Source organism: Pelecanus crispus, chromosome 1 (assembly GCF_030463565.1).
Source record: "Pelecanus crispus isolate bPelCri1 chromosome 1, bPelCri1.pri, whole genome shotgun sequence".
NCBI lineage: Eukaryota > Metazoa > Chordata > Aves > Pelecaniformes > Pelecanidae > Pelecanus > Pelecanus crispus.
The window spans coordinates 85927034-86210919 of NC_134643.1; the positions used below are offsets into that span (position 1 = coordinate 85927034).

The 283886-nt window shown below is 46.8% G+C and overlaps 9 protein-coding genes and 1 pseudogene across 21 annotated transcripts in view; 4 read left to right on the top strand and 6 right to left on the bottom strand.

The window, feature by feature from the left end:
• Positions 1-26047, top strand: part of LOC104029090 (ovostatin) — a 26915-nt gene extending 868 nt beyond the window's left edge. Inside the window, exons 3-35 of the mRNA XM_009480295.2 lie at positions 313-469; positions 1960-2012; positions 2781-2801; positions 3851-4019; positions 4557-4641; positions 5451-5562; positions 5935-6049; positions 6264-6373; positions 8053-8211; positions 8583-8810; positions 9345-9402; positions 9903-10048; positions 10778-10927; positions 11491-11661; positions 11965-12097; positions 12711-12807; positions 13299-13527; positions 14835-14958; positions 15304-15422; positions 15875-15926; positions 16700-16783; positions 17703-17879; positions 18392-18473; positions 18948-19104; positions 20085-20159; positions 21488-21653; positions 21925-22145; positions 22749-22964; positions 23380-23504; positions 23860-23950; positions 24528-24596; positions 25527-25632; positions 25986-26047. Coding sequence (XP_009478570.1) covers positions 313-469; positions 1960-2012; positions 2781-2801; positions 3851-4019; positions 4557-4641; positions 5451-5562; positions 5935-6049; positions 6264-6373; positions 8053-8211; positions 8583-8810; positions 9345-9402; positions 9903-10048; positions 10778-10927; positions 11491-11661; positions 11965-12097; positions 12711-12807; positions 13299-13527; positions 14835-14958; positions 15304-15422; positions 15875-15926; positions 16700-16783; positions 17703-17879; positions 18392-18473; positions 18948-19104; positions 20085-20159; positions 21488-21653; positions 21925-22145; positions 22749-22964; positions 23380-23504; positions 23860-23950; positions 24528-24596; positions 25527-25632; positions 25986-26047 — 4119 coding nt within the window. The remainder of the gene's footprint in view (positions 1-312; positions 470-1959; positions 2013-2780; positions 2802-3850; positions 4020-4556; positions 4642-5450; positions 5563-5934; positions 6050-6263; positions 6374-8052; positions 8212-8582; positions 8811-9344; positions 9403-9902; positions 10049-10777; positions 10928-11490; positions 11662-11964; positions 12098-12710; positions 12808-13298; positions 13528-14834; positions 14959-15303; positions 15423-15874; positions 15927-16699; positions 16784-17702; positions 17880-18391; positions 18474-18947; positions 19105-20084; positions 20160-21487; positions 21654-21924; positions 22146-22748; positions 22965-23379; positions 23505-23859; positions 23951-24527; positions 24597-25526; positions 25633-25985) is intronic.
• Positions 26048-38230: 12183 nt separating this feature from the next.
• Positions 38231-84365, top strand: LOC104024026 (alpha-2-macroglobulin). Its single transcript, XM_075708825.1, has 36 exons — positions 38231-38319; positions 43476-43659; positions 44537-44693; positions 45254-45306; positions 46016-46036; positions 48953-49121; positions 50987-51071; positions 52141-52264; positions 53001-53115; positions 60317-60426; positions 61307-61468; positions 61744-61971; positions 63639-63702; positions 64948-65090; positions 65453-65602; positions 65824-65994; positions 66717-66825; positions 67135-67261; positions 67542-67770; positions 68860-68986; positions 69592-69713; positions 72255-72306; positions 72945-73028; positions 73157-73333; positions 74224-74308; positions 74854-75010; positions 75309-75383; positions 77195-77360; positions 78360-78583; positions 78847-79065; positions 79364-79491; positions 79859-79949; positions 80690-80758; positions 81175-81277; positions 82021-82062; positions 84340-84365. The coding sequence occupies exons 1-36, from the start codon at positions 38231-38233 to the stop codon at positions 84363-84365; spliced, it is 4437 nt and encodes a 1478-aa protein (XP_075564940.1).
• A 2512-nt stretch (positions 84366-86877) lies between these two features.
• On the bottom strand, positions 86878-119128 carry LOC104024602 (alpha-2-macroglobulin). Its single transcript, XM_075708945.1, is given in 37 exon segments — positions 86878-87008; positions 88400-88441; positions 89188-89290; positions 89707-89775; positions 90516-90606; positions 90974-91101; positions 91400-91618; positions 91882-92105; positions 93105-93270; positions 93544-93618; positions 93959-94115; positions 95278-95362; positions 95872-96048; positions 96440-96523; positions 97046-97097; positions 98427-98548; positions 99209-99335; positions 99592-99820; positions 100188-100296; positions 102614-102755; positions 103379-103549; positions 104220-104369; positions 106239-106381; positions 106882-106945; positions 107284-107511; positions 108904-109062; positions 109588-109697; positions 109937-110051; positions 111329-111452; positions 112293-112377; positions 113808-113976; positions 114340-114360; positions 114881-114933; positions 115800-115959; positions 117010-117193; positions 118885-119015; positions 119018-119128. Coding segments are annotated over 37 exon segments (4710 nt in total).
• Positions 119129-124528: 5400 nt separating this feature from the next.
• Positions 124529-134986, bottom strand: KLRG1 (killer cell lectin like receptor G1). Its single transcript, XM_075707318.1, has 5 exons — positions 134869-134986; positions 129210-129302; positions 128316-128467; positions 126434-126537; positions 124529-124876 (listed from the first exon to the last, which is right to left on the bottom strand). The coding sequence occupies exons 1-5, from the start codon at positions 134984-134986 to the stop codon at positions 124765-124767; spliced, it is 579 nt and encodes a 192-aa protein (XP_075563433.1). The 3' UTR covers positions 124529-124764.
• Positions 134987-139679: 4693 nt separating this feature from the next.
• On the top strand, positions 139680-145393 carry M6PR (mannose-6-phosphate receptor, cation dependent). Of its 2 annotated transcripts, XM_075707301.1 has the most exons (7): positions 139680-139804; positions 141257-141430; positions 141635-141807; positions 141898-142007; positions 142212-142342; positions 142882-143008; positions 143605-145393. In XM_075707301.1, exons 1-7 carry the CDS (start codon positions 139680-139682, stop codon positions 143725-143727), a joined length of 963 nt encoding a protein of 320 aa, XP_075563416.1. In that variant the 3' UTR covers positions 143728-145393. The 2 variants fall into 2 exon arrangements, with proteins under 2 accessions (XP_075563416.1, XP_009483160.2); XM_009484885.2 differs by lacking the exon at positions 139680-139804 and having other exon boundaries at positions 140899-141430.
• A 1885-nt stretch (positions 145394-147278) lies between these two features.
• PHC1 (polyhomeotic homolog 1) lies at positions 147279-161586 on the bottom strand. 12 transcript variants are annotated; one of them, XM_075707255.1, is made up of 16 exons: positions 161449-161572; positions 160715-160825; positions 158722-158799; positions 157787-157936; positions 156653-156808; positions 155044-155542; positions 154486-154717; positions 154369-154397; positions 153957-154051; positions 151760-151907; positions 151437-151645; positions 150719-150833; positions 150022-150130; positions 149193-149343; positions 148256-148487; positions 147279-147960 (listed from the first exon to the last, which is right to left on the bottom strand). In XM_075707255.1, exons 1-16 carry the CDS (start codon positions 161560-161562, stop codon positions 147806-147808), a joined length of 2583 nt encoding a protein of 860 aa, XP_075563370.1. In that variant the 5' UTR covers positions 161563-161572; the 3' UTR covers positions 147279-147805. The 12 variants fall into 12 exon arrangements, with proteins under 12 accessions (XP_075563370.1, XP_075563362.1, XP_075563358.1 ...); XM_075707247.1 differs by having other exon boundaries at positions 153957-154069; XM_075707243.1 differs by having other exon boundaries at positions 153957-154108.
• A 14583-nt stretch (positions 161587-176169) lies between these two features.
• On the bottom strand, positions 176170-206206 carry LOC104027224 (alpha-2-macroglobulin-like protein 1; annotated as a pseudogene).
• Positions 206207-208148: 1942 nt separating this feature from the next.
• Positions 208149-234704, top strand: LOC104032930 (alpha-2-macroglobulin-like protein 1). Its single transcript, XM_075714187.1, has 35 exons — positions 208149-208219; positions 210394-210580; positions 210921-211083; positions 211833-211885; positions 212198-212218; positions 213617-213770; positions 214201-214285; positions 214828-214948; positions 215764-215881; positions 216962-217071; positions 217403-217573; positions 218872-219096; positions 219224-219287; positions 219823-219968; positions 220124-220273; positions 221146-221343; positions 222027-222114; positions 222761-222914; positions 224762-224990; positions 225353-225476; positions 225655-225776; positions 226184-226235; positions 226647-226730; positions 227146-227322; positions 227649-227730; positions 228348-228504; positions 229342-229416; positions 229624-229795; positions 230252-230466; positions 230777-230992; positions 231397-231512; positions 232189-232279; positions 232568-232636; positions 233866-233968; positions 234664-234704. Exons 1-35 carry the CDS (start codon positions 208149-208151, stop codon positions 234702-234704), a joined length of 4404 nt encoding a protein of 1467 aa, XP_075570302.1.
• A 2689-nt stretch (positions 234705-237393) lies between these two features.
• On the bottom strand, positions 237394-261721 carry LOC104032929 (alpha-2-macroglobulin-like protein 1). The gene is made up of 35 exons (XM_009485412.2): positions 261663-261721; positions 260707-260890; positions 259587-259749; positions 258977-259029; positions 256847-256867; positions 256174-256333; positions 255666-255750; positions 254200-254311; positions 253054-253168; positions 252524-252633; positions 251879-252046; positions 251412-251642; positions 250677-250740; positions 249670-249815; positions 249227-249376; positions 248839-248991; positions 247748-247832; positions 246824-246938; positions 245916-246141; positions 245660-245786; positions 244947-245068; positions 244387-244441; positions 243682-243765; positions 242438-242614; positions 242238-242319; positions 241285-241441; positions 240971-241045; positions 240421-240583; positions 239792-240006; positions 239436-239651; positions 239205-239329; positions 238795-238885; positions 237975-238043; positions 237565-237667; positions 237394-237434 (listed from the first exon to the last, which is right to left on the bottom strand). The coding sequence occupies exons 1-35, from the start codon at positions 261719-261721 to the stop codon at positions 237394-237396; spliced, it is 4302 nt and encodes a 1433-aa protein (XP_009483687.2).
• Positions 261722-266768: 5047 nt separating this feature from the next.
• The window catches only part of LOC104032928 (alpha-2-macroglobulin-like protein 1), a 23976-nt gene continuing 6858 nt past the window's right edge, over positions 266769-283886 (bottom strand). Inside the window, exons 11-35 of the mRNA XM_075727846.1 lie at positions 283681-283848; positions 283124-283354; positions 282654-282717; positions 281732-281877; positions 280589-280738; positions 280048-280164; positions 279342-279489; positions 278765-278882; positions 277237-277462; positions 276990-277116; positions 276580-276701; positions 276038-276092; positions 275257-275340; positions 274676-274852; positions 274413-274494; positions 273898-274054; positions 273626-273700; positions 270028-270190; positions 269177-269394; positions 268790-269005; positions 268176-268300; positions 267697-267787; positions 267223-267291; positions 266901-267003; positions 266769-266830 (exon numbers count right to left, since the gene is read on the bottom strand). Of these exons, the coding sequence (XP_075583961.1) occupies positions 266769-266830; positions 266901-267003; positions 267223-267291; positions 267697-267787; positions 268176-268300; positions 268790-269005; positions 269177-269394; positions 270028-270190; positions 273626-273700; positions 273898-274054; positions 274413-274494; positions 274676-274852; positions 275257-275340; positions 276038-276092; positions 276580-276701; positions 276990-277116; positions 277237-277462; positions 278765-278882; positions 279342-279489; positions 280048-280164; positions 280589-280738; positions 281732-281877; positions 282654-282717; positions 283124-283354; positions 283681-283848 (3294 nt within the window). The remainder of the gene's footprint in view (positions 266831-266900; positions 267004-267222; positions 267292-267696; positions 267788-268175; positions 268301-268789; positions 269006-269176; positions 269395-270027; positions 270191-273625; positions 273701-273897; positions 274055-274412; positions 274495-274675; positions 274853-275256; positions 275341-276037; positions 276093-276579; positions 276702-276989; positions 277117-277236; positions 277463-278764; positions 278883-279341; positions 279490-280047; positions 280165-280588; positions 280739-281731; positions 281878-282653; positions 282718-283123; positions 283355-283680; positions 283849-283886) is intronic.

The following is a 283886-nucleotide window of genomic DNA, read 5'->3' on the forward strand; positions in this document are numbered from 1 at the left end:
AGGGACAAGAAAATTAGAGCAAAGATCACAGGAGAGGAACAAGCAGTGGAAGAAATAACACTTCCTGAAGGAAAAAGGAAGCAGAGGAAAGATATACAGGCAAAAAGGCATTTTTAATAGACATAAGAAATAAGAAAGGTCCAAGAAAGGTGATGGAAGGTGGTAAAGGTGATGGAAGGTGGTGAAGGTGATGGAAGTGAGATGGGTATCTCTTTGTTAGGAGCCTAAGCTGAAGGTATAGCTGTTCAACAGGTTCTGGAGCAAATGACTTCCGGACTAGCAACCTCCTGTTGTTTTTCTGTTTCCTCACAGATTCCTCCTGCCACTTCTGCCCCACTGGCTTTCATTTCCTTCTCTGTCAAGGGCACCACAATCAGCCTAGAAGAGCGACGGTCGGTAATGATCTGGAACATGGAAAGCATTGTCTTTGTGCAGACAGACAAACCCATCTACAAACCAGGACAGAGTGGTGAATATCTATTTAGTTTATAACATGTCCTTTAGGAAGCAATTTTTTCAGATAGAATTTCTTTGCCGGGTGTTTTTCAGACTGAGCTACAGTCTAGGCAGTTTCTTCAGAGTTTCTGTTAAAACCATTAGAAGTATTTGCTGTGGAGCTCAGAGAGTCATCTTCAAGATGGCAGGAGGCTGTCATCCCATGTTCTCTCTTATTTTCTTTGTCCCTTCCTTCCAATTGAAAGAAGAGGGGAGCTTTTACTGCTGCTGTTTCATTACTGGTGACACGCCAAGATAGTGGAAAGAGGTGATTAGATCACTACTTATGTGACTGGCATGAAACAATGCTCCCACAGTCTTCTGTCTGTGATGCTGGTCACCATCAAAGACAGTCTAAAGACCAAGAGTCAAATCCATTATTTTAAAATTAATCATAAGCTTTTAAAGACAAAATCATGCTGTTTACCTTCTGGATTCTGATGGTTTTGGACTTTATATTTTCATGTTGTTGTTTTTCCTACACTTATGCTATTCCCCTATCCATACTTCTCATCTGGCTATTGAACAAAGCTCCATGTATGCAAAGAAGAGTTTATCCAGATCTATTCCTTAATTCACTTCTAGGTGCTAAGGCTTCTAGCACACAGGCAGAACACTGTAGGAAACACTATGAGAATACTTCTTTCCAGAGGTCAGTCAAATAACATAGCCATTAGACTGGATCAGCTATACTTTAATCAGGCATGAGTTCTATCTACATATATACATAGCATGAAGGAAAGCTTACCAACCAGAATTTGGCACCACCAAGGTGTCCCAAAAACATGGCTTGATTATTTGTCAGATTGCTTGGGTTTGAGGTGGGGAAGGAGTAGACTAAATTAAATGATGTAAAGGTAATGCTTTGTAAGGACATTTTTTAAACATGTTTTTATGTTTTTCCTTGTACAGTAATTCATCATTCTTCTTTCAGTTTTTCTCTTGTAAAGAAAAGAAAAAAAGAAAGTAACGCAAAAACATGTACAAGATGAGAACAAACTGAACTAACAAGAATTACACTGCATTAGGAAAAACTGGCACTTCACTTAGTTGCATTAGTATTTGTAACTTTCACATGTTCAATGCAACAAACCCTGCTTTAGAGATGGGGAAATGAAGAGGAACAAATTTGCCTACCTCATGCAGACAGCCACTGAAAGAATTATGGTTGTCATTTGAGACTGCCTGACCTGCACAGCAGTTCTTATTCATCCGGTCATCCCCTTTCTCTGAGGTTAAGCAAACTTTCATGAAAGAGTGTGAGAACTTGATGCTGGGGAAAAGTCCCCTTGGCAAAGTCTGTGTAGGATTCTTTCACCTTCAAATGCATTTTATTACCTGCATCCCATGCAAGTGCGACTGTTAGAAGATCCAGTGAAACTGGGAGTACTAACGAATACAAAACATGATGCTCAGTCAAATAAACTGCAGTTAATGCTAACACCCTCTTCCTTGTCTTTCCAGTGATGTTTCGTGTTGTTGCCCTGGATTTCAATTTTAAACCTGTTCAGGAGATGGTGAGTGACCAGTAATATTCCCCTGTACTTAAAATTGCTGGGAGACAACCTCTTCTCAAATTTGAAATAAACAGTTCCTGTGGATAAAATGAGACATTGCAGAGACTAAATGCCAAAGAATCAACATGATTTCCTAACCACATGCTATAATCCACCCTTATGTTAGTGTCACAAGGAAGAGTGCAAGTGTGTAGCCAGTTAGATTCCTGACACAACACCTCCTGCTATTGCTGGGAAAGAGGCTCAAAACCCCCTCCACTTTGTTTGGGGAAATGAAAATTAAAATTCTTACCACAATTGTTTATCGCATCAGAGGCACTCTTTTCATTACCAGCAAGTTGTCTTCATGCTTATAGTACATAAGCCAAGAGATAGAAGGGTCTTTACTGGCATCTTCTCATGTGGTTGTAATGCAGAAGACAGCACAGTGTTACCGAAAGAGCTGGTGCTAATAAGCAGAGTGAGGACATAAGAAGCCCAAATCATGGTTTACATGCACCTCTATAACTTACTCAGCTGCTCTGGGATTGCACTAAACCCAGTATGATCAGAAATAGCACAAACATTCTTATTTCACCTCTTCCCTTTATGCAATCTTCTTCTTGAAGTAAAACTGCTATTAAACTGATTAAAATAAGAGATGAGGATCTCTGATTACTGGTATTATACTGATTATTGGTTAAATATTTCTCAAAGTCCTGGAGAAAATTAATTTGTGTTTGTTCAGCCACCTAATCTCTTTTCCCACTTTGTTTTTCCCTCTTTCAGTACCCCTTGATTGCAATTCAGGTAAGAGATTTTTTCTCTTTTATGCATATAAATATAAAATCTAGGGCACATGTGCTTACATCAGTTTGTATGTGTCCACACACAGTCAAGTGCTGCTATTGAGTACACTGGCAGAAATTAACAGAAACTTCATAAAATCACAAGATAGTGTTCAAGCTTTGCTAACATGGAAAGCATACCTATATTCATCTCAGTAGTCAAAAGCTGTACTGTTCTTATGCCTGCCTTTGACTCTCCTCCAGCTCTTCCAGTTTGCTCAACTTATTTTGGGGTGTATCTTTTCATAACTCAAGTACTGCTGAAAACTATGAACAAATATAGGCTGTGGATACAATTACTAGCAATGCTAGCACTTCCATGGCATTTTGTGGTGGTTTTTAAAATAGTAATCGCAGTTCATGTCTAGACAGCATTCTTGCAAGTTTTCATGTTATACCGTGAAGTCAGGTGACTTTATTTTGCTTGCAGTGAAACGTACATATTTGGAGCTCTACATGTGTTTTTCTGCAGTCAGTGCTTTAAACAGTTCAAGGAAATGGCGTGAATGAGTTTTCTTTAGTATAACTAGCATAAAATATACTCAGAGGCAAACGACATCTCAGTGAATGCAGAAGAAATGCTTGCTTCCTTCTTCTAGCAGCTGAGAAAAGCTGGGGTTGCTAAAGACCAAGATTTGTGTGGGATAAGCTCAGGTGAAGGGGAAGCACAAAGAAGAAGGGGTTTTCTTTCCCTCCCCACTTGACACAAATCTAGAACAACATATACTGAAGAGCAAGGAAGAGCAGTACTGTGCAACTTCCCCTGATGATTGAGACTAACACCTATGCTGGCAGAGGATGCCTAAATCTGAGATCAACAGATGAGAATCTAGCAACATTAATAATCAGAGTACTAAGGCATAATTTATCTCAATGCACATGCATTAAACAACTTCCCCAATGAGTTAAAGTAACTTGCCCTATTTTCTTCTTTGTTTCTGGTTTTGTGCGCTAGTAGCAAAAGATTTCCAAGGCAAACAAACTGTGAGTCCATATTCTTTTTTTCTTCAGGATCCACAGGGCAACAGGATCTTTCAGTGGCAAAATGTGACATCAGAGATGAACATTATCCAGATTGAATTCCCACTAACTGAAGAGCCTATCCTGGGGAATTACAAAATTATTGTAGCAAAGAAGTCAGGAGATAAAACAAATCACTCATTCCTTGTGGAGGAATATGGTAAATGCCACCCGTTATTTTTATTCAGAGTAGAAAACTTTATTAGAGATGAGCCCCTTTCAGTCAACCCTTTCAAGTGCTAAAACTTCAAACAGCTTCCTGGCAAATGCAACTTCAATTAGTTGTCATTAAGAACTGGAGAGAGGAAAAAAAAAAGAACAGTAAAAAGCCAAAGAAGAGAAATGAACCATTTTGCACAGATTCAGCCAGGAAAATAATCTGCATAACAAATCAATAATTTGATTGCAAATTTCACTGTGACAAACTAACCTCCCAGCCACGTCCACAAAATTTCTTGGCCAAAGCACTGCAAGGCATCTAGACATCACAGGATTCACCTCAGAAGTCCTGACTTCTCTTCAAAGCTTTGTAGAAATACTTCAGTGAGCCTTCACAGGTCAGGCCACCTCTTGACCATTTTGGCACCCCAGTTCTGAGATCCCATTCCTTCTGTGACATTTTCTCTTTCATCTCAGGAGGGCCTGCCATTTGATAATGTGTCAGTATTGGATTTTTTCTTTTTATTCTTTGTCCTAGTGTTACCAAAATTTGATGTCACAGTCACTGCACCAGAAAGCCTTACAGTCCTGGATACAGAGTTCACAGTGGAAGTCTGTGGAGTGTAAGTACCAGGTGCAGAGTGGTTAGGAAATATGCTGAAGAGTAAGAACTTCCCAAGGACTGGGGAAAGAGGCAGGACTTAGAGAAGAGACTAAAATAAATAGGGCCTCAGAAGAGGTTGGTCAGGGTAACTTGGTGGTTGGAGCTTTCATTTACTTGTGTGCTCATCTCATTTTATTGTAAGAGTATTTTCTTCCAACTGGTGTTTGGTGGGTTGGATAAATCTTTTGAGAGATCCCCTGCTAAAGTAGGATGTGTCTACTCCCAATAACCCACTTCAGAGAGAGATCTTCATACAGCAGATCACTGTTAAATTCTAGCAGGAGTCTTAGGGTTCCAGCTGTCTTTAACTTCCCCTTCAAGCTTAGTTCTTCAGAAGGACCTTGCTTACTCTACTACCAAGATCTCATAATTTAGAATCCAGGTGAAATCCTGATCCCCTTGCAGATATGAGGAGTTTTGCTTTGATTTCAGTGAGTCTAGAACTCCAGTCTAAGCGGAAGAGTGGAGACACCAGTCATAATTTGGTTGGTAGCCATGTCTGTCCATCATGCTTATAGAAGTATTTATTTTTATGTTAAAGGTGTGGTTTTGGTTCATGGGTTTAGGGGTGAAATAGAACTCATTAATATTTCAGCTTCTGAGTTGTACTATCTTTTTGTAACAGCAAGAGAGTTGGGAAAAAGCCTGTGAAACTATTCCATTGTCTGGCTTTCCAGCTCACTGTTCATCTATGGTCTATTCCGGCATATGTTAGCTTCAGTCAATTTTTCAAGCATCAGCTCATGGACGCATTTCCTCTTCCCCTAGGTACACCTATGGCCAGCCTGTTGAAGGGAAAGTCCAGCTCAGTGTGTGCAGGGATTTTGATTCTTATGGGAGGTGCAAGAAAAGCCCAGTTTGTCAATCATTTACCAAAGATGTATGATACATAATTTATTATTCCTCTTTGTGCTTGTCCTCTCTCCTGTGTTCTTGCTTCTCTCCTGTTGCTCATCACACTTTTTTTTCTCTCCCTGACGCTTCACTTCACTCTACTCATCTGTTTGCTTAGATCACTAGCTAGGAACTCAGGGCACCTCACTTCTTTTCTTGGTTTCCTACAGGCCTGAAGGAGGACTGACATGTTCCTTCTTCATGACTGTTTCCCATCTGAAAAGTGTAGACATCAGTCCTGTATAAATCATGTTAAAAATATTGGGAAAAAACTCACTAAAGAAGGGTCCTGTGTATTGCCAGCATCCTTTGAAAGCTGTGATCCTTGGTAACAGGATTTGTTTGCTTCCCTTTCCAGCTGGAGACAGAGGGCTGTCTCTCCCAGGTTTTCAGCTCCAACATCTTTGAGCTGAATCGCATTGGTTACATGAGGAATCTTGACGTGAAAGCCACTGTCACAGAGAAAGGAACAGGTAATCCCTTCTAGACAGTCAGAAACAGCAACAGTGGTGTGGTCAAAAAAGAGAGTAGGAGATATTCAGCCTCTGCCTGCTGAGTACAAGGATGTTTTCCTGAAGAAGATCCATTTTTGTAAGAACAGTGACCATCTCCAGGCAAATGCTAACTCTGATGAAGCTATATATAAGACAAAGTATATCTTCTCTTGACTCTGGACATGTCTTACAGGCCTGCAACTTACATCTACTCAGTCTATTTCCATAACTCGGGTGATGAGCACTATACAGTTTGAGAACGTGGATCGCCACTACAGAAGAGGAATTCCTTACTTTGGACAGGTAAGCAAGAGCATAGAGAGCTTGTACTGAAGAGGACTGACAGGCAATCACATGACAACAGTGATGGAAACATTTAGGGGACTGTTTGGGGCAGGGGCTGTTATCCCCAAGCTTCTTTCTTTACATACAGGGCCCTACTGGCAATTCTGAATACAGAAGAGTATTAGTTTATTCGGAGTTTGGTTCTGCCAGAAATACTTTGAAACAAAATAATCCATTAACTAGCATTTTTCTAACTTGCATTTTAAGCTTGATATAAATCACTGCCTCTCCCTTCAGAACTGACCATCATATGCTAGCCAGAGATGAATAACAACACTGGGGGATGAGGGAAGAAAGAGTGAAAGGAATTTAAGAAAAAAAATCAAGGAAATAACAACAGTTTCTGTCTCAGAAAGCTTTTCCATGATTTTATGTTTCATGACAAATCCCACATAACTCTGTCAGTGGTTTAAAGGCTAGGGATAAATCTCTCTGTCCTTCAGTTCAGCTTTTTTCAATGAGGAAAGGACAAGGGGACATCTTACCTGTAGCACTGAAAGAGAAGAGATTGTCTTTCAAGGATTTTTCTCCCCTCTGGAAGACGTCTATATAACTTTCTCACTTGGTCTCCGCTCCCACTCTGTTCTTCAGATTGCTGTGCACCTTACCACCCCTTACTGGAGGATGGGGGTCAACAGGCTCCCTGGGGTGATGTGCCACAGTGAACTCCTCAAACACACACATTCTCACACACACTAAAGGTTAAACATGCTGAAAGACACGTGGTAGGAGGCTGGGATGTCACATGTCAGAGACAAAGCTGATGATGATGGCTTCAGGCAGCTTCTTCGCTTTTGTGCAAAAAAAAACCCCTTGAGGGTCATATCAAGGGAACTATCATCCTGAAGCCACTGATCCCAGTCCCTCTCTTGGTGCTATCACATGCCATTCATGGTCCTTCCCTGCACTATGAGACATCTGTTTCTGGCCACATGTTGTATGCCTTCACTTTTATTGCATCCAGTCCCACTGAAGTCAACATCCACCTAAATACCTTTAGTTCTCTATTGTTACTTTTGTTTCAGAAGTCATTTGTCTCCATGCTGTTTCTGGGCAGTGAGGATAGTCAGTCTCTTAAGCTTGTATTTAATATGTTATTACTTCTGCCATCTTTTTCTAAAAAAAAAATCAAAATGAATGCTCAGTTCTAGCAACCTAGAATGTACCTAATGGTGTCTGTTATTTTTTATTTGTTTAATCCACAAACAGTAGAGACAGTGGGGACAGAATCAGAAAAGTGTTCAAAACAAAGACCTGGAGAAAAGGACTTCAGACACTGAAAGTATCAGCAGCAGACTCTCAAGACTAAGAAAGGAAAAAATGGAGGAAAGGAAGTATATCTTTAAACTGGAAATGTGTAGTTAGAAGACACTGGCCAGGAGAGAGATGAGACATAAGAAGTCCTTGCTCCACAAAAGGACATCATCAGTGATGTAGCAGATGCTGAGGAAGCTTCTGCTCCAAACCTCGTAAGATAGCTGCCAGAAAGTGAAGAGAGACATTTCAGTTTCTTAAGTACTGTTTTGAAGGGAGAAGAAAAAGCAATTCTGGTGTGTGGAGAGCAAAGGAGTGCAAAATATTAGTACCTACATACAGAAAGATAACATGTTGAACATGTCTTGCATTCTCTTCTACAGATCAAGCTGGTAGACAAAGACAACTCTCCTGTTTCCAATGAGGTTATTCAGCTATTTGTCAATAACAAGAACACAGACAACTTCACCACTGATGATAACGGCATTGCAGAGTTTAGCATTGACACGTCCAAAATGTTTGATCCTGAGATCAGTCTGAAAGTGAGTACAAAACAAGGCTGAATAGAGACACAGAGAGAGATGGCCGCTCCCAAACTGAACCCCAAAAAAGATGGGATGAGGTTTGAATTCCGGTAATAAAAACATGCTTTCTCTGCCTTATTTCATGTACCAGAGCTCTCAAAAATTACTATAAAAGAAGTAAGGAAAACACCCGAGTTGTTGCAATGCAATGGCTTGCTGCAAGGCTGTAAGACCATTGTGCTGCTTTTTCCTTACCAGTTTGGCTTTAGATGAAAGTCTTAAATATATGCATTGTGTGAACTAATCATTCTGCTGTCAGTATGCGATAATGATCTCCCTAGTGACATATGTTTGTCTTCTTTTTCTTCCTTGCTCCCTCTCCTGATCAGGCAACTTATAAAACTAGTGACCAGTGCCACTCTGAAGGTTGGATAGAGCCTTCCTACCCCGACGCATCTCTCTCCATCCAGCGCTTCTACTCCTGGACTAGCAGTTTTGTGAGGATTGAGCCTTTGTGGAAAGATCTGAGTTGTGGACAGAAAAGAATGATCACTGTGCACTATGTCTTGAACACAGAAGGATACAAGAGCATCAACACCATGAACTTCTACTATGTGGTGAGTGTGGGGTTGTTTCACAGTTTGCTGAAAGGCCTTGACCGGGCAGTTATCTGTCAGTTCATCCACAGCAATTATGGCAGTGAGTGCTCTTCAAGCTTTTGGATTACCAGCCAGCGCAATGGCCAACAACCCAAGGACAGAAACAGCACTGAGGTTGTTTGTTTGGCAAAACTACTCTCTCAGGGAAAACAACCCCCATTTCTAGCCATGTCACTCTATTTCATAGTAAGGAACCACCTTCATAATGTCTCAAAGCCAGGGTTCTTGTCCTTTCCCTCCAAGAAACTCTTTATGGCATTCTCTGCTTCTCCCTTCCCTTCATTTTCCTTCTGCTTCTTGACCAGTGACAAGAGCCCCAGCAGTAGCAGCAGCAGTGGCAGAATCCAACATGCCCTAAGGCTGATGTTTAAGCATTTGAAGCCATCTCAATGTACATGCCTTGATTGTCCTGTTGATGTACATTGAACTTGAATGCCTCTTTCTCCCTCCAACCTCTACTAACCCATAAACGTATTGCTCTTCTCTGCACAGGGCATGGCAAAAGGCAAGATTGTCCTTACAGGGGAAATTAAAGTTAATATCCAAGCTGGTAAGTTAAGTTGCCAATCCATGTTTCTGCATTAAAAAAAAAAAAAAGAGGGATGGTTGAACTGAGGATCAAGGCAAGACTTTCTGGATGTATACAGCAGCTGTTGGGAGGGCTGTGTGTCTCTCCATCCATGCATGTGTGCATGATAGTAGCACTACCACTGAGATCACTATAAAGTCAGATTTAGTCCAGTGACTAGTTAATTTGATATGAGTTAAGAAGTAGTGTCCTGTAAAGATCTTCCCAGAGGATAATGTAGGGAGTGCTGGCTTAGGGGACTATCTGAATCTGGCCACATGTTCAAACCCACAATAAATCTGAGAGCATCTGGATCTAAACCCAGGCATGTCACCTCCTGGAAAAGCCAGGAGTTTTCAATATGTCATCTAAATACAGATTGCTCCATTGACTGGTACAGCTATACGACAGTTGGGGAAGGCTACTACTATAGCAGATCTTTATGCTTCTCTCCTTATTGGTCCCTTTGTCTCTTCTAACAGCCCAAAATGGCACTTTCACCATCCCACTTGTGGTCAATGAGAAAATGGCTCCGGCCCTTCGGTTGCTGGTATATACCTTACACCCTGCCAAGGAGCTGGTGGCTGACAGCGTCCAATTTCCAGTTGAGAAGTGTTTCAAAAACAAGGTGAGAGGCACTAAGATACAGCAAGTTTTACCTGCTGTCAGATAAATACAAATTCTTTGCACACATATTCACAACAGATTTCCAGTTTTATTTCTTGTTTCTTCCATGTTTTTTCCACTGAAACATTTTGATTTGTGATTTTGAAATCAGATTTCACCTTTAAGATTTTTCTAATCTTCAGTTCTTCTGGTTTTTCTAATTTTCAGCTAAAAAACATGAAACATTAGAAGACAAAACAGATGAGGTTAAGTAAAATGTTTCCATTTACCTGATGTGGTCTTCCTTTCCTACTTTTTCCCCTCTTATCTAACACAAGTATGAAAAAGTCTGAATAGATAAAAAACAAACTCTGTTCTGTATTTCCTAAGGTGAGCCGTGGACCTAGTAAAAATATGTTTTGCTCACTGCAGTGCTTATTATATGTAGTCTGTGTCATAATAAGATTTGATTTGATAATAGCAGCAACAAAATCACACTTTATTTTAAATCACTTGAGGTAGGCTTCGTTTAAGCTATCACAGGAGTCTAAATGTGCTTATTGCCTAAGCCCCCATTATAGCAAAGGCCTGGTCAACAGAGGCAGTGGAGAACAAACATCCTTCTCCAGGCAGACTATCTGTGCTTTAACAGAAGAGCCTTCTACTCTCCTTGCCCTCCATTCACACACACATCCAGAGCACCCCAAGCAGTAGGGATTAGCCATTCCAACATCTGTTTGATAAATTTCAGGTCCAGTTGCAATTCTCTGAGAAGCAGATGCGCTCAGCTTCCAATGTCAGTTTAGTCATTGAAGCTGCTGCCAACTCCTTCTGTGCTGTGAGGGCAGTGGATCAGAGTGTGCTGCTCCTGAAGTCGGAGACAGAGCTGTCTGCAGAAACGGTAAGCTGCCCGAACAAATGCATTGCCTCCTTCCACTGCGGCACTGCTTCTTCCTCCTCCTCCATTACGTTGTCTCTCCACTTGAGACTGTTAGACTGTGTTAGACTTCTACCGCTTTTTGCACGTGCTGGTCGTAAACTATCTATGATAGGCAATACACAGCTTTTGTTTCTTGGCTGTTTGAAGTCCTCTTTCATGTGGGATTTGGTTTAACCAGTCACTGGTCTCTGGCAGCATGACCCTCTGGTGTACCAGCCACTCCTCCCAGTTTTGTGTCATCAGCAAACTTGCTGAGGATACACTCTGCTCCATCACCCAGATCATTAATGAAGATGTTGAACAGGATTGGACCCAGTACTGACCCCTGGGGTACACCACTAATTACTGGCCTCCAACTAGACTTTGTGCCACTGATCACCATGTTCAGCCAGTTTTCAACCAGGAAACAGAGCATTGTTTCAAACAGACCAACATCTCAGCTCTGGCAATTTGCGGCACATGACAGTGTAATCAGAATTGATCTTTACACACACACAGGTTTTGTGTTTCCTTCCCCCTCACAGATATACAGCCTGCATCCCCTGCAAGACTTTCAAGGCTACATGTTCAATGGGCTCAATCTAGAAGATGACCCCCAAGACCCCTGTGTCTCATCTGACAACATCTTTCACAAAGGCTTGTATTACACACCTGTAATGTCTGGATTGGGCCCAGATGTGTATCAGTTCCTAAGGGTAATTGTCCTATATGTTACTTAAATGCACTGAAGTGAGTTTCGACTTATGTAGCTTTAGATATTTCTGCAAATGATGCTGTTAGTAAACTCATAAATGACAAACTCCCCTCAAAGACATCTATTCTCAATTGGTTCTGGAGACTACTGTGATTTTCGAGCATGCACAGAGCTCCCACAAGTCTCAGCACAGATGTCTCTGGGCATCTCTGTGGTGAAACAGCAGTAATGGGAAAGAGGGAGGAATGGAATAAACCTCAGCTACAGTATGGTTATGGCTAACACCAAAGTGCGTTTTTTACAGGATATGGGCATTAAATTTTTTACCAACTCAAAGGTTCGGCAACCAGTTGTGTGTACTAGCGAGACCATAAGACCTCCACCATATTTCCTGAATGCAGGATTCATGGCTTCTACACATCATGTTAAATCATCAGGTAATATAGGGGACGGGAAAGAGATTTTATTTTTCTCCTTAGATGAAGTGGTATTCATGTGAAATGGACATGGACAGCACTCATGAATCACATTGGTATTGATATTGAATATTGGTATGGCACAGAATGAGATAGCTTAGGATAATGGCCATGCCCAAAAAAGCCTTTTAGGTCTACACTTCTGATTGATGTACAGTTTCATGCTAGGAATGGCAATCAGTTGGGTGTCACACAAAACTAACACTGTTGACACTGATTCCCTTCTGACCAGAGCTTATTTGAAAAGACAGTGCGACAGTGTAGACAGCAAATGGATCTAAGAGTCAAGTGACCTCAATTCTAGCCCTAGGTCTCATGCTCATATCTGGAGACCAAAGCACTTCAAGTAATGTTTTCTTTCTCTGTCATACCAGGTTATACCTAACTCAGAGATACATTAGTGACATTAATTAATATTTGTGTGGCATTACCGGCAGTCTCAGTTAGAAAGAAATGGGTAAACACTAATCATCCTTCATACGGGCCCATGCGTATTAAAACCTGTCCCCTGTCCTTTCTGGGAGTCTTTGTTATATGAACCAGGTTTGACTCAATACCCATTATCTCTTACCAGCTGAAGTTGCTAGAGAGGAACGTGGGAAGAGACTCATCCTTGAGACTATTCGGGAATTCTTCCCTGAAACCTGGATTTGGGATATAGTCCTAATTAAGTGAGTACTGCTTCCTCCCTCTTTTTTCCTTGCTTTTAAGTTACTAAATATGTCTCCTGATGTACTGCAAGGTGGCAATTCCTTGCCACTTCTTCTTACCTTTTGGATGGGAAGATCTAGCTTTTTCAATCACCCGACCTCCTCTTTTCCATGATGAAATTACCCTGTCCCCAAAGACATCTATTCCCACCATGTGGGTACCATAAGTCATATTCCCTTCCTAAGAAGAGGGACACCTCTATTTAAAATATGGGTCTGCAAAACAAGAATTCTGAGTATTCTCTCCAAACTCAAGGAAATGACGGGCAGAAGAACTTTCAAATGGGCTTTTCTCAGAAGGTTTGGGTGATAAGTTCTGGGGAGACTTGTATGTGGGATTTCTGCAGACAGAATATGGGTAGTGCTAATTTTCAAAACCCGTTGCCTCTATTGAGAAGCAAGGTATATGAAACTTGCCCTTTCTAAACTCATCCTTTATTCATTCCCATCAGCTCTACTGGAAAAGCCAGCATCTCATACACCATCCCTGACACCATCACCAAATGGAAGGCCAGTGCCTTCTGTGTGGAAGAGTTGGTTGGATTTGGTATGTCTGTGCCTGCCACCCTGACAGCCTTCCAGCCTTTCTTTGTGGACTTGACTTTGCCATACTCTATCATCCGAGGAGAAGATTTCCTGCTTAGAGCCAATGTCTTCAACTACCTTGACCACTGCATTAAGGTGCGTACTTCTGCCCACACTTACCCCATCTCCAAAGAAGCTGCAGCCTTTGTAGTCTGGAAAAAAAAGTAACAAAATGATTGGTGTAGATGACTGGATCTGTCCCTGCTCTGGATTGATTTACGGCTCATTCTATCTGATGACAGATTATCCTGACTGGATTTGTCCGTCTAAGTCACTACAAAGCAGAGGGAGATCTGTGTAAACTGTGACTAGGGTACACATATAAGCAACTGTCTCTAGAGATCCACAGAGGAAGGAAACAAGTGCTTTGCAGAGAATCATTCACCATCCACAGTCATGCAAGCCATTTATGGTTTTAGCGGGGTCTTTTCTTTAGGGATATATGTGAAAGTGTGAAGAAGTGAAGGGCTTGTGCTTGCCAAACAGAAGAATGTGGGAAGAGCAAGAAGTGGAGAGCAGAAAAACCCTTCTCTGGGGCAAAAGTTCCCAAAAGTACCAAAACAGGGAGCTCAAAAGTCCAGTACTTGCCCTACAGAGTATCTGTCTAGCTAGAGGTTCTATTGCTCCCAGACACCGGGGGACTGTACTCTCAATAGTCAGTACTTTCCAGGCAAAATGCCTCCAGACCACAGGTGCACTGCACCTCTGCATGGAGGGAGCTTACACACAGTTTAAAGGATACTTGAAGAAAAAAGAAACAGGGATCTTCTGTTTGGCTTCTTGTTTGTTATGTTGTATCTAGGAATCCTGAAAAAAGAGGCAGGTTGTAGAGTCTAGATTTCTTCTGCTTGACTTGAATGCTGAAAAACAGCTCTCCAGTCTCACAAGGAGATCACCACCAAAGGAGGAAAAATCAAGACACAATTTAGGAATGTTTTTTCCAAACTCTGTTAACAGTTTGACCTAACAAAACAGAAGGACCTAGGGTTTTAAACATCCTAGAAAAAAAGATCTCTGTTATTGAGGCTTTCATCTCTTAACCTTGTTTTTCAAGTATTCCTACAACAACAGAAGAACAAACACTAATTAGTTGTTTTCTTTGCAAGTTAGTTCAAAGCCATTAGCACTGGGTCAACTGAACATAACTCAATATCCTGATCACAAATCAGATATATGCATAGGATATTTACCATCTCAATGGAGAGTGTCATGAGAAGCAAAAGGGAACCTGTTAAGGTTACACCTAATGGATGATTCATCTAACACTATCATCCCAAGCCTTAAATCTGCTCTACACTGTTAACACTGGACATTGAGACTATCTTACCTCCCTGTAACAATAAAGCACCATTTACCTATAGTACAAAATCTTCATCCCATCACACTCCTCTTTCTGTTCTCAGATTAATGTTTTACTGTCAGATTCCCTTGATTATCAAGCCAAACTCATCTCCCCAGAGGATGATGGATGTGTATGTGCCAAACAAAGAAAGAGTTATGTCTGGAATATTTTCCCCAAAGAAATTGGTAAGTGCCTTTGAATCTACATGGTCTTCTGTCCTGAGATTGATACTAATCAATTTATACCTCACCTGAAAAACCTCATCTTCTTCCAACCTGGAGAACTTGGTCTACCACTCGTCCTTCCAGCTACCTGGGCTAAAGAGCTCCTCCACAATTGCAGTGTGTTTATCATTCCCATTTTCAGAGATCAGTTCTCTTCCCATATGTCTCAGCTAGAATGACTGACCATTCATTATGTTGCACTACTTAATATCTGTAGATATTCATTATCAGATGAAATTTCTTACTTTAGCCATCATTCTGCATGACAGAGGTCCATTTTTTTCTACTTTTCTGCTATTATTTAAGGTAATGTAGTATTCAGCATTACTGCAGAGACCAAGGATGATGGAGCTTGTGGAGACAAAGCACCTAGAAACATCAGTATTGACTACAGGGACACCCAGATCAGAACACTGTTGGTTGAGGTACTGCTGACAGCTCTTACTGTTTGCCCTGTACTCCCTCCCATAAGGAAAGAACAACTCAGCAAAAGTACCAAAAGCAAGCAGAAGTTTTTTAGTTTCCCTAAAGAACTCCTGGTTTGGCTCCACTTTCATCTGGCTGGGACAGGGTCTGGCTGTTCAATCTAAGACCAAGTCCACTCCCATCTGATGTCCTCTTCCATGAGGATAAGTGGGCATTGGTAAATGCACATCTCCCTCATGCAGAGGAGAAACTGGAAATGAAGGACTGCATCTGATGGGAACTCCCTCTTAGTAGCAGCCACATCAAGTATGAACCTGTAAACTGTTGCTTCAATCCATCTGTCCTATGATGCAGAAGGATGGGGCAGGGGGTGGCTCTTCTGTGACTGCATTTCTTCTGCACACTTTGTTCTCATCCACTGCATGTATCTCTTCTTCCCACTGCCACGTAGCCTGAAGGCATCAGAAGGGAAAAGACCCAAAACTCCCTAATCTGTACCAAAGGTAAGCGTCCTGAGAGGAACTGAAAGGAGGGTTGGAGTTTGCACTCCTTCCTGCAGTGCTCGTTAATGCTGTCCCTCCCCTTTTCCCCAGAGGTGCCCAAATGGCAGCTAGTGTGAGTGCTTACAGTTCAATTCCCTGCTACGAACTTCCTGTGTGATCTGGTGCACATCATTTAGGCAGCGTCTGTCCTGCAGTCAAAAGTGCTCAGATGTTGAAGGAAGGCTGCTATGGAGCTATCAAAAGGAGATAACCTTTTTGTGCAAAATCTATTCTGCATTTCATGCCTTCATGTTTGACTGCTGTCCTCCATTCCAAAGATAACTGTAGCTTGCAGCTTTCCACTTCTAGTGGGACTGGGAGAGGGAATGTCACATTCCCTTCCACACCATCTTGGTGCTGACTGCAAACAGTTTCCAAAGTTTCCTGGACGCTCTACCTAAAAGAGGCACAAAAGCAGCCCTGACCCTCACAAACCAGCACTTCCCACTGTCTCACTGAAGGAATCCCCAGCATTCACAGACACTACATATAGCCTGGGAGCACCAGCCTTACCCTGTTCAACAGATTTCTGTTACTGCACCACTTGGTGTGTTTTTTCACAATTTTGCTTTTGCTGTGCCCCTCTTGATGTTCTTGGTGACAGCTGTGAGTTTCTGTCTATTGTTGTCTCTTGTGTGCAATTTTGCACTGTGCAATTTCTACCAGGAGCATTTCACTACTATAAACAGTGTTCCTATACAAATGACCACACCACACAATATTTTTCTCCACAGATGATGTGGTTATTCAAGATGTTGCTCTAAATCTACCTACAAATGTGGTGGAAGGATCAGTCAGAGCTTCCTTTTCTGTTGTTGGTAAATATAAAATTAATAAAACATAAAAAGAAAGAAAATGTAAAAATATAAAATGAAAGCTTTGTCAGGATTCAGGATGTGAGTTTCCAGTCTTTGTGTGGGAAACTTTTAAGCAAAGAGACTGATTCTTATCTTGTCCAGCAATGTTCTTTGCTGCATCAGAGAAATGAAGTTTCTAAATACTGGTTACGTCCTTCTTCACTTTTCTGTTTAAATGTATTGCATTAAATGTTTTGCTCTGAAGTAGCACAGTTCTGAGTTACGACCTCAGCCAGACGCATGCCAGTAAGACTTCTTTCCACTCACCCACCTGCAAATCAGAGATGCTAGTGGAATCTTTTCAGTCTTTTCCTGGAAAGGACCTGGACTTAGTTACATGACCACTAGTCATAAAATCTTTGCTTTGTAATGTTGGTGATTTCAGCTCATTCCAGAAATCCCTTGCTGGGTCTGTGCTATCTTTCCCAAAACAGTAATTTAGAAGTGGTCTATAATACATCTGCATAACCAGTGTCCCTTTTCAGTGCTAGTTGTTAATTCTGCAGTACATGGTTCACCACAGCATGTCTGGGCTGTTCCCCTTCCCTCTTCTGGAAACAGAAGTTTCCTAGAAGTTCTTCTTTTCATTTCTAATAAGGAGTATCTGCTTCAAGTGGCACTAAAATAGGTAGTGTTTCTGGTGTGGGCAATTTAAACTAAGTAAGGAGAGGCAGGGAAGGGATTTCTTTGTTGACTGCGAAGCAGAACAGAACAGATCAGTCAGCACTAAGAGCTTCGTGCTTGTTGGAAATCTCTGTGGTACCAGACAGGCTTGCAGCCCCAGCTAGGCTTTCCCTGACTCTGCCTACTGAATAGAAATTACTGTTTATTTCAGTGGCCATGAGTTGTACTAATCCCACCGTCACCTCCTTTTCCCCAGGTGACATCATGGGCACTGCCATGCAGAATGTGCACCAGCTCCTCCAGATGCCATTCGGCTGTGGGGAGCAGAACATGGTCCTGTTTGCGCCCAACATCTACGTCCTGGACTATCTGAACAAGACAGGGCAGCTGAGTGAGGAGGTCAAAGCCAAGGCCATCGGATACTTAATGAGCGGTGAGAGATTTGTGCTTCCCTTACGATGTGTGCTGAAATTCCCATTGAGGCCCAGTAACCAGAAGCAGCAGCATGGGTATCCTAGCAGTACGGCACTGCTGCTGTAGCACAGCTCAGTGACCCAAGGGACTGCCCTGATCAACATCTGCTATCTTTGCTTTATCTTTTTCTTTCCTTATTGTATTTTGCTGAAACTCAACTGTCATTTTTCCTCTGAGGTTCGGTCTTTCAGTCCCTTTCACCTCTTCCACCCAGGCACAGCACATATCCTAATCCTATTAGCTTAGTTGGAGCACAGAGCTGTACAGCTCTGCCTATTCTGTGACTCAGTGTTTCTGCAGGACAAGATGTTCCATGCTTCCATCTAAGCTCCCTCAGGGTTCCCCCACTGCTTTGTAGATATATATTGCCTTTCCATGCTTTCCCATTGTAGTTTCAGATAAATCTGACAGCAAACAGAATAGGGTTTGTTTTTTAAATTAGGGAACACTTCCTCCTCTATGTTTTTGCAGGCTACCAGAAGCAGCTGTCATACAAACATCCTGATGGGTCCTACAGCATCTTTGGCACCAGAGATAAAGAAGGCAACACCTGGTGAGTGACTGGGAGCAGAAATGGCTCAGAGATTAATTTGCTTTGAATTCACATGAGGCAGATAAAAGGCATCTTTACTAGCCAAATCAGATGTACAGAGCTGGCTAGGACTGGGAATCTGTAAGTACTAAGAGAAATGGTTCTCCACCCCCTGCCAGGTGGAGTGCGCAGAGAGAAGGTGATGCGTGAAGACCCAGCTGACTTTAATTCACACTCCTGCTGTCTCCCATGAAACCCAATGCACTTCAGTGCTCTGTAGCCAGGATCAGCCTCAGTGTGCTGGACACCCTTCCTGTGTCCCAACTAGCTACTATTCCTTTAACTACCCTCTCCTGGAGGAGCACAAGAAGACAAAGCAAGCCATCAACATGTTGGCTGTAACTCTTCATACTTATGCCTAGCATGAACGGAAGGGATGACTTTTTCTGTTCTTATTTCCAGTGTTCATCTCAAAACTTCATCTTTCCCTTGCAGGCTCACTGCCTTTGTGTACAAATCATTTGCACAAGCTAGTCACTTCATCTATATTGATGACAATGTCCAGGCTCAAACCCTGATGTGGCTGGCAAGCAAACAGAAGCCAGATGGCTGCTTCCGAAGTGCTGGGACACTCTTCAACAATGCCTTGAAGGTGGTAGAGAATTACTTCTTGGTCAAATTTACGCTCTTGTCATTAAGAACATGCTATCGGCTTACTGTCAAAAACTATACTTTACTCCAAATGTCTGTCCTCTGCCAAGGACTAACTCTCCACACCTTACGATGATTATTTTCAGCTCAGTCAGCTTCCCCACACTGTATTTTACATCTTTTGAGCACCTGAGATAGGGTTACAGGACTGTAAGCTTGTCCTGGTTTTGGCCGGGATAGAGTTAATTTTCTTCCTAGTAGCAGGCATAGTGCTATGCTTTGGATTTAGCAGGAGAAGAATGTTGATAACACACTGATGGTTTAGTTGTTGCTAAGTACTGCTTATGCTAGTCAAGGACTTTTCAGCTTCCCATGCTCTGCCAGGTACACCAGAAACTGGGAGGGGGCACAGCCAGAATAGTTGATCCAAACTGACCAAAGGGCTATTCCATACCATATGACATCATGCTCAGTATATAAACTGGGGGCAGTTGGCCGGGGAGCAGCGATGACTGCTTGGGAACTGTCTGGGTATGGGTTGGTGGGTGGTGAGCAATTGCATTGTGCATCACTTGCTTTGTATATAATTATTATTATTATTATTATGTTGTTATTATAATCATTACTCTTTTACTTTATTTCAATTATTAAACTGTTCTTATCTCAACCTGGGAGTGTTTCTCACTCTCTCCCGATTCTCTCCCCCATCCCATTGGGGTAGGGGGAGTGACCGAGCGGCTGCGTGGTGCTTAGTTGCTGGCTGGGGCTAAACCATGACAAAGCTTGAGGGAATGATGTTTTTTGAGGTGATAGCAGTGCGCTTCTCTTGATGTAAGAGCCATCCCTGCTATGTGTATGCTCTCCTTTGTGGACTGCCTTCAGAGCTGGCCACACTCCCCCAGCTGGGATATGGCAATTCATATTTAAAGGCTTCTTACTCATGCCATTCACTGAAAATTCCTCTCTCCATGTCCTTTTCAGGGAGGAGTAGATGACGAGCTGTCGCTTTCTGCCTACATCACCATTGCCATGCTAGAAGCTGGGCACTCTGGGTCGGTAAGGAGACCTTCCACTGCTCATATTCATCTGGAATTGGTCCCCAGTTGTTGACTTGGCTCCAGCATCTCCTACAAGTTGTCTAGGTAGTAAGGAGAGAGAAAGAGAGGGAGAGACAGCTCCCAGGGAACATGACCCTGCTCTGTATCTGCACTAGTTGCTGTGACAGAGAAGTTCCCCATAGAATCATAGAGTAGTTTGGGTTGGAAGGTACCTTTAAAGGTCACCTAGTCCAACCCCTCTGCAGTGAGCAGGGAGGTCTTCAACTGGATCAGGTTGCTCAGAGCCCCGTCCAACCTGACCTTGAATGTTGCCAGGGATGGGGTATCTGACATCTCTCTGGGCAACCTGTTCCAGTGTTTCACCACCCCCATTGTAAAAAATGTCTTCCTTATATCTAGTCTAAATCTACCATCTTTGAGTTTAAAACCATTACCCCTTGTCCTGTCGCAACAGGCCCTGCTAAAAAGTTTGTCCCCATCTTATAAGCCCCCTTTAAGTACTGAACGGCTGCATTAAGGTCTCCCTGGAGCCTTCCTTCTCTATACCTCTTAAACCACCAGTGTTCAAGTAGAAATTGTACAGACCTCAGTGGGATTAGATCTTCTATTTGAGATACCCAAAATATTTAGCTTAGCCCCAAACATGGCTCAGTCAAGAAAGTAAGTTATTGTGGGTAAATCCATAAAGTCTACAAATGGAACTAAAAGCTATGTTGGAAAAATGAAGGTCCATCAGAGCGAAAAGATGATCTGTCCTTTTTAAAAAGTGGCTAGTACAAAGGAGACTACAGCAGAGATGTTCAATATATGAGTTTCTCTGCCTCCAGTTTGTCATATCCTTTCTGAGGACCTTCCTGATTAGTGCATTAGGAAGGACACGGAGTCAAACTGTGAATATTTTTCACTTGGTGTAAACCTAGTACAACTCCACAGAATTAAAGTAAAATTACGACAGAGTCACTGAGTATAGAGACTACTAGGCTGGATTTGTTCAAGACAACAGACTCTTCACTACAGAAGTACAGAGTGAATTATTATCATGGAGGTAAGCAGAAGGAATTAGCTGTGAAAGAAACAGAACAGTCTTCTGTTTATACACCGACATCTTCAAGAACACATTGAAAAGCTACTTGATTTGTCTGATGTTTCCTCTGAAACTCCTCTTTAAAGAATTCTGTATTGTCTCCCCTGAAGTCACTATACAAACTGAAGTGCCATTCTCATTGCTGAGATAGTGACAGGATGAAGAATAGGTTTAAAGAAAATGTTTGGCCAGGTGAAGACTACTGTCCTGAATTAGACCCATATGTTTGTTTTTTTTTAAAGTACCCTGTAGTCCGAAATGCCTTTTTCTGTCTGGAGACTGCATCTGAGAAGAATATCAGTGATGTTTACATACAGGCACTCATGGCCTATGCTTTCTGCTTAGCTGGCAAAGCAGAAAAATGTGAATCATTCCTTAGAGAGTTACAGAAATCAGCAAAGGAAGTTGGTGAGTTTCAGCCATTTTGGGAATTTGGGAAGTGGGAAGAGGGAACAGATCTTACTGATGGTACATTGTCTAACCTTGACAATATTGAGAGCATAGACACATGAACCAACCTCCACAGATAATCTATGGGGTTAATTTACAGCACATCTGCTGCTCTGTAGAGCATACTTGTGAGAAAGAGGCCAGGGCACAGTATGTGTCTGAGGCAGCATAAAGCAGTGACACCCGTAATCCATTTTGGTTGCTCCTCACCCTCTCTTTGTTTATTCAGATGGCTCACAGCACTGGGAGCAGGAGGAGACGTCTCCATCAGAAAAATCTCCCTCCTTCCTTGACCATGCCCCATCAGCTGAAGTTGAGATCACCAGTTACGTGCTGTTGGCATTGCTCTATAAACCCAACCGGAATCAAGAGGACCTCACAAAGGCCTCAGGGATAGTGCAGTGGATCATCAGGCAGCAGAATCCCTATGGAGGTTTCTCTTCCACCCAGGTGCCAATACTCCCTTCTGCTCCCCAGCCACTCCTAGAAATTGGGGCACTGGTTCAGGGTGCCAGTGGGGCTTTGACCACCTAGTCTTATTTCTCTCTTCTATTTGCTGTCTCAAACACACAGAGACCAAGCCTTTCTCTTAGAGAGACCAAAACGCTTTTTTTTCCCCCTCTTCTTCTTAACTATAGAAAGGTTAAAGCCATACAAGAGTAATTTGACTAGCAACAAATACAGATATTTGTGTCAGAGATAAGCCTAGAAGACACCAAGTCCGTCCCAGCTGTTATATGACCAAGAAGCTCTCTGTATTTCCCTAGAAAACACATGCTTCACAACTATGAAAAACTCTAGAAGTGTGCTCTAGTGCTCAGATTTTATGTTCGGAGACCTTCATATGAGTAGAGAGATTTCTTCCACCCTAAAAGATACATGCCAGAATGAAATGTCTCCTTATATAAGGGAACCCTGGAATTATACACAAATTCAGGGTTTCTTTAGCCAGGATGAAGCAACTGTGCTTCATATTGGAACTGTGACTTTGACCTCCTCTGCACCAGTCATGCTCTGTGACTAATTGTCTTTTATTATTTTCTTTTCCTTCAGGACACAGTCATTGCTCTTCAAGCCCTTGCCGCTTATGGTGAGGCCACCTACAATTCTGTTACACAAAATATAGTCAAGATCACTTCCAAAAAGCCTTTTGAGAAGGTATTTATTGTCAACAATGAGAACAGGCTCCTGCTGCAACAGACTCCCCTTCCTGAGGCCCCTGGGAAATATAACCTAACAGTGAATGGCAGTGGATGTGTACTTATGCAAGTAAGTGTCTGCTCTCCTCTTCATTGTGTCTCACATTCTGCATACAATAGAGTCATGGTTTTGATGATTCGCCATCTGACTTCTCTTTATTTTTCCTAATTATTTGATTTCCCTAAATTATTTAAACACTCTTTTCCCCGTCCCACATTCTGACTCCTGTGGAGTCACAGCACGGCAAAAAAAGAGTCCTTTCTGATCAGCAACTGGTTTCCTCTGGGAGGTGACTTTGGGTACAAACACCTTCATTGTTAAAGAGCAGAAGTCTGATGTGTCTGTCATTGATGTAAGCAAGGATCTTCTACATAAAACCAAGAGGAACATTGCCAGGAAACTTTACTAAGTCTGACACTTGTTTTTCGGAATGCACAGAAAAACCCTTGGCATGCTTGAACAAAAGGGTTTTTTCCTCTTCCAGACAGCACTGAGATACAACATTCACCTTTCAGAGGGGACCTTTGGATTTTTGCTCTCAGTACAGACATCAAATGCTTCCTGCCCACTGGATGGACCAGCAAAATTTGATATTGTCCTCATAAGCAGGTAATGTGCCATCAACAAAACAGCTGCACAGATGACAAGACACACAGAGAAGAGTGCTGTGTGTATTCAGTTCTGCTTATAAAGACAAGAACCATGAGCTAATCAGTGTGTTGATGATATTGGCCCATAAGACACAGTATCCCAGAAGACCTTGTGATACACCCAGTAACTGATGGTGTTAGCACATACTTGGCCCCTTCATACTAGGACCCTCCCCAGTGTCTCCCATATGAGCCAGTGAGCAAACACATGCGATTCGCTCCAGCCTCCCCGCGCTGTATGAGGCCAGGAGCAGACAGCTGAGGTTTCCTACCCCAGGCACGGTCCAGACTGACTGGGGCCTCTGTTGTTTCAGTTACACAGGGAAACGCAGCAGCTCCAACATGGTCATTATTGATGTGAAGATGCTTTCTGGCTTTGTTCCTGTTAAGTCTTCCCTGGACAAGGTAAACTATAGGAGCAAGATTAAATGAGTCACCCCAGGGGCAGAGGAGAAGACTGGTCATGATGAAAACAGAGGCCTGGTTAAGAACCATTCACCCACAAACCCTGCGAAGTGTTGGCATGGCTGCACCATCTTCATTCCTGGGTGGAGGGAATGAGCTATGAGCACACAGACCTTCCCCCTTTAAAAACTAGGAAGGGTTCCAGCTACAGCCTGACCAGCTGGCAGCTGCAACTGGGAGCTGGCACTGTTCAGGTAGGGAAAGGGTGGGAAATCTGTCAGGCTAGTTCTGAAACCTATACAACACCAGAGGCAAGCAGTATTCCCCAAATGAACTGCAGTGCCTCTCATACACCTGGGAAGTGCTCATACCCCCCACTAAGTCAAGTGGCAGTTTTTGCTCACTCCGCTCCATCTATTCAGCAATATTTGGGCTCTAAAAATCAGCTGCTGGCCCTTGATACCTGGGTAGGAACAGAATGAATCTCACAGCCACACGGTGGTAGGGTCTGAGGTAGCGCTTGCTTTTTAATGGTTTTATAAATGTATCAGTTTACCTCCATTTCCTTGTTTTAAAGCTCATTGACGGCCTTACAGTGATGCAAGTAGAAAACAAGAAAAACCATGTTCTCCTTTATCTGGAAAATGTAAGTTCTGATCACTGTCTATTTGATTTGCAAAAAGGGTGAAAACAGAATGTAATAGATGCACCTACAGAGAGGATACACTCTATGTAGTGCATTTATTATGTTCCCTTCCCCATCAGTTTTCCCCTGTAATCACTAAGCTGCTCACTCTTCAAACTGCATGTAACATCCCAACCTCCCAAACAACTTCAAACTGACACCTGCCCTACTAGCAACTAGAAATAAGTGAATCAAAAAAAGCACATAGAAACTAATAAAAATTCTATCTCCTTTCAGTCAATAGCAGATGAACACCAGAAAAGAGGTTCCCTTCTGTGTATGTCCCCTTGGTAGGCTTCTCATAAACCTCAGTCCTTCCAACAGGACATGAAACAGTGCTCTGATCTCCTCTGGAAAGATATCCATTCCTTCTCTTACACTAGTTCATTCCCAAGTCTCACCTGTAATCTAATCCCTGGATCAGAATTCACATAGTAAAAGTACATTTGCTTCAAGCCTTGAAGAACTAACAACAGAAGCCAATATCCCAGTGATGTATATTGATTCCCAGTTTCTTGGTGGCACATAATGTTCATGTATGAAATGGGAGGGGCTGGAACGTCAAATTTATCGTCCTGACCGTTGGAAAATCCTGGAGAATTAAGCTCAGTCCTTTGGGACATTTTTTCCCTCTCTGGCAATAGGATGCGTAATAACTACAGAATTGGTTAATACAAGCAGGATAAGAAACCTACAGCTCTTCAGTTTCACTTTGGACTCTCCAAACTTATTTCTGATCGCAGTTTGGCAGGCAGATAATGGATGTCCCACATCTGTATGTGTGGCATCAGTGGGATTTGGAACATACAATCGATCAGCTTCTCCCAGTCTGCTCCAGATGGTGTTATACAAATAAAAAGACTTAAGTGATCCCTGTCCCTCCATTCCCAGATCTCACAGAAGAAAAGGAAAGAAATCACTTTCTCAGTTGAGCAGGACTTTGTAGTGACGCATCCCAAGCCAGCTCCTGTGCAGATCTATGATTACTATGAAACAGGTAGGTGTTTGTTTTTAACCAGTATGAAGTTTGGGGGAGGGACAGGCACAGCAGAAACACTGCATGCATTAAGGGAGACACAGAACCAGCCCTCCTGGAACCAACACTCCCCTGAACTCTATCAGGATCTGGATTTAGTGCCAGGGAAGAGACTCATTTTACTTTAGTGAACTTGGTCTCATGCCCAAGGTGACAAGTGGGCATGATTGGAAGGTTATGAAAATACATGTGCCAGAACAAAGGAGATTTCAAGGATCTCCAGCTTAAGCATGCGTAGGGTATATCCACCCCCAAGGAAAGGCACAGGAAATCATCTCCAGGCTGACAGGAACATTTCTTTCCTTCTTTTCCAGAGGACTATGCTGTTGCTCAGTATACATCACCTTGCAAAGAGGCTGTTGCAGAAATGGACTAAGGATTAGAAAAGGTAAGTGAAAGCCAGGGAAAAAACAAGCAGGTGAGAAGGTGAAGTATAAAGCAGCATGAACAGAGGGATTGGCAGGGTGAGTAGAGCAATAACTGTTCTTGCAGAAATGGAGTCTTCAGTCTCCACCAGGCTTCTCAGGGAGCAGCCAGAGACAGTGGCCAGATCCTGACCCATGACACATGCTCAGTGGACTCTTAAGTGGAGATCACTTTGCTGTTCATGGGAAGAGCTCAGCCTCTAGGATGAAAGCCAAAGTGCAGAATAATGCAGAGACTGGGAAATACCTTTAGAGTTTCTTCAAAAACATCCACACTTAGACAGGAATAATCTACCTACAGCTGTCCTCAAAAGCCTCCCCTCTGAAGCTCATGTTTCATGGGCAGAGGCAGGGTGCTTCACATGGACTTACAGAAACCCCTTCCTGGCCAGCTGACACACTACCTGAAGAGAACATTTGAGGTGACACAAATCATGGCGGTGTGTTGCCTAGTCAGACGTATGATGCTGTCTTGCTGTAGGGAGGTCCACGTCTATGTCCCACTCAGCATCGCAGTTATACTGGCTGTTACCTGCTGAGCAGTTCCTGAGGGGCATGGGCACAGCTTGCTGCCAGCCCTTGGTGCAGCTCTTGTCTGTTTTGCACAGAAGGGGCTGACTGCCCAGTATCCTGAAACTGTATTTTATATCTTGCAGCTGTTGGTTTGTTCCCATTGAGGCTATTTTCTTTTGGATTTTCCCCTGCAGGACCATCATAAATGTTGAACAAGTGGTCAATCACCCTGTTTTCTTCTGTCATTAAGTCCTGGAAAAGGCCATTTCACCTTACTAATCACAGTGGGAGTCTGTGATGCCATTTGAGCTAGTGTCTGATCCTCCATTTCCTTTCATGGCACACCTCTGCAGCTCTGTATCATAATCATGTATACCCTTCCATCAATAAACTTCCCTTTTACATGGGGCATTGGTTTTTTTCAGTGTCATGGAACAGACATTTTAATGACAGTCTGCATGTTATTTGGCTGGTTGCTGGCTGGGGGAGGATGAAGAAAGAAATGTATCTGTCCTGCCTGCATCACTCAGCCTCCTCTCCCAGCTACAGCTGATGACCACTGGCAGCTACTGTAATACACAGCATGTTCAGTCACTCCCAGCCTCCCAGCTCCGGAGTGTAGGACCCATTGCCCATGCTTGCTGAACAGCCCCTCACCTTTCCCCAGCCCTGCCAGCACGCTGCCTCTGCACCTGTGGCATAGAGGTAGGGGTTTATGCATGGACATCATGCAGTGACCCCGCACCACGCTTAGTAGAGGAGAGGGTGAAGAAAGGGGGAGGTTTCAGTCCAGGTCTGGTGGTTGCCCGGTCCCACATCCTGGATCTCCCTCTGTCAGGCCCTCCAGTCCACCAGACTGACCAGAGTTTGTTCAAAAGAGATGGCGAGCCTGGATCATGTTTATAGAATCATAGAATGCTTTGGGTTGGAAGGGACCTTTAGAGGTCACCTAGCCCAAACCCCCTGCAGTGAGCAGAGACAGCTTTAACCAGATCAGGTTGCTCAGAGCCCCGTCCAATCTGACCTTGAATGTTTCCAGGGATGGGGCCTCCACTACCTCTCTGGGCAACCTGTTCCAGTGCTTCACCACCCTCATTGTAAAAAATTTCTTCCTTATAACCAGCCTAAATCTATTCTTCTTTAGTTTAAATCCATTACTCCTTGTCCTGTCACAACAGGCCTTGCTAAAAAGATTGTCTCCATCCTTCCTATAGGCCCCCTTTAAGTACTGAAAGGCTGCAATAAGGTCTCCTCGCGGCCTTCTCTTCTCCAGGCTGAACAACCCCAACTCTCTCAGCCTGTCCTCGTAGGAGAGGTGCTGCAGCCCTCAGATCATTTTTGTGGCCCTCCTCTGGACCCGCTCCAACAGGTCCATGTCCTTCTTGTGTTGACCTGTCCCAGCCACCAGCAACAAGCTTCCCCGGTTTCCTGGACCTCTCGTCATCCCCCACCTTGTTATGCTTGGAGTCACAGTGGTTTCTGCAAACGCTCTTGGGCTGCAGCGTGCCAGAGCCGGTGGATGGGTGGGAAGAGCGTGATCCAGGCGGAAGGGACAAAGGGACAGGGAGGCATGGCTGGAGATAAGGGAGTAGAGCAGCACTGGGAGGGCTCGGGGAAGAAACACAGATGCGGCTCCTCTTACCGGGGAGCAACAACCGCGCCGGCAGCCCTCGCCCACCCCGCCAGGCTCCCCTGGCTGCGGCTGGGTGGGGTGGCAGGAGCAGGGCCGGGGCCGGTGCCGCTGCAGCCGGTGGGATTCAGGCCCCGGCCAGCCCATTTCCAGGGTGTCTCAGGGCAAGGGTTGCTGGGCTGTGCTGGGGGCTGACCGTCCGCCACACAGGAGCGGGGAGAGAAGGGTGGATCGGGGGAAAAAAAGGACCTGCCACGCAAGGGCGTGAACAAGAATTTAAGGCAAGATGCGAACTGTTCCAAGTGCCAAGGACTAGTATGTGCTTTGAAACGATCTATTCCACCAGGCAATTTGCTAAAGTTATGTGTGGACTTGCATTTCTTTTCAGTGAAAATTAATCATCATGTCAACACAGAAATCCCACTTCCCAAATCACTTTTTCTTTTTTTTTTTTTTTTGCAAAAGATACTAAATAATTTGAGTCAGTGGAACTTGTGCTTCTGAGTTACTCAGGCCTGGATCCTCAACAAACCAGATGTCTGAGTCCCCACAGGGAGCAGGGTACCAAATTCTCACGGGATCCATCAGCCATGTGTAAGTTTTAGAATTGCACAGGGCTGGCCATCCAGGATATGCATGATATTGATGTTATAAAAAGCCATTTCATTAAGTTTCACAGACAAGGAATTTGTGGGGCATGAAATTGCTTTGGGTAGAGTACAGATTTCCATGCTAAGTTCCAAAATTAAAACTTCACTGGGAGTAGGAGGGAAGGAAGAAAGGCTGTGAATTTTGCTTTCCTGACAGACCCAGAACTGTAGCAACTGACTCGATTTACATGAGCATCACACTGGACTAAAGCAAGAGAAATCAATAGTTACAGCAACAAGGTTGAAAAAGAGAGCAGGCTGAGTGGATGTGGATACAGAATGTGCATCTTTCTGGGGGATTTGAGGCCGATTAAGCCAAGGCTTCAGCATCCCACATGGAACTCATAAAAATCCCTCTCAGGTCTGGCCAAATGTTATTCTGTTCGGCCAAACATTGTTTTCTGAGAAGAAACAAGGTCCTGGAAAAAAAAAGCTGCATTTTTATCATTCTTTTGGAGCCAGCTTTTCCTCTAAGGCTAAACCTGAACTATTAAAACATCAAGAGCACACTTTCCACTGCAGACTCTTCCTCTGCATGCTGAAAATGGAACGTTTATTACCTGATTTTATCCTGTGACTCAAACAGGTAATTGCCAGTTGCAGTCAGATCTAATAAATATCCCATGCTCATACTCTTCCTCCAGATTTTTACATGTAGGCCATGTTCTCCCTGGCTCCTGCTCCCACAGAGAACAGCAATACTCTTTAAAATGTGTTCCAACACCTCCCAGATTTCTGGAACCTGGATGTCTTGTTTCAGCTATATGCTTTGTGGCACGCACCTGAAACTGAAGCAAGTGTATTAATTGTTGACTAAGCAAGACAGGGACACCCACTAGACTGAATGTCATTTCTTCCTCTGTAATCCAATAAACCTGAGACATCATATCATTCAATCCGAGAGACTCAGGAAGTGTTCTAGGTCTCAGAAGGTCAGAACTACTTTAATTTTGGCAAGATGAACAGACTAAGCAAACTCTGTTTCCCCAAGTGTGAGAAAATCAGGCTCACTAGCCCAGGAGGTGCTCTGAGCTACCATAGTGCTGCCTCCTCAAAGGCACAGATGCTGTTGCACTGTGCTCGGTATTCCACATCTCAGTTTAAAAAAGCTACCAGAGAACGGAGACAAATGTAAGTATCCACTGAAACTGTTGTGCAGGTCCTTGGAGTGAGTCAGAAATGCTATGAGAAATGGGAAATTCAGAACTTCACTATGGTGGTCTGCCAGTGCCCTCATGCCTGCTCTGCAGCTTCTGGATCTCCTACGGTTCTGCGCATGGCTCTGTTAGAAGTACATTAAAAGCTATTCTGGAATGCAGATTCTTATGAGTAAAAAAGGGATAACAAAGAGTGTAATCATATGAGAATGTCTTTGACTAAAATGCTCTGTCAAGCATACTTCCCTTTGTGTTAAAGCCTTCTTTGTAGAGTTTATTTATTTGTGTCATGGGAATTGCTTTGCTGCTCATGTGGAGTTTGCACCGAAGGATCTACTAAAGGCTGTTGTCATGGTCTAGTTAAGAAGAAGAGGACTTGTAATGACAATACTTGTTCTGGAAACTGAACATAAGCTTTTTTAATATAGATGATGAGTCTCATCCACAATGTGGGCAGCAGGCTGCAAAATCTAGAGGAAAAAGAAAAAGAGTGGATCTCCCCAGAAAGATGAGCTCCAGTGTAACAGCATTCTCTTGCTTAGGCCCCTCAGTTGCTTACCCAGCACTCTTGTTAGACAAAGGAGTCCTTGGTCCGGGGAATTTGGTTGCTCCATCTTTTGGCTCAAATCCTCTGTGGTCCCTGCAGTGTCATAGGTAATAGTGCCAAGCTGTTAAACAATGGCACAGCAAGACCTCTGCTGTATGACTTCTTTTATTTTCCAGATCTTGTTACCTACTTGTTGATGTTCAGGTCCTCTCCTCACAACCCTCCCTCTGTCAAATATGAAGTGTGAGTGATGACCAACCAATTCACTGATCAGAGAAGACCAGAAATGTGCCAGAGGAACCTTCAATCAAGACATGATGATGTGTGAAAATGCTCTGAGGAAACAACTCGGCCTTGCTCTCTGATGATTTCTTTGTTGAGTTCATTTGCCACCTACCTGGTGGGCAATTAGAGAGGTAGGGCCATGTCTGCAGTCAAATGACCTCACCACCTGATTCATCAGACAGGTGACATAGAAACATGGTCACATCTCTGGCACCACTGGCTGTGAAATGCGTAGTATCAGGGAAGGGCTTCCTGAGGGACATCAGTCATGTACATTTTAATTTTTTATTCAGAGTTACAGTGAAAAGTTTTCTAAAAAATTTTTCAAATGGAGAAGCAACATTGTGTCAGCTAGTCCTGTAGCTCAACAGCAAGAGACAGGTTCTTTCTGCTCTACCTCCTAAAGCGTCACTTTCTGAGGGTCAAGAAAATCCTAAAAGCAAGGCATTACATTGAATACAGGACCTACAAGCCTCCTTCAAGGAAACTCTCACTCTTCCCCTTTCTGATCCTCTTGCAAGCTCAACACACTGATCTCCTGATGCCTTTTGATCTTGCCCTGGAGTCCTCTGCTCCCCCTTCCTGCCACACCAGTGTTCCTGCTGGGCAAACCAGGACCTCCCTTAAAGAACATGATTTCAGCTGGGCTCCTGGACCGCATGTTCTCACACTCTGTATATAACCTGACAGCTGGGAGACTTAAAAAATCTTATCTGAGAATGAAGGGAGGGTAAATAAGAACAAGGCAGGCAGAGGTGGATGGAATAAAAATCACCGTACTATGTATGGACAGGGCTCTGCGTGCATGCTACTAAAGTGCTAACCTCGCACATTTTTTCAGCCTTTGGCTCAGTACCCACAGGGAGGTGAAGGCTGGGTTATTACCAGAGGCAATTGCATAACCATGCCACATGTTTTTTACTTCACTTTACTGGAAGTGACTAGCTCTAGGCCCCACTGGTTCCCCTTGCTGTCCCTCCTGTCAAGGCAAGGTGTGTCCACACTTACTCAGTGACCAGAGGTCTGTGCCGTGGTAAAGCTCATCTGGCGAGTCCTGTGCGCTGAGTGTAGGATGCACAGCTGGCTCTCTCCTCACAACCCCTGGCTGTTCAGGTGAGGTCTTGTCCTGTTCCCTTCCAACCACTTGTGTCCAGTGCAAGGTATCCCAAAACAGGAGGGAAGTGCAGTGGTGTAATACAGCCAGGGCAGGCTCTGTAGCAGGACACTGTGTTCAAAACAGTGTGTCCTGATAAATCGCATGTTCTCCAGCTGCATTACAGCATCATGGCTCATAGCCCTTTCCCTGACCTGAAGGGACAAACATGACCAGCTCTGCCCTGCCTAACAAGGTGCAGCAGAACAAAGCAGAGGTGCAGGGGAAAGGGTTAAACATGAGACTACCTGATTTTCTTGCCTTGTACTCCATCAGGACTTCTTCTCTTGCTTTCCTGTAGCATCCTCCATCTCAAAAATCTGGACACTTATCAGCCGAGTCCCAGCTTCTCTCTGCGCTGGGGAAAGACCTGTGTCTTGAGCACCAAATGACCTCTGGCTTAGCTGTGGCACAGAGAGAGGCCGGGACTTGCCCAGCGTTACCCAGCAAGTCAGTAGCTGAGCTAAGCATAAAGCCCTTCCCTCCTGCTTCAGCTCAGCCAGCTGGAGGAGCGAGCCCCCTTGCACAGCCACCCCAGCAAGCGGGTGTTGCACTGGGCAAGTACGGCGTGGCCCATCCGGCGGGTGGCACTGGCACAGCCCTCTGTTGCCGCCTTCTAGCAAAGCCATTCAGAGAAGGCCAGTGATTTGGGGGTTCACTTTTTTGCAGCTAAATGAACATCAAATCTAAATGGGAAAAATCTTTGAAATGCCTATGTCATGTACGTACGGTTTTTTTCTCTACTAGCACTCTTGCTTATGGCCTTGTGCCATGAAATTTGGATGGTCTCTGGGGATGGCTGGCTATCCCATGGCACCTCTGGGCACCTGTTCTGTTGTTGCATCACCCTTGGGGGAAGCATTTTTTCCTTCTATCAGTGTTTCTCTGTACACAGCTTGGCCCACTGCCTCTGCTCCTGCCACTGTGCACCTCTGAGAAGAGCCTGGCTCCAACTTCATCCCACCTGCCTTGAACATCAACCTCAGGGCCAGCAGGACCTTCATGAGATGCCTGTACCTAATCTGAGGAGAGAGGGAGCCCAGGTAATAACATCACAGCTAAAGCTAAAGCCAGACACAAACTCTATATGCTTTTGGTACATCTTTTTATATGGTAAAGTCTTATCTGAAAAGAGTCATATGACTCAAAAAGAGTATAGTTAATTGTAGCAAGTGCTGTTTTCAGACACATTTGTAAATGCTTTGGCTTTCTCTCTCCCCTTCCTTGGCAATAGTCTGAGTAATACAAATGTATAAATGAAAATAGCTTTTCATGCTTTACGACATCAGGGATTATCTTCATTTCTCTGCAGTACCAAAAAAATATTTTGTGAACATGTAAACAGCTAGTTTCTTATTTATATACTTTAAAATTATTAGATATCGTTCACTAATTACTTTTAATGGATTTAATAGTGGGATTTCAGCAACTGATCCTACTTTGTGTGTACTGTGCGCTATAAGTATCAGACAGACACACTGCAAATTTCTTATGCCAGGGGGTTAACAACCTTGGTTGCAGCCTTTTTTGGAACATACGGTATAGGTGTCTTTTAAGGCAAGACAAAGTTTATACACAGAGGTGATGTTTGTTATAATATAGCTGGAAAAGGTGGATAAACTGTACTTTGTATAGGGCTTACCCTACAAAAGAGCTAGCCTTACATCACACAAAATATAGTCATGGGACTATTTATAAAACCCAGCTGCCAGTCTGGTTTGCAATTTAACCTACAAAGTGCATTAAAATGAAAATAATTAATTGATGCCTTTGCCATGCCTGAATTTACTCATTTGTTCATGTGGTACCACAGAAATATGAGTTATAATTGGCAGCCCAGCTGTCCATGGCTGGGAAAGGAAGTTAATCTGCCACCAGGCTCTTCTCTCAGGTTAAGATATTCAACAGGCCACTAAAGTGGATAATCTTTATTCGCTCTGATATTTTCATCTTAAGTTTAGCTGATGAAGCCTTTTTATGGTGTTTCATTTCATTGCATATCTTCCTTTATCTGCATGTTGCAACTTGTATAATGTTCATATTGTCTGAGGTTTTCTGATAGAGGACCTTCTCGTCACTATGGCCTGTGAAATATTTTGTCTCCCACACGATAATAAACCCTTTTTTATCTCTCTGGGTATTGCTGTTACTCCTATTAATTTATACAAGTACTTTTTCTTGTAATGCTTTTTTCTCATTTGAAATAAATTGCTTTGGGTTTCTTTGCTTTAGATACATAGGCCAGGGAAACTAATATCATTATCTGGATTTCCTTTAAACTAAAAATACTGAATTATTTTTTCTTTTTTCTCCTGAAGGATTTTTTTCAGTCTTTAGTTGAACAGCTAACATGATTTTGTGAACTGGAGCTGTTAATATAAGTCTCAGGTTTTACAGTGACTGTTTTGTCACTTGTCCCCATGCAAAGCTGCTGTAGGTACTGAAGAAAGACACTTCTCCATGCTTGAGTTGCTGATTTCTACCAGGTCTTATGTGAAAGTGCATGGACCACCTTAGGCACGATACCAGTGTTACCAAGAACTGTTTCCTCACCTTTTTCTTTTAACACATGCCTCTTCTTGAAAGCCAAAGGTTGAAGTTCAGTTTATTGCTTTGGTTTGGCTTTGAGGGCTGAGCATTGTCCTACAGTCCTTGAGGAGGCAGAAGAGGAACATGGTAAAGATGCAGGTGTCTGTCTTGGGATTATTTACCTTTGGTGACAGTTGTTCCAAAATTGCTTAAGAATGCTGGGGCAGACAAGGATTCCTGCACATAATAGTGTTGTGATAGTACTAAGGGTATTTACACCCACCTACAGACACCTTTCCTTCCTGCAATTGCAGTGCCCAGCAAGCCACTCTGTTACTGGGCAACTGGTAGTCATTTACAAAGCTGAACAATAGAAACTGAAAAGAAGTCAAAGAAAAATATACCAGAATTGGGTTAAGGTGATTAAAATTGCACAGCTCAATATCTTGCTTTATTTTCATGGGGAAATATGTCATCTTTGCTAGGCAATGCAGTGAAGACTGTATTGCTTATAGGAAACTTTGCAGAATAAGGTTTGCTGTGACTGGAATTTATCAATATTTATGATGGCCTGTATTAACTTATTAATTGCATCTTTTGTGTCAGTCAGTCCAACTCAGAATAATATATTTTAAAGTGCTGGTGGAAAGGAACCTGCAAAGGAAATATTGTGGAGAATGAAACGCTCCAGAAAATAAAAAAAAGTCATAACAATCTATTCAGGCAAAGTAGAAGTGCTCCCATGGCATCCATTTCTTACTCACCTGGTGTCTTGCTCCATTTCAATATGATAATACCTGGAAAGGAAATGAAATGCGTCAGCACATGTAACTTACCAGTGTATCACTGTAACCTCTGAGAATTATATAGAATTAAGCTAATTTTCCCAAGTGTAATTTGGAACAAAATAAAATTTTAGAATGATGTTATAATTTAGCATTGGAAATAAATGTTTCAAAAACCTTCTATGGAACAGCCACAAGATGTGCTACCTTTAAAAGTGAGAGTAAACATAGGTAATCATTCATTTTCAAGCAGGATGAACCAAAATTAATTGCTATCATTTAGTATAGAAATCCACTCTGCTTGGAAGATTATTAAGAAATCGGATTTAGGCATTTTCACTCTATCAACTATTTACTGTGATGTGGCCTAATTTAAATTCTTTGTGATCAACAGTTAGGTACAATGATTCGCTTAGGGTTTGTACCAGCTTAATATAGGGGCTAGTCACAGAAGATATTAGATAGTACAGATTGTATCTTGATCTGCCAGGTGTGCAGTGACCTCAGACACATATGAAGTATTATCATAAGAGGAAATATCTTTCCTGTTGTTAAAATCATGACTGCCAGTTCACTGAAGCCATCACCGTGTACGGCAAAGATATTCATGCTTTTTTCAGCAGTGATATCTTTTACTAGACCAGCTAGCCTTGTTGGAAGAAGTAGCCAGTCTTTCAGACACACAATCTCTCCTTCAGGTCTGAAAAAGCACCCAAAAGCTTTCAAGCTAAGTACAAGTTCAGACCACTTGTTCTAAGCTTTGTGGGAGAGGAACCAGCTGAAGCACCAACTGCCTGAGCTAAAGGGTGGTTAGTGCCTATGGAGCAAAGTGGGCATTAGGGCATCAGAGAGCTGGTAAGTGGTTCCTGGGGGACTGAGAAGCAGGTGTTTAATACCTTGTGGATGGTAAATTGGTTAGTAGAAGGAAGAAGACAATCATGAATAGGATCTCGAATCACTGGTTTTGATGGCCCTTTAAGATCTACAAATTTTAGTTTTACATGCTCATCCTTAAAGCGTACTTTGCATATGTCTATTCGGATTTCTTTTTGGTTTCAGTTTACAGCAGCCTGAATGACAACAGGCAACTTAGGATGAGTCATGTTTTCCAGCAAATGCCCAGGACACTATTGCTTTGAAAACTGCTATTTTGCATGAGTTATTTACTGAAGAAGTCAAAAGATGGGAGTGAGAGGACAGATGATAGGGGGCATTTCTGGAGAAGGATCTGGATGGTTTTTATTACTTGGTAGTTACACAACCACTTTTATCAGTATTTCCACCTCTAACTGATAATCTGCTAAATCTTTTGGTTTGTGTGAGTATGTGTTCATTCCTTCTCCATATGACATTTATATAACACTTCCCCCACCAGACACTGGCTGCCTCCCAACTGTTTTCCTAACTTTTGTGGTTTATAAAAGGTGTTCAGTTTTATTCCACAAGAGACTGTGCCTAATTTTTTAACACCATTCTTAAACTTCCTTTCATCCCCAGACATTTCTCCTGGTCCTTTGCACTGCTCTTCCCTGCAGTTCTCTGGCTACTACATCAGAGTCAAGACACACTGTATAGCTAACATTCAGTCTTAACATTCACTCTTTTTCTAAGCTTAATCTTCAGGCAAAGAGCAAATAGGGCTGCCTGTGCTGTTGTGATCTAATGAGCTCCCTCGCACAGAACAGAGAACCTCTGCCATTAATGTGGCTTCACATAGACACATTCAAGGTGGTTTGTGCTGAAGCATTTTCTCTGCTGGGTTATTCGTACACAACAGAAATCTTCACAGGGATCATGAATGCCTATAAAGAGTGTTACTGAATCTTCTCACTGCACAGGCACTGGAGGGCATGCTGACAGCCCTACAGCTGCAATTTTGCAGTTTTCTGTGGACTGGTACAAACACCCCACCTAGGTGGGCTTCTCAGGGAGTGCCCATATTTTGGACTGAATATTTCTGTTCAATGACCTGCTGGAATTTAGCAAACTTTTTTTCTTACTAGGTTCAACTTCTGGATACGCTGCTACAACCAGAGGTTTGCAGAAGACCAAATCAAATGAGCAGCACTATTTCTGAGTGACTTTTGTTACAAATGTGACTCACAGCAGCACAGATCTTAATCTTCCCAAAAAGGGAAGGAGGAGCCACCTGGAACATCTGTGCTCCAGGTGACACTGAATGACCTAAGATGATCACCATGCTGGGGAGGCAAGGATGTCTCCCAACAGCATTGTGTAATATTTGTGTATATTCATAGCGGAAAAAGAACTTATTTCCATATCTAGACCAGTACCCCACCTCATTTTGGTTATTTTCCTGACAGATTGTCTAACCCATAGTAGCTTTGTTAGCAACTGTGTTAGCAAGCTACTGCAGTTTTCTGTTAACATAATATGGGCAATGTTTCTGCCTGTGGGTTTCCTTTTGTTCTTAAAATACCTGTAAACCTAGCTTTTGGCTTCAAAAGATCACAGCACCTACATCAGAGTGCTGTGATTGGGTGCTGCCCACAGGGAATACTACCCTGTGTTGAACATAGTTTATTTCCCAACACTGTGGATTTCTGATGGGTTAAAGAAAGCAGGGTATGAATCATTCAAAGATTTCCAATATAAGCACTATCCAATAAATACCCTTCCCCCACTTGGAAAGTCTCTGGCCAAATACTGTCCCTCTGCTCCAGCTCCTCCTTACTGCCTCTCCCCATTTCCGGATGGGTCCTGGCCCCCAGCCCTTATCTCCTCCAGCCCCTGGGCTGTTTACAGAGCGCAGTTATAAAGAGGCTGACCCAGCAGAGAGTGGAGGGGAATTACAAGGTGCAGGAAAACAGCAGCACCGGGCCAGACTGGGCGTCTGCTTGACTCACCACGACCTGCTCTGCACCATGGGGAAGGACAGGCTGCCCAGCAAACCAAACATCTTTCTCCTTCTTCTCTTCTTCCTTCCTGGAAATACCTCTCCCACCCCAGAACCGTAAGCTACACATGTGGAGGGGGAGGGAGGTCTTAGTGCTCCTTTTTTTCCTTCATTTTTCTTCCTGTCAAACAGCTGTGACTGTTTCTTCCACTGCTGCCCTGCATCCCACTACTAGCCAAGCCCTGAGCTTCCTGCACAGCTTTGCCAGTGCTCCCCAATCCCACCCTGCAACCCCCTGGTTGTCCAGCCCTGGGACCCCCCCCAGCTCTGCCAGTGCCCACACTCCTGCCCTGCAGCTGCCTGCTAGTCCAGCCCTGGATCCTCACAACATCTTTGCCTAAGTATATTCCTGCCTAGAAACCTTCAGGTGCCTGGGGTTTTGTGGGCATGATGCCCGAATCCATGTACTTACCTGTTCTGTTGTATCCTTGCTTCAATCACTGCGTTATTTCTCCCTGTTCTCCTGTTGCTTTCAAGCCAGTTTGCTCCCCTTTCTCTTGTTTCTTTCAAGCCAGTTTGTTTCCCTTGGCAGCATCAGATGTACTTGTTCCCAAAGAGGATCTGTGACCTAGATTCTCTTCCTCTGGTGTGGAGCATGGCACTGGCACCCTCCCCTGGGGCATCCACCCCAGGGCTCTGCAGACCAGCAGCATGGCTGCAGTGCCCACTCTGCTGAGGGCCCCGAGGAGAGGGGCAGCCCGGCATGGCACGGGCAGACTGGAGACTGGCATCCCCACCCCAGCCTCGCCTACCAGAGAGGATTGCTCCGGAGCCTCTAGTCTGGATGGGAGCAGCCTCCCTCTTCAGACCCTGGCTGCTGTCACACGCTGTGCCGCTTGCTGTGCTGACAGAAGCACAGTTCTCACTGCCGCGGGTCTCATAATGCTTGCTACAGAGATTTCACAAGCACCGCAGTAGTGCTAGCAGCGGTAGCAAAAGGTGCAGTGCTACTTCGGCCGCTTACTCTGTGGTCAGAGGTGAACTGGTGACTGGCTCAGCCTGAAGGACCTTTGACTTGCACTGTACCATCAACCTCCTGTTCATCTGCCCCGTGTGGGTGCTTCAGGGGCAGATCAGCCAGCCAAGCCCGCTTTAGGGTCCGGCTGAGCTCTCTGGTCTCCCTACAGTAATCTGATGTAATTAAGGTTAAGTAATCTTAATTCATTGCTGCTTAAAATCAGGGGGAAAGGGGATGAATCTGTACTGCTTAGTCCTCTCCTCCTGTAAGCAACATGCTGCTCTTTATCCCTGACCTGAGCACAATTTGAGGGGGAGAGGAGGAAGGGCTCAGAGAGGTCGGGGAGAGAGGGGTGTAGTTGGGATCCACAGAATGAAGATAGGATCCCAGTAAACAGCTGGGGAGCAGGGAGGCCGTGGAGTCTGGGCAGTGAATTGCTAGGTAGGTGTGAGGGTAGTGGTTCTGTTTTAAGTGCTGCAGGGTAGATCAGATGCTGTGTATAATGCAGAAGGGAAGCCGCCCTTGAACTGAAGACAAAATGAAGCTTCCAACCAAGGCTTGCTTCCTGTGCCCATCACAGGTAGGGAGATAGCTTCTTTGAGCAGCAGCTGTTGCTGCTGTTTCTGTTTCAGATGTGGCCAGCTGCACAGGAAACACAATTAAGGTTCAGAATATATATCAGAAAAAAATGTATTCACCAAGTTAGTGCAGCACTGGAACAGGTGACCCAGAGAGATGGTGGAAACTCCATCTATGGGGTCCTTTGCAACAGTCCTGTTCCAGGAGAGAAGCTGGGCTTGAGACATCCAGAGATCCCTTGCAACCAAAAATTTTATGCAACTGTAAGATACTGACAGCAACATTTTTTTTTTTTTTTCTTGTTCTGGATCTGTTCTGGAGTAATTCAATAGGAGGTATCATTCTCCTATTCTGATACGTGGTTGTGCATGCCAGCTACTTTACAATGCAGTGTACATGCTTGGGAATATACTGCATATAGTCAGAAATGCAAGGTCATGAATAGGCAGGTGTGGATATGGACTGATGGAGCTGATGAAATTCACTGGCTTCTTTGGTTGGGTGTTTGTTCCAGGAAGTAGCTGAGAGTCAATACACATACATTAGTCTGCCTTAAGCTAGAGTATTACCTTCTATATATAGACAAACTCACCATTTTTGGCTCAGCCACTTTCTCTAGGGTCTCCTATCCCTCCTTGTTGCCTACTTCTGCCAGAGTCACTGCCTCTGTTTTCAGAACAGTTTGTTGCATGCAGGGAGGCTGCCGAGGTCTCTTGTGGCAGCCCAGGTGCTTTTTGTCCTGGAATGTCTGTACATGGACTTTGTGACCCGAGTTATTTAAAGCCCTAAGAGTACTTTAATTCACCTAGCTCTTTTCACCAACACATCCCAAAACAGCTAAAAGGAGGTCTAGAAACAGCATATTTTATAACCTTGTAGCAGAGGCAGGGAAGGTGGTGTAGGGGGAAGTTCTGCGCGTTGGCCAAAATTTCAGCAGAACAGTGAACAGGAAGAGGAATGAGGCCAATTTCCCCACGAACTAGGTCACGCTGTCCCTTCAGTAGACTGGACGTTACAGTCAGATCACCAGTGCCACTGACGGGGGGCAGGGGAATGAGATTAGGGGAAGCAGGCACGGTGTGAAGCTGTGGTGAGAAGGCTGTGGAGGAAGAGGAGCGCTGGAGCAAGCAGATAGTCACAAGCTGGAAGTCGCTCCTTGGGTGGCTGGAGCTCCCTCCTTTCACTGCTTCTGAAGCAGCACGCGCTGACTGGAGTTGCTAGCTGGCTCCTCGCCACACTTTATCCCATTGCCTGGTTGTGAGGGAAATGGAGGTACTGCCTGGGTCCCACTGCGTCTACAGTAGCTTTGGGACTTCCCAAAAGCTCAGAGCCCAGGCAATAATGTAGCTCTGGACAGGCCAAGCTATCTCTTTCCCCAGAACTGGCACCATCTGGCAAGGTGCACATTAGCCTTCCCCAGTGGAGGGCCCATGGAAAAATGGTATGAGCAGTCCTGACCACAGGTTGCCTCTTATGCATACAGTGGTTAATATACCCTGCAGACTGAATTGCCACCAGAACCTCCTGCTGCTGCATATGGATAGCCTGAATGTGCACAGGGAAAAAGGAATACCGGGTCTATAAAAATGGTCCAGCATCAGACCAGGGGACTACAATAGCTCTGTATTCTGCCTGTGTTGGTGGCCAGTCATAGGTGCTGAGCGACAGAGTAGAGGAGCAAGGCAAGTACTGTGGAAATGAGTTTCCCATCTGCTATAGGCTTATGGAGCCTCTATCAGAGGTTCAAGGTCTTACTGTGGCAGGAATTAAACCTGTGCCACTATGTTTTCTAGCCATTTCTGGGCAATTAATTTACCCAGGACATTTTTTAAAATCTTCATATCAGGAGTAGCTGATCTTCTTGCCCCTGTGAGCCTCATACTAAATTTTATGTAGCTGGTGGCATAGTGCAGATACCATATGCTTTGGAGAGTTACTGGCAGGTAGGGAGCCACAGCTTCTTTTAAGGGCCTGCACTTGGCTGGACACACAGGTAAGGCCCTAGTTATCCAAATCGGTGGCACCTGCTGGCTCCTTTTGTTCCTCACCCAGGAAAGGACAGTCAGCTGCTGTCTATCACCTGATGCAGCCTGGGTGGATGTGCCCTTCCTGGACTGCTTGCGAGCACCAGAAGGCTCAAGAGCCACAAGCTGGCCATACCAGTATTGAACATTTAGACTTTACAGCATCTGGTAGCATTAAATTCCTCCATTTAATTTTGTAACAAAGTTTCTGCTTCCTTCTATTTTTTTCTAAGCCAGCTGCTTAATATTTTCACCTGGTGTTGTTTAGTATACATGTCATCACAGGTGATGAACCAACTGTACTTTCTTTCGTGCACATCGTGACTTTATAGCTTTGTCATGCCTTTTTTCAGGCTGAAGAGTCCTAATCTATGTAGTGTCTCCTCCTATGGAAATCATTCCAGATTTCAGATCACCTCTGCCATCTTTCACTGAATCTTTTCTGCTAAATCAATTTTTTAAATGGGGAGCAAACCAGCACGCCATATGTGAGATGTGGGAGTACCTTACAATTATACAATGGCAAAACAATGTGCTCTCATTTGTCTTCTGTTTCTTTCTGAACACTTCCCACAGTCCATTTGTTACTTATCATTGAATGAGAATTTTCCAAGAGTGATCAACAGTGCTCATGTCTGAGTGGTAATAGCCCATTTAGTGATACAGCACATACACAATAGCATATATACTGTTGGGCTAATTTTTTCTTGTTTTACTGGTTATTTTCCCTTTATGAAGAGTTCATTTGCCATTTTTGCTACACAGTCCCACCATATGACAAAAGTTTTCCACAAATATGTAAGTCAGTTTTAGGTGTTTTCTTACCCTGGACAATTATCAGAAAATTGTACTTCCCAGATCATTTGGAAGTGTACTGAACAACAGGGGTCCCAACACAACAGGCTCTGGAGAATTTCACTAGTTCCTACCCTTTGTGTTTTATCTTTTAACCAGTTAATCCAGGTCAGAATTAATAATCTGATTTATTAGTAAAAAATTAGTAAAATGATCCCTTTTATTGGATGGCAGCTTAGTTTAAGGGTCTTTTGTGAGAGACCTTCATCAAAAGCTCTTTGAAGATGCAAGTGCACTTGTGTTGCAATAAACCAGTACTCTCTGAAATCCTTGTGTGCTCATCTTAATAAGGTCCCAAACTGCAAGCACTCACATTTCTGCTCAGCATGAGAAGGATTTGGAAACCTGGATAGGCAAAGACAGGAGCAGCCAGACAAGTAGGTGTTTTTTTCAACCCTAAAACTGCTGAATTTTCAACCTTTTTTAGCTAATGCCTTTGAGTCTCAATAGGAGATTGTGGGATATACAAAAATCAATTAACAGCCTGGAACCTTTCACACCGTCCTTACTCCCTGCTGTGAAGCCGAACAAAACATCCTTTGTAAAGGACTCTCTATTAGCATAGAAATTGTTCCTTCCACTGCAAGCATTTTCCTGCTTTTAGGCTAATTAGTTAGGCAGTTTAATATGTATAAACCCAAAATAAACTGAATGCTCATGTGTATATGCACTGCAATTCACAGGGGTAGTAATGGATTAGGCATGCTGATTTGTTAATTTCCTTTCACTTAATACTGTTTCCTTAAAACCGTTTCACATTTCTGATCCTTCTGATTCTTTCTTCCCTCTCTTCTTAGGCAGTATATGGTGCTACTGCCCTTCCTGATACACAGTGATTCTTCTGAGAAAGTCTGTGTTCAGCTGACCCACCTGAATGAGTCTGTGACGCTGAGTGCCACACTCGAGTATCAAGGGGTAAACAGGAGCTTGATTGATGATGTGGTGTCAGAGAAGGACATGTTCACCTGCATCCCTTTCTCTGTGAGTATCTCATCCTTGTGGGATGATCCCTTGTGTTTATTGATGTGGCACAGTACATGTAAACAGTCCAGAAATGAGAAATAAGACACGTTGCAATCAGAGACTTCTAAGCTAAGCCAAACAAAAAATTAATTTGATGTGGAAAATTGACTGCCGTAGCCTTATGAGGAATAATTTTCCACCATTATCAAATTCTTCCACCATTATCAAATTCTGTGGCCCACATGATATTTCTGTGCATGCAGGGCTTAGAGAACTCTTTTGGGATCTTTCACCCTAGAATTTTGACTGACAGAACATACCCCACGTTTGTTTGGTCTTTGTAAGCCTCAGAGGAAAAACAGCAAAGTAGAATGAGAACCGTAGCAGCTGGGGAACAGTTAAAGACAGTGAGGTCCATGACGTCATTTGTCTCCTGGAGCTTATTCATGATTGTTTCCTGCAGAGGGCTGGTTGGTGTGTAATGTAAGCAACTGGTCCCACCCCCTAAATAATGAATCTGGGTTGATTTCCATTTTGATAAATCATAGGATGGAACAAGATCAGATTCAGTATTTCTCTAAGGAAAGTGTATAAATGAAGGAAGGGAAAAGGCTTCCAGTATTGAAAGGAAAGGAAGAGGAAGCATGGAGAAAACTCAAGGAAATGGAGAAGATCTATCAATGCAACAATTCCCAAAGGAACAAGGAGATTTTCTTGAGACAGAGGAGACAAGCCCTCCAAGTTCATATCAGAAAATCATGTTTTTCTCTTGCTTCCAGCACTAAGTCTTTGGTGTCCATTTAGGGAACTTTCAGACCTAGCTAATTCTCCATCTTTCAAAGGCTCAGTGCAATGGGGTGAATGAGTAAAGCGTTATCCTCTTCATTTTCCTTAGCTTCCAAAAGCCAATAGCGCATCAGTGGCATTTCTCACTGTGATGGTGAAGGGGGCGACACTGCAGTTCAGGAGCCGCAAGTCGGTGCTGGTCCAGAATTCTGAAAGCCTGGTCTTCGTCCAGACGGACAAACCCATCTACAAGCCCGGACAGACAGGTACAGGGAATTGGGCTGGTGTTGACTCTGACAGCAGAAAATCTTACGGGCTTCATTCCCCAGAGGCCCCATACTTTTGTTAAAGTTTTCAGACTTCTTCATGGGGGGAGTTAAAGCACTCAGTAAATCTTATTTCTGTCAGCTGAGATCTAGGACATGTGGTACCTTCATCATTCCTATTCTCCATCATCCAGGCACAGCATCTCAGCCAGATATAGGCACAGGCTCAGATTCATTGTATTCAACTAGAGGCACAAATCTGGGATGACTTCAAAGCATAGTCTCCCTTGGCCGCACCTGAATCAACAAAGCAGGACAGGCACTCCCAAGGGACAATATAGTTCAGCCAAGACCTGATTATCCTTCTAAATTTATCTGCCTTTCACCATCTGCAAGAGCAAGAGCCTGAAGTAATTGCTTCCATAACTTAGAGATCTCAATTCAGAGCCTGTTGATCCGTGGAATGAATCTGAGTTATAAATTGTTGAAATACTGACATTTCCTGGTAATGGCTACAAATTTAACAGTGGAATTTCCTTATTTTCCATTACACCCTTCAGTTCTGTTTCGGATCGTCTCTCTGGACAAAGACTTCAACCCGCTGAATGAGAAGGTAGAGCCATAATTCTTTGTTGTTAACCAGGAGGCTTAATTCCCAATTAACACCTGTACTGTCATCATCCAGAACCACTGAAGACAGCCTTTAAAGCATATGATCCTTTCTTACTCACAACACCCTTGACCCATTCCATATACTGTCCTGGGACACACTCCACCTGTCTCTGTTGACTGAGAAACATATCCCCTTTTTCAAAAGGATACAGATGTTTAAAACCAGATTTGCAAAGGAATGTATGCAGCTAAGCATGTAGGCAGGGATCTCACTATTGAAAAAAATGGGTGGGACAATTTGCCATTGAAAGTGGCAGATGTGCAGATGCTTCTGGCAGTGGGTGCAACCACATGCTTAGAGGCAGAGAGAGCAGCATGACAAAGACTTGGTTTTAAGGAACAGGACAGGTGTGTGAGTCCACCTGTTAGCTTATTTGGCAATCAGTTCCTCATGCAGACAAGTTCTTTGAAAACTCTTACTTCACATTTTCATACTGTGGTAAGACAAAAAGTTGGGACTCTGAAATATTATAGAAGAGATTCCCGTAACCATCAAGAGCTAAGGAAACAGAGCAAGTACAGAAACGGAAGAACCCAAAGGACTTCTTAGAAAGTTGTTCTTCTGCCCTTCTGTCCAAATCTGGAAATTACTTCCATCCATATGTGACTAATATTTCTAACGCTGATCTTCCTTTGTTCTTTCCCCACAGTTTCCATTTGTCTATGTTCAGGTGAGTGGATAACTACATGTCTATTATTTCAGCAGAATGTGCAGGCACAGAGGTAGTAGCCACCAGCAGTGGTGTTTTCAGGCTGAGGTGCAAGGAAAAAAACATGGGCACATGACCTCTTCCCTTTGTGTAAAGCAAGGCTGAGTTGTTGGGCATCAAAATAAGTTCCAACAATGGTTCTTTGACTGGGGAATATGCTGTAGGAACAAAATAGTTAATCAGTGCAAGCCATGCCGTGAACAGAATTACACTTGCCTAGAGATCATATCAGAATGGCTTATTCCATTTCCCAAGCAGAACTAAGATTTTCTGTCTGCCAAGTGTGGTTGAAACCACAGAACTGCATTAAACAAACTAGCAAAACTAAAGAAACAAAATTACGTAAGTAGACGTCCCCTATCTTCCCAAGCATGCCCTTTTTGTCTTTTTTTGTTTTTTAAACAGTTGAACTTCCATGACAGACAAAAGTTAATAGGAAGGATGTTTCTGTCAATGATTCAAGTACTCACTTTTTCAGCTGAGAAACCAGAATTTACAATTATTATCTGGGACATCTTCTAGTGGAAAACTGATGGGAAGGACCCAGCGATGGGCCCTGAAGCCATGATAGCAGCACAAACAGTGCCAAAATCAGTGTGCACAAATCTTAAGTTGGTTTGCGCGATTATGGGTCCTGTGCAGTTGGTCCTGGCATTGCTCCTTGCTGCTTGGGGTTGCTGTCTCCATTCTGCACCATCTCTCTCCAGAGCTGGGGGTGTTGTCTCAACAGAGGAGGCAGAAGGTGGGCCAGAAACAGGCCATGCTCCTCCTTTCTACCCTCCTGTCAGAGTTGTGTCACTCTCTCTTCCCCTCAGCAAACTTCTAGAACGGAGCTGCAGAGGTGATGGGCCACTGACAGTCTGTGAATATTTGGAGAAAGAAGAGCAAGAGAGCATGTGGTGTGGGACAGCAGGTGGAGGAGAGCATCTTAGAACTACCTTCTGCTGAGGCTCTCCCATGGTGTTGTAGAACAGGTCTACAATGAGATGATACTTGACTGAGTACAGGAATTTCGTGAAAGGAGCAAGAAGAAATAAATCCTACCCACTGTCTCCAGAAATCTCATATGCTTTTGCTTAACAAGCTGAATAATTTCATAACCTTTTTTTGTGTCAGTACCATGAAGGGCTTCAATTTTAAATCACTAGGAAGGCCATCCTGTGTTTTCAGCTCCAGCCGGTGAGGCATGGTGTTTGTCCATGCTGTTTAAGCCAGCTTATGTAGGCCTTGTCCTCCATCCCTACCATCACTTCTCACTTCCTTAATGCTCCTTCTCAGTCCAGCACTGCCCTTTGTTTGGCTTTCACAGATGTCTATGAGGCAGTTTTGTAGAGTGGGAAACTCATGTGGCAGCAAATTCACCATTTTTCTCTAGGGTATTTTTTTCAGCCAGATCAGATCTGCTAGTGCACTTTACCACATGCTTGCAAGAAATTTGGACTGGCTCAAAGGAAGGGGTGGCAGCAGTGAAGAAAGATGGCAACTTAAGGTCAGCAGTGCTAAGGAAATAAAAGTTCATCAGTCCATACCCTTAATGTCACTAATTGATCATAGTCAGCCACAAAGGCAGAAGTTAGTATGAGCCTATTATTTCTGAACTATTATCCTGATCTGTTGCTTCTGTCATTGAAAAAAAAAAAACCCCAAACCTTTCTGAGGAAAAACAAACTGACTTTCAGGCCCTCCCTATAAATACATCACAGAAATGGCAACAAGTTCACAAGCCCAGCTGTAAACATTTTCTTGAACTCCTCTTCCGAGGAAGCCCGGTGGTGTCCCTCAGAATAAGTGGTGAGCTTTTCAGCAGGGTTGAAACATGATGATGAAGAGGATTTGGTCAGAGCCGTGGGATGCATTTTACTGACTGTGTCTTCCTCCCTGGGTGCTTCTTGGGAAGAAGGCCCCCTCTTCTGCCCCCTGACCAGTGACCTCCAACTGGGGGATATCATCCACATCTCCTTTTCCCTAAGCCCTGAGATAAAATCTCAGTGAAGTAAATGCACACAGTCACATACCTTAAGTCTCATACCTATCTAGAGTAAATAGACTTTTGGTGACAACCAAGGTACAACACAAAGAGCAGGCAGAATATAAAAGACTGTAAACATTAACCATCCTGCTGAGGAGCCCGGAAAGGGTGCATCAAACTACACAGCAAACTACTGCATTGGTTCAGTGACTTCTACAAGAAATTTGGGGCTGAGCTGATGAATTTGGAGCACAGCCTATTGATAGTTTATAATGAGCAATACTCAGCTGTACTAGTGATGAGGTTTCAGCTTCAGCATTAGGAGTGGGAAGATACAAGAAGGGAGAGCTCTCATATGCACATATGTGGGGTATACTTTCTTCTGTTCCTGTCCTGTCTCCCCCACCCCATCACAAGCTTTGGACTCTTACACATGTACATTTCTCAGTCCCATACATAGATCAGGTGTCTCATTTCTCAGCAGATTATGCACTGGTACTCAGACAGTCTCTATTCCAGGCATGGAAATAAACCTTTTAGGAGGCTGTATAGCAAGTGAAGAAGACTGAAACTTCCCTCCTTTCTACCTGTGCTCCACTTACTCCTGCTGTTCATCTCTTTGTCTTGTTACCTTGCCAGTCTCTCTTTCCCAGCTTCCTGGCCCCATCCTTCTTAAATATGCAGGTAGAGCTGAAGGGGAGACAACACAGACCTCCAGGGTTGAAAAGCTTTCTGGCATGCTAGTTATGCAGAACTGACAGGTAAATGCTCACAGATCTTCACAGATTATTGAATAATTACAGCTAGGCATTTCCCAGCCGGGATGGGCTGGTAACCAGGCACTTCACTGCTCTGTCCCTGGGAGCCTCCTGTACTGTGTTGTGACCTTGAGTTATCCTCACCTGCAGGATCCCCAGAGGAACCGTGTGTACCAATGGCAAGGGGTGGAACTGGAGACCGGCCTTACGCAGCTCTCCTTCCCCCTCACCTCGGACCCCATCCAAGGCTCCTACAAAATAGTCGTGCAGAAGAGCTTCTCGTCCCATGTGGAGCACTCCTTCAGCGTGGAGGAATATGGTAAGGAGAGGAGGTATGGGCTGCAAGTGGGGCTGACAGCATTGCCTTTTACTGTGACCTCTTGATTTGGGGTTTCCTGGGAATGGCATGGAGAAGGGAGGGACTGAATATGTACACAATGGGGTTTGGAGGTGCTGACCCAGAGGTGCTGGGTATCAGAGGTAGTTGCTCACTTTATGGCATCTTTGCAACCTGCCTGAGCTTGTATTTGCTCACAGGGCTCTTGGGAATGCAGGGTCTGACAGGCTTCCTGTGCATGGCTTGTGGCACCGATTTCAGCTGACTTTTAGTCATTTTTCAGTCCAGCAGCTTGCTGCAAGTAGCACTAGATGCAGAGTAAGAGATGACAATATTTTGATGACTTTGGCGACCCTGTTTTGCCTCTCTCATCATCTGCATCAGTCCCTTTCTCCACTTGCAGTCTGAAGAAGAACACTCCACAAATGCTACAAGCAGATGCAAACAGTCTGGTAGTAGAGACTGAGTAAGGAGAAATGTGCTGCCCCAGGGAGCACTCTAACCCCCAGTTCTGTAATAAAACTTCTCAGGTGTTTGTAGATGTGCACTCTGGCTAGGCTGTGTGCATTTGAGGAGGCTGCTTGGCCTGTGCTCCTCACTCCCAGGCTCCCCCCGGCTGTACATGGAGCCCAAATGACCCACTGCATTGCTCAGAACCTGCTGTTTCTGGAATATGCAGGGTACAGACCCAAAGAAGATCATCACTGGAGTCTACGGGAGCTGGCTTATTTGTTTCAAAGTCAGGCATGGTGGCTAGTATGAACATGGTGAATAATTTGAACAGAAACCAGGTTATAGGCTTCAGCCTGTCATGGTGACAGATGGGCTGTGCCTCCTCCCACAAAGATCATTCTGAACACCCCCCAAAATCAAAGATTTATGTCCTTTTCTTAGCCTCACACGAAACTCGTTTTTCTTTTATTTGTTCTTTGGTCTTATTCCCATGCATCTCCCCTGTTGCTAATTCTCTTACAGCCTTTTGAGGAAATGTGCCTTGGGGTTGAAGCACTGAGCTTTGCCCCCCATCCTAGAGGCAAATTTATGTCTAAACTGTATAACCCAGGGTTGCTTTCTAGTTCCTGGATCTGGGTTTGCACACTCCCTGCTCTTATTTCCTTGCACCGTGAAAAAAACCTCACATGCAGGCCATTACATGCTTCTGTCCAGTCCTGGGCTTGAGTAGTTGGGGGCTTAGGGTTGCAGGATGCAATATGGGAAGAAGGACGTAACTTAATACTCAGGAGAAAAATATGCCTTTTGCTTTCCACCCTTTATATGAGGCCTTGTTGCTTGTCCACTTGAAAATATAGACCTGAGAGTCTGTGGCTAGATTCCCTAGAAATGTCTGGACATGCAGGACAGTTTCACATGCTACATATTAGTGAGTCTAACAGCAGCTTGGGATCTCCAGAACAGTAAGAAACAGACAGAATCAATGATTCGATCCTTTTCAATGTGGTAAATGACACGGGTGGTGAATGTGCTACTCCAAGTCTTAGTTGCAAATTTGGTATTATGAAACATGGAACGCAACACACAGGGCCAGTGTGTCTTTCTGAATGGGCATATGTAAGGGATCTACACAGCTGTCTGCTGCCAATGGGATCACATAAGCAAACACTGCAAATGAGGGAAGGTAAGGGCTACAATCCTCCTTAAATTCCCTTTAAATCCAAAGCTGTAGTGAAGGCTGAGAAGACTTAGGGAAGGAGTAGCAGAGTTGTACTGCAGACCACATAGAGGTGATGGTTCGTATTAAGATGATTCTGGCTCTGTGTTTGGGTTGCTATGTAGTACACAGCTCTCCTTCACTCTTCTCATATCAGACTTTTCTCTCTCCCATCTAGTGCTGCCCAAATATGAGGTCCTGGTGAAGCTGCCCAAGATGATCACTATTAAGGACGTGGAGCTTCCAGTGTCCGTCTGCGGTCTGTGAGTCACAGAGCTGGAGTAAATCTCTCTCACTCATCCTTCACTCCTCCTTCACTCCTCCTTTCAGCTGAGGACCAAAAGAAGAGCTGGGGAAGACTTTTCATACTTTTCCCAGACATCTGGTGCAGGCTTGTTCCACCCTATCAAACCTCAGCCTGCTACTTGGCCTGAGCAGTCAAAGTGAAGGGGCTTCTCTATGTTCCTTAAAAGATGATGCCAAACCAATCCTCCCAGTTTACTGTGCATTTTCTCTTTCTGTCTGTACATTTCTTCAGTTCAAGCTTCTCTGCCAATCCTGAACCCTTAAATACTCAAAGATGTCAGGTCAGACACCACTTTACAGGTGGTGCAAACCCAGTGTTCTCATTTTTAACTCATAAATTGCTCCTCCTGAGCCCCTGGTTCCCTTTCTACTTCTTCATTGAACCCTCAGGAGTTCGTGATGCAACGATACACCCAGCTGAAAGAATTTTCTACAGACAATCTTTTACTGCATTCCTGCAGAGACCTCCAACCTAGAACAGATTCTAATGGATGATGGAAGAATCTCACCATGGAAATGATGGAAACATAATCAGTAGAATCATTAAAATATCAGATCAGTCAGCCTTTAAGAAGAAATATTAGGAAGTCTTCAAGCACTGGGACAGGCTGCCCAGAGAGGTGGTGGAGTCACCATCCCTGGAAGTGTTCAAAAAACGGGTAGATGTGGCACTTTGGAACATGGTTTATTGGGCATGGTGGTGTTGGGTTGATTGGTTGTACTGATGATCTTAGAGATCCTTTCCAACCTTAATGATTCCTAGTTTTTACTTTCATTAAAAAATAATCCAGTCACAAAGCCAGGAAACATGAAATTACTACTCTACCCTTAGTTTATTGGTGGACTTGGTAGTGTTAGGTTAATGGTTGGACTGGACGATCTTAAAGGTCTTTTCCAACCTAAATGATTCTATGATTCTATGATTCTAAGTCATCCACAGAGGTCTTTAAGGAGATGTATCTAAGTGTGACGCTCAGACTGATTGTCTCATCATCTAATACATTGTTTAACACTCTGTGATTATAGGTACACCTATGGCAAACCTGTTCCTGGTTTGGTGACTGTCCAAGTGTGCCGGAAATTTTCCCATTCTGCTTCAAATTGTTACGGAAAAGAAGCAGAAGCTGTGTGTGAAGAATTCACTAGGCAGGTGAGTCCCAAGATTAAAACGTAGGGGTCTTTCTTATGGGTAATAGGCAGTATTGTCTAAAGGAGGCCAAATCTGTGACTGTTGGGAGATAGAAGGACATGAGAGATAGCACTCTGTCCAGGGTAAAGAAGATGTTCTCAGACGTAGGCATTCTTTAAGAGGTGGGTCATTAAACTGGAAACAGAACTGACGAAGAAAACCCCTCAGCTGAAATCCTGACCCCGTTGAAACTAGTGACGCATTTCCAGTTAGCAGCTGTGAGGTCCCTGCTATTGATCCCCAAACTGAGAAAAGAATCTGTGAAGGAGTTTTGTAACTGGAGTGGGGTGTGGGGGGACTGGTAGGGAGCAAAGAGCAAAGAAGATGAGGAGAAAACAAGAAAGTGGTATTGTATATGGGTCAAACCCAGGAGAGAGGAGAAAGGGCAACAAGGAGAAGAGTGAAGACAGCAGAAGAAACAGGAAAAAAACCCAGAACTAAAGTAGGAGGGATTTAACAAGGAAATCAGTGTGTGCCTTGGAGAACTGAGTGTCAAGTACCTCACAGAACACAGAAAATGTGTGGATGAAACACTAGGAAACAGGCTGTTAACAAGCTCTGTTCTTGGAGACAACCCTAGAACATAAGGCTTGGATTTCATTACAGAAGCATGTTGGGTTTGAGGTATCTATCACTGTCCCACAAGGCACCAATTTTTTTCACAGAATTCCAATTTTCTCTCCAATTCCCTGCTTAGGCAGACGCTCGTGGGTGTGTTTCTGATATAGTAAAGACCAAGATATTTCAGCTCCAGCGCAGGGGATATGAGATGAGCATTGAGGTACAAGGCAAGATCACAGAAGATGGCACAGGTATGTATCATATGGAGATGGCAAAGTGATGGCAGGCCATAACAGGAGGTTTAGCCCCAGCCAGCAACTAAGCACCACGCAGCCGCTCGCTCACTCCCCCTACCCCGATGGGATGGGGGAGAGAATCGGAGGAGTAAGAGTGAGAAACACTCCTGGGTTGAGATAAGAACAGTTTAATAATTGAAATAAAGTAAAATAGTAATGCTAATAGTAACAGTATAATAATGATAATAACAATAATGATACACGAAGCAAGTGATGCACAATGCAATTGCTCACCACCCGCCGACCGATACCCAGACAGTTCCCGAGCAGTCATCGCTGCTCCCCGGCCAACCCCCCCCAGTTTCTATACTGAGCATGACGTCATATGGTATGGAATAGCCCTTTGGTCAGTTTGGATCAACTATTCTGGCTGTGCCCCCTCCCAGTTTCTTGTGCGCCTGGCAGAGCATGGGAAGCTGAAAAAGTCCTTGACTAGCATAAGCAGTACTCAGCAACAACTAAAAACATCAGCATGTTATCAACATTCTTCTCCCACTAAATCCAAAACACAGCACTATGCCTGCTGCTGGGAAGAAAATTAACTCTATCCCAGCCGAAACCAGGACAGTATCCACCCCTTATTCTATACCATCTATGTCATGCACAGGCCCTCCCCTTTCCAATGTGTTCCAATTAATCACCACCGCTTTCCCTATCTTGATATACACACAGATATCATTCCCTTCGTCTGTGGCCCATCCCTCTAAAATGTCCATTGAGTTCATTTAGCCCATGACTTTGGGTTCCATCTGTCATCACGGTCTTTCAGAGCAGGAGAGGTGGTGTGCAGTGTTGGACTGTTGCATGCTGAAGTCAGTTCTCATTCCAACATGGTTTCATCAAAGTTCATTTTCATTAAGCTGGGCAATTCTTACTGCAATACCATTGACGTGGCATAGAGCAATCATAATATACAGTATTATATACTTAATATTAACCTACTATATTATTATATTAACATGCAGTTAAGAGATAACATACAGTTAAGAGATAACATACAGTATTATAAAACAATTAATATCATACAATTCAGTTCATTAGCTATTTTCACCCAAAATCAAATTCCCTTGAGGTACACATTGGGCTTCCCCATCCTTTCGCATCACCCACCAAGTGCACCCAGGTCCTTGAGCAAAAGCAATCCCACGAATGGGTTTGCCTTTGCCAGAGGGGGAAGTAACCCAGACTGTCTTCCCCAGCATATTTTTCATGTGCACTACAGGAACTTTATCTCCTTCTACAGTACGTAGAAGTTTTGATTGGGCAGGGCCAGCTCGATTGGCAGATCCCCTGGTGTTGACTAACCAGGTGGCTTTTGCTAAATGCGTATCCCAATGTTTAAATGTCCCAGCACCCATTGCTCTCACGGTAGTCTTTAACAATCCATTGTATCGCTCAATTTTCCCGGAGGCTGGTGCATGGTAAGGGATGTGATACACCCACTCAATGCCGTGCTCTTTGGCCCAGGTGTCTATGAGGTTGTTTCGGAAATGAGTCCCGTTGTCTGACTCAATTCTTTCTGGGGTGCCATGTCGCCACAGGACTTGCTTTTCAAGGCCCAGGATGGTGTTCCGGGCGGTGGCATGGGGCGCGGGATATGTTTCCAACCATCCAGTGGTTGCTTCCACCATGGTGAGCACATAGCGCTTGCCTTGGCGGGTCTGTGGGAGCGTGATGTAATCAATCTGCCAGGCCTCCCCATATTTATATTTCAGCCATCGTTCACTATACCCAAGGGGCTTGAACTGCTTGGCTTGCTTGATTGCAGCGCATGTTTCACACTCATGAATAACCTGTGCAATACTGTCCATAGTTAAGTCCACCCCTCGATCACGAGCCCATTTATACGTTGCATCCCTTCCTTGATGGCCTGAGGCGTCATGGGCCCACCGAGCTATAAATAATTCACCCTTATGTTGCCAGTCCAAATCCACCTGAGCCACTTCAATCTTAGCAGCCTGATCTACTTGCTGGTTGTTTTGATGTTCTTCAGTGGCCCGACTCTTAGGTACATGAGCATCTACATGACAAACTTTTACAACCAGGTTCTCTACCCAGGCAGCAATATCTTGCCACAATGCGGCAGCCCAGATTGGTTTGCCTCTGCGCTGCCAGTTGCTCTGCTTCCATTGCTGCAGCCACCCCCACAGGGCATTTGCCACCATCCATGAGTCAGTATAGAGATAAAGGACTGGCCACTTTTCTCTTTCAGCAATATCTAAAGCCAGCTGGATGGCTTTTACCTCTGCAAACTGACTCGACTCCCCTTCTCCTTCAGCAGTTTCTGCGACTTGTCGTATAGGGCTCCATACAGCAGCTTTCCACCTCCGATGCTTTCCCACAAGACGACAGGACCCATCAGTGAACAGGGCATATTGCTTCTCATTTTCTGGCAATTTATTATACAGTGGGGCCTCTTCAGCACGTGTCACCTCCTCCTCTGGTGATATTCTAAGGTTTTTTCCTTCTGGCCAGTCCGTGATCACTTCCAAGATTCCTGGGCGACTGGGGTTTCCTATTCGAGCCCGTTGTGTGATCAATGCAACCCACTTACTCCATGTAGCATCAGTTGCATGATGTGTAGAGGGGACCCTCCCTTTGAACATCCAGCCCAACACCGGCAGTCGGGGTGACAGCAGGAGCTGTGCTTCAGTACCAACCACTTCTGAAGCAGCTCGAACCCCTTCATATGCTGCCAGTATCTCCTTCTCAGTTGGAGTGTAGCGGGCTTCGGATCCTCTGTATCCCCGACTCCAAAACCCTAAGGGTCGACCTCGAGTCTCCCCTGGTGCTTTCTGCCAGAGGCTCCAGGTAGGGCCATTCTCCCCGGCTGCAGTGTAGAGCACATTTTTAATATCCTGCCCTGCCCGGACTGGCCCAAGGGCTACTGCATGAACTATCTCACGTTTAATTTGTTCAAAGGCTTGTTGTTGCTCAGGGCCCCATTTGAATTCATTCTTCTTCCGGGTCACTTGATAGAGAGGGCTTACGATCTGGCTGTAATTTGGAATATGCATTCTCCAAAAACCCACAACGCCTAAGAAAGCTTGTGTTTCCTTTTTGCTAGTTGGTGGGGACATAGCTGTTATTTTGTTGATCACATCCATTGGGATCTGACGACGTCCATCTTGCCATTTTATTCCTAAAAACTGGATCTCCTGTGCAGGCCCCTTGACCTTACTCTGTTTTATGGCAAAACCAGCCTTCAGAAGGATTTGGACTATTTTCTTTCCCTTCTCAAAAACTTCTTCTGCTGTGTTGCCCCACACAATGATGTCATCAATGTACTGCAGATGTTCTGGAGCTTCACCCTGTTCCAGTGCCGTCTGGATCAGTCCATGGCAAATGGTGGGGCTGTGCTTCCACCCCTGGGGCAGTCGGTTCCAGGTGTACTGAACACCCCTCCAGGTAAAAGCAAACTGGGGTCTGCACTCTGCTGCCAAAGGGATGGAGAAAAATGCATTAGCAATATCAATTGTGGCATACCACTTAGCTGCCTTTGACTCCAGTTCATATTGAAGTTCTAGCATGTCTGGCACGGCAGCACTCAGCGGCGGTGTAACTTCGTTCAGGCCACGATAATCCACTGTTAGTCTCCACTCCCCATTAGACTTTCGCACTGGCCATATGGGACTGTTAAAGGGTGAGCGAGTCTTGCTGATCACTCCCTGGCTCTCCAGTCGACGAATCAGGTTATGGATGGGAATCAGGGAGTCTCGGTTGGTGCGATATTGCCGCCTGTGCACAGTTGTGGTAGCAATCGGCACCTGTTGTTCCTCAACCTTCAGCAACCCTACAATCAAAGGGTCCTCTGAGAGACCCGGCAAGGTGGACAACTGTTTAATTTCCTCTGTCTCCAAAGCAGCTATACCAAAAGCCCACCGGTACCCTTTTGGGTCCTTGAAATACCTTCTCCTGAGGTAGTCTATGCCAAGGATGCACGGAGCATCTGGGCCAGTCACAATGGGGTGCTTTTGCCACTCATTCCCAGTTAGGCTCACTTCAGCTTCCAGTACAGTTAGCTGTTGGGATCCCCCTGTCACTCCAGAAATACAAATGGGTTCTGCCCCTCTATAGTTTGATGGCATTAGCGTGCACTGTGCACCAGTGTCCACTAGAGCCTTATACTCCTGTGGGTCTGACGTTCCAGGCCATCGAATCCACACAGTCCAGTAAACCCGGTTGTCCCTTTCCTCCACCTGGCTGGAGGCAGGGCCCCTCTAACACTGGTCACAGTATTTGCTGTTCACTTCCTGTAAATGTGAATCAAAAGTCCCCTGATCAAGGTCGGAAGTAAAATTAGCCCTCTTACTCTGTCTGGGGAACTGCTCACTGGAAACTGGAGCTGCAATTTTCCTGGGAGAACCGCCTTTTCTAATAGTTTTTCCTTGCAACTCACGCACCCGTGCCTCTAAGGTTGAGGTGGGTTTTCCATCCCACTTTCTCATGTCCTGTCCATAATCACGCAGGTAAAACCACAGGGTGCCCCGTGGTGTGTATCCTCTATATCCTCTCTCTTGAGCATAGGGACGTTGACTCCTAATGGCTGAGACACTGGTCCGTGCAGGTGGGGAGTAGGACAGATCCTCTCTGAGTTGTTGGAACTCTTGGCACAGTTTTTCCACAGCCGAGACACAGGCCTGTAGGGAGGAAGAGAGCTTTTCTTCGTAGTCCCGGAGTTGTCTAGCCACTTCATCCACCGTTGGTGCCTCGTCGTCTTTCCAGGCTAGTATTGCCAACGAGTTGGAATACGATGCTGGTGCGCTCCGTACCACCTTCCGCCACATGGATTGTGTGCACCTGACTTCATCTGGGTCTTTGGTTAACCGCTCATCATTCAGGTCACTGTAAATCACCTCCAGCATGCCTAATTCCCTCAGGTACTGGATACCTTTCTCTACGGTGGTCCATTTGCTTGGGCGGTATAAAACATCCTCCTTGAAGGGATACCTTTCCTTCACGCTTGACAGAAGTCGCCTCCAGAGGCTGAGCGGTTTTGCCCCTTTTCCAATTGCTTTGTCAATGCCCCCTTCCCTGGAAAGGGATCCCAGCTGCTTGGCTTCCCTACCCTCTAAATCCAGGCTACTGGCCCCGTTATCCCAGCATCGGAGCGGCCAGGTGATGATGTGCTCGCCTGGATGACGACCGAAATCTTTTCGCATATCTCGCAGCTCACTCAGGGATAGGGATCGGGTGGTCACCATCTCATTTATGGGTTCTTCCTCCTCTGGTTCTCGTGATGGCCCTGGTTCATCTTCATCCCTTACTAAACGAACTGATTTCCTCGTGTATTTTTTCTTCTGTATAGGGGCAACTGATACCGGCGCAGGTTGGTTCTCTGGTTTAGCCGCAGTGTCTGTCACTGGGGTTTGAGTAGCCGCAGTGCCCATGGCTGTGGTTTGAGTAGCCGCAGTGCTCATGGCTGTGGCTGGAGTAGCCACAGTGCCTGGGGCAGGGGTTTGAGTAGCTGCAAGGCCTGTAGTGGGGGTTGGAGTAGCCGCAGGGCCTGTAGTGGGGGTTTGAGTAGCCACAGTGCTTGTTGTTTTGTCATCAGATCCAGAGACCTTCTCTTTCTTTTGAGGGTACTGATTAGTGTTGACCACGGCTTGACAGGCATGGGCCAGTCCCCAGCATGTTGCAATGATTTGTGTCTCTCTGGAGCTACCAGGGTGACAACATACTTCTTCCAAATACTTTACTAATTCTTCAGGATTCTGCACTTGTTCAGGGGTGAAGTTCCAAAACACTGGAGGTCCCCACTGCCCTAGGTACTTGTGCATACGATCCCACACACCCTGCCACTCATAACTATCCAGCCTTGGGGTAGATCTCTGGATGGTATTTTTAAACTGCTTACTGACCTTTATCAAAACGGAAACAACATTCCCAAGAAGTATCAATAGAAGTATCTTAACTGCCCAGGGATGTTCAAGATACAGGAAAGTTGTTGTAATGAAGGAGGAAACATCATAGAAGAAAGCAGCAAAGGTGCCATTCTGTATTTCCTCCACAACAAGCCTCTCAGAGTAAGAAGTATAATTGCTAACTCTCTCTATGAGGTAGTACCCGAAGTACAGTAGTGACTTCTGTATGAAACCCAAATACCAAAGAATGCTCAAGGTCAGGGTTTTGATAAGGAGGCTCCCAAGCAAAAGATCATGAATCACTGCAGAGCATAGCACACTACACAAACTGACAGCAAGCTTTAACGCGTGCTGCAAAAAAAAGAACATGGTGCAGATCAGAAGAACTAATATCGTGACCGGCAACTGTTAACAGACTCCTTAACACACTCTGGTTAATCTGTTCTTATCTCAAACCCTTCGTGCCCCACGTTGGGCGCCAAAAAGGACTGTCATGGTTTAGCCCCAGCCAGCAACTAAGCACCACACAGCCGCTCGCTCACTCCCCCTACCCCGATGGGATGGGGGAGAGAATCGGAGGAGTAAGAGTGAGAAACACTCCTGGGTTGAGATAAGAACAGTTTAATAATTGAAATAAAGTAAAATAGTAATGCTAATAGTAACAGTATAATAATGATAATAACAATAATGATACACGAAGCAAGTGATGCACAATGCAATTGCTCACCACCCGCCGACCGATACCCAGACAGTTCCCGAGCAGTCATCGCTGCTCCCCGGCCAACCCCCCCCAGTTTCTATACTGAGCATGACGTCATATGGTATGGAATAGCCCTTTGGTCAGTTTGGATCAACTATTCTGGCTGTGCCCCCTCCCAGTTTCTTGTGCGCCTGGCAGAGCATGGGAAGCTGAAAAAGTCCTTGACTAGCATAAGCAGTACTCAGCAACAACTAAAAACATCAGCATGTTATCAACATTCTTCTCCTACTAAATCCAAAACACAGCACTATGCCTGCTGCTAGGAAGAAAATTAACTCTATCCCAGCCGAAACCAGGACAGTTTCTGATATAGTAAAGACCAAGATATTTCAGCTCCAGCGCAGGGGATATGAGATGAGCATTGAGGTACAAGGCAAGATCACAGAAGATGGCACAGGTATGTATCATATGGAGATGGCAAAGTGATGGCAGGCCATAACAGGAGGGCCTGGCAAAGATAAGGAAAGTGGAGTGACACGTCTAGAAATGCTGCCATTCATTACTAATCCCTCTTTACTGTGCTCTCTCTCAGGAATAGAGATGATTGGAACAGGCTCCTGTGGAATCACGCCTATTATGAGCAAAATCAGCTTTGACCTGCTGGACTCTCAGTACAGACCAGGGATCCCACTCTTTGGGAGGGTAGGGAACTTCTGAGACCCTGGACGATGCATGGCATAGCAAACTCACAAGTGCACAATCCCATCAGATGAAATAGCAGCATGCAGGTGACATGGTCCACCCTCCTCTGCCTTTGCACAGGCAGATGAATTACTGTCAGTTGGGGCACTCTAACAGACATATGGCCCTGAACCTCCTGGCAGTCAGCCCAGTAAAGAATAGAAGGCCTGTTGCTCTGACACGTAAGAATAACATCAGGGAGCAGCAAGTGTGGGCTATTCCACAAGGGAATGTTATCCAGGTGCAAAGGGTGACCACAACACAGGTAGGCATAGGGATTTCATCAACAAAGGCACAGTCCCACAGTACCCAACCAGAATGAATAGAGCTGGGGTGGTGACAGTAACAGGTTCCACCTACAGTCCAGCAATCACCAGACAATGTGAGGTGATGAGTCAGGGCTGAGCTTAACCACAAAAGTCCAGTTAACCAGGTGGGAACAGCAGGAGAAAGAGCTGGGTGTAGGTCTACCTCCAATGTAGCTTTAGTCAAGGACAGGGGCAAGGCCAAGCCTGAACTTAGAGTTCCTGAACAAAGAGGCATATGATACATGGTGGAGGTCCCATATGAAGCTGGCCAGGGGAATTAAAACCTATTGAGGAACTTAGGGCTCTGACAGATAATTTCCCTTGCCCAATCAGATTGTTTTGCTGAGAATTTTCTCAGTTGCTGCCTCAGACAACTCAGGACTCACCCCACACATTTCCACATTCACGTCTTTTGTTCTTCTCTGTAAGAAACATCCTCCCTGGCAAGAAGGAAAAGGGGGAAGAGGCTTTAAGACTTGGGAATTGTTTTCTGTTTCTAGACTAAAACCTTAAGTTTGTTTTTGCTCTGTTAGGTGAAGCTGGTAGATGGCACTGATGCTCCAATCACCAATGAAACCATCATGATTTCTGTGGATGGAGACAGATACAAAGGCAATTACACTACAGATGAGCAGGGACAATCCTGGTTTTCCATAGACACTACCACCTTCACACAAGCCTCCCTGGAAATCCAAGTGAGTGGTAGACAGGGCAGAGGGACTGGGGTAAGCCTTTTTCTTTCTGAGCAGCAAGGGAAATATCTATCCATGGATTATCAGTCTTTCTGCCAATTGAAAGGTAAAGCAAGTTTCTTGGCAGGTCACCTCTCTTCTCTTTGTCTGCTGTGCATGTTCTCTACCTTCTTCTAAGAGTGGGAAATATGGAACATACCCAGAGTTTTTCTGTGGACTTTCATGTGACTTGTTAACTGGTTTTGGTCAGCTGTGAACTTTTTATTCTTCTTTATCAGGCTGATCATAAACCTGAACCGAACTGTTATGACAGCGACTGGATCACACCTTCATATGAGCATGCCACGCGTAGAATAAGTCGATTTTACTCCCCGAGTAAGAGTTTCCTCAAAATTGAGCCAAAGCCTGAGACATTAAGTTGTGGCTCCCCCACGGAGATCCAGGTGCACTATATCTTCACACCAGAGGCCATAGGAGAGCAGAAGAAAATTGTCATTTACTACTTGGTAAGAATTATTTGTGGTTGCTTTGATCTATGGCCATAGAGAGCACTGTGGCACCTATAGCTACCCTCCATGATGAGCAACCACAGCACTGCTATATGGTGAGTCCTCAGCCAGTAATGATAGAGAGAGTTTGAAACTGAAAGTGTGGCCTGTGGCAGTGGGAATTAAGTACATTTCTGTAATGTTTCTCACGTTGTCTTCTGTATGCAGACACGGGTATGGTGTTCTTTTATTAAGAACAGAGACAAAATGTTGATGGAGATACCATTGTCTTGGGTGCAGCCATCCAAGACTCTCATTTCATAATACTCCACTCCCAGTTTCCCCCATTCCAAATTCTGGTTCATATATGGTCACAGCTCAGAAACCAGCATCCTACAACAAGAAGATGAAAGATGAGGAGAAAAGCAGTCTCCTGCTCAGTTTTGTCCTTTGCTAGTCATCTGACCACTGAAACTAAAGCAACACCTGTAACTACAGCACCAGAAAAGCCCAATAAGCTTAGAGTTTCTTGGCAGGCAATGATGGAAAGTTTGGGATACCACAGTAACTGGAACAGACTATAACATGCTGGCATTGAGAACCATGAATTGGTTCATTTTGGGGGGCAGAGAGAAGAGACTAATTCAGCTGTGACTGAACAGTGATCTCTCAGTTTTGCTTGGGAGAACAGGAGGAGTCAGATGAATATTCAAATAGAACTTCTTTCCCCCTAAATTTGTTTTTCTGGTTTTCCCATTTCATGACACTAGCAGAAGAGATGAGAGTAGCCTTGGAGAGCTAGAAGAAATCAGTGGAACAGACACTCCTGTTCTGGTGGATTGTACAAAACATCATGGGGACTTTGAGATTATAAAAAAGAGAATAGAAACCTGTGGTAGAGATGTCCATGTGCTTATTTTCAAGAATGCTAACAACAAATTGAAGCACAAGATTCCTATTTATCCCGGTAGCCTAGGAAAGCTGGTCTTAAGTATATACATACAGCAGGTAACCCAAACAGTGAGGGAACTTACATTTTTATAGGTGTGGAAAACACATCTTGAAATTAAAATATGGTGCTATGGAATAGATATCCTATATGGAAAGTAATTGTATAAAAGGCGGGTTTTGGTTGTGAAAAAGGCAACTTTTTCTAGAAATGAGGAGATTACATCTAGCATTCAGACTGTTACTTAGTGCCTGACTTCAGGTACCTTATTCAAGCTCTTCTTATTTACAGCCTGTGCCCTTCTATTCCAACTCTGTGTGAGTTATGATACTAATCTTGATTAAATTTTTCTCCAGACTGTTTCACAATACAGCTGAGAGTGGAGTGAGAACTTTGATCATCATTCTGTTCCAAATTGTTAGAAAGGTGTATATGACCCCCGAACTTATGTGTGCTCAGAGGCAAGTGCATTTGAACCTGATCTATGTATCTAATGTGTACAAAAGGGAAGCCAGATCTAACCAATGAGGAAACATTGGTCCTCCTAGGAGTGAATATTTCTGTCTCCAAAGACACAGTAAATTCCAGTCTGGCACTTGCTTAGTATATTCTTGGTTTTGCTTACAGTTGGCAGTGCTATTCATACTTACACTCTACAGTTAACCCAGTGAACATTCATTCTCCTTCCCTTCAACACCAGTAGCAACAATTACAGGAAGGTTTCTCTGTCACACAGGTGATGGCCAAGGGAGGCATTATATTAGCAAACACCCATGATCTGACTGTGAATCCTGGAGATGGTGAGAACAACTATGCATTTTTAGCATCTCTAATGATAATTTGGGGGCAGGGGGCTATAGAGAAATCATTTCAATTCGAACATTTAATGTCTGAATTGAAACGTGTTTTCAAAATTAAATCTTTTAAAATGAAGTGGCTTGGGTTAGTTTTGTTTTCTCTGAGTTCTGTCAGGTGCTATTTTTTTGACCAGAAAATTTTAGAAAATTCAACAAAAAAAAAATGCATAATGTTTTGGTCATTCTTTCCTCAAACCAACACTTTCTGAGGACCACCCTACCCTATTCAGATTGTGGATGCTTACCAATGTTGTGAGACTCACATGTACAGTGAGCAGGAAGAATGTGTCTCCTTTTCTTTCTCTCTCTCTCACTTCCCTTCATTTTTTGGTACTGTTTCTCCCTTATAAGCATGCAAACACACACATACCTATATTCTAACCAATATGTTTAATTTTATTCATATAAATGTCCAAGGGTTACACATTTCAGTAACTCAGGCTGGCTATGATACATCTTTAAAAGTCTTTCAACAATGAGACCAGGGAAATATTTTGGAAGTCTATGAGAAGGAGTTGCACTGCAGTGTATATAAACAGTAAAGATCTTGCGTGCTGCATGTTCATAGAAAGTTCTGCATCCTCACTAGTAGTAGTGGCTAAACTAACACCCTGGCTCATAACAAGAGATGTTCTATCACCTTCGTCCAGATTGTGACATGAAGCTCAGGCCCAGCTAGGAAGAGTCTTTCAACATAGAAGGGCATATTTCCACTGTGGTCAGAGCAATAGCTTGGTGTTTCAGCTTAGCAGTAACTTTACAGTTACTTAGCAGTAACTTTACAAAGTTATTCTTTCAACCAATCTGCAACCTTGACTGCTGCCACCCATTACAACAGTCCCTTATTTCTACATTTTTCCCTCATCTGTTTTCGTAGACTGCAGAAGATCTTGGAGCTTGAGGAAGAAGGGGGTTGGGAACATCAAGAAATTATGCTAGATGTTATCTGGGGAGAACCTAGAAGGCATATTGAGGCCCACCAAACTCATCTCATTTGGCTATTACATGATCACTGTTTGAATTCAGGTGTCTTTAGCAACAGCCATAGACTTCAGTCATGTATCAGTATTACTGCCCCTGCTAAGAAAAAATGTTCAGCGTGAATGAACTTGACTTTTTTATCTGGGGAGGGCAAATGCATATACTGGAACTTCTTGTATGTTGCTTAGCCTTTTTTCTCTCTGTTAGCTTATGGGACATTTCAGTTGACCTTCCCTGTTGAGGCGGCGATTGCTCCCCTGGCACGGATGCTTGTGTATACCACTTCACCCAGTGGGGAAGTCATCGCCAGTTCAGCAGATTTCCAGGTTGAAAGTTGCCTCCCCAATAAAGTGAGTATAAGTCAGGGTTTATGCAGCCCATGTTTGTCTCATGGCCAGTAGCTCAGTTATCAGTTCAGAATGGAGGCAGAATTCACAATGGGTTCATGAAATGGTCTGACCAGGTGTTGTCTAAGGATTAGTGACTGAAACTCCAGAATAAGTTACAAAGCCATAACTATAAAAAGTGGATCAAGCCAGAAGAAGAAAGAGGATCACTGGTCTTTATGTATTACACTGGTCAAAGCTGAATATATATTAGAAGAGCTGCAAGGCACTAGCAGAGCTCTGTTCACAAGGCTAGATGCTTCAATATAATAGCACCTAGCAGGATCTGGAAAAATGGCTGCTTTAACTTCCTTTTGGGGTTGCAGGTCAGACTGAGTTTTGTACCCAAGGAAGGTCTTCCTGCCTCCAACACACACCTGCAACTCCATACCTCACCAGGGTCCCTGTGTGCCCTCCGTGCTGTGGACAAGAGCGTTCTCCTCATGAAGCCTGAAGATGAGCTCTCTCCCAGCTCTGTAAGTCTTGGTTACTTCTGGTAATGAGAAAGTACAAGAATGAACCAGTCCTTCAACTACAATTGACACCACTATTGACATGGGGCCACGTATTTTTATAGCTGCAGTCACTACACTTGTTTTTCAGAAGCTGGCTTTTATCAAAGGAGTGTTAAGTAGTGTCTGTGTCCTTGTAAGTGCCGACCTGCCACACTTTTCCCTGATTGTTTGCATTTCCTCAGGTGTATGATCTTCTCCCACTGAAGGATCTCCGGGGTTATAGCTTCAAGGACTACTACCTAGAAGACGACAACATAAACCCTTGTGTGTCACTTGACAACATACTATTAAATGGATTTGTCTACATACCCATTTCTCCTGACGGCGAAGGTGATGCCTATGACATTCTCAAAGTAAGCTCCAGCCTTTTGTTTTAATTCATTATTCCTTTTTTGGAATACAGTCTCCTCTCCTCTTCTCCCCTGTCCTGAAGGGTTTTTTAGTAAACCTTGCATTGAGCTTGCTAACTTTTGTATGCAAGAAAATAACCAGGCCCAGGCCCTGCATCTATGTAGCCCATCGTTGGTACCTGAGTGCTTCTCTGAACCATTAAAACTTTGAAGGGTCTCCTCGCTGCTAGTAGAGAACCTGTGAATGGGCTCAAGTAAGGAAACAGTCCTGAGAAGTAACTGCTGGTACCATAATATTAGAAACCCTTCCTCAGTCATGCATGTTCTCTCTCTGTCTGGTGTAGATAGTTCTTTAATAAAGTGCCAGTTACTTTGATAACCCGCAAACACACCTTATACCCATCTAGAGAGTCCTGCACAAGACTTTTTGGGTACCCTCAATCTAACGCTTTTCACACATGTCATTTTCACCCAGGCAGGTGTCCCCAAGATAGACCTGTGGCCTTAGCTTTCCATCTGATTATGTCAAGATTTAGCCTTAGGATGAGTATAACATGATAAAGCCTCAAAATCTGGGTTGAACCAGTCTATCTGGCACTTACAGGCAAGCCTTTGTTATTCTGATCAATACCAGACATAAGTACATCTATTCTTGACATACTAAAAATAGTTTCTTTTCAAAATGGTTTGTGTATTTTTTGTTCTTCCTTCTCTTTGTTTACTAGGAATTGGGCTTAAAAGTCTTCACTAGCAGCAAGATCCATAAGCCTGAAATCTGCCAGCATTACCCAGGACACATGATGGAAAGGAGTTACGGTTCTAGTAAGAATATGTGCTTCATTTTACCTCCCCCACAACTACCTAAAATTTGCCACCTTGCTTCTTTCCTTCCCTCTACTTCTTTGAATACAAATTACCCCATCCAATCTCTGCAAGAAGAGCAGCAACATTAGGAAAAATGTAATATTGAGATGACAGCAGAGAAATACATTCGTTTCCAGTGGCCAAGTTTTCAAAGTTGTTCTTTCAATTTTAAAATTTTAGCTAAGAATAACTACTACCTGGAAGGAAAGTATCCACCTGATTTAGAATGGAGTTTGACACATCTTTTCCTTTCTTCCCGTCCTTGAACAAATTTGCTAGTCACTGCATTGAATCTGCTTGGAGATTTGGACTATAAATTAAAGGAACATATGGATGCTGACAATCCTGTGGAGACCGTCCGGAAGTACTTCCCTGAGACATGGATCTGGGAGTTAATTTCAGTGAAGTAAGTGCTTATGGGAATGTAGGGTGTGGTCACTGGGACAAAACCTTCCATTTAAGCCTCAATGGAAGTATCAGTATTTCAGTGAGAGGGGTATTCCTAGTAGACAGAGGGATTTTTCAAGGTCACTAAGTATAGGATGCTTTGGGAGGACATGCAAAAGCCAGTGGCCACCTCCCAGCTGGTCAGGAGTTTGCTGTCAGCGGGTGTTGTCCAGTAGGCTGAGAAAAACATAGACGATCGCTGGGATATAACTGAAATCTTCTTCTCTGTCCCTTGTCAGCTCTGAGGGAAATGCTGATCTAGATGTGACCATCCCTGACACCATCACCGAGTGGAAAGCCAATGCATTCTGCACTTCGGCAGACACAGGCTTTGGCCTGTCCCCAACAGTGTCCCTCAGAGCCTTCCAGCCCTTCTTTGTAGAGCTCACCCTGCCCTACTCTGTGGTGCGTGGTGAGTCCTTCACGCTGAAAGCCACCGTTTTCAACTACCTGACTGCCTGCATCAGGGTAAGAGACATTCACAACTTTGCCTGGTCTGACAGCTTGGGGAAGGCTAGAATGGCCAATTACAACATGGTTTCCCAAGCCAGATGACTGATGTGTGACTATAATTTCATATAGGTGTACATATGTAGGAATTCTTGGTGTATTTAATGAAGGGGCAATATGTTTTTCTGACAAAGTTTTGAAGCTGCATTTGATTCAGAACATAAAGCTCTGCTGCTGAGGCCCCCAGCCTTGTCATCACAAATTTATGTCATTGTCCTATAGAAATATGAAACTTGGGTTATCCACAGACCACAACGTCATTGCATACCCACATGGAAACTCAAGGTTCACCAGGGTGGATACCTGTGTTCAGCCTTTAGTCTCATCTCATATAAACATCTCACAAAGCTTCACGCCAGATTTTCTGGAATACGCAGACTTCCTGTGATTTATTGCATTTGCCCCTAAGACACTGAGCAGAGCTTTATAGCTTCACTATTCTTATCTGCATTCTTTCACCAACAAAAAAGACGAGAGAATTTGGGAGGTGATTTGAACAAAATCTCAATCACCTTTGCTCAGTTTTTTATAAATACAGATTTTTATTCTAAAAGGAATGAAGCTGAAACAAGGAGGGGCACTGATCCAGCCATTCCAATGCACTCTCATTTATTTCCCTGTCTTTTCGGTTTGGTTTGCTATTTTCAGGTTCCTTACTCTACTCTCTTACTACCTTTCCCACTGCTAGTGTTTTACTTCTTCACCTAACTAATCATGAGGGTGGTCTTTCATTCATGGCTACGTTTGTAGTCATTGCTTTGCCTTTACTCACACAACTGGTCCATTGCTCTCCATTTTCCCAGAATCAATTTCCTTTCCAAAGATACATGTCCTGTTCTCTACACTTACCTCCCCAATCTCTTACAATTGTACACATCTCAGTCTTTTCCCACTTTATCACCCAGTTCTTGCTCTGCAATATCTATAAAGTTCTCAGTCCCACAATATAACCAGCTCCACCACCCATTTCCATGTACTGCGCTGTCTCCAGTAACGGCAGCTTCTCTGCAGTTCCAACCTTCATGACACCTCTCTGCACAATGGCAGGTCAGCGTGTCTCTGGCCGAATCTACTCATTTCCTGGCTACACCAGTGGAGAAGCAGGAAGAATCCTACTGCATCTGCATGAATGAAAGGAAAACTGTGGCTTGGGCAGTAACACCAAGATCTCTAGGTAAGAGGCTGGACAACAAGAAAATACTGGGATCAGGTATCTGTGGATGGCATCAGATCTTTGGTGTGAGGAGCTAGGTGACTCCAAACCTGTCTGGAAGGATCTTGTCTATGTCAGAAGTGAGAAGCCCAACCCTGAGGCTGAGACACTACACTGGGATGCAGTTTCCAGGTCCTAAACAAACTAAGTGTTATGGGCCGTTGTTTTCTGAACATTTGAATAGAAATCACAGATTCCCTTAATGCATGCATAGCACTCAGACATTCCTGTTGTGGAGCTGAGAATGTCTTAGCTTAATGTGGCTGGGTCTGAAATATTTTAACCAAAGCTTGCTTTCTCTGAAGCCTCCCAGAAAAAGACTGTTTGATTTAAAAGACCTGCCCCTCCGCTACTCTTCCTGCCGATGGACTAACACCTGCTCGGGTGGCTGTCATGAAGGAGGTGGCCTGGCAGGCTGCAGCCGGATCAAGATAAACACTGTCTCAAGTTTAGTTCTCCTCTTGGAAGAGCTTCTCTTTAACACACCAGAGAGTGCCCAGCACAAGCACGAACCCCTGTTTCCCTGGCACTGCCCATCAGGGCCGGCTGACCCCTGTTTCCTCCAGGGCAGGTGGAGTTCTCGGTGAGCACTGAGGCCCTGCAGAGCCAGCAGCCCTGCGGGAATGCCATCGTGGAGACCCCTGAGAAAGGGCGGAAGGACACGGTCATCAGACAGCTGCTGGTGGAGGTATGTGGCTGCTGAGTTCGGTGGCACAGAAAAGGAATAATGATTTCATGCTCCACAGCAACAGTTGCTGTATGATAAAGGTTTTCTGTTTTAGCCACGATAGCAGCAATAATGGCTTGTGTGACTCTTACTCTGCACACTTTTATAAAAGAAGCATTGATAAATCTCACACAGGCCAATACAGCCCATAACTCATAATGTAGAGCCCATAACTCATAATGTTGCCATCTCATAGTAAAAGCAGGGTATTACATTACATAGTGGGACAGAAATAATAAGGCAGGCAATAATGACAGGTTTGTCCCAGACACATCACCTTATAGATAAATGAGATAAATGAGAACTCCTTGGGTTTACCTGTAATAAATCACAGGGATAGGTTGTAAATGGAAGACTTGCCAGAAACCTTATGCATCTTCTCCAGCACATGGCCAGTCACTACAATCTACAAATATTTTCAAACAAACTACCATCATTGTTTTGAATTGGTTTTATTACATTTTTAAGAATATTCAAAACAGTATGAACTAACTTTTTATTTTTGCATTCTTTTGTACATTTTTTTTCTTAAGTGGTGTTTTGCAATGATAAAGCCACAGCTTCTCCCATGATAAATAGCTAGTCATAAAATTAATTCACAGTATAAGACTCCCTGTGATATTAATAGCAAACAAAGAGTACTAGCTTGTTGTATAGCAAAATCTATAGAATATGTCATAATATTGTCAATCCTATGCATTAAAGGAAGGAATAATCTTATTTAACAAAATTAAGTCAGGAGTAATATATAACATTGCAACTCCTCCTTACATTGCAGACATTCGAATTTTCAGTAAGGCAGAGCTAGGATTCTTGTAATATGTAACTTCAGAAAATGTTTTGCTAACCTGAATGTAATGACGGAACAAAGCTTCTTTTTTTTTTTCTTTTTTTTAATTTCACTTATTTACAAATTAATTTGATTGTATAGTGCATTTCATGTATCAGGGCATGAGTAACTTTTTAATATTTCAGGCAAACAAACAAAAAAAAAATTCACATATACCTTCAGGAAAAAGTGTTTATTTTGTTCTTTGAAGATACTGGAAGATCAGGACTGTACAGTTTTTTCTCCCAGATGCTGGGGGAGTAAAAATAAAGCATTAAAATTACTTCTGTCGGGGTGTCTGAGACATTACTGGTCTTATCCTGTTATTGTATTGAGGTAATTAATCTACAGCAAGCCCTGACTGGATAGAATCAGAGATTAGCATCCAAGGCTGAACAATTAATCAGCAGGGGTGGAGCTGCATCGTCCCAAACACGCGGATGTCAATATCCCCTGCAGAAGGCAGTGCATCCCGGGAAGAGAGAGAAGGGAGTGTGCCAGACCCCTGGGGCGTCCTCTTGCCCCTCAGGAAACTAAGCCTTGTTGAGGACTAGTTGGGAAACAGGATGTTTTTTTCACCCAGGAATTTCTCAGCTGGAAAGGAAAATCTTTCAAATAGTTACAGTTTGTATGTTTTCATTTCCTGTTGAAATGTTCAAAATCAAACAAAACAATGGATTTCTCATTTAGTTGCATTTCAGAATGATATACTGAAACAAAAAGAAGGTGCCTTTTCAAACAGAAGCATTTAGCTCTGTCATAGTTTATCCTAAAAGCTTTTTATTCTTTCTTTTTTTTCCCCTACTCTTTTAATCTTTCTCTGTCTTTTCATACTGAAGAATGAGAGACAATTTATCTTAACTGTGTGAGAAAGTGAAGGTAATACCATTGTTTACATGCTGGAAAAATTTTTCAGCTGGCAAAAGTTGGGAACCAGTAACGAAGCAATGAGAACTCTCCTGTTTGGAGGTTAAAAAAATTGATGCGAGGATCTCACTGAAATAAACCTGACAAAATATGTTTTCTAGTAAATATTTGATTCCTGGGTTTTATGCAGAATGTTTTCAACCAGCTCAACAGAAAACAGGGCTGCTTTGCTGACTTCAAAAATTAGGCTAGAACTTTTCGAAACGGGGGGGTACAATCATCAGTTGGGTGTGACATGTATTTAAATTTTGGGTCTTGTAACGTGTCACTTGTGGGTGCATTGGAGTGCTCTAGTTGCCACCTGTCAAAGCTCTTGCATACATATCCTACTGGTGTCCCAGGCACTCAGCCATCATCGCAGTCTGAAGAGTTCTGCTGAACTGGTCCAAGGCTCTATTAGCACTGTCGGTAACATCATCTTGCATGTTATCTGCATCATAACCTGTGAAGCTGCAGGGCCTCTCTCAGTAATAAGAAAGGAAAGAACATGTATTAAATTTCATGTTTGTAAATGGCCAGTATGTTATAGTCCTAAGTTATCCTCAGTTTAGCACACGGAGGAAAAAACTTTGTAAGCAATTTCTAAAGACTTTTCAGTATAATAAAGTTATAACCACAGGAGAATTCATAAGTATTTAATTTTCTTAGAGTCCCTTTTAGTTACCCTCTTGATATTTCTTCCTTTTCTTTTTTGTTGTTATTATTGGTTCTCATTTTTTGCTTTTTTCTTTGCTTTTTTCCTCAAGCCGGAAGGGACTGAGGTGGAAACTACTTACAACTCTGTGCTCTGTGCATCTGGTAAGAGCCTTTTGCTTTCTAAGACTTTCTTGCCGAGGTAGAGACTAAAGACAAAGGGAGAAGACAAGGTTTATGAATACTCTGCTCTGAGAAGAAAGGTGTAGGGATCTGATAAAATTGAACTAACTAGATGTATGTCCAACTGGTAGTGAAACTAATTCTTCCTAAAGGAGAAGAGCTGAGGCTGTAATAGTCCCTGCAATCACAGAGGCAGAAGCACATCTCTTAGGAACTGAGGCTGACCAGGTCCTTGTAGGGAGAGAATATCTGGGATTTAATAGGGTTATCTCTAACATCGTTCATGCAATAGGTGTAAAATCACAAACTGGACTCTGCAGTAAGCCAGGTCTGCCCACCAAAGCAGAAGAGGCCAGAAAAATAGGATGGAAAGCGTATTTGTCAGTCAAGGCCAGCTGACAGTGCCATGTAGAAGTCCGTGACAGTCTGTGTGTGATGGTATTGCAGGCCCAACAGAAAATTTGCAGGATTGGAAGCTTCCACAACAAAATTACAGATGAATGGATTTGTTGAAGGCAGGAAAGCCCTGTGCAGGGGACGGTGTCTCAGCCTCTTAGCTGCTAGCCGTGTGTGTAGATATATCCGGAATTGTAACCAAATTGATCTGGTTTTTATCCCAGAAAAGTCAATGTCAGAGCCAGTCTCCCTGGTTCTCCCAGACACTGTAGTGGATGGCTCAGCCAGAGCATATTTCTCAGTGCTAGGTAAGTGAAGCATCCTTAAAGTGTCACATGCTATTTTGAAACACTGCCGTGTTTCTTCAGGCTGTGCTCAGTCAACTGGCAAGCCCTGAACTGTGCTAATTTACACTGGAAATTGTCCCATTCCCCAGGTGACATCATGGGCACTGCCATGCAGAACCTGCACCAGCTCCTCCAGATGCCATTCGGCTGTGGGGAGCAGAACATGGTCCTGTTTGCACCCAACATCTACGTCCTGGACTATCTGAACAAGACAGGGCAGCTGAGTGAGGAGGTCAAATCCAAGGCCATTGGATACTTAGTGAGCGGTGAGCTGGGACACGGCTTTTGTTTGTCTGTTCATTCCTTCCCTCAGCAACTGGATAAGGACACTGTTGGCCACTGGCATGTATGACGTGGGGGAGGTTGTCCTGGTGCATTAAGGGAACATGTGGTAGGTCAGGTGTATATAATACAATACCTATAAAAGAGAGAATCCTGCACTCAGGTGGAGGTGCAGGATGAGAGAGGACAGCATCCAAACAGGAACATAGAAAATGTCCAGGACTGCCAATAACTCACAGTTCTCTCCATAAAAAAAGGGATATATGAAATACATAAATCAGGCTGTAACCATTAATCGTGGCAGCTACTTGTGCAGATCTCGGACCCTCCTTAGGATTAAGATTTAGAAAGTGTCACTCACCTTCGACTAGGCCAGAATTTTAACACACTAGCTAGGACATGTTGGCAGACATAACACCGGTACCTATGGACGTGGTGGGTATCTGCTGACTAACAAGGGACTGGTTTACTCGGTTATTTCACAGAAAAACTGCACTTACTCCAATAAAAATTATGCTGCTTTCTGCATCCCTATTCTGTGTGGGGCTCACCTTTGTATTCAGTTCTCCTCTGGGAACTATTTTCCCGGATCTCTCAAGTCTGGGATACATTTACCTCTCCTCATCAAGTCTAGGGTAGAGAGCAGCAATGACCACACATACCCAGTTTCCAGGTGTTTTAGGAGAGAGGAAGAGCACAAGGAGGTACTTAGAGCTGTGGGTTTGCCTGAACTTCCATTGTAACACTAAGCAGCGTAGCTCACACTTGTGCCATAAGAAGGGGGACACTGTGTCCCATGTCTCCTACGTTTCCCTTGCATGTCTCCTTGAAAAGTACTGTGACAACTAAAATATTCTTCCACTCTCTATTTCAGGGTATCAAAGGCAATTGAACTACAAACACTGGGATGGTTCTTATAGCACTTTTGGGCCCCGTTATGGGCAGGTTGGGAATACCTGGTAAGACATCATTACCACTGGCTTTTCATTTCTGCTTTTCATGCCCTCTCTTTCCTCAGTGTTCTCTTGTGCTTGGTCATTGTGGAGGTTGAAATGGAGGTGGAGATGAAATAATAATCATGGCATCATAGGATAATCACGTAGAATAATGGAGCAGGGAAGGGTGCTAAGGGAGATGCCTTTTAGGTTTGCGATGCTGCACTGATAGCTACCTACCTCCCCTGACACCCTTCTTCAGCTCAAGTGAGGGTGTCCTGCAGGATGCCCTAGCTAGTTCTTATTAGCAGAAGATGCCGATGAATCCCCAGAGTGCCATTGCCCACCTACCCGCACCCCTCAGGGCTATGAATGGCAGGCTCCATTTACAATTGGTCCCTATCTCACCAAGTCCCTAAGCTAGCTCACAGTTTCCAACCAGCCTCCTGTGATTGAGTCCTGTAGCCTCTATTGCTTTCCTCCAGAACAGTGATGCCCACATGGGCCCTATGACCTATGATGGATACAGGGCCTGCTCAGGATGTCTCAGTTCCCTCTGTCACTTTCAGGCTCACAGCCTTTGTCCTCAAGTCCTTTGCCCAGGCCCGGCCTCACATCTTCATAGATGAGAAGCACATCCAGGATGCTTTGGTCTGGCTCACTCAGAAGCAGAAGGAGAGCGGCTGTTTCCGCAGTTCTGGGACACTCCTGAACAATGCCATGAAGGTAATGCAATGCCATGCAGATGCCTGGTTGGCTCCACATGGGCTTTGTCAGGCTGGAACTTGACCATAAGTCACTCTGGGACCAATTGAGCCATTTCAGCCCTTGGGGGTTGGGGAGGAGGGGTAGTTAAATATGTGAGCTATCACGGAAGCAGGAAGAAGCCAACAGCAGCTTCTGAAGGACTTGCCATGAGAAGGAGGCTAGGAAGAATTTGTCCCTGCAGGCTGTAGATAAGTAGCACAGGGAGAAGCCAGTGGTGCTGTGTGGGATCAACATCTACTCTTGTGGTTCCCTGCAGGGTGGAGTGGACAACGAGATCTCGCTGACGGCCTACATCACTATTGCATTGCTGGAGATTCCTCTGCCTGTAACTGTACGTGTCTGCACCCCAACCCGAGCCACAGATGGTACTAACCTGCCCTACCAGTCGCCCCCAGATTGTCAGGTCCCTTTACCTTTTGAAAGAAGAAATCCTGTCTGAATATTCTTTCCATTCAAGCCTAGACTGGAATAACATTTTTCCTCCATTTTCCTCCCCTGTCCAATCCTGTCTCCCATATACACATTTCACTTAATCTTTTTCTGAGTTCTTTTGTGGAGAATCAAGCTTTTGCTCCTTTAAAAGAGTACAGCTTGGATTAACAGTGAGTTAAATAATATTTAAATCTCTAAAATGAGCCAAATAGGTTTTCTACACCCACAAAAATCTCCTTCTGTTTCTTGGAATAGTACATTCCTGTTGAAGCACTTGTTTGGGCCTATTATGTTGACACAACAGCACAGGTCTGTAAAAAAAAGGTGGCACACTTGGGGATTCATTCTCATTTTCTCTGCCTCTTCTAGATTGTTTTATGGGAAATCCCCATCCTTAATGCTTGGGGAATAAGGTATACCTATAGGGAATAAGGTATACCTATAGGGAATACCATAAATGACAGTCTGTGAAAAGCTTGAGGCCTATTTAAAAGCAGTGTGGGTTTGGTCACTCTGATCCCTGAGTCTGTGATCCTCTCAGTGTCAGACAAGCCTCTGGTGCAGTTAAATTGGGGTGTGAATTGCAGCAGGACTGCTGAGCCAGGATGGTCGCCGTGGTGCTGTAATCCCTCTGCTCCAAATGTAGTAAGGACTATTTTATGTTGAAAGTTTTTTCCTGCATAGTGAGAACCATCAGGAGGAATTATTTTGTCAGTAGGGTGACAAGGATGACACTAACTTCACCAGAATAGTATTCTTTCTTTGGTATGTGTCGCATTTAGAAGCCAAGTTCTCAGACAGAACTGTGTTGGATAACAAGGATGTTTTTCATCTCCCTGTCTGAGCCTAAATGTGCCACTGAATGTGAAAGGGGTTTGTCAGGATCTGATTGGGATATGGGTCCATTTCAAGTTAAGCTGCATGAACTCCTGAGCATAGTACAGCCCTTAGGTAGTTAATGCTATTGGCAAGACAGAGAGTATTTCAGTAAGTACAATAAGCCATATTAGATCCCTCATAAAAAACTTATTAGTATTGTCCTCAGCATGTGTGATTGTGCTCTTAAACCATACTTGCAATTCTGGCTTCAAGAAGACATGCATTGTTGATGTTAACATGTCACAAAAAATATTCCAGAAAATAGAAAAAAATACATTCTTTCTTGTGCAAGGTAGAGTTTACCTCCAAACTAGAAGCTATGTTATCAAGTTCCAGCAAAAACGAATTTTTTTCAGAAGGCCCTGGGAAAGGGGAACTAAACAATATAAGGGAAAGGATAGAGCAAAGGGTAAAAGCACAGAACAGTCTCGGGGTTATAGCTAGAGGGGAAAAGCAAGTATCCAGTACATCTACAGAGAGGAAGTGTATCAGAGAACTCCCCTTGCCCTGAGACACAATCAGGCCAGTAATTCTTCTCAAGGCAGAAGGGTTGGAGCCCTGCTTCACAGTCTTTAAATCAAACTTGGAAAAAACATTACAGCATGATGTATTAAAGAAAAGCAGATACCAGATAATGAACAGCCTTTGGCTGTCCCACTCATTCCAGGGAGTATTGGACCTGGAAGGGAAGGGATACACAATGGTAAAATCTTTATCAGACAGGGGGGTGGGGATGTCAAGGGTCCATAGGTACCATCCAATTCCTGTTGTTTTACTGCGTACCGCAGTGTGAACTCTGGCTGCTCCAGCTCAGTTTCTCTCTCCTCCCAGCACTCGGTGGTGCGTAATGCTCTGTTCTGCCTGGAAACAGCAGCAGATGAGAAAGAAAACCATGTTTACACCAAGGCACTGATGGCATACACCTTCGCCCTGGCAGGGAGGGAGGACAAGCGGAAGGCTTTGCTTGGCTCACTTGAAAAGGAAGCCGTGGAAAAGGGTGAGTGCTCGTGGTGGGACATCTCTTTCTTCCAACCCGCTGGCCTTACTTCTTCCCTTGATAAAATGGCTTTTATTGGTGGGGCAATGGCTGCAGGAAATGGCTTCTGTGGGTGGGGAAAGGTGGAGGGAGAGCAAAAATGCGTGCAAAGGGGTTGTGTTTTTGAGAACTCCCTCTCAGTGCCCAGTCCTACTTCTCTGCTCCGAGGGAGGTCATCAGGAAGCACCAGGCACCATCCCCATGGGTGCTGAACTAAAGGGCAGCTCTGCTAGCGTCTCTCCTCAGTCTGCTCCTCTTGCCACACCAGGCACTGCTTAGCAAAGACTTAGCAATGTTTATGGCCACTGCTTCCTTCCAGTGCACGTGCTCAACACAGAACAAAGCTGACCTTGTGCAGCACAAGGGATGATAAATCAGAGAAGGGCTGCATGTGCTGAGAGAGAAAACGAACGTACAGGTCATTCTGGAGGCCATAGCATAAGCTCTGAGTCTTCCAGAAAATCATGTCATGACTCGGAAGCATTCTGGTAAAGTCAGGCCAGACAGTGGGTTTGCCCAAGCGTTGGGTAGCACAGTTGTGAAGGAAATATCCCCAGCACCCTTTGCCTTTTCCACCTGCCGGTGACTATCAAGCTCTGCTCACAGTCGTCGGGTCGTTTTGCCTCACAGAGCTTGTCACTGCCCAACCCCGGCACCTCTACTCAACAAGGGGAGCAGTGCCAGCCTGGTGCTCTGCTGGTGCTCCAGCCCATGAATGCCTCCCTGAATCTGGAGTCTAGGACAAAGTGGTATCCAGGCCTGAGGACTGAGCCTCAGCAGTCTCAGAGTAGTTGCAGCAAGCAAAGAGCTGTCTAGCCCTTCCCATGTCATCCTACACGACAGATGCATCCTGCAGGCTCTGTCCTCCCAACTGGACCGGCAGCAGATCAAGACCTGCCTTTCAATAACTGCTCATAACTGCTTGTTCTCTTGTCTCCACACTCCCTGCCTCCTGTGAAGATGGGACTGTTCATTGGCAGCGGCCTGGCAAAGAGCCAGAGGTCGATCTCCCGTACTATCGCCACCGAGCTCCCTCTGCTGAAGTGGAGATGACGGCCTACGTGCTCCTTGCTTACCTCACCACACAGCCGGCACCTTCCCAGGAGGAGCTGTCATTCGCATCTCTTATTGCCAAGTGGATCAGCGGTCAGCAGAATCCCAGTGGAGGCTTCTCCTCCACCCAGGTGAGCTGCTTCCCTCCTGCGACCTCACACATCACTGTCAGAAGACGGGAAGTGCCAGGGACCCAGGGGGGAGCACAGGGACACAGGAAGGGAGCGGAAACATGCAAAAGCTGCTCTTTCCCCTCTCTCCTTTGTACTTGGAACTGGAGAAAGTGAGGAACGGAGGGGAGGATGCCTGCCAACAGCAAAGGGCAGGCCGTGGGAGGACACGCTGTGGAAAGGCTGACTGTATTGCCCTGGGTGCCGGGACCCATCTCTTTCAGGACACAGTGGTGGCTCTCCAAGCCCTGTCCCTGTACGGAGCTGTCACCTATGCCAAGAGCGGAGCAGCTTCCAAAGTGACCCTGCGATCCGGAGCGGACTTCCAGCAAGACTTCCAAGTGGATCCCACAAACCGGCTGCTGCTCCAGCGCGTGCCCCTGCCCCAGGTGCCAGGGGAGTACAGCACGGAGGTGTCTGGCGAAGGATGCGTCTACCTGCAGGTGAGGGTGAAGGGGGCAGCTGGCACCCTGGGAGGAGAGCCCCTTGCCAGGCAGGAGCCAGGGAGAGGGCAGAAGGGACAGGGGAGAGGGGAAGAGCGCGAGGGAAGGCTCTGGGAGAGGGAAGAGAAGAGCAGAGGTGTGTGGAGGAGAAAGAGTGTGAGGGAAGGATCTGCAATGTCAGGAGGATCTGCTGTCAGAAAGGGAGAAGTGGCGAGGCAGGACGGGGAGAGGATGGTCTCTCTCACGTGTTGAGCACGCACACACACACGCTCACACAGAACCGCTGCCTCTCCCCTAGACAAGCCTGAGGTACAACGTGCAGCCCACGCAGGAGGACGCACCCTTCATGCTCCATGTGTACACGATCCCAGAGACGTGCGAGGACTCCAAGGCTCACAAGGTCTTTGACATAGGCGTAAATGTCAGGTGAGCCTGCCTTTGGGTCTCAGCCTTCCCGAGAAGCCATGGGTGCTTGGAGGGGGTCTGGCGGTCCAGGGTGAGCCAGTCTGGAAGCCCTGGAGGGGCAGCGCGTCCCTGGAAAAGGGGCAGGAAGCAGCTGGGCTGGGAGGAGAGGCTGTGGCGGAAGGACACGTCCCGCAGTGGGGGAGCCGTGTGGGAAGCCCAGGGCTGGGCTAGTGAGACGCTGCATAGGTCACTAGGAGACCCCGGCATAGCTGGAGAAGGTGGTGCTGGGCTGCCAGGACGTGGTAGGGTGCCAAGTGTTACGGAGAAGGTGGAAGTGCCCCCAGCTTCGACTTGAGGTGCGCTGAACCTTTGTTGCTTGGTTCCTTAGTTACACTGGGGAGCGCAATGGCTCCAACATGGTGATTGTTGATGTGAAGATGCTGTCGGGATTCATCCCTGTGAAGTCCTCCGTGAGGAAGGTAGGAGCCTGTCTGTCAAACAAGCAACATCCAGCTTTTTATCCTCACGACACCTTCCAAGTGTCTGTAGCAAACTAGAGGCCTTCAGGGTTGTAATCATCTTGATCTTGCCGTTGTCATCCGCACATTTGCCGCGTACGGTGTTCTCTTTTCACACCTGGCTTAAGGCCAGCACAAGGGGAGACAATGGGACGAATCTAGGAGGATTAGACTGTGTAATTTTTTCTTTAGACTGGTGACGGGCACCTTTATAATAATCACTGTGTCCCAACAGCTCCCTGAAAGCTTTGTCTGCGCATAGGACATTCAAAAGCAGTCTTGTTTCCTTTTACCCTCTGCTGATCTGACACCACCTTACAGCACTGTTAGCACTGTTTAGGTCTGGGGTCACTCTTTGAGATGCTGAGCAGGTGCACGGTCTGGAAAATAAAGGCGATCATAAGCTACTGCAGAACTAGCAAGCCAGAAGGAATGTATTTTCCTTGAATCGTTCCGCCACCGTGCTTGAACCAGTGCTCAGTCTCTGCTGGAGCCAGGCTGTGCTTCGTCAGCCAGGCTGGCCAAGGGAAGACCCGGGGACCAGGATACCTGTGGCACAGCAAGGAGGCAGTTCCACGCTGCAGACTTAGCTCCCTGACTACCCCAGCGTTTCATCCACAGTACATGCCATCCAAGGGGCTGCGTAAGGGGCACAGGGAGACCACCCTCAACGCAGTAACACCTTGGTGTTCTTCCTTCAGCTGGAAGGCCGCCCCGTTATTGAGCGCACGGAGCTGAGTACCAACCATGTCCTGGTGTACCTGGAAAAGGTGAGTATCCGTTTAGGGCGAGGATGGGCCAGAAACACGGGCGTTGGGACATGCGGCCACACAGGGCAGAAGATCTGGGACTCAAAACTACCACGGCTCGGACAAGGACAGGACGGAATCCCTGACTGACTTCTGCCGACCTTCCAGCTTTAGCGGCACTGTCCCCCCAGCCCTCAGCAGCCTTTCCCCCCGGCCCACGCACAGCTCGGGCCCTGGCCTCCCCACCAGCCCCCCGGCCTGGGGAAAGGCCCCGGGCTTTCCCCTCGCCCCTCGGCCAGGCCTGCGGCCCCCGCACCCGCCAGGGCCCGGGCCCGGGCGGCCGGGCAGAGCGAGGGAGCCCGGGGCCGCTGCGGGGGCTCGGGCAGCCCGCGGCAGCGCGGAGCCGCCCCTGAGCCGCCACCGCCTCCCTTCCCCAGCTGGGCAGCGAGACCCTCAGCTTCTCCTTCACGGTGGAGCGGGACGTCCCCGTGCAGGGCCTGAAGCCGGCCCAGGTGAAGGTCTACGACTACTACGAGACAGGTGAGTGCGGGGCCGGGGTGCCCGCGGGACCGAGGGCGGGCAGCGCGGAGGGGGGCGCGGGAGCCGTGGGGACCCGCAGCTGCGCCCGCCCCGGGGCCTCTCCGCCACCGCCCCGCGCTCCTGCCGCCCGCTCCTGCCGGCCGGGGCCCGGAGAACCACGGCGGCGGCTCTGGGCGGCGGCGGCGGTGCGGCGCTCCCGGCGCGGCGGCCCCTCCCGCCGGCAGCCGCCCGGCAGCCGCCCTGCAGCCGCGCTCCCCTGAGGGAGCGGGCGGGGGAGGCCATGGCCACCGCCCTCGCCCCCCGGCCCTGGCGCCGGCGGGGCCGCTCCCGCCTCCCCGGGCGGAGGGGCCGGCCCCGGGGCGCAGCCGTGCCCCCGCTGCCCGGCAGCCCCGGCGCTCCTCCTGCCTCTGCTCGCCGGCGGCTGCGCCAGGCCACCGGCAGCGGCAGGGACCGTCCCCCCGCCCCGGCCTGCTGGCAGGCGGTGCCCGAGCAGCCCTTGGGCCCCGGGGTGCAGACCTGCCGGGGCTGCCTGCGCGGGCGGCTCTGCCTCGCTTGCTGCGGCCTCTGGGCGGGCCGAGACCGGGGCTCCCTCCCACCCAGCTGGGCTCTCGGGGGGCGAGGCGGGGGTGGTGGCAGTGGCCTGCTGGGGGGCCTGGGAGAAGCGTCTCTCTGGCACCCGCGCCCCTGCCAGGAGCGCTGAGGGGCTCTGACAGCCCCCCCCCCCTTTCCCTTCTCTTTTCCAGATGAGTTTGCCACACAGGAGTACAGCGCTCCCTGCACCGCAGGTAGGGTACTGAGAGCCCTTTCCTTCTTCGCTGTTCTCTACATGTTCTTCGTTGTATTTGTAGTCTTCCAGCCAGCCCTTGTCTCTTTCTCCTCGATGGGTAATTTGGATGAGATTGGCCCAACTCACAGGCACAGATCTTGTATGCAAAATGAGAGAACAGAAATATGAGAGAACAGAAAGCACAATGTTATTGACTCATTCAAAATCCACCATCCCTGAATTCTCAGTGTGTTTCCATAGTCAGGTTCTCAGGCTTGAATGAAGGTTGTGTCCCTGTTGTTCTCTTACTGCCCCTTGGACTTTTTCTTTGAGGTCAATTCCTTACATCATTCTTCTTGTCTCAGCTTTGAGGTATCTTCAGTCCTTCCTGAGAAATCCAGCTAGCATAGCTGTAGGATCATGCTGAGGGGACTTGGCTTTCAAACCACCCAGAACACTCCTCCCCAAAAGCACTCTGTCTAGAGCAATAGAGCAAATCAAGGCCACCAAGAGATATCCCATAAAGTAGCATGCCATGGTCTGACCTACCATGATTTCATGCTGTGCTCCAGAACCTACTGCCCAAGCCTGGCATACCTTTTCACTAAAGCTGTAATGTGGTGCTGCTCTTAGCCCCTCGCTTCCTACTCTGAGCATGGAGCCATACCTGCAGTAGGAAGTCGTCGTTACAGAGGAATCCCTCCCAACCCTTGTTCTTGAAGAGGTAAGTGTTTGGCTCTTTTAGGAACTTGGGCTTGCCTCTCTTGTATGGTGACAGAAAACTGACCCGGTGGTAGACCCCCACCTCTACACCCAGCCACATCACTCGTCTGTGGCGGGGGTTTGTTCTCCAATATGGCACCCTAGACTGCTTGGCAACTCTGTGTGGCAAAGGCCACAGTGGTGCTGGCACGTTGTAGCATGCCTTTAATCAATGCCATTCTCCTTGGATCCTGAGAGATGGCAAGTTTGCTTTTGGTAGCTACTCTCAGGAGCAACAGCTGCTTCCTGCTCAGCTACCCTGCTGCCCAAGCAGGAGGGGGCTCTCTCAGGACGCAAATATTCCTTATGACCCTAGGCAGCCAGCCCTCAGTCTTGGTTTGGAGCCTAAGCTAGCAGGACAGAGAGGCTATGATCTTTGGGGGGTTCTCCGCAGTGCAAGGCCACATGTGTTTGGCTTAGGAGCACAGGTAATGTAGGAGCTTCTGTGGAAGGCCCTGACCAGCAATGCTTCTCCTGTCCTATATGGAATCTTCCAGTATGAAGACTTCCAGTATGAAGACTGGCAGGTCTGGCTTCCCATCAGTTGCCTAGTTTCAGGTGTTTGGAATGTGGAGGCTTCTGGAAAGCACTGAGACCCTGGGAAGTGGTTTTTCACAGGGCCTGACTGTGGCATCTGAGAGCAGAGAAAAAGTGATTTGGACTTGGGAAAGGCAAAAGCTGTCTCTTGCTGGTGGTAAATAGTGAAATTTATCTCCTTTTGTGTTCTTATCTGGTATCTTGGAAAAGAGTCCAAGCTCCCACGCTTTTACCCCATACTGCTTGCTAACTTGGGCTGTGTTCTTAGGTGCAGCTGTGTTCTGCTGATTCTGGGCCTACAGCCTCCCTTCATGGAAAAAAGGTGCAGAAGTCCTAAGATAGACACTGAGTGGACAGTAAAACGTTTCCAAAGGTTATGTTGGTGTGGTCTCGCTGTCCAGTGTGAGACTAGGGGGGAGGCTTTAGATTTTAGGGTACTCTTCCCCATGTGCACTAAAAGACAGAGATTTTATCCTCCTCAGAAAAGATGATGGGAAATTGCTAGTTAAGAGGTGCATCCACTGGTCTAGGTGTTCAAGGTGCTCTGCACTGACTAAAAGGCAGATCTCAGCTGCAAAGCAGAAAGCTGCCTTCCCTGCCTTGAACAGTGCTGTCTACTGGTGCAGCACATTCCTTCCACTCTCTGCAGAGAAATAAATACACTTTAAGAGCATGTCTCATTGCTGCAGGGAACATTCTTGCTGCCTGTTTGCACTGTGCTCCTGTGTCCATCCCAGTTGTGACAGATTCCATTCTGCTTATCCTGGCTCAGAAAGAGTCTCAGCCTTCTCTCAACCTCATATGGCTTTGAAGGTGGCATGAGTGTTGAGTGCTGTGGATGACCCTCAACCCCCATCAAACAGCAACTCAATCTCCTGTACTGTGCTTCACATACAACCTGGCTTCCCAAACATCTTGCTCGCTCTGTCTGTCAGCCTGAGAGAGGCAACTGGCATCTCTAACTCCTGTACGCTCCCATCTTTTTTCATCCTTGCAGACGAAGTAGACCAGGGAAATGCATGAAGAATATTCCCAGTTGCTGGAACCCACCTGCCTTACTACCACCACCACCACCATCTATGGAGAGGATGGAGTGACAGATGAATAGTGCCTGCAAGGAGTGGGAAAGGAACTTTACAAATAAATTAACTGTACTCACCAATGATTTTTGAACAGTTTATTCCCAATTCTGTTGCTTCTTGCTCAGCCCCCAGTCACAGCTTTAATCTCCCTGGCTTCTTAGGTTGAAGAGCATCCCATCCAGCCATGCCTGTGTGCACGGCAAATAAGGCTCTCAAGTGAGGACAGAATGATGTAAGTTGGGGTCAGCCTTTCTAGTGTAGTCCTCTCAGTGTTATGTAGTCTGAACTTGTCATCTGAGATCAACAGAGAAGGACAGGTACTTCTTGAGAACAATTTCTCTCCCCTGGCTTAGAAACATAACCTTGATTGAACTGGTCTCTGCAGGTGCCTATCCATGTCTCCCACCAGTAGGCAGTCTCAATGATCAGCTAACATTACATGAAATTCAACCTCTGTGATGTGCCCTGTAGACAGTCCTTCCAGGACTGTTGTTTGTAGAAGAGTCGGAGGAGATACACAGTCTGCCCTTTTGTAAGATTAGTGTGCACGGGGGGCCAGGAGGGATGGGCGCATTATGCCTTTGGCTGCTGACTTATAATGGCCTGTTCTCCAGTTGAAGCTTGGGCCTTCTTGTGGAAACTTCCATATCTTGTGCCTGCTGCTTCTGGGAGATTCCCAAGGAGAAGCTAATGGCATTTGCCAGTAAGTTACCTACCTAAGTCTAGTTTAAATGCATGTTTCTTTAAATCATTAGAGTTGCTTTGGTGAAACTGCCCATAATCCTCCTAGATACCTCCAGGAATGCTCCCCTTTTCTTGGTTTTGTCCCATTAATTTCTGGTTTTAAGTTTTGAATGGCAGAAAGATCTTATGTGACTGTTTATTCTCATGAAATCTTACTGTTAGGTATCATGGCTTATTGTGTATCCAAAGTATGCACAGCTAGTTGTTCCATCCAAAATTTTTTAGTGTGCCTATCCAAACAGCGTTATTGAGAACAAATAAAGTTCTTCATCTATTTTGCTAGATATTAATATTATGTCACTTTGTCTCCTGTGGTGTTTGGCATTTACTCACTCAAGATCGTTTTGGCACCTCATATTCAGGCAAGTCTATGGAGTGAACTGGCTTCAGTGAAAGCTGAGCAAAATTTCTAATCAAGCATGAATACTAATTGCATTTTGTTTTTATTTAGAAATAGTAAAACCATCTAATTTCCTAGCATGAGGCAATTACTTTTCCAAAGCAACATAGTTTTTGGTTGCTGTTTTGATTTTAGACCATTGTGATTTGCCTTTTAAGCATGCAATCCTTGCTCCATGGGGATAGAAATTCAATGTTCAGACATTCCTGTCCTTCCTTAAGGTAGCCTTGCTAAAGTTTCCCACACAGTATGCCATGGAGGACCTGCAAGTATGTGACTGATGATTCAGAGCCTAGTCAAGCAGAGAGATGTTAAACTGCTTTACAGATACGGGCTGGCCAGGGAGCCCCAAATGACAAGTGATGTGGCTGCCCATGGGCAACAGTTAGGTGTTGTCTAATTTAAAACAGGGCAGCAGCAAAACATAAGTGTTAACTCTTTCCATGACAGAAAGCCATTATGCACATTTTGTGAATGTAACGTACTCCAGTGATTTTTATAGACTTTTATAAATGATCATGATGATCACTTTGTTTCATTTGAGGCATCATTCAACACCATAACCGTGGTAGAGTACTCACCAAAAAGTAAATGAAAATGAAGGAGCTGTTGCCATCCATCTACAGCCAGCTGTATTTGCAGACCTGTGTCTATATGCACAAGTTCGCAGACCTGGCACTTCTGAACCTGCTTGCCCTTAACTAATGGCCTTAGCTGGGACTGTCTCTCTCCAGTACAGTCACTCTCTCATGACCCCATGGCAGGGGGACAGCTATAAAAGGGGCCAGAGCAAACTGCTTTCCTCACACAGTGAGGAATTCTAGTTCATGAAGGGGAAAGAAGGTCTTGAGATGCCCATGTGGATGGTGACAACACTTCAGTGTCACTGAAACAAGTACAAGTTCTTTGCTGCATCGGTGACTTACATTTTTGACGACCTGGGCCTGCGCACATGAAAGAAACTGTGTGAGGGGCTCCTACAGGTGTGTTTGCTTAAGCTTATGTTGGCAGGGTCAAAGGCACCTCTGCAGACAGAACCATGTAAATAAAATACATGGAGTGCCATATGACCTACTGAATGAGGGCTGATTGCCTCTGCATCCCTGGGAGAGATCTCAACTAGAGAAAATGTGATCATTTGAAAAAACAACATGCACACTACCAGATGGGAATCCAGGGCCTCCCCTCTGAATTCTGCTGAAGCACTGTAAGCCTAGTTGTGAGGGAAGGAAAAAACCTGTATTTAAATTACTGAAAAAAACCCAAAATAGATCTACAGGCCTCCACTGAGGGGAAGAGGATAAAGTTCTCATGAAAAACGGAGGGGTTTTGGCTCATAAGGTGGTTCTTGATTTAAATTCTGACTAATGACACTGTTGAGTTCCCAGTCCCTCTCTGATTTCACTTCAGCTATGTAGAAACAAGCAGACAATGTCTTCACTGCCAGAATAGGAAAGTCCACAGGTTTTCCCTTCACTTCTGCCTGGCCTGCTGTGAAAGATCCGACTGGACAGGTTCAACACTGTCCTTCCACCTAATAGTACTGATTTCACAGTGGGATCAAAGGCAATATGTGATCACAGGTTTATGTCCAAGGATTATCTTGCAGAAAACGCCCACCTTTAGAGGCAGGGAGCCAAGCTTCCAGTGCATAATGGATCATGCAGGATTTCCTCTCCTCCTGGAGAACTGGTAAGTGTGGAGGCAAACCTCCCCACTGCCAAAAGCTGTCTGCCTTGTGGTATTCCTGAGGAATTGCCAAACACCACCTTGCCGTGGATGGCTCTGAATTTAAATCTCGGGCCATTACACAGTCTGAGCTATGGATGGGAGGAGAGACAAGATGCAGTAACAAAAAATAACGCCAGAGGCATCTGATGAGACTCAAGACTTAATTTAATTATTTATAGTGTTACTTCCTTTTCAGTGTTGAGGTGTCCTCTAGCATTTTAATAGGCCCCCTCAACAAGATCTTCTAGGGGCAGAGACACACAAGTTGATCCAGCGAGGCTCAGACAAGATGTACTCTTCAGGCCTTTCTCTGTTCAGTCAAGGCTGGAGGTGGGAAAAGGACAGAGTGAGGTAAGTATCCTGGTGAAGTGGTGTCCAGAGTCCTGGACATCTTCTCTGTGTTCTGGTGGCTACATGAGTGCAAGCCTTGTTAAAATCTGGGAAACTGCTTCACCTAAAAACGCCTAGTTGCAGACAGATAACAGCATGGTAATGGCTGGACATGAGTTCAAGATATCTATGCCACAGAGAGGTGAAGGGAGGCAGAGATATCCTGGAGATACATGAGCTATCTCAGTACACATTCTCTCTCAGCACCTGGATTTCCCAAAGGAAGAGAAAAAATAACCCAGGGCACAGTCTGAAATGTCCCCACCAAAGACATGTGAATAACATCAAAATTTCACTAAGACATTTGGGAGGCAGTTCCTCAGTACCCTTCTGTGTCTGCAGCATGGCAAATGTGGCCCTGAAAAGCACAGGGACGCAAAGGCCAAGTGTGGTGTTCAGTCCCAAAGGAGATTTCAACACATACGCAGGAAAAGACAAATGCGTCCGTGCAAATGAAGGCAGTAGCACTGGGACTGCCATTCTCAGTTAACCAACATGAAAGCTGTATCTGATCTTACACAGGACACGGGGTGGCAGCATTGCTTTTCCTCTCTGTACTGAGACATGCCTATAGACTGCAATAGATGCGGTGAAGATAAATGCCGAGAGTACCCCAGGCTGAGGAAACCCAGGTCTGCAAAGATTCTGGCGTTCAAGACAACCTGCAATAGCCCATGCCGGAACATCTCAGTTGTTCTTGAGCACCCTACCTGCGGTGCAGGGAGCGCTGTACTCCTGTGTGGCAAACTCATCTGGAAAAGAGAAGGGAAGGGGGGGGGGGGGGGCTGTCAGAGCCCCTCAGCGCTCCTGGCAGGGGCGCGGGTGCCAGAGAGACGCTTCTCCCAGGCCCCCCAGCAGGCCACTGCCACCACCCCCGCCTCGCCCCCCGAGAGCCCAGCTGGGTGGGAGGGAGCCCCGGTCTCGGCCCGCCCAGAGGCCGCAGCAAGCGAGGCAGAGCCGCCCGCGCAGGCAGCCCCGGCAGGTCTGCACCCCGGGGCCCAAGGGCTGCTCGGGCACCGCCTGCCAGCAGGCCGGGGCGGGGGGACGGTCCCTGCCGCTGCCGGTGGCCTGGCGCAGCCGCCGGCGAGCAGAGGCAGGAGGAGCGCCGGGGCTGCCGGGCAGCGGGGGCACGGCTGCGCCCCGGGGCCGGCCCCTCCGCCCGGGGAGGCGGGAGCGGCCCCGCCGGCGCCAGGGCCGGGGGGCGAGGGCGGTGGCCATGGCCTCCCCCGCCCGCTCCCTCAGGGGAGCGCGGCTGCAGGGCGGCTGCCGGGCGGCTGCCGGCGGGAGGGGCCGCCGCGCCGGGAGCGCCGCACCGCCGCCGCCGCCCAGAGCCGCCGCCGTGGTTCTCCGGGCCCCGGCCGGCAGGAGCGGGCGGCAGGAGCGCGGGGCGGTGGCGGAGAGGCCCCGGGGCGGGCGCAGCTGCGGGTCCCCACGGCTCCCGCGCCCCCCTCCGCGCTGCCCGCCCTCGGTCCCGCGGGCACCCCGGCCCCGCACTCACCTGTCTCGTAGTAGTCGTAGACCTTCACCTGGGCCGGCTTCAGGCCCTGCACGGGGACGTCCCGCTCCACCGTGAAGGAGAAGCTGAGGGTCTCGCTGCCCAGCTGGGGAAGGGAGGCGGTGGCGGCTCAGGGGCGGCTCCGCGCTGCCGCGGGCTGCCCGAGCCCCCGCAGCGGCCCCGGGCTCCCTCGCTCTGCCCGGCCGCCCGGGCCCGGGCCCTGGCGGGTGCGGGGGCCGCAGGCCTGGCCGAGGGGCGAGGGGAAAGCCCGGGGCCTTTCCCCAGGCCGGGGGGCTGGTGGGGAGGCCAGGGCCCGAGCTGTGCGTGGGCCGGGGGGAAAGGCTGCTGAGGGCTGGGGGGACAGTGCCGCTAAAGCTGGAAGGTCGGCAGAAGTCAGTCAGGGATTCCGTCCTGTCCTTGTCCGAGCCGTGGTAGTTTTGAGTCCCAGATCTTCTGCCCTGTGTGGCCGCATGTCCCAACGCCCGTGTTTCTGGCCCATCCTCGCCCTAAACGGATACTCACCTTTTCCAGGTACACCAGGACATGGTTGGTACTCAGCTCCGTGCGCTCAATAACGGGGCGGCCTTCCAGCTGAAGGAAGAACACCAAGGTGTTACTGCGTTGAGGGTGGTCTCCCTGTGCCCCTTACGCAGCCCCTTGGATGGCATGTACTGTGGATGAAACGCTGGGGTAGTCAGGGAGCTAAGTCTGCAGCGTGGAACTGCCTCCTTGCTGTGCCACAGGTATCCTGGTCCCCGGGTCTTCCCTTGGCCAGCCTGGCTGACGAAGCACAGCCTGGCTCCAGCAGAGACTGAGCACTGGTTCAAGCACGGTGGCGGAACGATTCAAGGAAAATACATTCCTTCTGGCTTGCTAGTTCTGCAGTAGCTTATGATCGCCTTTATTTTCCAGACCGTGCACCTGCTCAGCATCTCAAAGAGTGACCCCAGACCTAAACAGTGCTAACAGTGCTGTAAGGTGGTGTCAGATCAGCAGAGGGTAAAAGGAAACAAGACTGCTTTTGAATGTCCTATGCGCAGACAAAGCTTTCAGGGAGCTGTTGGGACACAGTGATTATTATAAAGGTGCCCGTCACCAGTCTAAAGAAAAAATTACACAGTCTAATCCTCCTAGATTCGTCCCATTGTCTCCCCTTGTGCTGGCCTTAAGCCAGGTGTGAAAAGAGAACACCGTACGCGGCAAATGTGCGGATGACAACGGCAAGATCAAGATGATTACAACCCTGAAGGCCTCTAGTTTGCTACAGACACTTGGAAGGTGTCGTGAGGATAAAAAGCTGGATGTTGCTTGTTTGACAGACAGGCTCCTACCTTCCTCACGGAGGACTTCACAGGGATGAATCCCGACAGCATCTTCACATCAACAATCACCATGTTGGAGCCATTGCGCTCCCCAGTGTAACTAAGGAACCAAGCAACAAAGGTTCAGCGCACCTCAAGTCGAAGCTGGGGGCACTTCCACCTTCTCCGTAACACTTGGCACCCTACCACGTCCTGGCAGCCCAGCACCACCTTCTCCAGCTATGCCGGGGTCTCCTAGTGACCTATGCAGCGTCTCACTAGCCCAGCCCTGGGCTTCCCACACGGCTCCCCCACTGCGGGACGTGTCCTTCCGCCACAGCCTCTCCTCCCAGCCCAGCTGCTTCCTGCCCCTTTTCCAGGGACGCGCTGCCCCTCCAGGGCTTCCAGACTGGCTCACCCTGGACCGCCAGACCCCCTCCAAGCACCCATGGCTTCTCGGGAAGGCTGAGACCCAAAGGCAGGCTCACCTGACATTTACGCCTATGTCAAAGACCTTGTGAGCCTTGGAGTCCTCGCACGTCTCTGGGATCGTGTACACATGGAGCATGAAGGGTGCGTCCTCCTGCGTGGGCTGCACGTTGTACCTCAGGCTTGTCTAGGGGAGAGGCAGCGGTTCTGTGTGAGCGTGTGTGTGTGCGTGCTCAACACGTGAGAGAGACCATCCTCTCCCCGTCCTGCCTCGCCACTTCTCCCTTTCTGACAGCAGATCCTCCTGACATTGCAGATCCTTCCCTCACACTCTTTCTCCTCCACACACCTCTGCTCTTCTCTTCCCTCTCCCAGAGCCTTCCCTCGCGCTCTTCCCCTCTCCCCTGTCCCTTCTGCCCTCTCCCTGGCTCCTGCCTGGCAAGGGGCTCTCCTCCCAGGGTGCCAGCTGCCCCCTTCACCCTCACCTGCAGGTAGACGCATCCTTCGCCAGACACCTCCGTGCTGTACTCCCCTGGCACCTGGGGCAGGGGCACGCGCTGGAGCAGCAGCCGGTTTGTGGGATCCACTTGGAAGTCTTGCTGGAAGTCCGCTCCGGATCGCAGGGTCACTTTGGAAGCTGCTCCGCTCTTGGCATAGGTGACAGCTCCGTACAGGGACAGGGCTTGGAGAGCCACCACTGTGTCCTGAAAGAGATGGGTCCCGGCACCCAGGGCAATACAGTCAGCCTTTCCACAGCGTGTCCTCCCACGGCCTGCCCTTTGCTGTTGGCAGGCATCCTCCCCTCCGTTCCTCACTTTCTCCAGTTCCAAGTACAAAGGAGAGAGGGGAAAGAGCAGCTTTTGCATGTTTCCGCTCCCTTCCTGTGTCCCTGTGCTCCCCCCTGGGTCCCTGGCACTTCCCGTCTTCTGACAGTGATGTGTGAGGTCGCAGGAGGGAAGCAGCTCACCTGGGTGGAGGAGAAGCCTCCACTGGGATTCTGCTGACCGCTGATCCACTTGGCAATAAGAGATGCGAATGACAGCTCCTCCTGGGAAGGTGCCGGCTGTGTGGTGAGGTAAGCAAGGAGCACGTAGGCCGTCATCTCCACTTCAGCAGAGGGAGCTCGGTGGCGATAGTACGGGAGATCGACCTCTGGCTCTTTGCCAGGCCGCTGCCAATGAACAGTCCCATCTTCACAGGAGGCAGGGAGTGTGGAGACAAGAGAACAAGCAGTTATGAGCAGTTATTGAAAGGCAGGTCTTGATCTGCTGCCGGTCCAGTTGGGAGGACAGAGCCTGCAGGATGCATCTGTCGTGTAGGATGACATGGGAAGGGCTAGACAGCTCTTTGCTTGCTGCAACTACTCTGAGACTGCTGAGGCTCAGTCCTCAGGCCTGGATACCACTTTGTCCTAGACTCCAGATTCAGGGAGGCATTCATGGGCTGGAGCACCAGCAGAGCACCAGGCTGGCACTGCTCCCCTTGTTGAGTAGAGGTGCCGGGGTTGGGCAGTGACAAGCTCTGTGAGGCAAAACGACCCGACGACTGTGAGCAGAGCTTGATAGTCACCGGCAGGTGGAAAAGGCAAAGGGTGCTGGGGATATTTCCTTCACAACTGTGCTACCCAACGCTTGGGCAAACCCACTGTCTGGCCTGACTTTACCAGAATGCTTCCGAGTCATGACATGATTTTCTGGAAGACTCAGAGCTTATGCTATGGCCTCCAGAATGACCTGTACGTTCGTTTTCTCTCTCAGCACATGCAGCCCTTCTCTGATTTATCATCCCTTGTGCTGCACAAGGTCAGCTTTGTTCTGTGTTGAGCACGTGCACTGGAAGGAAGCAGTGGCCATAAACATTGCTAAGTCTTTGCTAAGCAGTGCCTGGTGTGGCAAGAGGAGCAGACTGAGGAGAGACGCTAGCAGAGCTGCCCTTTAGTTCAGCACCCATGGGGATGGTGCCTGGTGCTTCCTGATGACCTCCCTCGGAGCAGAGAAGTAGGACTGGGCACTGAGAGGGAGTTCTCAAAAACACAACCCCTTTGCACGCATTTTTCCTCTCCCTCCACCTTTCCCCACCCACAGAAGCCATTTCCTGCAGCCATTGCCCCACCAATAAAAGCCATTTTATCAAGGGAAGAAGTAAGGCCAGCGGGTTGGAAGAAAGAGATGTCCCACCACGAGCACTCACCCTTTTCCACGGCTTCCTTTTCAAGTGAGCCAAGCAAAGCCTTCCGCTTGTCCTCCCTCCCTGCCAGGGCGAAGGTGTATGCCATCAGTGCCTTGGTGTAAACATGGTTTTCTTTCTCATCTGCTGCTGTTTCCAGGCAGAACAGAGCATTACGCACCACCGAGTGCTGGGGAGAGAGAACCAGTGCTTAGAAGGCTGGGGAGAAATGATGTTTTGCCTTACTAATGACACATCATTCCACTGCACTTTGAGGAGGGGTCTGCCAGAATGAGGTCTAGGAACAAGTAGAGTACAATGTGTTCTGGAAATGCCAAAATTGGCAGCACATAATTCTTATATCACAGGGCTCAACAACCAATCTGGAGCAAATTCTGGGCAGTACTGTGTCATCGTAGACTGACACAACATAACTGACTCAAGTTTGGTTGCAGACACATACGGTTACAGGCAGAGGAATCTCCAGCAATGCGATAGTGATGTAGGCTGTCAGTGAGATCTCGTTGTCCACTCCACCCTGCAGGGAAACACAAAGGTAGATGCTGACCCCTCCTAGCTTCTTATCTTCAGTCCTTTCTCCCATGCCAGTGGGAATACTTTATTCTGCATTGCAGACCCTTAGCTTGCCTCTTCCCCCTTGCAGCTGATGTGGCTGTATCAATACCACTTATGAAGTGCAGATTAGCCTTCATTCTCCTTCCTCTTGTGGTGATCATACAGAATGGCCTCTGGCTCCCTAGTTCTTGCCACTGATGTGGGAATTTCCCATCTGCCTGTATGCTCAAGAACCTCAACTGGACCCATCTGACATGGTCAAGTTCTAGCCTCACAAAAAAACAACCCGGCAGACATGTTACCTTCATAGCGTTGTTCAGGAGCTTCCCAGAACTGCGGAAACAGCCGTTCTCCTTCTGTTTGTAGGACAGCCAGACCAAAGCATCCTGGATGTGCTTCTCATCTATGAAGATGTGAGGCCGGGCCTGGGCAAAGGACTTGAGGACAAAGGCTGTGAGCCTGAAAGGGAGAAAGAGCAGTGAAAGGGCCTGAGAAGGCCTCTTGTCCATCTCAGGTGACAGGGCCCATGTGCACATCATCTGTCTGGAGAAAGGCAAGAGACCTGGGGAACTGTGGGCCAATTAGTCAGACCACATGTATATTATATCTTCACCTCGAAAAATCTGTCAAAAAACTGCTTCCCACCTTGATTTCTTGTCCCTCTCTTGGCTCATAAAAACCTGTTATCCTCTTGTGTTGAGGCTACAGTTTGAAGGACAATGATTGTTGATCTGTATCTAAAAAAGTTATCTCTGGAAAAAGTAGGGAATTGCATGCCAATTAGCTCAATGTCTGGATAACAGTAGTACTCAAAATGAGAGGGAATAATAATTAAATCCCTGCTAGCTCATGGTCTGCTGGCAGGACTCTTGCACTAGAAATCCATGCCATCCCAGAACTCCCCAGAGTTTTAAAGTAAAGAAGAACATCTTAAAAGAGTTTTTGCTAGAGTTGTTACAAGCAGTTATGGAGAAGAATCGGCATGTGGTGAGAAGCCAATATGCTGTCAAGAGCCAAGTATTGTTTCAGAAACTAAAAGCAAACCGAAGGTGAAATCATCCATTCTTACCCTTACCAAAAGTTGAAAATGCATGGCAATGATATGCTGGAGCAACTCAAAACTTTGCAGTAAGTCACTCTGGCAACACACATGCTCCTCCAGGCTGTTTTTGCTTAGTAACACACAAACAGTCTTGGGAAAAAAAACATACAGCACTGCTCTTGGATTATCATCCTTTCCACTTGTATGGAAGCACCTTTCCCAGCAGCCTTCTCAGCAGATGCTAGTCTAGAAGGGTTGGCACTGCGACTCTTCAGCCTTCCTCAGGATGCTGAAGGAATGCAGTCAGGATGCTGCTCCCTTCTTCCTCAATTTATCTCCATTTCCTTCCTGTCTATCATGGTCCTCAGAGCTGCTGGTGGGAGGATGTGCTTCAGCTACATAACTGGCTGATGCAGCCTATTTCATTAAGTAGGAGGCAGCACAGGGACCACACCATCTCTGGAAAGCCTGCTGGTCTACAGCAGCATTTCCTATTTACTGTCATGCAGCATTTATTATAAATGTTTAGGTGAGAAAGAGGAGCATATAGGGGAGGCATAGGTGACATTGAAATCTCACCAGGTGTTCCCCGGTTGGCCATAACGTGGTCCAAAGGTACTGTAAGAGCCATCTGGGTGCTTGTAGATCAGCTGCCTCTGATAACCTGCAATGGAGAGTTGAAGCAAGATTCAGATGCCAGAGAAAGTCTGCCAAAGGATGGGGGAGCAGAAAAACAGCTGTATCAGCAAAGGCAAAGGAGAGAGGAGCAGGTCAGTCCTATCCTAGCCAATAAGAAGTACTGGTACATCCCCACCTCCATGCACTGCTTGTACTGTGTGAGGAGAAGCGACACCTGCCTTTCTTCAGAAGGAAGGCAGGACATGTTAATGACAATGGACAAGTCACTCTAGCAGGTCGCCTGGCAACTCTGCACTGCACTGCAACTGAATTAGGGAGCAGAGAAAAGTGGGTGCAATGATCAGGTACCCTAATGCTTAAGCAACAGAAAATAATAAAGGAAAAAGCAGTGAAGGGCCTTCTCAGGCATACAGCTGAGACCATCTGTGCATGAGAGAAGCTCTCTTTCCACATCTAGCCAATATTTGATAGAACCACCCCAGGCAGGATCTGGAAAAAAGCCAAAACAGAAGCAAAAACCATGTCCCAGCTCACCGCTCACTAAGTATCCAATGGCCTTGGATTTGACCTCCTCACTCAGCTGCTCTGTCTTGTTCAGATAGTCCAGGACGTAGATGTTGGGTGCAAACAGGACCATGTTCTGCTCCCCACAGCCGAATGGCATCTGGAGGAGCTGGTGCAGGTTCTGCATGGCAGTGCCCATGATGTCACCTGGGGAGCAGGAGATACCAGAGGGATATTAACAACACTCAGGTCTGGCTATCAGAATCAGAAGGAGCTACTGAACGAGAGAAGCAGGAGATGACAGAGAAGAACAAAAGAAAATCTGCATTGATAAAGATCCTGGAATGAAACACAGAACAGCAGAGAAAAGGAAAAGAGGGAAATGAGAGAAAGGTTAGGGCACCGGTGGAGAACCCTGAACAAAAGAACATACAGAAAGGGGAAAAGGAAGAACACAACTGGAAGGGAAAGTGCTTGAGACAGAAGAGATGAAAGACAGGAGTGAGGCGTGCTGGAAACCAGAAAAAGCTGTGAGGTAGGGGGCCAACACAGAGGGGCAGAAACAGCACACAGTTCTTCTCCCAGGCTGCTCACTCACCCAGCACTGAGAAATATGCTCTGCCTGAGTCTTGTACCACATTTGAGGGTAGCAACAGGGAAAACTTCTCTTTCACAGGCACTCCTGAGAGAGAAACAAGACCCAAACAGCTTCAGTGCAGTCCCAAGAAATGGCTAATGGGAGTGGAAGGGGCCTCGGTGAAACAACAGGAACACTTCCTATTAGAAATGCCCTGACTTCAGTCACTTCATTTTTCCCTGGCTATAAGGCAATCTCTGCATGAAACCACGCTCAGCCACTATTAGGCACTGTAGATCGCATCTCTACAGCTTTTTCCTGGGCACGCTAGAAAACAGGAGACAGTGCTTGTAACTCCAGTATCAGCACACAAGAGAACAGGGATGCAAACAGTCATGCTAAATCTGTCCTAGCTCATACCCTGATGCTTAGGCAGGATGGTCCATTCTCTAGGGCTTTCTTCTGTCTTAATCTCAGGCTCCCAACTGATGAGGCATGTTTTGATTACCTAAAAATATCAGCTTATCTGGAATGTGATAGAGGCAGCACTATCTTCCTCTTCCAGGCACATCCCACCCATCAAACCACACAGAAACAAATGGAGAGGGTGGGGAGAGAGGGCTTTACCTTTTACACAGAGCACAGAGTTCTGGACTGTTTCCTTCTCAACTCCTTCAGGCTTGGGTGGGATGAAGGAAAACAAGAGAGGTGAGAAGTTAGTGAGACGGGAATTACAGACAGACAGACGAATCCTCAACAAGGACAGAGGGATACATGAAAAGAAAAGTGAATGAACTGGAGAAGGAGAGGCAGTCACAGACACTCCCTGAAATACAGAGCTCTGAAATACTAATTTAAGCAAGTAAAAGAAATGTGATCCTAAGTGATTGGTGTTGTATTTGGAGGAAGGACAGGAAAAGGAAAGGGACACACAGCAGGACTATCACATGGATGACCTGCAACTATTGGACTCAGAGAGAGACACTTAACATCCGTGGAGCAAGAGGACTGCAGCATTACAGCAAGTGCTTTTGTTAGCAAAAGCACACAGTTGCTCTAGAGGGCTGTCCTGAAGAGATGTCTGCAGTGCTATTTATCATAATGCTGCAAATGCTTTAGGGGAAAAGAAAAAATGTGTCTGTTGATAATAGAAAGGGAAGATGTTGTACACTGTACTAGCTGGTGACACTACTGATACCATATAAGTAGGCAAACATTAGGGGGTTTTATGATACAGAGAAAAGCTAAGAACATAGAATATACCTGCCAGATTACCACACCCAGTATAATAAACCAGCATTTTCCTATAAAGGATATGCAATACTGCCACATGATATTTCCTTCTGTACCACATTGCATCAGCAACTTTTCTTGCCACAGGAAGTGGCTAAGCTGTAAAATTTTAATATGTTTTCATGGACTTCTATAATATCTGGAGTTTTGAAGGGACTGCTCTTCAGGTATCTAATTCCTGTAGGTGCTTGTGAATCCCCCACTTTCTTCCTGGTGCCAGACAGTGGTAGCAAACCAGAACTGCATAACACTCAGCTTAAGAGGCAGTTTGCTTGGCCACTCAACTAGCAGGGAGGCAGCATGTGCTGACTGGCAAACTTACTGGGGGTGTCTCAAAAGGAGGAGAGAGGCTGTAAAGAGAGTGTATTGAAATAGGAGGTGACAGATAGAAGATAAAGGGAAGGATGGATTGGAATAGGAGTCCTGCTACAATAGGGGATAGGGAAAGTTAAGAGTACTGGGAGACACATTGCACAGTCTTTATGCAGCCCTGCCAAAGTATAAAGATGATGTAAGACCATCATATTGCCACACTGCACAGGGATCTCATAGAATCATAGACCAGCCCAGGTTAGAAGGGACCTCGAAAGATCATCTGGTCCAACCTTTCATGGGAAAGGGAGCCTAGATTATCTAGCATCCTGTCCAACTGCATCACAGCATATGCTCTAGCCTGTGGGAAAGCTCAGTCCTCCCCTTCCCACAGCCCACATACCTCCACCAGCAGCTGTCTGATGACCGTGTCCTTCCGCCCTTTCTCAGGGGTCTCCACAATGGCATTCCCGCAGGGCTGCTGGTTCTGCAGGGCCTCAGTGCTCACCGAGAACTCCACCTGCCCTGGAGGAAACAGGGGTCAGCCAGCCCTGATGGGCACTGCCAGGTAATAGGAGTCACTGCCACTTCCAGGAGTTTCAACCTGCAAGCCTACAGGTGGGGATTTTCCATCACACCTGGGCTCTGCTTCTTTCCCACAAGAACATAGCTATCTATATCAGAATCCATCCTGGAGCAGATGAGCTGCACTGCCATTCAAATGTGACTCTATTTTGGTGACTTTTTTCCAGAACCTAGGATGCCACAGTGGTGGGACTCACCAGTCCCACTGCTGTTCAGCATACTGCTACCCCGAGATGTGCATCATCACAGCTGCTACCACAGCACATAACAACAGTGAAAACAAAGTATGAAGATCCCATGGGGCAGTCGTCTAATCTCTGGGAGGGATGGAGCTGACAGAGCATCCCTGCTGGGCAGCAATGTCTCTGGCTTCCGAAGATTTTGTCCAGGGGCTGTAAGACTTGATGGTACTGCATGTGGTACCAGACAGACCCTTGGACAGTATGTGTCCACCAGCCTTTGCCTCCTAAATAACCCCAGATGAGACAGACACGCAGCTGCAGTGCTTCTCAAGAAACTGTGTTGCTCTAACACTCGATACTGAATGGGGAGAACAGGAGAGAGAAACCCTCCCTGCAGTTTGCACCCTGAGACCTTTACCTAGATATCTGGGAGTCACCAGCCAAGCCACAGTTTTCCTCCCATTCTCGCAGAGACAATAAGATTCTTCCTCCTTTTCCACTGGAGTAGCCAGGAAATGAGCAGTCTGAGCCAGAGTCACACTAACCTGCCAGTTGTAGAGAGAGGTGCAATCAAGGAAGGGTTGATCATGCGAGACAAGGAGCTAGGAAGCCATAGAAATAGCTATTTCTTCAGTAGCAGGAAGCTGGAGTTGTGGGTTCTGCATTTGGAGTATAGAGGAGGAATAACAAGAACTTCAGGGGTGAAGGGTCCAGGGCTACTCAGAGATAAGGCGGCTAGGTGAAGGTAAGAGGTGTACAAGAAGGTACACAAGTACAGAGAAGGACTTAAACATTCCTTACCCTGATGCAGGCAGTCAGGTAGTTGAAAACGGTGGCTTTCAGCGTGAAGGACTCACCACGCACCACAGAGTAGGGCAGGGTGAGCTCTACAAAGAAGGGCTGGAAGGCTCTGAGGGACACTGTTGGGGACAGGCCAAAGCCTGTGTCTGCCGAAGTGCAGAATGCATTGGCTTTCCACTCGGTGATGGTGTCAGGGATGGTCACATCTAGATCAGCATTTCCCTCAGAGCTGGTGAAGCACAGAGAGCAAGGATAGAGGGGTGATTTTTTATGGCATTTTGGTAACTATCTGTACCCCTTTTGCATACTGAACAGTACTGCTTGTGTGAATGATGGGGCACAGTATGTTTGTTACTGTAGGGCCACCCCACATCTTCTTCCAGACCACTTCTTCTTCTTCTTCTTCCATGACCACTCCTTGGGCAAACCTAACCATGGCTGAAGGTAATTCCATCTCAGAGGATTACCAAGTGATCTCTGCAAACACTGAAGGACTTTTTGGCATTGAAAAGGCTTGGCAAACATGTGGAGATTCATGTTTTCAACTTATAAAAACAATTTTATTACAAAGGAAGGAACTAGCCCAATGTGCTCACCTTATAGGCACTAAACGCCAAATCCAAGTTTCTGGGAAATACTTTCGGACTGTCTCCGTCAGCTCTTCAGGAGTGCTTAATGTGGCATCAAGTCTATTTTCATGAAGGCCTGAATGTGATGAGGTGGAAAAGATATCAACTACTGATAATTCCAAACAAGCAAGATCTACATCAGCATCATGCTTTCGTCTGAGAAAGCAGCAATGTACGTGACAATCAGAAGCCTTGCTGGCAGCAGATGTTTGCTGTGGCTATAGTGAGCACTGGTACCAACAGCAGTGAAGTTTCAGGGTCAGGGCTTATTAGCAAAAGCTAGCTTTCCAGTATTTCCTGCTTGTCTCCAGTGAACCTCTAAGTAAGTGGGGCAACACTCTACAAGGTTAAAACGAGGATGTTAGAGCAAAGATCTATGATCTTGTGTGCAAGCAGCCTTTTCCCTTTCAGGCACGGTCTTAACATGACATCCTTCTCTATTCTGTCAGGCCAGCTAGCAATGGAACATCCCTCTGTTGCACTGTTTTTTGTAGGGTCATTATGACTCAGAAAACCATCTCCCTGCCAAATCTATGGCCTCCTGAAGAACTAGGCTGGAGATGCTCAAACTAAAAACATGCAGTTGGAATTTGGGAAGGGTAAAAATAGACTTTTTGACTAAACCAAAATTTTCACATGTAAAAATTATTCCCAAGAAAATATTCTGAGTTTGGGATGAAATTTGGTAAAAAATAAGCCTTTGTTTGATTTTGGTTTTGAACAGCTGGGAAACAAAGGGGGGGTGGGGAGGTGGGGCAGGATGGGACAATTGGTTTGCTTGGCTTTGACAAAACAAAACAGAAATCCAGCCAAACAGATAAAGAATAAAAGTTATTAACTAAATTCTAGTTTTGGTCATCTTTACTTTGGCTAAATTAATTTCTTAATTTATGTCCTGGTTTCAGCTGGGATAGAGTTAATTTTCTTCCTAGTAGCTGGAATAGTGCTGTGTTTTGGATTTAGTATGAGAAGAATGTTGATAACACACTGATGTTTTAGCTGTTGCTAAGTAGTGTTTCTACTAGTCAAGGACTTTTCAGCTTCCCATGCTCTGCCAGGTGCACAAGAAACTGGGAGGGGGCACAGCCAGAATAGTTGACCCAAACTGACCAAAGGGCTATTCCATACCATATGATGTCGTGCTCAGTATAGAAACTGGGAGGAGTTGGCCAGGAAGCAGCGATCGCTGCTTGGGAACTGTCTGGGTATCGGTCGGCGGGTGGTGAGCAATTGCATTGTGCATCACTTGCTTTGTATATCATTATTATTATTATCATTATTATATCGTTATTATTATCATTACTATTTTACCTTATTTCAATTATTAAACTGTTCTTATCTCAACCCAGGAGTGTTTCTCACTCTTACGCCTCCGATTCTCTCCCCCATGCCATCGGGGTAGGGGGAGTGAGTGAGCGGCTGCGTGGTGCTTAGTTGCTGGCTGGGGCAATTTAGATAAAAATAATGTAGCTAGCAAGTATGCATACTATCTGTGCAACAGACACCTCCAAAGTCTAAGAAGGTCTCAGGGCAGGAATGAAAGATGCTGTCAGAGCTGTATCACATATCTCCTAGTAAGAGTGCCAGTGGCTTGCTTGTATTCTCTGTCACGGTATTTCAGTCTTCTTACTGCTGCCTATTTCAGTTTAAAATAATTAAAAAGCATCTATCCTGCATCTTAGCAACCTGTGTCAGAAGTTGAAATTGTCTTAAAACTGGATATGCACAGGTTCTTGTACCAAGAAAAAACTCTCTGAATCAGTTATCCAGCAAGAATAACCTAGATTTTCCAGGTATTTCCCTTAATAGGAGACTCTGGATGATGATGTGGCCAATTCTGTCTCCCAAATAGCTAGTGTAAGAGTTGAGATAGCCCTTAGAAATAGGGTGGGTCCATTTCAGACTGGACTTCTGCCACTCCCATCTTACCATTCTAAGCCTCTAAAGTCTACCAACTTGTCACTGAAAATTTTCTCATCCACTTCATCTGGTTTTGACCATACATAAAACTGGATGAGTCAATGAGGGCAGACTGAAGATGGTACTGGAAACCCCTTAAGTGATATCTAGGAAAAGAAGTCTAGTGTAAAATCCTAGTGAAGAGAGAATTCAGCAGTAGAATAATATCCTCTGCTCTGCCAGAGTCTTTGAAAACTATCTGGTTCTGTTGACTTCTAATGTGGAGTTATCAAAGCTTGTCTGTAGACCTTCACAACCGAGCAAAAGAGATATGCCCCACATCCATGCAGAAGCTGACATCTGTGAACCCACTACTTCAGTACTACTTCCAAGGGTTCAATCCACAATCCCAGCTCTTGTTTGACTATTCACCCCAAAATACAGGCAGGATCTCTGTTCAGAACAGAGGTGATAACAAGACCCAGTTACTTTACCGCTTGTCCTCATTGCATGCATAGGTGCTCCAGATAGGACCGCAGATGATAAAAGGTGGGCTGGTGCAGGTACGTAAGTCTCAGTGGTGCAATACCAAGGTTTCCTTACCTTGGTATTTGTGAAAACCTTTAAACCCATTTCCTATGGAGAGAAATCCAACATGTTTTTGTGTTATTGAGTCCTGTTGAGGTTTACACAGCAGGCCTGACACTGGTGTTTTACTGCCTCAAAATGAGAAGCTGTTACTGTCTGTGGATTGGACCTTGAGATGAACCCCCCAGCCCTGTGTCTGGGTGCCTGTGTGGCTCAGAGACACCAAAGTATAGATCCCCTGTGTCTCTAGGGCACTGGTTCCAGTCCAATTCCAGCCTAGGGGTCAGGATGACCCAGGGAGTAGATACAGAGTTTTCGCTCTGGAAGGAAATGTCTGTGGCTACGATGCAGCTCAAGGACTTTATTTGGGGTAACTGTAATGGCACAGGATTATTTACCTCCTGTTAGCACCTCATTTCAAGTCAACCTCAAAGCTTTTTCCTCTAAGAAGAAAACTTTGAGACTGATCCCTTTTCCACCAAGTCAGGAGCAAAACTGGCAAGACAGGTGAAGCTTATGAGTCTCACTGAACTTGCCTCTGGATAAAAATTAGTGTCAGACCATTCAGATTCATAAACCCTTCCCTTATTATGTTGCATCATGCCACAGAAGGTTTAACCATTCTCAGTTCTTCTCCCACTCCACCCCCGAACCATGCAAGAGGGCTATACCCTTAGGATCCTGTAAGTGTCATCTTCGTTCGTCTCCACTACTGGAGAATAGGTGATCCCATTCAGAACTATCTTCTTCAAGGGGATGCAATTCTCCAGGGGCTCCTCCAAGACCATGTCTGGACCATGGTGATAGTCATGCAGTTCCTTCACTGGCAGCAAGCTATACACCTAGGCAGAAAGAGCCAGGGTATTTGGCATTTTCAATGTCCACTGTCACAAAACACAACTGAGGGAGTTGGATGCAAGCACCATAACAGTCACATCACCTGCACATACATTCATATTGCCATGGTCCTCCCTGGGGTGGGAGTAATGGGAGTTTGGGAGTCAAAACAGAGATCCAGATTTGGAGATACTGCCTCTTTTGTTATGGACAGCATGTTACTCTGGATATTATGGCTCAAATATACAAAAAATGACACTGGCCAGCCCATCTGCTGTCCTTTGTTCCAACTCAGGGATTGTTGTTTGCTGCTTGTCATGAGGGGAATAAACTCTCTGACACTTCCAGATGCTACTCCAAGAAAATTAATCCATGGGTGGAGAGAGTAACTGAAAAATCATCATCTAACTCACAACAGTGTTTGGCTCCAGCTAAGAGAAGCAGTCACCTTAAAAGAGCTTCCTAATTGTCATCCCTACAGTCACACAAAACCGCTAAGAAACAGCTGCTGCCCAGTTCTCATCTTTTTTGCCTGCTGAAGGAAGTCGAGAAACAGCATGGGGCAGCTTTCCTGTGTCAGCATTGACAAGAGGGACTGTTCACTGTTTCCACCCCAGCACTGGGCTGCACTTGCTCTGACCAGACTCAGAGTTCCTCCACAGACTAAGCACTTACAGAGCTGGATGATAGCTCAGCTTCTGGCTTCATGAGGAGAACACTCTTGTCCACAGCACGGACAGCACAGAGGGAGTTCGGGGAGGCTCTGAACAGCAAGTGAGCATCAGAAGAAGGCAGGCCTTCAGAAGCAGGGAAGCTCAAGTCCACCTGTAGTCACAGGAAAAGCTAGGTCACAGATGCCCTACCCTTGCAGGACTTTTCCCTTCAGTTGAGTGCATCAGTTCCAACCTTACAAGGCCCACATATGCATGCACACACACAACCCCCACATACTCCCTCTGTGCCACTGCAGAGCTGGTTTGCTTCCTGCAGTGCCAGAAGAATCAGCACTAACAGTTCTTGGCAACTTCCAGCATCACAACTGCTCATAAAACTTTTAAGGCAGTTTTGGATTTTATGGCAACTGTGAATGTGATGAGATAATCCCACATAATGGCTAGATCTGTTCTGGCAGCTGGGCATGGTCTTGAACCAGGTCCAGTCTCTGTACTGCACGCAGATATTGTTTGTGGAGAGAAAACAGGCTTGCAAAGACCTTGTTTAGCAGATTCTTTTGTAACATGAGAAGCAGTGATGCCCTTGAGCAATATTGCAATATCTACTGGCTGGTAATGATTCTGAAGAACTAGCCTGTTAGCTGAGGCCTGCCAGACTTGTGCACCTTCCCCAAAACCTAACTCACAACTCTAATGACCCCCTACCAACATCTGCCCTGGAAGTTCTTGCTAGCAGAAGTTGTTGTCATCACCATCTCACATGATTTTGTAATAAGATAGCTGACTTGCATAAATCTTCCCTCTCCTCAGCAGTACAAACTCTCCCCTAAATGCAATGATCAAAGCATCCTCAGAGTAAACATGTTGCCTGACAAAGCAGCATCAGCTGCCCCTCTCCCTCATGTCCCAGCCAGACCACAGCATGCCTTATGCTGACACCCCCCACCTCTCCTAGGGTGGACTCATAATCTTGAGACTGCAAAAACAATATTCTTCAGGAAATGGCAGAACAAGGGCTGTAGCAAGCTTGCTACTAGAAAAACTGTCTAGCATAGAGATAGCTCAAAGTCTGTCCTATCTAGTCTGACAACAGCTTTGAATTCAGGATGCTTTCAGAGAGGAAAGCAATATCTAAGCACGTAAATCACTTGCCACTTGGCTTGCACCCAGACCTTAATGCAGTGCATAGTATGACCTTTAATATATGAATATAATTCAGGTGACCAAACTCCTACTGTGACACCAGTCTCAAGAATTCATTTAGCTTGGGTTTTAGCAGGACAAGAGACTGCCTTCAGCAGTGTCCTGTCTACTATTCTGAAGTCCCGATGGGAATTTTTGAGGTTGTTCTTTTCTTAGGGCTGCTCATACATCAATCTGCTCTTCTGCATAAGGAATGTGTGGGGCTATAAGAGATCAATGGTCCACATGCTCACAGAAAGAAGGCTTTATTTTTCTGCATTCTTTCAGTCTCACGTTTGCTATTGAAGCACCACTGTGCATTGCTCAGCAGGTTCAGGCAAGGTTGATATCCATTTACATACAACAGAAATTAAAATGATGGGATAAGATGTACAGGAGTTGAAAGATCTGACAAGTATTAGCTTCACCCACTGGACTAGGGCTGCATGTGTTTTATTTTTGCTCTGTGATCACACAAGCAGTCACCTCATTGCTGGAATGAGTTTGTGGGAAATGGAGTGATTCATGGATTGTAGTATCATATAAGACATGCGGCCTGCCTTTTTCTTACACAGGACCATCTGTGAGATCAGTGGCTGCAACTAGTTGCTAAGAGGGGTTTTATCAGTGTAGCCCCTGCTAGCACCTTTTTTCCAACAGCTGATCTCCTTCAAGCTAGCACAAACCAGTAAGCAGTGAAGCTACCCAGAACAACTGATAGGTGGCTTGTCCAGTGTGAGTAAATCTAAATAAATGAGCTTAGCCAGGCTAAATCTAAATAAATGAGCTTGGCCACGCTGCAGTCTGATGGCTGCTCTCTCAAGAAGTGGACACTTACCTTATTGCTGAAACACTTTTCTACATTGAAATTGGTTGAATCAGCAATCACCTCCCTGTTGGGTGCAGTGGTGTAGACAAGCACTTGGGCCACTGGAGCAATATCAGCTTGTACAGGCAGCTGTATCAGGAAGACCCCATTGGCTAGCAAACAAAACAAGAGCAAAAAGTTAAGGTACAGGAAACCTGCTCTTGGAGCAGCCAAAATTCTAAGTTTGACTTTATGCTGAACTTCATCCTAGCCATGATGAAACTCCAGTCCTCCAAGTGGGATGAATTGGTGCTCACAGAGATGCGTAAGACTCACTGTATGACTGAAAAGGCCTGTTTCAAGTCCTGTTTTCCAGTGCATAAGCATGCTGAATTTTGGTTCAGCTTCTAAAAACAGAGCATCAGTCTGTGTCTCCTAGGAGCACTGGAGCCCCAGAAATGCACTGTCAGAAAAAAGATAGCTGGCACAGGGGATTAGAGAAAATCTGTGCAAAGCTTTAATAAAGGCAGAGAAAAGAAAGCTCAAACGCTTCCCGTATCTTAGAGGACTTGGAGATGTGGATCCCTGCTTTTATATGGAAGCAGCCTGTATGTCTGCCACAGTTGCCTAGCCTCCCAGGATGGCAACAATTTGGTAGAGGAGAGGAACTCACCACTTTCCTGGTCCAAATCCAGAGTGTGGGTGCCTGCTTGCTTAATGATTCCCTTGGCCATCACCTGAATGGAAAGAGAAACCCTGCTGTGACTGGGGTTTTGTATGAGTCGAACTTTAAAGAGGGGGAACCTGAGAGGAGAGAAACTGAGCTGTATGTCTGCTGCTCGCACCCTGCTCAGCTGCTCTATGCCTCCCTGTAGCAGAATCCCAGCACTCACCCTGGGGACACTGGGACTTCCTTACTCTTCTGTTCCTAAGCGCGACCCTCCTTTTTGTGGGAAAAGAACATATGAAGGATGATGGGAAAGTGTTTAAAGCCTGCTGCCACAAACCAGTTTCCATCTCCAGCCCCATTACAATTACCAGTGCCAGACTCACTGTCTGGCAGGTGCAAGCTTACCAGGTAGTAAAAGACGATTTTCTTCTGCTCGCCTATGGCCTCTGGAGTGAGGATATAGTGCACATGGACCTCTGTGGAGGAGCCACAGCTGAGTGTCTCAGACTTGGGCTCAATTTTGAGGAAGCTATTACTAGGAGAGTAAAAGCGCTTTAGCTGAAGAAAGCCGTCTTCATAACGTGGAATAACCCAGGAATGGTCATAGCAGTAGGGGTGTACTTTATGAATTGCCTGGAAAAGGAGAAAATACACATATAGATCCTCAAACACAGGTGGCTAGTATTAAAAGTTTGGTATTTTTTGTGTTTAAGCAACAAGGTAGTCTATAAAAAAACCCCATGAGTTTGGAAGATGCAAGAGAGGGCGCTGGTATCCTTAGCAAATCATTGGGAATGATCTCACTCCCAGAGAAGCTGGAGTTTGTCTCAAACTAGCTGAATCATATCAGTTGTTTGTTTACTATCAGTATCACCTCAAGGGCTCTTTACCCTAATACCTTGCCCTCTCTAATATCCTGTTAGTTTAAAGAGAAGAGAAGCTGATTTTCATTTTTCTTCTCATTATTGGTGCTGGAGAAGGGACAGTGCTGTTCAGTTCAGAGGTTACTAGTGCCAAGATCAAGCTAAGGATGCTTGAAAAGGAGGAAAAGTCTCCACCTGAGAATTCAAAACCTAAATTGAATAGAAGTTTAGGAGCTAAGAGAGTCCAGGTCTTCTTAAAAATGAGAGCAAGGGGAAGATAATTTCACATTTAGAAGGGTGCTACTTTAGCATTTCATGTGCCTCACATGCCCTTATTTCCTTATCTTTCTTACTAAACTTGGAAATTCTTGCCTTTTCTTTACCCTGCAAAATTCTGAAAACTTCAAGCACCTAGTGATAGCTTCTGGATAATTTTTAATGGTTTTAATCTGTGACAAGAGAATTGTAGGGAGAAGAGCAAATATAATTCTAGGCAATCTGCCTTATTCCAGGGTGAGATATTACAAAATGTACATATTACACACATACTGCATTTTCCACTAACAAAAGGATGCTCAGCAGCACTTATTTTTCCCAGATAAACAAATTCCACACCAGGGAGAGAATTTCTGTGAATGGTTCATACTTTTTTCCTCTTTATGGCAGGAAAAAGGAAAAAAAAAAGAAAAAATAAGGACAGCTTAGAAACTCGGAATGCTAAATTAAACCCTGAGAGCTGCAGATTGCCTTAACTGACCACAAAGGATATTTAGCTGAGATACTTGGAAAATCATTTAATTGAAAAGACAGTGAAGCACTAGCAGCACTCCACCATGGGAGTTAGACACACCCTTGAAACAGATTTGTCTAGTTAGGGCTGGTGATCCTTTGGAGCAGAATGGACTATTATGATCTCTTGATGTTCCTTCTAACCCTATATTGCTACTGCCAAGCAGAAATCAAATACTTACAAGCTAAGTGCAATTGTGTCATGGCAACCTGGCTTGTTGTACAGCTATTTCCACCACACTGATGTCAAGGTTGGCAGAACCAACCAGGAGCAAGAAGCTAAGTCCTTTTGGATATATAGTAGAAGCTTCAGAGGTACTCCCCTTCCAGCCCTGTGGGTCTCTTCATCACCTCCTCTGCCCGCAGGACTCACCCTAATTCCAAGAGTATCGAAGGACAATGTGGAAGTGTTCAAGGCAAACTGTGCCCTGCCCTCTTCATTTGTTGTGTAGTTGGTTTCCTGGCCTCCTTGTAAAGAAATCCTCACAATTTCATTGGCAATTGGAGCACCAGATCCATCCACTAATTTCACCTGGAGGAGCAAAAACAGTATAGTATAGAAGTATAGAAGGAGAGGAATGCCTGTCACCTGAACAGACTGATAGACCACCAAGCTAAGGATGTTGGGCTCATGTCAGACAAGGAAGCCTCCACTGCATTTTATATGTGCATCATCTATCTCTTTCAGAGAGATCTGCAAACTTTCTGAATCTTATTTCTTTGGCCATTTCTTCTCTCCACCTCTGGGTCAGAGGAATGGATGTGGAGATTGACATGCACTCACACCCTTTAGGCCTCCTATTAAACAGGAGACTGGAAAAACAGAATTCTACTTGACTGGAGAAGCAGAAGTACAAGGACAGAGGGGTAAGAAGAATGAGGGCTGTGCTTTCAGCTGCTGTTCCCTGGTTTGAGAGCCTGCAGAGGAGAGGAGGCCCACAGGGATTAGCAACACTGAGGTCCAGCATCTTTGCAGAGAATGGCATTTATCTGTCCAGGAGGTTCAGTAGCATGATCGTTTGGCACTCATGGCATTCCATTCTCATGGTTTCCCTACCTGCCCAAAGAAAGGGATTCCAGGTTTGTAGTAGGAGTCTGAATGCTCAAAGGTGATTTTGCTAATGGTGGTTGTGATCTCAGAGAAGCTTGTTCCAGTCAACTCCACTCCTGCAGTAAGAAGCACAAAAAATTAATTTGCCTCTGCCTGAACAGAATTACTTTTACTCCAGGCCAACTCTCCTTTGCTGGACAAGAAATTTTGTTGATGCTCCTGGCCTCCAGGTAGAAAAACTTTAGGATTCCAGAAAAGCAAGACTCTGCTTTTCTCCCTCATTCCTACTTGGCAGGCCCCTCTGCTGGTCTCTCCTGGGCTTATTACACATCTCTTCAATCCAGATGATTCATACCTGTCTCCTCCTCTTTAATTTTAGCCTCCACATGGAGTTTATTCTCATATCCACTTCTTTTGAGCTGGAATAATTTGGTCTTTACCATTTCAGAAATGCAGCCATAGCTGTCTGTCTGTTGGAGGAAAACAAACAAGGCCATTGCCATTATAGTCGCATTTACATAATGTTTATCCAACTTAACAAATCCATCACTGTGCCTTGCTCTGAACTGGAAGAAAAGCCCATAACCTCAGAGATCATTCCCTCTGCTGTAACTGGAAAAGCACATAAATAACTTGGCAAGGAGCACCTTGAGGTACTTGCAGCAATATCAGAGCAAAGAGTTTGCAACCTAGAAGATTTTTGTATATTTATGTGTGGAGTTTGAAATTCCAAACACTTGATACAGAAGCATAGGGAATTATTCAAGTGTATGCCACACAGGAATTGTTTGCCAGCCATCAGGCACATTAGAATGTACCTGCTGACTTAAAATGCACAAGCTATATGAGTGATACATAAACCAAAGCCTGTGTATGTGTAGAAAGAAGATGACAGCTGGAAAAGTATTTCCAAAGCTTGCCACCTCTCTTCAGCATCTTCACGTACAAGGCAGGTCTCCACAGAAAAGGGAAGAGATGCCTGGAACAGTGATTAGCATGGCAGTGTTTGTATTTTCTTTTAGCATGGATAACAACAGCAGTATCAGAGGCAATTATGGGGATCATACTGTAGCAGACCCCAAGAACCATAAGCATGTCTTCTGCTTGCTTTCTTGTCTGGATGTAATTCCACAATTGCTATTACCCCAGCTTCTGTCAATTAAGCTAGCACTGTTGCACCGGTCCATGCTCCAAACACCTTTCAGTGTTGCTCTTGTAGACTTGCCAGTCTGAAGGCTGAAAAAAGTGATTTTTTTTCTGTCTGTCTTAACCACTGCTGCTAAATCCATATTCCGTTCCTTCTTGCTCAAACTGCATCACCCCTCCCCTGGTTTCTGCTCCTTTCCTGCTTCTAACACCAACTTCTGATCCCACACACTGTCTCTAGTGTAAGCCAACTACAACTCTGCTTGTATCGCTCATGCCTTTTCTATCTCAGTTCTCTCTTATATTCTCAACACTTGGACGTTTTTTTTTGTTTCTTTCATCTCTTCCTCCTCCATCAGCTTCTTGCCTTTACACACACCTTTCTTACTGCACAGACCTTCCCCTTATTTTTACCTTTCACATTTCATCTTGCACCCAATCTTCACTCCTTCTTCAGGCTTCCTTAAAATACATGGAGTCTCTCACCTCTTCACACTCATGCTTGTGCATACTCTGTCAGAGCAAGCCTGTGCCTGCAAGGTATGCTCAGTAAACTACAATTTCTCTTACCAGTCTACCCACAAGAGTAATCATGACTCACCTGTCCAGAGAACTCATTGCACACTGCCTTAGACTCTTCACCATAGCAGGTGGTGGCTGCGTGTTCAAAATTTCGGCAGACACGGAAGCTCACGAGGCCAGGAACAGGCTTCCCAAATGTGTATCTACCAGCAGGAAGGATTGAAACAACAACAGAGCCATTAGGAATGTAAGAGGGATGTCAAAGAATGACTAGCTCACCCCCAGTGGAGCCAGGACTCTTCCCTAGAGCTGCCTCCAGGATACAGCAGGGTCATCATGGGAAATAAAAAGCAGAAAGAAACCTGGTAACATTTTAGGATGAAGCTTGGCAACAGGGGCAAGAGCACTGAATCTTATAGTCCTGCTTGCATTACTGGGAATAACACAGAAGTCTGCAGAAATCACTGATTTAGTTGAGAGTACCCCTCACCTTGGAGAACATGTTGCAAGTATCTACCCCACCACCCAATTCTGATGAAACTGGTTTGTCTATGCATGTGCTCTGGGTCTTTTGGCTTGTTCTTCAGCCCAAGTCATGCCTCTCCCTGCAGAATGCATGGAACATGCCATGCAGAATCGAATGAGGTGGCCCAAAGGAAAGAGGGCAGCTGCATCACTTACATTTTCCTCTCAGCAATGACAAGCAGAAGCCACAGTTAAAACATCATTCCCAGGTAAACTAAACTGAAGACCTCTTCCTTAGCACTGCAGCTGGTCTTAAATCCTCTATGACTCAAAAAATATGCAAAAAAAAACCCTCCCAAAAACCAGAAGAACAATATGTTTCTACATGTTACATACAAAGTGCCCCAAACAATAATTTTTGCCTTTTGTCTAATGGTAGATGTATTCTGTTTGGCCCTGGGACCCCAAAAGGACTGAGAAATATAATGAAGTATCATATCTCGGTCTCCCAACTGGACTTTCAGCAGCAGCTGAAGAAAAACCTGAAACCAAGAAGGACTTGAAAGAATGACACTTACAGGCCACAAACTGTCACCTTCAGCTTCTCATCAAGAATGGTGATCACCTTGGGCATTTTCACTGTTACTTCAAATTTTGGCAGCACTGCAGCAGAACCAAAGGAAAACAGTCTATGTGGTGGGAATAACATAAGAATGAGACATGAAGGCTGCTCAAAGGCTGTTCTTACAAATGTCCTGAAAGCCTTTAGTGGCTAAATGGTCAGATTTTAGAGGCTTCTGTCATCTGCACATCCCATTGAAGTCAGTGAAAACTGCAGGCACTTAGCCAAACAATGTGCCAGGTAAGAAGACAGGATTATTACACCAACTATTAAAATACAGCAGCTTCTTAGATAACACATGGGTTATCAGTCCCACAGCAGTAGGATACAGTAAAATAGAGAGCTAAGTCAATAGAGGTCTCCCTCAAACATACAGAGCTGGGACTGCAGCCTGGTCTCTGCCTTTCCAAAGCATGTAGGTCTTTCCAATTTGCAAAATAGGAAGACCCCATAGCTTCCCTGGTGACTTAGCACAGGGTGACATCACATCCAAACCCAGCTGCAGGAGGGGAAGTGGATAGTGACTGTCTTGGGAGAACTAGGAGGGATTCAGGGCACAGGAACAGTCTTGCAAATGAAAGAGGTCAAAGGACTTCCTGACTCGTCTTCCAGAATTCATTTCTGCTGCATAAGCCAGATCATGTCAGACCATGTAACAAGGGCTGCAGCTGGCTTGCTGGGGTGGGAAGTATGTTGGTTGCGACCATGCATGGATATGTATTGGGATACCATTTTCTAGCCAAGTAGATGGAACTGGCATAGGGGTGGGAGTACTAGAGAGAGGTTAAGGCACTAAGACGTTGTCCTGGTTTCAGCTGGGATAGAGTTAATTTTCTTCCTAGTAGCTGACATAGTGCTGTGTTTTTGATTTAATATGAGAATAATGCTGATAACACACTGATGTTTTAGTTGTTGCTAAGTAATGCTTACACTAGTCAAGGCCTTTTGCAGATTCAGGTTAAACCCCAACAGGCATAATGCAAGCTACGGGCTTAGCCTGTGGGGGAGGACAGGCAAGATCTGAATTTACAGACAGCCCCAGCCTACACCAAGAGGTCAGGACTTTGGACCTCAGGCCTGGGAGACCCAGACTCATAGCATGACACTGACAGGTGTGTAGCCAGATGGAGATGAGGCTGTGGCCTTAAATCACCTCTGAAGGGAGGTGAGACTTGTAGTTGCCAGCACAGACTGATCCAAACACACTTGTTCCTCCTGATGGGAGCCTTACTGAGGTGGGCAGTCAGAAGAGCTGCACGGCATGGCCAGGGGCTTAGGGAGGAGTAGAGACAAGGTAGCTCAAGTCCTTCAGTCTTCACTCCTCAGAAGGGGATGTTGCTTGAGGGGGAGAAGACACAGACATTTTTCCAGCCATGCTGGACATCCTGGTCAGATCTACCACCCTGTTCAATTAAGCTTTCATGCTCCACAGGACTAGCTGTTAGGAACTTGAAACTGCAGCGACAGTTACCGTACTCCTCCACAGAGAAAGGATGCCGAATTTTCTTCCCAGAGGTCTTCTGTGCCACCACTGTGTAGGTCCCTTGCATAGGTTCAGAGGTGAGGTTGAAGAACAGCTGGATTAACCCCCCCTTTAACTCTGCCTTTGCCCACTGGTACAGGCGGTTTTTCTTTGGGTCCTACAGATAATGAGACCACAAGGAGATTATGAGAACAGTGGGAGCCTGCAACAAGAACTAAAATACACTAGCAAAAGCAGTGCAGTTGGCCCAGTCCCAGTGTTTCAGGATGCTGCAGGGTAGGAGTGGGGGTTGCTAGCAGAGTTGTGTGGGGAGCACAGGGCTGCACAATAGAAGGATCTGTAACCTGGGCCCAGAGTACAGGGTTGACACCATATGAGTTAAAGCTCTGTATATTCAAATTAATGTTATGGACCTACTTAATAAATAAAATAGACAAGAATCATCTTGAGGCAACTGATAGTTATGCTGCCCAGGTTGAGGTGTGATAGATGTGAACATGAATTGAATGTTTGTACATACCTCAATGTAGACCAGAGGAAACTAGAAAGAGAAGAAAGGAAACAGCATATTTAGAATGCACATTTAGACAGAGTGCAAGCAACACAATCAAATGATCAGGGCTATGACCACATTTCAGGGAACAAGCTGATCACCCAATGGGATAAGGAAGAAAGTCCCCAGTATGGAGCATTTTGAGGTACATGAAGACAGGGGCAATCCTTTGTCTCAGACAGAGAAGTCAGCTGAAATTACTAACTCTGTATGATCTGCAATACTAATAAGAGCAAGCGTACACTGTGATAATGAAGATTTGCTCACTGCTGAGGTGTTTACACCAGCACTGTCCATTTGCAGTTTGTCAAACCTTTCCAAGAATGCAGGAGGCAGTCTTATGCAGAAATTTGAAGAACAGATCCTGTTAATTATATCTGAGGTAACCCAGGAATTGCACAACTATCTTAGTGTACTGAGAGCTCTCCCCAAGACAATTCCTTCCTCCCTTTTCCCATATAGATGACTTAAGGCCAAATAACTAGTGAAAAGGAAGTATCATACTTACCACCTCATTCAAGGGACGGAAGTCTTTATCCAGAGAAACAATTCTGAACAGGACTGATGGAGGAAGGCAGAGAGTGAGGTTCCATAGTGCAGTCACCAACCAGAAAACATCAGTTACAAAAATAAATGGTAGAACAGAGAACAGAGCTGTTCTCTTCTAAAGAAATTCCATTCACTAGAAAGCTAAGTCATGCTAGAAGGTTACCGATGTAACAAATTACATGAATAAGAGGATCTTAAGTGTGAACATCTTACTGATCATGGGCATCAGAATCTCATTAATCAGGACCAAAGTTAAATTTAAGTTGCCTTTGTCTACTTTGCAAGGATACATTTTTACATTGGAATTCACACGGGTCTTCTAATTTTAACTAGACTGACTTTGTAGGAAGGATGAATGCAAGCAAATTACTTCAGCACTTGGCTGCAAGTTTGTGTTGGCTCTGGATGGATAGAGAATTCAGTGTCTCTTTTAGGACATTAGTTCCTGTCCAGGCCAAATTTAGGAGATCAATGGCCCGGAAGAAATAAATGGCTTATATAGTTCTCTCTGTCTTCATTGAGCAAAATCAGCTGCCGCTTTGAAAGCTATTTCATGACTTAGTCTGAATTTTGGCCCTGTTCTCTATAGGACAACTATCCAGTCTTTCTCTGATTTTAATGCGGACCCTCACTGCATGGACCACAACAACAGAGCAGAGCCCTCAGTGATGAGGGAGTGTGTGCAGGTGCCCCAGATATGTGTATGCATCTTAAGGTTCCCCAAATTGTTCCCGTATGGAGCATCAAAAACATAAACCTCAGCCATGAGATTGCTGTTCTGACCCCCACTGAAAGCAGTCGACAACTGGCCAGCACAGTCCAACAGTTTTAGTACATATTCTTGTTTCAAATGCAAATCTCCACTCCTTCCCCGGTACCTGTCTGTCCGGGCTTGTAGATGGGTTTGTCTGTCTGGACGAAGACCAAGCTCTCAGAATTCTGGACCAGCACCGACTTGCGGCTCCTGAACTGCAGTGTCGCCCCCTTCACCGTCACAGTGATAAACGTTACTGTTGACTGGCTATTTGATTTTGGAAGCTGGAGAGTAAGAAGGCAACTGTGTTATGGACCACCTTTAAAGGCTTCCTGAACTGAACTGGCCTTCATGAAATAAGAGATCTAATATCCTGATGGACCCAACACAGAGGTGAGGGAAACTATAATCAGGAACAAGAGACTGATCTTTACTTGTCCCATATTCCTACTCATTCCAACTGCTGCACAGTGATTGTACGAGTATTGTGCAGCAAATGAACTCCCAGCTCTGCAACATAATTTTAAGATATTCTCACTGCCCTGACCAAAACCTTTCTGTCCTTTTCCTTTTGACATTCACAGGGGCAATGGAATAATCTCCCATCTCTTTCAGGTAACGTCCCTAGTCCTTGCAGAACATTTCCTTTCCCAAACCAGACATACCAAATCTCTATATATCTCTCTCCAAATGACAAAATTCTATCTTCGGCCTATATCTGACAACCTGTTCAGTGTCCTGAAGGCCAGTTCTTCAGCCTTCAAGGCCAAAGATGTAATCTGTGCTCTGAGCCAGATGACCAACATTCCTAGTTGCCTATGACTTGTTATAGTCCCTGGGACTATCAATTACATTAAGCTATTAATTTTCTGCTTCATTCTCTTTTTCAGACAGAGGCAACCACAGCTCTTCTCACATTAATTCAGTGTACTATATCCACAAGGCAAAAAGTATCTGAGGTCTAAAAGCTCTACCCCAATTTGAAGGCACTCAGATGACAATCTGCGGCTGTTGCAGGATGATGTGGGGAGCCATTTGAAGAAGCTGTTCACCAAACAGCCATCAGGAGTGTCAATACTAAACCATCTTCTTTCTCCTGGCCTCTCCTCCTCCTGTCCTAGAGAGGGGCTGGCTTTCCAGGATTCAGCATTTCTCATTCAGGTAGCATGCTAAGGAGATCTCAGTAGTGAGAAGGTGTTGAGGATGGACATGAACATACCTTTGGCCAAGAGGGAAGTGAATACCTACACAGTGTTACTCTCTTCATTACTACTCAGTGGTCTTAAAGTTTATCCCTGGCACCAGGGATCATCCCACAAGGATGAGATACTCACAGAGAAAGGGATGCAGGTGAACACGTCCTTCTCCGACACAACGTCATCAATCAAGCTCCTGTTTTCCCCTTGATACTCGAGTGTGGCACTCAGTGTCACAGACTCATTCAGGTGGGTCAGCTGAACACAGACTTTTTCAGAAGAATCAGTGTGTATCAGAAAGGGCAGTAGCACCATATACTGCCTAGGAACAGGGGAGAAGGACAGGTCAGAGGAGCAGGAACTGGTAACAGGAACTGTACAGAAAGAGCAAATAAACCAATCTGATGACTACAGTCTTCACTGTACAGGGAGACAGATGCATTTTCTAGGACTATAACAAGATTTTCAGCATGTGTATAACAGCAGGGGAAAGCAGAGAGGCCAGTCTTGGGAGTAAAATACCACAGGAAATCCTCAATGCAAATGTCTGCAAGGGATATGTTTCTCCAGGTTCTGGCACAACAGCAGCACTTCCTCCTGGGACCCTGAATAACACCAGTGGGGAAAAATCGATTGTCAGCTTTGCTAGACACTTGCTAGTAGGATTCAGGAGCCACACAATTGCTGGTACCTAGTGAATAAATGCCATTGACTACACACTGCAAACCATCTGTAGCACTACTGTCATTCCTCGCAGAGACCCAAAACTGCCACAGCATGGTGCTAGACCTTAAGCAAAAAACACTGGAGCAAATTTCAGTTTTTTCAGGGAAGCAAACCCCTCTGGCTCAGCCCAAGCAGGGTGTCCCTGCCTGGCCCTACGCAGACTCCCTCCCAGTGGAGCAACGTGCTGGTGGCATCCCGGTGCCCAGCACTGCATCTGGGAACCAAACCTGATCTGCCTAATGGCAACAGTGCTCCCTTTTGGGTGGGCACAGACTGGCCTCTGATAGGCATCCCCAGAACAGCCAGCAGGTGGGAGAAGAGCCCTTGAAACCTCAGCAGTAAGGTAGGGCATTGCCATTAGTGGCAGGGGAGGCTCTGACAACTTTATGTCCATCAGTTGGTCTGCAGGGGGAAAGCTCTGGCCCCTCAGATCTCAACCTGCTGTCTGCTTACCCTGCATTTGATGAAAGCGCTGCAGCACAGCCTTGCTTTGCTGAGGAGGAAAGGACATGCCAAAAAGCCAAAGAAGAAAGTCTCTGGGATGTCAGGACCCCTCACGCACTGCTCCTGCCATACACATGCACACAACACACGCTCCCTTCACATACAAACAGGGCAAAATGGGGTGAAGAAGGGATGCAGCATAATATACCCTCATAGACCTTAACAGTCACAGCCTTACAGTGCCACATAACCCTGGGTGAGAAGGGAATTTTCATTCCATTGGCTGAGCTGAAAAATGTGAATTAAAAAATAAAGCCACTTCTGGTCATGCCAGATCTGTTATTTGCTCCTTTTTTCCTCGTTATCAATCAAAAACCCATTCCCATTTCCTGGGCATTTCAATCTGGGCGTAGGATAGTCAACCCAAAATGAAACCTTTCGTTGTCTTTTCAAAAAAGTCTGTCTCTTAAGAAAAACCGAATGTGTAAACAGTTATAAAAAGTTGCCTTAAAAGGCAAATTGGTAAAGAACCAAATTTGTGCAAAAAATTTTGTTGAAATACTGTCAATTCTCTGAAGCAGCAAAAGGTATTCTCATAGACCTTTCCCTCTTCCTTTTTTTTTTCTTTTTTTTCTTTTTTTGCTGAAGTTTTACTGATATCTCAGTTTCACAGACTGTTTTGGGTCCCCCTGAAACACTAGAGTTGTTTGTAGAAGACACTTTACCCAGCCCTAGTGTCGTTATTCCTGTGTAAGAGAAAGTAGGCAGAAGATAAGAGACAAACAGACACAGGAATAGAGCCCAGGTCTCCTGCCTGCCCTAAGACCCCCCTGCATAGCTTACGGCTCTGCGTCGGGCAAGGTGTCTCCAGGAAGGAAGAAGAGGAGAAGGAGGAAGATGCTTGGTTTGATGAGCAGCCTGTCCTTCCCCATGGTGCAGAGCAGGACGTGATGAGTCAAGCAGACACCCAGCCTGGTCCGGTGCTTGCTTGTACTCCCCCTCCGCTCCCCGAGTCGACCCCTTTATACTCTGCCTCTGCAAACAGCCCAGGGGCTGGAGGAGATAAGGGCTGGGGGCCAGGGCCCATCCGGAAACGGTAAGGAGGAGCTGGAACCAGCAGCTCTGAGTCCGGGCAGAAGGCCAGGCGCTGAGGGGGAAGAGGGAGGGGAGGGTACCCAGCAGGCTGGAGCTGTCTCTCTTTTGGGGCAGGGCAGCAGGCAATGGAGGAAAGGTGGTAGCTGAAGAAAAGAAGGGCTAACAGCAGAGGATAAGGGGAAGGCCTTCGTTTCTGGCAGGGTTCCCTGTATGGAGCTGGCCATGGCACTGGTCATGGAAGCTGCTGGAGGAGCAGGAGCAGTTTGATTTCCTTCAAACTGGGAGCAGGAGACTAAGCTAGGTTTTGGGAAAGAAGCGTGGGTATGCATAACCCCCATTTACAGGCAGGATCTGAAAACGGGGAATGCAAACACTGAAAACCTTCCCCAGCCACCCACCTGGCTCTCTTGTGCTCTCTATTCCTGGTCCCACCAGGGCTGATGCCAGGAAAAGGGGCCAGAGAATGCCTGGACAATCAAGTCGTCTAAGATAATCTGACCTTCACCCTGACAGAAACAGGGACAGTGACATGATAGGAAGCTGCCAAAAGTTCAACCCATTAACAGCATGTAACACATTAACCAGTTCCCCAGAGCAGCAGCTGCCGTCACACGGCAGAACAGACGTGGCCTGGGTCTTGCTTTGCCTGTGCTGGTTCTTGTTCCAGGTCAAGTTATTGGCACATCTAGATCAAATTATTGCTGTTTGATGGAGTCCTTCCTGGTTTCATTATGGGAAAATCCACGATGGGCAATGTTGCATCATAGAGAGGAATTTCTTTTTGACCATTTTCTGTACTGTAGTTACCTTGGTCTGAAGCAGGAGGATCAATAGCTCTGGTAATTATTACCCTTGCAAGTGGCAGTACAATATCTGTCTGTCTTACAGTCCTAACCCAAACTCCAAAGAATGGGGTTAGAGGATGTAAAGCATAATTTTCAGATTAAAAAGGGTGTAGGGTAAAATGATTATCAGTCTGTCCTTCCCCTCTCTTATTATCATCATCAGAAGTTTGGTGAGCTCTGGAACTTTGGAGTTAAGGAATCCAAGTGCAATGACATAACGAACTTTCATGACAGACCTCATTCTGCCCTGCAGTGGTCTGCATGGGAAAGGAGAGGATAGTAGTGCACGTCCAACTTCCTTGGGGACTGCAAAAAAGAAACACAGCCCAGGCTTGTGCCCTGTCTTCTCCATCTGATGCCTAATGGTTGCTCTACCTGCCCAAAAGACATATGACCCAGGAAGATCTGCCTCACCTGCAGAGAAGAGGATTTGCACATGGGGTGGTCAAAACCTTTTTGAAGTTGACACTTTATATTGGTTTGAACAGGTCAGCAGCCGGACTGATTGAACACAAACATTACAGGAAAGAGGTGCAGAACTGCACACAGCAGAGGAAGGTAGAGCTACTCTTTTGGCAAATAGCCAAACAGCTCACACCACTCACAAGCCAGCTCCCAATCATTAGGACCTTGGTCAAAAATGTGCTGTGTAGCCAAAAACTGAAGAGAAATTTTTTTCATTCAGTTGAAGGGGGTAAGATTTTAAAGGTTTCAGAACCCCAGTAGGTACCAATGAACATGCACAGATACCGAACTGACTTTTAAAATCTGCCCTCCAGCTGTTTGGCCTCCATCCCATTCCCAATAGCAACTTGAAGGCCAACAGGCTTTGTAGAGTTTTTTGACTAGATTTTAAGTGGTTACCTCTAAGCTCCTCAGGAAAACTCCTGCAAGGTGTTGGCCTGTCCCTGAGGAGAGTGTGTTTTAGGGATACCTTTCCTGGATTTCTCTCAGTGAATCTGAAGTTCTGTCATTTGGCGTAGCTCAAAGGGACAGGTGCCCCAATTGTGCAAAAGAGCATTAAGTGTCCTGTATCTGCATGAAGAATCCTGCTGCATTCATTGATAGCATCACAGAAGTGCTGGTTGGAAGGGAGCTCTGGAAGTTATCCAGTCCATCCTTTCACTTAAAGCAGGACTGCTGCCAGTGCTCAATCAGGTCAGCTGTGACTTTGTCAAGTCAAATCTTGAAAACTTCCAAGGATGGAGAACCTACCATTTCTCCAATGATCTGCTCCAGTGTTGCACTAATCTCTGGTGAAGACATCTTTCCTCATGTCTAATCTGAAGTCCCCAAGCTGCAGTTGCAGCCATTGCTCCATGTTACATCTTCTGCCCCTACCAAGAAAGGTCATGTTCCAACATCCCTGTAACTGCCTTTCAAGCACTTGTAGACATCTGTTTAATCACTCCAACCTTCTCTTGGTCAGACTAAACAAGCCCAGCTCCCCCTGTCACTCCCTGTGGGTCATATGCTCCATACTCCGAAGTTTGGTAGTCCTCCATTGGACCCTCTCCAGTTTCCCCATGTTCCTCTTGAACTGGGGGTCAACAGACCAGACACAGTCCAAGCGCAGCCTCAGAAATGCCATGGAGAATGAGGCCTGTAACTTACCTCAATCTGCTAGCCATGCTCCTCCAGTATTCATTCATCACTACTTACAGAGTTCATCCAAGAACTTACTTCCAAGAAAATTAGTATATCTCAATCAACTATATCAACATGCTCTAGGCAGAAGATTAAAAGCTCTGCCAAAAATACTTGTTCAACTGCTTTTCATGGAATTGAATATACTTGCTTCAGGTCCCTTCAGTATTGTGAAAACCTGAACTCACAGAGGAGCCACATGCATCACTAAAAGTAAAATCCATGGCTGAAAATCCTTTCCCTTCAAAGAACAGTCAGCTTTTGAGGTAACCTAATGTATTTATTTATTTCACATTTCCTGAGCATCTCTTTGGGATGGGATTGAGAGGCCATGTTTGAAGAGCTCACCAGTAAAATCATCTAGTACACACTGCAGTCTAAAATCCTAGGGGAGGCAAAGCCATTGCACTATTCACAAGGTAAACTAGGCAAGCTAAGAGACACCTCACCTCACCTACATGCATCATGATAACACCAGAAGCTGTTTTCTCACTAGGATTCTCTGGTACAGTAAATGCTGTAGATGCTACCACCATTTTGACAAAGCAGGCAAAATCTCCAGCATTATTTCATAGGGCCTGGCAACTTTCTGGGAGTCAGGGACAGCATCTTCTTTTGATATTGAATAGACTCTGGCACAGACTAAATGACTCACCCAAAGTAACCCAGACAACCTGAAAACTCCAGGTTTTTAGCTCCTAGTACACTGTTTAAAATACTGTGGTCTTCCTGCAGTTTCCCCAGATCTGACTGTTACAGGCATAGTGTGGTGCTTAGCTGCCTGCTGGGGTTAAACCATGACACGTAGTTAGTGAAAAGCAGACCTACCCTTGCTGGCAACATTCCCGCCTTAAGCCCCTCAGCTCAGTGAACTCTGTATGATGCTCAGCAGACATCTGCTTAGCTGGGTAGCTGCATTTTTGTCTTCATCTGCCCTGATTCCTTCATGTGCTACATCCTCTATGAATGTCAAGCCCTACACACCAGGGATATTGCAGTTGAAGGCATTCTGTAAATGGCAGTGTGAGGAACTTGCTGTTTCGTTGCAACTGGATTGGTCGAAACTGCATTAAGCTGCTTCTTTCAACCAGGTGATGCAAGGACAATTTCAATTATTTGAAAAGAAAATTGCTGGGGGGAAACAGCAATTTTCTTTTTGGAAACAAGATCTTGTTTCTGTTTTCTCTGTGATTTCAGATTTTTGTAGCGCTTATTTACATGTGGCACAGAAGCATCAATCCAAATAAGAATCACTTCCAACTTATTTGTAATCCTCCTCATGAACCCCTGATCTAGCATTTTCACATGAAAACTCCAGTGTTGGGATCAATTAGTTTCTCCCTAGCCCTTCCCTGCCACGCACCATGCTGCCTAGCTCTTTACTTTCATATATACATTATATATACATTAATAAGATCTGTGCTCAGCCTTCTCTTCTCTAGGATAAACCATTCCAGCTGTCTCAGCCTTTCCTCATATGTGAGGTGCTCCAGTCCTTTCATCATCTTTGTGGCCCTTCATCAGACTCGCCAGTATGTCTGTGTCTCTTTTTTACTGGGAAGCCCAGAACTGGACACAGTACTCCAGGTGTGGCCTCACCAGTGCTGAGCAGCAGGGAAGGATCACCTCCCTTGACCTGCTGGCAATCCTCTGTCCAATGCAGCCCAGGATACCATTCACCTCCTTTGCAGCGAGGGCACATTGCCGGCTCATGTTCAACTTGGCGTTCACCAGGACCCTTAGATGTTTTCTGCAAAGCTGCTTTCCTGCTGGGTGACCCCCAGCATGTGCTGGTGCATGGGGTTGTTCCTCGCCAGGTGCAGGACTTTGACCTTCTCCTTGTTGAACTGCACAAGGGTCCTGTCAGCCCATTTCTCCAGCCCGTCTCTCCCAGAACAAACACACACCTCAGAACATCTACCACTAACCTGCTGATAATAATAAATTGGAATATGATATAAATACACTAGGATAAATAGGATAAATTGGAAATTAATTAAATTTCTTTTCCTTTGTTGGAAGAAAATCACAGGGTGGAAAAAAGAGTTTTCCAGGTGTGTGGAAATGCAACCTACTGTCCCACCCTTAATACTCACTTTGGCTTTATGCTGTTCACACTCTTAGCCTGTCTCTGCTGTATTTGAACTGAAAGCTTCTTGTATTATCATAGAATGCTTTGGGTTGGAAGGGACCTTGAAGAGATCATCTAGCCCAACCCCCCCCTGCAGTGAGCAGGAATTGAACCCGTGACCTTGGCATTATTAGCACCATGCTCTAACCAGCTGAGCTAACTGGCCATCCACTGAGCTAGCTGGCCATCCACTAGGCTAACCAGTCATCCAATTTAAAGGTTTGTCCACTGCTTCATCTCTCTGCAGTATAAAACTGCAGAGGTGGAGAGGGAAATAGTTCCTGGTTGATTCAATAATAACAACACACAATTAACTGTATTCCTTTGACTCCAGAAGTCCAGCCTCTTAACTAGTTTGGTTGACATTGGCCTGTAAAACATGGCATGCAGCTGGTTCCTTCCAACAGAAAGAAGTAATGACATAGGTACACACTTTTGGTCCAGTGCAGTACTGGAGGTTTATTTTCAATGCTGGATTTACAGAAGTTGTAGTCTCATTTCACAACCTTCTCTCCCACTCATAGCACTGGGAGGCAAAAGGAGAGGCTGCCACTGGGAGCAGTCTGTTTAAATGTTTCTGGCAGTAAACAACAGGCTTCGTTTTCCTGGTCCTGCTGGCATGGAAACGAAAGGAAATGAAATCTGATGCTTGGGAATGGAGGAAAATGGCCAGCTCACTCTCAGAGATCTGAAGACCCAGCATCTGTTGTGAAAAAACTTTTGTTTGCCCTTACAGGACAAATAAGGAAAGATGAGGGCAGGGAATATGTTCCAGGTCTCATCTGGACATAAACAGCAGTAATCTAACAGATGTAGACTGAGAATGGATCTACTACTGAGGATAACTCACCCTTATGGGCAACAAACCTGTCCCTGCAAAACACCTTTGTGAGGGTGTGGAAAGGACAAGTCCTTGGTCTTGTATAAAGCTTTGGTTTGCAGGACAGTGATCCACTTGTACTGCTGATGAGATAGATGGTTATGAGATGAAAATGCACATGGGATTTATCTAAGAGATTTCTCACAGATCCATGGAACAAGATGTTCACAGCTGGAGGCCTGGAAGTGATCTTTCATCAGGACAGCACAGTGTTGCACAGGGCTGTTAGAGAGGAACCTGCAAGATACACAGAACAAAAGTGAGACTGAGAGAAAATGCTGAGATGGTCTCCTGGAAGCAAGAAAGAAAAAACATCTGATTTTGAAGGGCAGAGCCCAGAGGAAGTGAAAGAGCCCAACCTCTAAAGGGCAGCTGTTAGAAAACAAAATGTACACAAAAATACCTATCTACCTGGAGATTACATATGTAAGTAATTTTGCCATTGTGGAACCCAGATCAGAACCAAACATAGACATGATGCCCTGCAGTGACAGTGATATCCACCAGCATGAGAACGGCAGTGCTGAGAGTTTCATGGAAAGATGATCACCTTCAAGGAGTTTGTAAGAACAGAAAGCTGGATTTAAGAAGGGAACTAAGCCAAGTGCTTCGAGTACTGACCTACCGACAGCGAGATCCTGAGCGAGTTTCCTTGCTGCAGAAGTGTTAGAGACTAACTCATGGTGTTAACTGCCATAAAAGGGCAAGGGCCAGGCAAAGTCACTGGACCTAATCATAATGTTTTCCGTCATGCAGAATACTGAGTTTTGTCCAAGTAAATACTCAGCCAAAATTAAGGTTCTGACTCAGGTTGGTATCAGCAAAGCAGCAAAGGGCTGGGTCCTCACACCCAGTGACACCAGCACTTAGCAGAATGGGTGCAAGGTGGCTAAACCCAGTAAAGCCAAGATGGACCATATGCTTTTCTGACTGAGCAACTGTGTGGGCAGTGCAGGTAAATAATCCTTGGTCTGAGCAGCTGGAGGGAAGTAGAGAGTGAGATACTAACATTAGCCTTGCTTTTCACAGGTACATGCCTTTACAAGGTGCAGGGCAGTAAAAAGTAGACCCTTTTGAGTTCAGTGCTGTACAGGTGACAGTAAGAAGAAAATCTGCCCAGGAAGAAAGCTCCTGAGATCTGGTGCAGCAACTCTGATTGTTGCAGAACACCAGGCAATCTCAGTGTCGTGGTTTAGCCCCAGCCAGCAACTAAGCACCACGCAGCCACTCGCTCACTCCCCCTACCCCGATGGCATGGGGGAGAGAATCGGAGGTGTAAGAGTGAGAAACACTCCTGGGTTGAGATAAGAACAGTTTAATAATTGAAATAAGGTAAAATAGTAATGATAATAATAACAATATAATAATGATAATAATAATAATGATATACAAAGCAAGTGATGCACAATGCAATTGCTCACCACCCGCCGACCGATACCCAGACAGTTCCCAAGCAGCGATCGCTGCTCCCCGGCCAACCCCCCCCAGTTTCTATACTGAGCATGACGTCATATGGTATGGAATAGCCCTTTGGTCAGTTTGGATCAACTATTCTGGCTGTGCCCCCTCCCAGTTTCTGGTGTACCTGGCAGAGCATGGGAAGCTGAAAAGTCCTTGGCTAGCATAAGCAGTACTTAGCAACAACTAAAAACATCAGTGTGTTATCAACATTTTTCTCCTACTAAATCCAAAACACAGCACTATGCCTGCTACTAGGAAGAAAATTAACTCTATCCCAGCTGAAACCAGGACACTCAATTAGCACTGTTGTTTTTAAAACAGAATGAAACTCACTTGGTGCCAGTGAATACAGAGCCATCTTCCCAAATCCAGCCAGAGTCTGTGCTGTTCCTCAGTCCAATCCAGAAACATTCTGTTTGAATACTCTTGAACAGGTCCTAGAAATGGTGACAAATTACAAAGTGACTAATGGCAGCCAGCCTGAAAATGGAGGTAAGGATAAGTAAAGAGAACAGACAGCAAGATACATCCCCTCGCCGGACTGTTCCTTAAGTGGATGACAATACTGCTTCTCCACACCTTCCAATCAGGAAGATCAGCCTTGAAGATCATGCCTGGAATAACAGCTGTGTGTACACTCACAAGGAAGTAAGTGTGCTTTCAAGGGTCCTGGGCAGATCCTTCGAAGGACATTTCTCAGGGCAATGTATGTGAACCAACTGCACCCCAGTTTCCTGGAGTTTGCTACACAGAGCTTTATGTAGGAACGTATGCTATTAGTATTAATATTAATGCTCTACCATACAGCTAGCTAGCAAGCTAACACAAAGTATTAACAATTAAAGGTAAAATCAGATCAGGGCAGGAAGCGCAAGCACCGACAGGTCTGTGTAAAGAGCCCATGACCAAAGCTCATTAAATTTTATACAAACTTTCCTCCTACATGTTTTCAGTGTTCATTTCCTTTTGCCTAACCTTTAACTCCTGTTTACCATTAAAAGGTGAAGCCGGCAACAGAAACTCAGCCCTGAAGTAAATTCTTCCCCCATCCCCCCCAAAAAAAAGACAGACAAAGACAAGAGAGAGAAGTTTGTCTTGTCCACATTTGCAATGAAACCCAACAACAGCAACCTTTCAGTGGTATGGCTGGGTCCCATCCTTATCTCCTGCTGCCATACACAAAGCTTCAGAGCAGATATCTTCACACAGAAGCATTAACAAAGTTGGCTTGGTAAAGCGGTGGGAATAGGAGTAGCTTGAGGAACACTTGAGCGTTGCTGGTGGTTTGGAGGTGACTGTGCTTCCCTGGCAAAGGGAGGTTGAACAGTCACAGCCTTTGCACCATAGGGCATGGATAGCTAGGAAAGTCTTGCTTACATGGGGAAGTCTGAGCAGGGATAATGCGTAACACTCATAGCAGAGACAGTAGTAAGAAAGCAGCCAGACCAGGGAGGCTTTCTTCACTCAGAGAAATGGATAGTCTGGGGAAGATTAATATTTCTCAAGGAATCAAGATTTGCCAAAAAAGTATGAGAGCCTGGTACATACTCTCAGTCGAGCAGAGACCTGGCTTTGTAAACCCCCACAGAACATCATACAATGCAACTTCTGTGCAGGGACTGGAAGCTGTCCACGTTCACTGGACCTGACCTAATAAGCCCTGGCTTGTGCAAAACCAGATCAAGTAAGTACTTCTGCTCTACTTATGCAGACGTGCCTGACCTCCCTAGTGATCAGGTCTAACCATTTCTTTAGTGGTCATACATTCCCCCGTCCCCAGCATGCACCTGCTGGAAAATGAGCAGTGGGACAGATGGTTTCTGATTTCACCAGCACAACTGACGTTTTTTGGCAGACAGAGGAAGTAGGCATTGAAAACAGACTGAGAAAGAAATATCCATGCATGAACACAGGGAGTGGCAAGGGCCACTGAGCAGGAAGAGCTGGAGTGGTTGCAGGGAGGACAGGCATTGCTTTTGCAAAGGAAGCTTTTCTGAAGAGTGGCGACGTATTGGTTTGCAGGCAATGAGTACAGAGACTGCACAGTGCCACAGTCTTTTCCTGGAATCATTCATATCAGTCTTGTTGGGGCTAGGAAGGGAGGTGGAGAGGGGCAGTGGAGAAGACTTGCTAGAGTGACAGCACTGCTTGGATGTCAATCACTGAGGTATCTGCAAGGAAACAGAAGATGTTCAAAGAATAAGAAAACCATTACCATTTCGCCGGTATCGCTGATCACCAGGAGATGAGCTCCCTGTGCCCTGCAGGATTCCCGGCTGGAATTCCAGTCCTTCTTCTCCTTGGAGAAGGAGTAGCAGCTCCCTCTGTAGGCTATCCACTGCTCAGGGCAGCGTGGGTGGGAGTCACCTGCAGAGGAATCAAAATACCAGCTTTTCTCTACCATTAACCAACAGAAAGACATTTGTCAGCAAGGACCTGCTGAAAAGCAACTCTTCTGGATTTTAATGCAGAAAACACAGGTCAGGATAAGCATCTGAAAATAACAATGCATGAACACTGAACTTCAGATTCTCTGTGCAATTTCCTTATCTTTGTACAAGAGTTGCATGCACAGTGATGCTGGTGCAACCCCCCACCCTCCCGGGTTTCCTCTGACCTACTCAGATACGTGAGAACCACAATTGGCTATCTGAAAACAGTGACACTCTGGGTGTGCAAAAAGTAAGGGAAAAAATTACATCATTCTGCGGGTATGGTGTGATCATGTCACACATCAGGTGAACGGATTTTAAGCAGCAAACAGTAGGCTCTCCCACGTGGTCTAGCACCTTCTGCAGGCATGCAAAAGTTTTATAGACCTCGCATATTTGTTTACCACTATAATTACAGCAAACAAGTCTACAAAAACCTTTCAGTATGTTTCACTGCTCTTTGCCACAGGATCTGAAATGGGTTGCCTGGGGTCTGCACCAGGAATATATTCTTGAAAATGTTCTGGATAGGCAGTGGGTAGTTAAGGGTGGTAGAAACTGAGAACAGCTTCTGGTTTAACCCCATATAACGGAGTTCAGGATCTGAGCTGTGCTTAGATGAGTCTCCAGTCCTTTGCTGTTGGTTGCTCGTCTTCAGCACCCCTTTGTGCACTTACTCATCTTCCAAATCAAAGCAGTTGCTAGGGAGATGCTCAGTATCCCAAAGCTTATAGCCAAGCCCAGCACAACTGCTGGCCACAGACAGGGAGCTGTAAAAGAGAAAAGAAACCATAGTGAACAAGAACTACATGAAAACTGACAGTGGTTTTACATAGTTTGCTTTTGTCCTGGGCACTTCCATAAGGAACCGAACTATTTAGAGCATCTCTGTCTGTCTACACTCTGCACATCTGTCTACACGCTGCCATCACTGTACCTGCCCAGCCTCCCCGGGGCCTCTCCATCCTCCTACCCACTGGCCCAGGGCCCCATTTCAGCTCAGCCTGGATCCATCAGTCCCTGCCTGAGTTTCCCAGGAGGTGTCCCTGTCTCCAGGTCAGCCACAGCCCTGCCTCTGCAGGGCCACAGAGCCAGGTGGTCCAGCCCCTGCAGTGGCTGACCCCAGGAGAAGCACCACCTGCCCCGGGTCAGCTGGAGCCCCCCAGGCACCTTCTGACACCTTGGGCTGGCAGGAGCCTCCCAGCAAACCCGCTCAAGCCTCAGCTTTGAAGTTTGGGGTGGAAACACAGAGCTGCACTTGCTACAGCCACCATGTTTCAGCTTAAATGCAAAAAGAAACCCAAGCTCTTTTCCCCCAGCTCTCTCAGCAACAGCAACAGGTTTAACCTCAGCATCCTGTTCACAGGTTTAGACACATTGTTGTGTTACATCTTCCTGGGACACTCCCAAGTCAGTCCTACACTCTCATCCACCTCTCCGATGGCAGGGTGGCAGGATGGGAGGGCCAGCCTTGAAGACCTTGGGATGTCCCTTCACACTTTCACCACCACCATCCACTGTTCACTTGCTGCCAGTGGCAGAGGGTGACTCTTTGGGGTGCCTCCACTATAGCCCAGCACAGCTTCCTTTCAAAGGGTGGGGCAGGACTGCCATGTACAGATCTGCTCATGTACAGCACGAACCATTAGCCTCCAGGCTACACCTTGCTTTCCTGTTGTCATCTCCTGAAGCTGAGAGGCATTCACTTCCCATAAGCTGTTTGAAATCTCAGCACTAAAATCTCCTCTCTCCCAGGTTGAGGAGAGGATGACACTGCCACGAATGAGCTCCAGCGGAGTTTGGCTTGCTTGTTTTATTAATCTCAGTATGACAGCTGCATAGACAATAGGACTTTCTAAGAAGCACTAAATGTGCAGCTAATGGTCACTGATTTTGAGGAACCCAGGATTTCCCTGTGCTTCTCCCTTAAGCTTATGTACCACACCCTGCTCTTGTGGTGCTCCAGAGTCTTCTACACAAATCCAGTGGCAAAGTCCCTGGTGGAGCTCATGAAATCTGAGGTGATTCTCTCTTGGTTGTGTCACAAGAGCCAAAGAAACATATCTGTACTCCCTGAAAAGCCTAGGAGTCTAAGGAGTAAGATGGAGGGAGGGGAAAGCTTGCTTTAACTAAAGACACTACCACAGCAAGTATATCAAAAACCTGGTAGAAGAAGGGCTGTTAGCAGGATGTCATAGCAATAGGATACAAAACACACAAGGAAGACAGAGAGGGCTGTTCTCTGCTCAGGTAAAATTACAGTCAAATTAGGTTAAATAACTAGCTGCATCAAGAGGTAACAGTAACAGCAACCCCACAGACCAGGCAAATACTACTAAATGCATCGGGTTGTAATTATATGCCAGACAAGGATGGTGACAGCACTCATGAACCAGCAAAAAGAACCAGAGGAACCATGAGAGAAGCGCGCTGACAATGACAGGCATCAATTAATCGCATTAAATTAAGCAAACACCATGTCAGGACATGATGCTGAGGCCACATGCATAGACACCGTTAATAGGCACCTCGCAGAGCAGCGAACAGGGAAACACAGAAAGCGAAGCAGCTCATGACTGGCCTGAGCCGTGCTCAGGCTACGCGGCTCACCACAGCTCCATCCAGCAGCTTCTCTGCTGCAGTGAACACAAATGCACTGAGATTCAACAGAGCCAAAAACCAACAACGATGACAAAAGGCATTGTGGTGTAATAAGTTCAAAATGGGAAAGTACAGGAAAAGGAGGAAGTTTTTCAGAGAGAAATTAAAAGGGGTGGCTAAAAGAATAAAGTACTTGTAAGCAGCAGGGGAGACTTTTTTTAGGATCTCTCAGTGGAGGCTGAAAACAAATGCACATCACATATCAAGAATATTGTGGGAAGGACAAAGAAAGCCAGCGCTAAAACAGAAGGGGAAGGGACTTCACTTAAAAATAAGGATGCATCCTTTAAGCATTGGAAGCTTTGTCCAAATACAGAAAGTAGACCAGATCAATAAATTAGAAAAATGAATTTATTTTGATCTTAGAGAGTTTTGCAGGCTCACCCATTTTAAGATCAGTTTCTGGTTTACAACAGTATATTTAGACCTGCATTTTTGGCTAAAAGAAGTTTCTAAGGTAACGAGGAAGAGCATGAGGGAGCTTTGTGGTAAGCATCATTCTTCTGGTAGAAAGATCTTTCCTAAGGTAAAGGTTTTGTCATGTTTCCTGAAGCTTGCAGGATCTTCTTCTTGCCCCACTTGTAGTTAAAAGATACCAACATTTATTTGCCCTTTAATCATTATTAAAGAACAAAACCCCATCTCTTCTCAATTACAAAATACAGAAAGACTTTTCACTTACAACCTACTGCTCCACGCAAGAGGACAATGGGAGAACTGAAGGACTTGAACTGGGTAGCTGTTCTCTCTGCCTGCTCTTTATTCCTCTTGTAAGGTCACCTTTGTATCTCTGGTGTCTTGGGTTTTGCTATCAGATTAAGCCTCAAGAGAATGGAGTTAGCCCGAGGTTGAGGGGTAGGGTGGAGCTTCCCTGCAGATTACAACTAAAAACTAAGTAAAAGGGGATAAATATCTGTTGGAACATAATTCTTTGTTCTGAGATTACATTTCTGAGGATTTGCACTTCTGTTTTCCTTCCTTTCTTGCCTCTCAAAGAAGCTACCTTCTGCATCCTCCAGATCAGTGTTCTGGATTTTAGGGAAAACTACTTCCAGGACAAGGCCACTGGGATGACAGTCAGTGAAACAGTTAATCATTAAACGTCAGCACCGGGCATCCAAGCTGGTGCCTCCTGGCAATGAATAGAGCAGTTCACCCTCTATTGTTTCACACCAACTGCAGAAAAAAGGAACTGACTCGACTCAACATCAAAACAAAATCCCAGGGCACCTTCACAACCAGAGCAGTGAGAGAGTTCACTTCAGTTCTTAAAAATGAAGTATGCCATTAGATAATTCGCGGAGGTAAAAAGAGAGTGAAGAGGGCAAGGCATATTGAAGCGTTCAAGGTGAATTTGAGCCACACTTGAACTGCAGTGATCAAGACAGTGAAGTGGAATAAAAAATTTCATAAATTGGGATTTTTACCCCTAGCAAAAGGGAGGCCCTGCACTTCCCCTTTTTTAAAAGAGGTTCAGGGATTTGTGCTTGATCCTGAGCCCCTGGAGCACACATGAAGCTCTTGTAGAAGAGGAAGGGAGAAGTACCTGGGATGAGTTTGAAACCAAGGAGGGAAATCCGAATGGAGCATCCAGAAATATTTCTGTGTAGTTGTCTGAGGAACTGTGGAAGAGTCTCCCCAAAGGAAGGGAGAAGCGGACCAGTGGACATTTAACATAAATATCCAGTGTTATAACTTTCTAGTACACAAAACACCCAGTTAGGTCTGTCAGTGCTCTGGAGAAATGACTGTGATACACTGCATTCATCTGCAAGCAACCGGTATTTTTAGGTTTGGGAGTCCAGATTCAGTTAAAAAACTGAAAGCTGTTAGCATTTTATCATTCAAGTCTTCTAGGACAATCTGAAGAATGTCATTGTGCTGTCCCAAATAGCCCCCCTCAGCTCCTGCCTACGTCAGTATGGGAGCAGCAGGACTACCTAGGGCCGGGGAGGAGGACTTGAGAAACGAGGATCCTGTCCTTGGCTATGGCACAGACCTGGTTATCGCTGTTACCATAAGCATGCCACACAGGCTAACGCTCTCTTAAGTAACTGCTGGACTGACATTTTGGTAGTGTGGCATATCTAAGGCTCTCTGGAAGCCAAACAGAAAGAAAGCAGCCAGGGTAACTCTTCATTTTTGAGGAGTCCATGAGAGCTAAAACCAGTTGGTTTGATCAGAGACCTGATCTATACACCTGTGATATACCTGTGATACTGCGTCACAGGGATGACTTGGTAGCAAGGATGTGCATTCAAAAACAGAGATGAAATACCTGAGAGCACATCTCTCAAAAGTGATGGAGGCGGGGACAGAGTTGAAAATAAAGATCTTCTTAAGAAAGGTACTTAAACTGTGCTCATTAGGGACTCCTCGCACGCAGAAGAGAGCTGGGAAATAATCAAATAATATGCAGAGAAAGTGTGTTCAAAGATTCGCTTCCTTATTTTAGGCCCTCTGACTTCAGCTCAAAATGATGAAGGTACATAAAGGAATTTGGAGAGGAGGAATATTAAAAAGAAGACTGCAAACATCTTAAGAGGGCATCAGGTAATCTCCACCCCCAACAGCACAGGAGCGAACACAAATGGCAGGGAATGAAGGGATGTCCCTGTGTTTTCTGATGCAACAGAAAACATAATTTCTGATGAAAACACATGCGAAAGCAAGACTGCCTTCCAAGCAGATGGGGTGTGATTACCAGATAGGAACTTGGGGGTTTCTGTACTGTCTTTGTTTCCATAGCACAGCAAGTGACCAGGCAGCAGTAACAACCACAGATGTATGCAGTTATTCTGATCAGGGCACAGAAATATCGTATCCCAGAGCGAGAGCCCCCTTTGCTGTAACAGCTCTGGAAAAAGCTTAGGGTCAGCCATTAGTGTTGCAGCCAATGCAACCGAACTCATGTACACATGGGCATTTAGAGGAAAACCAATCAGCTCATGGGAAGGAGATGCTTATAAAGAGTGATCATCCATGCAAAATCTCAGTATTCCAAGGTGGCATTTCTCAACTAAGCAGCCAGAGAAATTGCTCAGTGTGACATCTGCAAGGCCTGAACAGGGGGAATGGAGCAGAAATAAGGGAAGAGAAAATTTAAGGAAAACACTAATCTTCCTGGTAGTAACAATTCCCTGCAGAACTGTCTCAAGGCAAAAGCTGAAAATTTGCTCACTGGGAGGTATGTAAAACTAGAACAGAGAAAACACAGGAAAAAATGTATCACAAAAGAATCCTGCAGAGCCCCACGGGAGAGAGACTGGATGATCTCATATGCCTCCTCTGTCTCTGATCTCTGATTAGCATACGCCTTTAATTTATCTGTACTCACATCTCACCTGCCCTTCAAAGAACTATTGCTGACAATCTCATTGCTGACAAGCAGACAACTTTAAAACTGCAAACCTCTTTCTTAGAAAAGTATGCCTGGGTTGAATGCCCAGGAGTAAACACCGAAAGGGGTCTGACGGAGAGAGGGAGGGAAACAATGCTGGGTCTCTGACCCATCGGCTTTTATCACAATAAAATACTCACAGTAATTTTAGAACAAAAGCAACAGCACTGTGAGCTGGTGCGCAAAGGCAGCGGCCAGCTCAGAGTGGTTTTGTTAGAACTTGCTTCTGCTTGAAATAGAATCTTTTGTTGACCTACCTCATCCAACTTCCTTACCTCTCCCTTCCAGTCCAGCCTTTGCTCTCCGCCGAGGAGTCTGAGAGAATTTGACAGAAGTATAAACTATCTCCTCACTCCCTTCAGCTGCCGAAGTTTCTGATCTGCTTCCCTCCATGCCAAAGCGAACAGTGCGTATGACAAGGTGATTCTATCAGGCTGTTGAGCGATAGGGCTCAATGCCTGTGAAACAGGAAACCTGAGGCTACATTCAGAAGACAAGAAATGTGAAGTTGCAACCTCTATCTCCAGCTGCTCAAAATAACCAAATTTACAACAGAATGGAGACCAGTGGAAGTGCAAGAACTTCCATTTCCTAACCTGATGGGGACGTCTTAAGAACAGCCATTAGTGGAAGAGGTGATTAATCACAAAGTGCATGGGTATTCTAACTGTTGCCCATGCAAGAGGCTGTGATTACACTGACTAGTAATTGTGAAAATGTGTGTCACTCTGAAGAGCTTCCTCTAAGGACAGCAGCAGGTGGATAGCAAGAGCACAAGGTGAAAAGTGGATTAAGCAATGGGTACAGCAAACTGGTAGCCCAAATGCTGTCAAAAGGGAAGTTAGAGGTGGACAGCATGGGTTTGAGAAGGAAGCCTTGTGAGCTCTGGACACTTCTACTGGGAACTCCTTCTACACCCAACAGCCAGCGTGAATATGCCTGAGACACAGGCAGGCACTGAGAGCTGGCATCCCTCAAGACCTTCTGAGTCAACATCTCAACAGCATCAGTACAAGAGAGACATGGAAATATTGGAGTGAGTCTAGCAAAGGGACAGGAAGATGATGACAGGACTGGAGCATCTCTCCTGTGAGGAAAGGAGGAGAGAGCTGGGAATGCTTAGTCTGGAGAAGTGACATCTTAGGAAGGATCTTATTAATGTACATAAACACCTGAAGGGAGGGTACAAGAAGAGCCAGGCTTTTTTCAGTGGTGCCTAGTGACAGGACCAGAGGCAATGGGCACAAACTGAAACACAGGAAGTTCCCTCTGAATATCAAGAAACAGTTTTTTACTGTGAGGGTGTATTGGGTTTATGTGGCAAGGTTTTGGTAGTGGGAGCGCTACAGGGGTGGCTTCTGTGAGAAGCTGCTAGAAGCTTCCCCCCATGTCCAATAGAGCCAATGCCAGCCGGCTCCAAGATGGACCCAATGCTGGCCAAGGCCGAGCCAATCAGCAACAGTGGTAGCGCCTCTGTGATAACATATTTAGGAAGGGAAAAAAAAAACCAACCCAAAACCAAAAATGCTGGGACACAAACTGCAGCTGGAGTGAGGAGTGAGAATATGCGAGAGAAACAACCCTGCAGACACCAAGGTCAGTGAAGAAGGAGGGGCAGGAGGTGCTCCAGGTGCTGCAGGCACCAGAGCAGAGATTCCCCTGCAGCCCGTGGTGCAGCCCATGGTGAGGCAGCTGTGCCCCTGCAGCCCATGGAGGTCCATGGTGGAGCAGATACCCACCTGCAGCCTGTGCAGGACCCCATGCCGGAGCAGGGGGATGTGCCCAAAGGAGGCTGTGACCCCGTGGGAAGGCCGGGCTGGAGCAAGCTCCTGGCAGGACCTGTGGACCTGTGGAAAGAGAGGAGCCCACGCTGGAGCAGGTTTGCTGCCAGGACTTGTGACCCGTGGGGGTCCCACACTGGAGCAGTCCGTTCCTGAAGGACTGCACCCCATGGAAAGGATCCACGCTGGAGCAGTTCATGAACTGTAGCCTGTGGGAAGGACCCACATTGGAGAAGTTCATGGAGGACTGTCTGCTGTGGGTGGTACCCCACGCTGGAGCAGGAGAAGAGTGTGAAGAGTCCTCCCCTGAGGAGGAAGGAGCGGCAGAGACAGCGTATGACGAACTGACTGCAACCCCGATTCTCCATCCCCCTGTGCTGCTTGGGGGAGGAGGTAGAGAAAATTGGGAGTGAAGTTGAGCCTAGGAAGAAGGGAGGGGTGTCGGGAAGGTGTTTTAAGATTTGGTTTTGTTTCTCACTACCCTACACATGTTCTCACTCCTCTCTCCTACTCAGTTTTGATTGGTAGTAAATTAAACTGATTTTCCCCAAGTTGAGTCTGTTTGGCCCATGACAGTAATTGCTGAGTGATCTCCCTGTCCTTATCTTGACCCCCGAGCTTTTCATTATATTTTCTCTCCTCTGTCCAGCTGAGAAGGGGAATGATAGAGCAGCTTTGGTGGGCACTTGGCATCCAGCCAGGGTCAAACCACCACAGAGGGTGATTGAACACTGGCACAGGTTGGCCAGAGAGGTTGTGGTGTCTCCCTCCATGGACAGTCATCTGAACATGGTCCTGGGCAACCATGTGGTTGCAAGGTGGCCCGCCTTGAGCAGGTGGTTGGACCAGATGACCTTGAGAGGTCCCTTCCAACATCAATCATTTTGTGACTCTGTGGTGAGCAATAACAGGAAAGGATAGCTTTCTTCTGAAGTAGTGAAGATTGACTGTTGGTGAGAATGGAAGGGAGTACCGATGCTTCTAGCATCCTGAGAAACCTCTTAGCTGCATGGTTGGCTGATTTTTGTTTTGATCCAGATTCTGATCCCTTCCAGTTCATGCTGAGATTGGGGATGTTTGCCAGGCTCGGGGAGTGCATCTTCCTCACTGGTACAGTTCATTTACAAGAATTGCCTGGGCATTCTCAACAAAGGAGTTTGCCATGCTTTTCAGTTCTAGGACAGGGATGATTGCTCCCTGTCCTGGTGACATGCTGTAAATTTGAGAAGTGATTGGCCAGGAGGATGCTTAGCTTGATATAGAGTATGGTGGCCAGTTTGTTACAATGTGCATGTTTGGAAAGGCATAGACTGGATATTTCTGCAAATCCTTCCATCACCGACTTGCCTCTAAAGGTGACATATTGCACACACAAGATTCCTTCCAAACCTGGGTAGGGCCTGTAGGCAGCAAGACAGGGAGCCTGTTCTTGAAAGGAAGGGGAAGGCAGAAGAGAGCAGAGCAACACAAGAGGAGGAAAGCCTCTCTTGAATGCTTTGAATGGATATTAAAGGAGTCTAAAGAGCTGTTAATCCCAGAGGAGGAGAATTTGTCATAGTCACGATGAGAGCTTAACTGGGAATGTAATCTGTGCAGCCCGAAAGAAACCAACAAGATTCAGACACTGCTTAAGTGCCCAGACCGAGGGGAAAAGGCCACAGCCAAAGGCACTGCAGGCTGCCTGCAGGGCCAGGGTGATCACAAAGACAGAGTTATTTGTGAACAAGTGGAGAAGTGAAAGCTGGCAGGGAAGAATTAAGAGCTTTGTTTTGATGTGTTTTACCATTTTGTCTCAAATATCAGCAGTAAGTTGAGTTCTTAGTTTGGACAGGAAATACAAAGGAAGCGATTGCACCATAGGACGGTATGCATGCAACACGCTGTTAATAGCAAAGTGTGAATATAAATAAATCTGACCTCTGCAGCTGAGATGTCTGTGCTGTACTCCCAGTGGAATCAGCAGTAGGACACAAATCACAGCAGGACTAAATCGATCAGTTTTCCAGGGGCCAACAATGCTCCTTCCCAGTTCTTCACTACGAAAGCAGCATACCATAGGGAAGCCTTCCCAAACCCCTCTCAAACAAGTGGGTTGTCTAGCATGTTGACCAGTTCACTAAATCCATCATTTGTTTCTTAACTAAAAGATGCAAAAAGCCTGAGAGCTCTGGTTAAAGAACACCTGTCCCTTCCAATAACAGAGCCCCGGAAAGTGGACCCTCTTGCCACCACAGTGGGGGTGTGACTTAAGGAATGTCCTTGAAACCACTTACAGCTTTATTAATTGTACTCAAGACGTTCCAAGTCCGCCAACCTTGTGCATGATCAGCTGGACCTGGAATTCCTCCACAGTGGCAAAACTTGCAGGAGCTGGAGGAGACACCTTTATTCCAAAGTGTAACACAACAGCACGTCAGGTGGGGACAGAATCAGAAGGATATAGGCCAGAAAGCAGTTTTACGAAGAACGGTCTCCCTTGCTCGTTTAACACGAAGTCACTCCGGAGGTACGGGGGGGGAGGGGAGAACGGGGGACGGCCAAGTCGAAGGACGGTGAGGGCCTACTACTGCCGTCGACAGGGCGAGCGAGGGGAAAGGCCTGCAGCGGCGGGACGGCACTGGGGAGCCTTTCGCCTTCCCCGACGCGCTCCCCTGCCTGCAGGTGACCCGAACCCGGGCCGGGCCGGGCCGGAGGCGAGAGCCGGGCTGCCGGGCGGGGCCGCCACCCGGCCCGGGGACGCGGCCGCTTCCGGGCGGGCACGCGGCGGCACCCCCTCTCCGGCGCCTCGCGACTGCCGCCACCGGAAGGGCGGGGCGAAGGGGAATGCTTCTCCGCCATTGGACGAGCGGCTCCCGCCTTGAGCCGTGCTTCGCAGTGGCTCTCGGGTGGGCGGGGTTAGCCGGCGGGCGCTACGGGGCTCCTTTCTGCTGACCCTCACCGTTCATTGGAAGGGAAGAGAGGGGAGGCGGGATCTTCACTCCTTTTTTCATCGCCCATTGGACGGCAAGGAGGAAGGAGGCGGGCTCCGGAACGGCCTCTATTATAGACTGGGGCGGGCTTTAGAAGCCGCCCCTTTCCACCGCCGCTCCTCATTCGCTGAGGAACGGCTAGCGGGCGCGGCGATCCTGGCAGCTCCCGGGCTCCCATTGGTGTAGAGCTCCAGTTCCGCCACGCCCTTCCTGCTTCCGGTTCACGGGGTGGGCGAGGGGAGCCGGCGGGGGCGGCGGAGAAGACCGGTGCAGGCCGGTGCCGTCGGCGCCTGCGGTCCCCGGGCCGCCCCGTCACTGCCAAGCGCGCAGCATGGGATGCCCGTGAGCGGCGGATCGCTCTTCCGTAGGGGCGGCCGTGCCTCTGCCTCTGCCTGTGGCGGTGCCGGTGCGCGGCGGGGGGAGGCCGGGCGGCGCGGCGGGCGGGGCCGGCGCGGCAGCAGGTGGGTGCGGCGGGGCGGGGGCCGCGGCGGCGGAGGGTTGGGCTCCGGCCGGCGGGGCGGGGGCCGCGGCGGAGGTGGCGCTCCGGCGGCGGGCGGGAGGTGGAGAGCGACGGCGGTGGGGGAGGGGGAGCGGGAGCGGGCTGGCGCCGAGGCCGCTGCGGCCGCCGCGGCGGTGAAACCGCGCCCCGGGCGGGCGGCTCGGTCCCAGCGCTGGGCAGCGGCTCAGGCAGCGGCAGTCTGCCTCCGAGGCTGTCAGCCGGGGCGGTAACCGGCCCAGGGGAAACTAACAGGGTCGCCGCATTGCTTGTTACTGTGCGTGAGTGAAGGGTTTGCCCACAGGTTGCCCGGAGTAGCTGTGGCTAGTGCGGAGGGCAGGGTTCTGCTTTTGGTCTTGTGCGAGACGCATCACGAGTTCTTGTGTCACGGGCTTCCTCATTTCAGCGTCTCTAACCTCGTCATGCTAGCGTCTGACCTCCGTGGCGATCCAAGAGCTGGCTTCGTAGTTGTAAGCTGTCACGGTGGACTCCACAGGGGTTGGGGGTAATCATTAGGCTCAGCAAAACAGGCTGTCCCTCTAGCAGGCTCTCTGTCTAGCTGCAGCCAGGTGCTTATTTAATCATGGGTCTGTCAGTTGCCTTCCGCCAGCATCTGGAGCTTTCCTGAAATCTGTGACGGGAGAAGCAGAGGGGAATCTGTTGCATCACTGTGGTTGGCTGGCACAATCATTAAGTGTTTCATATGTGATTTTAGCATGAACCTGAAAGCCCAGTCCTCTAGATTTCATTATTATCTTCATTACTGCCTCTTCAGTTGGATCTTACATAGGACGTCTCAGTTTCCTCCTTCCCTGCTTCCCCTGTGTAAATAGAAGAAAACTGTTCTGTGAAGTTGCAGCTTAGTACTATTAAACACTTTCAGACTCTCAGCTAAAGTAGTACTAGAAAGATAACAGAATTATAATTACTAAGATTTAAGGCACTTGAACAAACAGAGCCTGACTAATCACAGTCAGGCTCTTCCCTGCAAGCTCTTCACATGAGAGTTGCAAAGAGGATTGATTAGAGGCCTGGTAAATAATTTTCTGCTGACTGGCTTCTCAGTGCGATGCAATAACAAACAATGGCTTATGCCTGAAACTTACTCCAGCGTTCAGCCTGCTGGGCTTTGCTCTGGCTGAATCAATGCTAATTAATGTGCTCAGCAGCAAAACTTTCTACAGTCCCGAGGCAAAATTCAGAAAAGAATCCCAAATCAGCCCAGTGAATAGTCTTTCACTGTGTATGAGACTTAGATTTCGTGTCTTTTGGGAACTGTGAGATGTTTCTAGATTTTGACTTCTCCTTTTTTGCAGTCAGGACTGAGGAAGTGACCAATCATTGACTCCGTGACCCTGAAGTTAGTTTGCAGGGGGCTGAAACAGTTAATCCTCTGTGTTCTCTGTGGTGTGTGCAGGATGTCATCACCTTGCCGTACCTCTGCTGTGCTGGTAGTCTTTATGGCCCTTGCTGTGGGTGTGGGGGCTGAACGGTCAAAAGAGAGGAGCTGCGATGTAGTTGGTGAAAAGAACAGTGAGTCGCAAATGGAAAGAGCCCTGCTGAAGAAACTAGAACCCCTGAGCCAAATGAGGTACAGTACAACACACTGCAGGCCTTGGGCTGTGCAGTATGTACCCTTAGCCTGAGGGGAGGGGAAGATTTGGGGCCAGACTGCAGAATGGGCTCCCCTGTTAGTATGGGCTGTGATTGGCTTCCAGGTCTCAAGTGTCTGCTGCTCTGAGCCATGTTCTTTGTAATCCTATGGGCTGTCTGTTCTGTCCTCTCCCTGCTGCAGGTTTAACGTGACTGCGGAGAACGGCGAAACAGAAAACTACGTCTACCATTTCAGGGTGTGCAGGGAGGTCAACAGCACCTTGCATGATTTTGGTGGCCTGGTGCAAACAGATAGACAGAATGGAAAGACCACAGTGATAGGAAGAATCAATGAAACCCAGGTCTTCAATGGAAGTAAGATTCCACTCAATACTTTTCTTACGTAGTATCTGCCTTTTGCCTCCTGATCGGGATTTGCAGCCTGTGTTGTTTCTCTCTTGGCAGGTGACTGGATCATGCTGATTTATAAAGGAGGTGATTCATATGGCAGTCACTGTGGTGGTGAGAAGAGAAGAGCTGTGATAATGATTTCTTGCAAGCGGGGAGTTACAGCGGTGAGTGACACATGAGGGGGGAGAAGAGCAGGAGGCTGCCAGACAAGTGGTTGTTTATAAGCAGAAGGGCTTTGAGGAGGCAGCAAGGTGTTCTGTCCTCCAGTGTCTGTTGCCTAGCTGCACCAACAGTGATAAAACTGTCTTCTGGTAAAGTTCAGCATGCCTGGGCATATTTCACATGACTTAACCTTTCCCAAACTGCAGAGTTCATTCAGCATTATTTCGGAAGAGCGGGAAAAGGAGCAGGACTGTTTCTACCTCTTTGAGATGGACAGCAGCGTGGCTTGTCCAGCTGAGGATTCCCACCTCAGCGTTGGCTCCATTCTACTGATCACGTGAGTCATTGAAGAGCTGTTCGTGTCTGGGCTGCAATCTGCAGTGCCATTTAGAAATATAGCAAATGCTATGCTAGACTAGATAATTGTAGTATACCTATACACTGCCACTGTTAGGTGTTAGTATGCCTCTGAACTTCTTGGACAAAAGCCCTTGCTCAAGGCATGATGCTGCACAGCTGCTCTGTTCCCTGTAGACATCCTCCTTCCTAGTTTGCAGACAAGTGCACTGAAACATGGAAAGCGTGACTTCCTAAAATTGTACAACAGCTTTTTGCTAGAGCTGGGAATTCAGACCAGGAGCCTTGACTCATTTTCTGTGTTTGTGCTTAGAGGTGCTACTTCATGTAATGCTGCTGAAAGATTTATACTAGCAGATCAATATTCTGGGGACTGTTTCTGGTCTGGTCTCTGTTTATAGCTCTGTTCTTCAGTGGTGCTCAGCTGCTTGCTCCAATACCAGTCTGAGGCAGGTAGCTGGCTCAGATGAGGTTGACTATAGGATTTCCTCAGCTCTGATTTCTAATTCTGCACTCCAGGTTTGCTTCACTGATCTCAGTCTACATCATTGGTGGGTTCCTCTACCAGCGGCTTGTAGTGGGAGCAAAGGGCATGGAGCAGTTTCCTCACTTTGCCTTCTGGCAAGATCTGGGCAATTTGATGGCGGTGAGTGAAAATCCCTGTGTATTTCCAGCCTGGCCCATATGTTAGGACAGGAGAAAAAAGCATCTGCCTTGTCTCTGTGGACTATGTCTCCTGGGTAGATCTACCACCAGGATAGTGCACCCTGAGGGAGAAGACGACGATATTTGGGGGTTGGGATTTTTTTTTTTTTGAGTATTCTATTTTTGAATCCTTGCTGAGTCTGATTGCCTGCTGATATCCTGTGATTGATACATAACAAACTAGAACACACGCTCACTAGCGGTTAACAAATTTCAGGTAGGAATGTTAAGCTGGGGACTGTCAAAGGTTCATGCCTGACTCGCTGAAACCCTTCCTTGGTCACTGTAGGCAGTGCCATTTATCCTCCATGCTCGTCTCAGCATGATGTTGCTGCATACTGTTAATCAGTATGCCCAGAGCTTTCAAGACCAAGTAGGATGTTTGTATGTGTGCTTCTCTTGTCCAGACAAGTTTTGGGGACTTGTCCTCGGTAGCACAGGGATAGGTATAATCCTGTAGCAAAAGAGAAATCACAGAAGCTGCTTTGCTTTGCATTGCATAGAGTCTGATTCTGGTGCAATATCCTGTGCTTGTAGGATGGCTGTGACTTTGTCTGCCGATCTAAGCCTCGAAATGCGCCAGCTGCGTACCGTGGAGTGGGTGATGACCAGCTGGGTGAGGAGTCAGAAGAACGGGATGACCATTTGCTACCAATGTGATAGGCTTTCAATACTGAGTTCCTTTCTCCCCAGCACTTGTTTAGCCGGGTGCCTCCCAGCCACTTCTCTGTCTCTCGCTTCTGATTTTCTTTACACTGTTCACTTTCGCTGTCTCTGGTGTGTCAATTCCCATGGATGCCTCTGGGTGCGAACAGCACTGGTCCCTGAAGGCATGTCTCATGAATATAATGCTGGTTTAGGTTTTCAGAAATGCAGCAGAGCTGGGGGGGAAGAGCCGAGTAGAAGACAGCAAGAAAGCAATATGAGCATTCCGCACTGAGCAGGAATGAGAGATGAATCACTGAGAGGAAAAAAGGGGTGTGGATGGGTGCAGAAAGGGGAAGGAAAATGAGGCAGTGGGTTAAAACAGCTGAGATTGTAGGAGGGATCTTTTATGTCTTTTTTTTTTTTCTTCTTTTTTTTCTCTTTTTTTCCCTAGGGTTTACAGGATCTGTAAGACACTGGAATTATTTTTCTTTGAATGCATTTTCAGCTTTTCTAGCTTCTGCACTGTTACGCACTGTTTCTGCCAGCATATCCTGCACAGAGTGCTCTATGCCAGACTCTGTGGGGGTGGAAGAGGCATTGACACCTCTGCAGTCTTTTCTTTTCCTAATGGCAATATGTTGAAGAGTACACACTGGTTTCCTTCAACAGATATAAAGGGATGCATGCCATCCTCTCAGACTGGACAGGGGCAATGCTAAAAAAACTATAGGAGTTAAATACAGTCTTGTGACTTCCAGTTCAGTCAAAATATTGTTTCAGTCTTCTCAATCATTGAGAAGCAAAAGGAAATATGTGCTGCTAAGTAAGGGGAACATTTGCTGAAACTGACATCAAGGCAAAATGAGACCGGTAGCCGTCACCTGAGTTCTGATATGAGCTTCCTGAGGTGACTACCCACACAGCTCAGTCACTGTCAGCATTGTGATTTCATGCTCTCTGAAAGTTCCTTGTTTGGCAGAGGATTTTCCCGTGAAGCTACCAGAATTTATTTTTATAAAAAAGGAACCATAGAAGCCAAGGACAAGAATGCAAATACATTAAAAACTGAATAAGCAACTCCCATGCATACAAGGTCAGCTTTCGTAAATCACTGTCCCCTTAAGCATGGTGCAGACCAGTCTCAAGATACTTGCCCTGTGCAGACGGTACCTGCCTACTGCTACTGGCTGGGAGTGAGAGACCTGGTGAAAAGCAGGTACAGCTGAGTTGTAAGACTTAATTGGAACCTTCAGGAACTTGGCACCTTGACTCCTAATTGCTTTTTATGTGAGGGGCTAGACTCTAAGCAATCCCATTCTGCCCTATTGTAGGCTGGCAGAGAACTGTCCTCAGTCTTGAGGGCAGAGACTGTGAATAAGCAAGCCACTACTGCTAATGGCAGAGTACAGACAAAGTTCCTGTACTCTTAATACTACCAAAGCAGTCTGAACAGTGACATTGTGGGAAAAGGGGTGGCCCTGCTTTCTTGCTGGGTTTAGAGTGGGCAAACAATTCCTGCTTTCTTTGAATTTTGTTACAGTCTCAATCTTTCTCATAACATGGGAAAAAGAGGAAGTCACTAAGTCTGTTGTTACTGTTTTTCATGGTGGTGTTTAAGGTAATTTTTTTTGTACAAAACACAACTTTCAAAAATAAAATGACCAAAAAACCTGGTGAAGTGTTGTGCTGATGTACAGATTTGTTTGGTGCCAGAGCATCTTACTTATCCAAAGGTGAAGGGTCCTTAGTGTGTGGTGCCTTGTGCCTGAACTTCTTTTGCCAGGAATGGATCTCTTCTTGTTAGTACATGTTTTTTGCTGTCACCTTCTATCTCTCCAGTTCCCTTAGGGCTTAAGAGGGAGGGGTATACACATCTTTAAAAACTGAAACTTTAAAAGCTCAGGTAGTTACAGATAGGAAAAGTTTCCTATGCCCTAGATTGCTCTGCAACTTTTTGATGAAGGTTGTACTTCTCAAATACTAGGTTAATGTTCAGGTTGGGGGCTTAAAAAGCAGCCAGACCTGCAAAGCCTGAACAAGCATTTTTTTATTAAGAACATTGAACATGAAATGAAGAAGTGAAGCTTTCCCATTTGACTGAAATAAAAAATCCAGTCCTCAGAAGTAGCTAGTAACATAAGCAGGCTAGCTGCCTGCCTACCCTGCCAAGGGTCAAACTAAACAGGAGTTTTATCGCACCCAGCCTGCTAAGGATAAAATGGTTTAAGGGCAGTCCTCCTCTGCTGATTGCAGTTCGAGTTCTAACCTCCCCTTTCCCTGCTCCCAGATTACATCAGACCAAATAGTGCTATCAGGGTGCAAGCATGGGCAGCTTCCTTTGGGCCTATTTTGATTCAAGAAGTCTCAGAAGTCGTCCCTCACAGGAACGAGGATGTCAAAGTGAGATTCAACAGTACCGTTAAGACTATGAAGCTGCTGCCACGTTTTATCCATCTTCTAAGCGCTTTTCCTCCTCTCTTTTTCTAACATGGGTCAGTGAAGAGCCCATTCCCAAGATCTCTATAATGTTTTCCTACCTATGCTATTAGGCCTCCTCCCATGCCACTACAGCTTTCCTGCGACAGTAGATGCTTTCCATACAGAACAGTCTTATGTTTCACTCAAATATTCACGTGAAACTTCTGAAAACAGAAGAGCTGAGACACATGGTTTATAAAATCATCTTGCTTTCAGGTATTTGGCTCTAGAGGGCACTTACCTCTTCACGCATTGTGTAATTTCTTCAGGTTTTTTGCCTGTTTGTTTGAAGCAGAGGTGCTTCTGGAAGAGAACTCTGTTCAGGTTTTCACCTTTGGCAGTCTGGTTACAAAACTTCAAAATACCACATTTGGTCCTTAAAAAAAAAAACCCCAAAGCTGGAGGGGCTGAAAGGGAGGGACTTAGCCTATAGCATATTTCTACCCCTTAGAGGAGAAGTAGCATTAAAGGATTAGTATTCAGTTGTTGTTGGAGGGTGTGATTTGAGGGGTTTTTAACTGCGGAAGAAAAATACTTGTTTTACACCAATAACCAAAAAAAAACCCAAACCCAACCAAAAAAGGAGCCTGAGACAGGCAATACAATTCTGCCAGCTTAAACTTTGTCCCGTAAGCTCTCCTGAGGATAATGAAGACAGACACAAAAAATAATACAATCTGATAAGAGAAACACAAAAAAACCCAAAACTCCAGCCCAATTTATGAAGAGCCTTGGTGATTCTGGAGACTGCTTTGGATCTGTAAATTATGCCCTAGCACAATGGGGAGATAAACCTCGTGCTGCAGGGTTCCCTAATGTAAGACAATCCCCCTCCCCTTTGATTTCCCCATCACCTTGTCATAAGTACTCAGGATAAATCCTCCTCTGGTTCAGAGAGGAGCATCTGGAGCAAATAGCTGCCGCAACACTTTGTCTTCACTCTGCATCTCTACAGGAGACAGTAAAGCTAAGGCAGCACCTATTGCCATGGGCCTTCAAGTTTGGTATGCATGCTGGAATGGCTATCAAACCCAGTTCATGAACAGCCTAGGTTTTGTGTTTGGTTTTTTTTTTTTTTTTTTTTTTGTAAAGAGTGGAACAGCAGCAGCCCCTTTTGCTCAAATTGTTGTTTGTCCACCTCTGTCTGTTAGTTCCCCTTTCTAAATGCCCCAAGCACAGCTGGTCCCAATGTCTGTGTAGGGCTGGCTCTTCCTATGCCTCAAGTTCTGGTACAGCAAGATTCAAAACTAAGATCTAGCAGACCTGCTGTAGCAAAAAGGGGCAAGGGCAGTTCCCTTTCAGAAGTCTGCTAAGACAGAAACAGGTCCCCTCCCTGTCTTTATGTAGTATATGGGAGAGGCATATTCAAAACCAGGAAGAAGGAAAGATGTTTCAAGGCCCCAGTGGGAGTTTTCCTCCCCCTTATAGCACCATTAAGAGACCGAGACATGGGCTCGTGCATGGCAGTTTCAATCAGTTAAATTCCTTCTCATTCTTCTTGAATGCAACACCTCAGGGGACTGTCCCATTCTTCCCTGCCCCAGCAGGATACTCCAAAGCTGGCAGCTGCCCTGGGGTCAGAGCAAAAGTGAGACCTCTGGCTTCAGAGCTGTTAGGTCTCCTTGAGGACATTGATCTTGGCACAGATCTTGAGAGCTGGTCCCAGCTTGATGTTCATGGCACTCATGAGGTGTTCCTCCTTCAGAAGCAACAGGGCCTGGCCATCAATTTCCTGTGACCGAAACTCCTCAGCAATCTCCTGGCACCCTGTGAAACCAAAAACCAACACTGAGAAACAGATGTGCTCTGGGCACTACCCTTGTTCCCACTCTTTGGACCTCTGGCAGGTACAGAAAGCAAGCTAGGAATCTAACCAACCCCCCTCTCCACTCTACTCCACAGGCTGCCTGAGGAGTAAGACTCATCCATCTGTATGACCTGCTCCAAAACAGAAACATGTACAGAAGTACACCACTGACCCCACTTTCTTTTCAGAAAGAGAGCCAACAATTTTCCCCATGCTACTGGATCACAGGACTGCAGGAGAGGTTCTTAACTTCACCTTGCAGCGATGCAATGAACTCGTACACTTCCTCCACACTCCAACGACTGGGATTAGTGGACAGGAAGACTGGGTTGATGCCATGTAGATCTGGGGTAGGTGGGGCCATACTGGAATTTGCCAGGTCCCTCTCTCCGTGACTGGCCCTTACTGACAGGGGTCCAGGAGATGTAGGGGACAAAGCTTCATCATAGCTGGAGTTATCAGAGCCTCGACTTGAGTCTTCCTGGCCCTACAAGCCCATAGGGAAGAAAGAAAGAAAGAAAGAAAGAAAGAAAGAAAGAAAAAAAAAAAAAAGGTGTTTTGTAAGAAATCCACAATTACTAGGTCCAAAACAAGCCCATAGGAAAGAAAGAAAAGGTGTTTTGTAAGAAATCCACAATTACTAGGTGCAAAACAAGACACTGAGAACAGCAGAAGTTGTCCCAACAGTGTGGGACAGCTGTCTCAGGCTGTTGGTCCAGGGGCAGCTGACACAAGAGCTCCGTGATGCCAGAAAAGGGAAACTTTACTCTTGCCTCCCTTCCTCTTCCTTCTCCCCATCCTCCCTGAATCCATTCCTCTTCCTCACGTCAGCTCTGAAGCTCATTTAATTCTTCTACAATCTGATTCAAATCATTCATGTGGAAGAATGCTAATCAAACAGGAAAAGTGTATTGTTTTCTACTAAGGCTGTCAGCTGATCTCACTCACTGAGACCTCTGAGACACACACAGGAGCGAACACAGAGTGAACAGAACAAGTACAAATGTGAATGCACTTTTTGCAGTCGATAAGCAATTAGAACAGCTTGCTGTGCCTTGTGTAACAACTGTGTCAGTGTGCACTTGGCACATCCTTTATGAATATATCCACTGTGAGAAAGTGGTACATCCAGCAGTGGCAACTTTTACACTGAGATCTGCCTTGACGGAGGCAGACAGGACTACGTCCTTACCCTGTGGCGCTTGCCCTGGATCTTTGTTCGAGCAATTTCAGAGCTGCTGCGCCGTGGTCCCCGTCGGCGCACACGAGCATAGTTAGCTTCCTGGAATTCCTTCATCTTCTTCCTCTGCAGCCGAAACTGATGGCTGCAGCTGACATTGTACCTCAAATAAGTAAAAGCAGAGCAGCAGTTACGAAACAGCAACTACCTAAACCTACTGCTTCTCCTTGCTCTGGATGGGGATAAAACTCCTCTTTACCATCAAGTTCGGTTCCTCCTCCTTCTAAGACTTCCCCTTGGAAGGAACCAGTCCAGACTTCTGACACAAGCAATATTTGGACACCAGAGTCTTGATCTAACATCTGAAGGGTCAATTAAGTCATTCCCCTAAGGGAAAAAAGACCCATAACAAGCACTCTGCTATCAATAGGAGTTAGCAATGACTAGTCTAACTTCTCCCCAGGTTCCTTCCCCAATGCTCCCTCGAGTCTTTGTCTAGTACCAATGCAGCAAACAGCTACCGGTATGCATTCGTTTTGGCAGTCAAATGTACATTTGACTGAAAGAGGTTCTTTGGAGCCCAGGAACTTCCCCCTTCCCATTTCATTTTCTGAGCAAGTCAGAAATCCTGTTTACACTCAACACCACATCCACATCCACCTCTCCAGACCTAGAAGCATTCACAAATCATTTAGAGGCCTAAAGGATCTCTGTGGCCAGGACATCCCATGGAGGGAGGATCAGATGTACTGAAGTGTTGTACACTACCTGGAGAAGGGGCACACGCCCAGTTCCAGAGAATGTATAGTCAGAGAAAAGCAAGATTATGTCTTGCTATTACCTTTTAGCACAGGTCATGGAACAAAACCTCTTGGAGCCACGGAACTGGGTTGCTGGGGCATACTTCCCACAGTATTCACACTTCAGCAAGTTTGCCTTCTTATCAAGCTCTAGTGAGACAGAATTACACATCAGTTGATGATCTGAACTGAAGCAGATCACACACAGTGATTCCCCATTCCACTACTCTTCTTCTGAGCGGACAGATTGCAAGCACTGTTCTCTACTGAATCTACTAAGCAGTTAGCTTGGGGAAGAAGCCGGGGAAAGAGAGGCAGAAGCTCCACCAATTAGGACCCTGGGATATTGAACAGAGCAGTTTATTTCCCCTTGTCAGTACCATTTTGCTGAATAAGCAAAAAAATACCATATCCCTCATATCCTACAAGGCCGTGGGGGAAATCTCCATCACTGCACTCTCTCCTGTGTGCACACATCCTTCACAGCCCTCAGAGTCATTAGAGACAGTCCTGCTTACTACTGACACAGGGTGTGTTAGATCATATTAACAAGAACAAATAAGTATTGTATTCTGGCACTCAAGAAAAGGACATCCTAGGTCCATAGCTCAAGTATCTGAGGAGTTAGTAGGAAGGCAGGAAGGGACACAGGTCTGTAATGTATAAAGTTACTAATACAGTATCAGAGAGCAGAAACTTTCAGTAACACTAGCTAGGCCTCCTGGTGCTGAAACTCACCCACAGAAGCACTGTCCCCTCCTGGAGAATTGCTGGACAGGTTTTCACTCTGGCCAGAAGGAGCATCTCCCTGCAGTGGTTTCTCAGATTCTTTCAGCAGCTGAGAACAACCCACCTGGACAGGAAGAGAAAGTTGGGCCCATCAGTAAAGGATTCTTTGTGGCCACCACCCTCTGCAAGGTATATGCCACTCATAACTTACTACAGCTCAGAAGAATCCCTCTGCCTACTAGGGAAGGAGAGATGCTGAACAAAGTTATTACTCCTTCCTGACTCACAGGCTTAGTGGTTCATTCAAAGATCACCAAGTACTATCTGCCTTAAATACCCTGCAATCCCACGTAACTGCATTTCCCCTTATTTGCTTTAACTTCACTTGCTCCTTGTTCAAAATGCAGCACATCTTTCCCTCACTAAAAATCAGAGAGAAGAACCTTCTTACAATTCCTGCATAAATTATTGCTTTGGGGACTACTGGAGAAAACAGTTCCCACTACACTCGTTCTATTCCTTCCAACCCATTCTCTTTAATGCCACCACTTAATGCCTTGCTTCATGCATGACACTTCCCTCTTTTTCCTTCCTCTTCACTGTCTGTGTTTCAGGCTAAAATGCTGAACTTGGAACATGGGGAAAGAAACTCCTGTCCAAAGATGGAAGCCCACCACCCTACCAAGAGACTGCTACACCTCCTTCCCCCACAGCACAGAATCCTTACTGGAAAGGGCTCTGCTCCTTCCTGGATGACAAAGCCCTCAATGATGTGTGTGAGAATCTGGGGCTTGACGATGGCTTGTGGGGGTTTGGAGTCTCCCATCTGACGTGACACCATTGCCAGGTTTGGGGTGGGAGCAGAGGTGGGGGTGACTGATGCTCCTTCACTTGAAGTGGTATTTGGGGTTGCAATGGCAGCAGGATCAGATTTATCTGGGAAGTTAACAGCACAAGAGTCAGTTTTGCTGACTTCACTCCATCTACTTCAAATGTAATACAAGATCAGATCATTAGCACGCACAAGCAGAGCTGTCCTTTGTACCTCACCTCCAAGGCCACTCTTCTCCTCCATGTTTTTGGGGCTGTCTGTCACAGGAGAGGACCTGGCAGGCAGGAGTGCAGTGACACTGGGTGATTCCTCCTTCTCCTCCTCTGACTCTGCCTTGCGCTTAACCGCTAAGGTCTGAGACTTGCCCTGCATGAATAAAGAGGAACACATAAGCAGAGAGAGGAGCCCAAGAACAAGACAGATTTAAGGCAAAAGGAAGATGCATCCTGTTCCACCATACCTCATCTTCAGCCTGGTTCCTTCTCCTGGAAATTCCTCTAGCTCCCTCACAGTACATACCTCTGCTTAGGAGCATTTGCCTAGCAGGGAGCAAAACTTCATGTATCAACATGAATTTGGCCATTGATACACCAAGACACTGTGTGAACCCCAAGGGATTATTCCAAGAAGAAAGAAATGGAATGGCAGTCACCCATCAGTTTGCAAACAGGCTGTTGGCTAGAACAGTTTCAATGAAGGAGAGTCAAAACAGTAGGGGAAACATGTTGGATGAGAGCAGAATTGTCCCCCCACTCCAACAATCGGACAAATCCTGTTACACCTTCCTGAAGAAGCAGCCAGTCTCAGCAACTGGCTAAGGATATCTGAGCTGGCAAAGTGCTGTTGTCCCAGGGAGTTGGGCAGGCCCTAGCTGGACAATTCAGAGCAGCATGGACGAGGCCTGTGGAAAATGAGCCATCTTCATTTTCCTCTGCATAGCCTGTTGCTAGGGGATCCTCTGAGGCCTAGAGTCAGTGGCTGGTACCACACACCAAGGGGTCCACGACCTGGACATATCCACACCTAGTGAGGAGAGGGGAGTTCAGTCTTCATGGCCCACTCAGCTCCCATCTCTCTCCTAAGAGAGACAACAAAGAGGCCAGCTATTGTTTGTATTTGGTTTATGTGGCAAGGTTTCGGTAGTGGCGGGGGCTACAGGGGTGACTTCTGTAAGAAGGCACCAGAAGCTGCCCCCATGTCCGACAGAGCCAGTTCCAGCCAGCTCCAAGATGGACCCACCGCTGGCCAAAGCTGAGCCCATCAGCGACAGTGGTAGTGCCTCTGTGATAACATATTTAAGAAAGGGTAAAAAATACTGCGCAACAGCAACCAGTAGAGAGGAGTGAGAACATGCGAGAGAAACAACCCTGCAGACACCAAGGTCAGTGAAGAAGGAGGGGCAGGAGGTGCTCCAGGTGCTGAAGCACAGATTCCCCTGCAGCCCGTGGTGCAGCCCATGGTGAGGCAGCTGTGCCCCTGCAGCCCATGGAGGTCCACGGTGGAGCAGATACCCACCTGCAGCCCGTGCAGGACCCCATGCCGGAGCAGGCAGATGTACCCTGAAGGAGGCTGTGACCCCGTGGAGAGCCAGCCCACACTGGAGCAGGCTCCTGGCAGGACCTGTGGCCCCATGGGGGACCCATGCCGGAGCAGCCTGTTCCTGAACGACCGCACCCCATGGAAAGGACCCATGCTGGAGAAGTTCATGGAGGACTGTATCCCATGGGAGCAATTCCACACTGAAGCAGGGGGAAAAGCGTGAGGAGTAGGATCAGCAGAGACAAAACGTTATGAATGGACCACTACCCTGTCCCCCATCCTCCCGCATCACTCAGTGGGAGGAGATAGAAGCTGAGCCCTTGAAGAAGGGGAGGAGGTGTTTTTTTAGATTTGTCCTTATTTCTCATTATCCTACTCTGATTAATTGGTAATAAATTAATTTCCCTAAATTGAGTTTGGTTTGCCCATGACAGTAATTGGTAAGTGATCTCCCTGTCCTTATCTTGACCCACGAGCTTTTCGTTGTATTTTTCTCCCCCTGTCCTGTTGTGAAGGAGGAGTGATAAAGCAGTTTGGTGGTCACCCAGCAGCCAGCCAAGGTCAACCCACCACATTGTTAAATGTGATGTTTAGTATGTGATATGGACACCTACCCAGTCGGGGGCAGGGTCTGAGTCTTACCTATTTACTTCACGCCAGCCTTTGAATGATAATGTGGAAGAGAGACGCTTGTAGTCAGTGAACCCAAGGCTTGGATTGGAATTGGTGTTTTCGAGAGGAAAAAGTCTCCACATCTCTTTACCCAAACCCCTTACCCATCCCATCCCACTGACCTGGGCCTGGACTGCGATTGGTGTCCTAGGAATGAACAAAGAGAATCCATATGCTATTCTCCTTCTCAATGGTATCACTTACTGGCAACTGGACAGACTGCATGTAGAATGCTGCTGGCATCTGAGCCACAACTGGAGAGGAGGCTGGGCTCTTCACCATGTGGGCCGTGCCTTGAACTTGTGCCAAATTCACCCCTGTGGTGAGAGGAGGAGCTTCCTGTGAGGATGCTGGAGCTGAAGACGATGACGGGGAAGCAGCGTGGGCTTGGGAAACAGGCTGGACCACGGCTGGCATTCCCCGGGATGTCGGCACTGCTGCAGCAATCTGAGCCAAACCCAGTGCTTGAGCTTGGCCTGAGCCCTGCTGCCGAGTACCCACCACCTGCACTGGGATGTGTGGTGGAGGCTGCTGTGTTGCTGACATTTTGGCAGGCCCAAGCTGAGGTGGTTTGATGGGGGTGACCAGAGATTTTGACTGAATTGGAACAGGTGACTTGGTGGCTGGCTGGCAAGGACTGTCCTGCTGGAGCTGTGCAGGCTGTGGCTGGGACTGCAACATAGGTTGCACCACAAGGGTCTGAGCCTGCTGCTGGTTTTGAGGTGGAGCCTGCTGCTGCGGAGGTTGAGCTTGCTGCTGCTGTTGGGTCAGAGATGGTGCTTGCTGCTGTTGCTGCTGTTGGGCCAGCTGAAGATGGGTGGCTGTGTGGAGGAGCTGGGACTGGCGGTGCTGGAACTGCTGCTGGTGATGAATGGCGATCTGCTGCTGGATCACCACCTGCTTCTGCAGGTGGATCTGCTGCTGCTGCTGGATCAGCGAGTGTGGCTGGATCTGTGTATATGTGGCTATACAAACACAGAGTGGGAAAAGAGGAGAGCACAAAAGTTAGCGACAGTGCAGCTGGGAACAACAACAACAACAAAAAAAGGCAGGGAGCCACCACGCTGGTTTGAGTCATTAAGCTCCAAAATGACTGACAGCTTACTGGCAGAGGATATGAGGGACTAAATCAACTTCTCTGACTAATAGAGAGGGATAGCCCCTAGAGACAAGCCCTCCCAGAGCCCAGAGGCTGGGAGGCGTGTTGGAAAACCTCTCACCACTGGGATTTCAAATGGCACTCTTGTGAAAGCCCAGTGGGCTCAAAGAGAAGGAACAGGTCTGCACTTACCTGAGCTGATCAAGGTCTGGCTGGGTGCCGGTGTAGCAGTCCTGGTCAGGTTCATGCCCACCGTCTGCTGTCCACCGCTGTCCATTTCACCCTTCTTTGTGGCTGCATTCTCTGTCTCTGTCTGGCTTCCCTGGCTGACAGTCACGGCCTGGGCAGCTGCTACCGGTAATGGCTGAACCACCCCCGTGCCTTTCCTTTGGCAACTGCCCGTGGCACCTGCCGAGGAGGTCTGGCTCAATCCCGTGGAGGTCTGGCTCCCACCACTTGCCACCACAGCCCCAGAGACACCATTGCTGCCTGCTGCGCCCTGGCTCAAGTTGAGGGACTGGCCTGCGCTGCCGGAGGAGGCCTGAGCCACAGCCAAGGTCTGGCCTGTGCTGGTGGCCTGCGGTAAGCCCGAAGCCTGGGAGCTTCCTGGCAGAGCTGCCTTCTGAGCAGAGCCTTGGAGCTGGGCATTAGTGGCCGAGGTCTGCTGGCTCCTCACAGCCAAGTTCTGCACCTAGAAACACATATACAAAACAGAATCCATTTGCTTTACGTACGTTACTTGCTGGAAGTTTGGCAGAGAACGCGTGAGCAACATGCTCTACTGGGATGCAGGCTAACTTGATGCTTCAAGTCTCAGGTGGGGAGCTGGCTAACACTGCAGGGCAAAGCTCGGGCGTGGTCCTCCCCAGGAAACACATTATCCTGAACTCCCTCCTGCCCCATCTCTGATGGAAGTTAAAGATCTCATGGCACTTTCTGAACAGCACTTGAGGACGCCGCCATTCTCTGAGGCACTGGACAGCCTTCAGACCTGCCTGCTGTACCTTTGCATTGGTAGGACCCAGTTTAGCACAGCTCTAAAAGCGCCAAGATACCCCTTTAAAGACCAGTCATTCAGTTTCAATTTTTCTGCCAATTTTTGTGCCACCTGCCTCCTCTCCCTGTGCAGGGCTTTCCATTCAGCAGGCCCACAGACCTATGTTCCAGTTCCTCTGCATTTTGGTGCTGCCATCCTCTGTATTTACTCCTCCTCCAAATGCAGTGTTATCTTCAAGTTTGATCATGGCTGACCTTCCTTCAAAGAAAGCGCTCCAGACAAGAAATATATGAAGTAACTGGAAATCCCAAGAATGAGTGGGATAGGACAAGGAAAATGGGAAGCAATGGCAGCTCCCTGACCTGGAGAATTACTTAAAGACGAATGCAGGAGCTACGACCTTGTGGCCTCTTTGGTCTTTGGCATCTTTACAACAACAAACCAAGGGGTGAAGGAATACTACTGCTGGCAAAAACTCTTCATTGCAGAATGACTGAAAACCGGACACAGAACTCAACAATCCTTTTCACATAAGGACAATTAAGAAACTGTGAAGACAGGATTGATCCAGCTTGTGGCTCACCGCAGAAATTTTAAGCAGAAATGAAACCCATTTCTGCAGGCAAAAAGCAAACATGAAAAAATGGTGGCAAGAGAGGACAGAATCTCCTGCCTGCACAGGGACACAGGTTGGGGATAAAACAGAGCTAATCTGCTATACAGGGATGGCTGGAGACAAAGACCAGAGTGTGGGATGACGGAGAGCAGGGGAAGGAGAGGACTCTGGGAGGGGGTGTCACTGACCTGGTCTGTGTCTGCATGGACCCCAGGAGACTGAGTGGGTGGTACCTCCTGCTGGACAGCGGCCACAGCCCCGTTGGGCATCAGGATGAGTTGGGAGGCAAGAGGCACATTGCGGCCCAAGGTCCGGTTTACCTGCAACAGGTTCCCCAGCTGTGGCTGTTGAGGGAGGGTCAGGTGATGTGGAATGAAAAGAACGGAGGGGAAGAGAGAAAGAAAGACAGCGAACCACAAGCAAACAGATTACACAGCAACACTGGGCTGCAATGTCATACATTGCAAAACCCCCAACCCTCCCTGCACTGTAACATTGAACATAACCCTCAGGAGCAGGAAATTGGGAACAGTTTCCTTATGGAAACAAGCACTCTCCTAACAAACATGGGCCTGGGCCAACTCCCACAGACTGCCCAAGGCTGGCTAAAAGACTGGGTTATCATTGAATTTTCAGATGTATATCCGGGACTGGTTGAGAAACAGTGATAAAAGACATACATCCAAGACCAGGGTTGCTTGAAAAGAAGGGGATTACAATCTGTATCTAAAGTCAACTGAGACACAGAAAATACTTTTCAAGTAGGTAGCCAAACCCCAGACTGACTGTATAGTCAAGCCTTATGTTTTCTATTTAGCAGCCCTTCAAAGCGATTAAAAGGATCACGTATTTGATCATGTAGATTTATGTTTCTAGATTTACTTGAATTCTGACTTACATCCCTGAGCTCAGCAGTGGTAGAAGAGAGTAATTTACCATATATCTGTTCCAGCACTGAACCAGAAGAGTAGCTTTATTTCTGTGAGCTATATTCAAGTCTAGGACATGTATTTCACATTTACACTCTAGTGAGAAGTGCCATGGGATCTTTAACGTCTATGCAGAGCAGAGACAAGCATGGTTCTTAACGATCTCACCTGAGCCACAAAATACAAAGCCAATCTACCCTCAAAAGCTGAGCCCAGAGTCAAACTTGTGGTTTCAGGGGCAAGAACTTCCCCATCTGAATTTAAAATATAGTGCATCATCCTTAAACCTAGCATTAGTCCAAAGGTGTTGGTAATCCCAAGCAGAGAAACACTGAAGTGGCTAGCAAGTGGGGTTCATGGTCAGGACACGTTCTGCATATATATCTCTCTTACCCGGAGATACATCTGGGCCTGTGACTGGTTGAGAGGCGGTGAGGTGGTATTGCCAAGGAGCACAGACTGCGTCAGGGTTGTGGCGCTGGGGGAACTCACACTTTGTGACCGACTGATCAGCTGAGCAGCGGATGTGGTGGCTAGGTTGATCTTAAAACAGAGAAAAGCCCCAAATTACATATGAAGAGACAGAGGCAAAAAAAACCAATTACAAATTCACTTATGGGGGTACAGCCAGAAGAGACATTTTACAGTTTTTTTCCTGTATCCCACAGGGGACCAAGAAGAAAAAAGTTCTTGTCTCAGAGGGCTTGTCTTAGAGGCTATGCAATCTAAACTAGCCAAAGCCGTGGATGCTAACCTCATTTGTATGCTGAGCCTGAGTATCACTGTTAGCATGCAACTGCAATAAGAGATCCAAAAGAAATACATCATTTTCTCCAGCCTCTCAAGTAAAGGAAAAAACCCACAAAATAATCTCTACCCTACCAACTCATCTACTCCCTGAAAAAATCCCAGTTCCTCAATAGTCACTACAAAACCAGACTTCCTCTCATTCAATAAACTGCTACTCTGCCCAAGAAAAAAAGAGCATTCCCTTTCAAGCTGCTCATGACTCCCTCTCCTTCTGAGAAGTCCTGATCCTTTTCTAATCCATGACAACATATCCCCAAAGCCTCAGCAAAGACAGATCAGTGTCTACGTTTCCAGCTAAGAGGCTTCTCCCACTCAGAAACCTTCTCTGGTCTCCTCAACCCCCACCAATAATGATAGCACCCCAAATCCTCAAAGTTGACTGCATCTTGTGGGTTCCCAGCATTCTTAGAAGCTGTGTTTCCCTGGCTGACTGCCTTCCTAAAAGACAAAGAGGAGAAAGAACAAGGCAGAGGGTGGCAGGAAGGCTTTGATATATGTGTGAGGGAGCAGTTACTTACAGAGGCCTGGGTGGTGGTGGTCTGTTGCGGGGTGCTGGTGTTGGGGGAGCTGGCCTGTCTACTGGCTGCAATTGTGGCCTGCAAGAGAGATTGACAGGGAAATGAGTACCTGGAAGAAATTTTTCAATCCAGCCCAAGTATTTGGCTTTGTCAGAACATCTAGTCCCGTCACCATCTTCTCCCATTCCTGAGAACAGGAGCACAATCTAACAACTACAAATCTCTGCCATGCCCTACTAATCAGGTGTAGCAACTCAGCAAGGCACTTCCTCTTCCCCAACCAGTTCAGCCCTATACACTAGCCAAGGCAGCAGACAACAGACCCTTGCACTGCATGACCACCAGTCCTTCCACCCATGGGTACATACCCTACTGTTGCCCCAGCTTGTCATTCTACACACTGCAACCCTCATCTGATGCTGCAATCCACTGTTAATGCCCAGACATTCCCCACAATATTAGCAATTTTCTGGGTGTCCTGGTTTCAGCTGGGATAGAGTTAATTTTCTTCCTAGTAGCTGGAATAGTGCTGTGTTTTGGATTTAGTATGAGAAGAATGTTGATAACACACTGATGTTTTAGCTGTTGCTAAGTAATGTTTCTACTAGTCAAGGACTTTTCAGCTTCCCATGCTCTGCCAGGTGCACAAGAAACTGGGAGGGAGCATAGCCAAGAGAGCTGACCCAAACTGGCCAAAGGGCTATTCCATACCATATGATGTCATGCTCAGTACATAAACTGGGGGGAGCCGGCCGTCGGGCAGCGATCGCTGCTCAGGGACTGGCTGGGCATTGGTCAGCGGATGGTGAGCAATTGCATTGTGCATCACTTGCTTTGTATATTCTTTTATCATTATTATAATTATTATTATTTTCTCTTCCTCTGCTGTCCTATTAAACTGCCTTTATCTCAACCCACAGGTTTTACTTTTTTTTTTCCCCCCAATTCTCTCCCCCATCCCACTGCGGGGGGAGGGTGAGCGAGCGGCTGTGTGGTGCTTAGTTGCTGACTGGGGTTAAACCACAACACTGGGCTAGTTAGGCAGTTTAGTAACAATGCAATGATAGCACTCCAAGTAACAAATTTCAGATTACAGCACATATGGTTCATGGAGCAATGTAAATATTGTTAGATCCCACCCCCCCCGCCATGATCCTATGGAAATTCCACTGTATGAGTTAAGGTAGTTTTATAACTAAGATTTGTGCAAAACTGGTGAGAGGATTCTATTCCCTCTATGCTGTAAAACTGCAGGTAGGATTTTGAGAACAACTAAATCCCAGACTAGCAGCCAAGGAGCACAGCTACTGATGGAGATATTATTACAGAGACAGAACTGTATTCACATCACACATAATCCATCTTCAACTGATGATAAAGCCTGGTAGGTGAGCAAAGTTGCTAAAGAAAAATTCACTCAACAATTATGCATCATAAAATATCTCGATTTGTATAAACATATCTCAATTAAAGAAATACCCTCCTGGCTGGACAAGATCCACCCCAGACCCCTCTTGCTAGTAACTGGTAAAGAAAACATGGGCTACTAAGTTTCAAGACATACAGTTCAGATGATACCGCCTGAAATTTCACACACACAATAAACACACATGTTTATTCTCAGAGAAGTAACAATCCATGCTTCACTTAGTACAGTTTTTAAATACTACTGCATCCACTGCTGATCTAACTACCCATCTTTTATTTAAAGAAGGTGCAGGGGCTAGTCATAGGCCTCCGAAGTGCAAGTTTCCTAATGGGGATGCCAAATTTTATCCTCCCCTGCTCTGTACCTGAAAACCAAATCAATCTTTGCATCAGGCTTCCAGTTTACTAGCTGTTTGTATTAGCTTTAAACAATGTGTTTACAGACTCATTGTCTCATCATGGATCTGGATGACCTCAGTGCACGAGTCACCATATAAAGAGAGAATCTCTGGATCTTCCCCAGAGAACAATCCAATTCTTCTCCTTCTGCCCCTTGGCAACTCACCTGCTGGACAGCGGCCAGGCTGTGAAGCTGGGCACTGTTAAGCTGCTGCTGGAGCATAAACTGATGAAAGTACTGGGCTGCATTGGGCTGTCTCTGGAGTGCCTGCAGAGCCTAGAGAAAGAGGAAAACCCAATTGTCAAAAATAGCATGCCCTTGAAATGTGATTAGAGAGAGCAATGAAGACATAAGTAACAGCCATGAGACCATCCCTAGACCCCATGAAAAAAGCAAAGTCACTAGATTAGCACATCAAAATACATAGTACAGCTACAAATTTGGTAACAGACTGAATCACAGGTGTATTCCAGGACAGCAGGAAGCACACTTGCAAGACTTTAATAAACTCCAGGAATTTGGGGATATGCGTGCTCAAGCAGGCAGATGAGTGTTCCAGTACAGTATGTATATGGAGGATATACACTATATAGAGGAACTAGGATGATAAACTGAATGACTTGCTCTAGAACAGCAGGCTAAAATCAATCTATTGGATCACAGTACGGATTAAATCTAAGAGACTGGACACTGGAGGAGTAACATATAAAACATGCAGCACAATATCAGGCTACAGGAACTAAATATCAGGCCTAGCACATGAATTTCTAAATCTGAAAACATGACCATCCCTCGAGCATGCTCCCACCTTGACACATGACAGCTCAGAGGAACACGAAAGGGCTCACCACCACCTTCCACTGATGCACATGCCAACCCAGAACACAACCGCATCTCACCTGTACTGCCTGTCGCTCATAGAGAGACATCTGCGATATCTGAGGACGGGTGCTCCCTCCAGAACTGGAGCTCCCGCTGGTGGAGCTGGAGTTCTGCTCACTTTCGGTCTCCATGGTGACAGGATCCCAGGAGCTCAGGCTGAGACAGACTCTGGATCTACATCAAGAGAATTGGAAACTAAGTCCGGCTAGAGAAAGAACCAAATGGTATTTCACTGCATTACACAGCTTTTCTACTGGAACATCCCAGTACCAGGCTCCTTGCACAGCTTTGCTACACCACAGGAGACCGGGGATGCCAGGGTTCTGAAATCACCCAGAAATTATACTCATGGTTTAAATCCTTTATTACCACAGTCAGAAATGTAATGCACACGTTCTCATATTTTTATTGCCATGCTACAGTTGGAAGCTACAGCATCCTGAACTCTTAAAAGCAGAGTGAAAGAGCAGCTGCAGTTCATTCAGACAATCATTTGGTTACAGACCTGATCACCTCTACTTCAAGAGAGGTTAGTGAACTGAGGCAAACTGCACTGTGCTTCCAGTCTCCCACTGCACTTTGGCAACTTCTGATCCTCTCCACCTCCAGTCACACAAGAGGTGTAATTATCCCACAACTCTGCTGCCCTACTGCAGATATACCAACTCGGTCCCTCCTTCTCCTAGTTTAGCTTCCAGACCTCAACTGTTTCTTTCTCTGATCACATGGAACTTGTTGTTCCTGACAGATTCTAACTTGAATATCAGACTGGAAGCTGGTATCTGTGGTGGCGAGTTGCTTTCAGGAGGAACAGAGTCAGAAGCAGAGTGGATGAAGGGTTCACTGGCAACACTTGTGAGGGGAAAGCTGCCGAAGAGGTCACAGCAGAGCCAGAGAGATCTTCCAGCGGCAGAAAGATGAGTTGCAGTGAACCACAGGACCGAGAAAGGACTGGAGAAGGCTTTCATCAGCCAAGAGGAAGAGAAGCAAGACTGAAGAGAGTGCTTAGCAGAAGAGTAACGCATTGGGGTGATCAGGGAGTTTCCTGCAGCAAGAAACATGCACTACACAGGGAGTAACAGTAGGCGGGGTTAGAGTCAGAATTCCACTGAAAAAAAATTTGCTTTTTAGAAGGATACCATTCCATGTAAGATTAAAAAAAAAAAGGCTTCTGATAGTCTCAGTATCACTGACACCCTGTTTGTTTCCAACACACCAGCTGGCTCCCCTGCAACATATCTGAGAGACCTCTAAATGAGACCCCCTAGGCTTGCAGGATCCCACAGCACCAGCATAGTCCCTGTTATCTAGACCTTTTCAAATCCAGAGATTTTGAGCTTCACAGCCTTCACCAAACACAACTTTTTCCAGGTGTGTAAACAAACAGACCAGCGCAGCAGAAAAAGAGGTGCAACAAAAGTCTCAACCAGACAACTTTTTAAATTCTGGAATGGTGTTAAGGGCAGCAGATGACTGTAAAGTAGGGCAACAGCATTAACGCTGCAGAGGATGGCTAGCTAAATCAGGGAACTGCTGCTACAAACCAGCTCCTCAAAATCTGGAAAATTCTATAATTGACAAGCAGGTAGCTGCTGCTCCAGCCCTGTCTTCCCCACGCATCTTTTCCTCAAGTCCTGCCCAGGCATCTCCCTGCTAATCCAACACTGGCATCCTCCACTGCTTCAGCAGTGGCTGCAGGTAATTCTTCCCTGCAGTCATCTTCTCCTGAACTGAGACACACCCCCTCCTAACTGGCCACTACTCTCTTCAGGTACAACTCTATTACAGCTAGAAACAGTTGGTCAATAAGCCTATCTAGAATATAAGAGCCCTGGAGAAGACAGTTGCCTTAAAGATCTTCCCCTGGGGGCAGCACCACAAAAGTAAATGAAGCCTGAAAATAAATAAATAGAGAAGGAGAAGAATACAGACTTTCTGAAAGAAAGAAACTGTGGTAGATAAATGAAGTACTTTGAATGGGGTTAGAACAAAGCTACACACATTACACCAAGTTATCTAACTAGCTCAGCTACCATTAGGAGACAATTTGTGTTCCCCTGCCCACCCCAAACCTCCCCGTCCCGTTTTCCCCCAGCATTTACCTTGCTTCTGGTGCTCACTTGATCAACTTGTTAACTTTGAAGAAAAGCTACCCTGAACACCATTTTCTGCCAGACCAGTGAGTTGAATTAGCTCACTCGTGATGCCACAAGTGCCAGTGAGCGAGAAAAGAATGTAACTAAGGTTCAGCTTAGCTGTAGCACATACCCTTACCCTCAACAGCTGCACCAGAAGGAGAAACCTGGCTTCTCACTTGGTGCTCTGATCCCCAATATGCGTTTCCTCAGTAAACAGCACCACTGATTTTTAAGGTTTCCAGCATTTTTGAGAGTTCCACATCGATCTACATCTTCTTAAAATCAGGTCCTAGCAGAAACAGAATCCTACCGAAACACTTCTGGGATGAGAGGCATCAAAAAATTTTGGTCTCTGTGTAGGCAGAAAGCCTTTCTTGGGGCATGGATAGAGAAACATACTCTCCCTCTGCAGAAGGACGGTAAGAATTTTAAGTCACTCACAGCAAGCAGGGTTATCCAGCAATACCCTTTCCAAATGCAAAAGTGAAAAGGCACAGTATTTCCCCAGGCAAGTTCATCTAAGGATGTAGCTTCATGTTAGTGTAATCTGATCCAAACACAGGCTATTTCCACACAAAATATCACGGATTACACCCTCTCCCCTCCTCCAAGTGCACCTTCCAGCATCCTCCTCTTAAAAAACCCTAGTGATCACTGGGCTATCAGGTTACTTGACTCAGCTAGCGGCTCCATGAGATGGACAACCTACTAAAAATGGGTTTTCCAAAAGATTGAGTTAACCAACTCACCTTGCAAACGTAATCAGTAGTTCCCAAGGAAAAAAAAAAAAAACAACACAAAACAAAAAAACCAAGCCAGAGTAACAATGCATCCATTACTGGAAATTAATCTTTGAAGAACAGCTAGAACTGCACCCCTAAAAGACAGACACAGAAGGACACAAAGGCCTATTAAAATCATGGCAGGAATGACAGCACAGCAGAAAGCAAGGGAAAAAGAAGGGAGAAAACTAGCTCACCAAGCAGCACAAGCAGGGGACCATGGGCCAGTCCAGAGCCTAACCCACACCGCTGACCTCGGCACACACCAAGAGCACCACGGGTGGCCCATCTACAAGTTCCCGACCTTTCTTGAGCACAAGAGCAGAAGAGTCAGGCCGAACATCTACTCTAGTCACTGAACACTAGGTAGGAGGTAGAAAAGTTTTACTTGCTCACCCCATCCATCCCCCCCGGCACGTGTCTGCTGCTTGCAAGAACATTTTCTAACCCTAGCACTGGTTTTGTCGCTTCATCCTTGAGAGACTAAGTTAGCGAACGAGTAAGATTTGCACTGGTTCACCCACAGGTTTTGGGGAGAAAAACTAGCAACCGGGACTACAGCATACTCCTCGCTCCGTTACTGTCGTTTTCCACAGCGCAGCCCGCAAGCTACGCAAGCAGAGGCGTGAAACTGCCGGGACACGTTGACTCTGCTGCGGGACGCCAGGGCAGCAGCAGTAGGTGCGACTCCGGAGCCCCGCAGGACCCCCGCACCACCTGCTCCCCGCCCCGCCGCCCGCCTCTCCCCCGCCAAGCGCCTGGCCCGGCCGGCGGGGCCGCAGGCGCCCGGGAGCGGGGCGGGGGGTGGCGGGGGCTGCCCGCCCCCCCCCCCCCGCCCCGGCCGCCGGCAACTCCGGCAGCGAAGTTGAGCCGGCAGAGAGCGGTGCAGGCGCCCTGCTCGCTCGCCCGCCCGCCGCCGGCCGCACGTCCGTAGCATGCAGGCAGCCCCGCCGCGGCGGGAGGCGGGGATCCGCCGCAGGATGCCCGCCGCGGGGAGCTCCAGAAAGGCGCGTGTTTGACGCCCGGCCCCCGGCGGGGGGAGCGGCGGCTGCCCAGGAGGCGGGAGCGGGGCTGCGAGGGGGGGAGTTGCTCCCAGCCGCTGCGCCCGGGGCCGGGCCGGGCCGGGCAGACAATGGCTGCTCCGCCGCCGCTGTCAACTTCCAGCCCGCCCCGGCCGTGGGGAACTCTCCCCGCCACGGCCGCCCGCGCCCCGGGCCCGGCCTCACCTGCAGCCGCCGCGGCACGGCACGGCACGGCACGGCACTGCCCCGCTCCGCTCCCGCAGCAGCGGCGGCGGCGGCACCGCCCCCCGCCCCGCCGGGAGCCCCCGCACCCGCCCGAGGGAGCCGCGCTGCCGGCGTTACCGGAGCCCCGGGGCCGCCGCCGCCTGGCACGCCCCCCGCGCGCGGGCAGCCAGGCCGGGCCCCGGCCGGGCGGGGCGGGGCGGGGCGGGGCGGCGCCGGGGGGCCCCGTTGTTGGGGAGGGCGGGGCCGGGGGCGTTACCTCGCGGCGGCGGCGGCCGGCGGGCCCGGCCCGGCCTGGCAGGGCAGCCCTGGGGGGGGCCTGGCGCGGCCGCGCGGGGCGGCGGGGGCGGAGCCCACAGGCGCGCGCCACGCCCCGGCCGGTTCCTCCCCCTCCCCCTCCTTTTTTTTGTCTTTTTTTCTTTTTTTTTTTTTTTTTTTTTAAATCTTGGCCTTTGGGGCTCCCCGCCGCTCCGTCACTTCCTCCCTGGAGGCGCTTCCGGTCACGTGATCCCGCCTTCCCCGGGCGCCGCTTGCCGTTGCCCTAGTGACGGCAGCCGGGGCCTGGCGGGGCGCGGGCTGGGGAACGGCGGGAACGCCGGGGCCGGAGCCGGAGCCGGAGCCGGAGCCGGGGCCGCGGCTGCCGGGGCCCGCCCCGCTCACCCGTCCGGGCCTGGCGGGGAGGAGGGGCTCGGTACCTCGGTGGCGGCCTCCTGCCGGGCCTGCAGGGGAGGGGGTGCAAGGCATGGAGGTCTCGATTGAGCCTCAGAAGCTGGCGGTACAGCAGGCGCTGAGTGCTCTTCGCCTTTCAGAGCGGGCGTCCTCCGTGCTGGGACTGGCTCTGCCGTCGGTCCTTCTGGAGACTGGTTAACCTTGTTAAACATTAGCAGTTTTCTGTAGGTGGTAAAATGTTTGTCTTGGTACCTGGAACAAGCTTTGAGGAACAAACAGGATACAGCGGTAATAACGGTGCTGGGGAGTTCTTCTGTCCAGGTCATGTAGAGGTGCACAGTGCAAACCTGCATAAAAATGGTAAAGAAACCATAATGCCAGAGCTTGCCGGCAACTTTTAGAAGAGAAGCTGCACTGTGCAGGCACTTGGGCCTTGCTTCCCTTGATTACTCTCAAAGAGCATCAGTTCTTCTGTCAGTTGCCCGGCCTTAGGGTAAGAGTGGTCGATGAGGATAAACTTCTTCATTTTTAACAGTAGTGTTGTAGTCAGCATGACTGTTTCTAAGAAAACGAGAAATGCCCTGTCAGGTCAGACCAGTGGCTCATCTTGATGTGCGTTTCCTTTAAGGATGATGGCTCATGCACCAAGGGTGGGTGGGAAGAAGCAAAAGACACGCAGAAACGAATCATGTTACATCTACACGTACAAGGTGCAGAAGCTCAAGCACCACTGAGGCTATGAGCATCGTAAATGCTCCTGCAAATGACATGTTTGAATTTCATGTTGCAAGAACATTGCATCTGGGTCAGTAATGGGTCTGCTGGAGTATCAATTCACAGGAGATTCAGTCCCGTTGACTTAGAACCACAAAGCAGCATTTGCTGCTCTCTGAAAAGCAGCAAAACACACTGTACGGGAGGGCGTTTGGGCTGTTACCAAACACCTGCTTTAAACGCTGGGGGTTCTTTTTTAATTCAGATGGAAAACTGGCTGATTCTCTTCAAAAAAAGCTATAGGAGATATTTAAGGCTATTTGAAATAAAAGGTCAGATAGTGATCAAAGGAACAATGACAAGGCAGGGAACCCAGCCAACGTAATCCCTGTGAATCAACCACTCCTAAAACCCTCAAGGACTGGATGAACAGCTAAGCCATTTGTCCCTGTTGCAAAACCCGCTGAAGCTATTCAAGGGAGGAAACTCTCTGGAATCTATGCAAACGAAGGGGAGCTACTGCAATACTACCAGGGGGAACTACTCCAACAAAGAGGCTTTAGGACTTACTGTGGGGCGCTTGCGGGGGGGCAGAGGGAGGGATGTTGGAATCGATAAAGAGAATTTGAGGATTTACAGGACTACACTGGTGTGTTTGGGGTAAAAAACACAGGCAGGGAAATGGAGGGGTCAAGGTGGATCAGAGACAACCATGCGTGGGAAAATGGAGAGAAGAGAGGGATAAACGAAGCTGGACAAATGCAACCAGTATGTTTGTCTGGAGAAGTTTTGCACCTGATCACCACAGTCTGTACTGTGTTCATAATAAATTATTTGAATTATTTCCTGTGTGATGGTGCTCTCTGTTGCGTGCATGTGTGTATGATCCAGCAACAAGCTTAGGTCTGTCTAGCCAGCAAGTAGGATGAAAGTTTTGGGGGGCCAGAAACCTGAGAGACCTATGAAGGCGTGTTTCTCTGAGCACTGGTCCTTAGGACCAGGATCAGGCTACTCACACTGTCTGTGTTTATGTGGGTGTCTTTGAAGTACTGTCTCTCGCCAGCGTTAAGCCGTGTGTGCATGTCTATTGCGAACCTCCACACCACCCTGCCACTGGTGGGATGAGAAGCAGAAGTAAGATGCTCCGGCTCGTCTCCATTGGCCCAGGAAGGACGGAAGCCTCTGGATCCTTCAGTCCACCATGTTCAGCTGCCCTTAATGCTTTCCAGGGAGAGCAGGTGCACCTGGCCGATATCTACAGTCCATTCCCCTTGTTCTACTCCCACATCTAAGCATGGTAGTAGGGACGGTAGACGATACATCACAACCTATTCCCTCTGGTATAGACTGGTTTTCCATTAGTTTGTCTATCAGCTTTTTGAACCTGCTGATATTATTGGCTCCCATAACTCTGGTAGCAGTAGGTTCTTATAGTGTAAAGTACCTTTTTTGTTTGTTTTAAATTGATTACCAACTAGTTTTATCACATGCGCCCAGTCTGCCATGGAAAGATTTGCTGAAGAATAGTTTTCCATTCACTTAATCCACCACCTTCATTATTTTTGTAAATCTCAATCCCTCATCTGCTCACCAAATTCTGCTCATTCTGCTCACCAAATGCTGGAATTCCGGCCTTTTTAGTGTCTCCTGATGAAGCACTTTTTTCCATCCCATAACTGTTACCACTGAGGCTCATGCTACAATTTGTGAGACTGGCTTATAGGGTCTGGCTGGAAACCTGTCAAGAGCTATGCCTAAATATAAGCCAGGATTCGTTTCATAGGTAGCATTGCTTGCTCATGTTTTAGGTGCAGATCTTCCCAGCTCTGGGCTTCTCAGCAAAAAGAAGCCTTTTTTCGTTTCAATGACTTTTTTGGGTTTTGTTTTTTTTTTTATTTCCATTCCAACCCATTTTAGCACAGGAGTTTTGCTGGAGAAACAGCATCTTGCAGGGCAAACCATGGAGCGATGGTGACACTCAGTGGCCCTGCAGGAAATGTGCACCTTCTGAGTTCACATTTCTTCCAATTTATCAGGTAGACAGTGGTAGCAAAAGAACCTCATATACAGGTGAGTAAACAGCGATGCTTAGTATAAGGATGAGTCTGCAGACTGTGCCCTACAGATTCATACAGTACAAACATATAAATGGACATCTAGCCTACATATCTGCATTTGCATTCTTTCCCTTTCCCACACTCATTTACTCATTTCAATCTAGAAGCAAGGCCATCACCTTCAGGTACCTCAGAAGGGAAACTATTTCTCTTGTAGTGGGGAAGACTGGAGTTTTCATACACACTGTCAGGGAACATGGCAGCTTGTAATGTATTCAGCCTCCGCCACCAACAGCTAATACTTAGATCTATACCATGGAGGTGAAGGGGAGCCAGAAATCTGATTCAGACCGACCTCCAAGCCTGGGATGTCTTCTTGCTCAGAGAAGAGGTTGACATTATTCCCAGTCTACTGGGACACATAAGCGGGATAAGTCTACACTGCAGTTACTGCAATGTACTTCTTACAGGCTGCCCAGATCTCTGCTTTTGGTATCCACACCTTCCCACACATAGACACCAGCCCAGCCACAGCCTCACCACATCACTGGATCTCTTCAAAAACCTCCTGCTAGCCCTGCCCAGTCTGGCCGATCACCACCTCCAGAACGAAGAACCTGGACAGGAGACGATCATAGCAACCTCAGGATCTAATTGCCATTCTCTCCTGTCTCTGAGCAAAAGCTTATCTGACTGTGCTAGTTTCTAAGTCTTCCTCTGACCTCTCCAGCCCCACATTTCAGTCAAGTCTGTATATACCACCCCATCTCCCATATCACTGCTCTACAAGTTATTTCCTGCATGACTGATCCTAGCGTGATTCTGCGCTTCCTACCATTGCAAGGCTTCTCCAAGTTTGCAAGCTGAGAAAGTAGAGAGGCTGCAACCACGGGTCTCCTCGTCTTTGTTTCCCATCCCTCAAAAACTGGTCAATGCATGCCAAACCACCTTTCTGCTCCCTGCAGGGAGCGGGAAGTTGGAACACATAAAGGGAAGATCAGAATGCTTTGTCTGTGTGTGAGGAGCCAGCACCAGGGGTCAGTTACCTGTAGTACCCTGAAGGCACCCTTCTCACCACCACCTTTAAGATGTGAACTGCATATGAAAGGAAGACCAGGTCAACAAGCAAAAGCTGATACATATCAGTCTACTTCCAAATGTTACTGTGCCTGGCCATCAAGATAGTATCAACTACATTGCTTATCAACAGAAGAGAGAGTGTGGGAATAAGCCCACTGTGTGTCAAACTGTACAACACAAGAAGTCACAAGTTTTAGGCTTTTCTCAGGAAAGAAGCCTCTTTGAATGTCAGAGGTAAGCCACATTCCAGGGCCTCTACCCTTAAATTGAAACAAACCACGTTAACAACAGAAATCCAAGCATGCTTTAAAAATTACTTACTCGTCTATCACATGTCTTGGATTTAACTGTGCATTAATACAAACACCTTGATGCAGCTATTTGAGCTTGGTAGAAAACTAACCTAAAGGATAAGATTAAAGATTATCAAGCCATCACATGTGAGTCTACAGGTATGCTTACCTTGCACAGAGACAGTATGCATGAGATGGGTCCCTGGAATCTCACGTGGGTCTCAGTAGTAGCTATTTTAAAAGTCTGGTTTTGTCCTGCAGCTACAAAAGAAAAATCAAGGTCATTGTTTACCTCAAAAAGGAGAAAAAAACCTTGGAATAAACCTTAGACTCTGTATATTGTCAACAGTAACCAGCCTTACAATTCCAAAATATGGCTCTGCAGTTTTGCATTTCTTTCCTATTTTGTGGGGGAAAAGGCAGGGAATTAAGGCAGGCAGATTCACAAACAATTGCTCTGTCTCCAAACTGGAGCATGTTAGTTGAGCACAGGTCAGGAAAGAAGGCATGTGTCCAAGCTTCCAAGAGAGTTTGCAACTGAGTGACAACAGACAACTCGTGTCCTAACTTCTCTCTGGATGAGGGCTCCTTTCAGTTTTCCATTATGACCATTGCAGAGGCTCTCTGAAAGCCTAGGAAACTGATCTCTTCTGCACCCACTAGCAGCGTAGTCTTTCAGTCCTATTTGCACAGTACTGGCAGATAACCACAAAAGCCCAAATAACCATACACACCAAACCTTTATGATTTATCAATGCTTCAGCAGATCCCTACCTGTTCATTGTACAAACTATCTTTTTCATGTGTAGATTTTAAGTATGCTATTTATTACTTATAATAGCGCCCTAACAAGGTCAGAAACCATTTGGGGCTATCTTGTGTACTTACAGGCCTCCTCATTTTAAGCAGCCTGCTTCCCACTCCTTTTAAGAGCTTTTCTTTGCAGAAAAATCCCTTGCTATCTGAGGTGCTCATTACCAGATTGCCTGCTAGCTGCCTCCTGTACTATGTTCTTCAGGACCTTCTTTCTTGCAGGCTGAAGCTGTAAAACTTTGCAGGAAATTTCCCAGTTGCCTCCAGGCCATCTGGGCAACCAAGACCCACACAGTGGCTGTGGTGAGGTGATGGGAGGAAGACTCCTGGCCATATTCCAGCTACTCATACCCCACCTTTGCTTACACATAGCAAAGTTTCCCTTCTTGCACTGAAAGATGTTTCCTATGGATGTCACCAAGGACAGGGAGCACCTTTCTACAGTCAGCAGAACTGAGCAAGCATCAAATTGCCCACCCAGCACAGACTAGCCACTTACTGTGTTCCCTAATGCTTACTCCAAGAGACAAAGGCCTCACTGACTTCTATTTTACACTCTTAAGGAAACTTGCCACACAGCAGCTCTTTTTCAACCCTCTGCTTTGCCAGCTTCCTCAGCCCCTCTCATATGCAGCTGAACAACATCAATCTGATTTGAAACCACAGCCTGGAAACATCTGTTTGTATTCACATTTCACACACTTAATTTCCTTACCTACCCCACGCAGGTACAAGGTGGCAAGACTTCCTGCCCTCAGAAGGAGAGGAATCTTGGTGGGCCTGTTTCTATTTAGATCTAATGTCATGGCCATCTGATAATATAAACCGTAAAATAGACCCTTGACATATGTCCATTTAGAAGCAGGAGAGCCTAGCTCATGGACACACTGAGCACACTGGATTACAGCCTTCAGTTTTTATTTATAACCTCCATATATGAAGTTCAACCAGATTAGAGGACCTCCCTCCCAAAGCTCCTTCAGTCCAGCCCAAATACCCAGAGGAATAAACTTGCCAGGAAGGCAACTGGGAGATTGTAGGTCCCACTTTCCTCCCTTGTCAAAAAACGGGTAGACGTGGCACTATGGGACATGGTTTAGTTTAGTCTACCCTTAATTGTTTTAGTGTGGACTTCGTAATGTTAGGTTAATGGTTGGACTGGATGATCTTAAAGGTCTTTTCCAACCTAAATGATTCTATGGTTCTATGATTCTATGATTCTTGCCCTTTCCTGTCCATTGGCAGAGCACCATCAAACAGTACCTATTGACTCCCATGATGTCTTGGGAAGGGGCAATGCGAGGGGAGCACTCCTTGGAGGCCCCTTCCAGTTCCTTCATATTTTTGCTCACTTGAACTCAGCCCTGTCCTCTTTTTGCATCAGTTGTCCACAGAATCACTTGGTTCCTCAGGTCTTCCAGTGCTCCTAAATGCTTGTTAGGCACTGCTGTGAGACTTTTCCTTTTTTTTCTGTCTGTACTGGACAGCCCCAAGAATAATGATGAGTAGGGGAGGAAGGGCTGACTCTGCCCACTTTATGGGCAGATCACTCTGAATAGTCAGAGGAAAAATAGATTCACTGTCCTCTTGCAAGCTGTGTTGATCAGGCAAAGGGCTGCTACACAGGGATCCCACAAACAACCCTGGTCACATAATTTGCTTAATTTCATATTTCCTTTCTTCCCCCATTTTTTCTCCCCTAGGTACTCCCTCCTTAGAAGCATCATCACCTCCCAAATACACAGCCCACCTTGTTCACTTTTTCTCCATTGGTCCTAGGGTTGTTGACTTCATATTTATAGCATGACTGCCCTAGTAACTTCTCCCTTGCTAATCAGCTCTATAAAAGCAGTACCCATTTTTTCTTATCTAGTATCTCACCTTTTATGTGTGCTACCTTGCTAACGGCACTGCATATCCTGATGGATCATCTGCATACTCTACTCTCCTGTTGCATGTGTTGCATCCTGAAATTCCTCAGATTGTTATCTTTTTTTAGTAGTGCCACAGGTAAGGATTGGCCATCTGGGTTAATGTCTTAACAGGATGGAACTGGGTGTTGCCAGAGTCTAAACAAGCACAGTGACTGAGGCTGTTGAATGACCCATCCAGAAGGCCTGGGCATGGGTAGTTGAAATGGAAAAACTGAACTCAGTTTTATGGGAAGTGGTCATGTAAGACAGAGACCAAGACAGGGAGATTATGATCTTCAAAGAAAACAGGAAGGGCCTGTTACAGTCACTCTGCATTTTTTCTAAAAAGAATAGGGGGAGAAGGAAAGTGATACCACAAATCATGCCTACAGAGGCAGTAATTTCTGATTGTTTACAGAAAAAGATGAACACTGAGTAGTGGTGCATGATATAAAAGAGGATAGTAAAGAAGGTGTAGTTAGGACTGAACTTACAGTTCAATGTGGGATGCCTGGATACACAAACAAAGCAAACAAAAAAAGGGGACCATTACAATTCAGAGGAAGAGATGACAATGAAAAGGACACCAACTGCAGAAATGTACACTATACGTGAAAAATTTCTTTGCCTAAAAGGGGACACAGAAATACAAAGTAACAAATGAAGTAAGAGAAGACAAAAGCAGAATAGAAAGCAAGAGGAAGAGTAAGCAGGGATCTTGCATAGATTGGAAAGAGACATATACAGCAGACAGGAGGGTTAGGTCAACTAGGGACAGACAGATTTGCCAACCATCAAAGTGAAGAGAGAAGAAACATGGGAGTGGATAGAATGCTTGGGCAGGCAGAAAATTTTGGAAGAGGCAGGGACCTTTTCAGGAACAAAAGGCAGCAGTTTAGGCAGGCCACATGGGCAACGGGGACTGTGACTTGGGCTTATGGTGTGGGCAGTGGAGGAGCAGGGCAGTGTGAAGGGGAAGCAGAGAACCAGGAATAATTGCCCCTTGGCTGCATGTAGGGGTTGACAAGGAACACTACTGGGCAAAGGAGAGAGTGTCCCAGGAGCAGGGGGTGGGCTGGAGCCTTTGTGGGAGCGTTAGTGGGTCTTGGAGCAGGAGACACCCTGAGAGAGAGAGGATCTTGGTACAGATGATAGAGGGAAGGAGAAAATGAGGTGTGTGAGAATGGGAGGGAAGGGATGGGGGAAGTGAGGGGTGCAGGGTGATGGTGAAGGCACAGACACTAACACCAGGCAGAAGTCTTAGGGCAGCTTGGCAACCAGGGCTGTGAGAGGAGGGGATTGGCCACATTGGCAGGTGGTGGGGGAAGTAGGTTCTTACCTTGCCTCTGGGTTCCCCCACACCTACAGATCCATCCCAATGCCCCTACTCACCCAAAAGGGCCCTGTCTCCCTACCCCATCCTACATCCCCACACAGTCCAACTGACCCAAGTCCCCAGCCTTCCCCTCTCCTCCTCTCTCCTCATTTTCCCCTTCTGTAGAGGAAGCTGTAAGGACATCAATACCCATTTGCCATGTCTTCATGAAGGTGAAACTGCCATAACCTCATGGAGAGTTTACCACATGGTAACATCTGTTAATGTCTTCTGTTTGCATTAAACTTCTACATCAGCTTTAGCTTTGCATGTCCTGCATGCACACAGAGCCCATCACTGCCTCATATTGCTATTTGTTTTTATGAAAGGTAACTGAATCACTAAAAGGATATTACAAATATTGGCTTCCAAAAAAAGGAAGCACAGGCGATAAAAAAACATCCCCACAAACACATCCAGATCTAACCCTTCATTTGTATGGCTTGGCAGACTTGCTTTTAAAGCAGTAGGCATTGAAAGAAAATCCTGGAGCCCTTGATCTAATGGAACTGGGATCTGAAAGTGAGAGATGCAGGATCATGCCCTTTTTGAGTTTCTAAAATACTCCTGCTTGACGTGAGAAAAGGACACAAACAAGAGGCCACACAACATGTCGCGAATTAGGAGGATGTTACTTCAGTCTCATGGCCTCCCTTCATAAGGCAGTGTTAAACAGTCCTTTTCTGTCCAGAAGAACTGGTAAAGTAGTTCTCTCTTAGCCTCCCCTTGCCTGTTCCTACTCTTCAGTTGTGACAGAAAGATGATTCAGAGGGCCATGTAGTGAACCATATCAGGGTTAAAAATGCCTTTTTTTGCTTGGAGTTTGGTTGCAGACAAACTGTTGTGTTAACTCAATTGAGAAGGTAGCCCAGAGATGGGACTCGGGGAGGAGAGGAAGACTTAAGCCACTATGGTAACCAAAAGCAAAGTATGTAACCCTGACATAACTAATGTTTCTCTCTTTTTCAGGCATTAAAATCTGTGCAGACTTCATCAACTGTCAAGTCACTGCCTTCTTTCCAGGTTCCACGTACTTTATTTCACTTGGTCGCAAACTACTGTGTATCAAGCCAGGTTTCGCATAGAAACTTAGGGCATAATTCAAAGGACATAGGGTGTATCCAACAAAGTAGGGAAGAGGAGAGGCAGAGCAATGATGTTTTCCTTATGGAAACAGAAAACTCAGATTATTGGTCGCAGAGCCAGGGCATTCCAGTAGGAACCCTTCTTCGAGACACCTGTGGAAAGAAAGAGCAAGAAAAGGCAAAGTGCCTGATGAATTTTTAGGAAGCTATCTGAAGACTAAGAGATCTTAGGGGATGAGTTGCAACATCTTTTTATCATTGACATAGGCATTTCCAGTTGCATTCAGATTTGGGATGCTGCGAGGACTGCATATATGAGGAATATGTGGAAATGGAATAAAAATAGATCCTTTTAACCTCTCACGGTATGCTCAAGCCTTGATTTTCATTGAGATTATACCTGGACTAGAAACTGTGCCCACAGCTAGTACAGTAGACCCAGTTCAACCTGCAGTCCAAGAAGGCTCTACAGCACATGAGGGAATTAAATACAGAGCAGAGGTCGGCTGCTTTGTTTGCTTACCCACTGTCCTCTGCTCTGTTTCAGCTGTTCCCACCTTGGAAGCCTGTTAACACTAACCTGAACTGCAAGGGAAAACATATTCTCTTGCTGTACGGTCATCTGTAGAAACAAAAGAGAAAAGGTGGTGAGCTGTAGAGTTGCATGGTAGGGTACTGCCAAGCTTCTTTCTCTTTAACACAACAATCCTGCTACCTTAATTTTTTTACTCCTCAGACTGTGAATGCAGGAACAGAAAAATGTCTGCAGAGGGTCAGACCAAGGGTCTGTCTTCCCAACATGTCTCCCATACAGCTGTAAAAAACCCTCTTATGCATTGTGATATCTTCTAATGCAAGGACATTTTTGTAAATAGAGAACTTTTCAGTAGTGTGTCCTGATAGCCTTGCTTTTTTACTGATAATTAGTATTTTCATATCATATAACAATTTTTAAACTGTATGTACTAAGTACAAAAAGTCTTGTACAGGATGGAATAGCAGAGAGAGCATATTAGGTGATAATATTTAGCTCTGTAAAGGCTGGATTAAGAAGTCTCCTCCTCTTCTTGACATGGTGTGGAAGGGGGAACAAGAATGGAATTCAGTATACACCATGTAGGCCTGTGGTGCTGCTTTCTAAATCTCCATTGGTAGTTTTCCCATTTCCCATTCATTTTTTAAAATAATTGTTAAGGTTCCATCTGCTGGTGTGGCTCATGCTGAGCACGGAATAATCAGAGAGACTCAAAATGACTCCAAGATCTCTCTTCTGTGAGCTGATAGTTCATTTAGAGCTTTAAAGGGTACGAAAATATTTTCCTATTATCTTCTGAAACATAGCAGCACCCAGTGGATGATAGGATTATTACACTATACATGAAAAGCATGGAACTAAATTCTGCCTTCTGGTGGATCAGAGTGGCAGTATGTAACACTGCTTTTAAATAAATGCCTAAGTATTTTCAAGAGAGCTAAGGAGCTGGAGAAGACATGGTGAATTGACAGAGAAGCTTTCTTTCCACAGAGACATAGCTTGAAGCTAGAGGAAGTAAAAAAACATAGTCATTTTGAACACATACACCCCACAACATAATCACAGTGCCAAGCAGTCTCATCTCAAGAATGGAAAAGCAAGTGATTCTGCTACTTGAATGTAGAAGTTTTGTACAGAGGAAACCCAAGCTTGGAGTTGCAAGAGGAAATGGAGTGGAATAAGGGAGATAACAGAATAAGGGGCATAGACAGAACTGTGTCTGAGTTGGGGGTATAATCGTTGCTCTTTGCCTACGTCAGTGAAATCTCACCTGGCTTATAGTAGTCATAGACGTGCATTGTTGCTGCTTTCAGGTTCTGGACTTCAACATCTTGTTCCACTGAGATGTTAAGCTTCAGAGAAGTCTCACCCAGCTGGAGAGAACATCAGAAGTGAGCAGAAGTGCTCTGACCATCTCAAAGTCACCTACATACCAATTTTATTCCCTCTGCATCACATATTTCTTTCTCTGCCTTTCTATGTTCTTCCACCCTCTTTGTTCTTTGACAAAATTTTAGCCTGCTTGACCAGCCTAGAGATTTATATTTCTGATCTCTGAGATTCCCAATGCAAAGTACTGCAGTTGCAGCTACTTGAATGGGCAACTCCCTGTGGTCTTCCTCTTACCTCTTCCAAGTAGATTGTGACTTTGTCTGGTTTTATCTCTGTCTTTTTCATCAGGGGTATCTTCTCCAGCTGTATAGGAAGACAAGAGATGAGCTTGGTTAGCATCAGCTCATTGACCTTCCTTGTTGTCTCACACCAGGTTTAGTGTTTGTCAGTGAACTACTGCTGACTAAAGCACTCGGCGAAGTCAGGGGAAGGCCTGTCTTCCCCAGCTATAATGACATAGAGATTGCTGGGAGTACACAAAGCCTTAGAAAATATTTTTTTCAGATTTGGAACAAGTGTCCTTGAGCTGCATTCCTACTTTCAGCACTTGTAGCAAGGGGAAAGATGGTTAGTAGGAGGCTATGATGGATCTTCCTGGCTATCTCCTGGAACACTGGAGCATGCCATTGAACAACTGTATTGGATTCACCACCGCTTTATGGAGTATCCCTGCAAATGGCACTGGCAACAGCGAAAGGTCTCAGCACACACCAGATGATTCTAACTAAGTGTTTTTCAGCTTCTCTTTAACCTGTTACTGCATATGTGATCCTCACTACTGAACATGAAGAACTTCACAATCAGTTCTGCAAGTGGAAAGTTGCCTTGTGAAATAGCCCACTATATCTGCACTTTCTTAGTTTAATTAATTTGTAGCAAGATAAGTAGCTACCATTCTCCAGCAGTTCTTAGATGTTTGGATATTTCTGGCTGAGCTACATCTGGAAAATAGGTTTTCCTATCTTCAGGGAAGGCCAGAGGAAAAAGTCTTACTGCCTCCACAGAGCTCTTCACAGCAAAGAACCCTGACAGCATCTCCACCTCCACCAGGGCCATGTTACTGGTCTCAAGGTCCCCTACGTAACTGAAAAAAGGGAGGAGAGAAACACATTGGATGTGGAAAGCATCACAGCACTTGTAGGAGATACTAATAAACACTTCCAAACTCTGGCCTGCTCTACAGCGATGTGAAAGCTCAGCAGCATTTCTAACTGATGGAAGAAAGGGACAAAAAATCGCCCCATCTACTTTCTCAATATGGAGACAGATTGTGCAGCAAATGTATTACGGTTAATCTTCATGCTGCCCTCTCCAACAGGTGGAGGTGATCTTTGATGTTACAGGTTGACAGTGGCAATGTTGGTATTGTTCTCTTTCAGGACAGTAGGGCATGGAGAATATGGACCAAGACACTCATCCTAGAAAGATGCAGGCAAGTGAAATATGGGTAAGGACTGGAGTTTCTGCTGTCTGATTCCAGCAGAGCTCCACACTGCAGGAGAATGCACCTCAGGGCTGGTTCAGCCCAGGCTGCCAAGTGACACCCAAGAGGGGAGCTCTGACTCTTGGGAATGCTGCCATCTCAGCTGCTGGTGCTCTGGGGGCTGCTGAGCTTCTCCATGCTGACCAAGATAGTTGCTGTGTCTCTGCATGCCACTGCCAGTGCATTCCCATGCTTCTACAGGCCTTAATTCTCAGTTCACAATCTCTTTGGGATCTGTGAAGAAGAGGGTATTCCCCTGCATCTTTATCTTCACAAACAGGAGATTTTTATGCAGTTCTGGTCATACTACTGGGGCTCCTACTTCTTCCCACTGAAAAAAGAGCCTCAAGGGACCTCCTACCTGACAGACACATGGAATCAAGCTGTTTCCTGACACCATCGCATACTTTTGGTACTGTTTCCACATCCAGGACAAAGACCTCTTCTGTTTTTGGTGGTGGGTATTATAATACAAAGCAGTCTGGTGGGGGAGAAAACATCTCTGTGAAGTGCCCAGAGGTTCCCTGTATGAGCTAAAGGACTACCTGTGCCTCCAGCTTTTAACAAATTGGTAACCAGCAGCTAACACAGTTGGCCCCGGGTGTGCTTTCTGTTCAGACGTGCTGTTTAGCACATAGCATCAGATACATCTGCCAAATGTAACCCTCAGCATGGAGACTCAGCTGTCCTAGGGCCTTAAGGGGACATTTTCCAAAGTGCTTGGTAAGTTAGAAGCATCAGACTGACTGGACATCAGTGAGGATGTGATGCAGTCATTTCTTCCATATGTACTATCTCAGATGCAGCTCTGAGAAAGTATTGCACTCACTGTGTGCAATACTGCTCCTTCCAATTTGCCTGCTGGCCACCCTGTGAAACCAGCTGGGCAGCTAGAGTGGCTGTGCAGTAGACTGCACTCTGCACTGATAGCTGGTCAGGCTGAAAAATCCTCTCTCCCTTTTTTCTTCTGTGTTATTTTTCAGTCCCCTATGTAGTTCACCATACTGCCAGATGAACAGAGGAACTTACTTAAGCCAAATCACATTATATTGTTATCAACTGTTTAACCATAGGCTTAGGTGCTTTGAAACCCCCACCTGGCATCCTAATTTAGCATAGAAGCCCATTTTTCTCCAAGTTAAACAGACAAAAGGAAGAACCAAGCTCAGCAGCACAATAATAAAAATGCACCCACCAAAGGGTCCTGAGCTGAGTAGAGCAGCAATGAGGAAGTAGTCAAAAGGTTTGAATTCTGCAAGTAAATGCCCTGACCAGCAACTGAATAGACATGGTGAAGCAAGTTTCCTCTGCAAGATCTGCTAGATAGATGTGCTATGTATGAATTGCTGAAGAATGACAGGAGCACCACAACTCAAGTGAGTACTTTGACCACACAAATTAAGCATGGATCACCTCTGCTGCTTTTGATTAGCAACTGTTTCCTGGGTCTGAGAAAACTAGAGACTTTCACAGCTTCAATAAATTACCATTTTCTGACACAAAAGCCAATCTGAGAATAGTTAAATTTCCCATACCACTGCAATTAAATCCTACAAATATCAGGCCTTAAACACAGTCATTATGACTAGAACCCAAAATCTTCTTAACAGCAACAACCTACCAGTTTCCTTCTGTAGCATACCCAGGAGCTGCTCTCTCATCTCCATGTCCTTGCTCAGTGTGAAGACATAAGCCATCAAGGCCTTGACATAAAGGCTGGTCTTATCAAGTGTTACATTCTTGAGGCAATGTACAGCATTATCCAGCACAGTGTCCTGAGAAAAGAGTCCAAACCCAGTGAATTTCCTCTGACCGCTTTTTGTTGTGAAAATCTATCCCCAACCCTCAAGCATCCCAGCTCAATCCTTGATGTATTTCAGTGCTAGCATCTCTCTCAGGGCTGTGGAATGTGAAGTAGAGTGGACAAAGCATCACACACTGTGGGTTGAAATCAAAGATGTGACCGGGACAGGGGATTGTTAATATACTGTTAATATACTGGAGAATCCAGCTGTAGGAAGTGTCTGGTAACATGCTGGCTCAGAACTGTCAGACCTGCATGCTGTGGGTCTTGGCTCCCAAGGGGATATGACGTTGTTTTCAGGACTGTACCAGTAAGACTGAAATATCAACCCATCACGGCTAGAACAGTCTACACTTGGCTTGAAGACCACTGCTTTTATTTCAGGTCTGATGGGGGTGGGGAGGCAGGTTGCATACCTGAAAGGTAGTCTTTTTTTTCTCCTTTAGGTATATTGGTCAGTGTAAGGAAAACTATTGCCTTTTTCTGCAAGCCCTGAGCCATTTTCAGGGAGTTGTTTCCCCTGAGATCAGTTGGGAGTGGCAGATGCTCTGCTTTGCTACAAATCAGGCCATTTATATTAAGAACTCCTTACCAAGTTAAAAATTTCCTGTTGAGCTTATTGTGTACAAAGGTGGAATATGACAGAACCTTTCACCAACTCAAGCTGAGTACTCCCTGAAACCACAGACCTGGGGAGGAATGAAGGGTAGAGCATGCTCCCAAGCCCTGCACGAGTGAGGTGTGACTTACATTATTCTCCAGATGCAGCTCCACCAGTGCAGCAGTGATATAGGCTGTTAATGAGATTGTATCGTCCACACCACCCTGCAAGTCACACGGACAAAAAACAGAAAGGGACAAAACCAACTATTGCTTGCCTGTCATTGTATAGCCACTGAAACTGCCTATGGATGGTATATCTGAGAGAGTACAGTATCATAGAATCATAGAATCGTTTAGGTTGGAAAAGACCTTTAAGATCATCCAGTCTAACCATTAGTCTACACTACCAAGGCCACACTAAACCAATCAAGGGTAGACTAGACTAAACCATGTCCCAGAGTGCCACGTCTACCCGTCTTTTGAACGCTTCCAGGGATGGTGACTCCACCACCTCTCTGGGCAGCCTCTTCCAATGCTTGACTACCCTTTCCGTGAAGAAATTTTTCCTAATAGCCCATCTAAACCTCCCCTGACGCACCTTGAGCCCATTTCCTCTCATCCTATCGCTAACTACTTGGGAGAAGAGACCAACACCCACCTCACTACAACCTCCTTTCAGGTAGTTGTAGAGAGCGATAAGGTCTCCCCTCAGCCTCCTCTTCTCCAGACTAAACAATCCCAGTTCCCTCAGTCACTCCTCATAAGGCCTGTGCTCCAGACCCTTCACCAGCTTCGCTGCCCTTCTCTGAACACGATCCAGTACCTCAATGTCTTTCTTGTATTGAGGGGCCGAAAACTGGACACTGTATTCCAGGTGCGGCCTCACCAGCGCCAAGTACAGGGGGACAATCATCTCCCTGCTCCTGCTGGCCACACTATTCCTGATACAAGCCAGGATGCTGTTGGCCACCTTGGCCACCTGGGCACACTGCTGGCTCATGTTCAGCCAGCTGTCAGCCAGCATCCCCAGGTCCTTTTCAGCCAGGCAGCTTTCCAGCCACTCTTCCCCAAGCTTGTAGCGTTGTATGGGGTTGTTGTGACAAAAGTGCAGGACCCGTCACTTGGCCTTGTTAAACTTCATACAGTTGGCCTCAGCCCATCAGTTCAGCCTGTCCAAGTCCCTCTGCAGGGCCATCCTACCCTCCAGCAGATCAACACTCCCACCCAGTTTGGTGTTGTCTGCAAACTTACTGAGGGTGCACTCAATCCCCTCATCCAGATCATCGATAAAGATATTAAACAAGGCTGGCCCCAAAACAGAGCCCTGGGGAACACCACTCATGACCGGACGCCAACTGGACTTAACTCCATTCACCACTACTCTCTGGGCTTGGCCACCCAGACAGTTTTTTACCCAGCGAAGACTACACCCATGCAAGCCATGAGCTGCCAGCTTCCCAAGGAGAATATTATGGGAGACTGTGTCAAAGGCTTTACTGAAGTCCAGGTAAATAACATCCACAGCGTTTTCTTCATCCACTAGGTGGGTCACCAGGTCATAGAAGGAGATCAGGTTGGTCAAGCAGGACCTGCCTTTCATGAACCCATGCTGGCTGGGCCCAGTCCCCTGGTTGATCTGCACTTGCCTGTTGAGTTCACTCAATATGAACCACTCCATAATCTTTCCTGGCACCGAGGTCAGGCTGACAGGCCTGTAGTTCCCCGGGTCCTCCTTCCGGCCCTTCTTGTAGATGGGCACCACATTGGCAAGCCTCCAGTCATCAGGGACCTCCCCTGTTAACCAGGGCTGCTGATAGATGATGGAAAGTGGCTTGGTGAGCTCCTCTGCCAGCTCCCTCAGTACTCTCGGGTGGATCCCATCTGGCCCCATAGACTTGTGAGCGTCTATGGGTAAACAGGCTCTCAGAAACCTCTTTTCCCATCAGAGGACATTCATTCTTGGGGAAGTTCTGCTTGCATCCCCAGACATGAGACAAGACTACATCTAAAATTAGGGGGGAAATTTGGGCTGAGATGCTGAGAAGCATCATTCATACTGAATAGCAGAAACTTTGAGGTGTAAAGGGGGGTGGGGGCAAAATGTATTCTGAAAAGTTCTGTTCAAATAGAAAGCCCAAGCTGAGAAATTAATGGAAGGCAGACAAGAGTGAACATTCTACATGTACACTTTGGTTTTATTTTGTACTGCATCCAAATTTTGAGAAAAAATGTGTAACCTTTTACTTTGCTAAAATAGCAGCCTGTTTTCTTTCATGAACCTGCCTTGTATTTAATAAAGGCAACTTTGCAATCTGACCAGTCTGGATTATTCTTGCCTTTATAAAGCCAGTGAACACAAGTATTGCCATACTGCATGCACACTGTTTGGTACCTGAGCACTAGAGCATGTTCACCAAGAGTGTGGTGAATTTCCAGCTACACTGCAGGGATCATTTTGGGGATGCCAGGCTCCAGGAGAAGTCATACTTTTTGGGTGGTGGAGGGACAACAGTGTCTTCAGATAATCCCATATTAGAGCACATAGTCAGACCTATCTGGAGAGTATTGTGTGTCATAAGGCATGAGAAGAAGGAGAATCCAGACAGGGTATTCTAGACGAGCACTAAAATATAAAAATATTTCTCCCTGTGCCCTTGAAGTGCCTTGGCACAATTAGCCATGGTGCCTTTTGGCTAGAGTAAAAATGAAGTTTAATAATTGAAATAAAAGTAAAATAGTAGTAGTAATAATAACAATATAACAATAACAGTAATAATAATATACAAAGCAAGTGATGCACAATGTAATTGCTCACCACCCACCAGCCGATACCCAGCCAGTTCCCGAGCAGTGATCTCTGCCCCCCAGCCAGCTCCCCCAGTTTATATACTGAGCATGAAGTCGTATGGTATGGAATAGCCCTTTGGTCAGTTTGGATCAACTATTCTGGCTGTGCCCCCTCCCAGTTTCTTGTGCACCTGGCAGAGCATGGGAAGCTGAAAAGTCCTGGACTAGTACAAACACTACTTAGCAACAGCTAAAACATCAGTGTGTTATCAACATTATTCTCATACTAAATCTGAAACACAGCACTATGGCAGCTACTAGGAAGAAAATTAACTCTATCCCAGCTGAAACCAGGACAAGGAAATGCCTGCTGGTTTAGGCTGTGCTTTTTCATTCTGCTCTGGGAAGCTGCCTTGGCTGTGCTAGGCCATGGGGACATTTCTTCGTGCTACTGTGCACAGTGGAAGAGCCTGGGGAAGCAACCCTGTGCCCCACATTGTGTTCCTCCCATTCCCATGTCTGGCAGCCACACCTTCAAGTCATTGTTGAAGAGCTTCCCCACACTCTGGAAGCAGCCACTGGGCAGCTGGTGCTTCTGCAGCCAGAGCAGAGCATTGTGCACATGATCCTTATTGATGTAAATGTGAGAGCTGGCTTGTCCAAAGGACCTGGCTACAAAAGCTGTCAGCCTGTGGGCAAAGCACAAAGGAATCCCATGTCACAGCCAGGAGCTGAACCAGCAAGGACAATAGGTTTTGGATGACAGTACCAACTCTTGTCACTCACCATGTGTTGCCCTGGTTGTCAGCTTTCCCAAAGGTGCTATAGGAGCCATCATCATGTTTGTAGAGCAGCTGACACTGATAACCTATGAAGACAGGTGCCAGGACACAAGTCTCAGTGTGAGGGCCTGTAGCATCTCAAACTGTATCCTTGCTGTGGGAGTAAGGCTTCACAGCGAGAGACTTCACCAGGTCCTACAATCAGAGACATTGAGGAAAACCTACCACCCCACAATTCCCTGTGTATCCCACAACATCAGTGTGACAAGAAGCAGTTGCACAGCTTCACTGAAGTGTGCCACGCGGCTGCTTTACATTACTAGAGCTACTATGTGCAAGTACTGTGGGTATCTGCCCTGATGGTTTGCAGAAGAGTGACATGCTCACCCACCTCATGTCTCCCCGTGTCCCAGAGAACCCTCATGGGCACCTTGCTGTCAATAAAAAGAGCTGCAGGAGTGAGGAGAAAGGCTTTTCCTAGAGGGGACCAACATGAAACCCTGTTTGTTTTTCAGCACTTCTGCTAGCCCTGTTGGGACTCAAGAAAGCACTTTTTATGGGACGTACAGAAAGCGACAAGGCCATGCCTTTAAGCTCTGAGGGCAGAACGCTGTCCACATCTGTTTGTTCTTCCTCCACCCTCCACACAGCTTCGCGGTTTACCCTCCACCCTCCGCTGCTGCCATTCTCTTGCATATGCTCCACTCTCCAAGATATCTGTCCTAACTCATGGTACAGGAGACAAAGGAGGAAGGGGAGGGAGTAAATTCTTGTCCATGGGAGGCTGCTGAGCTTGTGGCATAGCAGAATAAGGAGACCAACAGTCTGGAATGTGAGGCACATTGCAAAATGAGACACAGGCACTAGCACTGTATTAAATTCAGATTATATTGGACAGAGCTGACATGCCCCCACAATATGTGTCCCAAAACACAGAGAAACACTAAACTACCAAACTCCTATCTATACCCAAAGGCCACTCTTTATTCCAATTAATAGCAGCTGATGCCCTGTTTCTACAAGGGACTTCAGTCTGCCTTGGACTGATGAGGGAACAAACCACAGGCATCACATAGTGGTGGAAATCATTAACTACGCACACCCTTCTCAGAAAAGCAGGCTTAGTACCTCAATAACAGGCAGAGACAAAAGTCCTGCTTCTTCAGAAACACGCTTTTCCTTCCATAAGACATTTCCCTTATTCTCTGTGATATCTTCCTTTGTCACAGTTTTGGCAGTGCTCCCACTCCTGCCCTGCACCTCCCCACCAGACGAGTGCCCCACACTCTTGATTTATAGTACCTTCATTTTGCAGCAGCAGGAAGAAGGACAATGTTTACGTGTTCTCAGGAATTTCAATACTTTATCTTCAATTTCTGGGTCCAGCTGTTTAGTTTTATTCAAGTACTGGAGTATGAAGATGTTTGGTGCAAAGTGAACCATGTTCTGTTCACCACAGCCAAAGGGCATCTGTAGCAGCTGGTCTAAATTTTGAAGTGCTGGGCCGATGATGTCCCCTTAAGTTTGAGGTGAAGGGGCAAGAGAAAGGAAAAGCACACATATTCAGCAGTATGAAACAAAGGGACAGCTGCCTTCTCTAAACTGTGCTGGGATCCTGGAAAAGAGCCAGCCCCTCCCTGAATGGAGATGATTAAGATTTCTGCTGACCCTTTCTAGATTAGGCCAGCACAGAAAAGGAAGACGCTGTGGTTCTGGGAGGAGGGACAAACATGAGGGGATCTGAAGAAAGGTGAAGAGAGCTGTCATTCCTGAGTGGGTATCAAGGAGAGAAAAGAATTATAGAGGCAAACTAGGTGGAAAGCTGCAGGCATGATTTTGGTTGACTTAGGTGGATGGCTGTGACAGAGGAGATACCCTGCCACTTGGAGATCACCCAGGATCATTCCTTATGAGAGGAATAAATATTGAAAATGATTACATGATCCACATTTTTGAGGCCAACGTCACACCTCTTACAATTTATCTCATGAGGGACTGGGTCGATGCATCATTAAGGCCAAAGCATTGTGCAAACTCTTCCCACTGGGGACCCAAGAGCAGGGAAAGCCTTTCTCACCAATCACAGAGAAAGTGGCTCGGCCAGATCCCTCCAGCACTTCTGCAGGCAAGGTCAAGGAGGACTCTTCAGAGATGGTGTTATCTGAGGAAGGCAGAACCCAGAAATTTATCCCATGGAAGAAGTATCACACACGAGTGTAACATCCCAAGGAGACCCAGGTGAGGCTCAGTGTTATGTTGAGTCACAGCAGCCAAGACTTGGAAACAAATGCCTCAGTACAGGGGACTTTGCCAGGTAGAAGACAGACATGGACAAACTATAGTGGTTGTTCTCTCAGGCAGGGGTGGTGCCACCAGCACTTGCTCTCTGACAAATTCCCCCCACCTCTGGGTATTTGCAGTAGCCCTGCTACCTCCATCCTTCTCTTATGATTAATAGCAGTCAGGGATTTTTGTCCCATACCTGCAGCACAGACAAAGGCATTTTGGGTCTTCTCTTGTAGGACACCTCCTGGCTGCAGATGGAGAAAGAGTAGTTCAGATAGTGAAGGCAGAAAAGGAAGTCACCATGCCTCAGCAGGCCTGTCTGCTTCCAAGAAGAAGGGACTAAACTTCCTCTTAGCCTCTTGCTAACTGCCTTAGGGGATGACCCCCTGGTCCCAGGTGTTCTCCACCCTGAGATCTGACTAACCTTCACAAGAAGAGGTTTTATCACTATGTCTCTCTCCCCTTGCAAAGGTGTCACAGCAATCCTATTATCACACAGATCATGTGAATCTTCTGCTACACTGCTGACAGTGACATTTACTTTACCTGCAAGGAGCACAGGGGCACATCTCTGAGCTCTTGCAGCAGAGAGCTGTATGTACGAGCATTGAGACCAGACATGCAGAGGCAGGCAAATTCCACCCCTCCTCCTGCTAGCTGCTACATATCTCTCCCCTCAACCTCACCCAGCCTGGTGGCTGTCACATTCCACTCAAAGGTTTTTGCTTCATTGGCGCAGAGGCAGCTGGTAAACCAGCAGTCTGGACAGGCATCCACCTTTAGTTCTGGGGTCTCTGTGAGAGTGGTGCACACCTGAGCATGGTGGGGTGTACAAGCACACATTGGCGTAGTGTTAGTACCAGGCACTGCACAAAGAAGCAAACACCATGGGTTGTGAAGTGTGAGGCTGTGCTTTGTGGCCCAGATGCCAGTATCTAGGGCTCCTGAGAAGCTCATAGCTTGCCTTTGGGCTCAAGTTTTTGCTCCAAGAGAGGTGTGTAATTGGGGGAATACTCACCTGGATACAGTCCTTGAGGTAGTTGAAGACAGTGGCTTCTAGGCTGAAAGTCTCTCCTTGGATCACAGAGTACGGCAGTGACAGATCTACAAAGAAAGCCTGGAAGGCCCTAAGAGTGGTCAAAGGAGACAACCCAAAGCCAGCATCAGCAACACAGAAGGTGTTGGTGTTCCATTCTGTGATGGTGTCAGGTACAGTAACTTGGACAGATGCTTGCCCATCATCCCTACAGCAGAAAGAGAGAGAGGACCACTTGCTCAGAAGCAGTCAGAATTCTCCAGGGGTCTCTCTGGGGAAGGCAGGTAGAGGCTGTTACCAACCCAACAGAGACCAAATCCCAAATCCAGGTCTCTGGGGAAAGTGTCCGTGGCTTTGGCTTCCTTGTGTTATCAGAGCGAGGTGCAGAATCACTGTGGCCAACAAGATACTCTGCAGAAAACAGCATATTTAGCTCCAGGTGAAATCAGTTCTTCATTCACAGGCAATCTAACGTTTTACTATGTCTTGTGACATATGCCTTGTGTCTAAGTCTTGTAAGACTAAATGCCTTGTGACACAGAACAAGAGCGGACAGGGCTGGCTTTTTAGTGAGAATCTGGCACAGTGTCTGTATCTTTGAGGAACACAGCTTTAGGGAGACAGAGTTGGATGGAGTTTAGGCTGAGGCTCAGTCTGACAGATCCAGCAAGTTTGGTCTGGATCCAGGGGGATCCAGCATGCTCAAATGGAGTTGTACTCTTAAATAATCTATGAAAGTGCTGGTGGAGAGCATACTACATTTTCTGTGAAGAGCACAGAACACAGGGACAGCCAATAAAGCACAGACATTTGAGCTTTTATCGTGATTTATAAATCAGGTCCAATGAACTGGACACAAGCTTCATTGCTCTCATAGACAAACAAGAAACGCAGTAGGATGGAAGTCAGCCATCTCAGCTGGCCAGAACTGGGAGAAGAGAGCCCAGTCAAGAAGATGGACATGTCTGTTCCTTATCAACATGGTTGTTTCCACCACGCATCTTTACCACAAAGTCTGGTTGCATACAGGAAACTGGTTTCTTGATTCTAGTGTTAGTTAATATTTTCATGTGCAATTTCTGGGAAAACAATGAAGAGAGTAAATCAATGATAAATAAAAGGGATCAAGGAATGTTGAAAATATCTCATGATAGCAGGTATCTTAAGGGGGCTGGTGGTAGCTGAAACATTTTAAAATGCTGCTTGTTTATATACATATGCATAGACTTACAGGCTCAGACTCTGGCCAATGCACGAGGAATGGAAACCAACTTCTGAGGAATACTGGGGCCAATTATTACTTCTCATAAAAGCAAATTTCAATTTCATATGCCTAACCCTAACAATGAGCCAGAGTGAAACACCATATATCCTATGAAAAACTTAAGAGAAAAGAATTCCAAGCTTTAATGTTACCCTCTTCTCCTATTTTGAGGTGCTTTTACTTGCATATATTTCTTTAAACAGCATTCTGTCAGAAGCAGCACTGCTTGGGTTTCAGTTAGCAGATACGTTGTTAATCTTTTTCTGACTATTGTTCTTGTTAGTGAATTAGCTTATTTTGTCATTTGTCTTAACAGTTAGCTATAAAGCCAAACTGTGAAGGACTTTTTATTAAAACTGCTTTGAGAAGTAACGAGAGACTCAATGAAACACAGAGTAAAGGAGTTTGCAAATAAAATAATAGCCAAATGGCAACTGGTCAAAATATGATTAAGGTACTCAGGTCTTACTGGGATATTTTTGCCACTCACCCTTTGCAGATATGGTAGCCTAAACTAAGTTTATTCATTCTTACACTGTCTTTCTCTAATCAAGTGGTTTGCACTATGCTTACTCATAAATTTCATTTTCTCCCCTTAGTCCCCAAATGAGTGTGGCTACACAGGTGAACAAGGAACAGATGACTTGTAGCAATGAAAATCAGGGCAGCTGAAGTTTGCTAAGAGTAAATTCTTGTAGGCATTCAGGATGGCATACTGGCAACCGCTGGCTCAGGAAAAGTTTGGTACAAGTGTAGAGACTCACCTTAAACAGATTAAAGACATCAGCATCACTTTGGTACCATGGTGCTACCATGTGAGTATTTTTGTGGAGACTGGACTGCTGGGGCAGACAAGGGTATGCCTCAAAGTCTTCCAAGTGATAAGGGAACCCTCGTCCTCCAATTGTAAAGCTGTCATCAAAGATGTCTTCATACAACTGCAATGGAAAAACAGAGGTCTTCATAAGGAACTGGCAAAAGAGCACGAGTATTGTAGCCCTCTATTATAGTTAGTGAAGCTTTGCAGTTGACGAAGTTGGTATTGGCCCAGCTTATGGGCTGGATATGGGAAGGACATGAAGCCCAAGGAGTGGATGTAGGCAAGCGGCTTTTAGTTTGCAGACTTTCACCTCTGACAGTTCAAGCCTTTTAACTCTAGGGCGCAAGATTAGGATAAAATGCATGGTTCTATTTGAGCACAAGGCATAGGTACATCTGACTTACATATTTAATGATTATTACTTTATATATCTGTTAGTAGATGATGCAAGTGCTCTGCCCTAGAACAGTATTCCTGTAAAATGGAACACCAGATCACACTGTGGGTCCTATCTACAGGTGCAGCAAGCTCCCCCTGGATTTGGTGAAGCTTCTTTGTAACAGGCTGGCCTGCTATAACTTAACTTACAACTTTGCATGAGGCACATACATGTGTATTAACTCTGATATACATTGTGGAATTGTGTTAGGATTTTCAATTCTTGCAGTATTTTTGTTCTAAGTCTTAAATTTGTTCCTCTGAAACACACAACTGCTTTAAGGTAAGTTCCTTCAACCCTTCTAGATTCTCAGAATGCACCTGGGTGCTGACAAAACCCTGACCACTTTTCACCAGCCACCGTGTGCACTGGGTGCTATCCCCTAGCTACTGGTTTCTAAAGAACTGCTCAGGTGCTCAGCCTGATCTGTCATATGGTTATAATTCAGCAATGCTTGGGGCAGAGGGATAGGAGGACCCTACTGGGGCAAAATTCCATTTCAAAGGTTTAGCCTCTCTGCTTGGTGGAAGGTGGAAGAGCAGAGACAGGTGAACATGAGGAAAGCTGCCAAGCACTCTCCCTCCAAGTGGAAAGCACCAGCATCTCTTTGAAGCTGCTGTCCTCACCTAGCCCTGCAGTGCCACGCAGCATCCACCTCTGTCCAGGCAGAGGCCCACAGTGCAGGGCTGATGCATGAGGAACATGATCACCACATAACTGCTCAGAAGAGGCTGAGAAGGGGGAATGCCAGGGCAGACACCTAACACTGCAGCCGTGTCCTGGGATGGACTGTGGGCTTCCTCCCACCAATGCATGGAGACAGAAGGCAGGCAGACACTAGGGGGTTGGTCACTGCAGGCTGCACTCACTGTGTTTGCTGTTAGGGTATTGTTATTCTTCATGAGGACACTGTTGTCAACAGCTTGGACAGAGCACAAGGACCCTGGAACAGCCTTGAGGTTCAGACTGACTTTCGCTCCTGGGACTTCCTCCTTGTGTGAGAAGTCCAGTGCCACCTGCAAAAGAAGACAGGGTCAGGGGGCTTAGCATTGGAGAGTGGGACCCTGAGACTCTTAGATGTCTGGGCAGCAGAGGGAAAGACAGAGAATGAGGTAGGGAAGGGGGCTGAGATGCTGAGACAGGGCCTCCTGGAAACCCATTGGGAAGGTTACAGGGACTGCAGTGTGTACAGCCCAGCCAGAATTCCCCTACCACCACACATCCACCACCCTCTGATCCAGAGCTACCACAGGGAGCTAAGCAGGCAGGCTTCTCTCTGTGTTAAGAAGAACATGGAGGACAGTATGTTCCCAAGTCAGTCATAGGGAATGGGGGGAGAAAACAGAGTTCAAGGGGGCCTAGTTTATTCCTTGGGAAAGGTGTTGGGGAGGGCAGGACTAGCAATTCAGGGAAGAAGGAGGTTACCTGTTTTGTTTCTCAGCCAAAAATACTGGGCATGTGGTTTGGCATGTAACCAGCTTGCACCACTTGGCTGAGGATAAAACAGGACCAGGAACTACAGCAGGCCAGAGCACATCAGTGATGCTATCTCACTCCTTCTGTTTCTACTCACCTTGTGTCTAAAGCACTTTTCTACTTGAAACTCTTCCACATCAGCCACCACCTCTCCATCCAAGAAGACAGCATACAGCAGAAGCCTGATGTCAGGCAGGAAGTCATTGCCAATAGTCTGAGTCAATGAGAAGGAGCCCTGCAGATCTGCACAAGATAGCAACAAGGAAGAGAGGTAAAGCATTCAACTGAATCAGCTCATTGGGGCAGGACACACAATAAGAATCAAAAGAGGGAATTTAATAATTTCTACCTGCAGATAAGAACATCCCACACAGACACTGTCACGGATTAACGATAAATGCAGGATACTGGCCAATTCTTTGGCTCAAGTTGGGCAATAATATTCCTCTTCTTTACTGCACCTTAGATAAACAGGCAAGCTACACAATTTTATATCTTTTCCAAAGGTAGAAGCTAGCAGCAAAGTCATAACATTGGCTATTAGATCAATTAGACAAGGCAGGAGAAGGACAGTCACCTAGAGGGATACTGAACTGATATGAGAAAAGATTGTGTTGGTCTAATGAGGTGGACCACAACTAAGAACTCAGTTCAATAGCTCCCACCTGTGGATAAGAGTAACAGCTGCAGAGTTTGTCACTGGGGAGCGGTCACAGTGTTCTGGTGTGTGTTATGAGGTACTTAACTTCATGCATTTCTGCTCACTCTCATGCTGGATAATTGGCACCTGCTTCTCTCCACTGAAAAGGATCTTGCCTTTTGCTATGACCTGAAGAGCAAAGAGAAGAGCCATTCAAGGGCCTGAATTCTGAGAGCATGAGGAGAGTGGAAAGAGAAAAAGAGAAGAGAGAGGGACGTCTGACAGATGACCGAAAGAGCTCTGCAGCAGAGATGGTGATAGCATAGCTGGAAAGGGACTTACTTGAGAGGTGTTGGTTAGGCAATGAGAAAACACGGCTGCTTGCAAAGTCAAAGGTATGTCTGAAGCGAAGAGCAGCTGCTCTTAAGCCACAGTGAACTCTGATCTTTGCATTACTAGGATACAGTACTTTTTGACCGTACAAATGAGCCCAGTTCAGTAACCAAGTTACTCATAACCTCTCAGCTATGCTGTAGTCACACTCTTGCTTTGGACTCACTTTCTTGAAAGTGAACTTCATCAAAATGTGATTACATACCTCTGGAGTGCCTCAAGGCCCTGTGCAATTTCAAGCCTTTTTCTGTAAATATACAGGCCAGGGGAGGTCAGCTGCCAGAGATTGCCCCAGACACAGCTGGAAGTCTGGGGCATACCTGCTGGGCAGATACTCCACTGCCACCCATGTGAACACAATAGAATCATAGAATCATAGAATGCTTTGGGTTGGAAGGGACCTTCAGAGGTCATCTAGCCCAAACCCCCTGCAGTGAGCAGGGACAGCTTTAACTAGGTCAGGTTGCTCAGAGCCCCATCCAACCTGACCTTCAATGTTGCCAGGGATGGGGCCTCTACCACCTCTCTGGGCAACCTGTTCCAGTGCTTGACCACCCTCACTGTAAAAAATTTCTTTCCAATGTCTAGTCTAAATCTATTCTTCTTTAGTTTAAATCCATTATTCCTTGTCCTGTCACAACAGGCCTTGCTAAAAAGATTATCCCTATCTTTCCTGTAGGCCCCCTTTAAGTATTGGAAGGTCGCAATAAGGTCTCCTCGCAGCCTTCTCTTCTCCAGGCTGAACAACCCCAACTCTCGCAGCCTGTCCTCGTAGGAGAGGTGCTCCAGCCCTCGGATCATTTTTGTGGCCCTCCTCTGGACCTGCTCCAACAGGTCCATGTCCTTCTTGTGCTGAGGGCTCCAGAGCTAGGTGCAGTACTCTACGTGAGGTCTCACCAGAGCAGAGTAGAGGGGTAGAATCACCTCCCTCAACCTGCTGGCCATGCTTCTTTTGATGCAGCCCAGGATTTGGTTGGCTTTCTGGGCTGCAAGCGCACATTGCCGGCTCATGTCCAGCATTTCATCCACCAGTACCCCCAAGACCTCCTCCGCAGGGCTGCTCTCAATCTCTTCATCCCCCAAACTGTACTGATACGAGGGGTTGCCCTGTCCCAGGTGCAGGACCTTGCACTTGGCCTTGTTGAACCTCATGAGGTTCACACAGGCCCACCTCTCCAGCTTGTCCAGGTCCCTCTGGATGACATCTCATCCTCCTGGTGTGTCAACCGCACCACTCAGCTTGGTGTCATCTGCAAACTTGCTGAAGGTGCACTCGATCCCACTATCTATGTCATTGATGAAGATGTTATGTCCGTCCCAGTACGGACCCCTGAGGGACCCCACTTGTCACCGGTCTCCATGTGGACATCGAGCCATTGACCACGACCCTCTGGATGTGACCATCCAGCCAATTCCTTATCCACCGAACAGTCCACCCATCAAGCCCATATCTCTCCAATTTAGAGAGAAGGATGTTGTGGGGGACTGTGTCGAACGCTTTACAGAAATCCAAGTAGATGACATCGATTGCTTTTCCCTTGTCCACTGATGCAGTTACTCCTTCATAGAAAGCCACTAGGTTGGTCAGGGAGGGCTTGCCCTTGGTGAATCCATGCTGGCTGTCTTGAATCACCTCCCTGTCCTCCATGTGCTTGAGCATATCTTCTAGGAGGATCTGTTCCCTGATCTTCCCAGGCACAGAGGTGAGGCTGACAGGTCACTAGGTCCCAGGGTCCTCCTTTCTTCCCTTTTTAAAAATGGGCACAACATTCCCCTTTTTCCAGTCAGCAGGGACTTCACCTGACTGCCATGACTTTTCAAATATCATGGAGAGTGGCTTGGGAACTACACCAGCCAATCCCCTCAGGACTCTGGGATTCATCTCATCAGGTCCCATAGACTTGTGTACATTGAGGTTCTTCAGGTGGCATTGAACGTGATCTTCCCTTACAGTGGGAGGGGCTTTACCCCTCTGCTCCCCATCTTTAGGTCCATCGATTTGGGAGGGGTGAGGAGAGAGGTTGCCAGTGAAGACCGAGGCAAAGAAGTTGTTGAGTACCTCAGCCTTCTCCTCGTCCGTTGACACAAGTTCGCCTTTCTTGTTCATCAAGGGGGGTATGCTTTCTTTAACCTTCCTTTTCTGGTTGATATACCTGTAGAAGCCCTGCTTGTTATTCTTTACGTCCCTTGCCAAATTCAGCTCCATCCTCGCCTTGGCCTTCCTGACCGCCTCCCTACACAACCGGGCCGTTTCCCTGTATTCCCCCCAGGACACCTGTCCCTGCTTCCACTGCCTGTGCAGTTCCCTCTTACTCTTTAGTTTGACCAGCAGGTCTCGACTCAGCCATGCTGGTCTCTTCCCTTCCTTGCCTGATTTGTCACACTTGGGGACTGATAGCTCTTGTGCTCTATGGAAGGTGTCCTTAAAGATCTGCCAGGTCTGTTCCGTTCCCCTGTCCCTGAGGACTGTCTCCCAGGGGGTCCTTCTGACTAACTCCTTGAAGAGCTGGAAGTTTGCTTTCCTAAAATTTAGCATCCTGATTGTACTCCTCGCTTTTCCCATGTCCCTCAGGAGCGTGAACTCCACCAAAGCGTGATCACTGCAGCCCAAGCTGCCTCCAGTCTTGACATCACCGATGAGCTCACTTGCATTGGTGAAATAGAAAGTAGGGTGAATGGCAGGCATCTATCACCCAACCTTAGGTCAAGGAAGTCCTAACAAAGTGAAGAAACTGGGTGCTAGGAGTAGGTCCAGGAACTGGAAAACAGGAGGAGGTTTGAGCAGAACAGAACGCACAAACTGATTTATACTGGCCTGGGGGTAGCTTACCCTTTCCTGTGAGTTTCTGTGTGCTGTGTGAAAAGGGTAAAATACCAGTAAGCATAATCTTGCCCTGAGATTCAGCTGTCTTCTGTGCTCACCAAGTAGTAGAAATCAATGATGTGGTCTGCTTCAGAGCTGAGTTTATTCCAGTCAAGGATATAATCCACTTGCACTTCCTGCCCTTGATCACAGGGCATCACATCATTCCTGGCCTTGATCTCAAGGAAACTGTTGCTCTCAGAGTAGAAGGGTTTCAGCCAGTGGAAGCTATCCTCAACTCTTGTGTGACTTTCAGAAGAATCTTGCTCATCACCATGTCCAAGGCTGTAGGTACCCTTCAGAGCACAAAAACATGAGTTGGCAATCAGTATCAAGTGATACAAGGGAGCTTGTACACCTGCTGAAAACACTAAATTACTACCTGAGCTGATGGCAGATGACACATCTGTATGCTTAAAACATCTTTTGTTTAAATGTCATTTTAAAGTGTCTTATGAGACTTTATCTTCTGAAGTTTTAGCAAAAATCTAAATCTATTAGATTTGCCCACAGTCTCATTTTTCCTCCTTTATCTTTCTGTGGGGACACACCCCACACCAGACTTCAACCCCAGCACAGCACACCTGTTTTCAGTTTGTGTTTCTGGTCAGATGCCCCGAAGCACAGCAGGCACCAAGACAGCTTTTGTATGGTGAAGTTCTACTTCTCTGCAGATAATTTAGGGCTCTGTGGACAATAGCCATGGGCCTAGGAACAAGAACTAGAGCCTGTCCCCAGGCTCCCTGAGGACAGAAATCTACCTCCTAGATTACAGAACCTCTGATCACAAAATCCTGCCCAACCAAAATTAGGGAACCTCACCCTGGGTAGACTGGGGTCTTGGGGAAAAACATCTGGAACAAGAGTTCCAGTCTCTGAGAAATGGATGGCAATAGGAGATCGTACTGCCTGGGAATGAATCCCACATCAGCTGTAGGAATGCAGGTAGTGGGAAGATGGGTGCTGCCAGGCCAGTAACAATGAGCTCCAGGTGTAGGATCAGAAGTTGTGAGGAGAAGCAGCCAAGGGCTTCAAGGTCTGATATTGAAAGGGAGGTCAAGAGCAGCTAACTGCCAAGCTGAACCTGGACAAGCTATGTGCTGCAGCAGGGTGAGGGTAGCCACTAGATGTGGAGTTCAACAGAGACGGGTGTCAACTGCCAGTTCTGCTGAGCCACCTCCAATATGTCCCAAAGTGGAGAAAGGGGAGATTTCCTCCAAGGAATTATTCAGATTAGCAGAAGTTTTTAGGGGAGTCAAAGGAAGATGAGGAGGGACACAAAAGATTAGGATCATGCTCCAGCTCAGGACAGCAGAGCACCTTTGGTGACCATTTGGCTGACCTATTGCAGCATAGCCTCGAGTTTTCCTGAGGAGATGGCTCTGGAGAGTAGTTAAAGATGCTTCTATAGATAAGTCAAATGAGATCAGGAACCAGAGGACTGCGTTCCAAAACCTCAGATTTCTTCTACTTTCTATCCCTTTTCTCAGTCTACAGTCACTTTATCCTCTTTTTTCTGTGGCTGATGCTCACCTTCAGAGAAACCAGTGTGCTGTTCCAGCTGGTGGTATCCAGTGAGAAGTGGACTTCCCCATTCTCATCTGTGAGGAATGACAGGTGTGTTTCCTCATCATTGACATCAACTGTTAGGTAGACCGTTTCATTTCTGAGGGGAGACTTGTCACTGTGTCAGAACATCTGCAGAGAAGGGGAGGAAGTTAATACCCCATTGTACCATACTCCGAGGCACTGCCAGTGCCTAATATTAATTGTTTCTATCATTGGGCTTCCTCAGCTCCTCTAGCTTTCAAACAGGATGGAAGGATCCAAATAAAAGTGCAATAAATACACAAAACCAACAATGTGCAGCTGTTCAGGACTAGAAATAAGTGGTTGTGCAGCCAAATGAGACAACTATATTGGGGGGAAAAAGGTGATTTCCTCAGATCCTGAGCTTTTTCTTGGACAATGCTGCAGGATCTTTGATGATTAGAAACAGTCTTGTCTCCAACAACTTAGCTTTTGCTGTTCCTTGCCCTCCTTCATGCTGGGGTTAGTACTGTCCCAGGTGAAAATGTTTCTAGCCCCGGTGGGACAACAGTCCTGGCAGCACCCAGGGGACTTAAGTCAGAAATGACTGACAGTGAATACAAAGCATCAGTGATTTCTCCCAGGTTGACATGAGCATTTGGACAGCTGTCCAAAGGGAAGGTTATTTCCCTGCTGACACCACCCCCATCCCATATGCCTGTTATCATAGACGAGTTTTAGGAGCTACTCCTGGGAAAGCCTCTAGAGACTGCCACTGGCTCCAAAATTCCTGTCCAGGGAATATACTAGGTTAGGATGGGGAGAAGAAATTGCTTCTATAGGGAGCTTCACTCTTAGTTGCTGTGTACCAGCAGAGCAGCACTTACTTTCCTGGAGATTGTTGCTTTCTGCCTACAGAAGCATCATTAGACCTATGATGTATTCTCAACAGAGAAGGGATCCATGGGTGTTACCTTCCCTGTGTATGGTAGTCCACGTTTGTAGAATGAATGGAGGTTGATAAACTCTATCGACTCCATTCTCATTGCAATAGGAATTTCAGCCATTTCCATAGTTTGCACTCCTGGGTGGAGAGATGAGAAATCTGTTAAACCCTAGCAGTGGTCTCAGGGAAGCAGAAGATAAGAAGATGCTGCAATACTATCTACAACATCTACAACTTCTAAATTTAGGAGAGAAAATACATTCTTCTCAGGTATGATTCCCTCAATGTTTCTGGGCCCTCTGCTTCATGACATGATGCATTGTACCCTGTAAGTACTTATTTCTCTTTATTGAAGATTAAAAGAAGCTAGATGACTGTTTTATAGACAACTACACTGTAGATGCCTAAAAGTGGCCTGAAGAACCCCACCCACAGTGTGACAGTTTGAACAATGGACACCTCCAGTTGCCAGAGCTAGGTGCACATTAACACTGATACTGAAAACCTACCTCCTTATAATCAATATTGTGTCAGACTAAAATGGAGCAGAATGGGATTCTTAATAGCAGGAATGTGCATAAGCAGCCCTGCCTGAGGCTTAGGAAAGGAGAGGACAAGAGACTGTGGGTAGGTACTGTCAGGATGGTGCCCTACAATTAGCAAGGACTGCAAAGATTTGTTGCAGATTTTTCCATGGCTAGCCAGGGCTTTGCAACTGGCTGAGGAACACCTCCATGTCCAGGCAATCACTAAAAAAGTTAACTATGTGCTAGTGGAGATGAAGGGTGGAGAGGATTAGGAAATCTGGCAATAATAGGTGGAAGAGGTACTAGAATAGAGACCATCATCATGCCAGAAAACTTGGGAACCCTCAAGTTACTTTTTCAAAAGCCATTCAACAGCCACAGAAAGGCTAAACCCAAAAATTTCAAAGAAAGAAAGGATCAGAAGTTGGCAGCAAGGAAGGAAACACTTCACATATCCGCCAGTACCTGTTCCGTCTTCCAGCATTTTTCCTATTTCCTATCACGATTATGTAGCTGTCAGCTTCATTTAATTCCAGAGTCTCTGTCTTCACTGTAAAAGTAGTGCAGCAATTCTTGTTTGTCTGGAGAAAGAGAGATATGAACAGACAGAAAGAGCGTGGTGTGGAGGAAGAGGAGCTGTTTCATAGATGCTGGACAACCCTAAAGAAGTATTTCCAAATACTTGTGGAACAGATGGAAGGTCAAAAACCTGTTACTGCAGAAACCCATCACGGACACCTTAGCCAGAGAAAAAAAGTCAACATGCTTGGATTTAACAGTCACCAAAAAAGTGGCAAAATAGTGCTTCAGGCAAATAACATAAGGGTCAATTATGTCACAAACAAACTCAGGAGACTGAATCAAGCCCAGATCCTGCAGCTGAAAGAGCATGGGCATGTCTTTACCTGAATTAAAGATAACCTCCTCCCTGAAACTATATTGCCTTAACTACAAACATATAATGAACACAAATGTGCAGAAAGTGTAACCAGCACTGGACATAATCTCAGACAGGACACTAGCAAGCTTAAGATGATCCATTAACTGCATGTATACAGCAAGAAACAGGGTATTAAGCCACAGACCATCTGATGCTCTGATAGCCTGTTTATTGGTAAGAGCGGTCACAGGGCTGAATAGACCAGTGATCTGATTCCATACAATAGGGTACAGACCCTTGGAAAAGGCCCCAGGCATCATTACGTACACAGAGCTTATACCTTCTCCTGAAACAGAGTCAGATATGGGCAGCTAGAGCAGTAATTCAAGCAACAGAGTCACAGGAAGAAGAATCAATGCTCTGATCAGGTCTAGCAAGTGGGAAGACACCAGACTAAACAGGTTGGTGCACATCAGAGGTGCACTGGGGCAGGTTAAGGGGACAGATGTACATTTCCAGCAGGTTATACTTTCCACTCTTCTATTTGTTCACCTACCCAGCTGTTTTGCTTCCTCAGTAGAACTTGATAAATTGTCTTCCAAGTACTGGGATAATGTGATAAAAGTAATATCTATTTTCCCTTGAACAGGCTTCCCATAGGTATACCTGTGTCAAAGGGGAGAAACATTCACCTGAAGACTGAATTCAGCAGAAATATTACCCAGGCTAGCCTCCACCCTCATCAGGGAAAAGTGTAGCCTGGAAGAGCTTTGTACCTTGTTTGTTCAGGAACTTCAGCTCATCCCTTAAAATCAGTTTGCATCCCTCTCCACCCACTATACCCAGCATCCTTAGCGTAAATGACCAGGTGTGAGAAGGAGCCTGTTCCAGAGAGTGATCTGGCTCCCTCAACCACAGGGTAATGCAAGAACATCATACTGGAAGACCACTTCTCAGCTATGGGCAATCCAGGGGGGACTGTGGAGCCGAAGGCCAGAGATCACAACTGTATCATGTACTCGCCACAGACCTTCAGCTGAAATTCCTCATCCACTGTAGTGATAAATGGAGGGTGCTCAATCTTTATTTCAAATTTTTCCAGCACTGCATGGAAGTGAGGAAGGTATGAATGGAGGGAAAAAAGCAATACTGAATATGGGCACTGACTGTAAGTTCTGTTATAGCTGCAGTCCAGATGGAAGGAAAGACAGTAATGTCCCCAGTTATCCATCATTATGCTGCAATATGTGTTACTCCCTTCAGCCACACCACCCTCTATTTGCTGCTACAATTGCACATGGGACTGCTTTCTATTCCAGCTCAGTCAAGCATAAACATTTTAAACGGCACAGGGTTTTGTCCTTACCTACATCACTGCAACTGAATGGGACTAAGGCATGATGCCACTTTCTATTATGGCAGCTGACTGGAGTGGACAGAAAACTTAGCTTAGAAGAGGGTGACAATGAGCAGCAGAAAGTGCTCATCACAGGGCCCAGCCACAGCTAGAACAAGGTGTCGGACCACAGCCTCTCCCTGCAGCTGCAGAACCTCCAGCCCAGCATGAGATGTGCGCACAGACCCCTCTGTCCCTGTCCCCAGCCTGCTGTTCTCCCAGGGCAAAAGGTCAGATGAACATGCCCACACCATCCTGCTCTCTTTTCCAGCTACCCGCACTGCTTTTCCCTCCCCTCTGTTGTCCAAGTCTCACCATATTCATCAACATTGAAGGTTTTTTGAGCCATGTCTTTTTGCACTGAGATGGTATACTCCCCAAGGGGTGCTTCAGAGGCCAGGGGGAAGGACAGATCCACAATGCCATTTCTTGACTCTACATTCAGCCACTCAGCAATACGGTTATATTCAGGATCCTATTTGTGAAAGAACATGCAGAGCCACCAAGTCACACTGGGAGCTTGGGTACCTGGAAGGTCCAGCCATGCTCAGGCACAAGAAGGCACTACAAGGGCTTACCCTTGCCCCAGTAGAGATGATGCCAGATCACCAGATTCCTTCTCCTCCCTCCAGTATCCTTTTACTAAACTTTTGAATTGCAAAGGCTGCCAGGAACAGTAAAGCTACTGGGAAGTGGTAACACCGTAACACCATGGGAAGGAGAAGCAGCTGTGCTGCATCTACTGAACCCTTAGCCTTGTGCTTTGTGCTCTGTGCAGACAAGATGTTGGGCAAAGGTTCATTACTGCCCTGCCTCTAGCTTAGCTATGTGCATCGCAGAGATACTGGTTTGAATGAAGAACCCAGGCTGACCAGGTAGAAAAGACTTCAGCTGAACCTGAACCATAACCACAACCTTATGAGGTTACATTTGTGGCACAACTCTGTCCAGGAGTGAAAGTGCACAGTAGAAGAGACAGATGTCCGCCTTTGATCAGTTCTTTGTCACTTACCTGCAGCCATATCTGGGAATACTGTAAAAACAAGAGAAACACAAGCTCAGTTTTGTACAGAGCAAAACAGCATCCATGTGAACTGGTATTAATAACATACTGCCTGATGTGGGCCCCTGACCGGAAAGTTCTGCCCCATCCAAACCCCACTCCTCCTCCCTCTGTGCTAGCTTACACTGCAGTCTTTCTCCAAGGGACCAGTGGATGAGTGGTTTCCCTTCAAAGATCATTTGTTCTTATGGTTTAACAGGCGTGACGGGAGATGTCTCTTTCATGAGCCTCTCAATGTGTCTCATGCTAAGGCTCCTACTTCCAGAAAAGCACAAGGTGATACCTCATTTTTAATGACCTTAAGGTCCTCGTCAAGGTTCACAATTCGAAATTTCACTGAAGATATAAAGAAAAGGATAATAAAGCATTCTGGCTGCAACATGTCGTTGCACAAATCTGCTTCTCCTTTTCTGTGCTCCAGTATTGATGTCTCCATGTTTACCTCAGAGATATTCAGGCCTTTCCCCAAACAGCCCTCCCCAGCATCTCCCACCCCAGAGGACTTTGTCTAGGAGGTTTATATGCAGCTGCAGGCTGTAGAAACTCACTGTCTTTACCTGGAAAGATAACAATGATGTGTTAAACAGTGGAGTTGGTCTGTCTGCAGTCTGTTCATATTGTGAAGACTGTGGAGTAACTCTCTGTATTTCTGTGGCTTGGAACTGTCACTCTAGGCTTTACTCAAATGTAATCAACAGTCTTCAAAAACCAACAAGAGACTGTCCTGGAGAGTCCTGGCTTTCCTTTTAGGTCTCACTAGAGATACTTCACCAAAACAACACCCAGGAGCAGCAGGCTGAGCATTTGGTGCAGAACAGCTTGGAGGAGAACATCCTGATTCATACTGTTCCTGGAAACATTTGATAATAGAGATCTGCTTTCTTCCATCTCCAGCAAGATTAGCTTGCTGCACTTGGTGAAATCTTGCCCCCAGATGTGGCTGCTACCTTGACCCTTCCCTCCCCATTTCCATATGCCACCTTCTTGCCTTACCTGTTTCTCCAGGTTTGTATAAGCCCTTGTCTGTCTCTACCAGAATTACATTCTTCTGGGGCCTGGCCAGAACCTTCTTGTGACCCTCAAGGAGCACATTGTCCCCACTGTGGATCAGGACATGCAGAAAAACCACCTGCTCCAGCTGTCAGGTTAAAAAAACCCAAAACTGCCTGAGACTACAAGTAGCTTGAAGGAGAAACAGAGACACTTGTCCTCCCAAAATCTCCAACTTCCCTCTCCTCCCTTCCCCTCCTTTGATTTAGCTCTCTCCATTCCCTAATCACAGTCTTCTCTGTGCTCCCCAGCTTCCTCGTTCTCTTTCCTCTGCCTTTCTCCTTGTCATGTTTGCCTCTTTCCACATTTCTTTCTCCCTTTACTGTCTTTCCCACCCTGCATCTCCAACATTAACACGGCTCAGACACAGGAGAGGCTGAAGCCCTCTAGTTTGTAAAAGGAGAGGCAGCCAAGAGAGGTGTCTTACGTGTGATGTGGAATGATCTCTTCCTGGGAACAAACGCTGGCACCTAGGTTGATTGATACGAGGAAATGGAAAACAAATTCATCAGAGACTTTGCATCTTAACCCAGATGTGAGACATCATCTTACTGTTAAAAAAACCCCAAACTTCAGAGTCCAAATTCCACTGTATGACTCTGTCTCTAACCTGCTTGGTATTATAGGGAGAAGAAGCAGTCACTGCCTGTCTCTTGTTCATGAACCTAAGAGGGAACCAACTGACATGTAATTCTCCCACTTCACATAAATGTGAGATTTTTATGAAACCAAGAAAAAAACATAGGGAAGTCAGATCTAGAGCTAACGAAGACAGGAGATGAGATACTGGTCAGGAAAAAACAGGATATCTCAGTAACAGAAAGGCCAAGCTCACCAGGAGAAAGGTTCTTTTTCCTGATGACAGACTTCCTTGGCTTTTCAGAGTCAGGACTCACTCTGTCCTAAGGGTTGGCACCAAACAGTTAGTCATTGATTGTTGATGTAAGAACCAGAAGTGACTACAGCCCCTCCTTGAGTTCTGCTGAATCTGCAGGACAATCAGGGCATAGGCGCAGCGACTTAGTACAGTGCTGAGGAGGACAGGGGCAGTTTGTAGAGCCTCAGCACCAGACACATCTCCATGGCTCTCCAGAAATGTAACTGAAGGTCCTGTAGTTGTGCCCCAGCCTCAGCGTGTCTAGTTAGGGTAACAAGAGCAGCAAAGTTGCAATGACAGGAACTCAAGCCACCCAAGAAATATCCAGACTGGCTAGGTGAAATTCAGTTCATTGTGGGTTTGGCACCATCACCACCCATCACAGCTAAATTAAAGCAAGCTCAATGTCTATGCAGGCTGCAACTACACCTTGCAGCATAGATGCAGCTTTAGAGCAGAACAGTCCTCTTGGAGCTGGAGGGACAGGCTTCTGAGGAAGCAAGGATGAAAAAAATATATTCCCTATGCATTGACTCGCACTGTGATATACAAGCATTTTTGGGGACTAAACACTGAATAAACCGAAAGACAATGTTTTCCAACAGGCTTTAAGCAGGATGAAATGGGCTGATACAGATCAAAAGAACAAGCTTTTATCTACACAGGAAAGATTCCCTACTTTGCTAGGCTCCAGGACACTGCTGTATTTTGCCTGGCACTGGTAGGGAAATACACTTAACCTGCTTGCAACCTATGGCAAGCCAAAGGACAGTGTGCACAGAGAAGTGCTGGCCTCCTGTCTGAAGTGAAAGTGAGAGCATCCACTGCCAGATCAGCAGCCACAGCTACACTCACCTGGAAGGTGACACACCGAAAAGTGCCTGGGTTCTCCACATCCTGTTCCACCAGTGTGTAATTCTGGGTTGTCACCTCCAAGGTGACAGCTAGGTGGACAGCCTCAGTCAGGGAGCAAAGGTGAAAGCAGAGCTTCTCCTCTTGGGAATGGTGAATGACAGCAGGGAACACCACCATATAGTGACTAGAAGAGAGCAGGAGATGTTCAAAAACAATTCAGAGGCTGAGGTGGACAGGGCAGAATCCACCTCTGTTGCTTTCATGAAGAGGTAGGCCAGAGGTCAGAAATGTCTGGAGGCCTGCAGTGAAGGAACTATAGTGCAGCTCCCTTTCCATACCAGAAAGAAGCAACATGCCCAGTGTGGAACCAGAAGGCTCCTGGTAACTGTGACCATCTTGCCACCAGCCAGGACACAGCTGCCCAGTGTACGATACTCCAATTGCAAGTACACAGAGCAAGGCTGTGTGAGGGATGAAGCCAAAGACTCAGTGGCTGAGGCATAAGGCTTAAGTCCTCACATCAGATTTCACCCCCACAGGCACAGGATGAACAGGGGGAAAACTTGTGGCTTCTGTAGCTTTGTGGTGTCTGCAGTGCAGTGCCTGCACAAGCAAACACCAGGGGCTTCAGCTGCAGTGGTGCTCGATGCCCAGCACTCCAACAGAACTCAGCAGGAGCTGCTTCTGCTCAGCCTGCCTGAGAACAAGGTCCCCACCGTTCAGCTCTGTGATGCTAAACAGTGCAGCACCTCAGCACCACCCTTCAATGACAGTCCCTTCCACCAAGCACCCCAAAATCAAAAGGAGATATTCTCATGGTTCCAGGCTTGCTGCAGCTGCAACTGGGAACAGGGTCAGGACTAAGAGGAGCACTGGTGCTCCCATTGCTTGGGCTGGGACAGACAGCTGACAAGATCCACACAGGAGGAGAGAACTGCCTGTACTGATGGGCTGGAGCAATGCTAAATACCCCCTTCAGATGGTCCTAAGTCCAAAGAGTGGGGGAGTCGATATATGGAGATAGTATCTCTTCCAGGCTAATGACATTGCCTAGTATTTACCTGCTTCCATCAACAACGGAGTAAAGGCCACACAGCACCGTTCTCCACTCACATCTACATTCAGATGATATTCCAGGCCATGGGGTGCCAGAGCGCTGTGGGGGAGATGTGGGGTGGGTGACCTCTAGCCCGGGCTGAAGGGGACTTAAGAGAAACACTCATCTCAGCTGTGGCTGGTCTGGATCCTGGCTATAGCATACGATGACAGCCAAAGTTGCGCACCAGCTACTGTCCTCAGCTTGTAAAAACCATCCTCAGTACTCTCTCTGTACATCATTAGTGATCTTCCTCTCATCCAGTATTTAATCAGAGCTTCGAGTAAAAACCTTCCAATTCACCTCCATTTCCTGCATCACTACTTCTGTCCACCCATCCATCCCAGGCATGTCTGATTCTCCTGGGTACAGAACCTTCTCCAGGGCTGGTCCTGCCACCCACTGCCAACTCCCCTTGTAGCTCCACTGTAAGGCCTTTCCAAACAAAACAAGACATTTTAAATACCCATATATTTTAGCAAATCTCTACTTTACATCCCCCCAAGCCAGATGTCCAGTTTTCTACCAGCTTCCTCCAGCCATGAGGTAGTTCTACACTGACACCCATCTCCTCCAGACTCTTCTCAGGCACTGCAACCTTGTATTTCTTTTTCCTGGGTGGCTGCAGTGAGGTGAACAGGGCTTAGACATTACAACCTCATTTGAAGGTGGATGTCCTCATCCTGCCCTGGCCCCAGCTGTGTTTTTGCAGAGCATAACCAAGGGTACACAGTACCGAGTGAATTTGCCATCCCACCCACTCTTTGCTCCCAGCTGAAGCAATCTCCTGGATTTACTTTGGCACAGTCCCTGTATGCGTGCTTAGCATCCACTCTTTTAGTGCACAGTCTGATGTAACAGGAACACACTAGCCTTTAACCTAGCACTGACATTCAGATAATCTGCAGGTTTAAAGCACTGTATGTCACTGATCTGGGAGCATATCTGATTCTCTGAAATCAACAGTGTTTTGAGTTCAAGCCTAAACTAGCAGGACAAAAACCAATCAGAGTTCTGTCTGATTTCAGAAACACTCCCCATCTCTGAGTGGTCATCAAGTTGACTGCCTCTGAAGTTAAATGAGAACAGATAGACAACAAAAAGACAATAACATGCTAAAGTTCTTCCCTCCTTCAAGGGAGGAGTGGGGGCTCGGTGTGGAGCCCTGGGCTGGTCTGGCTGGAGGCTGCAGGGCAGCAGTGAAATTTCAGTAAGAAGCAAATAATACATAAAAAAGAAGTTCTACAGAAGAAGAACCCTGAAACAAAATCCACTGACATCACAAAGAATGAATTTGCCCCAGGATGTTTCTGATGAAATCCCGGTAAAGACACCTTTATAAAAATTGGGCCCCTGTACCAAATATAGTAACTGAGCACTCCTGCTGCCATCAGCTGTACTGCATAAGAAGACAGAGCAAGACATCTCCCAGAGAAATATCAACAAGCCTTACAAAGCCTCGAGGCAAGTGCCTTTGGTGTGGAGGTAATAAACTCTGTCTCCACCCCTTCCACCCGCCCACATCCCAGCCCCAGCCATGCGCAGCATGATTTCCACCTTCTTGGCTTCGAAGCCAAGAGAGAGACAGGCACCCTGTCAGGGCAGGAGCTGCCTAGTCCTTTAGCTCTGGATGAGGCGGAGAAGGACGGAGGAAAGCAGCAGAAGCAGGGGCAAAGGGGGAACAGAGGAGAGGCTCGCCTTTCTGTGGAGGGATTCAACCTGCAATCAGCTATGTGGAGCATCGCCTTCCTGTGGGGCAGCATCCTTCTTCTGCCTAGCACAGCTGGAATGCCTGCAATGCTGTAAGAACCTCAGCTGCTTTGCTCTGGTCTGTGGGGAATTCTGGGGGGGTGGCGGTGTGACAGAAACAGGACAGGAGTCGTAAGACCAGGAGTGTTTTTCCAGAGAGGCATAATTTCTCATACTCCCAAGGTTTCACTTGGTTCTCATGCGCCATCCCCCCGACTCTCCCCTACTACTTGGCTCTTCCTTTAGCGCCTTTGATGTAGACCATGTATTTCTGCAAGGAATCAGGCAGAGCAACTCTGCGCTTTCTGCATGTATTTAATTCTGACCTGCCAACATCTCATATCTCCTACTGTGCTCCAGAGTAAATTTCCTTTTGGGCTATGCTTTTCTCCCCAGAGTCACAGGTCACCATTCAAATCTTTAGCAGACAAATCTGGGTGCCTTTACAAACCAGGCAAACATGAGCCCAAGGTATCTAATAGGGATACTCTTTGTATGTCTTCATTCTGGCTTAGCTGGCCATCTGCTTCCTCAGAATTTCTAAGAAACCTCTGGCAAGGACAATTCCCAGCACTGCTTCTCTTCATATACTTTATCAGGAATGCAATTCCTGTTCCAGCAGGCACTGATGTGACATACTGGCTTGTGAACTTGCTCTTGCTTTTTGAAGGCCTTTGCTTTTGCAGCCATGGCATAACTGCAAACAGAAACAGGGCTGTACTCGAACAGTAGGTATTACAGTGGGAAATATGTGACTGGGTTGTAGCTGGGTTCCCTCCTGCCATGTGTGGTGTGACATGCATAAGTCTAATTTTAAAAATCTTTTCCAGCAAAAGTACAGCCTCTTCCTCTAGGACATGTTGATAGGCTGACACAGCTCCTGCTCAAATGATGCTTTACTGCTACCTGTTTCCCACTGTTACCTTCAGCATGAAGCTTTGTTTTATGGAAATAATGCTTACCATTATTATTATAAGGCTGTCTGCTGTCCTGACTATATGCCAATATATTTTGTAGATTCATGAGAAAGTAATCCAGCCTGGCTCTTGGGATCCTTCAATGACAGTCTCAGAGATGCTGCCTCATACTTTTATAGCTCATCAGGCAAGGCCGAGGGATGAATTGGCAAAGCGTGTAAGAAAATGTTCCAGAGGAAAGGGTCATTAGGAGCCAGGGAGGTATGGGAGTTTCAAGCAGTAAGTCTTTAGTGTTCATCCCATCCTGTAGCCCAGTGGCAGTGGGGAGGTGCCATGAGTCAGCTTAAGTAGGAAAACCAAAATGCCGTTGGCATCTTTTATCAGATTCCCTACCATCTGCAGCAGACAAGCTGCTCAAGGCAGCTTGACAGCACTCAGCTGTGAAAGCACTCAAGGCTTCTGGCCAGCAGGACTTTGACTCCCTCTTGCCAGGGTGCTGAGCTCCAGCTAAGAACTGCCAGGAGGTCATCCCCCTGCCTCCTGCTGTTCTGATCTTTCCAGGCCCTGCTCTCCTGCTGCTGCAAAACATGCCTCTCGCTGATCCTGTCCAGAGGCAGTAAGCAGAAGGAGTCAGTGATAAGAGTTTTCAAACCTGCTTGAATATTGTCTTTTCTTTGATCCTAGTTGCTGCAGTGCAGTATAAGATGAAAAAACCCCAATATGAGCAGCTTCTTGGTGTTGTCTATGGGCACAGCTGTGAGAGTATCCACAGAGGTGTGAGATCTGGCATAAGAGAACAAGGAGGACAGGAGTGTCAGCAGCTGAAGAGAAGGTGCTCATGAGACTGCGTCTGGGACATTAAGTTAGGACACTGGGTCTCATATGCTTGGCATTGGTTCTGAGCCCAAGAGTAGCTGATAGGACAGAAAGCAGACAACCAAACAAGCAAACTGATGGTGATACGTAGTGTGGTTCAGTGAAAAGGCTGAAGTCTCAGGAAACCTGCAATGTAGCCAAGCTGTGCTGCTGATCCCTTTGGGCGACATGGGGAGGTCTCTTCACCTTATTTTGACTTTCAGTTTTGGAAGCAGTGACTTTATCTTTTTATATGTGCATGCAGCATGTAGTGCAGACTTAGTGTTAATGGCTGCAGTACCAATAGATGAGAAGAATGGTGTGATCTTGTCCCACTGGCGTTGTGACAGTGGAATGAAGAGACCAGAAGTCTTATTAGGAAGTACCCAGATCCTGTGGTCAAAACCTGTCCTCTTAGAAAATCAGTTTCACCTTTTTTTTTTCTTTTTTAATAGAAATTATGCCGTGGCAATACCATCTCAGCTCTACTACCCGTTCTCAGAGACAGTGTGCCTCCAACTCAGCAGAAAGCAAGCAGCCCCAATCCATGTGACAGTAACCTTGCAAAGCAGAGCTGGGAATGAGACTCTGATCGCTCAGTCCGTCTCTCAGCTCACCTTCTTTCACTGCATAAGCTTCCAGGTGAGAAATATATTTTCCAGGGTTGTCAGTGGGGTATGGATAGCGCAACAGTTGTGCTCTGGCTGGGTAGGAAAGCAAAGAATTGTGTCTTCCCGTGGGGACATCTTAACTGGGCATTGAATATTCTGCTTCAGCCTGCATAGGTCTGCTGGTGTCCTTCCTGCTGTGTACCCCCACTGATATTTTACTCTTCTAGAAAATATTCTGAAAAGTACTGTGAGTTCTTTCAGGGCAATAAGAACTGAATTAATATAAAAGCAGTATCATAACTGTTATTCCAAAAGCCTGGGGAACTGTGAATGGGATCCAACCTGAGTGATGGTTACAACTATGCCTGCAGGTCCCTCGTCCTGTTGGAAACCCTGATGAAGTGGCTTTTATTGGGATCACAGTCCAGGAAACCAACTCAGAGTATCATAAGAAACAGAAAGTCCTAATCAAGCACGCAGACAAGAAGACTTTTATCCAGACGGACAAACCTGTATACAAACCTGGACAGATTGGTATGGACAGAATGCCATGTCTTGTGAGAGAAAAAGTGATCCTCAGGCCACTAAATGCGGGGTAGCCTCTAGCGCTTGGAGTGGGGCCTGCTCTGCAAGGGAGATGGGTTACAGGCTTCATGTCCCTTCCAGGTTGTTCCTGCTTTGAGGGATTTGGGGATACCTCTCTCCTACGTCAGCATAGCTTGTGTTTTCCCCAGTACTAGCCATGCTCAGACAGCATGCCAGGGTGAATAGGGCTTGTGTGTTTTGGCTGGTGCATGAGAAAAGATTCAGGTGCCATGGTGTTATATTCATGATTGCTCCAGTCAAAGCCACAGTAGTCTGTCAGTGCCCTAAATCCCTCTCTTTACCACATACTCCCTCAGATGAGGATCACAGTCCTGCACAGCTCAGATCACCACAGTGTACAGCTGTTTGTCCCATGCCTCTCCACCCTTTCCATTGGCATGACCTTCAGGCAAGACTGAGTGCCCCACTGCAAGTCCAATGTCCAAAAAAATGCTGTTTCTCACCAGCACAGCCAGCCTTCCCAGAAAGCCCACACTACCTCTCCTACTACTTTTTATCTAGCAGGCTGCCAGCTTGTAGCAGGGCTTTGAGCATAGGCCCAGGAGTCGATGGCTCTAGCTGCTGCCCACGCCCTCTCAGTGAAGCACATGGTCACGTCTTTCTTAGCTGTGCATTCTTATTATTATTAACAGACTTGATTTCATTTCAGCCAGTCCTGTTTTTCTTTTGCTCTATAGTCAAGTTGCGAGTTGTAACCTTGGATCAGAACTTTATTGCCAGCAATGAAATGGTAAGTCAAGAGGGGAGAAACCTTAATAAGTCTGAAAATGCTGTGGGCTGCCTCCGTGACTTCTGGATCAGTGCTTGGCCCAGCTAGGTGATCCATCTGTGGACAGCTAGTTTCAGTGTTGCTTTTGGTGCTTACAAACAGCACTGGGCACCACCTGCAACACAGGAGCTGCTCGTGATGTTGGGTCACAGGCAGTCCCTGGGAATTGCTTAGGGAAGACTCATGGATGGTTGGGGGATAAAAAATGCCAGGGAGGTGGACGGTAACTTTCCTGAAAGCATCCCACCAGTAACTGTTATTTCCTCCCCACAGCACCGTCTGGTGGAACTGAAGGTAAAGCATCTACTTTATTGAAAGTGGTGATGGCTTCTCGCCCAGGGGAAGACACAGGTTTGGAGATGATGGTGGGGAAATGTGGATGCAGAAAGCCAGTTACCGCAGAAGGAGTGGGAACAGTCCTCAACTTCTTGTCCTTCCTTCCTTTAGTATCCACACAAGTTTGGCAGTGCAGTGTCATGATACCAATCACACAGGGGTCCCTGCAGTAGGTGATGGGTGCCACTGAAAACCAGTCCAGCAAACTTTTCTAGAGCAGTCACAGGACTTTTAGTCCCTCTAGCCTGTGAATTGAAGATTTGTGAAAATCCTGAAGTTTCTTTAAGGAGACTTTTATATCTAACATACAGAAAATAAAAAAGTTTGACCAGTTAGTGTTGCAGCTACACAGCTAGAGAAACTTCCTAAAGCAGCTTTCAAGATACTGTTCTTAAAATCTGTTAGTTTAGTTTCAATATTATAGGTAAAATATGGACTGCAATCACCAGAGCTGAGGAAAGATACCAGAAAGCAGTGGGAAGTTTGTAATAACACATGCAGACACGTCACAGTTCCAACTAGCAATTGCCAGTAGATAATGCACATTTGCATGCCATACCCACCAAGCAATCAATACATAAACACATGGTTTCTGAGACATGTATGCAATGTTTTATGTGAGTTTATACAAACGTAGTACTCTGATCCAGCTTCACCCTTTCAAACAACAGTTTCCACTTGTTCCATATGTTCATAAAGCACCCATCAACATATTGCTAAGTCCTTCCTGACTGGGCAGTGTGACCACAGCCAGAGTTCTGCATCTTGCCCTCCCAAGAACCAGCAGTAGGAGAACACTGTCCATCATGGACTGACCATGGCAGTCAACAAAGCCACCAAATGCCCTTGCATCCCAGGTCTTTACATCCTCCTTTCTATACTGGGCTTCATGGTCCCCTGCATGAAGTGCTGGAACTCATTTCCCCAGACTTTCCTTGGAATTCATGACATCAGACTCCCCACTTAGCACTCCCAAGTAGCTCGTGCCTTAGGCAGCATGTCTTGTCAGGATTGACCCTCTTCACAGTGACCTGGGGGCTATACCAGCTCAGATCACCACAGGGGACTCTATCTCCTAGTGAGACAGGCAGGCAGTAAACCACCATTTGCAGCAGTCAGTGAGATGGAGGTTCCACCAGAGCAATAATATTATAGATTGACTTTGTCAATGAGACAGGGAGAAAAGCCCTATCCTCTTCAAACCTGGACTCACCTGAGCACTGTAGCTGTGTCATAGACCTGGGCTCTCAGGAGAAAAGGTTATGTGCTCAGACCATGCTGTGGTAACTTGGACATCCTGCACAAGAGTCTCCTTTTGCACTGGGAAATAACTACTCTCTACTACTGCCTATGCAGGACCCCAAAGGGAACCGAATTGCACAGTGGCTGAATGTTACACCTGTGGGAGGCATCGTGGATCTGTCCTTCCCTCTGGCTGCAGAAGCACAGGTTGGAGAGTACACCATCAAAATGCCTGACCGCACACATACCTTCAGGGTAGAGGAGTATGGTAAGAATTTCAGGGAGCTGACGGCAGCAGAGAAAGATGTATTGCCTCCAGCCCTGCTGTCTCACACAGAGTTGAATGGGCCATGCAGCTGTGAACAGCTGTGCTAGTTGTGGTAGCACCTGAGATGTCCAACTGCCTGACAGTAGGTGTAATCACTGACTTTCACTCAGGCCCACTGGCTTTCTCCTCCCCTGTGTCCTGAGGACAGACTAAGGCACTGTCCCACAGCTGTGCTCTGGGGAGGAGTCTAAGGCTGTCTACTCCCACCACACTCCTGGCTGGGCTGCTGGTGCATTGCTACCAGGCCCTGTGCTGGTAGTCAGGGAATGAAAGGAGAGATTTCTTTTCTGTGAACAACTATTTGGGGAGGATTGGAACAAATTCGTTCTCTCTGTTCTCACTGAATTATATTTCTCTTGCTTCTACACAGTCCTGCCCAAGTTCAGTGTCTCCATCCAGATGCCTCAGGTGGTCACCATCTTGGAGGAGAACTTCCGTCTCCACATTTGTGGCATGTGAGCTGACTTACCGTGGCAGAAGGTGCATTCTTACTGGTTTGGAAACTGCACAGCTATCAATAACTGAGCTCAAAATGGTGTCTGCCAACCCTACCCCCACCCCAAAGTCTGGCACCCTGGCATGCTTTGCTAAGGAATTCTCCTGGACTCTCACCTTTCTCCATATTCTCTCTCCCTACTTCTTTCTCTGTGAGTTTGACAGTTTGGCAGTGGATCCCCTCAGTGGGGCATGTGCCCTACAATACAGTACCTCTGCCAGTATAGAAAGAATAATGACTCAGCTTGCGGCCTGCAAGATGTCCCCTAGCACTGCCTGGTGGGACTAGTGTTGACTTGGAGATAACTCACCCACCACTGCCTTCTGGCTCAATATGATGAAGTAATTTTAACTTCTTGGCTTCTGCTGAGCTCATGAACCATGAAGATACTGCAGGCTGCTGGGTTATATGGCTGCAAACCACAGGCTAAAGCTGATATTATTCACCCTTGAGCCAGTGTTTCTGTATGTGAGCGTAAGTCTTCTCTGCTGTGTTTGCCAGGTACACGTATGGGAAACCAGTCCAAGGTAGTGTGAAGGCTGTGGTGTGCCGTAAACATATCCGCTATAATCGGAAGTCTTCCAAAGCCAAGCGCAGTATTTGTAAGGATTACACTGGCGAGGTGAGCACATGGGGCATCCACTCCTCTTTGCAAAAGAGAGGAACAGGGGAAAAGAGAGGGAAGAATACAAATGGAAGGAGTGGAACAGACATTGGCTATTGAAGCAGCATGCTCTTTGCTGGGGATAAATGACTAATATGTCCTTAACTCCCCTATGTAGCAATCTTAACCCCTCTCTGATTTCTCTGACTGCATTTAGATGTATTTAAAGGAAGAAGCATCTGTAGGCAAGCTAACTATTGCAGATTTGCCTACAAAACAGGTACTGCAACAGGGCAATAAAAAAAATACAAAACACTGTCCACATTGGTTCACTTCCACTAGATGCTTTTTAGCACCACCTTTTAATCTGTTGTAAACACTTATGTGCTCTTTCCCAGAAACAGCTGTTTTGGAGACACAGAAATTACCTCTTGTTATCTAAGCAAGCAATTGCAGTTCAGCACAGACTTTACTCATTCATCTCTAGGGCTGAAAGAAAGTATCTATATTTGTTTACATATTTTAAGTAACCCTTATTTTTAAAGATAAATCCTGCCCTAGCAGAAGAAATCATGTTGTCAGGGAGAAATGACAACTCATGTTTGCTACTGGCACATGAGTGAGTGTGTAAAGATGAGACATGTGTGAAACAGCATCTCCTATTAGTGACTGCTCCACAGAAAAGAAGTATGTTTCATGCCAGTATGGGAGTTGCTCCTTTAACTCAAGTGTCTTAGCCATGTACTAGACTTCTGGGCCTTGGGTTTGATCTGCACTGCAGAAGGGATTAGTGCATTCATGATTGGTTAACAGATACAATTTCACATCCCCAGACAAACAAGGATGGCTGCTTTGCCACTGAGGTGAATATTAAGATCTACCACCAGAAGCGTGGTGACAATTATGATTTCAACCTGGAAGCTGTGGCTTTTCTGAAAGAAAGTGGAACAGGTAGCAAAAACTGATTCTACACTTCATGGAAAATCTTTTACTTTACACTCATACAACATGCTTGTCTATGGGTTTTCATCTGTAAGACTCCTTATGGATCCTTGCGTCTTCCCATCAAACCACTGGAGCTTTCTGCACTGGCTCCCATGGGGTCAAGTGTTCAGAGGGTTGTGTCTTCCCTGGGAGCACCATGGCAGCATGGATGTTCTCATGTACCATACCACCCAGGTCTGACTCAGAAAAGACATGTGAGTTCTCCCAGTTGCAGGATGGGCTTTACCCGTATGCTTGCTCCTCCACAAGCTGTTGTGGCCACTCCAGCTCTGACAGTCACCTTAGTTGGACAGAGATGAGCAAGAGCTGCTTTTCTCATCTTCTAGTCACAGTAGAAATGTGCACAGAGGTGGGTCAGGCCAGGTTCTTTTGTTCTTAAACCATACTTCAGGAAAGTCCATTTGAATGAGGAGATACTCAGAGCAACCAGTGTAACCAAGGCTCTGACTGTGTACTGTTAATAGCTCCTCATCAGATTTATCGCCACATCCCAGATATGAAGATAAGGCTACTTGTCCAGAGCTACTGTTAAATATCCCATCTTGTAAGGCTTCCTCTTTTACAAAATTTTACAAACCCTTCCTTACAAGAAAAATGTTTTGCAGCCCCTTGCTGAAAGCAGTGACACACATTCGCATAGCAAACAACTGCAGTGATTTCAGATGGGCACCACATGACAAGACAGCAGACTGGTAAACCAACATAGTGAAGGCGAGGAAAAATGTTGCCTTCTAGTGACTCTGCTGTGAGAATGGAAGTGGACATGTAGGACTATCTTAAACAAAGTCAGAAAGAGCATTTGAGAACTGCCTGGCAGCGACCTCCTGGTAGACTGCTGTCGTTCTAGCAGGTCAGAATGTAAGAGGCACTATTGCTGAGTGTGTGTGTGTCAAATGACTCCTGAAGTTACATGGAGAAACTACAATCCCCTATGAGTGATAGTCCATCCCTTACCTCAATTCATCCAGTCTTGCTCCCTTTGCCCAGACACGATACTCACCTGCATGCATCTCCTGTCTTTCCTAGGGGTGGAGTTTAATGCCACTGAAAACTGCAAGGTCACTTTTGATATTACAACTCTCCAGTTCTGGGGGACAAGCTACTACTATCAGCAAGGAGCTCCCTACTATGGAAATGTAAGTGAACAGGGCAGAAACGTGGAAAGTCCAGCAGCTGGGCCTAAAGGGATGGCAGGCACAGAAGTACTGAGGTGTGCCTTGATCTGAGCTGCCCAAAGCTGCTAGCACAGTCCTCTGTCCTTTGACGTCTCTACCAAGAGGTAATCCAAAGGTGTGACCACATGGCTTTGCCAGATGAGATGGCTGCTGAATAAATGGGGAGGGGTTGGCGGAGTTAGAGTTCACACTGAGAGTCCCTTTGCAGAGAGGGGAACTGGGATTTCTACTGGGAGATAGATTTTCAATCCTGAGGCCTCCAATTCTCTGCCTGTTCTCTGCACCCTTACAGCTGGAACTCAAAAGTGCCAATGGGACACACATGAAGAACAAGGAGGTGATTCTTACAGTGTCCTATGGTAGCAGGAAGCAGACCAAGACCTACTTCACGGATGATGCTGGGATGGCCTCTTTCACCTTAGAGACATCAGCATGGGGCAACAGCAGTAAAGTTCTGCTACAGGTTAAGCCAAATAATTACATTGGATTTGGCTATGACTAAGCAATGCATCCCTCAGACCTATAGTCTATGTCATTGTCTTGGTATAGCCAGGGAGATGGAGGCATGGAGTAGTGAAATGACAGATCTAGGGCAAGAAGAATAGCCCATAGTAGAGCCAGCATTCTGGCCCCTGGTGCCGCACACAGTCCCTGCGCAGTCAGGAGACATGATGAGAGGTGGGGCAGTGGACAGAGGCCCCATGAAGTTGTAACTGAGGTCTACCTACATAGCACCTCTGTCTGAGGTGGAAAGGGCCTTGTGGGGCTGGGCAGGGACAGAGAGCAAAGGAAGAACTCCCACATGGTGTGGAACAGGAAGATAGGAAAGGATCTAGGGAAGAAGCATCTGAAAATACATGTGGAGAAGAAAACGTCAGTGACCAGTTTGCATTATGTTTCCTCATAGCACAAGACTTAGGAGAAACCTGGGATACAAGAAGCAGAAAACTTAGGAGCAAAAGAAGGAAGGCTAGTAAGGAACAAGTTGCTGCAAGCCAGTCTAGAGCAGAGAAGGTAACCAGGATGTAAGGAGCTAAACAGGCATGCCACCGACAAGGAATTGACAGAGAAAAGTTTGCACCTGCTTTCCCATGAACAAGGAAGGATCTTTTGTCTGGTTGTAGGGGTAGGTTTCTAATACCTGTCCTATCTAAACTTCAGGATTGCACTTCGAGGCAAGCCCTGCCTCTTTATCAGAGTGCCTACAGTATCTTAGATGATGGATCTTGACCTTGCTGGAAGTCCACAAGATGTTAATATCATAGACTCAGTGCAGATAGGTCATAGGTCAAAGATGAACAAGGCTACTGATCTTCAGTTGTCCCCTGCCACCTCTCCCCTACGGATCAAGTGTGTGAGTGGAATAACACTGAACGGTGAAATACGTTTTCAGGGCAGATCCATGCTGACACTTTCCCCACATGTACTAGACAGGAACAAAGCATTCAGTGGTTTGATCCAGGGACCAATAAGCCACTCTACACAGTCTAATGATCTGGCTTGCTCCCGGGGTAGCAGCAGCATTGCAGAAGTTCAGGCTCTAGCCCAAGCTTGAACAGTATTATACAGCTCCCTGGCCAGAGCGTGGTGGAGCAGGCAATGCCAAGTTCCACAGAAAGGGGCTGACTAAGCTTGGCTTAGGTGAAAATAGACGTCTTACCCTGGGAGCATTCAGACCCCACTGTCCAGTCAGTCTTGGTTTTGGCGTGGGGAGAGCTGTAAGAAATCTTCAGACACCAAGCCACCTTTTCTGTGCCACAGGCAAAGACCCAGCCGGATGATTTAAGCGGTCGAAATGTGAAGGTGTCTTATGGCACTGCATCCCTCACACTGAGGGCCTTCTACTCTTCCAGCTGCAGCTCTGTGAGGATCCAGCCAGTGCAGGCAATGCTGCCCTGCAGGGATGTGCAGGAGGTCACTGTGCACTATCGCATCCTAGCCACAGAGCTGGGGGACGGGGCTGCCAGAGCAGACTTCTACCACCTGGTGAGTGCAGGGCAGTACCAGTAACAAGGTCAGCTTTGTGACAGTCTGTCAGCACACAGCCCTTTGCTGGCCCAGAGATATGGAGCAGAGGCACTATCAACCCTTTGCTCTCTTCATTACCCTTTAGGTTTTGGCCAGAGGATCCCTTGTGCATCACGGCCAAACAACAGTGCTTCTTGATCCACCATTAGGTAAGAGCATCTAAATACCAGGAACAGATTAAGGACCCAACAGGAAAGCCCTTCCAGCCTAAATGGGGAAGGAGAGAAAAGAGATCTGAGGCCAACAGGAAACAACAGAGCTGGCACAAAAAAATCAAGAGGAAATGGCAAATATGCTATCTCTCTTCTGTCTTTTAATTTCCCTAATTTTTTTTTTTTTTTTGATCAAATGATGAAATTGTCAGAGTTTATCTGCCAAGTAGGAACTATCAGACACCACCAAGAAAACTCACAGGAACTTTTTGCTGGACTTAGGTGGAAAGTCCTTTCTTTTCCAAGTGCACACTGTTGCTGAGATCCCTCATGATGTAAGGTCACTGCTACAAAATGGCACCAACCTGCATCATGGTCTAGCTGTGGCCTCCCCAGAAGCAAGGCAGAATAGTTTTTATCCAAGTAACTGTACAGAAATATTATAGAGGATGAGCATGTTGCTGCTGTCATCTTTGGTGACAGACTTCCTTGCCTCTTCCTATACTTTTTCTATTTCTCCTTCTTCTTTCAGGTCAGTTTAATGGGACTTTCAATGTCACACTGCCCATTGACCTTATTTCACCCATGGCTACCCTCTTTGTTTACACTGCCTTCCCTGAGGGACAGGTGGCAGCTGACACCTTCAGTCTGAAAGTCTCCAAGTGCTTCAAGAACCATGTAAGTAGTGCACAAAACATAAGGGGGCATGTAGGCTGGAGGGTAGCTAATTAACTGCAAACTGGCAATAGATGTTCATCAGAATCCAGTAGCCACAGTCTCCCCTTTCCTTCCTCCATCAATATCTTCAGTCCCTCTTTCTTCTGCTGTTTCAGGTGAAGCTTGGCTTCTCAGACTCTGTGGCTCTCCCAGGATCAGCTGTCCATCTCCATTTGCATGCTGCACCAGGCTCCCTATGTAGTATCCGTGCTGTGGACCAGAGCATTCTTCTCCTGAGGCCAGAGGCTGAGCTATCCAGGGATAGTGTGAGTCACTTTAGTCCTGAGCCTTGCCTCCAGTATTAACTGAGCTTCCAGTACTAACCGGAGAGAGAACTTTTGAGTATCTGGTCACAGGTACTGGTTAATAAGGCACAGTGGATATACCAATAAGTATTTGAATGGGGACAGGACATGGCTTAAAAAGAAAAAATGAAGGCCAACATCAAACACCAGTCAAAATTTCCAGTCTTTACGGAGGTATCTAATAAAATAACCTACTGTCATCCCCAAGTACAGCCCAAAGTCATATCCTTGTTAAACTTAGAGTGCTTTGCTACAGTGGCAACCAGATGGCAAGAGACTTCCATCTCCTGAACAATTCATGACAATGCTCTTAAAAAGAGGGTTATGTTGAAAAAAATGCCCAAAGTGTGATAGGCTCCATGCCTTTGTTCCAGCTCACATGAACCAGACAGTCCTTCCTATTCGCAGACTGGACTGTAAGTGGTGCCTTGGCAGTGGAAGGGTTCCGTTTCTTCTCTAGATGTGGTATGCATTGGATCTAAGGACCCTTGCATTACCTCTTGACGCTGTCTTGGTGGATCCAGGATGTGCCTTCAGTCAGACAAGAAGCTATCTAAATGGGAAGGTGTCCTCACTCTATGCATTGAGCTCACAGGTACAATTTATGAGATAGAAGTGGCCACAGCTATGCAGCCGTACCCCAGAGGGGTTCGTGTTCATCTCTGGTGCTATGCAGCTCAAACTTGTGGAGGGTCTTCATGAAGCTCAAAAACCTTTGGGTCTGGGCTTTTGTGTCAGGCAGGATCTGAGCTCTGCCTCTCAAGTCACAGAAAATCTCTTGAATGAAAACCTTCCCACCTCTCACACTGACCTGTACTGTTGTCTGTCTACAGGTATACAATATGTTCAGCTATTCTGAGGAGCATCCCAGCACCCTCACAGACTCTTACAGTGACTACTGTACTATCCACAAGAGCCCAGGAATCATCGGTTCTCCTCAGACCACCCTTCCAACAGGAACAATGTCACCATTCATGTACAACAGACACTCTTATGCAGTGTCCCAACCAGATATTTATGAACTTCTGAAGGTAAATCTAATTTCCAGAAAACCTGAATATCAGAGCTGAGTCCTTTTGTATCCCAGGTCAGCACTGGGTAGCTTTGCAGACTGTCTTTCCTGTAAATGCTAGCAAATTCAGGTTCTGAATTTGCCAAGCTTCTGAACTAAGAGATCTCTGACACCCCATGCTCCCAGCTTGATAAATTCCCATCAGTCAGGCAGATGCCTAGAACCCAGCTCCCTGTTCATCCCAAGCTCGAGACCCTCAGACTTTCTATGGGTTGGAAGGAGAGTCAGAGAAAATTGGAGGTTGGAAAAGCAAAACCCCTGAGAGAAAAGGGGGACTGGGGAAAGGAGGGAAAGAATAGTAGAAAGGAATAGCAGGTGAAGGATAAGAACAAGTCTGTGTTAGGGTGGGCAGCAAAATGCAGTGCCAAAAGAATGACTGTGTATGGGCATGCACATGCAAGTAGTCACCCCCACAATCCTGGGGGGGTTGTGACTGGAGAGATCCTCCCCTCATGTGAGGGGCCAGGACCGGGCTTTGGGAGTAGGGTGGTTCTGCATTCTCTGTACAAATTCGCAGGTCAGGCTGAGGTGCAAAAACACAGGGTGGCTGATATGCTGGGAGGCAGAGGCAGAGACAGACCCTCAGACACACCACTCCCTCCACTGAAGTCTACCTTCTTTTCTTCCCCTTCTTTCCTCCAGAATTCAGGTCTAACATTTTTAACCAACCTTAAAATCAAGTCTCCAATTGAGTGCCGCACCCAGACCACTTTCTACTACGACTACATGTGTACATCTCGATTTATCCTGTTTCTTTGGAAATCACGGGTAACATATAGGCTGCACAAGGGCAGCTGAACATGCAGTGTGCTGAGGAACTGGGCGTGGCTTCCAGAGATGAGTGGGAGGTTGCACAGGAGGTGTGCACCGCAAGAAGAGGGGAAGTGTCCTGATGTGTGTGTGTGTGTGTGTGTGTGTGTGTCCAGTGCACTGGAGGGGCAGAGAGGTGGCTGCATAGGGAGAACCTGCTTGGAAGTTTCTGCTGGCAGGTAGAAAAATAACATGGTCAATGGGGGAAATGATGCAGTTGTCTCAGGAAGGAACATCTGTTTGTAAGACTAGGAAAGGTCTTGCTGGAAACCAGAGAATGAGCCAAGATTGGCGCCAGGCAGTATCTAGGCCTTTCTGCGGGGGCTGAGAGCAGAAGCGTGAGCAGGTGGAGTTCCTCGTGGGAGAGCACACACATAGTGGAATCCACATGGTCTTCTGGGTTGTCTTGTGGAAGAGAATAGTGAAGTAGGTTGAGGACATCTTGGAGAGGACAAGGGGGATTGGAGTGGGAGTGGGAGGGATGGAGAGCTGAGCTTTTCCCAGCTGAACTCTATCCTGACTTCACAGTTGCTCTGCCTTTCAATGAATGCTTGTATTCCCAATAGCTTATGGCGAGCTGGCAGACTTGGACAACTTGGACCCAGAAACAGATGCTGCTGTTGAACGTGCTGAGTCAGAGCATGTTGAGCTGGGTAGCGAGGCAGGGCCAGTACGTACCTGGTTTCCAGAGACATTCATCTGGACTCTGGTTCCTATCAAGTGAGTAATTATGGACTGTGGCACCACATGGATCCAGACCTCCTACCAGCCACAGTGGAGGAGGAATGGGCAGGAGCAGAGCCAGGGCATTATTGCCTTCTGTGCCCACAAAGAAAAGGGAGGTGTGAAGAAGTGGATAAGGACAATGGAGGTTTGGTTCAGTTCCTGGATCTGCATGAGATTTTCCAAATGATCCTGGGGAATTTAAAATCACAGACTCTTACAGGATAGAAGAGGTCTCCAAAGGTCTGTAGCTCAATGTCCTGCACAAGACAGGTCCAGTTAGATCAGGTTGTAGACGATTTCTCTGTATCTCCAAGGATGGAGATTCCACAAACTATCTGGGCACCTGTTCCAGTGTTTGGCCATCCTCATAGTATATTTTTTTTTCTTATCTCAAATCAGAATTTCCCATGTTCTAACTTGTGTCTGTTACCTTTCATCCTATCAATATACACCTCAGAAGAGACTGGTTCCATTGTCTCTACACCTTCCCAATAGGTAGTTTTAGAAAACTGAAAGATCTTCCCCTAGCATTCCCTCTTAAGTTTGAAAACCCCAGTTCTTCCAGCCATTCCTTGCACATCAAGTGTCCCAGCCCTCTGGCCATCTTGGTAGTCCTCCACTGGATGCATTTAAGTATGTCAGTATCTTTCTTATACTGGAAAGCAAAAATGGGACACAGTACTCCAGATGTGGTCCCACAATGGGGGTATACAGTGAAAAAATTAACTTTTCTCAAGCCAGTGGCTGCAGTCTTCTTAATGCAGTCCAGAAGTAGATGTCTTTCATTGTTGTAAGCGCATATGAGATGTCTCATGCTCAACTTGTTATCCCCCATCTCTTTTTCTGCAAAGTTGCTTAGTAGCCAGTCAACGCCTAGCATGTACTGTTGCATGGTATTATTCCATCCCAGATACAGAATTTACCCATTTTCAAGCCCATTTTTCCAGCTTGTCAAGGGTCCTCTTAATAGCAACCTTTCCCTCCAGCATATCAGGAACCCCTCCCCAACAAGGTATGGTTTGCTAATACATAGCAAGATTAGTCTGCTAATCTTGCTGAGGATGTCCTCTCTCCTATTATCCAGGTCATTAATAAATCCATTAAGCAGTATTGGCCCAAGTATCAGTCCCTGAAGGATGCCATGCGTAAATAGTCACCACTTGGACTTTGTGTCACCAATAACCATCCTTTGTCCCCAATGGTCCAGCAAATTTCTGCTCACCTTATCATCCACTTGTCCAGTCCGCACTAATGTGGCTACAAGGCTACTATGGGAGACTGTGTCAAAGGCCTTGCTAAAGTCAAGTTATGCAGCATCCACTGTTCTCCCCTTATTCACATATCTCAGCTTTCTTAATTCTCCCCCATACCAGTGTTCTCCATCTCCATCTGTAAAATAGGATCTCTACCTCTCCATTTCATTTGGCTGGATTATGCCCATTTCAGGGCAGGGACCATCTTCTGTTTTATGTATGCAGATCTGTAAGTGACACTTATAATGATGACTGCGGTTGGGAGTTTGGGTGGTAGTGTGGTAGAAATGTCACATGGTACTCCCTGGCACAGGCTGGGTGTATAACATGGACCCTTGGGAGCCCTGTGTGCACACACAAAACAAGAATTTGAGATGCAAGACTGTTCAGAAGCAAATTTTGGTTTGCATTTGCCTCTCAGTTCTTCCTTGCCCACCTATCTGCTCTCCTTCCCATACCTCTGTCCTACTTCCAGGAATCCCCACACCTTCACATGCACTTCCAGTTCATAGTCCTTCCGCTTTTGTTTTCCCCAAAGAAATCTTTGCAGGGATGGGGACAATCCCTTCCACTCTGTTTTCTCCCTAGTGATTCAGGGGCTGCTGATCTAGCTATCACAGTACCTGACAGTATCACAGACTGGAGAGCCATGACCTTCTGCACCTCAGAGAGCCATGGGTTGGGAATCTCAGAGACCGCCAGCCTGCAGAGCTTCAAGCCCTTCTTTGTGGAACCCACTTTGCCCTACTCTGTCTTCCGGGGAGAGTCATTTCCCCTGAAAGTCAAAGTCTTCAGCTACTTGAAGCAGTGCATGGTGGTGAGTGGCTCCCTCCAGGGTGGTTTTTGGGCAGGGGGATGTGTGGTAACAGCACTTCACCGATGGAGACCCAGACAAGGGGCTGCCTCCTCAGGCACCAGGCAAAAGACACTTACAAAGCTATTCACAAAGCTCCATGCAGAGCCACCTCTGTCGAGCTTATCCCTCCCCATAAACTCAGTCCTACAGGACTGCGACGTCGATGTCCATGGGCCGTTGGTGTCCCACAGGTATTGCAACAGGGCCATCATCATACTCACCCTGGGCTTCTGGGCTTGACTGACATTTGGATCAAGGAGCTGAAAGGAAAAACACAGCAGCTGCTCTGTTGTAACCCAAACTCCCTTTTGTTTCACCTCTAGCTCCAGCTTAGCCTAAAGGACTCCACGGATTTTGAATTTGTGCATGCAAATGTCAAGTTCACTATTTGTCTGTGTCCTGATTCAGCAAAAACATTTTTCTGGGATGTGAAGGCTACAAAATTAGGTAAGGGGACAAGGAAGGGGCAGGAGTGGGAGGCACTGGCAGAGCTGCTTGAGGAAACCAGAGCTGGGCTGGAAGGGAATGGCCTATTATGCGAAGTGGACGTTGAGCAGCCCTAGGCTGAGAAAACTAAAATGTAGGCATGGATGTGCCAGCTGGCCTCTGATGTTTTGTTCTTTAGGGAAGGCAAATTTCACTGTCACTGCTGAGGTGATGGAGCAGGAAGGTGTTTGCACTGAGAGTACAGCTGTCGTGCCAGAGTCTGGAGGGAAGGACACAGTGGTTAAACACCTGCTGGTGAAGGTCAGAGTACGCTTCATGGTCCTGGCAAGGTCACAACTGGGTCAGGATCAAAACAGCTTGATGGGTGGCTCTGGGAAGGGAGAATTGGCTGGTAGGCATGTAGGGAGGTTGGTCAAGGAGGGATTCTAAGGGTAGGTTGGGTCAAGGCATGAGCTGAGCATCTCCATTTGATGGGGCAGAGACATCAGAACTACTTGCTAGCAGGGCAATGGGGGCAAAGTCCAGGGTAGCAGCTCAGAAACCTGCTTCCCAGTGAAACTTCACTGTCATCATGCATATCCTGCTGTCTGTGTGAGGCCCTTTGCATGGCCCATGCGGATGGTGCTTGCAGGGAGGTGGGGTGCTGCGCCACTGCTATCTCATTTTACTGCTCTCCCTTCTGAGCTGACCAGCCTTTTCCCCACCAGGCAGAGGGGCTGCTGGAGGAAAAGACCCACACCTCACTCCTGTGCCCTAAAGGTAGGTGCAGGTACCCCAGAGACAGGGACTGTCTTACCACTGGGTCTGTACATGCGCACAGAGCAAGGAGACCAAACAGACAGAAGCAGTGTAGTGTGTGAACAACTCTAGGACTATCTGGAGGTGTATGGGGAGGGGAAAGTCAGGGATTTTGGGTCTTTTGTGGGGAGGTAAAGCCATTCCGCTCCAGCCAGTACTACAAGCTTCTGACAGCACCAAACCACTGCCTAACCACATTACAGTGGTTAGTCACTCATCAGTGGGTGGCCTGACCTCTCTGTCATCATCTCTTTTGAATGCTGATTTCACCAACTGATGAAGTGATCCCAGCCTTGTCTACATCATCTCCTGGGGATGCCTGTGGGTGTGCCATTTCCCTCCTGGCTGTTCTGATGCTTTTGTCATTTGCAGGAACTTCAGCTTCAGAGATAATCACTTTCACTATGCCAGAGAATGTGGTCCTTGGGTCGGAGAGAGCCCATGTCTCTTTCTTAGGTGAGATTTGGGGGGAGAGGGGTTGGGGGGGCAGGTTCATCTTGGAAAGTAAGATTTTTCCTGCAGGATTCTTTTCTTCTGGTGCCACCATGTCTGCTTTAGCAAACAGAGTAACAAGAGGGAATGTGTACAGGTGTGATACTGGGCTCTTATGCCTTCCAGAGAAGCATCCCATCTCTCTTTTATACAAGTGACGCTGGGCCAGATGGATGTATAATTTCACCCAGACAAAGGAAAGATAGACAAGTACCATATCACTGTTCCTGCAGGGATTTATAGACATTAGAATCACCCTAGTGTGAGCAGAGGTGAACTGAGACCAGTCTTAGCAGGTTATCTGGAGAATTGGTGAGACCAGAAATTTTTTATATGGAAGAATATGTAAAACCCCCAAAGCTGTGGTTCTGTTCTACAGGCGATATTTTGGGGACAGCACTGGACAACATAGATGAGCTCCTCCAGATGTCCAGTGGCTGTGGTGAGCAGAACATGATTCATTTTGCCCCCAATGTCTTTATCACACGATACCTTGAAGAAACAGGACAGCTGACTCCAGAAATCAAACAAAAGGCAATTGGCTATCTGGAAAGCGGTGAGTGGTTTTCTGCTCATATTGGGTTATTAAGCTGGTGATGTCCACTACAGTAGGTTGTGCAGTGGGGACCTCAGCAGAGGCTTGGTGCTGAACAGGATTTCTGCAACGTCACTTGCCTGACACCATGGGAATCACAGCAGTGTAAATCAGGCTGCTGTGTCTCAGCTGAACAAGGGTTACACAGCACCCCTCTAAAAGCCCTTTGCTGAATTCCTCAGAGACAATGCTCTCTGTAATGATCAGCAGGATTGGTGGGGCAGGTTGGCACCTTGAGCACACGACAGACACAGAGCATCTTCACTACCCCTAGCCTCTTCCCACAGGATATCAACGGCAACTCCTCTACAAGCACACAGATGGCTCGTACAGTGCATTTGGGGAAGGCAGTGAGCCAGGGAACACATGGTAAGCAGACATATCCAGACGCAGCTGAGGAACAACAGCTTGACCTGGTTAGGCTCAGGCTGGCTTGGATTTTGGTCTGGGGAAACTGAGGGAGTCTGGAGGTATGGAGTTTTGAACAGAAACTGCTCGTGAGACTTTTTGGAAGAGAACTGTGCCAATGAACTGACTTGAGGTACCCCTGTTTGATTGTTTGTGCTTGGGCACCACAACTGAGCCTGATTCTGAAAACTTGGCTGCAGACACCTTCTTTCCAGGTTTTCCAGAGTGCTTTGTGCACAAACAGGACTGGGAAAGGGGCTGAGTAAGCTCACTAAATATCAGGCCTCCTGGCTTTAAATTACACAAGTGCACCCTGTTGGAATTGACACTGCTCTGGGTGAAGCACTGAACTGTCAGTCAATTTTTTTCTCTCTTGCTGCAAATGGATCTGAGCTTGAGCTTCAAGAGCATCTAACTCATGTGCATTACTTCCAATTCTCCATCTGCACAGGGGCTCTGGCCTGCTGGTATTTCTCCAGGGATGAGATAGTGGAAGACACAGAGACTCCTGTCTCCTACTGGAATTTGGCATCAGTGACTGGTTCAATTCAATTTTCTTCTCCCTTCCTTGGCTCTAGGCTTACTGCCCTTGTCCTCAAGACCTTCAGCCAAGCCCGGGACTTCATCCACATAGATGAGCAGAATATAAAGGATGCTGCCAGTGCCCTGATTAAAAGTCAGACTCCATCTGGCTGCTTCAAGAGTGTGGGGAAGCTCTTCAACAATGGTCTGATGGTATGACAGACATGTCCTGGCTGTTCATTAGGTATCTCAGAGCTCCTTTACTTTCTGGCCCAATTTGAGTGCCAAGAACAGATGAACCCTACTGCAGGAAGGAGGCTCTGATGTGCCCAAGGTCACCCTTGGGTGACACTCAGGGTTGTGCTTAGTCATGGTGGCACTTTTTCAAGTTATGAATGATGAAGGTTTGCATTTCATGATATGTGCATGGGAACTGAACCAGTGCCCTGCCCTAGTCCCATCTCAAAAGCTAACACATGCCTCAAAAGAACAACAACAAAAAAGTTTTCAAGCTCTGTGTTATTCCCTTGGTAAACTGCTTTAGCTTTCTTTCCCATTATTAAGTGGCCGTTTCCTCCCTCACTCTAAGTTCCCCCCTGTACAGAGAGAGTCAGAAATTGAGTGAATGGAGATTGATGGCAGCCACTCATGGGAGATTCACCTTGCCAGGCCTGTGCCCTATACACTCAGAAACACAGAACTTGTGCATGCACAGACACACACAGAGTACCACCAAAGTGGAGCCAGCAGCAGTTTGGTGGACAGGACCTCAGATAATTAATCCTCTAAGTGAAAAGAATGGTACCTTTCACTTCCCCTTGCAAAAGATACCTTTCCTTTTGCTCCTCCATACCCTTGCCCCTGTCCTGGCCCTCAAGTCATGTGCCACCTTGCAGCAGGGTTGTGGGAACATCACTTCCTTAGCAGAATGAATAGAACCAGCACTGTTGCCTGCACTGGCTTTTGCTTGGGGAGCAGAAGGCACTGGAAAACTTCTCCCTTTCCCTTCTCACAGCATCCCTCCTCTTCTCTGTTTTGTGGTGACTGCAGGGTGCAGTGGAGGAAGGACTGGGGCTGAGCTCTGTGGTCGTCACAGCTCTCATCCACTCAGGGATGCCACATTCCGTGAGTATCAGCAGCAGGGACGGGCTGTGCATGCAGCCTCTTGGCAGGCAGTGCACTGGCACTCTGCCTTTGTGCACACAGGGGTATGTTACCAGTTTTCTCCCCATGTGTCCTGTCCCTGTTTCCACCCTCCTCTGCACATGTCAAGGCTGCATTCCTTCCCCATACACCCTGCCAGAAACTGGTGTGCTTTCAATTGTATCCTAGGACCCAGTTGTGTGGAAAGCTCTGAAATGTATAAAGGACCTGGTCAATGCTGATACTGGCAGTTCCAACCTCTACAGCCTGGCACTAGCCGCAAACGCCTTTGCAGCAGCAGGTGATAAGGCCCTCAGGCAGAAAATCCTCAAAAGATTGGATAAGGCTGCCATAATAACAGGTACCAGAGACTGTGGGACAGGAGAGAGGGCCATTAACAGAACTGTGTGGAACACAATTTGACTTGGCTGAACGAACAAGGGAATGCAGGGCAGGAGTTGGGGGCACTGGCAGAGCTCTGTGGGGAGCCCAAGGCTTGGATAGCCTCTGTTTGCCCAGCTGTCACAGGCTATATCCATACTGGGAGACAGGCTTTCTCTATGGATGATCTCACACTCCTGGTCTCTCAGTCATCTAAACCAGGGGAGATTCATGGATATTGCAGAGCTCCTTCCCAGCCTGCAGGTCTAGGCTTTTACTTGGCAAAGCAGGGTGTGGGGGACAAATAGAGAGATATGCACCCATATCTTGTCCCAATGTACATGTTCACTCAGTACCTAGGCACAGGGACTGAGTAGGACTCCAAGGTCATTAGATACAGCTACACACTTCATAAGTGTTCCCACTCCACCTCTAGATGACCAAATATTCTGGAGTCAGCAGTCCAAACAAGAAGAAGACTCCCTATATTGGTATCGGGCTCCATCTGTTGATGTGGAATTGACATCTAGTATCCTCATGGCTCACCTTTCAAAGTCAAGTTTGTCTTCAGATGAAATCAGAAAGGCATCCCAGATTGTGTCTTGGCTTACCAAGCAGCAAAACCCTTATGGAGGCTTTGCTTCAACCCAGGTAATGCCCTTGAGCCATCATCATCAGAGAACCTGCTGTCAGCTATGGTTTGTGAGAACAATGGGTTCTAGCACAGCCCATAGTAACAAACTAAAAAAAAAAAAAAAGAAAAAAAGATGTATGGATTTACAGCTCCTGGGAGCTGGGAAAAGGTGAATATTTTTATTCTTCTGAGTTAATCCCATGCTAAAAGTAAAAGGGGAAAGCTCAACCCTTATTATGCTGTAGCTGCAGTATGAGGGAAGGAAAGGACTGGGCAGGCACAGGAAGAAAGGATGCTACTTTGCCCAATGCGTGTCTCTTTCCTCAGGACACTGTGGTTGCTCTGGAAGCCCTAGCCCTGTATGCAACCAAGACCTTCAGCAAGGACGGCCCTGATCTTCAGGCTTCTCTCTCCTCTGAGGGTTTCAACCAAAATATCCGAGTAGACAACACTAATCGCCTCCTGCTGCAGACAGTGGAGCTGCCAGCCATTCCCCGAGATTATACTGTGCGTGTGGAGGGCCATGGGTGCCTCTTCCTGCAGGTAAGCCCAGACAGGGAGAAAAGGTATCTCTGAGGAAAAGCCTTGAAAGCCAGGGAACGTCTCACCTTGCTACTTAGCAAACGCTGAAAACAGACTGCTGCAGTGACTTGCAAGAATCTGGGCTTCAAGGCTGGTAGGAGTAGCTGGGATCCAACAGGAAGGGAACAGTAATTCCCCAAATGAAATCTGGGTCGTCTCCACCCGGTCAGAGCTCCACCTCTCCTTCAAGAACTCCATCAGGAGCAGTGCACTAGCAGAACCTCTGCTTCTGCCACATAGTTTTCTCTTACAGCAGTGCAAGACAGCAAACAGCAGCCAAACACTAGACAAGGAGTACTCTCCAGCAAAAAAAAAAAAAAGAAAAAAGCTATTCTCTGCCAACTAGCTTCTTTCTGTCCCGGCAGGCCATTCTGCGGTACCACATCCCTCCACTGAGGAGTGACGTCACCTTTGCCGTATCAGTGCAGACAGAGTGCACGGCACCCAGCGCCACCCAGTTCCCTGTCACCATTCATGCTCGGTAGGAGACACTCAGTTGCCCCTTGCCTCCCCTGTGCTAAGAGTCTTCTGGCGCCACATCAGTCTCTTGATGGCCAGGATTCCCCTTCACTCTTGAGGTCCAAGTGCTGAGATGTCCCCATTCATTTAACTATGCTCTCCTCAGCTGGGTGAAAGGCACAAGGCCCCAGAGGGATGTCTCAGGGTACAGTCCTATCTCATTACCATGCCAGTCACCACAAGTTCTCCCAAGGTCTATGGGTCTCACTCCCTTCTAGGATTAGGTCTCAAAACACTAGTGACATGAAGGTCCTGTGGGACTGACTGCTGACAGTTATTCCTAAGTCTTCCCTCCTCTGCTCCTGGTTGACCGTCACACCACTCCTTTGCTGTACCCCTGCCTGACTTGGGACAGAATTGCCAAGAGAATAGGTGGAGGATGTGATATTCCTTGCCATGCCTAGAGAAGGTAACTCCAGAAGCCTTCCAAGGAGTTTATTCTCCTTGGCTCAGCACAATTGAAAGAGAGATCAGGGAAGCACAAAGATTTATTACAGTACAGGAACAGGTATGCTTACAGGAGAAACACTGGAAGGAAAGGCAGATTCCTCCACCTGAGTACCAAAGCTGGGCTGGAGTATCTAGAGATCATGGCTCAGAAAGTAACATTAGTGCTGTCCCCTGGGTTTCTGCTGCAGCTACACAGGGAACCGTGTGTCCACCAACATGGTCCTGATCCAAGTGGAACTGCTGTCTGGATACAGCCCTGTGGCAGGTTCATTGGAAGAGGTGAGACCGCGAGTTTGTGTCCAGCTGGGATGGGAACAGTGGTGGATGCCCATCATGCAGGATTGTATGCAGAACTGTGATAATTCCTGTGGGCAGAGAAACATGGTTCTTTTCTTCCCAAGAAATCTTTATACCCAAAGTCTCTTCCAGGCTTCACCTTGCCTTCCCCTATCCCAAGGGCTTCCTTGGCCATGTGAACATTTTGTCTATGCTGTCATAAGGACAAATATCCCTGAATATTTCTGCTTTCTGTTAGAGTCTTTCTGACTTTTTTTCCCCTATTTTCAGCTGAAGAAAATGCCTTTAGTGAAGAAAGTTGAAAGCGAAGCTGACCGAGTCATTATCTACCTGGAGGAAGTGAGTGGAATTTAGACTATCATCATTAAAAGGACTATGGACTGGCAGATAGCTTTTAGCTTAACTTGTATCTTGGTTCCATTAGTATTTTAAGTATCCAGAGCTGTTATTCCTGCATACCAGCCACATTTGCTGACCTGGAGAAGTGTGTTGTGTCAGTCTGCAGTAGTTCAGCTGTAGAGCCTGTATACGGGGCCACTTGAGTGAAATGAGGCTAACTGATGTTAAGCCTACAGCTGTTGGCACTGTTCAGAGAGGGTTGACAGTCCATATACAGTGTCTGATCAGGATTGTGGAGTAGCAGTAGGATCCATCTAGTAAATTCAACCAAGCCTGAATTCTTAGAATCCCTTAAGCAGCCTGAATGTGGTAGGGAGCATCCAATATTTCTCACGGAATTTGCCAAGATCACTCAAAATTAAACCAGATGGTTATGTAAGCCACAGTGCGTGCTCCACCACCTCATTAATCAACAAATTAACAACCACTCCAGCCTTTCTCTAGCTACATGCATATCTAAACGGCACCAGAAACAAGACCTGGCATGAACTGAAAAATTTCAGAATTTCCAAGGAGCACTTCTACATTTCTGTGATTCTTCATCCCCAGTTCTCAAAAAACTGAGCTAAACTAGCCTCATAGTAAGCAGGTTATTGTCATGTGGATGCATTAGACTTGCAGAGATGCTGCTTTCGTTACATCTACAGCACAGAGCAGAAAGGCAGCACAAAGAAACATTTCTTCTTTCCACCAGGTAGCACAAGGTGGAACCTAATCAACACCAGATCATGTAACTACTACCATCCAGCAGATGTTCATCCACACGTTGCATTCGCCTGCTTAATGATGAGGGTTGTGTGAGATGGGAGAATAAGAGCTGATGTAATGGGACTGTGTATAAGAAAGTAGCCACTGAGGCAATGTGCATGAAGGAGCTCAGAGCAAAGCTGGATGGGAATGTGGGATTGGTTGGGAATACTAGTGCTGTATTTAGATACCTAATGCACATTGACTCTGTGGGTTTGATGTTTCTCATGAGCCGAGTTAAATTTGGTGACCAAAAAAGGGAGATGGCCACAGAATGTGAAGTAAAAGATGAGATGGACTGGAAAGCAGAACAGATCTGTCACAGTGGTGAGGTCTCCACAGAACCTGAGTGAGAGCAGGTGGAAGGGATTGTCTTACAGGACTTTGGTTCTGGCTGTAATCCTTGCATCTCTTGGTTTTAGCTGACTAGACAACCTCACACCTACACTTTGCTGGTGCAGCAGGACATGCAAGTGAAGGACCGTAAGCCAGCTAATATCAAGGTCTACGATTACTACATGCCAGGTGAGCTCAGATGTTGTCCTGCAGAAACCACCTAAATGTACCTCTGGAAAGAAATTTTCTGACGTTGTCAAGTCTAAGACAATACCATCCCTGAAATGTTTATCTAACTGCTCCTTAGAAGCTCTCCAGTGATAGACTTACCTTCTTGGGTTTCAAAATGGTAGATCCTTCTTTCGCTGGTCCTACAACTTGCAAGCTTGAAGTTGGCATGTAGATCCACTTAGGGTCTAATTCTCCAACAAGAGGGGAGCAAGGAGCTCAGAGCTGTGCTTTTGTACCCTCATTTTGTGGGAGGCAGCAAAGGCAGAGGGGATGGCTTAGAAGAGTGAGGGCCCCCTCAGAGGAATCACACTGTAAACAACTTGTCCTCTGTTCTCTGGGGTCCCTAGTGGGAAGAAAAGCTAGAAATGTGTCAGGGAATGCTATGGCTTCAGTAAGTGAGGAATCCATAACAGTAATGGAGCTGTTTGAGACTTATGGCTTCAAAAGATCGCAAGCCCCATGACTTGGGTGAATCCAGACTAGCTGCACACAAAGCCTTTGACACATACCAGTGGTTTCATGTGTCACAGCAGAGGGCAGTCGTGGCCTGTAAGATGAGGGAATGCCTCTCCTAGAAACAGGCACAATGCTGGGTTGCTTTAGTGAGTTTTTGGCAAGTGTATCTCACCAGCACTTTTTTTCTTGTCTTCCAGAAGAAACTACAGTGATGAGCTACAGTGCCCCGTGTGAGTGAGGTGAGGGCCCAACACCTCTTTTGTCATCACAGGCATGGTCCTGAAGAGTATGGAGAGGGAGGGAGATGCAGGCAAGGGCCCTTGGTCAAGAAACTTGCCAGACTGCAGGTTCAGGGTAGGAAGTGATTAGCAATGCTAAGTAAGGGTGAGTTCCTGTATCCCAGTGGTTAAACTGAGGGAAAGGGAGAACTGAAGTGGAAGGTTTGAGGTGCCCAGCTCATGACAGAGTTGGAGGTATGTTACAGAAAACAAGGGCTGCCTATTCCTACCACCAGTCCTAGCATTTTGCATTAAATATACTTTCCTCAAATCAACACAATTCCTTTTCCTGGCACTTTCCCTGCAGTTCCACAGCCCTCCAGCTCTGGCATGCAACACACCATGTTCATCTTTGCTGCAGGGCCTGACTCCTTTTCAGTGTCAAGCCTTTCACAGTCTCAGCCTGCCTTCTGATCCATGCTAGGGAACAGGCACCTGCCCATCCTCTTTCCAGGCTGGGCAAAAGCAAAGCTTGAACTTGATCAGTGCCTGCTCCTGTTCTAAACTTTGCTTGCATCTGCATGCTTCCTTGCCCACAGCCCACAAGATGGAGAAAAACACTTGCTTCATGAATTACCTGTGGGAGGCACATAGCCCTGCCCTGGGATGCCTGCCACAAGCCCCACACTCTTAGCAAAGATTCTGCCATAGGCTTTGTGTGAATAGTCAGAGAGCACCCTGTCCTTGATGGCTTGGCAGTCCCATTTGGTCACAAGGTGCAAAAAAACCCCTGAGTTCCTAGTAGTTAGTTTTAATACTCCAGGAACACAGATTTTTTTGTCCTTTGTTGTTTTCACAGGAACAGGGACAGACCCATCCTCTGCAGTCTCTGTCCCTCAGTCTTTTGTCACCCCTGCCAACAGCCACCACATGGAGATGAGAAGCAAAGAGAAAATATTTGAAATTTCCTGCTGAGTAGTTAGTTTCTGAAAGGCTCAGACTATGCCTGGCATCTTATTAAAAGTCAGGAGACTAGAACTGTCTGATTGAGTGATTATTGAGGTTTACTGTTTCTCTCCCAAACCAGGAAAATTGCATTTAAAAGCACCTGGGAAAAATAACTTCTTCAGCTCTGCTCTGTGTGTGCATGTACATGTATATAAGCAAACTCTGCCTCTCTAGTAGCAGACTTCCACAGGAGGAGGTAGAGCATGCATCAAGGCAGAGCTGGTACTTGGGCGAGGTGACCATCACACAAGCTGGAGCTGAAGGCAAGGGAGGGCTGGGATATGTTCAGCGGTTCCTTTGGCCAACAGTCACATTTAGAGACCTTTATCAAGGGCAATTGGCAAGGCTGTACTTCTGGGGGTAGGGGCTAGAGTCTCAATGAACTGCATTACTGTCTGGAGACTGCTCCAAAGAAGCACAGAAGTTTGCAGGAAGGGCACAGGAGATACAGCTGTCACAGCATGTTCAGTTGCATCTTGTACTCCAAAGCTGCCTGAGTCCTACTGCAGGAATTATTAGGAGAAACCATGGGAAGCATGAGGAGAGAGCAATAGAGGAGCTAGACGGTTTGTACATTGGCACTGGCAGAAATTGTGTCTTCATGGGCTAAGCCCGTAGTTCATCAACAACTGGTACAATGGCGGCAAGCTCAGGGGTCATGCTTACTTTAATTCTTCTTCCCAGGTGTGTACCAAATATGTGACCACCCCCACCCCCCGCCCCAAGCCAGGCCCTCACAGTACAGGTACAACTGCTGGACTGTTGCGGTCTCACAGTGCATCCGCTCAGGCGCAGGACCACATGGACTCAACTGTAATGTGGGCTGTGTCCCAGCTGGGGCACTTCCTTCCATTCAGTGCCCAACCTGAAATATTGGGCAAAGGCAGGATTGACGGTGTGGCAGTTCCTCTCCTTTATCACACATTTGGGACCTCTTCTGCCCCTTTCTGAGGAACCATTTGCGATTGTGGGCACAGAAGGTAAGACAAACAAGGAGGGCATGACCCAGACCCTCCATGGCTATTATCAGGCTGTGGAAGGTGCCTTGTCTTGGCTAGCAGTGGGGGTGGCTCTCTAGGCAGGTCCCTAGGCACCACTCTCTCTGTGGGACGGTGGCAGGATGCACCATGTACCATGTCAAGATTCTGTCTTATCTTTCCAGAAGGGACTTCTGCAGACCTGTCCTGGCTTCAGGCTACTACTAACAAGCCATCCCCTTTCTGGCAGCTGGGTGTGCCACCCCACAAGACAAAATATTACATCTTCCCAGCTTCAGCTTGCTCCTTTGGCTCCCTGAATCCCCCTTTCCTACCCTGCAATGAATATAGTGGGGGGTGGAGGGAATGGAGCCATGTCCATGTCTGAGGGCCCTTTGTTAGCACAGGCTGCTATAAATCTGCATTCTCATTCCACATGATGCTCAGCCCTTCCTTCCTCACTCTCATTTTGGGAGATGCTGTCCTGGTCTCCGTCTTCCACCAGAGCCTTCCAGCTGCCTTCTTGGCTGCAAAAGAGCCCCCATCCTAGCTCCACACACCTAGCCACAGGCAACTGCCAGTTCCTCTTTCTAGCTGGATGTATGCTCCCCACTGATTACCATCCTCCTTCCCATCCTTGACTGCTTACATTCCCTCTCTCCCACCCAAGATCCATTATCTCCTGATGCCGCTATTTGTGTCACACAAGGACTTGCTGCCTACCTCAACTACAGACAGCACTGTAGTCAGCCAAGGCTCGCTCCTCTGCAAAAGGAAATTAGGAAGTTGATTACACACACATGCATGCACACAGAGGAGAGTGCACATCTTTTCCCAGCCAGAAAGCTAGGAACCCAGCTCCCAATCCCAGAGTAGGAGGGAATCTGCAACCGACCTGGCTGGTAGTAATCATAGACTTTGATGCTGGCCGATTTCAGGTTCTTCATCTGAATTACTTGTTCCAGTTGCAGAATGAAAGTCTGAGATTCATCGTTGAGCTTGTGGAGATGGAAAGAAATTAGCAAGGAAGGGGAGAAAGAAGTCATTACATCTTCATCTTCCCTAGCTTGAATGTTTTCCCGCACTAAATGTCTCTAATCCATTAGAGATTCTGGATTTTAGAAATGGAGTATGTGTGAGAAATGGTAACCCAATGACAATGAAATTGGGCAAGATTCCTCTGCCCACAGTTCTGCCAGTGCTCTTTCCCCCTGCCTAGCCCAGCCTTGGGCTTCTCACACAGCTCCTTGTTCTCTGGCCTCTTGCTCTTGCTGTGCCAAACCAAATGCTTTTGTTCCCACTTACCTTCTCCAGGTAAATGTAGACCACATCAGCTTTCACTTCTACTTTCTTAACGATGGTTCTGTGCTCCAGCTGGGATAGGAAACCATAACACAAAGAAATTTGTGAGCAGTTTTCTTAGGGCTTTCTGACCTGAGGGACTCACTGTTTTATTGAAGGGATGGTGGGGAGCTGGACTGTGTATGGAACTGTGTCTTTCCCACGCATAAGGGTTTTAGTGGTTACATCTTTAGTATTCCCTCCTGGACATCCCTTGTGAGCATCTTGGGGATGAACTATGCTGTCCCTTCTCAGTTAGAGGAATCTCCCACTCTGGGGACAACAGATCATGTGGATAGTACATAGGAATGATGCATTGGTCAGCAAATAAGTGCAGGCACCAGTAAAGATTCTGGTTATCTCATCTCACTGACTGCTAGACTGCTGTGAAAGACCTGCCTGGGGGCTGTGCAAATAATTCATCTTTCAGTTTTATGGCTTAATTGGAAACATAATCTTTTTGGCTAGAACTAGAGTCTCTGTAAGAAATCTTGTCTTAGAATTTCTGGCAAACAAATCCCAGTGTTTAGCACACCAGCAGCACATTTTGTTCCTGGCCCAAGGCAGAATAGTGTCAGCAGGAAAAGCTAAATCACCTATGATCTCCTGTAGCCAACCCTTGTGGCCCCTGTATGGAAATGAGAGGTTTCAGTCCAATTACAACAGCAAAGGACCCCTGTTAATTTAGTCACCTCATGGCCTGAAATGAACACTTCCCAACAGGAGCAAGCAGGTGGGACCCATTCACCACAGCCGCTTTTTTTTTTTATTTCAAAGTCCTTACCAACACCCTGGAACCGGGAGCCAGGACGAATCCAGACAGCAGGGAGACCTCCACGATCACCATGTTGGATGTGACTCTGCTCCCAATGTAGCTGAAGAAGAAGAAACAGTCAGAGGGTCTGACCCTGTGAAAATAATGCCCTCCCAGCCCCGCTTCCCTCCACCACCATACCCTGTGTGCAGGACCCTGAGCCAGGTAGCCTATCTGGGACTGGGGACATGGCAGCCACAGCTCCCTCTCGCAGGAGGCAGCCAGCACCTTCCTTCCCCACCCCTTCCACACACCAAATTCATCCTCTGTCCTGTCCGCCCCAAATGCCAGGTCCCTCCATTGCAGCCCTGAGGCTTTCCTGGCTGCTGTTCCCAAGCACAGCGGGTCTTGCTGGAGGAGGAAACAACCCTTGGGGTCACCTGGCAAGGATGCGGACAGTGAGGACACGTGCATTGGCCTGGCTACAGTTGGTCAGCTCTGTGTTGACACGCAGAGTGAAGGTTACAGCAGCCCGTGGGGGAGGCTCGTGGTACCTCAGCACTGTCTGCAGGGCCAGGAGGGGAGAAGACAGGCCAGGCATGATCTTATGCAGGGAGAAGACGCAGAGACCTCCACCTCCCCTCTCTCCCATGCTCGTCCCACCATCTCACCTGAACGAAGACGCAGCTGCTGCCATGGACCTGCACCAGGAACTGCCCCGGGACCTCAGTCAGTGCTGCCTGCTGCACCAGAAGCCGCTTCTGGCGGTTGACTTGGAAAGCCTTCCCAAAGCCCCTCTGGGACTTCACCCTCACAAGTGCCTGACCTGATGTGCTGAATGTCCTTGCTGCATATTTTGCTAAGGCTTGCAAGGCAACAACTGTGTCCTAGAGAGAGAGAGAGAGAGTCAGCCCTCTGAAAACATCAGCTCTAGTGAAGCCAACTTGGAGCAGGAAGACCTCAAGAGGACTCGCCCTGCTAACCTTGAGTGCAAAAGTATATCAATCCACAGGTTGCTACTTGTTACCTGAGTGGAGGCAAAGCCCCCATAGGCATTCTGCTGCCGGGTCAGCCATGCCACAATACCAGCTGCAGTTGTCATGTCACCTGCATGCACCCGTGGCTTAGAGAGGTACGCCAGGAGCACATAGGCTGTCAACTCTATGTCCACTGACTGAGTACCAGGCCAGAAGTCTGTGGAAGCTGGAGAGGTTGGCTTGGGGCTCCAGTGGATTTGTCCTCCTGCAGAAGGAAAAGGAGCATGCAGGTTATCTGGAGAGAACATAATTGAGGTTTCACAGGAAACAAAACCCCAGAGTGCTTTCAGGGCTCCTTCAGCTCATTCCCTGTACTCAGGCCAGGATCACTTTCTTCAGTTTATTCCCCAGGGCTTCATCTGGTCTTAGCTAACAGATTCCTACCTCCTCCCTCAAGAGGATTTTGAAATCCTCCAGGCTGAGGAAACTCTTTCTGATAAGTCACCCTCACAGCTTGTGAAATAACTTAGTCTATTTTCCATCACACAGTGCAGTTACTGCACAAATACAAGGAATATGACCAAATACATATGTCATTTTTAGCTGCTCTAGCTGGGCTTACATTACTCCAGATGCCAGCAGGTGAATGAGAAGCATTACCCCAACCAGCAGTCAGCACCTGATTTGATGGCCTGTTCCTCCAGTTTGTACAGCAGCTCCTGGGTTGTCTCATAGTCCCCAGCCAGGGCAAAGGCATAGGCCAGCACGGCTTCTGTGTAGATGTTGGTGATGTTGTGAACCGCCTGCTGCAGACAGTGGAGGGTAGTCTGCATCAGCTTGCCCTGTGTTGGGAGAAGAGACACATGCCAAACTCTGACAGGGGCAAAACAGGGGGCAGGGGAGCTCATCCCAGGGAACTGGACTATGTCTTCCTGATACAACTCCAGAGAAACCCATTAAATTACACACTCTCTTGAGAAAACAGGCAGTGTAGCCCCAGTGTGCACTGGGAGCCATAGCCACCAAACACTATTACACCATGCCAATTTTACAGCACTGGTTTTTTTGAAGAATGACTTCACAGTTTGGCCAAACATTGGCTCCCTCCCAGCAGCTCCCTACCTGTTCCTGGCCTGGAGAATGCCAGCATTATGAGCTGACATATCCCCATAGCAGTGCCCAGGCGTGGGGACCTACAGAAGAGCAGGAGGGAGTGGGAGCGTGCTCACCTTCAGCGGCTGACCCAGTTCCAGCAGTGCTGCAGCAACATATGCCCCCAGGGAGATTTCATCATCCACACTGCCCTGTGAAGGGAATGCACCTTTCACTCTCCAAGTGGTGTTTGGAGGGCGCAGACAGTGACTCCCCAGAAAGAAAAGCATTCCTTTCGTGTTCTCCACCCCATACCCTGCTCTCTTTAAGGCTGGTTGCATGGATTGCAGAAGTGATTTTCCAGGATCCTTTAGGATCCCACAACCTTTTGCTGTCACAATATCTGTCCAGCCATTCCCCAGCTGTGCTGCCAGGCTTGGCCCTCATTTACCTTTAGGGAGGAGTGAAAGAGGCTCCCTTTGGAGGCAAAGCAGCCACTGGGGAGCTGGTTTTGCTCTAGCCAGCGTAGGGCATCCTGGATGTTTTTGTCATCTACATAGATGTATTTTCTGGCTTGGCCAAAAGTCTTGACTACAAAAGCTGTCAGCCTAGGAAGAGGATGAGTTGTGAGAGAAACACAAAAAAGGCAAACAGAAAGTCAAAGGCCTCCTGGTGCTTGTCCCTGAACTTAACACTGACATAGCTGGGTACCAAAAAAGAATCATTTTCATACAGAAAGGCAAGCTGAAAGTGGAAATGGTCCACAGGACCCAAGTGGCTCCTCTCCCTCAGCCTCACTCCACAAATGTACTACTCCTGTACTACTTACTGCTTTACCCAGTTGTTTCATATGTGAAAAACCTCTTACCCCATCTACTTTCACCTGTTGCACTTCATCTCCCCCAAATAGCTAGAGACAATCTTGAATTCCCCGTTTTCTTCCTCCTTTCCTTTCTCCATTTCTCCCAGCCCAGACAACACAGGGTCAAGCTGGGCCAGTGCAGCTCTTTCAAACTCTCCCAAGCAACACCTTTCCTGGGCAGATAATTTTTTTATTGCTCTTTCCTGATCTACCTCCAGTCAGTATGTACCCCTCTTGGCTGCAGGGACACCACCAGCAGTATCTGGTGCTGTCTGTGGGGCAACAGCAGGGCCATAGAGACAAAAAGGGACCTCCCGCCCCCTGGGACCACATCGTTGTTGTTCCACTTTCCCAGAAACTCTGCTTCCCTGCCTCACTGCTTTTTCAAGTGGCTCAAGTCCCTCAATCTGTCTCCCTGCCAGAGAGCTCCTGGGGTCTCCAACCAAAAGAAGGAACACACGTCCTATCAGCTTTCCCAGGCACATTAGCTGCTCTCACCCAGACAGGAAAAATCAGGAGTGAGGGATATTTGCAGTGCTTACCAAGTGTTCCCTTCCCCATCCTGCTGCCCAAAGACACTGTAGGACCCATCTCTGTGCCTATAAAGAAGCTCCATCTGGTACCCTGGGGAGAACAGTAATACAGAGAAGTCAACATTGACAGAGTGAGTGCAAGGGCAAGAGCTATTGGTAGATTGGACACAGGGGAAAGCAGAGGAGCAAGGTGGGTCTGTTGTACTTGCCATTGCGCAGGAATCCTGTTGCCCTCTGCTTGATCTCAGGGGTCAGCTGCCTCGTCTTCTCCAGGTACTGCAGCACATAGACAATGGGGGCAAACAGCACCATGTTCTGCTCCCCACAGCCATGAGGCATCTGCACCAGGTGGTCCAGGTTCTGCAATGCTGTCCCCATGAGGTCGCCTATGCAAGGGTGTAAGAAACAAGGCAAGTGTAAGTATGATTTGAGGTGCTTCTCAGCCAGGCAGTGGATAGTAGTGCTTTATCTCAGCACAGGAGGAAAACACTGGAGAGAGGAGGAAAGAGGAGTAAACAACAGAGTGCAGGATAGAGAGTGGTGACTGTTTTGTCCCTTCCCAGTCTGGTATCGTGATGCAGGGTGATCACACTATGGAGTCCCTGAGGAACTTTCCCTTATCAGCTTTTGCAGTCTGAAGAGCTCCAACCATAACAAATACTATTTGCAAAAGGCTATGAGCAGAGCTGCAGTTGCTCAGTGTGTGTCATACAGACAGACAAATATAAAAGCACTTAGGGAAAGGTTGAGATGTTTTTGGTCTTTAGCCAGGCCTGTTCTACCTGGCCATATGCAAGCATCAAAATGTCAGTAAGCCAGCAGGGGCGCTAGTCAGATGGTGTGAAGGTGTCCATATGTCCTCCAGCCATCCTGAAAAGCCTTGTATTCAGTTTTCTCCTTTAGGGCTCTGTTGCATAATATCCATAGCTACTTATGCCAGGCCTGGCTTCATACCAGTTCTGGCATGGGGGCAAGTGACCCTAGTGCAAAGAATTGTATTGAATGGTAGGTATGTCTGATCCTAGTAGCCTCTCTAAAGTGTTCTTTTGCAACTTAGTAATGCTGAGAAGGATTTCTTCTCTCCAGGAGCTTCTGTTGTAGCAGTGAAACTTAACAGGGAGACAAGATGGTTATGAGCTTTGCTGATTTTGTCTACACAGAATTAGCCAAGGTCCCAAAGTACCGGTAAAAACAATGGCCTAGAGTCTTTGCTTCAGAATCCTAGCTAGAAAAATAAGGATTATTCTCCTCTGCAGATTACTTTTCCCATGAAAGCCTAAGTGTTAATCCAAAAACCTGAAAGCCTGGTGTTGGCAAACCCTACAGAGAATAGAAACACGGCATCCTCCCTTTCGAGCAGTTTCATGTCAAATGGATCCCCTGACACCATCACCAAGTTAAGCCTTGCTCATCTGTAACAGCAGTCAGCGAGCCCACAATAGAAATCACTTACCTGAGATGGAAATGTAAGCCCTGGCAGACCCCTTTACCACATTGTCAGGGAGGTGAAGGGACACAGGTTCTTCAGCCATGCTTCCTGATAATGACAGGATAAAGGTCTAGCATGAAAAATCAAGCCATATGCATCTAACCAGAGGGACAAGACTGGCACAGACAAATGTGACATGGCCTACATCCTGCTCTCACAGACTGCTCCCTACAGTGTGCTCTGGTCATCACACCAAGCCCCATTGCCTGGAAACTTTTCAGGTTGGAAGAGAAGTGAGAGCTGCTGGCCAGGCTGAGGGCTCACCAAGCTTCACAACTCAATTCACTACACTGCAGAAGCTTCACAAGCACCACAGTTGGTCATCACTCAGCAGGGGGACATCCTGGAGAGACTTGCAATGCTGCAGGGACAGGGTGGGAGGGATGGACCAGCTCTCACTGGTGACTATCAAGCCCCAGAAACACCCGGAGACTGCAGTGTGGGAAGGATACTACAGAGCAGGATTTTGCCACTTATACTCAGTGGCAAATTCAGTAGGACAGCACATGTGGAAGTAATATTTCTTGTTCTTTCCTGTCTAATAGGAAGTGAAATTTTCTATGTGAAAAATCATTTGAAAACATTCTGTCATCAGACCTCCCATAGTTTAGTCGTATTCTCAGGTCTAGTTATTTCAGGCTGTAGGACCCTTTCAGGCTGTCCACATACCTCCTCTCGGGCATAGCAGGGAGCTGTAAGACTTCTCCACTAACACACCTTCTGGCTGCCAGGGCAGGAACATGAACATGGGACAGGAGAAACAAGATTACACACAAAATTCCCAAACAGCAGCAAACTTTCAGAGCAAATTAAGGTCTGAATTCAGTGCTTAGCCCCCAGGCTGTGAGGGACTCCATCCTCCTCACCTTTGGCAGGTCTGCACTGAAGCTGCCTGCTTCACTGCTCAAGAGAGCAAGAGCAAGCCTGAGGGATGGGGCTCTCTGGTCAGTGAGCATATACAAAAGCTCATGGTACAATGGGTGATTGAGCAGGGAAAGGTACAGAGAGAAACACAGACATGATGTATGAATGCAGCTGAAGAAAAAGTACTGCAAGAAGGGAATAGGCTTGGCTAGGTCCTGGAGGGGAACAAAGCAAACTGAGCCACAGCTTTGGTATGCTAATGCTGGCCGAAAATGAGGAGAGAAAAACATTTAGCCCAGCTCATCCTCCCTTCCCCCAGGGGCAGGGATACTCAGAGAGAGAAGCAAGCCTGCTCTCATACTGACCCGGACCAGCAAGTGTTTGACCAGCGTATGCCTCCGCCTCATGGTAGCTGGCAAGGTTTTCCTGCCCCCACACCGTGGCGTGGTGTCCAGTACCTCTATCCTCACTGTGATATTCAGAGTCCCTAGCAAATAAATTGAACAGAGCCTGTTTCTTATACCTGTGGCCAAATGGAGTCAACTTGCTTTAACTGATAGTGGTCTGAGATCCTGCGGGTGGCTGGTCTTCATAGCCTCAATGGTTTAGCTGGTAAAGGTGAGCCAGCCAGTACTGATGGCTTGTTCAGACACCCTAAGCATGAGGCAACTAGGTAATGCCTCACCAATAGTGACTTCATTGCACTAGATATGACTGTAACAACAGAAAGTCCAGCAGCCCCTTGGACCCCAGTGTTCCCTTCCCATTGCATATGAAGCAAAGCACCAGCAATACAAGGTTCCCCCACCCACATCCATGCAGCCCCTTCCTCCCCAGCTGGTTCCACAGCCCTGTCTTCAAGAATTCTCCATGCCACCCATTCAGTTCCTGCCCTCTCTGATCAGCCTGTCTAAGAAGAGAGGAAAAAAGCAGACGCGATGGATCACATGCTCGAACCACTAAGACCAAACTTGGGGATCCAGAGGAGGCAAGGCTCTCCCAGGTTCTCTGGACCTCCCACTCCCTCTCACTTCAGTTTTAGGGTTCCCCATCACTGCTCCCATTTTTGCTGCTATACCCAGCTGGACTGCTGTCACATTCCACGTTAAGGTCTTGGACTCCTCTGCACACAGACACTCCCTGTCCCTGCAGGTCCGGCATGGCTCCACCTGGAAGTCTGAGGATTTAGCCAGGGCCACATGGATCTGAGGGAATGACAGATGCAGGAGAGTGACTGGGCAACTCAGGACAAATGGCTTGGCACAATGCACTCTAAGACTGGAGGGCATGGTAGGTCTGTCCCACACAGTGCTACCTGTGGCACAGGCACACACCTGTATGCACTGCTGCAGGTAGTTGAAGACAGTAGCTTTCAGCATGAAGGTCTCCCCTCGGATGACAGAATATGGCAGTGTCACATCCACAAAGAAGGGTTGGACCGTTCTGAGGCTCGTGCTCGGGGCAAGGCCAAATCCCCTCCCAGCCAAGCAGAATGTCTTGACTTTCCACTCTGCGGCAGCAGCAGGTGCTGCGACCGGGACACTCCTGTTGCCATTGGAGCTGAGAGGAAGAAAGCACTTGCATGAAGAAATTCATCCCACTCCACTGCAATGGGGAGGGCTCATGGTCCTGGGTGAGGGAGGCTATGCAGGTCCTCATGCTTGGATCAACCTCTGCTATATTACCAATGACTTCTGCTCCAGTGGCTCACAGCAAGGCAGCTCTCAGCAATTTTTTTCCCTAAAGCCACAAACCCTGCTTAAATGCCATCAGTAATGGCTTTATACCCTTCTCCTGAGCAAGACACTGCCCGAGCATTCCAGCCCCGTACACTCAGTCAACAGCATTATGTTCTGGAAAGCAGCAGCACCATATCCTCCTGAATGCTGATTCATCAGTCTTAATCTAAGTACCGTGGAAACAACAGCTACAAATTTAGCTGGTGCACCCACCAAATGGAGAAGTTAGTAGAGTGTACCCCAATATGTGAAGAGAGGATAATTGGTGGTTTGGTCTTGAAGAGTTTTGTTCTTCTCTAAACCTGTGTAGACTTGAGTTCTGCACCTCAAAGTCTACTAGTCCTTCAGTTTGATGCAGTACTAATGCAGGAAAGAGTCACAAAATCCACATGCAGACCTCTCTTTACACCTATGGCTGGACTTTCGCACAAATGGAAGTCATCCAAGACTCAATAACAAAGGGATCGTCCTTCTGTTCATTTGTAAAGTCTGGCATCACTTACCCAACAGAGAACAGATTCCAGATCCAAGTTTCAGGGAAATAGTGGTGAAGTCTTCCATGGGTTATAAATTGGGGTTGTTCCTTAGTGATTCTTTGGTCTTCCGTAGAAGGTCCCCCTGAAAGAAAAAATAGAGTCCCACCAGAGTGGGAGAGGTCAACCCTGCCAATGATAGACAGCCTAGCACTGGGGCAAGAGGCAAAGCAAGCAGTAAGAGAGATGGGGGAAGAGTCTGGCAGAGGAAAACACAAGGGAGTGGGCTGATTTGGTAGGATTGGGAAAACAGGAAAGGAAAGAGAGTGGTAACAGGAGAATAAGCTTGCAGTGAGCTGATTGCAAGTTTTCAAAGACTTGGATAGACAAAGCCCCTTGCTGACCTGACCCAGAGTTGGTGTTAAAGAGACTAGGGACCTTCAGAGAGCCATTTTAACCAACAGCTCTGTAATTCTGTGAATAACAGTACTGTTTGCTTGTCTGCAGAAAACTCACAGCCCTCTGCAAGCAATGGTTTAAGTATCAGCAGGCACGTGAGACAGCTTAGCATGATTACCTAGTGCAAACTGAGACATAGAGGAAGGAAGTGACTGCCTCTGCAGCCACAGGTGGAGACAGAATCCAGGTCTCAGCACAGCCTGTGGGGCAGTCACTGGGAAACAGATCCTGGCCCATGCTTGGGTTTGTCTGTGCCAGGAAAAGGAACACCATCCTTTAATGTCAGGGAACATCCAGGTAGTGACATTCTTCAGAGCCCTTTTTGCAGGGTCTGGGTCATTCCTGCTGAGGCTGGTGGACTGGGCAGCTAGGCTGTGGCAGCAGCACCTGTTATTCCTCAGAGAGCCAATATCCACCATCAGCAAACCTCAGAGATCAGAGGGCTCTTCCATCTGGGTGACCTCATGTCCCTGTTAGGCTGAAAATGCAGCTCACCCATGGTCAGCTTCCTATCTGCCCGATGAAAGCACTGAGACAGCTTCTTGATTACAAGGTTTGAGAAGATTTTCAGCCCCATGTTCTGTTAGGAAAAGAAGGAGGGCAGGGGGGGCAGAAAAGCGTCTGTGAGTGGGGAAGAGCGGCCACTACTCTTCAAAATGACTCTCAAAACCATTGGGACCAGGACAGCCCAGTGCCTAGGTGGCCCAGAGCAGCACTGGCCCAAGCAGCCACAGTGCTGAGGGAGGCATGGCACAGCCTCCCCAATCCCTTCTTTCTCAAAAGGCCACTAAACCACCACCTCTCTTCTGGGGGACACTGGGATGTCTTGCTCCTCTCAATGCATTTCCAGTGGCAAGGGCACACAGGAGAGGTGTCAGTGTCCTGCCCCGTCCCCTCATGCATGCTGGAAGGAATACCTGGATGAAATCTTCCCTCTGAAGTCATACAGAGGTGTGATGGGGAACACACACTGCCATTCAGCCCCTGGGGCTGTGACACCAGCCTGTCCACAAACACAAGAGATGTCCCTATGCTGTGAAAGAGCCTCCTAGGATGTGTCTCTATTGCTAAATAAAAGAGGACAGGGTCTGATTCTCAGGTCCAAGGCCAAATGGCGCTGCCTGTGTTGTGCCCATGCTGCTTAAGACTAGTCCTTTCTAGAGGAGATCTGCCTTAAGACACCGACACGTCTGTCTGGGAACAGCCCAAAACAGTGCCAGAGAGAAGGCCCACAACTAAGCCATGTCAACAATCTGCAGTCTAATGCTTGGGATCACTCCCCATCTCTCTTTTTTTTTCCCTAGTACTGTAGATAAAGAGTACACAGCCAGGACCTCATTCCCAAGCCCCAAAAGCTGCGTTTTGCTGGTCCAGGATCTCATCATCTTGCTTTCTGCATCTGTGGAGGGGAATGCAGGTGTTCATACTCACAATGGGACTGTACACCTCTTGAGACAGCACAGCTAGGTCAGGACAGACAGCAGGGGCTGTCTGGAGAAGGCAAGGCTTCTCAGACTGCTTGGGGAGAAAGATATCTCAGATGCTCATAATTTCAACAGCTCTGGGAAAAGTCACGAGGTGATTACCCGGAAGAGGTTAAAGATGTCAGGCTGAAAGGAATGCTGTGGCTTCCCTCGTAGCAGAGATGATGTGGACTGGGGCTGAACACAGTGATCTGAATGCTCTTCTACTTGGGCAGGGTATCCATGTCGATAGACAGCAGGGAACAAACCATAGACCTAGGGAAACTCACAGGCAGGAAAGAATTGGGCAAGGAGCATATACCTCCAGATGCTTTGCTCCACCCTCCCCTAGCATACATATCCTGCCCATCTCCCTAGGCAGATCCTGCTTTCTCCTCCACACAACGACCTCCTCATCCATTAGCCTCCGGTTCCCCTTGCCACAGCCCCTGCCTGCCTCCCCAGCTCATCCATCACTCCTGATTCTTTGCCTGGTTGCACAGACACTCACCATTTGGCTTGTCAGCTCGCTCTCTGGTCTCATGAAGAACATGTTTTCATCCGCTGCCTGTACTGCACACAGGGAGCCAGGGGCTGCCTGCAGTTGGAGCTGCACTGTTGACCCTGAGTGGGCTTCTTTAGCTGGGAATCCTACCTTGACCTTGAGCAACACACCACGAAAGGAAATATGAAAAAGAGAGAAAGAGCATGAGGAAGCTGACAGACAGGCGGCACAGACAGAAAGAGGGAGCCCAGCTGGAGTCTTCCCTGCTCAGCCACTGCTATGAACAGAAGTCACTGCTGAAGCTTTCCTAGTCCCTGGGAACTGTGCTGCAGACATCCCCTTCCTTTCTTCTCCCCAGTTCTCTCTTTGAAGGATCTGAGGGCCTCCTTCCCTCAGGTCTGCTGACTCCTGCTTGTCAGCTCTCCCCCATCCACAGGATTGAGTCTCACCTGGTTTTCAAAGCACAAGGCAACATCAAAACGGATGCTGTCAGCTGTTACCCCTCCATTGGGGAAGATGGCGTACACCACTAAGGAAGGTGATGGGGTGAAGTCAGCAGTGAAGGTCAAAGGGATGGAGAAGGAGCCCTTCAACACTGAGGAGAGAAAGGCAAGGAGTTTTCATCACAGCCCCACTGAGATCTCCTTCTGCCCTCCTTTTTTCTGCTTTACTATCCCACAATGTCAAACCAATTCCTGCTGCTGCTCTGCCTGCCCTCTCCCTCCATTCTCTGACCCCACATAATCATAGAATGGGTTGGGTTGGGAGGGGCCTTAAAGATCATCTACTCCAACCCCCCTGCCATGGGCAGGGACATCGTTCACTGGATCAGGTTGCTCAAAGCCCTGTCCCACCTGGCCTTGATCACTTTCAGGGATGGGGCATCCACAACTTCTCTGGGCAACCTGTTCCAGTGCCTCACCACCCTCACAGTAAAGAATTTCTTCCTAATGTATAATCTAAATCTACCCTCTTTCAGTTTAAAGCCATTACTCCTTGTCCTATCACTACATGCCCTTGTAAAAGGTCCCTCTCCATCTTTCTTGTAGGCCCCCTTTAGGTACTGGAAGGCTGCTATAAGGTCTCCCCGGAGCCTTCTCTTCTCCAGGCTGAACAACCCCAACTCTCTCAGCCTGTCTTCATAGGAGAGGTGCTCCAGCCCTCTGATCATCTTCGTGGCCCTCCTCTGGGCTTCCTCCAACAGGTTCATGTCCTTGTGCTCCATCTTCCCACAGGTCCTCCCAGTCTCTCTTCCCATCATTGTTTCCCATGTTCTGTCCTTTCAGCCTCTTCCAGCTGACACAATTGCTTCCTCAGCCTCCCTCTGTCCTGTTCGCTGACTGCCCAGGACCTACAGATTCAGGGAATTTGGGAGAAACTCTGGCAACTCTCACTGTCCGACCTAGAAACCCACCGGGCGCAACTGTTTCCCATTGTCCAGCTGCCGCAGACTTACTGTTCAGCTTCCCAACCTGGACACTCCTCTGGCCCCTGACAACAATTCCAGCCTTCCCAGTGACCTGCAGGAGGAGGGACATGGGATGAGCAGACTGCTGTTTGCCACTGGAACACAGTTACACTCACCCATGTGCATCTTGCTCTCTTAAGCAACCTCAGAAATAAACTGTGGGTCCAATCCAACCCCACGCCTCGGGTCCAGCAGATTTGCAGACATCACAGTGTGGGAGGAGAAGATTTAACACGTGAGATTCTGGTCTGGTCTGTCCAGTTAGGACAATGGATGGGTAGTGGGTTCACTGGAGATAAGTGAGAGACAGCTAAGGTATTGCCCCACTAGTAGGCAGGTCTCCAGACCAGACCAAAAGACATTTCCACTGAGCAGCTGTTTGATAACCAGAGTGAAAAAGTGATCCCCCATCCTGTTCTAAAGAGAGAAGAGTTTGATAGCAGACTCTGCGCAAGACAATTCCCACTGCAGCCTTGGCAGAGGCTAAGGGGGTGATGGGCTGCAAAGGTAGAAGGCTCCTCCCATCCATGGAGGTGGGGCCCACATACCAGGATCACACTGTGACCAGGCTGAGCTCTGCTGGGTGTAGTGTTCACCCAGTTCTCCAAGAACAAGTTTTTACTGTCATCCAGGGATGATCTAAATTACACCCTCATCATTTCAGTGGGGTCTGATCTGATCAGTGCAGTCTTTCCCCCCAGGTTCTTTACTACCCTTACTCACATAATATGCAAAACCTATACGGCTGGTGTCTTCTCCCAGGTCATCCCGACTGAGTGTGAAGGTCACCTGGACATTCTGCTTCAGCCCACAAGGCAATGTTTCTGTGAGTGGGTGTATGTCCAGGAAGCTCTTGGTTGTGACATGGAAGGGCTGCAGGTGATGGTAAGCATTCGTGTAACTGAAGTTAGTTTTTCGAGGTGTGTGTGTGAGATCCTCCAGTGTGAACCTTCCCTGAGAGGGGACCAGAGACACACAGAAATCAAGGGTTTCATGCTGCAGTGCTTTGTTAGGATGTCGTCAGCTTGGTTTGGGAAAGGCTGTTGCTTGGTGCCTTCCTGCTGGGTCTGCACAGGCAGAGCTTGCAGGGAGCCCAGGCCTGAACTGGCAGGGGGGCTGCAGGGCAGGAGTGGGGAGCACTGGCATAGCTCAAGATATCTCACTTTCCTGTATGCAGAGGTAGGATTTACCTCCAAAGAGACTGAGGAGCTGTTCCAGGCAGTTGTGTCCAGGTTGAACGATGCTGTTCCACTGCCATCTGTGATGTATGTTTTGATAAACCGACGCCTCATGAACTTTATCACGAGATAAACTTTTCTGTTTTTCATACCGTTTCCATAGTGATCCTGAAGCTTAATCTGGTGGCAACAGGGTGAGGCAGAAAAGCCAAAGTCAGATATTTCTTCCAGTGTCATACCCAAAACCTTCCTCCCTCTGACAAACATAGAGCCTCTGTGTAGGTGGCCTTAACTTCAGTCTGGCCCCAAAGAAGACAGGGGACTTATAAAACTCCCTTATCTCTCAAGCTAAGCTGAGATTGATTAAAACCTGGCCGCTCCAAAAGGTGTTTCTGGCTAAAGCATGAGGAGCCCATCCCCTAGCCAACAGCTGAGGCATCCTTGCATCCCAACATCCCTGCTGAGACATCACTCATCACTCTCAGCAGAAGCTGGTCAGGGAATCTGAAATGCAGAAACAGGAGCTGCACTGTCAAATAATGTGACACACTGCAAGGTAAAGTACTCTGAGGAACAGAAAATGGTTTGGGTCAGCAAAATTTACTAGACAAACTCCTTGGCAAAAGATGGGGAGGGAAGAAGCAGGGAAAAAATCACCTTCCCCCTGTAGGGTACTCCAGGAATGTAATATGCATTTGGTGTCTCAAACACTGCCCTTGCAGCTGTCCTGGAGATGAGGATTTGGCTGGAGGCGTTGATCTGCACCCCTGTTGGAACGCAGAGTGCAAGGGAAGCAGGATCAGTATCGGAGGTGACTACCACACCCTAGTTTAATCTCACTTTGTTATTCCCAGCCCCTCTAAGCGGAGTGTCTCAAACTTCCTTCCTGCCACCAGCACCCTTCAAGGTTTGGAGGCTGTTTCTGTGGCAGCTCCTTCTTTAGTTAAAGTGTCTCCAAGCCCCTCTGAGGCCTCACGGACCACGCTCCCAGCCACACCTCATCCACCTGCTTCTGGCAGAGTAGCTCTCCATGGGCACAGCAAGTTCCTCGGGCAGGACCGCTCTCCATGTCCTGTGATGGTCCCAGCACCAGGTGGAGGAGGGGAGGAGGTGTGCTCACTGCGACCCTCACATCCCCAGAATGGTCCCTCTCACCCATGCACCTTCTCTGTTGAGACCCTGTGTACCTGTGCCCATCTCCAGGAGAGAGGCTTCTGCATAGAGCTTGCTGTCTTCCTCACTGGGAGCCAGATTGAAGACTGACATGCTTACAGAAGGGGTGAAGCACCCCTTGCTCATGGTCTGCAGTAGGAAGTGGCAGATATTATTTGGGGGTGGGAAGAAGGGAAGGAGGCAGAAGTACAAGGTATTAGTAGTCATTCTATCATAACTGTTGACCGCAACAAGTAATAATGCAGACTCATATATAGATAGATATGGTTCACATTTTGAATTCGGTGTGTTCCATTTTATATGCATGAATATGTGTAATTCATATTGTAGAAATACAAAACAAAACATGCATCACAGTTTTATCAAAGTTACAATGTTGACAACTTTCCAGCTTTAGTAGGAAACTGAAGACTGCACTAACTGGATCACAGAGCAAATATACATGTATTTTAGTAGATCTAGCCAGAAGAACTGCAGAATCAGATGAAAATACAAAATATCAAACAATTTCAAGAGCTGGAAGATTACAACTACTGTAACAAGTCATAATGACAAATGATAAAGCATGAAAAGTTTTCAACCATATATGTACAACGGAAGAGCCCAGCTATGAAATACATTGTTAGGAATGGAAAGACATAATAAGAAAAATATAAAAATATGCAATATATAAATATATAAAAAGAGAAAATAAAGTGTAAAAGCCACTATGTGGTTTGGCTATGGAATTAACCATGTGTCCACCATATGTTAGTGACCTTGTGCAGCTCCAGGATAGGTTTACCTTAACATGGTAATTCTGCACCTGAGAAAGCTCTATTAATTGTTGTTTATTACACTGCATCAATTTCTGGAAAGTTTTGCTTCTTTCAAGAAAAGAACAGAACTCTCAATCTTTCTGTGAAATTCCTCTTTTCTAGTCCCTATCATTAATAAGCAAAGATACAAAGAAGAACTTCTGGGGGTAAAGGCTTCTCAATTGGTCTGGGCAACAATAATTGCATTAATTGAGTTAAAACAATTTCTTATTAGTCTACATATACATTACAGAGGTTGGCAGCCTTCCCTACATAGTAGGTCATTCTGTTCACTCAGCCCTTGACACTTAGTCCTCTGTGGTGCTCCTTCACTACCCATGTACCTTCCCGGATTTTACTCACCGGACCACTGTATTCCCTACAGGTGTCCTTGCTGGCATTTTGAGGACGTCTCCTTGCCTTCTGGCACAAAGTCACCCGCATGGTCCCTTGCACTGCTTTCCCATAGCTGTACCTGCAGGGAGAACACCAGAGGAGCTGCCGAGCAGAGGCACTGTGTGTTTTGCTGAGCACATTGCTCCACACAGGTGGCCTTCCTGATGAAGGTCTTAATGCAGCTGGTAAGCAGGCAGGCATAAATGAAAATATAGCGTATTGTGTACTTGGGGAGTGCAATAGCACAGTCCTGCATCCAACAGAGGCAGAAACAAAGCACAGACAGGAAAGGACCCACACTCTCTGAAGCTCTCCCACTTCTGGGTGCTTGCTGTCATGGAATTGGAGGCAGACAAAGACAGCTGACCTGAGCTGATGTGTCCACACAGCACGGAGCAGCACCCAGTGGAGATATTATCTCAGGTGTGAAAGCAGCAGAAACATGTGTCCCTGCAGACAGCAATAGCAAATGCATGGTATGGCAGTGACAGACCTACAGAGTGACCTCAGACCTGCCTCACTATGGGCTTATCTCATGATCTGGACTCTTGTTTCCGTCATCAGACGTGTTCTGCTGTTTTTCACAAGGTATAGCAGAAGTGTGCGCTTGTCAGTGCAGACTTGTTCCCTGACTGCCTTACTGCCTTTCCGTCCTTTGACTCCTCTCTGGCTTTCCCTTTGGAGCAATGCTCTTGACAGTATCAGTAACAGGAAGACATCAATGACCCATCCTGGGGATGCAGAGTGCTGTACTGTTTTCTACTACAGCCTAATTTTAAAAGCCCCGGTCAATGAGAAATTATGTCAGACCAGCAGCAAAGAGACACCAAAAGTCTCCAGACAACCCAGCCTCAAATACAAATGAGGTCACCCCCTTCATCTGTCTACAAAGTGCTTTCCAGATCATTCTCCTTCCTCCTTTGTGCTTTTACCGTCTGAGGTCGTGCCTTCCTTCACACCCTCATCTGCTCAGTTTTTGCTAATGACTACATAACTGAAGAAACCCAGCTGCTGCTTCTAAGAAGGTAATAAGTTCAGCAGCATATAAGTAAGAAGGAACAGCATAACCTTCCAAAGAAACACCAGTCCCTGCTCCTTTACCTCAGCAGGTCAGTCTCATATCAGATACATGTTTTTTCCCCACATAAGGTGTTTCAAGGCTGGACACATACAGCTTCCAGAGCAGGGTATCACTTGCCTAGGACATGTCTCCCTATAGCTGGATGGTGTCTCCCAAGTGTGGCTTGTGTACCTCTTCTCCAAGGAAGAATCCATCAGTTTGACTCTTGCACTATTTGGGATTCTTTGAAAGGAGCAACTGTGTTTGGCCCTTCTTGGAGACACTTCTTGATGGATTCAAGAGATAGGAGACATATGGAAGGAAAGACACAGTTTTGATGAGCTTTTTCCTTTCCCCTGAACATCCTCCTTACCTGCCACACACACGCAGTGGGAAAGTTCTATCTGAAGCATAAATCTGAGCTGGTCCCTCGAAGAAAACATCAAACTTTTGCAACACTGGAACAAAAACCACAGAGTTACTCCATCAAAGGCAACAGACTACCTAGAAATGGGAATTTGTTCATATAAGGCTGGAGTCCCATGAAGGAACATGTTTATGAGTTAAAACCGAGGACTAATCAAAAACAGGGGAACCAAAGAAAGAACCCCCTTTTTTCCCCCCAGCATATGTCTTGCAGAGGTCTCTAGTGTATTCTCACTCTGTGCCAGCCTAGTTGTCAGCAGATACCTTCTCCAGGAATCTCCAGAATCATCCCCCTTGTGTTCATTTCTGGTATTGCCCACTCTATATAGATCTGTGTTTAATCCTAGCTCTCAGACAGTTAATCTTAGCTTACTATGTTTGGCTACATATTGTTATACAGACAAAAACAAGCAACTTTTTCCATCCCATTCTTTGTTCTCCGTACTCCATCTTACCGTGTTCCTCCACCTTAAAGGTACTTGACACTTTTGGGTTCACCACACTGATGGTGTAAGTCCCCAGGGAGAGTTCAGCAGCTAGCTGGAAAGAGAGATCTGCAATGCCCTGTTTTGCGCTCACATCCAGCCACTGGCCAATGCGGTTTTGGTTTGGGTCCTGCAATCCGAGGGAAGTAAAGAAGAAGCAGTTGTCAGCAACACCTGCTATTCTCTACCCAGAGCCCCCTGGATTCAAAGATGTTCCAGAGATTTCAGAGGCTTTCACAGGTTCCTGCTGTTTTTTTCCCCAGACGGTGCTGAACTGACTTGAGTTGCTGGAGCACCAACAGAGGTGAACCCAACCCACCCAGGGTTACTCTGCTCTGTACTGCCTTTGAAAAAGAAGGTAAGAAAGGTCCTGACATTTAGACTCTCCAGTCTTACATAAAGATGAACTGTAAGAGTTAGTGAAAGCCTGGCTGGCATTCCTGAATGCAGAAATGGATGGTAGCTGAACCATTTGGATCATCAATGCTTGCTAACAAGAAGCCTGTGGACAGAGTATGCATGTATGTGCATGTGTATACACAGACCCTAAGAAAAGTAACTTGACTCAGTAAGACAGGGGCCTAGGTATTATCCATACTGAAGTACCTTTCCTCATAACACCTGAGGTGTCTGAAACACCCACCTGGACTTCCACCACGGAGTACTGCAAAGCAAACAGAGAGCAATGTCAGAAACTGGCATGACATAGCGACCTGCATATAAACTTATCTTACCCACCTAGCCCGTGTGCTGTGACAACACTGCCAGTCCCAAACATTCATTACAATACAAGGAGCTTGATCCTACTGAAACCAGGAGAATGGCTTTGAAATAGTAAGGAAAATATATGACATAAAAATCTGTGCTATTCTTTGGATTTGCTTTTTGATCCCTTAATTTTTAAGAGGCACTTCCATAGATACTCTAAAACTGTGAAAGCTAGAATTTACTATTAAAAAAATGAGAGAAGTAGAGAGACTCACAAATACCATCATCTGAATTTCACAAACATTAAAAGGCATCAGTTTTGTAACATAAATCCCAAGAATTAACAAAACTGCATCACCTATAGGAAGAATACACCCCACATTTTCCTGTAAAATCCCTGGCCTAGGAGGTAAGTCTTGGAGATGTGAATTACTGGTGACTGCAGCTGACAGTAGCAGGGAGGGACAAAGAAGGACATATTTCAGCCCTTCTAGGTCTATTAATTCTCTGTTTGTTCTTGTATCACTGCAGCTATCAGCCAGGAGGCAGTAGTGCTGAAGGACATGTGATTGGGGAGCACGAGGCATAAGGAGGCAGGAGCAGGGTCTTGGGAAAGTAACTGGTCTGTAAACAGAAGGCCACATGTAATTCACATTATTCATCATTCTAAGCTTTCATGCAAGTTATCATAGGCAGCTCCGTTTTCACTGAGACAAACAAAAAATGTGCAGGTTAACTATTTTCATAACTTGAATCTAATGTCAATGCTAAAACTAAACATGCTGGCAAAAGGCACCCGGGTTATTTCCAACCCATTTAATTTGAAAACTATATATTGTACATAGCTTTAATGCTGCAGTGCACTCAAGCTTCATAATAGCTTTGTTTAAACATGACCTGTTTTGAATTTTCATCACAGCATTTTTAACAGTTGTTATGCTAATTTGCTTATACCTACACATAGACATCAAACATTTATAGCCAAATATCTTCATGAACCAGTTGTAGGCATAGAAGCAAATGTATCATTTATTATCTAACTACGAGAGATATGACTTCTCTGTTGGGGGGAGAAAGGAGCGCATGATTCTAGGCCCTCACCAATAGCCTGAAAAAGAGGAAATTAAGTCAGCAATAAAGAAGCCGGAAGGATCTCGCCCATTATTTCAAGTCTAGAGGGATTTGATCCAACTCTCCGCTCACGTGTGCCCTTCAGTATTTATCTGTCATGGCATGAATTCCTGTTGGCTCTCCTTAAATTGCTTGAGGACAGAGAAGTGAGAAATAGCTATAGCTGCTGGCTGCAGGTATAATTGCTTACCATAGAAAGATGCTAGTCTTGCAATTTCCTGGCTAGCACATATGCAAGTCTCTGGCAACTTCTCATTCCCTTGACATGGGGAGAATGAGCTCCTGCCAGCAGCAAGGCAGTATAATTTGGTTATACTGTTTTGTCTCTTTTCTTTTTTTATGATCACTTCATGTGTATCCTTTCGCATATCAATTAATTTTTCTTAAAATTTTGCAGATGTGTCACGGCTTGCTTCAGACCCTCCTGCCACCCTTAGGTGCAACACACTCCACAAAGCACTGAGCTTTCCAGAGCTGGGGGAGGGGATCTTCGGGTCTGGCCAACTCTGTGCACCACTTGTCTAGTAACTGTGCCCATGGCGAACAGCCCATGGATGCCCCCAGAATCCCTGCCTGGTTTGGGGTTGTTTTTTTTTTTTTGGGGGGGGGGGGGGCGGGGCGGGGCAGGGCAGGTGCATGCAGCTCCTGGGCTGCCCTGTACTAACTCAGCTAGCAGGGACCCCTGGCACATTTCCCAAATACCATCATCAGCACCAACCCTCCCACCGGCCAGCAGCCGTCCTGTGAGAGTGACAGCACAGCCGTCGGCAAATGGGCGCTGCTGTTCTGATTTTAGTAGAGGGTTGGCATTAGCCGCCCTGGGTGCTGCAGACATTGGGACTGTCTCAGCCTCCACATCGTGGGGCTGGCAGAGGAGGCAGAACTGACAGAGGGAGCCCCGAGACTTCATCGCCTCCACTTAGGCGGGCTTTACCTTGCTGTTAACAGGAGCAAAATCTTCATTCAACGTCACAATCCGGAATTTCACTGAAGGGAGAAAATGGAGAAGATCACATTATAGAGATGGAGTGCGTTCAGCAACAGGCTTGCCTGGCACTTGCCTCACCCCAAAATCACAGCTCCCCACACAGCCCTACCGGCAGCCCCATGCCTGCCCTGCAGCCCTCCTTACACATTGTGCAGCCCTGTTCACCACCTCTTCCCTCCAAACACATGGCAGCAGCGTAGCAGCCAGCCTCACAATTTAGGGTCCTTCCCATGGGCTACAGCCAGAGTTGCCCTTACGTTTCTTCATCTGCAGCGTGAGCAGACCAGTCCTACCTGGCCCTGCCCGAGAAGACCATGTTCAGGTCTGCTCCCTCTTCCGAGCCATCTCTGCTCCTAGAACGTGTGAGACCGACCCTTCCAGCCCCCTCCCACCCCTAAAATGTGGTGCACGGATACATCACTCAGAAGGCAGAAGATAGCTTTCCCCTCTGTTCCCATGGCACAAAGCACTCAGCATGCCACTCATGGGAAACTGGGTATGAAGTCCAGGCAGGTCAAGGCAGGGGAACTGTCAGGGTGCTCCACGCAGTGCTCACCTGTCTGTCCTGGGTTATAGACAGGTTTATCCATGTGGATGAAGGTGCCTGTGCCAGCCCTGCGGATCAGCACTTGCTTCTCTTCATTTGCACTGAAGTAGTGGCCATTAGAGATGCGCAGGTGGACAGTGCCCACCTCCTGGCTGCCTGCAGGTTGGGGGACCTAGGACACAAAAGAGGAGCCACCAGGTTAGCAGGCAGTAGGAGACAACAAGATGGCATCAGAGCAGTGCTCTTCTTGCTCCAGCTGCACTGTGAGGTCAGCCTCTTCTCCGTCTTACTCTGAAGGCCAGCGCAGGGTGTCCCCTCAGTGACTGAGGGCTGTGTCTGTGGAAGCACAGGGGACAATGCTTTTGCACCCGGGACAGATCTTGGACAAGAGGAAAAGGGAGGCTGTTTTGGCACAGAAATTGTGTCTGCCCCTTCACAGGGCCACTATTAGAGCCTGCATGGAGCGAGATGGAGAAGACTTAACCCAAGGGAAGAAAAGGTCTATGTTGATGAGAAATCTGTTTCCTAGAGTGTGCAGGTCACAGAGGCTGAAATCCACTCTTATTCATCAGTGCAAACCAAGAAAATAAGGTTCTTGAGTTTGGCAGATCTTGTGCTGAGCTTGTGTGCACACGCACTCATGTCTTTCCTAGTCCTTCAGCACATTTTCCAGCCCTTAAAGAGAAGCTTGTAGGGAAGTAGACATGATGGGAGGCTGACTGAGATGAAAGGTCTGGCTCTTCCTGCATCACAATTCACAAATGACACCCTGTGACAGTGCTTCCTTCTCAGAGGAGAGAATGAGCTGCACAGCTGCCATTTGGGTGCTTCTAAGTGCCTCCATCCTCCTCAGTCCTTTGGTGCCTGAACAGGCAGCCTTCTCTTGGTGTGCCACCAGCGTGGATTGTGAGATACCCAGGAGGAACAATATCATGCAGACAGACAAAGGCAGGGAGCAAAGACACCAGGCTCCCACTAAATACTCTCCCTGACTTTGCATTTCACTCCTTTCCATGCCCTCTCTCCTCCCATCATCCTCATCCTCTATTTCTGTGCTGAGAGGAGTCATGAGCCAAAAGAGCACACTGGGAGCTGCCAGTTAGAGGTTCCTGCCAAGAATGATCCTGACCTGAAATCTGGAGCACTCGAAGATCCAGTTGTTGCGGACAACCTTGCGGTAGAGGCTGAGGTTGCCAGATGGATGCACAAGAGTTAAGGCCACACGAATAGGCTTCTCCACCCCACGGAGGTCCAAGCAAACCCTCTGGGAAGAGGGGTAGGGCAGTGCAGCTGGAATGATGATCAGGTACCTCCTGCAGTGGGGAAACAAGACATCACATCCTGGGAGTAGTCTCACCCACTCTTGGCACTGATACTCTACGGTCTGAGGAAGCATGAGGGTTTACCACCTCTCTGGGGGCAGGAGGTGCTGGTCTGCTGGAGTGAGAGGGACAGATTAACAATGAGAGTGTGAGCCTCTCACAGGGGTGATGGAAGGGATATAGTTAATGTCAGATAAATGCTTTCAGGTGACCTCAGGTCACACTGGTGTGTACATGATTTTGGAGGATGCTACAGTAATGCAGAGAAACATATAAAGTAGAGACCATCTCTGCTTCTGCAAAGGCAACCACTTAGGTGTTCCCAGTACACATGGAAAATGCAACAGTTGTGCCCCTCAACAGAAAAGGATTCGCCCTTCTTTCTTTGAGATGGCTCCTCAACTACCTTGGCAGCAGGCTGTTTCCTGCTTAATCATCCCCAGCCCTGCAGCCCTTTTTGTTTGCCCTTCACTTTATCCTACACCTTTCCCTTCAGCCTGCAGTCTCAGACTGCAGTCCCTCACTCTTCTTGTTCCCACCACCAGTCCTCACCTAGTTCTTGTACTGCAGCAATATTCACGTGACAGGTTCCCACCTTAAGGAGAATCCTGTGTTCATAACAAGGCTTGTGGTGTGCTGCATATGACCCCATGTCTTTCCCTTCCAGGAGATGCCTCGCAGGGTCCCACGCTCTCTCCCTGCTATACTGGCCCCTCCCTCAGCATCGCAACTATCAATCACCAGATTTTTAAATGGCACTTACGGTTGTGCCACTATCCCCAGGGTGTAGAGCAGGCAGCTCAGGAGGAAGGGAGTCCACATTTTCATGGGAGACCCCCAGAGAGGTGGATTCCTCTGGAGAGGAGTGCAGGAGTGAAGGTAGAGTGCAGCTTCTCTCCTCCCAAGGTCTCCAGGACACCTGCTGTTGTTGCCGTTTCTCCCAGGAAGCAGACAAGAAGCCCCAAAGTTTCCTTCCTTCTGCCTCATTCCTGTGTTTATAGTGCTGCAGGCACAGGGTTGTACCGATCAGGATGTTCCCCAGCCAATCCAAGTCTTTTTGGACTCCAGCCTCTTCTGCTCTCCTACTCCCCTGTGGATGGACCAGCATCATTCAGACAAATTTGCTTTTTATTTTGCTAAGCAACAGCTCGTTTCCTGTTCACTGCGCTGACCCTGCTCCCTGTGCCAGTTGCAGCCCCTGTCCCATTGTTTTGCCTCCAGCTGGATTGTCCCATGACCCCTTGGCATGTGCACTCAGCTGGAGCTCACGGCGAGCTCTTATGGTCATACTGTCCCCAAACTTTCTGAGTCTGTAGCTCCTGAGACAGGTCTCAGTCTTGAACTGGAGACCAGGCTTTGTACAAAATAAGTATATATGCATAGTGCTCTGCTCCTTCACGGAGTGCTGCCTTACCCAGGAGGAGAGCACAGAGAAGCAGGCAGAGCTGGAGTCCTCACCTTATCTTTGCCCTACAGGTATTTCAGTTTATAGAGGAAATCTAACAGCTGCGGTTCACTCCAGCTGTATCACACAGTCCTCTGTGGTCCACTTCAGGGCCAACACACACACTCACTGCTGGAAACAAGGGTTGAACGTCGATCAGGCAGGTCAAAAATGCATGGCTTGAGTCCTTCAGGGTTTTCTCTAGCTACCAAGAGGCTGTGGCTCTAGGCCAAGGTGATGGGAACACATGCTGTCTAGTTTGGGAGCTTCTTGCTGCATGCTAATTTTATACTTGTTAGTCTACTGATTATACTGAGCTTTTCCCTGAATATCTTACCATAATTGAAAAGAAAATCTGGTTCTTGAAACTACTTATTCTTAAAATAAGGAAGTTGTTCTATTTTAAAGTAATGGCCATTTCATATTAAAATGCACCACTAATTTATCTTCCAGTACCAAACTGAGCTCTTAAATATGTAGGGCCTAGTAATATTTTCCATTTCTTTAGGAAAGACTGAGGCATAACAAGGAAACTAGGCTTTGGGACTTTTTTTTTTTTTACACACCACCACCCACACACACACACACTGGGCAGATACAAATCCTCTCTCTCCTTTTTCTCTCCACCCCAGGCTTTGTTCCGCTCAGAGCTGCTGATGCCAACAGCTGAGAAAAAGGTGTAAGTGCACCTGGATAAACAAGCGAACAGGAACTGGAGCAAGAACGTGAATCACTCTCCGACAGTAGGCTGCCCTTCATTTCTTTCCACGGGTCTCAAAAAGTACAACCAGTGCCTGCTGAACAATCCCAGCTGACATTTTTTTGTTCACAGTAGATCCACAGCAGTTCCAGGGGACAGCCAGATCCCTCACAACAGCACAGTGGTCCAGCAGCTGTTTTGCGAGAGTGGACACATAAACACCTCTGAAGTTCTGGGCTTAGCACTGATTGGAATCCTACATCCTGAGCAATCAACCCAACCCAACTCCCAGACAAAGAAGCAGAATGAAATAAATGTTGGAGCAGCAAAAACAAAGTCGCAGGCTTGTTGTGCATGATTCATCCCACTCAGCCCCAACTCCATCTCCCATTACCAGCATGGTGACCTGCTACTGGTGGCCAGGAAGCATTCAGGAAGCGAGCACCTCATAGCAGGGTTCTGCACCCACTGGAACTTGTGGCAGGGCTGTACCTGGCTGCTGTCTTGTGCCAAGATCCTTCCCCAGCCCACAGACCCATTGATCACTCGGCCCAGAGACAGGCAAGAGGCACGCAAGGAGTTGAGGCTGGATTTGTGTCCCCAGAGGCACGCAGTCCTTGGTGCTCAAGTAGTGGAGCTGATCACAAGCTAGATGGAAACATGTGCACCACCAAGACTCCAGGTTGAATCACCACAACCCCTCAATTTTGTGAAGGATAAACAAATGAGTCTGATGTTTGACACATCTTGCTCTAAGCAGAGAGGGGGAAGTTTAGGCCACAGAGAAACCGATGTGTTTTGTACAAGTGTTTTTTCACCAGTCTTCAAATTCTTCTGAAAGACAGCCACCTCCCTCCGAATGCTCTCTAGTAGCCAGACATCACAGGTACTACAGTTTAAGTCCAAGAGAGAGCATTTTGAAGAGATGTTCAGAAAGCAGGCATAGAAATTGCAATGGGTATTGAGTCAAAAATGTCTCTGTGCAATTTTTACACAGAGTGCATGTACACATATGCACGAGTGGGTATTTTTTGTGGGTGAACTCCGGCAAAAATGGGCTCATGCATGAGCTACCCCTCCCAGTGTCAGTAACAAGTAGGTAGAATACATGTGTGTGATGACCACTACAGCAGTTACTTTCCCAATAAACCTCTGTTCCAGGGACTTTTATCAAACCTGTTGCCTGTGTTTTGCTAAGCACTGCAAAACAGATAAGAACATGGTGGCTTTGGTAGTGATAAGCCCAGTCCCTCCCTCTCTGCGAGAGCCCAAACTCTAGCCAGTGGTGCTAAGTACCAATACCAGGTGCAGGCTTGACTAGCTCCAGTTCTGCTTTTTGATGTCAACAAGGACAGACATTGCCACAGGTGAAGGCAAGGGGGAGAGGAGTTGTTTGCAAAGAAAGCTGCAGTATCTGCAAAGTTGTTTTTAAGATGTTTCAGAGAAAGGAGTATGCTGGCAAAAGTCCTGTTCTGTAGAGCTAGGCTTTGCATGGCTCATGGACTGCTGAGGAAACTGAATAAAGAGAAGGAAAAAGCACCTGTTTAAACAAAGGTGCAAAAGGAGGGAGAAAGCAATACCTGGAATGAAGCCAACCTCAGCACAGCCACTTTTGGCACTGCACAGGGCACTGGTAACACCTAACAGCTGAGCTGAATTTATGCATTCATTCTGGTCCTGTTAACCTGCACATGAAGCATGGAGCAGGCTTTCAGCAGCCTGACCTGCTGGCATATCTCCTTGGTGCGTTACAGAGAGTGTTCGTTCTTAACTGAAAGAACTTGCAATGCTTGTGTTCTTGCCTCATAGGGGGGACTTGCTGAGACTTCAGGGTTACTCTGGAACTTCAAAGTTGAAATTTAAACACACTTCCCAAATCCCTCCCTTTAAACCACCACAAATCCCAGCCTTGCTGCAGGGTCTGGTCTGGAGAACTTTCAGGGCTGTAGCCGAATCCAGACCCTCAATCCCAACCCCCCACCCTCCTCCCAGACCTTCCACTCCTAAGCCTGACTTTGCGCTGAGCCATCACACACTCTCAGCCAGCTCTAGCGCGGGGCGGTGGAGACCTACCTGTCTGTACAGGGACATAGCACTGCCAAGCTTGAAGATCCCAGATCATGAGCTGGAGTTCTGTAAATCATGAGGTTTGATTTTAAAAAGCAGTGATAGATGACCAGCTGGGTTAGCTCAGTTGGTTAGACTGTGGTGCTAATAACGCCAAGGTCATGGGTTCAATCCCTGCTCAGTGCAGGGGGGTTGGGCTAGATCATCTCTCAAGGTCCCTTCCAACCCAAAGCATTCTATGATTCTATGTTGTATTGTCACATATGCTTCGGTTGTTGAATTGTCCTTGCACCTCCTTGTCATGTGACAAAGACCCTGTTCACTCTCCAGCAACTCCAGCTTCACAGGAGGTGCAGAAACTAAAATTACTTCCCTCCCCCTTTCTGTGCTAGGACGACAGAACCTAATCTGTGAGATACAGAGCAGGAAAGATTTACTTTACATCCGTGTAAAGTGCAGAATCAGCCAAGGCCTTATTGCTCAGCTACATCTGTGTGCAGTAGATGATGCTCAGTGGCATCAGTCTCCATACAGGGCTAGGAGTCCTCACCCCACACTGATGGCTGCACGACACTGCTGGAGTGGAATCCACTGCTAGAAAAAATGAATGCCAGGTGCACAGTTCAGCTACACTCTGTGAGAGTTTGCCTCTGCTCTCTCCTCCAAGGTAATCCTCTGTCACGGAGTCCAAACACACATCACAGCACCCAGATTTGTGATTTATATTTTATTTTCATTCTTTTTACAAGCAAGAAAATCCCTGGATTAAAACAATCAGAATTAATCAGACACACCAAAGAATTCACCAGGCAATGGCTGTCAGGATGAGCAGGATGGCTTGAGCGGGGTTTAGTCCTGAAATCCAACTTGAGATCTGCCCCAGCCCACTGAGATGTGACTTTCCAGGTGATGCATGCCCCATCATACCAGAAGCAGTAATGCAGCAGCCCTGCTGTCCTAGGGCACCTCGCACTAGTGGGATCCCTGTGGGCTGAAACAGTGAACAGTAAGGGAGCAGACCAAACCCTTGGAGAAATGAGATCAGGAAGAGGGATTAACGCAGAGAGCAAATAATATGACCCAAATTATTAACTCTGGGATGCTAACAGCTAGGGAGCCCAGGCTCTTGCTAAGGACTCTAAAGGGAAGTGTTTCTCTGGTTTGAGCTAGTGCCCTTGTTCTATCTCAGCCCCTCCGCAGAAAGAGGTGGGACTCTCCATACCCAAACAGTGTAAGCTGAAACTAGGACCCTGAATTCTGCTTGGAAGTTCTTCTGGAACAGTGCAAACCATCTATGAGCAGTGCCACTCAGCTGGCAGGCAGTCCTATGCACTATACCAGCCCAGACAGAGACTGCAGAGAGTCCCAGAAAATGCACATGACTAGTCCTTCACAGCATGGCCACATGTTAAACACTTCATGTCCTGCCTACAGGGCAATCCAGCAAAAACTACTGTACAAAATGCAGAAAACAGAGGGCAGAGACTAAAGTCCCTGGAAGCCTAGGGGATTCCAGATACAGTCCTAGATGAAGAGAACATGCTGAATCAGGGACACACAGGGCTCCTCTGGGACACAGAGAGGTGGCTGGGTCACAGAAGAAACATCACAAGGCTGCTAGGTCTGTACAGGAGCTGAAGAAGGGACTCAGACCTACCTCAGATGCAGAAGACATTATAATCAGCCAGGGCCTGCTCCTCTGCAACAGGACAGGAGAGACCTAGGTTATCTTTGCACAGAGCTAAGTGCAGACACCCAGACAGCCCTGGCACCCGTGGTTCCACACTGACCTGGATGGTAGTAGTCATAGACTCTGACATGGCCTGGCTTCAGGTTGGTCACCCCAATCTCCCGCTCCAGATGCAGGACGTATGTCTCAGACTTATGGCTCAGCTAGGGAAGAAGAGCAAATGGCAGTTCACCTACAAGCTGTTCTTTTTATTCCTCACCTAAATTAGATCCTACTGATAGGCAATAACAACTCTGTGGAGTCAAAGGCAGGACTTCAAGATGAATCTTGAATATCCTGCTCTGCTAGCCCAGCCCTGGATTCCCCACACAACTCTGCCACTGTCCTCCACTCCTGCAGCTTCTCTAGTAGCACACACATACCTTGTCCAAGTAGATGGCAACACCTCCTTGTGTTTTCTCAGTTCTTCTCACAGGGTGCCAATGCTGCAGCTAGGACAGGAGAGCAGAGGAAGCAATTTAGCTGGGTCTTTTGAAAAGCAATATGAGACGTTCCAGCAAGGTTTATCTAAGCTTGAATGGGCAGGTTCTCATTCACTCACTTCCAAACTTATTTTGGGATCTTAGCCCTTCACGGCCACTCAGGGCAAAACCCAAGGACAGGAACCTAGGCTACTTAGCTGTCAAGGATATGCTGAGCAAATTGGGTCAGAAGGATCACCATCCTCAAGGCACAGAGAGCCGACAGTATGTGTTTGTTGTGTGACAGAGGGGAAGGGATGGTGAGATTGCTCAAGAGAGAGACAGGCACCACCTTCCTATGCAACGTCCCCCTCTCCTTGGGCATGGATAGTCCCACTTGACACCACATCACCATCCTGATTCCAGGCTTCTTACAGACATCCCGGATCCTGGAGCCAGGATGAATCCAGACAGTAGGGACACCTCCACGATCACCATGTTGGACGTGGATCTCTTCCCAGTGTACCTGGGGGAGAAGATCAAAAAGAGAGTCTCTCCCAGCTTCCCCTTCCCCTCCACCACCACACCCTGTGTGCAGGACACTGGGCCAGGCAGCTAAGCCAAGATCAGGACCAAGGCAGTCACTGCTCCCTCTCACAGGGGGCAGATGATGGCTGCACTGCTCTGAGCATCCCCAGTCTGAGGTCATTAGTTGCACTCCTCTCCCTAGCAAGAACCAAAGCCCTCAGAAACATTCCCCCTTCCCTGGAGACACTTGTATCTTTCCTTCTCCATCTTCCTTCTGGACCCTCTGCTGAAACTACCTGGTGCCTCCATTGCAGCAAGAAGCACCCCTCAGCTCTCCAGCCATGCCTGGCTTTCTTTCCCAGGTGGAGCTGTGTCTTTAGAGTCACCTGACATTGACATAGACAGTAATAGAGTGTGTATCATCCTCGGTGCAATTGACTGGCTCGGTTTTCACTCGCAAGGCAAAGGATGTGGAGACCTGTGGGGAGGGCGTGTTGTACCTCAGCACCATCTGCAGGGAGAGACAAAAAGACAGAAGACAACATGGATAATTAGTTCAATATCATCTATCATACCTGACTACTCTAATCCTCAAGATATGGATCCCAGAGAGTGACTGGATAAACCATACACAATGAGCACACTCATCCCAGTACCCAAAATAAAGGTTGCTCAGATTGGAATCTTCCATGATCCTTCCAGCTGGGGCTCCTTCTCCTCACCCTTCCCCTTGAGACTGTGTCAGGCACACCGCAGTGGGACCACTATACAACACTTCCATCCTCCAATACTGTGAGAGCCATGGAAGCATCACTGTCCTCACGTTTGGACACATTCTGTCTCTGAGTCTCCTACAGCACACAGGTTTATTGCATTGGCAACAGGCTGGGATTAAAGCCCTATTAATGCACATTTCCTTGCACAGAGCTGCAACAGAGACTTTTGGTTTTGGTAAGATGATGAGCAGAGGGTTGTCACAGCAGTGTCTGTGGGAACCTACCCGGGTAAAGACACAACAGCTGCCATGGGCCTGCACCGAGAACTTTCCTGGGACTTCTGTCAGTGCTGCCTCCTGCACCAGTAGCCGGTTCTGGTAGGAGACTTGGAACTTTCTCCCAAAGCCTCTCTGGGACCTCACCCTCACTTCTGCAACCCCTTTCGTGCTGTACGTCAGCGCTGCATACTTAGCCAAGGCCTGCAAGGCAACTACTGTGTCCTGAAAAGGAAGAAACAATTATATTTGCAGCTCTGAGACCCAAAGACACTTGAACTTGCTGTCCCAAGAACATCCATATACAAGGGCTTCTCTCCTCAAAGTGTTCACACTTGCATAGATTGTGCAGAGGTTCTTTCTCAAGCAACATCCCCTTCCCCAGCCATGAGTTACCTGTGTTGAGGCAAACCCTCCATAGGGATTCTGCTGCCTGGTGAGCCAGGTCACAATGCCAGAGGCTGTGGTGAGATCAGATTCTGTGACATTTGGCTTGGAGAGCAGGGCCAGGAGGACATAGGCTGTCAACTCCACATCCACAGATAGTGGCTGTGACCAAGGGCTGCTGCTGGGTCTGGGCTTGGATGAGGTCTGACTCCAGTGGATCTGCCCACCTGGGAAAGGAAGGGAGTAGATGACATTGAGGGATGTCAGGAAAGAAATCCTGAAGCCTAGGAGGCACAGGGGCTTGTGTCTGCAAAGACCATTGAGTAAATACCTCTTGACTGCATCATCACATCACTGGGTGAACTGCAAGCCCATATATTTTGCAATACCCAACACTCGATATTACACACCAAGGTAATATACAAAAACCAATATGCCAATAATCTGCATACACAGTACCTCCCAGACATCCAGCTTCTCCGTTGTCCTGTCTGCCATGTCCACTAAGTACCTGATACTAGCTATCTACCCACTAGGCCAGTCCTGGGGGTCAGGGACTAACAAGAAGTGGCGCAGCTTGCTTCCCTCTCTGGCACTTTGCCATCCTGCATAAGAAAGCCCACTTCTCTCAGAGCCCAACCTCTACTTTGCGTACCAGAAAAGGATGAGAGGTTTGAAGGAGATCAGCACCCACACCACAGTATTGCCAGCACATATCTTGAGTTTGTAGACTGGCTGTCTAAAAACTCTCTTTGGTGAAGAACCTAAAGGGTAAGGCTATGGTCCTTCCAGGTTGCATGTAACCAAGGGCTCAGAAAGGTCACTTCTTTGATGTTCACCTGGCACTGAGGTTCCCATACCTGCTCTGATTGCCTTTCGATCAAGCATATCAAGTAGCTCTTGTGTGCGTTGAGAGTCCTTAGCCAGGGCGAAGGTGTAGGCCAGCAGGGCTTGGGTGTAAGTGCTGGCAGCTTTGGGAAGGGAAGGAGCGATGCAGCCCAGAGCCTTGCGCACCACTGTACTCTACAGAGAAGGGTTACATGAGTCTTGGTCACACACAAACACATGTGAGGCAGGCAAACACTGAGGTACACAAGCAGAAGGATGCATTAGCATATGCCAGCACAAGAAAGCACCCCATACATTCCCCCAGGTGTCTCTGTGCTCGAGCCTGCACTCTTCTCCTTGTATCAGTGCAACACCAGTAAACAGTGTCTCCAGCCCTTGGTGCAAGGTGCTTGACAGACCCCCCCTGAGCTGGTCACAGGTTTCAGCAGTGCTGTCAGTGAAATGAATGCCTTACTTCTGGAATAACACCACCACATCTTACTTTCCCAGTCCAAACACAAAACGAGCAACAACGCACAATTGCAAATGCTTACACCCAGCCTGCTGACCAAGATTAGTGTGTTCAGTTCATGTCTACAGTGCCTTAGAAGGTCACTGGGACTTCCAGTTTCTCCTGGAACATCAGTACTGCTGTTGGCAGGAGGCAGCAAACCCACTGGTCTCAACAGCATTGTATTCCACCATTCAGCCATGCTATTCCAAACATGAGCCAAAGTCTTGCAGTGGTTGCCTGTCCCATATGTGTGCATCTACAGCACTTCATGGTTTCACCTCTTCCATTGGCCTCTTGGTTAAGTACAGTAAGGATCACACAAGGGCTACATTTAAGGTTTATTCTGACATGTGACATGCTCCTCACCTCTTTCCCTTCTAGGAAAGAGAAAAGGTAACGTCTGTGTCATCTTTGTGCTCTCTAGATGGTGGAGTACTACTGCTGGATGCAACCACCAATTCTCAGAAATGCTCATAACATCTACTCATGGGGTACCAAAAGTTCCCAGGATCCAACCGACGCTTTTTGGTTGCTCTCTCTTGTTAAAGCCCAGCAGAAGTGGTAAGCTAAAATCCCATCATTTCAAAAGTCCTACTTTTCTATTTGTCCTTAAATATAATAACTGCAAGTAGCACAGTAACCTTCATATTCTGTAACTGAACAGACCTAAGTAGGAATTACATCACATTTGTAAGCCTTGCTCAGAGGCTCCTTTATTATTCCTTTTCCCTCCTAAATGTCTCACTTTCCCAGACAGTTAAAATAGAGGTAACAGCACTAGTGTTTGTACAACTACCAAACCTCAAGCAAAAACACTTGATGTACCACCTTGTGAAGCGCTGACTGTTATCATACATCTTAATATCTTGTCTAGGAACAGTCTGATATGTATTATAACTCATCTGGCTCTGGTGTCTTCTGGTGAAACTAACACAAGAACTAAGAGTACCACTCTACTGGAAGTGTTTTCACACTTACAGTGCTCATCATGGTGTTGACAACAGCAGTCCTACGTGCATACTGTACAGAAGCATTTTGCTTCCCTGGGAGCAGTCATGTGCCAGCTAAGAAACTGCTCCTCTACAACATGCCATTTGTTTCTGCAGTCAACATAAACAATCTCTTTTGTTCCAAGAGATCAATTTCCAACACAGGTGGGGGTAGAGGGCAGTTTGTATCTGCCTAAATTTCTTGTCATACAAACCATGCTTTAATATCTGTTCATTCAGGACAGCATAAAGTATCTCCAACCTTTTCCCTGCATTTTAACCCCTAACGACTTTCATGAGCCTTTTAGGTATGCTTGTAAGGGAAAGCAGGATCTGTTCTGAACGTCCTGAGTGCATTAGCCCTTGCAGGATATCCTCAAACTCCTTCTCAGAATTCTGACCTCTGGTGATTGTGTATTCTTTGTAAAAGCATTTATAACCCACTCAAGGACAACTCTTTTTCTGGGTGCTATGGCAAGCTTTCTGTTTCCCACTTCACCTACCTACAGACCTACTCAGCAAATTCCTTCACTGGGGTTAGGATAACTACTGAGACTTGTATTTTTACTTATTTGTTGATACTTTTGACTGTCTTTCATTGTTGCGGCCATTTTTTTAAAAAAAACAATGGTTTATGCATGTATGTCAAATTGAATAACTGTCTGGTTACTTTCAGATCAACAAATCTGCTTCTGCAACAAAGCATTCCTCTCTCCATGGACAATCCTTTCTGAGCTAGTAATACTGTTGTCATCTTCTCTGGAGTATGAGGAATTCCATGAGGTCTCCTACCCTGTGGTAGCCTAGATTTTCTGTCACCGCTATCAGAGCACTAAGCCTCTGTGGATTCATTCAGGACAGAGAGGCTTCCACTAGCTCATCATGTAAATTGCTTTGAGGTCCTGTTTGTCCCCCTTTCAGGATTTTACTCGTGGATTTGGAGAAGTCTGGTCTCTTCTCAGTAACCCTTTGCTTTCCTTCCCAAATGACAAAACTGATTCTTAAGACCTACAACAAACTCGTTAATTTTCTACCAGGACAAAGGTCCTTGTCCTTTTTTTTTTTTCATTCTGTTGCAGAGCACGGTACATGTCAAATATTTGTCATCCAGTTTCATGAAAAGCCTCCTCCACAAAAGCCAGCCAAAACTCAGACAGTTCATAGAATTACCAAATGATAAAATAATTCAGATTGGGAGGGACCTCAGAAGGTCTCTAATCCAACCTCCTGTTCAAAACAGAGTTAGCTATGAGATCAGACCAGTTTGCTCAGGGTTTTATCCAGTCAGGTCTTGAGAACCTTCAGTGATGGAGACAAATAAATCTCTAGGCAATCTTTCTAACATTTAATTGTCCTTACGGTGACAAACATGACCTGAAGGACACCTGTTGCCAGAAAGAAGGTTAATTCCCATCTGTCTTCCTCTTTTCCCTAAGTCCATTGCTTTCAGTTGCAATGAGAAACACTGCTCTTTCACTTACTGTTCTTATTTCTAGAGAGTTTTCCTTCTCAAAGTCTAAGGCAATAGCATTTCTCTATCAAGTTTTAACTGCCAGTACCACAGAGTAATTAGTTATGATCTTTAGCCCTTGTAAGAATTCCCTCTTGTTATTACTTAGGTGTACAATTCTAACTGCCCTACTTCACAACATATATCTACCTCTAGCACTTCTTTCCCAGACTTCCACTTTCTGGGAAGCTAAAACACATTAAAAATGTCATTATGGCTATTTGCTTGACTGTGGGAGCAGCCACACCAACCCCTTCTCCCTAACAACTCACCACTAGCACTCTGCTGTGTATAGTACAAAGGGCAGCAAGGGGGTGGGAGGATGGGTCAGGGGGAGCAGGAATGAACAGCCAAAGCCTGGGAAATGGGCATAGTATCTAGCCATAAACTCCAGTGGCTCCCTGTAGTCTAACCTCACCTTCTCCCCTGCCAGCGATGTCCTCCTCAAGGGACAGTTGAGGCTTTTTCTTGAGAAGTGGTAAGTTCTTCCTCCCCCACCCTATTACTTTGTCCACAAGCCTCTCCAAGATGCTCTGTTGCCTGCCTCAGTGACACCACTAAGCTCTTCAGGATTCAGATCTTAAGGCAAGAGTATGGCGAAGAATCCCAATATTTACCTCTGGTGTCTCGCCTGCCTCTAAGTATGCAGCAGTGATGTAGGCAGCCAAGGGGACTTCCCCATCCACACCTCCCTACAAAAAGCATAAACATCCAAAAAGCTGGGAAAGTTAATACACAAAGACCCGAAGCTTTTCGGTAAAGGTCCCACCTATTCCTGGCTTGCTCCCACACAAGAAAGTGGAACAATACAGGAAAGTGAACTAAACAACTACCAGTACACGTGACAAGAACTGCTTTGAGTTGTCCTTCAAGGTGCTCTGGCTCCTACCTTCATGGCTGTGTGGAAAAGTTGGCCCACATTTCTGAAGCAACCACTGGGAAGCTGGTGGAACTCCAGCCAGGTGAGAGCACCTTGGATGGTCCTGTTGTCCAGGAAAATGTATGGCTTGGCTTGGACAAAGCATTTAACCACAAATGCAGTCAGCCTAGTTGGGGAGAAAACAGAAAAAAAGGCATGAGAGAGGGAAGAGAGAAGCAGAAAGAGATGGAGGGAATAAGAGAGAGGAAAGAATGAGTGTAAAAAAAGTATCTAAGCAGAAGTTGAGGAAAAAGGAAAAAAAAAGTGGGAGTTTGAAACTGGTGGGTCTCTCCTTACCTATTGTTCTGCTATTCCTTACTTGCTGGTCCAAGGACAGCTGCATACCCCTGGGATGCCCTAGCCCACAAAGCATCTGGAACACTTTCGGTCCAATAGGGAAAGGATTCAATGTTGGAAGCAGAAAGCTGCCCACCTCCAGACTGTCATACAGCAGGTAGACAGCAGGGAGAGAGCCCAGGGCTTACCAAGTATTACCATACTCATCCTTGGTACCAAATTCACTGTAGGAACCATCAGGGTGTTGATACTGCAGCTGTATCTGGTACCCTGGGAAGCAGGATAGGACATTAGCGCTCAGAATGGTATTTGCAATGAGATCACTGGGCAGGGAATGGGGTGGTGTTAACATTATAAGTGGTTGAGTGCTCTGGGGGAAGGGGAGTAGGCAACCACTGGTATGTTGGACACAGGGGAAGGCAGAGGAGCAAGGTGGGTCTGTTCTACTTGCCATTGCGCAGGAATCCTGTTGCCCTCTCCTTGATCTCGGGGGTCAGCTGCCTCGTCTTCTCCAGGTACTGCAGCACATAGACAATGGGGGCAAACAGCACCATGTTCTGCTCCCCACAGCCGTGGGGCATCTGCACCAGATGGTCCAGGTTCTGCAGTGCTGTCCCCATGAGGTCACCTGGAACAGAGCATAGGCACCCTGACCACCTCCTGGGCAGAAAGTTTGGGGATTCACCTCCTCCTACCTGTGACCCATTCCCAGCAGTGCACCAGGCAAGATAGCCCCAGCACAGCAACATGGGGGCACCTCTGCCCAGCCAGCTTATCGGTTCCACTGTGCCGTCCATATGGGCTGTATACATTCCCATCCTGGTGGGGAAAGCCCATAAACAGAACACCCTCTCCCTTGCTGACTGTTTTAGGCTATCTGGAACCAGGAAACACAGCCATACACATGGGAAGAACAAGGCAGTGGACCCTCAGAAACCTCAGAAATGGTGTGGGGAGTTCTGGGTTTGGGCTTTCCTAGGTCTAAACTCAGAGATATGGGATTTGGAAAGGTGTTACAACTGAATTCCTTACCAGTGACTAAGACGGTGGCTCTGACTGAACCTTCAACCACATTTAGAGGCAACACCAGGGACACAGAATCCTGTGCTGGATTCCCTGACACCAGCAGGGTAAGGTGTGTGGGGAGGAAAAAAAGAAATAGATTCTGATGAAAACAGCCTTCAAAATCCCCAGAGACTTAAGAGACTGTTCTGTGCTAAGATCCCATTTTCCTGTCACAGAGGTTGCAGATCACCTCAACAACCCTGTCCCATTCCACCCTCAACCCCCTCCATCAACCTAATTGTGACTGCGCTATCCTAACAGCCTTCCTTCTAAAGAGGTTGAGAGGTTCTTCTCCTGGAAACCCTCTGTGGTCAAAGCCACGTTCCTGCTTTTCTTTACATGAGTTACTCCATCTCATTTCAGGTATCAGTTGCAGGTATGTCTTCTCAATGTGCCTTGTGTTCTCAGAATCTACTGATGGCCCCGTCATACACCATAAAATTCAAGATAGGAGCAGCAATCCCAAGTCATGTCCTCCAGCTTCACCATGTTCAGTAGGTTGGTTTTATTACCACAAGTGAAAAAGGCCTCAAGCTATCACATTAGTATCAGGGATATTGATGCTAAAAGATTGGACCTCCCTACATCCTTACCCAGGGGAAGTTCTAGCAGGCACCACAATTAGAGTATGCTTCTGTAGCTTGGTCATGTTGACAGAGAAAATATTTCAACAAGTGGAAAGACCCAGAAGGTGGTTAGACAAGAAGGGGGGGATGAAGAGGGTGAAAGAAGAAAACAATCTCTCTACCTTTTTCCGGACACAGGATGGAGCTGTGAGCCTTTTCAACCAACACTCCCTCTGGCTGTTGGAGCACATAAAAGTAGCATTATAATGAGCACACAGGAGGGAAACAGGATTACAAGTGGATTAGAAACAGATATGGACAAAATCCTGGTTCAGGCTGGAGAGTCAGCTGGAATAATATCTTTATCACATAAAAATGTAAATTATTGTCAGTCATTTGCATTTCAGATAAGAAAACAGTACACATTTTCACAATATCATAACTTCTGAATGTCTGTGAAACTGATGCTGTAAGATTCAGCAAAGAGCTCAGGAGCGAGGACATAAAGGGGTGCACATATTTAAAGTTTTCCATGGTATGAAGTGGAGGATACCCCTCTACCTCCCACATCCATCGGCCCTCATGGTTGGGCTCAGCTCAGGCCCTGAGATTCTAATTACACACCTTTAATAGCAAGGGGTAACTCCCAAAATTAACCTGCCCAAAATCTGGGAATTGCACAAAGCCCACTTTTAGGTCTAGGTAACAGAAGAACTTGTCTGACCCGGACTAGAAGGAGTTTGGTGATCGTGTCTTTCTGTCCTTGGTTTGGGACAAATGGCATCTCTTCGCCACAGAGCTCTTCAGTGGCCACAGCCTCCGTGCTGAGGGTGATGTTCATGGGCCCTGAAAAGAACACACATTTAGGTGCATAAAACATCTTCTGAGGAAGCACTTCCCATTAATACAATGGAATTCACCTGCTGACAACAAAAGATTGGATCTGAGCCCTGTATGATTCTGTACCTCCTAGCACAGACTTGTGACTAATCATGACCTTAGGATGAATGCAAACAAGTACTCTCTGGTTAACAGGGCAAACAACTCCTCACTCCATGTCAGCTCTTACAAAACGTCCCCACCTTGGTCCCATCCCTTCCCAATTCCACCACCCCACCTCCCTGTTCTTCTCACCCAGTTGCTCAGCTGTGACACTCCACTGAAAGGTCTTAGATTCATTGGCACATAAGCAGCTGCTGTAGACACAGCCTTTGCATGGCTTCAGCTGGAAGTGTGCGAACTCCTCCACGGTAACTTGGATCTGAAGGGGCAGCAGGGATGGCAAGTGGTAACAAGATAAACGTCACATGCCATAGATTTCAGCCATCTCCTACCTACCCATACCTTGCTTTTCTTGCAGAACCTACCAGGGTTCACCTACCTTCATGCATCGCTGCAGGTAGTTGAAGACTGTGGCCTTCAAGAGGAAGGTCTCACCCTGGATCACAGAAGATGGCAGGGTGAGCTCCATGAGAAAGGGCTTGAAAACAAGCAGGCTGGAGGTTGGAGCCAGTCCAAAGCCATTACGTCCTATGCAGAACATCCCTGCTTTCCATTCAGTGATGGTGTTAGGCACAGTGACAGTGACATTCGTGTTCCCACTGGGACTGAGAAGTAGACAGCAACAGAAGCATTTAATTGAATCTCACTGTACGCAGCACCAGGTGACTTGGTCTGTGCCATTCTCTCCAGTGTACCCCGTCCCCTAACCTCAGTCTAACCCCTAACCTCTGCTGAACTTACAGCCCTTGTAGAGTTACAAGTAGGTCCTTGTAGGAGTAGGGACCCCTGCCTCAGATGCTTATATCAACAGAACAATTTTGATAATAGGTTACATGGCTGCAAGATGCCATCAGTCACACTCAGTGCTTTTCTCAGACAGTGCTTGCCCTTTGGACATCTAAAAATGTTTTACAGATGTCAACATTTTTACTCTTCTTGGCCTAGGGATGGAGAACAAGACAGCAAAAGAGCAACAAGACTGGCTCAACATCAGCAGAACTTAGCAGAAGAGACAGATCCAGCCATTCACCTTCCTGTGAGACACTGACAGCTTAAAGTCCAACATGAAGCCAGGGCAGGGACTTGGTTCATGCCCACATCACAAATTCTGAGAGCAGCAGAGTGTTCTGTGGCTGCTACCACAGCAGACATAAAAACAGCCCTAGCTAAAGCTAACGATATTACTTGACTCCAATAACCAGAGACATTCAGTTTTGCCAGGCACGTACAGGAAGGCAACACATACAACATAGAAACCTTTGGTTGCTCAGATCAGGCTGGTGGAGAAATCACATAGGAGATATCTGCTGCTAGGGAGTGAAGAGATGGATATGCCTGGAAGGATGTGGCTGGAGGTGGGAGAGGGCAGATATGGATGCATCTTGCCTGAGCAGACTCCAGTCTCCAGACACCAGACAAAAAATTCTTTAAGTCAGAGATGAAAAATCTCCAAAAGCTCCCTCAGCAGACCCTGTGTACTCACTGGCCCTTTCTCACAGGACACAACTCCCAGTCTTGTGAAGGACTTCTGTGGAGATCAGCTTCCCCTGCATCCCAGGATACATCCTGTGAGCACAGTTTGGGAAATGCCAGCCCACAGGGCTACCACAAGCAGAGTGCAGACAGTAAACCAAGCTGTTTTGCTGCACTGCACCTACTTTCCTATCTTCCCATGCCAGCCACCTCCCATGGATGGACAATACTTCTGTATGATCATCTAGTAGCAGAAAATGCATTCGATGCAGACATCAGCTCTGATGAGAAACAGCCTGACAGGTATGAGCCCCATGACATATGTCCTTAGACATCTTCCTCAGCAGCTTATGATCTAAAACCAGTTATATCTGCTGCCATTCCTGGTCACACTAAGCCACCCAGACTAGACCCCCACTGCTCAGTTTACTCACCCCACAGAATACAAATCCCATATCCAGGTTTCAGGGAAATGCTTGTGTACTTTCTCTTCAGCTGAAGAAACAGGTGAAAACATAGGAGGCTGATAGGTAGATATTGTCAGATGCTCTGCTGGAAGTAACAAAGACCCAGTCACCACAGGGTCCTCTGGCCCTGGTTTAGAGCAGAGGTGCTCCAGCCCAGCTCAGGCTGCAAGTCATCCAGTCAGCTCTTGGGGGGAACAGCACTGGAACAGAAGGTGCTATCCCAAATTTTAGAATCTCTTGCCTCATTTCAAACAACAGAGGTACTGTGGGCCTTACTTGCATTTGTAGGCACCGAGGGAAGGGCAACCATTCCCTCACTTCAGAGATAAGACTTACGATCCAGACAACTCACTAACATTTCAGAGAAAGAAGCCGTGAGCCCCAGGCAGCCTCACACTACCACAACAGGTGCCAGGGAACACTCTTGCTCCTCCATTTCCAATTACAGCAAGTACTGCCTCTTATCTCAAACCCAGGATTGCTTTCACCCGAAAGACTGAGCATCCCATGTAAGAAGAAACAATCGAAGTTAGCAAATGCTTACTGTTATATGCTTTATGGGGCTGGGCAAATATCAACCTGGGCCTGGAAGTAAACATTGCTGTTTCCTGCAGCATAGTTGTTGATGGAGTGGTTGGACACACTCTGGGTTTCCTGATATTGATGTTGGACATAATTTTCAACCCCATTTCCTGTAGGAAAAAAAAAGAACTGATGCACTAGAAGCTTGTCCTCTCCTCTCTGCTCTCTACCCTGTGCCTTCTTGTCCCCTCACACAGTGGGGACTTGGCTGTCCTCTGGCTTGGCAAAGTATTCTCTTGCTTCATTTTAAGAGGGAATTATTCAGATCCTCAGCAACAGGCAAACAAGGTCTTCTGAGCTAATTCATCTGGCCTGAGTCAGCCAAATTTATTCTTTTTCAAACACATGGTCATTCAGGTACTATGCCTTCTCAGCACACAGAGTGCAATTGCTCATGCTATTAACATACTATGTGAAATCCAATTAAAGTAACAAATCATCCTTGGCATCCTGAATCACACAAACAAAGTGCAGTAACCACACAACAGTTTCTTCTTGGTCAACAATTTCAAGTCACTTATTCAAATAACAAGTGAGTTACAAGGGCCTAAACTGGACCTGTTCGCTGTACTGTCTGCAATGGCATTCCTCGGATATCGGTAAAGTCAGGGGGACACACTTCCCTCAATTCATGAATTATCCCAACCCACCAAATTAACCATTTTTACCCTGAATGCTGTAAACACATCAGGCTCATCTGAATTTGGGAACCCGCATGAATGATCATCTTCAGATACTTGGCGAGGATACCTGGAGTTATAAACAGATGGGAACAGCCCATAGATCTGGGAAAGCAAGAAAAAGAAAAAAAAAAAATCAGCACAAATAAAACCTGGCATTCACTTCCTGTTATACATCCAAGGCCTGTTTGAATTGCTCCTGGCTACTGTGCATGAATGCAGGCCAGAAAGCCCAGGCTCACTGTCACTCTTCCCTGGCCCTCCTCTGATAGAGCCAGCACAACCCACTGAACTGAACATGAGAGAGAAGCTCATTTACCACCGGTGCACTTGATGTTCGACCTCTTTCTTAATGCATGCCCCCTAATCCTTACCTGTGCCATGCTGAGAGCACTGCTGATCCTTCTGGGCAGTGCTTTGAGTTCCTTGGGAGATAAGCTCTGCACAGATGCAATAGCCTGTCTGTCTGTCTCCCTCCCCCTTCATGTCAGTACAAGGGAAGGGAAGAAGTTGGAGCAGGCTCACTCACCAAGGAGCTGCTGAGCTCTTTTCCCGGCTTCAGCAAAAGGACGCTCTGATCCACAGCCCAGACAGCACACGTGGACCCAGGAGCTGCCAGCAGGTGGAGACCAACCTCTGAATCAGGAAGGGTCTCCGGCGTTGAGAAGCTCAGCTCAACCTGGATGGGAAGAACGCAAGCAATAGGTGAGGGACATTGCTGCTGCTGGCCACCCTACCACTCCTTGAGCAGGGAAGGGACCTACATGAAAAGAGTTTCCAAGGACTTGCCTGGGGTGGAAACCCAAGGAATCTCCCAAGGGCCCCCAGAAGGTATTTAAAAAAAACATTGCTTTGAGGTTCTACCAGGAAAGATGGCAGAGGGGGAACCGTCAGTGTGTGCAGCTCACAGTACTGGAGACATTCCTGTGTCAGAACACAGCGCTCTCTTTACCCAGCAAACCAGCCAGCCAGGCATGATCACACACTTCACACAGCTGTCTTCCTGCTCCTTCTGGAGCCACTGCTCAAAAATAAGCCTACTCCTTATCTCCAGGCTCTTTGTGGGGTTGGTGTCAGTTTCCTGAAGCACTTCCTGTTCTTGCTTGAATCTGACTGTCCATGGCAGATAAACAGCTGTGGAATGGGGGTAATGCCAGTCCTTCAAAGTTCATCTTTGGAGTGCAAGACACAGCCAAGAAAGCAGATTCACATGGGTGTCACAGTGACCACAAGCGCTCAGCCCTTTCTGGATGGCCAGTAAAACCCACTTCTTCCATTGGCCACTTTCAGCTGTCTTCCCAACACCACATACTAACAAGTCTAAGTGTCTGCTGCAGCAGCAGAGCAGCTTTGAGCAATCCTGGGAATCACACTAATAGCCTGTGCTGGGCTGTGATCCTGCTGGGTTGCAGTTGCTATACAAGCCTATGGAGATACAGCAATTCTCTGCCTTTCCCAAATGTTGCAGCAGTGCCCACAATGCTCAGCACATACTTGCTCCATACATGACAGCACACTTCACCATTCACATTCTGCATTTCACATGACAGCATCCCACACAGTGTCAGCCACACACAGCTACACATATTATGTATTCCTCAGTCTCTTCTTTCATTGCAGCAGACACATACACTCTCACATATTTAGTCATGGCCTCAGACACAAATCCTACCTTATTTCTGAAACACATGGAGACACTGAAGACGGCAGAATCAGCAATGATTTTTCCATTAGGGAAGATAACATAAACAACAAGTCTTGGAGCTGGGCCATAGATCAAGCTGAAGGTAAGAGGGATGGAGAAGAAGCCTTTCAGCACTAGATGGAGGAGAGAGGGAAGAAGAGAAAGTAGATTTGGTAGTGAAAATGGACTCTGATCAGCTTTTTCCATTCCGCATGTGCCTGTTTAATTCCTTTCATCAAGCCTTTCAGGTCCAAGGAGATTTCTGGAGACCACTGAAACAATCAGCACGTCTCTGGATCTGCATCTGCATCAAGACCAGCAAAAGACTCTTCCTGGTTCTGTTCATTGCCTCAAGGAGATGAAACAGCTCTTTGGAGTTCAAGCTTAGCTCCACAGACGGTGAGAGTCCCAGATATCTTTCAAAGCCTCCCATCACCAAACATCTCCCATCCCATCACCAACAAAAAGGTGACCTTTGTCCCAAAGCACCTATAATTTAGTCTTTAAAAAAAAGAGATGGAGAAGTAGACAACAGTGAGTCAACACCCATCAAAATGATAAGCTGTGGCATCCTAACTTTTCAAAGATTATTTTTAGACACAATTGCAAATTAAAGCAGGAAAGTTTTGATAGCAGAGAAGGCTATAGTTTCATGCTGCTTGCATGGGCAGCAAAAGGAGACTTCTTTGAAAATGAAGAAAACAGAGGATGAGCCTATGGGCTGGGAAATGCTGAGTGTTGTTCTCTCAGTACCAAGCAGGAGGGTAAAGGGAACATGAAAGCTGGAAAGGCACGCTGCTCTGATGCAACAGAAAAGTGGTGAGCCAGCTCTAAATTGCAGAGAGGCTTATGCCACATATCCAAATCAGATGGGATGGCACAGACCACTGAGTGCTTGCTAGATACTTACTTCTTGGCAGACCAACCCAAACAGTCTTCTGACCTGCATGGACTATCCCTCTTTTCCCTGTCACCTAGGGAAGAATACAGAAAGGGAAAGGAATGCCAGTTATGTAGTCTTTGAGACCACTGTGCGGATCAGAGTAACACTGAAATTGGAGATTAAATGGGGATGGCGGGAGGGATATGAGCTTTATTTGCTCTCAGGTAGCAGGGAGAGCTCAGGGGATCAAGAGACTTGGGGGAGGACAGGTAAGGCCGATACCTGCCCTGTACCTGTGCAGAGCCCAAAAGAAAGGTTGTGCCTTTCTTGCTATTACTGCAGCCCCAGGATAGAAACCAGGATCCAGCCCCATGATGGCTGGATGAGCTAACTGTACTGGGATGAGCCAAATCTATCAAATATCAAGCTTGAATCTGTAGGAGATGCTCATCTTGTGCCTTTAGTCATCACCCACTAGCACTTCCCCAGAAACTCACAAAGTAGGAGAAAATGACACGCTTGGGCCCATGTTCCAGGTCCTCCTGGTAAATTCTGAAGTCCACCTGGACAGCCTGCTTTTTACCACAGGGCAGCGTTTTCGGCAGACGGACAATAGAGAGAAAACTCCTGCTGGTGCTGTAGAATGGACGTATGAAATGAGAGGCTTGCTGATAACTCAAATCAACTGCCCCAGGCTCTTTATCCAAATCTTGATGCAGGACACTTGCCTGGTGAGACAAAAAAAAAACCCCACAGTTGATTTCTCTAGTTAACCACGTCAGCTGCAAATCACCCTAGCTGCAGCTTGGTAAGAAGCTCAGAACGGGTCTGAGCAACACCATAGCACAGGTCTCTGTGTGGAGAGTTCAAGAGGAAAACAACTGGGATCCAGAGAGTAAGCTCTCAGAGGGACCCAAGATCCAGAACATGCCGAGGTGCTTCAGGTTTGAATTACTGTCCTTCAGGAAGGAACATGGGAGATGTCTGTGGGGCAGTAAATAGCTTTGAGATGCATGCATACTACTGCCAACAAGACAGACCCTTCCTCACTTACCTCCAGGGAGGCCAAGGTGCTGTTCCAAGCAGTTGTGTTCAGGCTAAATGAAGTTGTCCCAGAGTCCCCAGTGATGTATTTCTGCTTAAATTGCTGCTTACCGCAGCTTACTACGAGAAGGACTTTTTTGTGCTTCAGTGCCTTGCCTTGGTAGTCAATCACTTTAATCTGAGAACATTGTGGTGAGCAAGAGAAGTGCAGAAGAG

Bases quoted from the DNA above. Each gene is read 5' to 3' on its own strand.
- LOC104024026 (XM_075708825.1), top strand. From the start codon at position 38,231: ATGGGGAAGGACAGGCTGCCCAGCAAACCAAACATCTTTCTCCTTCTT. The intron at 52,265-53,000 runs GTGAGTCCCAAG...TTCCCTGCTTAG, and splicing joins GTGAAGAATTCACTAGGCAG to GCAGACGCTCGTGGGTGTGT. The intron at 80,759-81,174 runs GTGAGTATCCGT...TCCCTTCCCCAG, and splicing joins TCCTGGTGTACCTGGAAAAG to CTGGGCAGCGAGACCCTCAG.
- KLRG1 (XM_075707318.1), bottom strand. From the start codon at position 134,986: ATGGAGGGAAGCAGATCAGAAACTTCGGCAGCTGAAGGGAGTGAGGAG. The intron at 129,303-134,868 runs GTAAGGAAGTTG...TCTCTTTTACAG, and splicing joins GGCTGGACTGGAAGGGAGAG to CTCCCTGTCTGTGGCCAGCA. The intron at 126,538-128,315 runs GTAATGGTTTTC...CACCATTTCTAG, and splicing joins TCAGCGATACCGGCGAAATG to GACCTGTTCAAGAGTATTCA.
- M6PR (XM_075707301.1), top strand. From the start codon at position 139,680: ATGCCCGTGAGCGGCGGATCGCTCTTCCGTAGGGGCGGCCGTGCCTCT. The intron at 142,343-142,881 runs GTGAGTCATTGA...TCTGCACTCCAG, and splicing joins GGCTCCATTCTACTGATCAC to GTTTGCTTCACTGATCTCAG. The intron at 143,009-143,604 runs GTGAGTGAAAAT...CTGTGCTTGTAG, and splicing joins ATCTGGGCAATTTGATGGCG to GATGGCTGTGACTTTGTCTG.
- PHC1 (XM_009484896.2), bottom strand. From the start codon at position 161,562: ATGGAGACCGAAAGTGAGCAGAACTCCAGCTCCACCAGCGGGAGCTCC. The intron at 157,937-158,721 runs GTAAGTAACTGC...CTCTGTTTTAAG, and splicing joins CCACCACCACCCAGGCCTCT to ATCAACCTAGCCACCACATC. The intron at 151,908-153,956 runs GTAAGTGATACC...TTATTCATGCAG, and splicing joins TGCAGTCTGTCCAGTTGCCA to GGCAAGTCTCAGACCTTAGC.
- LOC104032930 (XM_075714187.1), top strand. From the start codon at position 208,149: ATGTGGAGCATCGCCTTCCTGTGGGGCAGCATCCTTCTTCTGCCTAGC. The intron at 211,886-212,197 runs GTAAGTCAAGAG...TCCTCCCCACAG, and splicing joins TTATTGCCAGCAATGAAATG to CACCGTCTGGTGGAACTGAA. The intron at 230,467-230,776 runs GTAATGCCCTTG...CTCTTTCCTCAG, and splicing joins GAGGCTTTGCTTCAACCCAG to GACACTGTGGTTGCTCTGGA.
- LOC104032929 (XM_009485412.2), bottom strand. From the start codon at position 261,721: ATGTGGACTCCCTTCCTCCTGAGCTGCCTGCTCTACACCCTGGGGATA. The intron at 259,030-259,586 runs GTGAGCACTGCG...TTCTCCCTTCAG, and splicing joins CTATAACCCAGGACAGACAG to TGAAATTCCGGATTGTGACG. The intron at 241,046-241,284 runs GTAAATGAGGGC...TTCCCTTCACAG, and splicing joins TCTTTCACTCCTCCCTAAAG to GGCAGTGTGGATGATGAAAT.